Source organism: Triturus cristatus, chromosome 11 (genome assembly GCF_964204655.1).
Source record: "Triturus cristatus chromosome 11, aTriCri1.1, whole genome shotgun sequence".
Lineage (NCBI taxonomy): Eukaryota > Metazoa > Chordata > Amphibia > Caudata > Salamandridae > Triturus > Triturus cristatus.
The window spans coordinates 311,285,507-311,573,864 of NC_140594.1; positions in this window are offsets into that span (position 1 = coordinate 311,285,507).

Below are 288,358 nucleotides of genomic sequence, written 5' to 3' on the forward strand. Positions count from 1 at the left end.
GACCCACCCCGGGGTCCAGTCAAGACCGGCGGCAGAGCCCCACATGCTTCGTCATCAGTCCGGCCAGAGGTCAAAGGTTGCCTACCTTCTGGGGGCATATCTCAGGCACCAGGGGACGAATTCTCACCAGCTTGGCCTCATCTTGCTCCTGGTGGGGTGCCCCATCCACTGGGAGCACTTTCCTTCGCCCTCCTGGTCTCAAAGAGGGTGAACTCAACAGGGAGCTGTGTTCACTGGCTCTCTGCGCCAGCCTTTCACCTGGCTCTCCTCCTGGGCCTCTCATTTCCTTGCCCAGGCTTCTGCTCACTGGTCCTGGTCTCCCCTTTTGGTGCAATCCAGTGTCCCGAGCCAGTCTGGGGGTTCTTCCTTTCAACTGCCCATTGCGCCAGGCTCCAGCACCAGTCTTCCTCAGCAGACCAGACCCCAGAGAGAGATCCTCTTCCTGTCCAAGACCTTTTAAAAGAATTTGGAGGGGGCTGGCGGGAAGGCTCTGCTGCCCTATCCGGCAGCGACACATCACCTCTCTGCCCCTGCTCCCTCCTTCCTTTCCAGGCCTCTCGAATAGTTCAAAATGGTGTCGTCCATTGGTCTCATGCCATATGGTCTCTGAAAAGTCCCCTTCCCCCTTTGCTGCCTTCTCTCCAGAGCACCTTGGTGCCTGGCACCAGGTGACAGCTGCTGATGGATAACCTGCAGCTCTACCCACCTTCTCGCCCTCTTGGAGAGAAGACCTTCACCCTTGGAATGCTTGCTGTGAAGGGCTAGGTCTCAGATGCTGCAGCTTGGGGAGGAAGGTCATTAATCCAGCCTGGCAGGGTCACACCCAGCCAGGCTCTGGTTATGAGCTGAGTCAGAGGAATATGACATTTCTGGATGACCCATAAGCAGTACAGATATGGCTTGGGACTCAGCAGAATACGTCTTCTCACATAAGTTACAGTGTACTTTGGGGCGTGTCTGGACATTTTAGGCCCTAGGGAAGTGAAACTACCCCATGTGATACCCATCTTCATAGGAGAATAATGGAGTGTTCCTTCAGTGAAAACAGTAAAGCACACTGACTTTCCCTTACATGTTTCTTCCCATAGTATAAAGCCTATTCCATGTCACCTCCCAGCTCTGCATAATTGCTGCCACACCATTCTATCTGTACCTGCTCCTGGGCTCTCGCCAGGAATCTCCCATGCGCAGCCCCTTCATGTGTGCACACGCATGTACACATGTGTCTGCATGTAACCAGCCCGGTGCCCCTTACTCCGGCTGCAGCACAGCGGCCTACTCTCACCAGGGGCACACCGGTGATATCCACATGCAGTCTCTGTCATCATGATTTCACTGTGGGTGAGTCCCAACTTATGAGGCTCTCCAACAGTACAAGCTCAACAATTAGGTTGTTCAAAAAGCGAAAAATCAGAGCGGCTCATATGGTCAGAACCACCTTTTAACACTCACGCATACAGTCATTCATATACCCGTCACTCACCTATACTGCCTTTCACATACCCAGTTACTCACCCATACTGACATGCACTCAATCACAGACACAGCCATACAGACACTCACTCACTCATATAGATTTTGAGACACGCACACAGTACCTCATGCAGCCACTGACTCACCCATTCACTCATCTATACAGGCAGTCACTCACCTCCTCCCCTCCTCACCCACACAGACACCCAGACAACCATAGATGTAGTCAGACAACCAATCGATCACTAATATAGCCATTCATGTACCCACTAACACACTCATACACCCTCTTTGACATCAACTGACAGACAGATGTGCTCATTTACACAACCAGTCACTCACTTATACATTCACTGAGACACCTAATCACTCACTTATACAGTCAGCCATGCATCCACTGAGTCTTCCACACAGGCACTCATACAAAAAACTGATTTAACAATATACCTCAGTAAAATATATATATTTAACACTCATAAACATTTTAAAAACAGTCACTGGATGAAGTCATCACTGATGTCATCACTGATGTAATTTGAGATGTCATGAGTGATGTCACTGACCATGTCATGAGTGATGTAATATGTGAGGCCATAAGCAGTGCATTGCGAGGGCGCGAGTTCTAGTTAACTTAGGTAACTTTAATGGCTGAATTTCTCGGGTTTTGTATGAGTAAAACCTGGTCCTAACTATAACGTCCCTGTATCCTTTGTTTTTTATTGTGAATTTCTATTTTTTGTCAAATTCTGTCTGCTAACTATAACGTCCTTGTAACCTTTGGTTTTTCAGTGAATGCCTAAGGTTTTTTAAAATGCTAATTCCTAACTATAACATCCCTGTAACCTTTTGTTTTTTAAGTGAATTTCTAAGGTTTTTTAACTAGCAGTCATGTTTGCAGAGTGGTGTAGAAAGGGGGCTGGGCCTTTGACCAGCTCTTAGCAAATCCGCTGCTTAGGACTTACAGGGGGTACCAGGAGGGCTCCTTGGCCCCCAAAGTTCCTCTGGAGCCAAGGGGACTTCATCCCGCAACTAGTAGCGTGCAGAGGTGCACGTTTGCAGAGTGGTGGACAAAGGGGGTGTGGCCTCTGACTTCTCAGCAATCATGCTGTGTGGGACTTACTGGATGTAACAGGAGGGGTAGTTGGCCCCCAAGGACGTCCTTGGGGGCCACCTACCCCTCCTATTGCCTCCAATAAGTCCCATACAGCAGGATTGCAGGGATCTGATGGCAGGCCATGCCCCCTATCACCACCACCCTGCAAACGCACCTCCTGATGCACTACTAGTAGGGGGATGATGAACCCTTGGCTGCTGAGGGTTCTTGGGGGCCAATTACCCCTCCTGTTACTTCCAGCAAGTCCCACACAGTGGGTTTGCTGAGAGGTTTCCAGTGACCACTCTCTCTTTCTCCTCTACTCAGCAAACACGCCTCCTGGTGCACTCCTATTTGGGGGATGAGGTCCCATTGGCGCTTGAGGGTCCTTGGGGGCCAACTAGCCCTCCTGTTACCTCCAGTAAGTCCCACACAGCTGGCCCTCCTTCTGAGGCCGACTTTGACCACGGGTATCCCATCCCCCGGGGCCAGGCCTTAGTAATTATTATTTATTTTTTCAAACCTGCCTTTTTTTTTTAAAAATGTTCTTGCTTGTGACTTGGTTCAACAGGGTCACAAGATGGCTGCCAACACTTCCTGGTTTAAAGTGTTGGCAGCCAATCAGATCTCAGGCACGAGATCGGGAGGGTTCGCAGATCCACTGCGACCACAGTTGTATATCTGAGAAATCTTTACATTTCTCAGGAACTACTGAACAGAATTACACCATTTAACAAAACAAGTGTTTTGCCAAATTTGGTGTAATTCGGTTCAGCAGTTCGGGCTGTAGCTGTCTGAAACCTATGGTTTTTTATGTGAATTTCAAAGGTTTTTTAAATGCTAATTTCTAACTATAACGTGCATGAAACCTATGTTTTTTTCTGTGAATTTCTAAGGTTTTTTAAATGCTCGTTTCTAACTATAGCATGCCTGTATCCTATGGTTTTTTCAGTGAATTTCAAGGGTTTTTCAAATGCTAATTTCTAATTATAATGTTCGTTAAACCTATCTTTTTTTCTGTGTTTTTTAATTATCAACCCATTCTCAACTTGGTGAAAACTGCAAATCTCACCACTCTTCCATCGATACCTTACGCCAACAAATTCGCCACAAACGAGAGCCACAACTAATGCTAATGAAATGCAAAGTAGGCATTCCCGTGCAAAAAAACATGAAAACACCACTTCCCCATATTTTCAACGACCAGCCAAATCTGCAATGCGATCCAAAAAGCAGGCGATAAGCCGAGTTAGCAGTAACAAATTAACATCAACCTTTAACTGGTGTAAGGAGGTCAACTATCTACTCCGTGAATTGGATCCAACTCACAGCCACATCTAAAGACCAACACGTGATAGAGCTACTGATCATGCAGGTCCGACACGCAACAAGACCACAACACCCAGAGCCACCACCACCAGAACCTCCCCCACCGCACCACCCCACCTACTACCAGCGCAAAACAGGACAACGGACCTTCCCAAAACACCATGCCCCCAGCCACACAATAGCTGAAAGTTGGGAAATGTGGCAACCAACTATATAAGGAGGCAAGTCACCCTTCAACAATAAAGCACACAATGCCAAGTGTAACGCTCATGTGCTGCACAGACCTCACTAGGCAAAGCACAAACCTCTCCATGTGGAGATATACTGTTGATACTTGTAGTGTAGTGCACAGTGGACGCAACCATGTTACCTCAGGCAGTGGGGAAGATCTCGGTCATGTAGCTGTGTTGTCCCCCCCTGGAAGCGGAAGTGGAGTGGGCAGCTCCAACGTACCCCACTCCAGCATAGCAGTATGAATAAACAGGCCAGGCCCTAGGCGTGGTTCACTTGAGGGAAGACCAACGAGTCTGTCACAGCGTTAGCCATCACCCTGGCACGTGGCTGCCGCCATAACCGCGGGCCTCCTCGACACAGGCCCCCTGTGAACCCAGCGGCACAGCACCGCAGACATATGTCTGTACCGACTACTGCCTTCGATCTACACTGCAGACAGCAGCGCTCACAATTCAGATGCAGTGGTGATTGCAGATGTCGCAGTCCAGTTCGCAAGACACTTTGCTTCTAGTGCGGCCTGCCCAGACCACGCATCATCGCACGATGCGCACACGCTGTGTGCTTCAGGTGCTACTAACTCACTGCACCATAAATCATCGCCACGTAGCTGTGCGCCCATCCTGACCTCTGCCTCCGCCCTACACTGGGCTTACACGGTTCACAATTCAAGATTAGTAGCGACGCAAATTGTGTAAGACACTATAATGGGTTAAGAAGACCACATGCTCCCAATCTGTGCAGCTCAATTCAACGTCACCTGCCTGTGGGCCTTTGCTCACCGGTGCCTCCGGCCTACACTGTGGAACACCGACGACACGTGGTGCCAACTAACCCTGTTTAACACAAGCTGATCCCACATGTGTAAGTGTGTCCTGAATTGCAGTGACCACAGCACCAGACTCCCTTCGATTAGTGAGGGGTATTTCCATATGGAAGGCTGGCGACACGTGGTGCCACTGAACCTGCACTACTCAGGCTGGTGTGGCCACCAACGTATGCATGTGGCTGTGGGCCCATGCTCACTGCTACCTCTGGCCTACACTGTGGAAGACCGGCGACAAATGGTGCCACTAACCGTCTTCAACACAAGACGATCCCACATGTGGAACTGTGTCCTAAGGTCCCATGCGTTAGCTGACAACAGACAACGTCCCTCTGGGCGCGCCGTGTATGTTTCACTGAAAGCGAATGAAACGTTTGTACTGAAGTGTTGAAACAAAACAGAAGATGATGCTTGGTTCCAAACTTTAATTTCAACTCAAAGGTTAATCCGTATAATCATATACTGGAAATTATTTCACATGAATGACATCGCTGTGTCACACTGCATCTCAAGTGATAGACTTGATCCCAATGCATTTCGGGCCCCTCTGGGCCTTCGTCAGGGGAATCTATGTAACAAAAAAATATATGCATATCACTGGATGGTGCAATGGGGGGTTTGCCATTTAACAAAAGACTGAAGGACATTGCCTAAAAAAGCGAGATTACGCTAAAAAAACACAGTGTAACGATGCTAACAGAAAGAACATCACCATAAATTAGTTTGCATGGAAACATTATGAGATCATCATGTCATTAAACAACGTGAAACACAGTCAAAAAGATGTGCCGAAATGTTCACAGTTCTTAAAGAAAAACGAGCACATGTTGATAACTGATCAATGGAACGTTAAAGAAAATGTTCACCCAAGACGTGCACAGTGACTTGTAGATAAGAAAGAAAAAGAAGGGGAAAAGTTCCAACCGTACCAAAATTCTATGAAACACTCCCGTGTGTCGTGTGAAGTGTCCCTGTGCTCAAACGTTCCCAGAAAGTCGGTGAGGGTTTGAAAAAAGCGTATTGTGAAACGGAAAACAAAAAGTGCACCAATTCGAAAGAGAACGAGTAAATGAGAAAAACTCATTGGTGAAGCGGGGCTCCATACCTGTTGTGTGCAACGGTATCAATCGTTCCTGTCTCGGGTTCGTTTGTGTACCTTGGGGCGTGATCTTAAAAAGGAAATCCTCTAAAAACCGGAAGTGACATAAACGGATGTTACACCGTGAGTGTGCATTAAATGTAATACCCGAAAATGAGCGCCATCTTGCAAGTGGTGAAAGTGAGACGACATGAATGAAAGAAACCCAGATTAATCAGAGCAGATAAGAAAATAAAAGCGAACAAACGTGAAAAAGTGAGAAATGCAGTGTTGTAAACACACTATGATGCTGAGAACGTTCGTAACAACTGTGCGTATTTTGATGATATCATAGTTCAAAGATAACAAGTAAATTCCAAGCGGTCATTGAGACTCTTTGGTTTCAAAGATTCCAATTTGTAAATCCAAAAGTTTTCACGCTGTAACAAGAAAGTGTTATTGTCTCTGCCTTCCTTTTTTACCACAGTCTCTAGTATCATGAACTTCAGTTGTGCAATGTTGTGCTGATTGTCCAGAAAATGCATAGCAACGGTTGATTTGGGATTGCTGGTACGTATGTTGCTCTTGTGTTCGTGTATGCGTGTCTTTATCTTCCTTTCGGTTTTACCCACATATACAAGGCCACACGGGCATTTCAGTACGTAAATTACGTTGGTGGTGTCACAGGTGGCATTCACTTGTAATTTAATTGGGGTGCCCCTCATGGGGTGTGCAATTTTGTTGCCTTTAATAATGTTGTTGCAATTGCTGCAGTTTAAACATGGGATTGTCCCCCGAAATTCCATGGTAGATGTCACGATATTGGGTCGAATCAGTTCCTGTATGTTTTTACTCCTGGTGTGTGCGAACATTGGTGGGTCGCTGAAAATGCCATTGAAATCGGTTTCGAGGGCCAGAACTGGCCAGTGCCTTTTAATACACTGTTTAAATTTGTGGCTCATGGTTGAGAAACGGGAGACTACCACCATGCGATGTTGTTCTCTTCGTGTGGTTGGTTGTAATAAAGTCTCACGTGATGTACTAGCCACTTTGGTGACTGCGTTCTGTAAAATCGCTTGAGGATAGCCACAGTTGACAAATCGTTGTACCATTGCCTGTGTTTGTGCTTGTAACTCTAAATGATCAGACACTATTCTCTTCACCCTGAGCAGTTGTGAGAATGGTAAGTGATTTTTCAGTGATGGTTGGTGGAAGCTCGTGTAATGTAAAAGATTGTTGCGGTCAGTGGGTTTCCTGAACACGGATGTGGTGAGTTGATTATTGCATATTTTCAGCAGGACATCCAAGTATGTGATAGATGTGTCATGAATGTTAAAAGTGAACTGAATGCGATCATTGGTCTGGTTTAAATTGTCCAAAGCTGACTGAAGGGAATTCAATGTGCCAAACCATAATACAAAAATGTCATCAATATAACGCAAAAAAAGGCGTGCATGTTTTTGCCAAATGTCCAAACTTAAAATGAATTTACTTTGAAATGCGTGCATGAAAAGGTTTGCGTAGGTCGGTGCGGCACAATTGCCCATCGATGTGCCAGTTAGCTGTAAATAATAATTGTCATTCCATCTGAAGTAGCTCTGATTAAGTGTGAAAGAAAGAAGCTCCATCAAAAAAATTTGAAAATCATGATCCAAATCAGAATGAAGTAGTGTTTCTTCGATGGCTTCAATCCCCAAATTGTGGGTAATCGAGGTGTAAAGCGACTTAACGTCAATCGTGCATAGCCAAACTTCTTCATCCTTGGGTAGTGTGATCTGGTTAATTTTAATCAAAAAGTCGGTGGTGTCTCTGACATATGTGCTCATTTGTAGGACGAATGCCTGAAGATGGATGTCTAGAAATTTGCCGATGGTCTCATGTATACTGCCTTTCGTAGAAACTATTGGGTGCATGGGCGGATTCTTCAGGTCCTTATGAATCTTGGGTAGCATGTGTAGTATGGGCGTTCTGGGGTGCAAAGAAATCAAGAACTTTTTTGTCTTCTCATCAATGGTACCATTTTCCACAGCCTTGTATACTATACCTTGTAATAGGGTTTGAAAAGCGACAGTTGGATCCTGTGGCAGAATCATATAGGTGTCTCTGTCGTTCACGTGTTGATTGACTTGAGCCTGGTAAAAAGCCGTGTCCATTATGACTTGGGCGCCGCCCTTGTCAGCTTTCTGACAAGTGATGTCATGGTTATCAGCCAGTTTGTTTAATATTGCTCGTTCCTTGTTGGTTAGATTCTGGAGTTTGGATCGTTTCTTGAAGTTGAAAGATTGTATGTCATTCTTTTTCGTTCTTATCTACAAGTCACGGTGCATGTCTTAGGGTGAACTTTTTCTTTAACGTTCCATTGATCAGTTATCAACATGTGCTCGTTTTTCTTTAAGAACTGTGAACACTTCGGCACATCTTTTTGACTGTGTTTCACGTTGTTTAATGACATGATGATCTCATAATGTTTCCATGCAAACTAATTTATGGTGATGTTCTTTCTGTTAGCATCGTTACACTGTGTTTTTTTAGCGTAATCTCGCTTTTTTAGGCAATGTCCTTCAGTCTTTTGTTAAATGGCAAACCCCCCATTGCACCATCCAGTGATATGCATATATTTTTTTGTTACATAGATTCCCCTGACGAAGGGCCAGAGGGGCCCGAAATGCATTGGGATCAAGTCTATCACTTGAGATGAAGTGTGACACAGCGATGTCATTCATGTGAAATAATTTCCAGTATATGATTATACGGATTAACCTTTGAGTTGAAATTAAAGTTTGGAACCAAGCATCATCTTCTGTTTTGTTTTAACACTTTTGTACAAACGTTTCATTCGCTTTCAGCGAAACATACACGGCGCGCCCAGAGGGACGTTGTCTGTTGTCAGCCAACGCATGGGACCTTTTGATTGAACACACTCCTTGGGTTATGAGAGTGATACCTCTGTGGCACCTGACAACACATTCAATGTTTTCAACCCACGGTTTGTGCATGATCCAGAATTGCTTTGAACTGTGTCCTAAGTCCAGAATGGTAGTGACCCTAACTCGTGAGACAACCACAGCACCAGACTCCCTACGATCAGTGAGGCATAGTTCCATATGCAACGGCGGCGAGACCTGGTGCCAATAACTCTGTTGAACACAAGCCGAACAATCCCACATGTGGAACTGTGTCCTGAGTCCTGAATGGCAGTGACCCCAAATCCATTGCAGCGACCACAGCAGCATACTCCCTCTGATTAGTTGGGCATATTTCCATATGCAACAGCGGCGACACGTGGTGCCAATAACTCTGTTCAACACAAGCCAATCCCACATGTGTAACTGTGTCCTGAGTCCTGAATGGCAGTCATCCCAAGTCCGTGGCAGCGACCACAGCACCACACTCCCTTCGATCAGTGAGGCATATTTCGATATGCAAGGCCGGCAACACGTAGTCCCACTAACCTTCTTTAACACAAGCCGATCCCACATGTGTAACTGTGTCCTGAGTCCTGAATAGCAGTCACCCCAAGTCTGTGGCAGCGACCACAGCACCACACTCCCTTTGATCAGTGAGGGGTATTTCCACATGCAACTACAGACTCAAGTAGGCAACTAACTATCACAGTCCTACACCCTACATATTTTCCTTTTAGTATCCTCGCTTCAAGATTTTTTTTTTATATCAGTTATAGCTTTACTACAATGACCAAATTAATCTTCAAATGCAAACTAGCATGGAATAGCAGTCTACACTACAGGCAGTACAGCTCGCAATTCCAATTTTAAATGCTAATTTCTAACAAGATTGTACTCAGAAAATACAATACTTCGTCAATGTATTCTATACTTATTTCATATTTTCATCATACGCCTACACTGCACTCATTAGGGCTCACAATGAAAATTATTTCTTCATTCATTAACTACTAGGAAAGTAACTATCACAGGCCTCATATCTACATAATATCCTTTTAGTATCCTTTCTTCTTGAACATTTTTTATATCAGTTATAGCTTTAGTACAATGACCAAATTAATTTTCAAGTACAAATGAACACTCAGCAGTCTACACTGCGGGCAGCAGAACTCACAATTTGAATTTTGGACACATGGTGCCAACTAACACTGTCCAACACAAGCCTATCCCACATGTGTAACTGTGTCCTGAGTACTCAATGGCAGTGACCCCAAGTCCATGGCAGCGACCTCAGCACCAGACTCCCTTCGATCAGTGAGGCATATTTCGATATGCAAGGCCGGTGACACATACTCCCACTAACCCTCTTTAACACAAGCCGATCCCACATGTGTAACTGTGTCCTGAGTCCTGAATGGCAGTGACCCCAAGTCCGTGGCAGCGACCACAGCAGCATACTCTTTGATCAGTTAGACATATTTCCATATGCAAGGCCGGCGACACATAGTCCCACTAACCCTCTTTAACACAAGCTGATCCCACATGTGTAACTGTGTCCTGAGTCCTGAATAATAGTCACACCAAGTCCGTGGCAGCGACCACAGCACCAGACTCCCTCTGATCAGTGAGGCATATTTCCATATGCAAGGCCGGCGACACGTGGTTCCACTAACCCTCTTTAACACAAGCCGATCCCACATGTGTAACTGTCTCCTGAGTCCTGAATGGCAGTCACCCCAAGTCCGTGGCAGTCACCACAGCACCAGACTCCCTCTCATCAGTGACACATACTTCCATATACAAGGACAACAGCACGTGGTGCCACTAACCCTGTTCAACACAAACCGATTCCACTTGTGTAACTGTGTCCTGAGTCCTGAACGTCAGTGACCCGAACTTCGTAACAGCGACCACAGCACCACACTGCCTTCGATTAGTGAGGGTTATTTGCATATGGAAGGCCGGCGACACGTGGTGCCACCGAACCTCCACTACGCAGGCCAGTGGGGCTACCAACGTATGCATGTGGCTGTGGACGCTTGTTCACCGCTACCTCTGGCCTACACTACGGTCAGCACACCTCACAATTCAGATAGAGTCCTAATTCCACATGAAGCAGTCCAGTAGCCAAGACACATTGCTCCCAGTGCGGCCCATCCACACCAAGCATCATCACAGGCTCAAGCAGTCTCAATACTTCTGGTGCCACTAACCCTCTTTAACACAAGCTGATCCCACATGTGTAACTGTGTCCTGAATGGCAGTGTCCCCAAGTCCATGGCACCGACAACAGCACCACACTCCCTTCGATCAGTGACGCATATTTTGATATGCAAGGCCGGCGACACGTAGTCCCAGTAACCCTCTTTAACAAGCTGACCCCACATGTGTAACTGTGTCCTGAGTCCTGAATGGCAGTGACCCCAACTTCGTGGCAGCGACCACAGCACCAGACTCCCTTCAGTCTTATTTGTTGTTCTTTTCTTTAAATAATTTTTTTATATGTAAAACTATATATGACTAAGATTCTTCTTTGACCAACCGCACAGGGACACTTCCAGGCCCAAAATGGTTGTTGGGGGTATGATGGTAATGTGGGAAGAGGGTGCGTTACCTGCTGATGTGGGGAGAGGCAGCGTCAAATGGGTATCTATAACAGAAAGGACTCCGATATGTTTTTACAAATGCCTCGGACAAATGCCAGCTGACAGACTGAATCACAAAATGTTTTTTCAATGCTTATGTAGTGTGAGTTATAAACAGTTCGCACCCAGGCTCGCAGAGGGCCAGCTGCGGCCCGTCCGCTCGACTCACAGATGCAGTACTACGAGCCATCCGTGTTATTGTAGCTATCAGGGCCCTGTTCCGTCGTACGCCACGCCACGCCACGCCACTGCAATTACGTTCCGACGTTGGCCCCACAGAGCTACCTGTCGCAGGCGTACTCGCTGATGGTGTGCAGGTCAGTGGTCTAGTTCTCAACATCTCACGGCCACTCCCTCAGGGCAGGTTTGCACACACACCACACCCATCCGGCACATGTGTCACAGGCCATGTGACCACGCAAATATAATAGATCGATAACGTCACATCCTTTATTGCCGGTGCTGACTAGATGGCAGATGCTCCACGTGTCTCAACCATAAAGATTCTTTGAAAAGTTGCGCAGAAGGTTAATCGCACCCTGATCTGTATAGCCAATAGGGGCCTACCACCCCCTTGGCGCGGACTTCAGATGCACAGTGTTAGTACCACCCAAACCTCATATGGCCATCAGGGGCCTACCCCCACGTGCACACACTTGAGTTCCACAGGCTTAGCGGACCCAAAAGCTGATGTGGTCTCAGCCATCGATGACTCAGGACTCAGCAACATGTGTGAGATCTGCCGGGCCGCGAAGAAGCTGATGTGGTCTCCGCCATTGATGACTCAGGAATCAGTGACATGTGTGAGATCTGCCGGGACGTAGAGAAGAGGATGTGGTCTCCGCCATTCATGACTCAGGACTCAGCGACATCTGTGAGATCCGCGGAGAAGCTGATGTTGTCTCCACCATTCATGACTCAGGACTCAGCGACATATCTGGGATGCGCGGAGTTTTGACGGGCACGTGGAGTGCCCACTGCTGCACACTCCGGTGGCACCAGGTAATTATTTGCTCATGGATGCGCAGAGGTGGCAGTGTCTGTCTCTGTCTCTGTCTCTCTCTCTCTCTCTCTCTCTCTCTCTCGTCCTTCTTTTCCTTCTATCTCTCTAACTCTCTCTCTTCCTTCTCCCTTTCTTTCTTTCCCTCTCTTTTTCTCTCTGGCTTTTTTTCCTTCTCTGTTTCTCTGTGACTCTCTCCTTTGATATGCCCATTACGCACGTCCTTATTTTGTGCTTGATTTTCCAGGCTCTGTCAACGACATCCATGGTCCCCACAGGAGTGTTCCGCCTTCTTGTTTTCTATTATATTTGTTACATTTTGTTTATTAGTTTATCATTTATATATATGTTAGTAAAAAAAGAACTTTTGCAAATAGTTTTTCATTTATCGTTTACATATATATTTATAAAAAAATAAAATGTAAAAAAAAATGTATAAAGTTTTTGGTTGTTCTCTTCACTGCTGTGTGATTCTTTCTTGTTCTTATTACTGTTATTTGATGGAGTCCACCATGGTGTTCAATTTTGGGGCACTTATCGTGGGAATGCTGGTGATGTCTGCAGTTTAAACCAATTGCTGAATAGTGTGTTAGATTTATCTCAACTTTACTTCCATTAAAAAGTGGTGATAATGAAATGCAGACTAGCCATTCCTGTACAAAAAGACACGAGGTGCACCTTTGCGATTTATTCTAAATACTAAAATCCTGTATTGAATTGCACTGAGGTAGTGGCTGCACTTACAGTGTACACACAAAATCATTTACGAAACCTCATTGTATTTATATTGATTGGGAATCGGGCATCAGGTGCTGGATCTTGACGAGATACACTGCTCAGTTCGTATATTGTTCTGCACACGAAAAAAATCACATCACAACTTTCACACCAACTGCAATGCGAAACAAATTCCGCTGATAAGCCACTTTAGCACCAGGTATTTTACACCTGCTTTCTGCTGGTGTTAAGCAGGACGACTACCTGCACCATGAAACGGAACACAGCCAAGAGCCACACCAGAACACCCACAGGTGCCATAGAATCAATGAGCATGATGCAGGGATACCTATGAGGGCCACAAGATCATCGCAACAACTCCAGGACCGCCAATGCCCCCCAAACCCGCATCTGAGCAAGTGTGTCTCTGTGGTCATTGTCTTAGCATGATAGGCACGAGCCCTGCAACATCACAGTGTGCTGTCACCTCAGCGTTGGCAGTGAGCCTGGACATGTAGCTACGCACGCAACCTCCTGCATGCACAACCGGCATGTGCTGGTCCAGAGTACACAGGTCAGCGCAGGGATGTGCCTATCCGGCAAGGGGAACAGGGTGTCTCGGACATGTCCGTGTTCAGGAAGTGCGGTAAGTGTGTCTCTGTGTTCTGGTATAGCCTGCCACAAAGGCCGCAGCACTCGATGTTGTCAAGTGCCATGTACCACCTCCAAACGACACTGTGATGGTGTAGTTTGAATGAAGCAGGACATGCGCGAATAGGCATTACAATGGTGTGCTGTACGAGTGCACGAGATACAACAGCGCACCGTAGAAAAGTGTGGGGGCTCGTGGGAGGGAGAAGCAGCTGTTTGGCAATGTAACACACAGTGAACTCGCCCATGTGCCACATGCTGGGCAGCTCATCCATGATAACCACGGTCGCAGACATCCCACATCACCATCCTTTATGAATGCAGCGTGGTTTTCACTTCTATGCTCGTTCAGTGGTGTGATGTTGGCGGGTTGTGTGACTTGTGCTCCTTGTTGGTGTGTTTCATTTTGGCCATTGTTTGTCTATACTTGTGCTGTACTTAATTCTGCATTTGTGCCATTCTACCCATCTCCCCCCGTCCCCCCACTCCCTGCTTCTTTCTCTTCCTGGTGCTGTTATGTCTTTAATTTTGTTGCTTCACACATAAACACATGTAAAGAACAAATTATAATAGTTCCTTGATTCTTTTAGATTTCAAAACTTCTCTCTATTGGTTTCTTTTTAATTTTCCATATAAACCGTTTTTTTAATATTCAACAACACATAGAAGTCAGAAGTGCAACATATTCTATCAACACAGTTTCTAGAACATTCTACAACACGTGCAGGTTAAAAGTTCATCAATTTTTTTAAACTTAGCAATTTTTTTGCAACATTTTCTCAAACATTTAACAGCACGTGCAGGTTAAATGTTCACAATTGTTTTAAGTTCGAACAGAGCCTTCCAAATGCAAGTAGCAGCTGTGGTTCAGTTGAGCAAATTTTCTCCTATGATATGTACTCCACGTTGAAACTGCTTTTTCTTAACCAATCACAAAGATGCATTTCCACAAAACGAATGTGCACCCTACTTTAAAAAAAGAATGCTTTTCAACTCCCAATGACATATCGTTTTGTATGGCAAAAAAAAGTACTTCCCCATCTTTAAACATATCTCTTATTCTACCAAGGAACTGCATGAGCTACAGACATCTTTCCATACCTTCCAACCATACCTTCAAAATGCTAGTGTGGATCGTAGGACATAGCTATATTTTCAGGTGCAAGAGGTATTCAGAACACAGACGTATTGACTTAGACCTAGGTTTACAAAATGTGGACATTAAATGGTTTACACAGAGAAGATTGAAGTTGCACCAATTGCTACCTTTGGTTAAAACCTCTTTGCATCTTCTACACCCTGACCTCATGATTGTGCACTGTGGTGGAAATGACCCAGGCACATTGACTGCGGTAGGCTTGGAAATGCTTATGAAGGACACCTTTGGACACCTCAGCTCAGCACCATGTGACTCTGGGCAATAGCTCACTTAATAGCTCACACAATTTCCACACCGGCCTCGAGGGCCTTCAGACCCATAGGGGTAAGTAGTTTGCACTTTACAAATACGGTATTGATTTGATACGCGCAAATTTACCTTCGCACTCCCTGTATAACACCCCCTAAGCACCATACACAAGTTATAATGTTCAAAAAAAAGTTCCTCCGAGTAGGTATAACTACATGCTGACACTACTTGACAGACGTGGCACAGCGGCCAGAGCACATGGCTTCACAGCATATGACACACAGTTTGGACTCACGCTTTCATCCCCGACTCCGGCAGCACCTCAGCTTAGCACCATGAGACTCTAGATAATACCTCACATATTTTCCATACCCCAGGACTTTCAAACCAGTAGGAGTCAGTAGTTCGTCCTAGTAGGTATAAACACATGCTGACACTACTTCCACAGGTGTGCTGCAGCGGCCAGGGCACATGACTTCACACCATAAGACACACAGTTTAGGCTCACGCTTTCATCCCTGACTCCCGCAGCAGCTCACTTTAGCAGCATCAGACTACGCAATACCTCACTTAATTTCCATACCCAGCACTTTCAGACCGGTAGGTATGAGTAGTTCGCTTCGCACCCCCTCTATAGCACACCCTAAACACCCCACAGAGGTTACAGTGCTCCTACCCTCCTCTTTCCCACATTTTTGTGCCCTTTTTCCCCCTTACTCGCTTCAAAGGAATCACAAAATGGTGGCCAACACTTCCTAGTTGCAAACACTTTCAGCGGTCGCAGCCAATCAGCAGCAAGCTCGTGCTCGTAACGCCCCAGCCAATCAGATGGCAGAATTCCCAAATATCGATATCTGTAAATTTCGATATTTCTCAAAAACTACTGAACGGATTCACACCAAATAAACAAAAGTGTGCTTTCTAGACAAAGACCCTTCTGCCTGCCAAATTTGGGGAAATTCCGTTCACCCGTTCGACCTGTAGCCTTGTCTAAAGTTTCCTATGGAAATTAACATTGAAAAACCACGTTTTGGGACCCCCCTTTTTTTCTCGGCCCCCCTTGACGAATCACCCCCAAACTTTCAACATAGGATTAGTTTTGAAAATTTCACGAAGATGCATCAATCTGCGCCAAAGTAATTGTGAATAGAATGTTGCCATTTTCCTATAGTAACTAGGTCCTAACTATAACTACCGCCAGTAGGTTTTATTTATATATATATATATATATATATTCACTGAAAAAACCATAGGTTTCACACATGTTATAGTTAGCGGAAATTTTACTGATAAAAAACCAATGAAATTGCCCCGTTATAGTTAGTGCTGGCAACTATAACTCACGCGACCGCAATCCTCTGCTGATGCTAATACTGTATTTAGACACTTATTTGCCCATGTCTTCTTCCATACATTTTTAGCTATACATATATTACAAATATTTTTTTTTCATAAAGACACATATGTCATCAGCAGAAGATTGCGGTCGCGTGAGTTATAGTTGCCAGCACTAACTATAACGGGGCAATTTCATTGGTTTTTTATCAGTAAAATTTCCGCTAACTATAACATGTGTGAAACCTATGGTTTTTTCAGTGAATTTGCAAGGTTTTTTAAATGCTAATTCCTAACTATAACGTGTGTGAAACCTATGGTTTTTTCAGTGAATTTGTACGGTTTTTTAAATGCTAAGTGACTTTACGCCATTCGTGGCGTGCGCGCCCACTTAACGCAGTTCGTTCCGTGCGCGCACGGTGCGCTTCGCGCACCGTGCGCGCACCCACTTTACGCAGTTAGTGCCGTGCCCACGTTACGCTAGATGGGCCATGTACGCACGATGCGCTTCGCGCACCGTGCGCACATGGAGGACATATTATGCGCTTCCTTGTGATAGGTAATCTGTTGAAATTTTTTGGGAAATTTCTGTGCTCTGATAAGCCATGCACAAGGGGTGGAGAAAGTGTGGATAGTGTTTTTTTTATTTTTATTTTTTTACCGTACGCTTACGGTAAGCGTACGGTAAGCGTACCCCGCGAAATTGCCGAAAAAAAAATAATGCCGTTTTTGCTCTTGGGGGATGTTTGGGGACTCCCTCAACATGACTATGTGAGAGGGAGTTGTCAAAACATCCCCGTAACATGTTTTTGGCCATCATGTTTGATACATAACACTCAGTGCGGTAGACAAAATGGCGGACGCCGCTTCCTGGTTTCTGCCGATTCGAATGTTTACTAAGATCTAAGAGCCAATCAGAATCGCGCTCGCACACGCCACCGTACGCTTACCGTAAGCGTACGGTAAGCGTACCGTAAGCGGGCTCAGATATATATATTGATTTAAAGGCTATTTTCTCAGAATCTACTGAACAGATTTACACCAAACCTACAAAAGGCACTTCCTTGACCTAGGGACTACCTCTCTGCCAAATTTCTAGTAATTCTGTTCAGCCGTTCGGGCTGTAGCTCGTTCTAAAGGTCCTATGGAAAAATGCATGGGAAAAACGCGTTTTGGGACCCCCCTTTTATCTCAGCCCCCGCTTGACGAATCCCCCCGAGACTTTCAGGGTAGGAGCGGAGCGTAGCGCCCCACCTATTTTGAGAAATTCGCAAGGATTCGTCGACCGGCGCCAAAGTTATTCAAAATAGAATGTTGAGGTTTTCCTATGGAAACGTGGTCCTAACTATAACTACCTACTGGCGACCGCCAGTAGGTAATATATCTATATATATATATATATATAAAAAAATTATATATATATATATATATATATATATATATATATATATATATATATATATATATATATATATATATATATCACTGAAAAAACCATAGGTTTCACACATGTTATAGTTAGCGGAAATTTTACTGATAAAAAACCAATGAAATTGCCCCGTTATAGTTAGTGCTGGCAACTATAACTCACGCGACCGCAATCCTCTGCTGATGCTAATACTGTATTTAGACACTTATTTGCCCATGTCTTCTTCCATACATTTTTAGCTATACATATATTACAAATATTTTTTTTTATAAAGACACATATGTCATCAGCAGAAGATTGCGGTCGCGTGAGTTATAGTTGCCAGCACTAACTATAACGGGGCAATTTCATTGGTTTTTTATCAGTAAAATTTCCGCTAACTATAACATGTGTGAAACCTATGGTTTTTTCAGTGAATTTGCAAGGTTTTTTAAATGCTAATTCCTAACTATAACGTGTGTGAAACCTATGGTTTTTTCAGTGAATTTGTACGGTTTTTTAAATGCTAAGTTACTTTACGCCATTCGAGGCGTGCGCGCCCACTTAACGCAGTGCGTTCCGTGCACGGTTTTTATCAACTTTAATAAGCCCTGTACATTTGGTGGCCTTCGGCCACCAAAAGCACAGGGGGTGGGGTCAATGTGGATAGTGTTTTTTTTATTTCGATTTTATAATTTCATGTTGCCAAAATATAGTTTTTTTACTGATGTAATAAGCCCTGTACATTTGGTGGCCTACGGCCACCAAAAGCACAGGGGTTGGGGTAAGTGTGGATAGTGTTTTTTTTATTTCTATTTTTTACCGTACGCTTACGGTAAGCGTACGGTAAGCGTACTCGGCGAAATTGCCGAAAAAAAAATAAAACCGTTTTTGCTCTTGGGGGATGTTTGGGGACTCCCTCAACATGACTATGTGGGAGGGAGTTGTCAAAACAGCCCCGTAACATGTTTTTGGGCATCATGTTTGATAAATAACACTCAGTGCGAGAGACAAAATGGCGGACGCCGCTTCCTGGTTTCGGCCGATTCGAATGTTTACTAAGATCTAAGAGCCAATCAGAATCGCGCTCGCGCACGCCACCGTACGCGTACGGTAAGCGTACGGCAAGCGTACCGTAAGCGGGCTCAGATATATATATTGATTTAAAGGCTATTTTCTCAGAATCTACTGAACAGATTTACACCAAACCTACAAAAGGCACTTCCTTGACCTACGGACTACCTCTCTGCCAAATTTCTAGTAATTCTGTTCAGCCGTTCGGGCTGTAGCTCGTTCTAAAGGTCCTATGGAAAAATGCATGGGAAAAACGCGTTTTGGGACCCCCCTTTTATCTCAGCCCCCGCTTGACGAATCCCCCCGAGACTTTCAGGGTAGGAGCGGAGCGTAGCGCCCCACCTATTTTGAGAAATTCGCGAGGATTCATCGACCGGCGCCAAAGTTATTCAAAATAGAATGTTGCGGATTTCCTATGGAAAAGGGGTCCTAACTATAACTACCTACTGGCGACCGCCAGTAGGTAATATATATATATATATATATATATATATATATATATATATATATATATATATATATATAACCAAACAATCCACCTCCCACAGTGACACCATGGAAGGAAGCATGGACACGAAGTGGTTCAGGATACGGCATCTCTTTATTAGTTGGTGTCGCCCTCAATCCCAAGCACAAGGAGAGACGCGTTTTGGCCTCGAGAGGCCTTTGTAAATCTGGTTTGGCGCTGTTTTACAAAAGTATTATATAGCTCCTCCCACTGGACTTCTGAGTGAACATAGAAGACATACTATGGTGTATGTAATCATTTTCCAACAAAATAACATTGTATACATGCTGTTGGCAGCTGAAAGTCTGCAAAATACAGGAAAGGCATACCTTCAAAAAATATTATACACAGTGCATATATTGTAGTTGCCCAAAATACCAACAATTCAGACTGCATGGACAGTTATGCATATAAATCGCATCAGACGTCATACATAGTGGGAATTAGTGTGGGTATTTAAACTCCGTAGCCAGACCATAAATCCTGCAGTGCCTTAATAAAACCATATATATAAAAAGCAATTTGAAAAGCCGCTGCTGCAAAGCATTTCTATTCATGTCTCATAATCTCTGCCAATGTCCTGGAAAGTTCTCCCGATATGATGTGCTAATATTGAGGGTAAAAGTCAAATTCAGTTGGTTGATACCCAATTCAGCAATGAATTCTTGTGCTAGCTCTAAAGAGCCATCCCAAATCAGGAACAGGTCGTCTATGTACCTGATCCAGATTGGGACATGTTCGGTATATTTTTCATTGCTGTCAACCCATACCACCTGTTGAAAGTTTGGATTTATTTACGTTTTATCATGGATTAAGACGGTACATTACCGATTACTATCGAGAGTCACATGCCTGTTTATATGCATTATTGTTATTGATTATGACGGTACATATCGATCATTTTCTGCATTCGTATATATGAATTTCTTGCACTTGCACAGGATTTATTGTTGCAAATATGGTGTCCATTATCCACAGCACGTAAGCGAGGAATAGCGCACAGGTGTTGTCGGCATATCCCATGAAAAATAGCCATGAAAGGAATATTAAGACTGATGTCTAATTCACTCATGGGTTATTTATGATGTATATACTTTATTTAGCAGAATTTAATGCATTGTATAGTCTATTCTGTTGGAAAAAAGCGAACTTGTACGCAGTATGTTTTCACTGTCAGTTAATCATGGCCTGTATTTCTAAGGGAGATTGGGCACAGGTCAGAAACTTGAAAAAGGCTTCACCAAAACGCGTTGTTGTTGCACACAATAAATGAATTGTGTTTTCAGTTGGTGTGCCGCTTTGCTTATTTTGGGATCGCTCAAAACAAGGCTACCTGCATACATAAATAGCGACTGCTGCTGCTGGCACCGGTGTCGGGAGGAAGGGATCGACTTAATGCGGCATCGCTTTGGACATATATATATATATATATATATATATATATATATATATATATATATATATTTCGTGGGCTGGTGGGAGAAGCACGTGGCCTGGGCGGGTGACAATGAGATTTGGCTCGATAAAATAGCCTTATGGACTAGGTACATTGACGACCTCTTCATAGTTTGGAGAGGCACACGCACAGAGGCAGAGGAATATGTGAGGGCATTAAATGAGAATGACTACAACCTCAAATTCACAAGCAATATCAGTGAAAAGGAGGTAGCCTTTTTGGATCTTCTGGTCTTTGTGGCAGACAATAAGCTGTGCACGAAACTGTACCGGAAGCCGACGGCAGGCAATACTGTCCTGCACTCTTGGAGCCAACATCCCCGCAATTTGATTAAGAGTATTCCGTACGGGGAGCTCTTAAGGCTTAGGAGGAACTGCTCCCGACCCGATGATTTCCAAGAGGCAGCCAATGAGTCCCTAGTGAGATTTAAAGATAGGGGCTATAAAAGTAAAGTTCTCCAGGAAGCGGTGGAAAAGGCAGGCAGTAGAAGTAGACAAGAGTTACTTACCAAGAAACAGATGGAGGATAGCGAAACAGAAGGAGATCAATCGAAGGTCAGATTAATTATGACCTTCTCGGCAGAGGCTCAAAGAATTAGGGGCCTCATTCAGAAAAATTGGGGTATTCTCCAAACTGATGGGGTCCTTGGGAAATTGATTCCTTCCAATCCAGACATTACTTTCAGGAAAAGTTCCTCATTGAAAGATATCCTGGTGCGAAGCCACTTTGAGGATAAACCAAAGATCAAACCAACTATTACTGGTTTTTTCCTTTGTATGAGTTGCAAGGCTTGCAAAAACTGCAAAAAGGTAAAAGATTATGCAGTACCAGGCAAGAAGCTCAAAAGACCTATTGACAAACTTCTCAACTGCAATTCCAGTTTTGTGATATACTGCCTAATTTGTCCCTGTGGATTGCAGTACATTGGAAGCACCATACACCCAGCAAAGAAGCGCATCCTAGAACATAAAAGAGCCATAACCAACAGGGATAATACGTATCCGGTGGCGAGGCACTTTGCTGGGTTACATGGGGCCAAAAGTGACAAGCTGACATACTACTGTATAGATCAGATCCCAGCCGGAGAAAGAGGAGGGGACAGAGTCAGGTCACTCAGGCAGCTTGAGGCAAAACTTATAGTGGAGTTACGCACTAAGACCCCAAGGGGGCTTAACCAGGAAGAGGAACTTTGGTCCTTTATTGGATAACACCTTGACAATCCAAACGCTGTCCCTTAGAAACATAAATACAATGGGAAAGGATGGTAGGCAACCACATAGACAACCAAGATTAAACTGTTGAATTAATTTAATCAGCCCATCCAGGGCGTTATTTTTGTTATATCCCGGGAAAGATATAAATGAGAGAGGCACACACACCCCAATTGGGGGAAATAATTAGCCTGGGGAATGGAGGAATACGTTTATGGTTGATTAACTAACATTATGTTTAAACATTTGAAAACAATATGTGAAGGATTTTGGTTTATACACTTGCGAACTGTAACTTGGAACCCACGGGCTTAGTGCATTAATTTAGCATTGTCTATTGTGGTATAACATAGTGTTAAAATGGCCGACAACCTCTTTTTTTCCCATTGAATATCTGTACATATTGAGTCCGCTTTCCATTTCCACTCTTTGTATCCTCGATAACCAATTGAATGCTTACATAGAAAGTGGATACAAAGTATCATTGACATTGACGAAGGCCAGGAGGTTGAAACGCGTTTGTCAGCAGATCGTGTACAGATCGTGTTTGCAACAAACTTCAATAAATCATTGAATTGAATACTGACCAGAGTGCGCAGCAATCTTTGAACTGTGGCTGATATGGATTCGCGAGTTTCGTCCTCGCGGCTGGAGCACCCGCTGTGCTGAGAGCAGGATAATTGACGGAGAACGTGGAATATATATATATATATATAGATATATATATATATATATACATATATATATATATATATATATATCTTTACTCAAATGTCCTGTTTACAGTGGGAGCACTTGCCAGTCGGTGCCCGCGTCGAGACCAGGGCAAAGTCTTGCAAGTTTATTTTTCACAAAAATAATAGCGCGGCATGATAGATAGATAGATCATGATAGATGATAGATAGAGTGATAGAGTATTGAATGCCATTGAATATTTTTTGAAGCAGAGACCAATTAATGAACTGGAGCATTCTAAAATGCTGATTGACATGATAACGATGTGCCTATACAATAATGTCTTCTTATTTAATAAGAAGATGTATGTACAATGCTGTGGTACTGCGATGGGAGTTTCCTTCTCTCCAAGATATGCAAATTTCATGATAGGGTGTTGGGAGAGGAACATAGGTTGGAGAGAAGAAAACGATCCATCACATGATGAACGTAGCCCTTTGGCTACACTTCATAGATGATCTGTTTTTACTGTGGAAGGGAACTGAAACAGAATTTCAGGCTTTCTTTGCAGAGCTGAATGATAATGATGTGGGCCTGAAATTCACATACAATCTAAGTCCCAAAGAGATTGAATTCCTTGACACCAAGGTTTATATCAAAGACAACCATATGCACACAACAGTGCATAGAAAAAAGACAGCTACAAATAGTCTGCTTCATGGACTAAGTTTTCACCCTCAATCATTAAAGAAAAGCATACCGTATGGAGAACTATTACGGATGAAAAGAAATTGCTTGGAAGATCAGGAAATGGAAAATAAATTTGAAGACACCAAAACACGCTTCTTGCAACGTGGATATAAATACACAGACATCAAACGAGGTGAAATCAAGGCGAGAAAGAAAACCAGAGCAGATACATTGGTGAATAGAAAAGAAAAAGAAAAAGAAAAAGAAAAAGAAGATAAAGAAGGAAAAGGAAACAATCGCAACACAGCAAACAGTAATGAAACAACGCAATCCAATGATTGTCAGCCACGACTGATACTTACCTACAGCAAAGAGAGTTACAAAATCCAAAAAACATTAACCAAATATTGGAATGTATTAAAAAAAGATCCGGATATAGGTAACATTATAGGAGATCTGCCTTTGGTATCCTTCAGAAGAGCACCGAATCTTTCAGATCATCTGGTTAGGAGTCATTTTAAAGCCAAAAAAACAGAGTCATGGCTACAGTCAAGATCTAAAGGCTTCTCAAAATGTACAACATGCAAGGCCTGTAAAATTGGTATAAATCTGAAGAATTTAACAGATCCCACCGGAAAAGTATTCGAAATAAAGGAAACCATAACATGTGACTCGACATTTGTGGTATATATGCTCCAATGTTTCTGTGGAAAACAATACATAGAGAGCACGATATGCCCCCTAAAGAAGCCCATATTGGAACATACACGTGCAATTCAAAATGTGGATAATACATACGCCATCGCGGAACACATACAGGAAAAACTTGGGTGGACATCAAATACTCAGGGTTGGTAACAGTCCCTCCAAACGAACGAGGAGGAAATCGAACACAGAAATTACGAAGACTGGAATCTCGTATGATAATGAGATTCAAAACTAAGCATCCCTTGGGATTGAATGGAGATGAGGAGATGTATGTTCATTTATAATAATGAAAGAACAAACTGGATGCACAAGCCAAGAATGGATGCAGTTGGAATTGACAAATAATTGGGCCAACCTGATGCAGTTGAACTATTTGATGTTGCTGGTCATATGAACCTTCACAATACAAAAAACTCTATGCTTGAACAATCATAACATCGTTATGTTCCACAAAATTTCATGCTCAAAATGAGTTAATACCAAAGCGATGCATCAATGAATAGAGATTTTAAATTGTTTTAAAACTTATAATAGACTAAGCCCATTAATTAAGAACAATTAAATAAATGAGATGTTGTATGACTTTGATCCAGCTGTCCTGTGGACAGAGATGCCATAGCAAAGGTTGAGGGCACTTAGCTCGCATTTGGACAATGAACACTCAGGCCTATATTACATTCCAGAAAAGATCAACTGTATAAACATGCAGTGATGGTCATTGAATTCCAGGCTTTGAGGTAATTCAGTTTTAACTCCATTCTGTATTCTGTCGCCATTTTGTTGCCCTCACTCAGGCAGCTTGGTAAACCGAGTGTTTTTGCCCTTTGTACTGCCACGTGTCAAATAACCTTCCCTTCCTTGTTGTGAAGCCAATTCCAGGAACTAGCCAGACTGACTAAATCCCTGCCTATACTGACTAATCCTTGTCCCAACTATTTGTTAGCTTTCAGTATTCTTTCTCTGCATTATCCTATTTTGCAAGTTGTCCTTTGAAGCACACAAACATGTCCTGCCGTTACTGATTGACCTATAGGTGCTGTCATTGATTGACTTATGGGGTTGGGCAAAAACACGACTCAAGGGGGACGTTCTGGTTACATGATGCCTTGTTTTGAATGTTTTGCTATTGGCTAATATTTGGCAGATATTGTATGTCCATATTGGCATTTTGCATGCTTGCATGAGCCAGGACTGCCCCTTTCTTTTATGCTGAGTATGTAACTCTCACATATATAAGGCCCCAGTGTTCTGCTCTCTTTGGACTGCCTCATTCAGTTGCTGCGGCATCTGGGTGACGTAGTCACACTCATTTTGAGTTTAATAAAGTTGTTCTTTTATATTTCAGTTTCTGTGCCAACTTCTTTTTTTGTTAGTTTAACCCTGAGAAGGAGTTTTGAATTTCTTCTATTGGTACCCTCTGTGAGGCTCATCAGGAGTGGCTATCTGAGGGAGCGATCTTGTCAGGAGACTGAAATCTACTGAGGAGGACAGGACAGGACTCTACTAAGGAGGTACTCTGTGCACGGAGATTCTGGGGATTCTTTGTCTCTGCAGCCCAGTATATTTCTGATCTTCCTGATTTTGATCCTCCACATGATATCACTCCTGACTGAGAACTTTTTTTTGGGCGTGAGTATTCTAAAAAAGACCGTTAGGTCATTCAGAACTTGGCAGTTAGAATTTGGACAACCTTTTTATTGGTAAGAGTCGTTGTGAATTTGTGTTGGCCAACTTTGGATTTGTATTGGATTGATATGCAAATTGCAATTTGTGTAGGCAGGTCATGAGGAGATTTTTCTCTACTTTGTATAAAATTTGAATGGTGAATGGAGAGTACCTTAAGCACTACTTTGATTATAAATACTTGCATATTCTGCAGTATTTTTTTGGCATGCCTGTTTCAAGCTCACATCGAAGAATGTGTTGCTTTTTTGTTTTTGAAGGTACCATAGTGAGATGTGAATTAAATTAGCCGGCTCCCATGAAGGAATACCTAAATAGGTTTAGGTATAAAAACATATTTCTTCCTTGTTGATTCTGTATCCCCGGGGAATTAAAATATGGACATAATACATACAAGGATCCTTTGTTCTGCGCAATCTTATGAATGGAGTATATTTTGGCTTCTTGGACATATAGCAGTCTGTTGGGCTGGTTTTTTGCAGTCTTTTGGAACACTATTAAGAAGCATGTCTTGTAAATATGACTTGCAACTAGTATTTACAAATGGTTTGGTTTAAGTACAGTCTGTGGGCTGTCCTTTGTTTCTGTCCTAAGTGTTGATCTGTGTGTTAAATGTGTGTTTCTGTGGGTTAAATATATGTGTCCTGAGTGTTTGACCCCTTTCTGTTTATGTCTGAAATGAGCTCAATGTGTGTTTGTGGTTTTTCTTGATGTTTTCAGTCTGTTAAGCAAAATGTCAGTTAATTAATATTAAGTAGAAATTAAATAAAAATCCAGAAATGAACCATGTGATATGCTAAATAGCTATATGTTGCTATATAATTTATAGAGTAAGCAATTATGCACATGTACAAACTGTTAAATGCTTAAAAAAAAAATTAAAAATTACATTCACTGGGAATACAATGGCCTCAAAAACGAAATTGTGTGTTTTGTAGAAAAATAAACTTATAGTATTTTTTTACTTACATACATTGTATTAGATATTAACAGGCAAACACTTCAGCTGAAGTAAATTTTTGCTGAACTCAAATGCAACACGCATTGATATGTCTTAGTTTGAAAAAGACTGCCACCGTGCTCATGTTACAACACTGAGAGACAAGCTTTTATTGTCGCTAAGCAAGCAGCTCTAATAGACAGGAATGTTTACTCAGCCAGGACTTCGCCCTCAGTTGAACACGGGTGAAACTTTGCATTTCAAAATGTTGTTTTAAAAAGGTTCCAAAACTAAGGTTCATTATTTTGTATTACAGGAAGACATTTCAATTAAGGGTTTCCTCTCTTTAAGCATTTTTATAACAATATTTTTGGTTCTAATGTTAAAATAATTGTTCTGTTAAAAAAAAAGCGGCGAAGATTTTTTTTTTTTTTTCATTTTTTACGTTTCTGTGCTTAGGCTGATAAATGAATGCATCTAAAATGATAGGCAAGGGATGCAGCTTGCTTTTATATGTGAAATTATCAAAAATGATTGGGTTTATCAAAAATAATTATTAATTATGAAAAATAATTATTAAAAATAAGTGCTTCTAAATTCATTTTTTTACTATTTATAAAGCTTAATACGCATACTGTGACCTCGTAGCATTATAATTTAATTTAAGTTGTGTTGTACTGCATAATGAGGACATTTGTATTAGGAATTTCACTTGGCGCAGGCTTAAAAAAACTCATTTTTCTAAAGGATTTGCAAGAGATATGTCTAATCTCCAATATCTGCAATCTGTAAAGAACATTCTGAGGATGATTAATATGTAGCACAATTATAGGATATTTATTTTTAAAGTGCCCCAAATATCAAAGTCGAAATTGGGTAAAATAGACTATTTAACAGCATTCTTGCCCTTTACAATAGCTTTAAAGTACCTTAGGCTTCAGTAAATGCATATATTTAGGTATAATACAAATTTGCAGGTTGTTCCCATTTGGGGTTGCTTTTAATGTCTCAGTGAGCCAATGTGCCCAGTGCAGAGGTTTGGGTTTAATATCAAGATTGAAGGTTCTAACTCTAGCTAGACCTACTGAGACGTTCATCCTTTTAAGGTTGGCGCCCAAACAAACATTTGTTCTAAAGCTAGTATGTTATGTTATTATGTTCTGTGAGTTATTCACAGTAAATGTTTTAATAATTTAAGAATAGAAATAAATTGTAGCCCCCAAAAGAAGTAATATATATAACATGTGTTTTTAAAAAGGGTTAATTATTGCAGGTTAGGAAGAGTTAGGAAGGTTTTTTTGTCTGTGACAAGCTTCAGGGTGAGGAGAAAGACAGGGCTGAGGAGCGCAGAACGCGAGGCAGATTTTGACCTTGAGGTCAGTAAGGTGGGAGTTAGGAGTGAGTGTAAACAGATGGAGAAACCATTGCTTGGAAAAGCTTCTCTGACAAGAAGACATTAATGCTTGCACACTATAGGAACCTTGAAAAGTGGCGGGGACCAGGAATGATAGCAGAGGCTGGATAGCAGCCCAGAAAGTTCTGCTGAGGTGTTATTCTTAGCTCTTGGAGGACTGTGCAAGGTCGAGAAGTGCATTCCTGCACGGCCTCGCTCAAAGCAGGGCCTCAAAGGGGGTGAAACATTCATATTTTTGCTTTTGAAAATACTGTCCATGTAGTTGCCTTAATTTAAGATGGTTGGTTACAATTGATATTTTGTGTGTTATGTGAAGTATCAGCAGTAGGTTGAAACAAGATGATTTTTTTTGAATGACTTCTTTGAAAACAAAACAAAATGTTTGTGTGTTTTCCATGTTTTTGCATTTTGTCCTTCTATGAATTGTTTCTGCTGGTCCTGTGTGTCAGAAGCGACACAGTAAGTTATATTTGACAGCCGGTCACCACTAACTGGTGACCAGCTGTCAAACGGAGGGTTAGGAAAGTAAAAAAGTGTAATTTTCATTTTAAGCCTGACAAATTAAGCAGGCCCGAATATTGGGTTTTGGGCTGCAGGTTCATAGTGCATAAAGTACATGACATGGTGTTGTGAGGAACTGGAACATTAGCTGAGATTACCGTATATGGTGTAGGGGCCAGCGGTAGAGTTAAAATTTGTATACTATTTTGACTTTTGTGTATCACCCATACTCTTGGTATTGTGTCACAAACTTGACTATCACCCGAGTAATTTTTTATTCTTCCTATAGATTTTTCTTTTGCCGCTACTCTCCTGATTGATGTTGCATTGTGCCTAGTTATTGGGGATTTTAGCTATGTCCTAGTCCCATTTCTCTTTTTCGAATTCCTTTCACCAGTCAGCCCTTTTATTATTATTGGTGTATTGTTCAGGTTCACATTTCCAGACTGTAGTAATGTACTAGGGACCCCCATATTATGTATAATTACCTTTTTGTATGACCAGACTGGTTTTTAAGAATTTTCTTTAGGCCTACTTCGAAGTTTTCCAGTCTGACTGTCAGGGTAGTGATGGACTGGTTAACTGACTCAATACTATAGTAAGACAAGTTTTCCACCTCAATAGGAGAGACCTTACATTTATTTTTTTGAACATGACAAATTTTCAATGACTATTTTAATTTGGTTTTTTACCCTTTTGTTCCTGCTTCTTTAATTTTCGGTGGGATCAGATGTGTTCTACATCATGGAAATACCAGGACTCTCTAGTTCTTGTCTTTTGTTTCCACATTTGATTATTAGCCTGTGTATTGCATAGTGCACCTGATGCACAGTTATTAAAGGGAGGTATCTACATGTCCCTGATAATCTGTATCATGTGATTTCTCTTTTGAGGTGTTCTAGATAAGGAATTTAGGAACACCGAGACGTAATCATTGAAAAATAAAAAATAAATTAAAAAAAAATGTTTACCCCATTAGGCAATGCCACCATGTGATAGAATTCCCATGTAATTATCTACCCTCAGATGGCAGAGGATAATGAAGGGTACCCAAATTGAAGAGACTAGAAGTACTGCCTTTGAGAATGACAGTGTATTCTAGACCAGAGTTGTCCTATGGCGTATGGTCACTCCCTTGCAGATCGTAGGCCACCTGCTTGCAGTCCCATTGTTAAATACAATGAACTGTTTTTATACTAAACTGAGGGAAACTAACAACTGTGTCACATTTCCTACGTCACTAGATTCTGCGGGAATTAAGTCATAATAACCTGCAGAACACTGATTTAAGCCTAATTCCCATCAGTGACAGCTACAGATGAAAGACGGACGTCTTGGCCCTACAGTCCCAGCACCCAGAAAGTAGCAAGGCTGGACAGCGATCGCCAGCGCGCCATCAATGGTATCTCCAAAGCATCGTACTTGCTCCATCAGACGGCGTTGGACATCACAAAACCAGAGTTTCAGTGTAAAAGAGCGAAAGAGAAGGATCCCTGTTGTTGATGGCAGAGCTGGTTTGAGGCTTCAGTTTTCTACCTGTCATGTGCTGGCAACCTCTGACAGTGTGCAGTCCCTTGAGCCCCTTGGCTTGAGTTTTGGCCACCCCCCCTCTCTTTTCTTTGCTCCAACGGAAGGGCAGTGCACCGGAGGATCTAAGGCACTACATGATGAAAGGAAAATTAAATGAAAGAGCAGCCCAAACATCCTCTGACACTGAATAGCGAGTGTTGGAGCCTGAAAGTGTTGCTGGGCGTGAAAGTCTGTTGCTCATTCCGATTAATAGTACTTGGGTCTGCACAAGATGATCTGTGCCCATGACCAACGAAGAGCACAATATCTGTAGTGCCTGCCGCAGAGGAAATATATTGGTGCACTGCCTTGAGACATTGAGACTTTCGAGTAAGCTGTGAGTGTTTGCCAGGAGGGCACTCCAACGGATACTGAGAAGCACTATTTTCATGGAAGGCCTGAATGAAGAGGCCCAATGCGGAAGAAAACAACAGAAGCAGATTTGATGGACGATAGAAGCCTACCAGAGAGGCTTAGAACAGACTTTGGCATAGTTATGGTTGCACAAGCGGTTCCCGTGCAATTGCATAGAATGGGTGTTAGGAGACTGATTCTTATTGTTTTGCTGGCATTGTTTTAGAGTAGTATTCTGTTTAGTAAAAGCAGAATGAGGTCTATCCTCTGTTGAAGAGTATCCCCATTTCACCTGAGAGCATTGATAAGGATCGCCACTGTTTCACCTGAGTATACAATAGTCACTGAAATGCATAAGAGCCCTGAAAAGGTTCGCTAAATAATTTTAGGATTTGCTTTTGCCTAGGGTTGTGAAAAAATGATAATCCTGTTTGTAATAATGGTCATTACTTTCTTCTGCTATTTGAATGTTAATTATGACTCGATGCTTTGTTCTCTTTGTATCCCTGTTGATAGCTTACATATACCTGCTTAAATGAAATGTATAGAATGGAAAATGCTCACCTAGCAATGAATTAGGATTTGCCTGAGTAATGGCAAAAGGAGGGTCTGAGGTAATTCAGTTTTAACTCCATTCTGTATTCTGTCGCCATTTTGTTGCCCTCACTCAGGCAGCTTGGTAAACCGAATGTTTTTGTCCTTTGTACTGCCACGTGTCAAATAACCTTCCCTTCCTTGTTGTGAAGCCAATTCCAGGAACTACTTTTACAATCTTTTCGGAGCACACAACTTATACAGTGCATTTATAATGTTGTGATCCTAATATTCTAGATATTTTGCCTAAACCCAAGCGCTATTATACTTATATAACCCATGTGAAGGCAAGAATTAAATTCATTTGCGTCATGTTGGCGCCAATACCTTTAGTTTCTCAAGAACGTTTCTGTGTGCCAAAAATAAAAACAGTATTAGGATCACAAAATTATAAATATACTGGATGTAAGGATGAGGTCAATATAATCCTTGAATAAGATGAATTTAAAAATGCTTTTTTATGCAATTTGAACCATTTATGTTTGAAAAGTGTTGTAAATATGAATGTATATATAGTTTGCACTGCACGAAACATAGATTTGAGTAGTCCTCTGCACATGGTTGTCATAAGTTGGGTGTTATGGCACAGGTATCAATGGCCATATCATGTGATTACAAATATGCACTTTGTAATATTTCCAGTCCTGAGGAAGCCGTAGGTTATCCCGACCACGGCGAAACGCGTTGGCATAAGGGATTGGAACTAACGATATTAAAGAAGGCGATTATTAGAGCTCAATTGAACTGTGTTTGAATTTGTTTTACTTCAAATGCGAAATGCACTGTATAAGTTGTGTGCTCCGAAAAGATTGTAAAAGTGTTTGCTCAATCCTCGGATTGAGTTTAGGGAAGTAGGGTGTTCCCTTCCCTCATTTTTGGATGCACCAGAATATATGACGTAGTGTAGTAAAAATAGGTGATTACCATATGAGCGCTATTTACCCTGTACACCCAGTAGTATCAATTCCAGGAACTAGCCAGACTGACTAAATCCCTGCCTATACTGACTAATCCTTGTCCCAACTATTTGTTGGCATTCAGTATTCTTTCTCCGCATTATCCTATTTTGCAAGTTGTCCTTTGAAGCACACAAACATGTCCTGCCATTACTGATTGACCTATAGGTGCTGTCATTGATTGACTTATGAGGTTGGGCAAAAACACGACTCAAGGGGGACGTTCTGGTTACATGATGCCTTGTTTTGAATGTTTTCGTATTGGCTAATATGTGGCAGATCTTGTATGTCCATATTGGCATTTTGCATGCTTGCATGAGCCAGGACTGCCCCTTTCTATGCTGAGTATGAAACCCTCACATATATAAGGCCCCAGTGTTCTGCTCTCTTTGGACTGCCTCATTCAGTTGCTGAGGCTTCTGGGTGACGTAGTCACACTCATTTTGAGTTTAATAAAGATGTTCTTTTATATTTCAGTTTCTGTGCCAACTTATTTTTTTTGTTAGTTTAACCCTGAGAAGGAGTTTTGAATTTCTTCAGCTTAGCCATGAATCAAATGCGCTTTTGTCTTTACTAAAGTACAAGTGCATTATGGGTGTAACATTCAATACACCCTTTGCGATATGACATCCCAGCCACTGGTCATGCTGGAGTAAATTCAGTCAACTGTTGAATAAAGTTTGTTATGGTAAAAGATAAACTGCCAAGCCCACAATGCACCATGAAAGCAAGCAATGTGCACAAGTATATAAAGTAAAAATTGTAAAAGGACTAATGTAATACACTACCGTGATCAGGAACTACAGTTCGAAATGCGTAGGAGAAAGACACGATTTAAATAACATCTTATCACCAAGAGGAGTGCTGCGCTATTATTTTTGTGAAAAAAAATAAATATATATATATATATACATATATATAGAGAGAGAGAGAGATAGTCATATATATTACCTGCTGGCGGTCACCAGTAGGTAGTTATAGTTAGGGCCTAGTTTCTATAGATGAAGCATTTTTTGCTTTGCTAATAACTTTGGAGTCGTTAGACGAATCTTCACAAAATGTTCAAATATAGTTTGCCAGTCACTTCAGTTGCTGTCCGAAAAGTTTCGGAGTGATCCAGCAAATGAGGGCCGAAAAAATGGTGGTTCTCAAAACACGTTTTCCCGATGCAATTTCCCTTAGGGATTTTAAACACGTCTACAGCCTGAACCGCTAAATAGAATTACACCAAATTTGGCAGAAATCTAGATCTTGGTCCACAAAGATCTCAATTTGTAATTTGGTGTAAATCTGCTCAGCAGTGTTGGAGTTATTACAGAAAATGAAAGATGGATATCTAGGGACGTGGATCCTCCGCGGATTAGACAGATCTTATGCTGAGATCTAATTGGCAGCCAACACTTCAACCAATATTGGCCTGGGGAGTGGGGCTGTTCGACTTCTTCTTTAAATGATGGGTTTGGCTGAAAACAAGAGATGTTACTTCCTGTGCAGATGGATGATGGGAACTCCAGTGATGTCACTTCCTGTGCATATGGGTGATGGAGAATTAACTTCTCTTGACTGGCTTCTTCTTTGAAAGATGGTTTTGGCTGAAAACCATAAATGTCACTTCCTGTGCAGATGGATGATGGGAAATCCAGTCAGGGAAAACTGATGGGAACAGAAACAGAGGGCTTGCTAATGGCCTATCTCAACATTTGATTGTCTTTTTCCTTGGTGTTCTTTGTCCTAGTTGAGGTTATCTTGATGTGTGCATTATGCGTGTTTGTCTAAATGTTCTTTCCAATGTATATGTGTTTTTGTTTAATGCCTGACTATGACAATCAAAGTTAAAAACGTAGCACTTTTTATATTTATTGACATGTATATTTTACCACACAGGTATTTCCATCTGTTCCCGGTAAATTGTAATATGCAAGAGAGTCCTTAATACAGTCTTGATAAAGATGGTGTAACCTTTTTTCCATGGAAACGCGTCAACACTCCATTACACAATCTGTGGAAAGGCTGGAACAACAAGATTATTTAATTCGCTGCAATATCGGGTTCTAACCTTCATTATTGTTCTTCCACAGATGTGTTCGTTTTTATGACAAAGTACATTGTCTTTTTTTTTGTATGTACTCTCTGTGTAGTTATTGGTAGTGTGTTGTGCAAAATATTGTTCTATGTATTACCAATAGACTTTGTGTTAGTTCTGTCACAGATGTATTTTGGCAACGGATGCTACTCGGTGTGCCATAGGTTGTGATAAACATAGCTGTTTTTAATTATTAGATAGTAAGTTGATTTTAATGCATGAAGCGATTCATGCTTTTTATGTAAACAATTCTTTTGGTCACATACATTAATAAATAGACCTACTTTTTACAAACTGTGTACTTTGATTTTGGGCTTATTGTTACATTCCCTTTGGGGGTATGGAGAATCTGAAATGCTGGTAGCTAGTATGATCATTGGATGATTTGAGAATGTGGTAAGGAGGTCGAGTAAGCTTTATTTTGTAGTCCAAAGGAAACCCTTTTTGTGATACTGGAGTTATCTTGATACTCGTTCTCCTGGTGCTAGTCCTCCTAGGCTGTTTCATTCAGCCCTTCTGGTCCTGCTTGACCTGGTTCTCACCACCATGGTCTCCTAGGATTAGTCTGCCGCTTTCCGGTGTAACTTGTCCTAGCGACTCTGGCACTCTGGTACCAATCTGTTCCTTCTCGTGGTCCTGACACCTGCCCGCACTACTGATCTTCCTCAAATCTCTGGTGCTGTTCTTCCTGGTTATCTTCCTGGTCTGGCCTGGCAATTTGCACTGGATTGTACTTAGTGGAGCAGGGTCAAGACTGATTTGCAAATGGCTGGGTCCAGTGCTTTAAATAGGCCAGTACTGTCCGGTACTGAGTACCTGCACTTTTTTATTTTGCGATGGAGAGTGCCGGCACTTTTCAGAAACAAGCAGGTACTCTGCCGCAGGGTACCTGCATTTCTATTTTTCCATTTCAAGCACTGGCTGGGTCCAAACTGAGATGGTATGGTGGTCAAAAGAACAATGGACTGTAATGCAACCCAGAGCAATTGACAGTGGTTAGACTAATTGCAAGCATCCTCCCATTATCTTTTGTGTGTTTCATATACTCATGGTCTTTCATCTTTTCCTGGTCTTCCCTCCCCAATCCAGCTGCTGTGGTTGCTGATTGAGGGAAAAAACGGGTCCTGTCATCTGGTGGTGTAGGTGGGTTCAGTAAAGTGCTGGGTGAGGCCAATATTTCAGAGGTTTTCTAGAAGGGCCACAGAGTTTAAGTCAGTGCAGTCATCTAGGTGAAAGTTAAGGTCTCAGGGGAGGATGAAGGTGCTGGTGTTGATGATCAGGGGTGCAACAAAGTCTGTGATGTTGCTTGCGAAATTGGTGCGGAGTCCTGGTCTCTCTGTTACCCAGCTCATTTCCCTTCACCGAGGTCTGACAGTTGCAGCCTCCAAGTCTTTCACTTAGTTTTTTTAACCCATCTTCTGGATTTTAATGCTGGGTGAAGGTTGTTAAAGACAATCCTAGACAACCTGGTAGGGTCTCTCTCAGCATCCATTTTATGCTCCTGGTCCTCCCAGTGCTGGTTTTCCTGGTCCCGGACGCCCTGATCCTGGTCCTCCAGATTCACCTAATACATGTTGTGTTCATCTAGGTCCACCTTATCCTTTTACAAACCTCCCTCCTGTCCCTGGTTTACCTGATCTTGTAGATCCTGTTCCAATTGACCTTCTTTCTCCTGTCTTAGTACTCCTAGTTCTAAGTCCCCTCTCTTCTCTTGGTCCTGCTGAATTTAGCTTTCTCCTGATCCTACTTGTGGTCCAAATTCTTCTTCTCATAACTCCCTCCTGCCCTTTAAAGGTCTGCAAGTTATCACCTCCACACCCGGTATAATATTCAGTTATGTATTTGGTTGGACTGGTTACAAGATTTTTTACTGACAAACAGTGGCATAGCTACCAATAGTGAAGAAGCAGCAGTGGCAATGGGGTCCAAGAGAGTAGAGAGATACTTCACTCTGGATATTGCTTTTTTTTTTTTTACCTCCAGTTTGGGAGATAGGAAGCCATTTTAATTGCAGGCATTAGGGTCCAGGAACAGTTGCTATGTATGCCACTGCTGATAATAGCTTATACAGAAACGAAAAAGAGGTGGTCTCTACCCTCCAGCAGACTGACCACATTGAAGTTTCTTCGTGGAACATATATCTTTGTCCACGAGCTGGAGGCAGTGGCGCATAGAAGATACATAATAGGTGCTCACCTGCATACGTTCTGCCTCAACAGCTAAACTTTTTTAAACCTTCAGGTGGCACTGTTGAATCATGGGGCAGGTGGGTAAAAAGGATGACTGGGTCTCATCATGAGTTCAGAAAATGATTGCTATTGATGTTTGTAATAGCAACATGTCATATTGGTTATTTACAGTGCCTCGAAACCGCAATACTGCAGCAACAAGCGCCATATTAAAAACAAGCAGAGGTGAAGCCTATAGGACTGGCATTTGTTGCCAGACTTTTGGCTCTGTCAGTGCTTGTTTTGTTTTGTTATGGTTTTTGCAAAACTCCATTGTTATGGAAACGGTCAAGCACCCACTACTATAAAAAAAAATGGCTAAAAAAAAGTTTTCTGGAAGCACGCATTTTATTTATTTATTTATTTGTATTTTATTTGCAAAGTTTTATACAGCGCTGGCTAGACCCGTAGGTATCAGAGCGCTTTACATGAGGATCAGCAAGTTAAAGATTACATAATTACTTCAGTTACAGATTTCAGTATCGACATCAGAGAAAGATAGAGGGAAGGAAACATAAGGGGGAGGTGAGGAAAACAATGTCAGATGTCCGGCTGGGTAGGTGACGGCCGAGGGGGTGAACCAGGGCCACACTCCTCTATAGCTGCATAGGACAGCTCCACCGGGCATCGGCAAAGGTTGTTCAGACTCCTCGGTGAGAACAGACAGTCGAAAAACATGCTATTACACGATAACATAAGTTATTTTCGTGTTACGTAGCAAAGACAAAACGTCTTATGTGGAATGGAAGGTAGAGGGGGAAAGGTAAACAGGGGAAAAATTAATGCAGATAGCGTCAGGCAGACCAGAGGGGGGAAGGGACTTCAGGAGAAACAAGCAGTCAAAGTGAAAGATGGACAAGACCGTGAAGCACCGTTAAGAACAATGTCCGATGTCTGGCTGCGTAGGTGATGGCTGAAGGGGTGAACCCTAGCCAGACTCCTCTATAGCTGCATAGGACAGCTCCACCAGGCATCGGCCAAGGTGGTTCGGACTTCGCGGTGAGAACAGACAGTAGAAAAACATGAGATTACACAATAACATAGGTTATTTTCGAGTTACATAGCACAGACAGAAACGTCTTATGTGGACTGGAAGGTAGAGGGGGAAAGGTAAACAGGGGAAAAGGAATGCCGATAGCGTCAGGCAGACCAGAGGGGGGAAGGGACTTCAGGGGAAACAAGTAGCCAGAGTGAAAGATAGACAAGACCGTGAAGCACCGTTAAAAACAATGTCCGATGTCCGGCTGGGTAGGTGACGGCCGAGGGGGTGAACCATGGCCAGACTCCTCTACAGCTGCATAGGACAGCTCCACCGGGTAACGGCCAATGGTACTCGGGTTCAGCGGTAATTGCAAACAGTTTCGGTTTTTCACCCATGGTATAACAAGGATAACAGAATTGCATGGTTACGTTAGTTATCAGTTGCATAATCAAACATAGGCGATCAAGACCCCAGTAGAGGAAGGAGGGAATAAGGGAGGGGAGAAGAAAAACAGGGGGTAAGGAAGCAGATCAGTTCTGGTAGACCGGCAATGGAAGAAAAGTGCCTCATGGGAGCCCAAAGGTTAGAGCAAGCGGGACCAAAACCCCGGTGGGGCCACATAGATACTCGGTCCATTGCCAATAACGAACACCAAACACTCCTTGCGACATGATGCGTCATACTGTAAATATGACGCATCCAGCATGTCGCAAGGAGGACTCATTGCGTTTGTACCTGGTAGTTAAGGGAACTACTTCATGAATGTGCTCCTTGTGAAAGGGCAGTATGTCGTTTCTTACCGTGTAGTTAGCCAATGACCGAAGTGGATCCATTTCTGCATAGTCATATGCAGTGGGCGGGAAGAAGCGTGAAAGACACAATAACGGGGCAATGCAGGAAGAGGGCTCTTTAAAAATACCTAGAAGCAAGTGCATTAAACATATAGGGGCAGATTTATGTTGCACTTGCGCCACTTTTGCGCCGCCGTTGCGTCACTTTTGTGACGCAGCAGCGGCGCAAATCCTGCGCCATGGTGCGGGGTATTTACAACGTGACGCATCTGGGAGATGTGTCACGTTGTAAAGCCCTGCGCCACATGTAGGCGTTCCAGGGCAGGTGGGGGCGTTCCGGCGCAGGAACGCCTCCTAAAAGTGGCTGAGTGAAATCTACAAGATTTCACTCAGTCACTTTTAGGCCCATGCTGCGTCAAAACCCTGCGCCTGCTTGAAGCAGGCGTAAGGATTGACGCAGCATTGTACAGATAGGGCCCCCCAGAACATTGCTGGAGCTGCGTCGCGCTTGCGACGCAACTCCAGCAATGCGCCACTTTCACGGCACAGATGCGTCACGCATCTGTGCCGTTTTTGCCCCATGGTGCGCCGCATTATAAATGCGGCGCATCCATGGTGGCACAGCTGTGGCGCATAATCATTGGCGCATCCCTGCTGATATGCAGGGATGCGCCAGTTAACATAAATCTGCCCCATTATGTATTTAAATCCATAGGTCTTGGGTAATGGCAGACCGAAAAAGTTAGTTACTGCTTATACAATTTCTAGAATGTTTTTTTTGTGTGTTAGCGAGGTGGGAGGCTGACGAGTTGATGGTGATTGTTTCCTGCTATGAATTTGTGTGTGTTTTTTCTTTGCAGATTGTCCTAATTGCTTCCGCCTCTCCCCTGCCCTCCAAACTAGCGTGCTCAGCCAAGTAATGCCCGAGCCAGGGGAGACCCTTGAGATTGCTGGGAACAGCTCTTTCTGAACACTGCGCCTAATGGGCCGGTGGCAGAGTGGGACAGGATGGACGTTTTTCCTGTTTAGCAGGAACACGTTCCTCTGGACAGAGACCGACTAAGCTACACAGAATTGGGACACATTTTCGGAAAAACAGCAGGAGGGATTTTGCAGATCAGCCCTTGACAGGGCTGATTCTGAAACTATTTCTCTTCCTTAAGACTGACTCTGACCCAGCCCCACTACCATTTCAAGTGCTCTGACGCATAATTTGCTCTAGAAATCGCTTAATATGCGGTCGACTGTTCCCCACACTTAAAAATTCCCTGTAGTAGGCCGAATGACATGCGGCTGGCGTGGCTCCGGCCCTACTCGGGCAATCACAGAGCCAGCATCTGCAGAACTCTGCAGAACTACCACATTGCCCAAGGCCAGGCCTCCGCCGCGCCGGCCCTCTGTGAATGGCTGGTCGGGCGCATTCCGCGGGGCCATAGATAAGCATCCCCGCGCCAGACATCGAGACCAGAAATCTCCGAGCCTGAGGCGCACGTTCTGCCCGGCTGCCCCCTCCACTTCACACGGCAGTGAATCACACAACGAGAGATAAGAACGGAGAAGGAGTCAGCGCTCGTGATGTGTGAAAAGTTCAAGCAGGACACCTCTCTTATCTTGGGAGAGAAAACGCAGGCGCTTGTTTTACTGGTGTCGTTGCCTTATCACAGCAGATAGGTGTGCCTGAGGTCTGAAGGGCATCTGTGAACTCCTCCTCACCCCCTACCTAGCGCTGCCTTCCTGCAGGCTGCTCGGCGCTTCTGCCGAACCAGGGAGCGTGCTTTACAGGAGTGGTTGGATACACAGCGCGAACTAGTGGTATGTGTCCCGCAAGAGGCGTGCTAGGGAGGCAGTTCGTAAAAGGCGCGGGTCCTGCGGAAGACGCGGCCTCCAAGTAAATCATACGCAGGGGAGTAGCTTCCAATGCAGTGGCACAGGGGCCTGCGGGGCCAACTGATCCCTGACTGTTGCTGTGTTTCACCATTCAGATAGCGGCTAGGGGCCCCATTTCATTCCTTGAAGTAGCCAGGGCCCATGATACACTGGCTACGCCACTGACTATATGTGTTGTAGACAGGGGGAACCAGCAGGCATTTGTGACGTAGCCAAAAATGGAGGCCCCAAAACAAGATCCGGTATTTGTAAAGCGCAAACTACTCACCCCTAAGGGTCTCAAGGCGCTAGGGGCCGTTGGGGAGATTAAGCCTACAAATCCCTCAACAACATCGAACCCAAATACCTCAACGACAGAGTATCCTTCCACGTATCAAAGAGGAACCTCTGCTCCGCCGGCCTCGCCCAGGCAAAGGTCCCCCACATCCGCAGAAACAGAACTGGCGGGAGAGCCTTCTCCTACATCGCGGCCAAGACCTGGATCAAGCTCCCTGTTAACATCAGACGCTCCCCGACCCTGCACATGTTCAGAAAGGACCTCAAGACCTGGCTCTTCGACTGATCCGGATCTGCTCCCCCCTCCCCCTAGCACCTTAAGACCCTCACGGGTGAGTAGAACGCTCTACAAACCCCTGATTGATTGATTGATTGATTGATTGATTGATTGATTGATTGATTGATTGATTGAAGTGAGCTATTGCCCAGAGTCGCATGGTGCTGAGCTGAGCTGCCGCCGGAGATCCAACCATGAGGCCTGCGCTGCGGAGTCAGCTGCTCTGGCCGCTGCACCACACCTGTCCCGCTGCACCACAAGATCTAAGCCTCCATGTAAGACCTGCAAGAATGATCCACGTGAAGGCCTGGGTGCACGATGTAAGTGTATATGCCCTTCACCACTGCAGATGCCAGGCCAACGACAAATGTTAACTATACAAGTACTAGACAATACTCAGAATCCGTGCCTGTTATCCAGGAGATAGCTAGCTACTGCAGCAGTTACATTGACACAAGTAACAATGGTGTGAAGGGCCGTCCTAGACTTGACTGTCTTTTACTGTCCAACTGTGGGCACAGGGCTTATTCTCCTTATTTGCGTTAGTGCATAGGACACTCTTGCTGCGCCATTTCTGTTAACATACCCAATGTAACAAGGGTTACTTCTCTGTATAGCCCAGCTAAGGCCTAAGCAGCAAAGGGAAACAGTCTGTGGTGACCTCATTGTTTGGCACCACAAGAGCCTAGAGTACTGAATAGGCAGGCAATTCAGCCCTTGTTGATGGAATCCTTTAGGCTGCCATCTCCAATGCGGGTTGAGAAGTGAGTCAAGCGCCATGATGCCAGTGTAAGTGCCATTTAAATAGTTGCTTGTACAGAAGAAGACCCTAAGTGGGATGGAAAAGGTGCCCAGCATGGCGCTCGTGACCATACACCATAGAGAGTTTCTGCTGGTTTTTAGGTTAAAGCCTACCAGGCAGCACAGCTGTCTGGCTGCTATAGCATTCTTGGGTACATTCTGAAAACTGACCTAGGAATGCATTCGCTCATTGCTTCCCATTGGCTTTGGAGTTTGTAAGTACACAGTATGCGGAGGTCAGTAAGTGGCTGTTGGAAGGTGGGTTATTGGTAGGGGCAAATGTAGGTCTGCCACTGTCAATAAGGCCACTAACACATGATAGGACCCAGCATAGGTCTTAGAAAATTATTCCTATGCTCAACCCTTGGTAACGTGGCTGCGAGCAGACAGGCTTAACTTCAAAGACAGGTATGTAAAGCATTTAAAAACACCATTTCAGTAAATAATTCAGACACAACACAAAATAAAAATCCAACACCAATTTATAAAAATATGTAATATTTTTTATCTTTTAAATGACACCAAAACGAAAAAAATCCACTGTAGGGAACCAGAGATATGAATTTTTAAAGATTAGTCACTTTCTAGTGCTTAGAAACCAACAGTGCCCCTTTTAGTCATTTCGTTTTCTCTGACAGGGACACACCTTTAGAAACGGTTCTGGAGAATATCTCACCACTGTGTAGCCTTCTCCAGCAGGCTAGGTCCAGTTAGAACTCCTTCCTGAAGTTCTGCTTGCGGGTCCCAAAGTATCCAACACACAGTCCAAGGTTCTGGAATCTCCAAGAGGGTCCTTGAAAGTGTGAAACTTCAATTCCGCAATCCACTTGAACTAAACCCTTTCAAATCCACCGGTTCTCCAGGCTGGGAATTCTTTGTGGGGATGTTCAGGTGAGCTCTGTTAACCTGTAGCTTGCAGGGAGTCTACTTCTTAGTCCTTTTGTAGCAAGGTAATCCACAGGGCTGCAGTGTTCAGATGGTGCAGTTTTCAGAGGTCAGGCCTTAGAAGTCTTTGCACAGCAGAACTTTGCAGCAGGGCACGTCTTGCTTCAGTAAGTTTCAAGCAGCAGATCTGGAGGGCTCTGCCCCTCTCAGATACTTATTCACAATTCTCTGGGTCAAGCCACAGGTCACCTCTGACCAATGAAAGCAGGGTAACTCTTCATAGTGATGACAACATCCTGCAGAGTGTGGCATTTTGTTGTCCCAGAGTGCATCATTCTTCCAAATCCATAATGGCTGATTTTCCAGCAAGGAGGTAAGAGCTGGCTAAACACACCCCCTGGGATGGCTTATTTCCATGGGCTCTCCCCCTACCATCTGCACACACATTCCTTAAGCCTAGCCCTGACTCCTGGTCAAGAGTGTCAGAGTGAAACTGAAACCCAGGCCTCCCCTCTGCCTTTGAAGAGCATAGTCTACGACTCCACCTCCTGGCCTGGCATACCTATAGACCAGCACACTGCCCTCCCAGCAGAGTGGTTCTTTATCACCTCTTCAAAGCAGCCTGGCTAATCCACTTAACTCTGACCAATCAGGGCAGACCACTGGAAGGTTGAATTTGGACTTACAAACAAGAAAGTCTTATAACTTCTTGTATGTACACTTTAGGAGAAATTCAACAATATAATATTGTTGGATTTACTACTACCATTCTGGGAAGTCTTTGACTGGTTCGGCTAGTCCTCTCCTATCAATATTTATTAATCATTAACTTCTTACCATGTTAACCTATGGGCCATGTGGTTTGCAATGGGAAAAAATGACTTGGGCCAGTCTTCTAGCACCAGGGCTTATAAAAACATATTTTATAAGCATTTCCCTAATTTCTACAGGACCCCCACCCCCTGTGCAACTAGGGGAGACTTTAGGGGTTCTGAATCTGTAGAAATATTACAGATTCTCCTTTTACTGTGTTTCTAGTATCAAAGTCGAATTTGAACAGCAATTTACTGTTTCAAAGCAGTCCTGGCACCCAGTTCTGCTTTTAAACTGACCTCAGGCTTCAGCACTGCACACATGTTAGTGCAGAAAAAGCTGCTGGCCTCGAAAACTGCCATACCCCAGGGTACTGGGGACTTCTAGGTAGTTTCAATCCCCTGCCCTATTAGATACTAGAGGCTTATGGGGTAGGTCATACCAATTACAGGGGTACCCCACCATACCATAGTGTACCCTAGTGTATGTTGGGTGTTTTAACTGTATTCTAATGTGTTCCTTTCAGCTTGGCACTGGCCCTGGGCCTGGTTAGGCAGAGCCCAGGGTCCGTCAGAGTCAGTTACCACCAGTTCCAGTCAGCAAAACGTTGGGGGGTGCCCAGGGCACAGGATGACTTGGCAACAGTGGCAGAGTGCGTTATGTCATGCTGTCGCATTGATTTTTAGCGCCAGTTGATTATCCCAGGCTGCAAAATCAGCTTGACCACGCACAGCACAACAGGACGCTGTTCTTGCTGCCGCTCGAGTAGATGTTCTACTCGAGCGGCAGCTCCCGCAACACGAATGGAAGTTTCTCAATGTGAGCAGTAGAGACCATCCGTGACGCCCGCATTGAGAAATCTCTCCAGGATGTAGTCTGGAGTAAGATCTCCCTTGCTCATGCTCGCCAACTTAACGTTGGTGAACGCAAGTGAGGAATAAACTCCGCTCCACTCTGTGAAGTTTTTCAAGAACTCTACACGCTACGCCGAGCGCGGAATGGGAAAAACTCTGCAAATTCCGCAAGCGGAGTGGAATTTCACACCCAGGCCTATTTGTAAGTCACATTGGATTGTATTCTAATTGCTAGCTTTATTTGTTTTAGTCTGTCCAGCATGTCTTTGTCCCTCCTGTGGAGCATAGCAGGTTTACTGTATTCTTCCATGAGTGCTCGCTTTCTGTAAACAGGCCTTTAAATTTAGTCCTTATCTTGTTACATTTTCTGTGCATTCAAAGAGAGAGGCCAGGCTCTGTATTCAGAGGGAGCTTAGTGTTTACTTTTCTTTCTCTGACTTCAAGGTGAGAGGATTTATCTAACAGTCTGGGGGTGTGAAAGGGAATCTTTTTTCTAGCACACAACAACATTTTAATAGGTCTGTAAATGAACTGTGCACTCTAAGCCACTCTACCGCACTCTAAACACACTTTTCAACACTCTTCTTCACTCTACTCCACCGTTCCCTACTCCACTCTACGCCGCTCCACTCTACGCCACTGAACTCTACCCCACACTACTCAATGACACTCTACTCCACTCCACTTTATGCCACTCTTCTCTACAACACTTTACTGCACTTTACTCTACACCACTCCATGACACTCCACTCTACACCCCTCCACTCTATGCCCTTCAACTCTTATGTCATATTGCTCTATGACCCTCTACTCCTCCCCACTCTATGCCCTTCAACTCTCATTTCACACTGCTCTATGACACTCTACTCCTTTCCACTCTACTATACTCCACTCCACTCTATGACACTCTATTCTACTCCACTCTACCATACTCTATACCACTCTACGCAACTTAACTCTAGGCCACTCTACTCCACTCTACGCCATTCCACTCTATGCTACTCTACCACTCAACTCCACTCTACACCACTCCAATTTATACCACTCCACTCTACGACACTCCACTCTGTGACAGTCCACTCTACGGTACCCCACTCTGTGACACTCCACTCTATGCTACTTCGCTCCACGATACACCACCCAACTCCTCTCTACGACTCTACTCCACTTTATGCCACTCCACTCTACGGCACTCCACTCTATGACACACCACTCTTTAAAATTCCACTCTATGACACCCTATCCCACTCTATGCCACTCTACTTTACATCACTTACTCCACTCTATGCCTCTCTACTCTATAACACTTTACTCCACTCTATGTTCCTCCACACTATGACCATCCGCCCCTCTGCGACATTCTAGTCTTTGACTCTTCACTCTACAATACTCTACGACATGTCACTCCACTCTATGCCACTCAAATCTACTCTGCTCCATGACACTTTACTCCACTCTACTATACTCCACTCTATGACACTCCACTTTACACCACTCTACTCTTCACCACTCCACTCTATCCCACTCCATTCTACATCACTCCACTCTAAGATACTCCATGACACACCACTCTGCGTTACTTCAGGACACTCCAGGACACTCTCCGATACAACACTCTACTCCACTCAACTCCATTCCATGCCACTCCACTCTGATACTCTACTCTACTCTACTGTACACCCCTCTACTGTACGTCCCTCCACTCCACTCTAAGCCACTATGCCATTCCACTCTATCCCACTCCACTCTACGTCCCACCACTCTGTCCCACTCCACTCCACTCTATTCCACCCACTCTACTCCATAACACTCCCCTCTGCTCCACTCTGTGCCAATCTACACCATGTCATGATATTCTGACACTCTACTTCACTCAATGACACTCCACTCTATGACACTCCACTCTATGCCACCCTACTCTATGCCACTCTACTCCACGCCACTCCACTACTACACTCCACTCTACTATCCACCACTCTTTCCCACTCTACGCCACTCTACACCACCCTGCTCCACTCCACTCAAGCCTACTCCATTCTACTCCACTCCACTCTATGCCACTCTGCTCCACTCTACTCCACTTCACTCTGTGCCACACTGCGCCATTGTACTCCACTCTACACTACTCCAGTCTACACCACTCCACTGTACGACACTCCACAACTTAGACACTCCACTCTGCGTGTCAATCCACTCTACGACACCCCACTCTGTGACACTCCGCTATATGCCACTTAACTCTATGTTACTTCACAATACACCACTCCATTCTACGCCACTCCACTCTACGACTCTACTCCACCCTATGCCACTCCACTCTATGACACTCCACTCTATGACACACTACTCTATGAAATTCCACTCTATGACACTCTGTCCCTCTCTACGCCACTCTACTCTACATCACTTACTCAACTCTATGACACTCCACTCTACAATACTTTACTCCACTCATGGCCCTCCACTTCACCAGCCACCACTGCTCCGCCCTACAACACTCTAGTCTACGACCCTCCACTTTATGCACCTCCACTCTTCCCCCTCTACTCTATGATACTCCATGACACTCTACGCCACTCCACTCTACACCACTCTACTCCACTCAACTCTACTCTATGCCACTCTACTCCACTCTACAACACTCTATGACATGTCACCCCACTCTAATCTACTCCACTGCATGACACTTTACTCCACTCTACTATACTCCACACTATGCCACTCCACTCTACACCATTCCACTCTACACTACTCCACTCTATCCCACTCCACTCTATGACACTCCACACTATGATACTCCACAACACTCCACTCTACGACACTCCAGGACACTCTATGAGATAACATTCTACTCTACTTCACTCTACTCTACTCAACTCCATTCAACGCCACTCCACTCTACATGATATTCTGCTCCATTCTACAACCATCCACTCTACACCCCTCCACTCCACTCTATGTCACTCTACTCCACTCTACGCCATTCCACTCTATCCAACTCAATTATACGTCCTTCCACTCTATCCCACTTCACTCTATCCCACTCCACTGTTCGACATTCCATTTTTTGACACTCCACAGCACTCCACTCTATGACACTCCAGGACAATACAGAACATTTTACGATACTCGATTCTACTCCACTCTACTCCACTCCAAGTCACTCCATGACACTTTACTCCACTCTACACCCCACCACTCTACGCTCCTCCACTCTATGCCACTCCATTTTACTACCCTTTGCAACACTTTCCTCCACTCCATGACACTTTACTCCACTCTATGCCACTCTATGCCATTCCAGTCTACGCCAATTCAGTATACGCCACTCCACTCTACACCACTCCACCTTATGACACTCCACTCCATGACATTCCACTCTGTCCTATTTCACTCTATGACACTCATCTCTAGAACCCTCCACTCTAGGACACTCCACTCTACAACTCTCTACACTACTCCACTCTATGCCATGCCCATCTGTGACATTCTATGCCCCATTACCCTACGCCTCTCAACTGTGCAACATTCCACTCTATGACACTCCGCTCTACAACACTCTAGGACATTCTGCAACACTCTAGGACACTCCATTCTAATCCACTCTTCTCCACTACATGATACTGTATGCCCCTGTGCGCCCCTCCACTCCACAACACTCCACTCTACACACCCTACTCTATGCTACTCTTCTCCAATTTACTCAACTTCACTCTGTACTACTCCATGAACTCTACGACTGACACTCTACTCTATGACACTCTACTCTATGACACTCTACTCTACGAGACTCCACTCTACGGCACTCCCCTCTACAGCCCTCTACTCTACTCTAATTCACTTTACTCCACTGTACGCCATTCTACTCCACTGTGCGCCACTCCACTCTATGACACTCAACTCCACTCAACTTTACAGCATTCCATTCTCTGCCATTCCACCATACAACACTCTACTCCACAACACTGCACTCTTATCCACTCTACTCCACTCTATACCACTCCATGATATTATATGACACTTTACTCAGCGACAGTCCACTCTATGGCACTCCACTCTGCAATACTCTACTTCACTCTACACCAAACTTCTCTATGTCGCATTTCTTCATTCTTTTCCACTACTCCTTTCTACAACACTCTATGCCACTCCACTCTACGACACTCTCCTCCACTCAACGCCCCTTTACTGTATGCCCCTCTACTCTTTGTTACCCTATACCACTCCACTCTACATATTCCGACTCTGTACCACTCCATTTACACCACTCTATACCAGTATACATCATTCTACTCCACTCTACTCTCTGATACTCCCCACAATGATGCTTCACAACCCTCTACTCTACGCTACTCCACAGCCTCCACTCTACTCCATTCCAAGACATTCTACGTTATTCAACTCTACAACACTCTAATCCACACTATGCCACTCCCACATGTCACTACACTTCACAAACTTATCCTTCACTCTTCGCCACTCCATGCTACAACACTTCTTTCTACGCCACTCTTCTCTACGCCACTAATGTTTTGCCCTGCTGAACAGCCGCCACGCTGGTGTACAATATGGCTAAAAGATATTGGCAAAGCCGATAGCTTCGGCCTAGGTGAGACCTATTGGCTTTCCCACTGTTTGTTTATGTTTCCCATAGCAAACACGACAAACATGCATGTGGGCTGAGGTTTCCTTGTGATATAGAATGAGACCCTATACAGTTTTCTAGAGGGGCATACAAAATGTACCCTTTTTTTCTGCACATGACTAAAGTCATCTTGCCTGGCCGTAGAAGGCTAACAGTGGTGACAGCAACAGAGTCTAGTGGTAGGGCAGGCCTTTTACCTATTTCCTGCCAGCTAGAGTTGCCTACTCGCAACTCCCACATTTTTTTTTTTTTATATTTCTTTTTATTAAACAATTCGACCAAAACACATCAATTGATTACAAGCAGGCGACTTCATCCTTTCTCAGTGACATTGTATATAATACAAAATACGTTACAGTTATCATATTGATTAGATCAGGGGGTTTCAAGAGTGTCAGTGTCAATCTGCTGACCCGGTGGGAGACAAACATCGCCTCTGTAGCGGTTCCATGCTCCCCATACCTTATTCCATTTCCCAGGGAATCCTCTAGCTATGAAGACTGATTTTTCCCTATACATGCACCAGTCTAGATCCTCCTCCCATCTCCTCAATTGAGGTGGCTGTCTAGCGCCCCACTGCTGTGTGATGTTTCTTTTTGCTATCATATATGCCAATGTTGTCCATTGCGTAGTGTATGTGTTAAGATCCGTGGGCTCCCAGACATTTAGTATGCACCTCTGAGCCTCTGGCTGCATGTCAACTCCCAATACTGCCCGTAGTGTGTGGTGGATGTCTCTCCAATACAATTGTATCTGTTGACAATTCCACAGTATGTGAATGAATGTTCCCAGTTCCCGACACCTCTTCTGCACTCTCCGCTTTCTGTCTGTCCCATTCGAACCAGGCAGTGTCCCGTTACATATGTCCTATGCAATATTTTAAGCTGCACTAATCTCAGCCTGGCCTGGATTGCAACCACACGTGGGGAAGAGATCGCATCCTGTCAGTCCTCGTCATCGAGTTCTAAGCCGTCACCGTTCCATTTTCCTTTAAGGGTCTGTAGGGGATCTTCCATGTTGTTAATCAATTTCCTATACATGAGGGAAATGGTCTTCTGTGGGAGATGCCCGTCTAACACCCTATCTTCCAGGGGGGAGGCTTCCGGGAGTGTCGTGTTACTAGGGATCTGAGTGAGTAACGCATGGCGGACTTGGAAGTAACGGTAATACTCTGTGTCTGCCAAGCTGTACTGTGTCTTGAGTGACGCAAATGACTGGACCGTTCCGTCCCCCAGATGTCTTTGATTCGCGAGATCCCTATGTTGTCCCATTTATCAAAATCCTTGGATTTCCAGAGGTCCCCCAGTTTCTCCGAGTTCCACAGTGGTTTGGCGAGTGTGAGTTTGTTCTACCACTTCAGATGTTTATCAACTGTGTGCCATGTCTGGACGGTGTGAGCTGTAGGTCCAGTCAGTGGGAATCTACGGGGTTTGGCGTATAGCGCTCTAGTATAGTCTCCCCCTGGGAGCAGCCACTTATCCATGGCATATCCTGGATCATCCGGGTCGCCATATATCCTGTGGTTGATAGCCGCAAGCTGAGATGCCCAATAGTATTTCTCTAGTTCGGGAAGGCTAACTCCCCCATCGTACCAGTTAAGAGTTAACTTGGAGAATGCTATAAGGGACATGCCACCCCAGAGAAGTTGTCTCTGGAGACTCTCGATTTCTCTGAATTACAACGTTGGGACCGGCTCCATCGTATTTTGGAGTGCATATAAAAAACGAGCAGAGCCCTCATTTTAAAAAGGACCGCCCTGCCTAACATTGAAATGGGAAGGGATCTCCAATGTGCAACGTCGTTCTTAAGTCTCTGCAAAGGTGGGTCCAAATTACGGGCAAAGCGGAGTTTCGAGTCCAGCGTCACTTAGATACCGAGATATCGGAAACCTTCATGTGCAATCTGGATTGGGCAATTTCGCGGTATTATAGGCGGGTCACCCTGAAGGACGTAAACTACAGATTTGGACCAGTTTACAGTGAATCCAGGGTACCTCCCGAATACTGCCAGCACATCTAGGATGTAGCTCAATGATGCTCTTGGATTAGCGAGGTAAAGAAGAATGTAGTCTGCATTAGGGATATCTTGTCCTCTCAATCCAGTGACCCCTGCAACCCGCGGATGGATCGGTCCTGCCTGATCCAGGCCGCCATTGGTTCCAGTGCCAACGCAAAGAGGAGCGGAGACAGGGGGCAGCCCTGTCGAGTGCCCCTGCTCAGCTGGAAGTCTGGGGATTTGCAGTTATTTACCACTACCTGGGCCATCGGGTCGGAGTATAGGAGGCAAATCCAGCCTGTGAATTCCGGACCAAATCCCAGTTTGCCTAGAACCGCAAATAAATAGGGCCATTCAACCATATCAAATGCCATGGTGGCGTCTAATGATACTAGAGCTGCCGGTTCCAGTATGGTAGATGCTCTACTCAGTACTCCAAATAGTCGACGTAGGTTAAGGGCCGTATTGCGATGAGGCATAAAGCCCGACTAATCTGGGTGGACCAGGGTGGTAATAACTTTAATCAGATGCGTCGCTAGTAGTTTTGCAAGGACTTTGGGCTCTACATTTAGAAGGGATATTGGCCTATAGGATGCGCAGCTGGTTCTGGGTTTGCCTTCTTTATAAATGACCACTATGTTGGCCACGCGTTGGTCATATGGTAGCAGTCCCTTCTCTCTACTCTCCGTTAACATAGCTCGGATGTAGGGGGCAAGTTTATTAGGCCTTAGTTTATAAAGTTCAATGGGGATACCATTGGGCCCTGTAGCTTTTCCTGAATTCACACCCCTAATAGCCTGCGCCACTTCATCATCTGTCAGCGAGGATTCCAGGTAGTCCCTGTTTTCGTCTGAGAGCGTGGGAAGTCTTATATCTCTGAGCATCTCACTATTTTTGGCTTCGGAGAGCCTGCCGGTCGTGCTATACACCGTGACGTAATAGTCTGCAAACGTGTCTGCTATGGCCTGCGGGTCTGTTATAGGATTGGAGTCTTTTCCCTGCACCTCGGGCACCAGTCTTGATGCCCACTCCTGTCTGTCGAGCCATGCTATCAGCTTTCCTGCCTTGTCTCCATGCTCATAGACTCTGCCCTGGACCTCTCTACTCTGCGCCCTGGCTCTATCTCTGGCGATACTGTTGAATTCATCTTGCCTTAACCTCAGGAGGTGAAGGCCCTCAGGGGTTACTGTTCGGGCTAACTCCTCTTATGACTTTAGCACGTCCTTTTCTGCTCTTTCAAGATCAGCCTGTCTTTCCCTCTTTTTCCCCGCTATCAGGGAGAGCATTTCTCCCTGGGTAACTGTTTTGTACACCTCCCATAGGGTCTGTGTGGAGTCGACCGTGCCCTCGTTTTCTTGAAAGTAACTATCAGTGGCTTTGGCGATGTTCTTCTGGGTAGTCGGATCTTTCAAATACCACTGATTAATGGGGGCTACTCTGCTAGCGCTCACTTGGTCCAATTCCATTCTCAGCCACACAGGGGAGTGATCTGAAATGCCCCGCCCCAGATGACGTACCTCACGGATAGAATGGGCCTGTGCCGCCAGGACAAGGATATAGTCTATGCGTGACAACCTATGGTGTGCACCGGATATGTGTATGAACTGTGTTCTGTCTTGGTTGTGTGTTAGCCATCCATCCACCAGCCCCACTGTGTCCAAAAATTCAGGCAACCACTTCTGAGCGGGTATGATTGCGGGAGGCGGATGTCGGTCTAGGTCCCCGGCCAGCACTGCATTGAAATCTCCTCCTAATACCAGGAATCCCGGTGGAAATGTAAAATAAATCGAGCCCAGGTCTTTGAATGTTTTTGTCTGAAGGCCCGGCGGGACGTATATTGAGACGTATGTAGCTGTCTTCCCTTCCCATTGGCCCGAAATCTCTATATACCTACCCCGTTTATCTGACCATGTGGCCTGTATTGTGAAAGTCAACACATTTTTGATTAGTATGCCGACCCCCCGTGACCCAGAGGTAAATCCCGTATGTGCCACCAGTTTATACCCTCCCCTATGCAAGGCCATGCATTTGTTTGCGATTAGGTGAGTTTCCTGTAAAAGGATCACCTCTGGAGCATGTCTTCTGATAAATTGGTTGACCATGCCTCACTTTATTTTATCCCCCAGTCCATTCACATTCCAACTGAGGACTCTGACCCCGATCCCTGTTTCCCTGCGGAAGTCGCTCTAGCACTGCTTTTTTCTTTGATGGTGTCGAAGAAATCAAAGCTATAAACAATTCAAGTTTAAGGTTAAGAAACATTACACACCCCTCCCAACTTACCCCCTCCCTGCACCCCTGCTCGCGGTGTCTGCCCATTACAAACTGGCAGAGTGCCTGTCGCCCTACACACTAATACTAATAGATAACTAAAGGTAGTAAAGAGGAGAAAGGCCAGCACTCCATCCCTTCATCCCCGAACCCATTTCTACACAAACAAATTGTCTCTTGAAGATCATAGAATGCATTGCTGAAGTGCAATAGTATGGTGAGAGTTTATGTCTGACCATGGGGTCTATGACCCCTGTACCTGGTTACGTTCATATAGCCTTCAAGTCTATTTGCCGGTTTTCAATCTTGTTCCTGTGCCGCCTGATTTCCGCCACGGTCACCTGTCCCAAAGCCATTGGTGGGACGACTGTCCAGCCAGTCAGACGCCACTTCAGGATTGTCGAAAAACCACGCCCTCCCCTCAACCTCCACATGCAAACGCGCCGGGAACATCATGGCGTACTTAAGTCCTTTGTCCCTAAGTTTCTTCTTGACGGCGAGGAAATTCCTGCATTGTCTCTGTACCAACTGCGTGAAATCAGGAAAGAAAGAGAGGGTGGCATTCTCATAGCGCAAGGGGGGCGCTGCCCAGGCAGCTTGCAGGATAGCATCTCTATCTCTAAAGTTTAGGACCCGTGCGATCATTGGGCGCGGGCCGCCCCGGGCTTTGGTCCCCCACCTGGGATCCTGTGCGCACGTTCAATGGTGAAGAATTTGCCCAGTCCCTTGGGCTTAAGATGTGATAAGATTAGTTCCTCCACGAATAGGTCAGGGGCTGGACCTTCTGATTTTTCGGGCACTCCCAGGATGCGGATGTTATTGCGCCTAGATCTCCCTTCGTACTCATCCAACTTACGTTCAGCCGTTTCACAGAAAGATTTGAGGTCACGTACTTCCTGCTGGAGCTGTGACACATCGTCCGTCAGACTGGCTGTCTTTATGACTAGGGATCTGACTTTTTCATTGACCTTTGTAAGATCCACTCAAATGAGATTCACCTCTACGGAGACAGTGTCCAGTTTATGTTCCAGTGACTCAATTTTGTGCCCTAGGATGACTTGATCCCGTCTATGGCAGCCGTAAAATCATGCAAGGTCAGTTCCGAGGTGGGGCTCGTGGAATCTCCCCCCACCGTAAGGGCGGGACGTGAATCCGTCGGTGAGCCTTTGGGCCTTGACCCTTGACCCTGTCACCAGGCAGTTCGCTCCCCTCACCGCCACGCAGCCCCCTGTGTGACTTGAGCACCACTGCTGCCGCCGCCCGTTGACCGGTATCCCGCCTGCTCTTGCTTTATTCATTTTGCCTCTGTACTGCCTGCCTCGTTTTTCTGCTGACTATTTCTCTGTGCCCCCACTGTTGGTATTTTGTGCCCGTTTTTTCTCCCTTGTGCCCCCTGCTCTTGTTGTCCCTTGCCTTCTGTGACCCCCACCCGCTCCCCCCTTAGCTTCCTGCCGCTGCTCCCCTGCGGCCCCACCCCCCTCCAAACCCATTCGCCACCCACTCCCACCTCCCAGCTGCTCCTCCCTCCCACAGCCCCTCATATGGAGGCTGCGCAGTGGTTGCGCAGCGGGCGCGCGCAGCGGGCGCGCGCAGCGGGCGCACCACTGGTGCACCTAAGGCAAGCCCGTCTGCACCCATCCGTGCCTGGACCGCGCCCAGCGCCAGGATCCCTGGCCCCTGCACACACCACGACACCCGCCTCCGCTACAACTCCAGCACTCTCCACGCACTCAACCCCGGACGATCTCACACCTGTTACCAGACCGCCCCGAAACGCACCCAAGGACCCTTCTCCTGCCGAAACTGCAGCTTCACCAGCATCCGGCCCGCCAACCCGCCCAAAAAGGAACCCAACTTCCTCAGATGCATCCTGCTCAACACCTGCTCCGCCCGCAAACACACCATCGAACTCTGGGACCTACTCGACACCAACATCCCAGATGTTGCCTTCCATGACGGAGACCTGGCTGAACCCCTCCTCGGCACCCAACATCGCCATAGCCATCCCGGAAGGCTACAAGATCACCCGCAAGGACCGCACCAATGAAGTAGGAGGAGGAATCGCCATCATCCACAGGAACACTCTCAAAGTCTCAACCAACACCGATGACACCCTCAGCACCACCGAACACCTGCACTTGCAGATGCACACCTACCCCAACACCACCCTCAGAGGCACCCTCATCTACAGACCCCCCGGACCCCAACCGCAGTTCAGCGACTCCATCGCCGACTTCATCAGCACACACGCCCTCGCATCCATGGACTACATCCTCCTCGGGGACCTGAACTTCCACCTCGAGAACAACAATGACCCCAACTCTTCCACCCTGATTGACAAGCTCGCCAACCTTGGACTCAGACAACTCGTCACAACACCCACCCACTCTGCCGGCCACACGCTTGACCCCATCTTCTCAGCAAGCACCCACGTCTCCTTCAACCACACCACCGAACTCCACTGGACCGACCACCGCTGCATCCACTTCACCTTCCGGAAACCCACCACCACACCCAACAGATGCCTCGCTGCAACTGGAGCAAGGTCACCGAGGACCAGATTACCACCACCCTCGCCCAGAGCCCACCCGCAGACCCGACCGACCCCGACGCCACAGCCCGCAGCCTCAGACAGTGGATAGACGACTGCGCCAACACCCTCGCCCCGCTCAAGAAACCCCCCAACACCCACACCAGCAAGAGAGCCAGCTGGTTCACCGAAGACCTCCAGGCCTCCAAGCGCACCTGCGAAAGCTCAAAAAGAACTGGACCTGTGAACAAACACCGGAAAGCTACACAGCTCACAAGAACGCCACCCGCAGACACCACCGCCTCATCAGATCCGCCAAAAAGACCTCCTTCAAAGACCTCCTAGACAACAACGCACACAACAGCAAAGAGCTCTTCAGCATCGTGAAGGAACTCTCCAACCCCATCTCCAACACCAACGACATCCCACCGTCTCAAGACCTGTGCGACTCACTGGCCACCTTCTTCCATCGCAAGATCGCAGACATCCACGACAGCTTCAACTCCATCACCACCCCAGCAACCGCTGGGACCCCCGCTCCCACGACCACCACCCGCACCAACCACCTGCTGGCCTGGACCAACATCAACGACGACGACACCATCAAGATCATGAACACCGTCCACTCCGGATCCCTGGAAGACCCCTGCCCACAACACATCTTCAACAAAGCCAGCAGCACCATCGCACCTCACCTCTGGAAAACCATCAACATCTCCTTCGAGACAGCGACTTTCCCGGAGAGCTGGAAGCACGCAGAGATCAATGCCTTACTCAAAAAACCCAAGGCGGACCCCAAGGACCTCAAGAACTTCCGACCCATCTCCTTGCTCCCATTCCTGGCGAAGGTCATCGAAAAGGCCGTCAACAAACAATTTGCCAGCTTCCTCGAAGAAAGCAACATCCTGGACCCGTCACAGTCCGGGTTCCGCTGCAACCACAGCACCAAAACTGCCCTCATCACCGCCACCGACGATATCAGGACCCTGCTTGACAATGGAGAAACCACGGCCCTCATCCTCTTGGACCTGCCAGCCACCTTCGACACGGTCTGCCACCGCACACTAAGAACACGCCTCCACGATGCCGGAATCCAAGAGAAGGCCTTGGACTGGACTACCTCCTTCCTCTTCGACAGAACTCAAAGCGTCTGCCTCCCCCCCTTCCGCTCCGAAGCCACCGATATCATTTGCGGCGTACCCCAAGGCTCATCTCTCAGCCCAATGTTGTTCAACGTCTACATGGCACCACTCGCCCACGTCGCCTGACTGCATGACCTAAACATCATCTCCATGATGAAGCAGGTCAACACCGTCTCCTCCTCCTGCTTCAACACCCTCCGCATGCTTCGCAGGATCTTCAAGTGGATCCCCACCGAAACGAGAAGGACGGTCACCCAGGCCCTCGTCAGCAGTAGACTGGACTAGGGCAACGCACTCTACGCAGGAGCCCCGGCCAAACTCCTGAAACGGCTCCAACGCATTCTGAACGCCTCTGCCCGACTGATCCTCGACATCCCTCACCGCAGCCACATCACACACCACCTGAGACACCTGCACTGGCTCCCCATCAACAAGAGGATAACCTTCAAGCTCCTCACCCACGGACACAAGGCACTCCACAACACCGGACCAGCATACCTCAACAGCCGACTCAGCCTCTACACCCCCACCCGCCAGCTCCACTCCGCAGACCGCGCCCTCGCCACCGTCTCCTGCATCTGAAGAGTGACCGCCGGCAGCAGATCATTCTCCCACCTCGCCGCCAAGACATGGAACACCCTCCCCATCCGCCTGCGGCAGACCGAAGACCTCCTAACCTTCAGGAGACTTCTTAAGATCTGGCTCTTCGAACAGTAGCAGCATCCCCCCCTCGCCAGCGCATTGAGACCCTCACGGGTATGTAGTGCGCTTTATAAATACTATGATTGATTGCTTGATTCATTTGGCAGGGTATAGCGATCCAATTTGTTAGATTGGACCTGCCTCATTCCCTTGGTCATCCTGGATTGGGTCTTCTCCACATCTGTTTTTTTCGCCATTTGTACGCCGGGTCACAATGTACACCAGTGACGCCTGCACTAGGAACCTCTTTCTTAAGGTCAAATGTCGACAAGAACAAGGGGGGCTACCGCTAGGTGATCCGTCCAGCGGGAGCGGTCAGTCCGACAGAATTCGGGGGGCACAAGGCAAATAAAGCGTCTGTGTAGGATGGGGGTGCCTCCGACCATCCCAGGCCGCCCGATAGATCCTAGAGTCCCAGCAGCTGTTGACACAACACCAGCCCGCAAAGTACTGCTCATGCCTAGAGGAATGTCAATGGGGGGGAATGAATCCCCGCACAGGGCAGGTGCCCGCCGGCAGGAATATCAAGCTCCCCGCCTATGCAACGGGCCCAGAGCCGCTGCCCCCCAGCACGCGTGATACTGGTGATTTCCTTCGCAGCTATGGAGCGGCCCCAAGGGGTCACAACCGCTCCCAGGCACTTCCGCTAGTGCACAGCTCCGGTTGGTCCAGTTCAACGGCCGCCGGATGGCCGGTATATAGCCGCGGGAAAAGGAGGTCTCCAATCACGGCCTCGGCCGCACTTTGCCACACTGCATCCAGGAGAAGGGGGCAAATGAGAATCACTCACCCCCACTCCGCATGTGAGTCCACAGCGCTCCGGCCTCGCTAGTTCAACGTGGAGCTCACGGGTGTTGCAGTGTCTCTGGGGCCTCTCTCCACACCCGGCCCTGGAGGGGAACGGGTGCAAGTGAGGGGACGCCTCCCTCTTCTCTGGTCACAGCGCAGGTGCCACAGGGGCCAGACGCGACGATGACCGGTGATTCTGGCATGACCGACGACTTCTGGTCCGGGCCGCCGAAGTCGCCCTTCTCCGTGGCGGCTATCTACTCAATCCAGTACCTGGCTCCACGTCCACGGACAGGCCCAATCTTGCAACGACCATAACTCCAGTCTACAGTGATGTCGGGAATCCGGGGTTTCGACAAGCGGCACTGCTCTCTCTTCACTCGCGGTTGCCGATCTTCAATGGCAGGATAGATGACAGGATGATGGGCTTAGGGGACGGCAGTGGTGGAGCCGAGGTTTCACGTGGCCATCTTGGTCCTGCGCTTGGCTCCTCCTCGCATCTCCCACATTTTAAATGGGTTTGTCAGTCACCTGTGGAGGCTGGCTTTTGGCATGGGCGTGGACGAGCTGGGCCTAGGGGTGCCAATCCTTAGAGGGGCATATAGAGCTGTCAGCACTATGGTCCTGCAGACAGCAACATCCCTCTCACTTGGCTCCAATCATTCGTGCAACTGGAGCAAGGTCACCGAGGACCAGATTACCACCACCCTCGCCCAGAGCCCACCCGCAGACCCGACCGACCCCGACGCCACAGCCCGCAGCCTCAGACAGTGGATAGACGACTGCGCCAACACCCTCGCCCCGCTCAAGAAACCCCCCAACACCCACACCAGCAAGAGAGCCAGCTGGTTCACCGAAGACCTCCAGGCCTCCAAGCGCACCTGCGAAAGCTCAAAAAGAACTGGACCTGTGAACAAACACCGGAAAGCTACACAGCTCACAAGAACGCCACCCGCAGACACCACCGCCTCATCAGATCCGCCAAAAAGACCTCCTTCAAAGACCGCCTAGACAACAACGCACACAACAGCAAAGAGCTCTTCAGCATCGTGAAGGAACTCTCCAACCCCATCTCCAACACCAACGACATCCCACCGTCTCAAGACCTGTGCGACTCACTGGCCACCTTCTTCCATCGCAAGATCGCAGACATCCACGACAGCTTCAACTCCATCACCACCCCAGCAACCGCTGGGACCCCCGCTCCCACGACCACCACCCGCACCAACCACCTGCTGGCCTGGACCAACATCAACGACGACGACACCATCAAGATCATGAACACCGTCCACTCCAGATCCCTGGAAGACCCCTGCCCACAACACATCTTCAACAAAGCCAGCAGCACCATCGCACCTCACCTCCAGAAAACCATCAACATCTCCTTCGAGACAGCGACTTTACCGGAGAGCTGGAAGCACACAGAGATCAATGCCTTACTCAAAAAACCCAAGGCGGACCCCAAGGACCTCAAGAACTTCCGACCCATCTCCTTGCTCCCATTCCTGGCGAAGGTCATCGAAAAGGCCGTCAACAAACAATTTGCCAGCTTCCTCGAAGAAAGCAACATCCTGGACCCGTCACAGTCCGGGTTCCGCAGCAACCACAGCACCGAAACTGCCCTCATCGCCGCCACCGACGATATCAGGACCCTGCTTGACAATGGAGAAACCACGGCCCTCATCCTCTTGGACCTGCCAGCCACCTTCGACATGGTCTGCCACCGCACACTAAGAACACGCCTCCACGATGCCGGAATCCAAGAGAAGGCCTTGGACTGGACTACCTCCTTCCTCTCTGACAGAACTCAAAGCGTCTGCCTCCCCCCCTTCCGCTCCGAAGCCACCGATATCATTTGCGGCGTACCCCAAGGCTCATCTCTCAGCCCAATGTTGTTCAACGTCTACATGGCACCACTCGCCCACGTCGCCTGACTGCATGACCTAAACATCATCTCCTATGCCAACGACACCCAGCTGATCTTCTCCCTCACCAAAGACCCCCACACCGCCAAAACCAACCTCCACGAAGGAATGCAGGCCATCGCCGACTGGATGAGAAACACCCAACTGAAGCTGAACTCAGACAAGATGGAGGTCCTCATCCTCGGACCCACCCCCTCGGCCTAGGACGACTCCTGGTGGCCGACTGCACTAGGAGTACCCCCTACACCAACCAACCACGCACGCAACCTAGGGGTCATCCTCGACTCCACCCTCTCCATGATGAAGCAGGTCAACACCGTCTCCTCCTCCTGCTTCAACACCCTCCGCATGCTTCGCAGGATCTTCAAGTGGATCCCCACCGAAACGAGAAGGACGGTCACCCAGGCCCTCGTCAGCAGTAGACTGGACTAGGGCAACGCACTCTACGCAGGAGCCCCGGCCAAACTCCTGAAACGGCTCCAACGCATTCTGAACGCCTCTGCCCGACTGATCCTCGACATCCCTCACCGCTGCCACATCACACACCACCTGAGAGACCTGCACTGGCTCCCCATCAACAAGAGGATAACCTTCAAGCTCCTCACCCACGCACACAAGGCACTCCACAACACCGGACCAGCATACCTCAACAGCCGACTCAGCCTCTACACCCCCACCCGCCAGCTCCACTCCGCAGACCGCGCCCTCGCCACCGTCTCCTGCATCTGAAGAGTGACCGCCGGCAGCAGATCATTCTCCCACCTCGCCGCCAAGACATGGAACACCCTCCCCATCCGCCTGCGGCAGACCGAAGACCTCCTAACCTTCAGGAGACTTCTTAAGATCTGGCTCTACGAACAGTAGCAGCATCCCCCCCTCGCCAGCGCATTGAGACCCTCACGGGTATGTAGTGCGCTTTATAAATACTATGATTGATTGCTTGATTGATTTGGCAGGGTATAGCGATCCAATTTGTTAGATTGGACCTGCCTCATTCCCTTGGTCATCCTGGATTGGGTCTTCTCCACATCTGTTTTTTTCGCCATTTGTACGCCGGGTCACAATGTACACCAGTGACGCCTGCACTAGGAACCTCTTTCTTAAGGTCAAATGTCGACAAGAACAAGGGGGGCTACCGCTAGGTGATCCGTCCAGCGGGAGCGGTCAGTCCGACAGAATTCGGGGGGCACAAGGCAAATAAAGCGTCTGCGTAGGATGGGGGTGCCTCCGACCATCCCAGGCCGCCCGATTGATCCTAGAGTCCCAGCAGCTGTTGACACAACACCAGCCCGCAAAGTACTGCTCATGCCTAGAGGAATGTCAATGGGGGGGAATGAATCCCCGCACAGGGTAGGTGCCCGCCGGCAGGAATATCAAGCTCCCCGCCTATGCAACGGGCCCAGAGCCTCTGCCCTCCAGCACGCGTGATACTGGTGATTTCCTTCACAGCTATGGAGCGGCCCCAAGGGGTCACAACCGCTCCCAGGCACTTCCGCTAGTGCACAGCTCCGGTTGGTCCAGTTCAACGGCCGCCGGATGGCCGGTATATAGCCGCGGGAAAAGGAGGTCTCCAATCACGGCCTCGGCCGCACTTTGCCACACTGCATCCAGGAGAGGGGGGCAAATGAGAATCACTCACCCCCACTCCGCATGTGAGTCCACAGCGCTCCGGCCTCGCTAGTTCAACGTGGAGCTCACGGGTGTTGCAGTGTCTCTGGGGCCTCTCTCCACACCCGGCCCTGGAGGGGAACGGGTGCAAGTGAGGGGACGCCTCCCTCTTCTCTGGTCACAGCGCAGGTGCCACAGGGGCCAGACGCGACGATGACCGGTGATTCTGGCATGACCGACGACTTCTGGTCCGGGCCACCGAAGTCGCCCTTCTCCGTGGCGGCTATCTACTCAATCCAGTACCCGGCTCCACGTCCACGGACAGGCCCAATCTTGCAACGACCATAACTCCAGTCTACAGTGATGTCGGGAATCCGGGGTTTCGACAAGCGGCACTGCTCTCTCTTCACTCGCGGTTGCCGATCTTCAATGGCAGGATAGATGACAGGATGTTGGGCTTAGGGGACCGCAGTGGTGGAGCCGAGGTTTCACGCGGCCATCTTGGTCCTGCGCTTGGCTCCTCCTCGCATCTCCCACATTTTAAATGGGTTTGTCAGTCACCTGTGGAGGCTGGCTTTTGGCATGGGCGTGGGCGAGCTGGGCCTAGGGGTGCCAATCCTTAGAGGGGCATATAGAGCTGTCAGCACTATGGTCCTGCAGACAGCAACATCCCTCTCACTTGGCTCCAATCATTCGTATTGGATTGCTTTTCAATACATTTTTACTTGCCAGAGGTGCCGTTTCACACCCTATTAACACCTTTATTTCACCTGTCATCTCCCTCCCACCTCCTGCTGCCAGGCACCAACAAGCCTTATCTGCCCCACCAAAGACTTGGCACAAGTGTGATGCAGCTAAGATGTGAGTGAATCAAGCTACTTGGAGGAGGTGCTCAGATGTTTTTGAGCAGAGGCTAGTCACTCCCTTAATGAAACTAGCCAGTGATTGATCTCCAAACATAAAATGGACGGTGGGCCCCCGTTGGCTCATTTTATTCACCAGCAGCGTTAAGTGTCCCACATTGCTTCCTGCCCAGGGTACTATCTGGGCAAGGGCCGGCTCTGTTCATATGGAATGTAGCTGACACACATGCATATAGTGCACATCTACAGTAGACTGTGTATGGAGCCAGCATGTGACTGCGGCAACCCAGGAATCCATTTTCAGCTCCTGAACTAAAGTTCTACAGAAGATGGGAGTTCAAATAAGCCCCTGACAGCAATGGGATTTATAGGGCTTCTCCATAGCATTTACAAGGGCCCTAGTAATGGGCCAGGCCCAATGGTGTGGAGGACAGGAAAAAGAGGGTACATTTAAAGTGTAGGGAAATTACCCTGCTCATCCCAGGTTGTGAGACAGTTAAGCGGGGAACCCTTTCCCTCTCTTGTGCCTTCATTTTGACTACCACCTGCTGTTCGCCAGTTTCAGGACCCTGAGTCTAAAATTTCTGAAAAATTACCAGTAGGAGCTGCCAGAGGCCTGCCTCGAGAGATATAAGCTCACTGATTGCTGAGGAGGCGCTGTTGCACCAAGAAGATACTACCTTAAAAAAGAGGACTCTGAGGAGCTGAGACAGGAGGGGCAGAACCCAGTCATTGCATCCTAGGGAAGCATCAGGAATGCTAAGACGTTTGCTGAGGTCTTAAGACCCTGGAACCCCTGTGCTGTGGCTAGAAGCCAAAGCGATATCAAAGGGGATGATGGACGGAGCGTTTGAGCAAATCAAAAACTCACCCCTAGTCAACTGATCTGGGTTTAATCCATCATCATTCTTTAGCTCACCCACCACCCCATTTCAGACATGGCCATATGCAAATCAGTCTGACCCTGTTCCTCATGGGAACAGTCCAGCCCAAACTGCCAAGCCATGTCTTCCCTGGACCGGAAACAAGCATCCTGGGACCAGTTTCGGGTACATAACCCTCATCAGCCAGGCTATCTTGAATCCAGTGGCAAAGTGAGCAAGGAACCCATGTCTGGGCATACCCTGCCAACTTAGGGCGAACAATGCGATACCACATGGGATGATGAACGGAGCGTTTGAGCAAATCAAAAACTCACCCCCAGTCAACTGATGTGGGTTTAATCCATCATCATTCTTTAGCTCACTTCACCACCCCAGTTCAGACATGGCCATATGCAAATCAGTCTGACTCTGTGACTCATGGGAACAGTCCAGCCCGAACTGCCAAGCCATGCCTTCCCTGGACCGGAAACAAGCATCCTGGGACCGGTTGCGGGTTCATAACCCTCATCAGCCAGGCTATCTTGAATCCAGTGGCAAAGTGAGCAAGGGACCCACGTCTGGGCATACCCTGCCAACTTAGGACGAACAAAGCGATACCAAAGGGGATGATGGACGGAGCGTTTGAGCAAATCAAAAACTCACCCCGAGTCAACTGATCTGGGATTAATCCATCATCATTCATTAGCTCCCTCCACCACCCCAGTTCAGACATGGCCATATGCAAATCAGGGTTGGACTGCATACTTTATTTTGGTGAGGGGCTTATATTTGTGCCTGAGGAAGAACCACCCATGTAGACCTACTTGAAGCTATTGCGTAAGTAACGACTGGAGTAACTCTACAAGGTGTACTTTTCCACCTACTGGTGTCACGGGTGAACTTGGTTCAGTGCACCAGCGATGAATGTGAAAGACAAGATATTGTAGCACTGCAAAACACCATGCAATGTGTAACTGACATAGAAGTATTGCTTCTGGGTTACTAACATTGCTTCTGGGTTACTAAAAGTCTAATAAAGGGATCAGAAGTATTGCTAACAATCCAATAAAGGGATCAGGGGCACCATGGAAACTGCAACAACCCTTATTTCGTTATTCACAGTATTACACACACTCTACTAAGAAGAATGAACACTTTTACGTTAAAAGTTTTTATTACTACAGGAACAATACGTTTCTTAGAATGTCTAATACAACTGTACAGAATATTATAAAAGCAGTAAGACAGCACATTAAAAACACAGAGAATAAAATGAACATGTCCAGCATTGTTAAAATGTCATTTAAAATGTTATCTAGGGGAGGAGCCAAGATGGCGACCGGGACGGCAGCGTAGATTCCCGGCTCCGTGAACCTCCGTATCCCGCACGGATATCCTGCACGAGATCCTCAGTCTGCGCTATGAGATCGTGTTCGTGAATGAGAGTGGCAACCGATCGTGTGACTCCGAGGTTTCTGGCTACCGTACCGCCGGAGAAATCTGCAGTTGAACTTTGCGGCCCGTGCAGCCCCGGAGCCGGGACCTCGAGTGGACGCCTTGGCCGGGTGGCAGTTTAACAACAGCGGCCTGTGGTGACTGGGTGGAGTCGGTCCACCGGAGCGGTGCTGCCCTCGGCCTGCATTTTGCCGTAGTCTCTCCCACTGCTAAGCGTAGCGGACCGAGGACATGCCCGGGGGTGCAATTCTCAGATTCTTCGGTGCTTGCCCCTGCCTTTGACGGTGAGCTGCCCGGACGCCGCCCCTAGCTCGCCCTGATCCTTGCGGGCTGCTCCCGGATTTTCGCGGGAACTGGTCCGTGGCGGGGACGCCTGTTGCTCGTGACCACGCAACGGCTGAATTTGTGCCTGCCCCCGGACCCCTGTCTTCAGCGACGTGGACCTCGAGGCGCTTGTCCCTGGGTCCCGGCCCCAATACGAGTCGGGCCTTCCCGGCGGCCATCTTGTTGCGATGCAGCCTACCATCCTGTCCACTGGGTCGCAGCAGGATTGGGAGTGTGTGACTTTTGGGAGTGTGGCGGAGCGATCGCAGAGAGCTGTGCTGGGGTACGGCGACCTCCTAGAGGCCCTTGGTGCCCTTCATTTCTCCTTGGCTCGTGGCGCCGGGGTCTTGGGGAGTAAGCTCGATGGTGTGGCATCAGCGTTGGGACAGTGGCGGCATGCTGGTCCACAGGTACACAGGGGCTTCCCACACTGCACACAGGAGGATAATGTCGCTGCCACCCCTGCGATTAGTGCACAGCCGGACACTCCGGACAGTATGCTACCGTGTGATCGGCTAACTGAGGGTTTGATCTGTTCCGGAGGTATTGGACCTGAGTGGACGGTGGTGGCCTTGTCCCGTGCACGGCCTCCGGCGACCCTGGGACAATTCCAGCAACGTTTGTCTACTTTGGCTGATTCCGCCTTCCTGGACCTTGTGTGCTGTGCAGATCCTGGGGCAGCACTGGGAAAGACGTCCCTCTATGATGCGGACTGTGTTGGTACTCAGAGACTTCCACCCCACCTGTGTGCGTCGCTTCCCGGTTGTTTTTGGACACTCCCTTACCTTGGAACATCGGACATGGTGCTGGGTCGAGGGGTAGGCATGGGCAGAATTGCAAAGAGTGGTCAAGGATGAGGCTGATCCTTCGGGGGTGGTCATCTAGTAGACGGGCGGACTCATGGTTGCGTACTCTCATGGTTATTAGCATAGTTGGTGCATAATGCTCCCCATCCCCCTTTTTTGATATGGTCGATTTGGTGCTGCTTATTGTTTGCTGTGGGGAGACTTCACCGTGCGGGAGGGAGAAGCCGGGGGTATGTTTTGAAGGCCCTCCTCCAGTTTATTATACTTTCTCCACCCCCCCGTCTGGTGGGGTTCTTTCTTACTCCTTTTTCTCTGTTTCTTCTATATTTCGGGTCTAGTTCCAGGGCGACAGGCACACTGCTGGGGGGGGGGGCCATACTCATTTGCAGAGGTGCAGGGTGGGGGGTTGGGGGAGGGGACTCTTTAGTCTTTATCTCTTTTTCTATGGCCTCCTTTTTTTTTTTCTGTCTCTTCTTGTTTTTTCTTTTCTGGGATCAGCGCGGTACACCTCCTTTGTTGTGAATCGTCGCCTCTTCACGTGTGCCACAGTTTCCGGGGTGTTCTCTGGGCGTTAGGTACGGGGGCCTGCAGGCGCAACTGTTTTTGATATTCTTCCCCATCCGGAATTTCCCGTGTCTGCGAAATTGATCCAATAGATTGCTGCTTATTGCTTACGTCTATTATTCTTGCCCCTTATCGCTGTTGGGAAATTGTTTGGCACCTGATCCTACTGTCTTGTTTCATTATAAAATGAAAAACCCTTTTTCTCCTGGTGTCCTACCTGCGCGGCTCACTGGCCGGACTATATTGGAATGAAGATTCTGCTCTCCGAGGTGCCGCCTGTGTTTACATTTGCTCTTATTGCCCTGATTGCTTAGCGGCCGGCCCCGGGGGGTTGTAGGCCCATACTTGTTAATGATTGAAATGTCAATAAAGGTTTTTCAAAAAAAAAAAAAAAAAAAATGTTATCTAGAACCTAACACCCTAATGCCTACTTCTGTGTGCTATACTATGGGAGCATGTAAGGCAGAGAAACTTTCAGTTTAGAGTTTCTTAGGTAGAAAGGATGCACTGCATACCTTGTTGACAGCAATGGCTGCCTTTATCAGAAGAGGCATGAAGACAGTGTTCCCTGCAAAGGCAAACATCCACTGCAGTAACAGTCAGTTGGTCTTCCTCAGGGACTTAGCTCTATTAGCTGCAGTCGTCAGACAAGGTGTATCATCTGCTAATGTGACTTGCGCTGACAGAAGGTGAGACCTCTCTGACAGAATCTCGGGCGATAATCTGGGCAGAACACCTCTCCTGACAACTGGTCAAGTGACAATCATTCTATATTAAAACTTCTCAGCAATTGGAATTTCTTTTTTAAAATTTTATTTAAATGTGTTTATTGGTTAACATCATAGTCATGTACATAAGAAGGACGATACTTTTTCGACTTACACAAATTCCGTACCTGGAGAATCAGTAAACAAAATCATATATTACACACAATCTGCACCTTCTGTTCGTTTATGCATTTCCAATTCCACCATTGGGGTCACTACAGAATCTCCTTGATATTTATTCCAGTTTGACCATTTCCGGTCCCATTTTTTAGGGCACCCCCCTTGCTACGAAGAATTCTGTTTCCGCCAACATGCATCTGTCGAGCTCTTGCACCCATGTGCGGACACGTGGTGGGGTTACTCCCCCCCACCCTCTCGCTATCTCCCGTTTATCTAATGTGTACCCCAGAGTCGTGAATTGTTTTTCCACTTCCGTTAGGTCAGTTGCTTCCCAAATATTCAACAATCCTAGTTGTGGCGTTAAGACAATCTCTTTATGTAAGGCCTTCTGCATGTGTCATGAGGCTTCCTCCCACAAGGCACGTATCTTTGGGCAGCTCCACAAAGTGTGGTAAAATGTGGCCTGTTGGCCACATCCACTTAGGCAGATATCGTCAGATCTGGAGCCTATTTTTCTAAGGTCTGTCCTGTCATATATGATCGGTGCAGTATCCTAAGTTGAATCAACCTAAATTTTAGTGTTACGGCTGCTTCTCGAGGGGACATGAGGGCCCCCTGCCAATCCTCGCCGCTAATCAGTCCCAAATCGTCCTGCCATCGCTTCCTGAGTCTCGGAAAGGTATCCGGGAGGTTATTGCATAATTTCTTATATGTGAGAGATATTGCTTTCGAATTCAAGGGCCTATCTAACAGCCTGTCCTCAAGTGGTGAAGATTCTGGTATGTCTGTAAAGGACAAGAAGGCCGTCTTAAGAGCATGCCGAATTTGCAAATATCAATACGTTTCTCCCCGAGCCAGGTGATATTGTTTCTGGAGTTCCTCAAATGTGAGTATAGCCCCCTTTTTGACCAGATCTTTATTGCTGAGATACCTATAAGGTCCCACTTGTCAAACCCGGGCTGGTAGCACAGCATGCCCAGTTTCTGCGTATACCAAAGAGGCGCTACCTTTGTGAGGATGCCTGCCCATCCCAAGAGAGAATGTACTGTACGCCAGATCTCTAACGTGTGTAGGGTGGGCCCAAAAATCGCCCCTTGTTTCTCTTATCACTAGCATACAAGGCCATCAGATAACCGGATTTATCAGTTTGGTATCGATCAAGAGCGTACGCTGGGTCATCCGGAGGACGGTATATCCAATGATTGACAGTCACTAACTGTGCTGCCCAATAATAAAGTTGCAGGTCAGGCAGCGCAATGCCTGCAACATACCAACTTTTAGTCAGCTTCTTTAGTGCCACTCTTGCGGTCTTCCCATCCCACAACAACGTGCGGACCTCTCCTTCCACCGCTTTGAAGTATGAGTCCGGAACTTTGTGTGGGCAATTTTGAAGGATACATAGGAAGCGAGGAAGGGCCAGCATCTTAAAGAGCACCTCCCGTCCCAGCAACGAGAGTGGGATGGACCTCCAGTGTTTCACGTCCGCTCGCAATCTTGCCAGCGGGGGGGCCAAGTTGGGGCTGTAAAAGAGGTTTGGGTCTGACGTGACAAAGATCCCTAAGTATCGAAACCCATCCTCCACCACCACCATGGAACATTATATTGAGGGATGTATTCCTTCCAGGCATAAATCCAGACTGAGCTGGGTGAACTAACGTTGTGATTACCGTCACCAACCTGTTGGTGAGGACCTTCGCCAAAACCTTTGCTTCTACATTAATCAGTGAAATTGGCCTATAGGAGCCCCATATGTCCGCCGGTTTGCCCGGCTTGTGAATCACCACTATAGTGGCTAATCTTTGATCCACTGGCAGCTGGCCCACCTCTAGGCTCTCCTCGTACATGGCCTTCAAATGCGATATCGTGCGAGAGGCAGTGGCTTTTAGGAATTCAACCGGGATGCCATTAGGCTCCATCGCCTTCCCCGATTTAATCGGCCCTATAGCTTTTCCAACTTCCTCATCTGAGAGATCCTCATCTAGGGTCTTCCTATCTGCATCTGAGAGGGCCGGAACGTCACTATCTTGGAGGAGTTGGCGTGATTCCTCAGCCGTGTAATGAGTAGAGGGGGAATATACCTTTTCTAGGTGAGCAGCGAATTCCTCTGCTATTTCCCGCGGATGTGTCACCGTGTCCCCTCCCGAGGTTGTCAACTTATGTACCCATCTCGATCCTTGTTCTCGCCTCTCTAACCACGCCAAAGTCCTACCCGCCCTATCTCCCATTTCATATATTCTAAGCTGGGTGTGACGATATTTAGCCATCGTGTGTTCCCTGGTTTTTATCCGATACTCGTCCTGCTTCAGTAGAAGCATATGGGCAGTGTCAGGCGAGGGACTCTGTGCATGCTCCTGTTCTAGGTCAAGAAGGTCTGGTTCCGCCTGTTACAAAAGCTCACATTTCTTAGTGATGTATCCTATCTTCAAAGATAAAGTCTGTCTTTTCAGAACTACTTTGTACACCTCCCATATTGTCTGAGCAGATTAATTCTCCGTTTGTGTGTTAAGTTCCTCTCTAATGTCTGGTATGTGTAAAAGCCATGGATTAAGAACGATAGTGGTGGGTGCCTGCCTTTCCCAGTGTGTGTACTCCACCCAGACCGGGGAGTGGTCAGATATGCCACTCGGTAGAATCTGGGATCTGAAAAAGTTTTAAGCGGTACAAAAGGGGGTGGTGATGGACGGAGCATCAGAACCAATCAAACACTCACACCTAGTCAACAGATCTGGGTTTGATCCCTCACCGTTCTTTAGCCCACTCTGCCACCCCAGTTCAGACATGGCCATATGCAAATCAGTCTGACCCTGTGCCTCATGGGAACAGTCCAGCCGAACTGCCAAGCCCTGCCTTCCCTGGACCGGAAACAAGCTTCCTAGGACCGGTTTCTGGCATTTCAGCCGTCTTCAGCCAGGCTTGCTTGAATCCAGTGGCAAAGTGAGCAAGGGACTCATGTCTGAGCATACCATGCCAACTTATGGCAAACAAAGCGGTACAAAAGGGGGTGGTGATGGACGGAGCATCAGAACCAATCAAACACTCACACCCAGTCAACAGATCTGGGTTTGATCCATCACCGTTCTTTAGCCCACTCTGCCACCCCAGTTCAGACATGACCATATGCAAATCAGTCTGACCCTGTGCCTCATGGGAACAGTCCAGCCCGAACTGCCAAGCCATGCCTTCCCTGGACCGGAAACAAGCTTCCTAGGACCGGTTTCTGGCTTTTCAGCCATCTTCAGCCAGGCTTGCTTGAATCCAGTGGCAAAGTGAGCAAGGGGCTCACGTCTGAGCATACCCTGCCAACTTATGGCAAACAAAGCGGTACAAAAGGGGGTGGTGATGGACGGAGCATCAGAACCAATCAAACACTCACACCCAGTCAACAGATCTGGGTTTGATCCATCACCGTTCTTTAGCCCACTCTGCCGTTTGTGTGTTAAGTTCCTCTCTAATGTCTGGTATGTGTAAAAGCCATGGTTTAAGAACGATAGTGGTGCGTGCCTGCCTTTCCCAGTGTGTGTACTCCACCTAGACCGGGGAGTGGTCAGATATGCCCCTCGGTAGAATCTGGGATCTGACAAAGTTTCCCACCAATGACAGGTGTGTGAGGAAATAATACGTGATAAGCTTTGATACTTGTTAAAGAAGAAAGTGAATAATTTGTCCGTGGGCTGGAGCGCTCGACCTACATCCCCCAATCCCAATGCCGTCGTAAAGTCAACCATTAATGCATTGGATTTCGCCTTTGACCTCGGTGGATGGCGGTCGACTGTGTTATCTAGTGTCATATTATAGTCGCCTCACATAATCAATGTACCGTCCTGGAGTCCCGTCAGTCTACCTCCAAGGTCTTCCAAAGCTTTTTTACGCAGAGCAGGCGGAAACTGAAATTATGTTGATGTCCCTCCCATCCCATTGGGCCTCCACTCCTGCGAACCTCCCTGCTGGATCCGCCCATACCTTACGGACTATCAGGGGTATGGACTTCTTTACTAGAATTGCCGTCCCCCTTGACCCCGAAGTGTAATCAGCATGGACGAAGAGTTTATACCCCCATCTCGTGAGGGCCTTCGTCTTCTGCCCCGTCAAGTGCGTCTATTGTACCAAGACCACGTCAGGAGAATGTCGCTTCAGATACTGTTGCACTATCCCTCTCTTGATCTTGTCCCCCATTCTGTTAACATTTCAAGTCAGAACAGAAAGTGTCCAATCTCTATCCCCCCCATCCCAGGTCACAAACTGAGCTACAATTACATGGATCAGAGCGGTCAGAGAGAAAAATGTAAACGTCCTGTCTAGTATTGATCGTCCCAGCTGCCCAATTAAACAGTGAACCTCCGTTCTCTCCAGGACCCCTAAAATGCGGATGCTATTGCGGCGGGCCCGGCCTTCGTAGTCATCAAGCTGTTGCGACATCCTCTACTGCCTCTTCTGAATTTCAAGCATTTGCGTTTGGAGTTCTGTAAGGGGCTAGTGACTATCTTGAGCTCTTTGACCTTCTCGTCCATCTTCCGGAGGTCAGCTCTAACTTGAGAGACCTTCACTGTGATCGAGTCCACCGAGGCACGCATCCCATTAATAGCCGCTCGGGCCTTATTTAGATGCCGCTGCCCCCCTGTCCTTCTCCGATTGTGGCGATTCCCCTCTTTCCACCGTTTTGCACCATGCAAATTTAGCCAGCTGCTTTTGGGCATTGGCCTTGGAACCCTTCCCTCCCATCGCCATGGCTGCGCCTCAACAGGTGATCCACTAGGTGAGGGCACTCGTTGGTAGGAGTGATTGAGTTTGTGTGTCCTACTTCCGGAGCCGCCGCCCCGTTGTCCCTGCCTCTAAGCGCTGGTTATAGCGGTTGGACTGCTCAACTCGCAGCAGTGTTCATCAATATGGCGTGGTTAGCTGCCCCAACTTCCTGTGTGAGGCGTCGCTGCCCTCTATTCGTGCAGTTCGAGTGCAATAGTCTCCTGGGGGCCAAATTTCCCTACACCTCTACTCGACAATAGAATCCGGGCATTGAACACTCTTAAGGCTCAGGCTCCAGCTCCCGCAGCATCAATCTGTCCGCAATTAATTCAGGAGGATCATGAGTCAAAACACTGCACCCCAAGTTCAGTCCTGCAATGCACTCCCAGCCGCTACCTTGCCCCATAGAAATTAGCTGTTATCCACTGCACCATCCCCTTCAAATTATAAGGAATCTTCAGGGTCAACTTCTTTTAATCTAGAGCACCTCTCATAGCCTTCAGTTGCCGCACCGTACCAGGTATCCGCTCTCAATGCGGGCCCCCAAGCCTCTTCCGGTGAGCAATTCCAGCCCCGTCATGCCAGGTCTCTTCTATCGGGCCCCCTTCATGCAAACTTGGCGTTTAAAGGCCCATCCAGGCATGGTCACAGCTTCACAGACTTGACCAGGTGCCAACTTCATTCACTCATTCCTCATACCTCCTGGCCCACATGGCCTCGGGTGCGGCCAGTCTACCGAATGTCACTCCTCAAAGGGCGTCAGCCCGTACCTCTCCTACAGGCACCAGCACTTTGTGTTGACCTCTGGACACCTCTCGACGATTAATTGTGTAGAGGCAGCAGCAGACAGCGCCCCTCCCGTCCCAAATCACTCTCGCTTATAGGCCGCACGCCGGGGCCTCAATTTACTGATGTTCTTACAAGCCGCTGCCTCAGGCACCCCTCATCAACTCTCTGTGCTAGGGACACCTATTCAGGCGGCCTCAGAGTCCTCCGGGTCCGATCCCCATCACGCCTCAGGACCATCCCTCACTCCGGATTACACCAGGGCGCCGCCATTAGTATTTAAGATCAATCATCGGGAAGGACGATACAGAGCAGCATTTTCTTCGCTCAAAGCTCAAAAGTTTCCCAGGGGGTCGTGGGTGAATTACGTTTGTTGCTGTGCAGAATTTCTTCGTGGATGGCACAGGATATGACAGGATAGATGTCGGGAAGGCAGGAGCTCGATTAGGCAGCGGCCATTCTCGGCGGCTGCTAGACACGCACCCCTAGAAATTGGAATTTCTGACATACGTTTGGGATGGTTTGACACAGACTATGGTAACAAGGTATGTGTTCCAGATGAACATATAAGGAAAATGGACGTCAATTTAGACTACATTACTCTAATTATATGTCTGTATCTGTTCTTATTAACCTAGACATGGTGAGGAGGAGACATTTGGCCCAGACAAATATTGCCTTAGATGTTGTATCTATGTCATTAGGTGAAGAGAAAGATGATATCACAGTTCATAGAAAGATAAGTTCTGGCGATTTCTGCGTTAAAAGGCAGATATGACAATGAATCTGCATAATCAGGGAATATGGCGGCTTTAATGAACTTAGATGGAGTCGGGCCCGCATAGGATGGAGTTGGACCTTAGGATTTTACGTCAAATCTGAGCAGCACCAGCAGAGTGCAGTCCTCATCTTCCTGCAGGAGAGTGCTGCCATGTTTTCTTTGCATTAGAGCGCCTGCACACTTGATGCAATACTGAAGGCCCCAACAGTGTTGGTGTTGCCTGGGCTGGGTTTCAATCAACTGAAGACAATGGCCAACAAAGGGGTCATTCATAAAGCAAAGTATACTTAGTCCAGATATTTAGGCATCCATGATATATGGCACATTGAATCAAATCATAAGAATTAAATGTATTAAAGCATAGATGCAAATCAAATGAACTGGATAAACAAAGTCAATCATGGGTAACAAAATGAATGAAAAACATGAATGAAAAACAAGCATAAAAAAATACAGCTATTGCATTCACTTTACGTATTTTGCAGAATAGCATACATTAGTAGGGGTAAAGAGAAAAGCAACCAGACACACATATTTCTTCTGAGTTGTTTGTTTATGTTGTTACAATAATCATGTGTGAGACAAATGTATGTGTCAACTCCACTCTCCAAAAACAAGCAGGAGAACATATTCATGCGATGTAGAATTTATTCTATTGCTAAGTAAATTACAGAAGGGTAGTGGAAGTGTGTCAACATTTCGGAATCTATATTGTTATGTATGTGAGACCATCCTCAGGACTAATTGCATTTGTGAAATCTGAAGACCCCCAAGCTATCTCATTCCCCATCGAGTGACAGAAATTGACCAGATTTGGTTAATTAACACTGGATATATATTCTCATCAACAGCATCCTACGTTATATTTTGGCCAGGAATCTGCTCTAGTATGGTGTGGAAGAACTCGAACAAGGAGCCAGCTGTGAATCAAACATGCCAGCTGAACTGGGTTTGAGTCAGTACACATGCTCCTGGTGGGCCATGCGGGATCACACCCCTCTGGGATACGTACAGCCCCGCTCGTAGCCGCCATGAGCAATCAGAGCTGCTCAGATTTAAAGGACACTAAGGTACAGTGGAAAGAAATGGCTTAAAGGAGGTGTGAAGTTATTGGATCACTTTTCATTGTCTTCTGACTCTCCACTGCCCTGAGTACATCTTGGACTGATAAACCTTCATACCCTAAAGGTCAAGTTGTAAGAAACTTAACAAGTTTCAAGTGTGGTCTGTCATGGCTAGTGAAACAGGAAGGCAAAAAGAATTCTTCTGGAGAACATAAATGCAGTGATATATTTGATGTCACATATAAAACAGGACACATTATCTGCCATGCATGAGAAGGAAATAAAATACAGAGACCGAGGAAATGAGAGGCTACGGCAGTCATTATGAGGCCCAAGAAAGGAGCTTGCGATGTCTTGCTTAGGGCAATTAGGAAAACACAGTGAGAGTTTCAAGGATGGAAATATGGGGTGTTACCATAGTTCCTTGTAGGACTGGTCCTTCCCCTTTGCCTCACAAGGATGGCATTGACATGATTTTTGGATTCCTTTGCATAGCTTCCTCAGACAGCAGACAGCTGGGCTGTGATCTCCTCTTCTAATCAACTTCTCCTCTAGAAGGGGTACACTCCTAGCGCCCCTTCCACAGTAGTTCGCATCTTTGCTCAAGTACAGAGTAAAGCAGCACCCACAAGCCCGTTCCTGGCCTGGCAGGGAATTGGAAATCAAGTACACGAGCCCTGGAGCATCCTATACAGCTCCCACATGCTGCTATAGACAACTTTAAATTGACAAGAGCATTCTGGCACACTCACCCAAGTTGTTATCCTTATCTAGCAAATATACTTGTGAATTACAAAGGCCCTCTCTTTTTTCGCTGATGTCTGGTTTTTAGATGTTGATGTGTTTTGCACAGGCTATTCTTTTGCTATAAAGAATCAACACAAAGATGGGGTGGAGTTGGGTGTGTCATGGCCAGAGATCTGAAACAAAGGCATAAAATAAGATAAATAATTCCCACATAGCCACTAAACCAACATTGTCTCCATAACCACCTCTGGACCAAAGGAAGCAGGAAGGTACCATAGGCTGGTTCTTCACTTCAAAGGGAGATCAAAAGGGAGATCACCCTGACATCCACCAACTGGGCATCGCTCACTTCAAAGATAAAGCTAGGGGAACATTCAAGGGTCTTGCCTCAATCAACAATTAACCTTACCAGGCTCACCTCCAGTGTTCATTTTGTCTGCCATCCACACAGAGGCGTTCCAAATTGGGATTCTGTCCTCATAGAGAAAATCACAGCATACATACCAGGCTCACCCAACCTCATTCATGTAGAGTAAACCTGCAGCTTCGGACCATTTTCAACATGGTTGGATTAAAGGACCCAATTGAAGAGCATTAGACGTTTAACAGGAGAAGCTAGTATACATCCCTCCCTCCGAAGGGGACAGGTTAAAAGGGCATGTCCCTTCTACTAAAACCAATCCTCTCACCACTTCCATTCCCTCTCAGCCAATGAGAGGACAGTGGTCACTCTCAAAAAGAGGAATGCACTTTGGGTGTCCCTTTTTACCTGAAAGACACATTCTGGAGCCTCACCCACAACACACATCAAAGTTGTGCTCACTTAGTCGAAAACCAAAACCTGCAGAGGCATACTGTGACTTTCTAGCAGTCTAACAAATGGCAGGGGCACATGATCTTCAGAGCCATGTATGAGATACAATCCATCTCAACACATTCTTAACTTACTATGTTGCCCATACTTGCCTTGTCCCTCATTTGTCTTATAGGCCATCCCAGCAAATTCATTTTCGTTTCCCAACTACAACTTTTGCCTTTTCATCTTAGAACATACTCAGCTAGTTTAGGTTGGTCTAGGAGTCACACTGGTTTGGCCATCTTCTTTGCCTTCCTGCCCTTTCAAAAGAAGGCAAACGTGGATTGTACGAAACATCCACATTGTCATCATTGTATCTATGTGTATGTAACCTGTGAAGGTATGCATTTCCCTTTCAGAGCTTAACTAGTACATTGGCTGTCAGGATGAAAATTCAGCAATAGTTGCTATGCGATATTGAATCAGTTTTTGCCCCACTGATACACAATACTTAATTGGTTCAAAGAAAAGATATCTCTGAGATGAGTTGGTCAACAAAAGCATGTCCCAGAGAGTGTCCTGGAGACAGTATTCCACAGAGAGGCTTGTAAAGTCATGGAGAGATTCTATTTGGTCCCAGCGATGGTTTAATCAACCCAGTGCTGAAGATTCACGCCCCACAAAATAAAGGCAACAATATGGGCCTGTGACAAAGTTAGCATCAAATGAAAAGTAAACCAGCCTCTAACCAGAGCAGCAAGTGTATTCTAGGATAGAAAAACGAAGGGGAGTCAGATGTGTATAATAAAAAATGGCAAGGCCACACAAAGTCAGTGATGGGTTGGGGCTACCTTCAAGCCTCAAGGGAAGGAAGAGGTAGAACATCAAGAGGGAAGAGAGTTAGGGGCATATCCTCAAGGACTTATCGTTGAGTTATCAGCACTTTAGCGCAGCAAAAGTGGCGAAAGAATTATCACCCCATTCTCAAGCTGGTGCAAACTGCCGATATCGCCAGTTTACCAGGGATAGCTTACGCAAAAAACATCGCCACAGATGAGAGCGACAACTAACGCTAATGATATGCAGAGTAAGCGTTCCCGTGCAAAAAAACACGAAAACACCACTTAGCGATAGTCTCAACGGCCAGCCAGAGGCGCGTTAGCAGCAGGGATTTAACACCTGCCTTTTACTGGTGTTAAGCAGGGCAGCTACCTGCAGTATGAAAGGGTTGCCCTGCCCAGAGCCACATCTGAAGACGAACACATGTCATGGAGACACTGATCATGCAGCTCAGAGACCCAAGAGCGCCACAACACCCACCGCCACCATCTCCATGCCCCTCCCCTGGACCATACCCCACCGATTACCACTGAGGCAGCGCAGAACAGGTCAGCGGGCATTCCAAAAACGGCATGGCCCCTCAGCCACACAATAGCAGAATGTGGGGAGAGGTGGGAACCAAGTATGTGTGAAGGAGGCAAGTCACCCATGAATAAGAATGCACACAATGCCAAGTCTGGCTGTGATGTGCTGGACAGACCTCAGTATGCAGAGCACAGACCTGTCCATGTGGACATACACTGCTGGTTCGTAGTGCTGTGGACAGTGGACGCAACCATGTTACCTCAGGCAGTGGGGAAGACCTCGGTCATGTAGCTGTGTCCCCCCCCCCTGTAAGCGTAAGCGGAGTGGGCTGGTCCAGCATATGCCTGTCCAGCGTAGGAGTGTGAATAAATAGACCGGGGCTTTGGGCGTGGCTCACTTCCGGGAAGGCCAACGCATCTGCCAGGGCGGCGGCCCTCACCTTGCCGTGAGGCCGGCGACCCGACCGCCGGCCTCCTCGACACAGGCCCCCAGCGAACCCAGCGGTACAGCACCGTGGAGTTATGTCTCTGCTGACTACGGCCTTCGACCTACACTGCAGTCAGCAGGGCTCAAAATTCAGATCGCGTTGTGACTGCAGATGACGCAGTCCAGTAGGCAACAGACATTGCTACCAGTGCGGCCAGCCCGGACCACGCATCATCGCAGGCTACTCACCCTCTGAGCGCTTCAGGTGGCACTAACTGTGCACCACAAGTCAATGCCACGTAACCTTATTGAGGCAGAATTCATTAGGCAAAAGACATTGCTCCCAGTACGGCCCGTCTGGATGACGCATCATCGCTGGCTGCGCACCCCCTGAGCGCTGCAGGTGCCACTATCTCAGTGCACCACAAGTCAACGCCATGTGGCTGTGGGCCCCTGCTGACCTCTGCCTCCAGCCTACACTGCGGTCAGCAGTGCTCACACACATCCAATTCTTTCCTGACCTTCACGGATGACGCATCATCGCTGGCTGCACACCCCCTGAACGCTTCAGGTGTCCCTAACTCTGTGCACCACAAGTCAATGCCACGTGGCTGTGGGCCCCTGCTGACCACTGCCTCTGGCCTACACTGCGGTCAGCAGGGCTCACACACATCCAATCCATTCCTGACCTTCACGGACGACGCATCATCGCAGGCTGCGCACCCCCTGAGCGCTTCAGGTGTCCCTAACTCTGTGCACCTCAAGTCAATGCCACGTGGCTGTGGGCCCCTGCTGACCACTGCCTCTGGCCTACACTGCGGTCAGCAGGGCTCACACACATCCAATCCATTCCTGACCTTCACGGACGACGCATCATTGCAAGCTGCGCACCCGCTGAGCGCCACAGGTGCCACTAACTCTGTGCACCACAACCTATGGACCCTTTATGATTGAGTTACGGACTGCGAACGCAACAATGTCACCTCAGGCAGTGTGGAAGACCTGGACGATGATGATGAAGATGAGGCAGGTCAATCAATCAATCAATCATTGGTATTGATAGAGCGCGCTACTCACCCGGAGGGTCTCAAGGCGCTGGGGTGGGGAGGTGCTGCTACAACTCGAAGAGCCAGGTCTTGAGTAATTTCCTGAACGTGAGATGGTCCTGGGTCAGTCGAAGGTGGGTGGGGAGGGAGTTCCATGTCTTGGCAGCCAGGTAGGAGAGGGATCTTCCTCCTGTGGTGGTTCTGTGGATCCGTGGGACGGTGGCGAGGGCGAGGCTGGCGGATCGGAGCTGGCGGGTGGGTGTCTAGAACGTGAGGTGGTCGTTGAGGTAGGTGGGGCCCATGTCGTGGAGGGCCTTGTGTGCATGGGTGAGGAGTCTGAATGTGATTCTCTTGCTGACCGGGAGCCAGTGCAGGTCTCTCAGGTGGGCGGAGATGTGGCTGTGACGGGGGATGTCCAGGATGAGACGTGCTGAAGCGTTCTGTACGCGTTGCAGTTTCTTCTGTAGTTTGGCCGTGGATCCCGCGTAGAGGGCGTTCCCGTAGTCCAAACGGCTGGTGACGAGGGCCTGGGTGACCGTCTTCCTGGTTTTGGTGGGGATCCATCGGAAGATCTTGCGGAGCATGCGCAGGGTGTTGAAACAGGAGGACGTGACGGCGTTGACTTGCTTGGTCATCGTGAGGGAGGAGTCCAGGATGACGCCCAGGTTGCGTGCGTGGTCCGTAGGCTTGGGGGCGGTGCCCAGTTCCGGGGGCCACCAGGAGTCGTCCCATGTGGAGGGGAATGATCCGAGGATGAGGACTTCCGTCTTGTCCGAGTTCAGATTCAGGCGGCTGAGTTTCATCCATTCCGCGACTTCTTTCATTCCTTCTTGGAGGTTGGCTCTGGCGGTGGCGGGGTCGTTGGTGAGGGAGAGGATCAGTTGAGTGTCGTCAGCGTAGGAAATGATGTTAAGGTTGTGTTGGCGGGCGATGGCTGCGAGGGGGCTCATGTAGACGTTGAAGAGGGTGGGGCTGAGTGAGGATCCTTGCGGGACGCCACAGATGATCTTGGTGGGCGATGATTGGAAGGGGGAGAGGCGGACTCTCTGTGTTCTGTCTGAGAGGAAGGAGGTGATCAAGTCTAGAGCTCCCTCTCGAATTCCGGCGTTGTGGAGTCAGGTGTAACACACCCCACTGTAGCTGCAGCAGGAATATCCCGAAGGGACACAATCATTGAAAATTTCTTTACATGAGCATGCTCAGCTCTGGTGCCCCTACCTCAGTGCATCACAAGTCATGGCCCCTTCTGATTGAATATTGGGTGACCTCTATACTTGCTCCGGCTACCTCCATGATGCTACGCAGTTGTTTGTGTTATGTTGGTGTTTTCTGTTTCCGCTTTAATAGTGATCACTGTTCAAGTTGTTGCCAGCACCAACCACTCCCTGAGGGCTGGCTCACACTCAACCCACACCCATCCAGCAAGGGCGTCACTGGATATGTGATCCTGGTAATAAAAAGGGGGCGGGCGCACGTACCCGTAGCCAGTTCCACTAACTATCCAAGTGTGTCTGTGTGGTCATTATGTGTGAATGATGGCCCCGGGCCCTACCACATTGCATTGTGCTGTGGACAGCAGACGCAACCATGTCACCTCAGGCAGTGGGTAAGTGCTTGGACATGTAGCTAAGTCGTCCCCCCCAAAAGTGACAATGTTGCAATGTAGCATGCACCCGGAGGGCGGGCTTGCACGAACAGAGTAATGAAGGAGTGCAAGACCGCTCAGGGTCTAGGATCATACATGCCAAGTGTTGTGTGTATCTGTATTGCCACAGCATGAGCCAAATGCCTAGCAACATTAGCAGTGCCAGTTCAGCCAGGCATGTACTCTACATCTGTGTCCGCCCCATCCTTACCATAGACCTACACTCACGTGGCTCACCACCTTCAACGGCCAATATCACAGTGTTGTTGTCAGGCTTGTGGAGATGCGCAGATAGGCATGACAATACTGTGCAGTAGGAGTGCAATTGATGCAATCGCGCAGCGCACCTAAGTAAATGGTTTGGGGGAGGGAGGAGCAGCTGTGAGGCAACGTAACACACAGTGATGCCGCTCATATGCCACATGCAAGACATGTCAAACATGAATCCCAAAGTCGCACACATCCCAAACCCCACCCCCAACAAGTCACATTATATTTCCTGAATGCAAGCAGATGACAAACTAACATTTGGGATGAAAGCTCCTTTGTTTGAACTATCAGGCGGGAGCACATCTGCACTTCCGACCTCGGAATAGCATGTGCTAGGCACCCCCTGACAGATACCATAGCAACTGATGATGACTCCCACACTATGCACAGCGCAACGAAGGAACGACATATACACACCCCACAGACAGAAGTCCTTGCTTGAAGTTATCTTGCATGGAAGGGCCTTCACACTTACTCCCACACCATCCCAGTCGTAGAACCGTTGCACACTAAAACAACTCATTGATCCGAGCTGTGGCATTTCATCCACAGAACTGGTGCAGGTCAGAACAGTTCAGCTGCAACCACAGCCACTGACGCAATGGCAGAACATCCCGGACACATGCACAACCCCTGTCATGTGGTACTGTACCGTGCACGTATGCTGCATTTACTGGGGGCACTGCCATTGGCAGTGATGCTGATCAGTTACCAGCTAAGCTTCCGCCTTGCCAACGTCACCTGCGTTCAGCCTGTGTTGCATTGTCGATCATGCATATTCGAGTGGTGCATGGATGTCTGCCTATCCAACTGGACAGTAGATGAACTGGAGTTTGACATGTGTGTGTGCCTCGGCACACGACCAGGAGTGTCACCGTGATGCCCGTTTATGGGATGCCTTGATACTTAGCATACATGCTGGCAGCTGGAAGCTGGACCTGGGAGATTGCACAAATCCTCTTGTGCAGTGACCACATTGAACCGCTCCCTTATTGGGCTGTAGTGCAAGTTGGTGAAAGGGGGTGGATGCAGCACATCTATCCGGACCTTCTTATGGATGGACTTGCCGTCCTGGTTGATGAAGTTGACAACGACCTCATGAGTAACTACGTACCTACAGCCACAACAGATTGGAACACATTGCACATGTCCCGACACCTTGTTGCATCTTGGAGATCTGGTCACATATCCCACGACAACAGTGGACATGGCTGCATTCACCTGGACTCCGAACACATGAGCGGACAACAACACGGCTTGGCACACACCTGTGAAAGGTGAGGCACTCCCCCGGAGTGGACAGTGGTGCTTAGCAACGTTCCTCATTCTGACATACTACTGCATTGGTCTGCATGCTGTAGCACTTATCTTGCCCGTACTGACACGCATATGCTAATAAAGTCTACACACCTTCACTTGTATTCAAATGTAATGAGTGTTGATTTGAATGACATTGTATGTCTCAATGCCTATCTGGGTCACGGCCATACCTGCGCATTGATAGCATTACCCAGGGAGTACCTTTTGTGGAATCACTGTCCCCACATTCATCCATACTTTCATTCTTGATTGATCATGGCCATGACACATCTGTGTGCATTGAAATGTATAATATACATTCAGTGGAGTGTTGAAGCTGGACCAGTACAGGACCATGCAAACCCCACTTTACATTGTTGGCCCGTGGAGGGCCAGCCAGAGTCCTTTCGGGATTGACAAGTTCATAGGGAGTGGAAGACTACAGTCCGCAGTGTGATTGCTGTGTCATTGGTAACCAAACCAAATATGGCAGTCCATGTCGAGGTCCAAGGTGAGTGTCGCCCATTGTATAGGAGCACAGTGGGAGGAGTTATTCCAGGGCATGATGCAGAGGGCAGAACCAAGCTGAACCCAGCCAAATGGCGGAGATGAATGCTACCACTTCATTATTACCACAAAGCCAGATTCATCATCATCTTCGTACTCTGATTTGTCAGGTGCCTCACATGCGGGTGGTGGTGTTTTGTCTGCATCACTGTGTGGCAGTGACACATCAGGGGCCGAAGGTAAAATGTCTGCCACACTGTGTGGCACTGACACTTTAGGGGGAGGAGATGAGGGTGGAGTGGTAGCACCAGCATCCATCCGCGCCAGGCCTTGTGGTGGCAAAGCCATGACGAGGATCTGCAGGGCATGGAAGATCATAGCTACATCTCGCTGGTGTGCAGCTGTGGCAGCCATTTGTGAGGCTTGGATCTGCTCTATGTTCTCCATGATCATTTGCATGTGACGCAACTCCTTGCTGACATCGTTGGGGCCACTCTGACTAGAAGGTTGTTCTTGGCACAGAGTCATGACTCCAGCGATGTCAGCCATGGCTTGTTGTAGAGCAAGGAGCGGACAGTGGGTGTCCGTTAGGGACTATGAGTGGTCCCTGATGGGACTTAGACACCCACGTATGGCATCTAGTTTGGCTGCCGTGAGGTCGTACCCAACCATCAGCTGGTTCAACATCACCTCCTGGCACCCTAACACATAGAGTTAGAAGGCCATGTGTTGGTAGTGGGGATCCTGGGAGACATCCGTGGTGGTGGGTGCTTCCTGCTGTGTGGTCTGTGCAGGGGGTGGGGTCTCATGGATGCAGCTGGGCTGCCCTGCTCCTGGTGGTGGGGTGCTGGAGCTGTCCCTGAGCTGTTGGAGTGCGTCGGTGTAGATGTTGGGGAGGTCCTCTTCATAATCAATGCTGAGTTGTTGGGCCTGCTCTGCAGGAGGTGTTGATTCTCCCTCTGTAATGTGAAGGGGAAATGCAGATTGACATTGTGTTCACATGTATGTTCATGCATTGTACAAGTTTACTGTCAGACTGCATGGCAATGTACATTGTGACTGTTTATGAGGAGACGTCTATTTGAAGCGGGACACTTGGCATTTCTATGCCATCAGGGATGTGAGGTTCTAGTTGTACATTGTCATCTCTCAGTTTCCTGCTATGCCAAATGTGAATGGCCATGTTCTAAACACAAGCAGCAGCAGTTGTGTCCTCTGTTCTGTTGTGAAAGTGTTGAAGTTTGTACCACATTGTTGTCACTGTTGGGTTGTTCTGCATCTTAAGTGTGTGTGCTGCATTGTGGATGTGTTGCCCCTTCAGCTCTGATTTGGCTGGCCCTTATCCCTTTCAGGTGGTGTGCCTTTCACTTCTGTGCTCATACAGTGCTGAGAAATTGCAGACTTGCGTACATTGGGCTCTTGGTCAGAGTTGTGACTCTTGGGCATGATTTGGCCACAGATTTGGTATACTTAGGCATGTGTGCCATTGTGCCCATCTCCCCCGTACCTCCAGTCCCTGGTCGTTACTCACCCTGTTGCTGTTGGCTTAGGTCCTGTTGTGCATTGTCCGGTCCCCCAACTCCTGCCACCGTCTCCCCAATGATGGTCCCAGGCTGGTCCTCCGTGGGGGTTGTGGGGTTCTGGTTGTCCTCTGTACTTGCTCCGGCTACCTCCATGGTGCTTCGCAGTTGTATGTGTTTTGTTTGTGTTTTTTGTTGCCGCTTTTATAGTGATTTTTCCAGCCTGACTTGTGTGACTTGCAGACGTGGCGCTGCTTATTGCTGCATTTTTTATCGCAGTTGGGCCCAGCGCAAATTGTTTTATGGTCGGGTTCAGATTTTTATCGCCGTCCTGGTGATTTTATCGCGGACATTTGACGCGTTATTGGGAGACTATCACATGTTACCGTCGTATTGTGAATAGGACGTTAACACAGAGTTATTTTCCCGCGATAGACGGCGATATGAAAGATTGCGTTAACCGATTTTGGCGATGATTATTGCACGTTCTTGAGCATATCCCCCTTAGTGTCTGCGAACACCCTTCAGTATTTGCACACAGTGAACTCAGATGAGCAGGAATATTGCCCTGTGAGTCTCCCAAGATTGTTTGGCAATGAAGGCTACATTCTCTTAGATTTCAATTATAGTAAGGGCTGTAGAGATGAAGTTGAGAATGTCTTCATCTTCCTGGAAGGGAATGGAGAAGAGATCAGATGCAGTGGTGGGCAATCTGTTCTCAAATTTTCCTCTGTGGATTTAACTTTGGAAATAACCTCCAATTAACTTGAGTGGTGGTGGCAGACTCTGGCTCTTAGGATAATTGCTATTGAATTGGGACAAGCGTTTATCACACCAAGCGCCACAGCTCATGATTTTCTCGCTCCAATTGTGCCATCCCTGATCAATGTTTTCCATTCATTGACATTTGTCCTGCCTTTTTTTTCTTGTATCTTTTACATCACTTTAGCAGAGTCATTAGAATTTCAGAAATACTTTTAAACTTCACCTTTTATTCCTCTAAGTCTCTGGTCTCAAATAATTCTTATCTGTTAACCACCTAGTTTGATTGTCCTTCCCTGTTCTGTTCATATTGCATGCAGTACAGTGGGTCATGCAGTCTCTTTTATCAAGTGCCCAGAAACTTTTTGACCCTCATTTTAGTGGATGTTCGCCAGTCTTCTAGGGGAGGTAGGCTACGACCTCTGCCACCCAGCAGATAAATGTAAATCTGTATTTGTAAAGCGCAAACTACTCACCCTTACGGGTCCCAAGGCACTGGGGTCCGTCGTGGAAATTAAGTGAGCTATTGCCCAGAGTCACATGGTGCTGAGCTGAGCTGACGCCGGAGCCGGGGATCGAACCGTAAACCCTGTGCTCCAAAGTCAGCTGCCCTGACCGCTGCACCACACCTCTCCACTACCATCTACACTATTTCAAGAGCCGGGTCTGCCCTGTAGATATCACTATGCAATAAAGGAAGCTACGTCGGCTCCCTTTACAGTATTGCAAGATAGCCGTGCAGGTGCCAGGTTTAACATGCCAGCTCAGTAAACATTTTTGAATAGGGGAAAAAAACTCCCAAAATGGGAGTTTGTTTCCTGTAAACGAAATCAAATGGGCCCCAACTCAAGGTAGTTTTCTCCTTGCAAGTGAGAGTCATTCTAATTTTTCCGTCAATTTGTGGTGGACACGGGCAGGGCAAATGAGTGAGGCTCACACAGCCCACAGAAAGATGGAATGACCATCACTATGACCAGATGTCCTTGTTGTAGATGTTTCAGGACAGTCAAATGTCGAATCTAATGCTCCTACTTTGTAAGTCCATTTTTGCATCTGGAAGGTGTCCGAATCATCTCAAGAGCCTCACAGACGCCTATTGTAGATGCTTACCTGGAAGGTGGTCACCCTAAGCAAGAGTCTCGGGATTTGCGCTCATCTGGAGTTAGGTGGAGCTATGAACCTCTTATAGTTTTATAGCAGGAAATAGTGTGATCATGTATCGCCCACTCTAGCATGTATCGCCCCACAGTAGGGCTTGCCATTGAAATATTAATTAGCTACGTAAGGGGTTTGAGCAGAGGGCTGACAGATGATCCAAGTACAGAGAACAGGACAGAGAAAGAGAAGTGATGAAAATGCAGAGAAAGGTACAGAGGGAGAGAGGAAATCAGAAAGCAAGTAGGAGAGGAAATTTAAGAAATAAAAGTTAAGGAAGGGAAACAAGAAACACTGGTAGATACTGGAAAGGATGAAAGGGGAACAAGGGAAGGTGAAGGGAAAGGAGAAGTGAAAGAAGTAAGGGTGAATTGAAGAGTAAAAGTAATGAAGGAATGTTGAAATTAAGGAAGGAAGGATGAAATGAAAGATGGATGTATGTTTGGGCTGATGATTGGATGGATGGATAGATGGATGGACTGGTGAACGAATGAATGAATGGAACAATTGATGAAATGAAAGGTTGCATGGATGAAAGGGTGGGTGCTTGTAAGGGTGAAAGGATAGATACACAGAACAAAGAAGGGAAGATGGAAGGTAAAGAAATTCTTCTAGGGAAGATCCGACTTGCTCGCTAGCCTGACTCGCTCTGTGCCATTAGAAGTATGGTTCAAAGTGAGACTATTGTACTTTTCTGGCTAGTCCCTTAGTTGTTAATTCATCTCAGGTTACGAGCATGACCCTCAGGATTTGATCATTTGAGCCCAAAGCGTAGTTCACTGAGTTAATGAGTCTACTGAAGAGATTTGTGTGTCATCTTAAGGCTGGAGCTTCAAAGCCATTTGGAGGTAGCTCAGCCTTTCACCCTTCTAAGTCCAATAAACTCTGCCACTAACGTAACATCCATTTTACACTGCTATGGAAAAGCAACATTTGCTGTACAATGCACTCTCTAAAACACAGTACACAAGATTATTTTATCCATTATTTATAACTACAAAAAAATGAAAAATGTCAGTACACAAATTCAGAACTAGATTAATGTTGCAGTTTAATCAAATGTAATGTCACTTTGAATACATGAGTATAAACGTGACTGAGAGCTACATTATAAATTCGAATATAAAACATTAGTGCACATGTTTACATAAATCTTGCTCGCTCCCGAAGTAAATACATTTTAATACTGTGAGGATTGTTTTATTCAATCTCTAAAGACTACATTTCATTTTAACTAGGTTAAGCTACACAGTGTGTATGAATGCTTAGTTCCACCGGTAATGCTCTTCAGTATTGAATTTAAGTGCAACACGTTACATTAATAATATGAGGACACACAAAGTATGTTGTGCTAAGTGCATTTATATTGCGTATTTGTGATGGGAAAGGGTGGAGCCAAAGTTACACTGCTACACTGTTACACACACACACACACACTCTCTCTCTCTCTCTCTTTGTGGCTCATATACTCCGTGTTTCTACATGGCAAAACAAAGTCGGGCTGGGAACCAGACAAACTCTGACCAAAGAAATTGAAGCCAAACCAGCCTCACTGCCCTCCTCCCATCACTCCCATCACTCTCTCACTTTCCATTCATCCATTCTCTGTTTCTCTTCAATCTCTCTTCTCCCTCTCTCTGATCTCTTGCCAGACTCTCTTTTTCCCTTCTGCTCTCAATCCCGCTCCAGTTCTTCATCTCTCTTTCTATCTCTCTCGTTCTCTCTCTCTCTCTCTCTCTCTCTCTCTCTCTATCTCTCTCTCTCTCTCTCTCTTTATGTCTGCTTATGTCCCCTTGTGCCTGCTGCAATAAAGACTGGGGAACAGGGGAGTGTGACATAAGTGGCCTTTTCAACAAGCAATGGCAAAGCTGATAGATCTCGCCTATACAAGAGCTACTGGCTTTGCCAATGTGCTTTAGCCATGTTGTACACCAGTGTGGCTGCTGTTCATCATGGCTAAAATTTAGTGGCATAGAGGAGAGGAGAGTGGAGTGCCGTAGAGTGGAGTGTCATAGAGTGTAGTGTAGTAGAGTGGAGCGTTGTGGAGTGGAGTGTGATGGAGTAGAGTAGAGTGGAGTGGAATGTGGTAGAGTGGAGTAGAGTGGAGTGTGATGAAGTAGCATGTCATGTCATGCAGTAGAGTGGAGTAGAGTCGAGGGGCATAGAGTGGCAGGTCGTAGAGTGGAATAGAGTGTCATAGAGTGGGATGGCATATAGTGGGTAGAGTGGAGTAGTGTGTCATAGAAGTCTTAGAGTAGAATGGAGTGGAGTAGAGTGAAGTGGCATAGATTGGAGTAAAGGGCATGGAGTGGCTAGAGGGAGTTGCCTAGAGTGGGGTAGAGCGTCATAGAGTGGAGAAGAGTGTTGTAAAGTGGAGTGGAGTTCAGTGGCATAGAGTGGAGTAGAGTGTTCTAGAGCGGAGCGCCATAGAGTGAAGAGGGGTAGAGTGGAGTGTTGTCATGTGGAGTTACATTGTGTGTCGTAGAATAGAGTGTCATAGAGCAGAGGGTCGTGGAGCGGAGAGTCATATATCGTAGAGGCGTAGAGCAGATGTAGTGAAGATTGCGATCTATATACGTACAATGCTAAGTTAGCACAACCGCGTTAGATGTTAGAAAGCCATCTTGCCGCTTTTGCTGCTTTTGCACACGACACTGTAGTCACATGTTATTAATTGAGAAATGCTTGCTCGACTTTGCTTCACATGAGAACTGTCTGTTGTTCACATCCCAAACAGTGAGCAGCGACCTTGGTCTGCACATCGTGTAAAGAAACAGTCTGGGTCGCTAGACGGTGCATGTTGTTGGGTTCAGGTTGATCGGCCCACTATTTAGCCATAACACGCACACAGCTGCAAATACCGGAAAGTCGGGTGCTTTTAATATTGCAGTTTTACATGTTTTTCATTACATTCGGAAGAAGAGCTTTCCCAGGAGCAGAGCCTAGCTGATCCTGTGATGTGATCTCACTGAGCTGATCTTTACGGTATGGGGTTCCCCATTGAAGCCTAGAGACCTTTTACTAGTCTAATAATAATAATATTAGTTTGCTAGCGATATTGTAAGTATGCTGATGGTTTTGATTTTAATCATTTGTCTGCTTATGTTAGCCAAAGTACTGCATCTTAGGACACGAGGTTTATAAAATAAACTCTTTAAACTTTACCGTGTCTCTGTTTATTCTGTTGTGGACTGATATGAGAATAATTACGAACAGGTATTTTTGATTCCCACCATTCCTGAGAATACACTAAGTCGCTTGTTCTGGGTTGTCTATACATTGGGACCGCCGAGATAAAACTCGGATAACGAATGGGACATTGATGCTGGTCGGATAAGGGGTTCTGGGTTCTGAGGTGAGTTTTTGTTACACCACAACTCACTGAGGTCCTGGTTTCCTGTGCATAGTTCTGTGCATAAGCAGAATCCCTGCAACATGGCGCCCAACGTTTGGTCTATTGATTTGAAACGCCTTAGTAGTGCTTATATTAGTCCACAACTCCCTCACTCTGGTTTCTGGTTGACGGGAGTGACGGTTTAGCCTACCTGTGTTTCGACTAATAGGTTCCTTCAAGCTCGATCATTAAAAAGGTTATTTTTACTGAACCCCAGTGCTACTGTTGATATCGTTGATACTCTTTAGTGTGTCCTAATGGCGGTAGACATAGCCGTGCATAGTCGTGCACCTCTACGCCGTCATTTGACAACGTATGGGGTGCCAGATGATGGGATGGCTGTTATTTTTGTGGTGAGCGCTGATGCGTCATACCCGTATGAGTTGTTTTACTCATGGGTGACTTTTCCGGCAGTGGATGACGATGATACGTTTCATACCTTTACTCCCACACAGCTGCCTGCGGTCTATACCCTGTATAGGACACAAGAAATTCCAATCTCTGCCTGGCAGCATACCATTTGGTTTAATGGCGCCCTTCCCCATGCGGTTGCACCGGCAAGAATGGGCCCGTTGTCCATTGCAAGGGCCACATGGTCGGTGCTGGCCGGCTTTACCCCTCATCCCCGCTATCTCACGGTGGCGGTGGCTGAGTTGCGAGTACTACACACAGCCCTGATTACAGTCCGTAGAGCTGTAGTGCAGTACGTGTCGCGCAATGTGCAGGTGGGAACACCTGCTGTTGCGGGACAACCAACAGACCACCACGCGGTGGTTATTAGTCCTGTTATGGTTAATTCGGTTATGGGCAAGCGCCCACAGAATAAGGGTGATTTTCCTTATTGGCTTGCTGAGAAATTTGACCAACTGGAGGCGGGTTTTCCGCATACAACTCCTGTGGAGAAACACAGGATACTCACCATTAGTTTGCCGAAAGACTTGGTCCCAGATATGGCTGATTGCACAAACTGGGGCATGGTCTTTGCCGCGACCTACTCGAAGTGCTTCGGCACTCCATCTATGTCTGTACTACCCTCCGTCATCAAACGTGTTCAAGAGAATCACGGTGTGGAGGCTGCTGTTGAATTGGGAATGAGGCTTGTCGGAGTGTTCGATGTGGTGGCTTCCATGGTAATAGGCAACCTCAAAGGCGATGCCATGCAGTTCCAAGTACTAAATAAGTTGGACAGCTTGGATGAACTCGACAAGCCCAAGGAGTTCGCAAAAATAATTGCGCAAGCCTACAGGCAAGTTGGCCGTAGTGCGTTGGGTGTTAAACCAGCCGTTATTATCCCTGATATAGTACAGCAAACTAAGGTGAGCTCGTCAACTAAAGATGAACGCCCAAGCTTTCCTAAACAAAGTTGGCGAGCAAAGAAACAGGGTAAGCAATAACAGAAACAGGGGTCTCGTCCTGCATCGCCCGTGCAGTTGTCCATATGATCTGCGCGATCGATCTCGTATTAAGTCACCTGATAGATTTCAGGTTTCTGAACAACGCTCTCCTCATTCTTCACAGGAAACATCGGCTTCACAATCCGGTGGCGGAGACCGTGGGAAAGGAAGGGGTGCCCAAGGTCGTGAGCAACCCCGCCAGACTGACGGCAAAGGCAAGCAGGACGAGTCTGCCCGTCAACGACCCCCGTTTCCGAAGAAGAAAGTTGCTGCACTAACAGCGAGGTATGCCACAGATGGTGCGGACACAGCTTCAAAATCTGACATGGGCACTAACGCTGCTCGACAGCGCGGCGGAAGTTACAGTAGTGCGACAAGCACTGCATCCATATCTGGTGGCGACAGCAACTGATACGTTCATAACTGTAGAAACTGCTGACACTAGAGTGGCTCCCCCTGACAGACTATATAACATAGTCCTTTTAATTGAGGGTGACATACAACGCATGATTAAAGGGATTTTTTGGGATAATCTGACCACTTCATATGATACTCTATTAGCAGAGGCAGATTGGCCCCCGGCTTTCGTTTTAGATGCTCCTAGAGGGGAGGAGGTAATCCTCCCGTCCTTTGCGCACACGGTGCCAAGGGACCAAGCTAAAAAGTTCGCAGAGGAGTGGGCTATGGTGCTTGCACCTGCTCTGTATTGTTATCAGGTAGGCTGGGATAAATTGTCCCCCAGCCATGAAATTCCGTTGCGGTCCACGCCCCAGCCACAACCCCAATATCCCATGTGTCATGAAGCAAGACCTCACGTCGCGGCTATCCTTGAACAACTGGAATATCAAGGGGTAATTGAAACTTGTGTGTCACCAATGAATAATCCTTTATTCACTGTGACGAAACCTGACGGGTCGTACCGCTTAGTTTTGGATTACCGGTATTTAAATTCTCATTGCCGGACATGCGCAGTACATAATACCCACAGTTCGGCTCTCGTCGATAGTCTTGTGTTAAAACGGTTTAAAACCACACTTGACATCTCCAATGGCTTTTACAGCCATAATCTGTCCTCTTTTAGTAGTGAGTGGATGGCATTTACCTCGGATGGCAAACAAAAACATTTCAAAAGATTACCGATGGGCTATAAAAACAGCCCTGGTGTCTTCGCCGCTCGCGTGGTCTCTCTGTTAGAGAGCACAGACCCTGATGCGTACTTGTATGTGAATGATATTTATCTCACAGATGACGAGTTGGGACCGCATCTCAGTCGCGTTGATCGCATTATTGTTTTGTTTGCAGACTTCGGTTACAAATTCAACTTTGCGAAGTCTCACATTGCGGAATATACAGTGTTGTTCTTGGGATACGAACTCAACAATGAAGGTCGAGGATTGGCTCCGCATTTCCTAGAGAAATGCGCATGCCTACATGCTCCCACGACACTGAAGATATTACAATCTCTGTTGGGTTTTCTGAATTTCGGTCGAACATACATTCCAGATTATGCCCAGCGTATCAAGCCGCTTTATGCCTTGATACAACCTACTTTTTCCAAATCATGTTGGCTGCCAGAGCATTCATCTATATTGCAATCATTGCAAGCTGATCTTCTTGCTTCAAAATACTTACTGACGCGTGATAACCACACTAACCTGGTCATAAGAATTGTGCCAGGCGCAGTGGGTTTCACATACTTGACGTTCAATGAGGGCGACACCGTCCCCATTGCCTACAAATCTCACTTGTACACTTCGGCTGAACTGCGATTTTCCGCTGTCGAGAAAGTTCTGACAGCAGTACAGATGGCGATTCTGAAAGAGCAAGCGCTATCGCAAGGTAAACGCATGTTGGTGGTAACACCATATCCTTCTCTTGAGGCGGTGACAAAAGCTAGTGTACCAAATTCTAAGGCTTTGCATCCAAGGTGGATACAATGGGCCACTTCCTTGACATCGCCTGACGTCACATATATCTTTGACGCGGCACTTCAAACTCAGGAGTTTTTGCGGTATGAATTTGTTCATCCAGCTCCTCTGTCTTTGCGCCCGCTTGAGGATTACCATTGTGTCATTTACACTGACGGTTCTGCGCAACTGGCAACTGGATCAAAGCATGCCTATTCAGCGGCCTGCGCAATTGTGGTCGGTACTTTCGTCAATGGTGATTTCCAATCCGATGTCGTGCATACGCAGTCATTGGGTGATTGTACCGCACAGTTGGCGGAGCTTCGTGCTCTGGTGCTAGCGCTAGAGTTTGCTGATCCCCGAGTCACTACCCTTATAGTGAGTGACTCATTTTATTGTGTCCAATCATACAACAACAATCTACATTTTTGGTCTCAGAATGATTACCATGATTCCAAAGGTAGTACGATTAAGCATAAAATGCTTTGGGTTCGAGTGGCAGAACTTAAAGAACATCTGCCTCTTGTGAATGTTATTCACACTCTTGGTCACCAACGAGTTGGTGTCCATGCTGTCGGCAACAGCCTGGCTGACGAGGCAGCAAAAACAACAGTGGCAACATACTTAGTAGCAGCAGTTACAAGATCCAAAAGTAAGATCGATGAAGACATCTTGGCAGCTATTGCTGCTACAGAGAAGGGAACAAAATATCCAAGAGGTTTCCCTTCTCGTTACCATTATCGCTTAAGTCCTGATAATGTCCCATTAGTGAGGATTAATGGCGTTGGTGACAGATTGATTCCCAACGCGGACTGCAGACCATCTTTGATATTAGCAGCTCACGAGGGCATGCGTCCGCGCATGCCGGCGTTGCACCTACTGTATCTCTGTTACAACAACGTTAGTGGTGGTGCGGTTTATATAAACAAGCCCGAGCTTATGTTCTTAATTGTGACATTTGCCAGCAGATAAAACCTTCAACTGCGGCGCGCCCACCACAAACTCAGTTGTACATAGCTAATAAACCACTGGGTTGTGTTTATTTAGATCATTGCGGTCCATTTACCTCTGATACTGCGTACAAATACATCTTGGTTGCAGTGGATTCGTGCACACGTTTTCTGTGGGTGTGGCCACAAAGGAGTGCTGATGCCCGTACTGTCATCAATGATTTGCGTGTCTTTGTTGGAAGTTTTGCATGTGGTACCTTTCATTCTGATCAGGGCCCTGCGTTCGCCTCTAAGGCGTACAAAGATGCCATGAGAAATTTGGGGGTCCAAGTCAAATTTTCGTCTCCATACCGACCTGAGGGTAATAGTGTAGTGGAGCGAATGAACCGTGACTTAAAGCAATCTTTGACATCCAGGGATTTAGGTACTGGCTGGAACTGGCTAGCCCACTTATATGAAGTACAACATGCACTAAATAATCTCCCTAGAAGGTCCCTGGGTGGGCGGACCCCATACAGGATGCTCTTTGGCATACGAATGTTTGTCCCGGACCTTGATGGTCTAGACATGGCGGCGGCGGCCGCACCCTTTGACGTAGATGATCACTGTGCTGTATTGCAGAATCTTCAAGAAGCCAGAGAGAGTCTAGCGAAGGAACACGTACCCTCCTCATCTGATGCTGCACTTCAGATTACGGTAGTCGGCTGGCTACCTCGAGTTGGTGATCTGGTCCGTGAGAAGGTGGAGAACAAGAAGGAGTTTGGCCCCTCTTATCGTGCACCAGTTCCAGTGCTTGGAGTACAGGGTACACGAACAGTCATTTTACCTCCACTTCCTGGTCGAAAGGATAACAGGTACATCTCTATTGACAATGTCAAGTTACAGCGAGTGGCCGATTCTTCTTAGTATGACACCGGCAGTTTCTTGCCCTTCGATGCTGAGAAATTCTGTTGTGGCCCAAGCTTCTAACACCGTGCCTGATGTTGCCGTCGAGATGCATACAGTTACTGGTCCTTTATTGTCACCGACACCTGGTGGTCTACCTGAAGATGTTGAGTATGCTTATCCTGCGGATGTTCCATTGCCTGTTTTACAATCCACCACAGTTACCCAGTAACGATACTCTTTTGACTCTAATTCAATGACTTCCATTGCCCCGTCCAAAGTTTCGATTTTTGTGGCCTGGTTCAAAAGACATTTTTTAATTCCCCCTTGGACTTACATTTGGCTGGTGCTCATATGTATTTTTTTGTTTATGTCCATTGGCTTTGTGGTAGTGTTTTTTAGACTTATCAATGGACACTACCTGAAAGAGAGATCTACAATTCGACTAATTGATGGAACTTTGGCCCCCCACTCCTCATCTCATATCATGAAAAGGGACCAGACTTTTGTGAACATTACTGCCTGGCCCGTACGTGATGGGAATCGCTTGGGATGCTGTAAAATTTCAAATTCATGGCCCCACTGAAGTAATCAACGTGCCAAATGTATTTCGTGTTTCTATGGGTGATGTAGTTAAGCAGAACATCCACTCAGATTATTGGGATGTACAAGCAATAGAAGCACTGTTTTCTGATTTGAAATATTATGCTGCAGTTGATGCTGAAGATTTGTATTTAGAAACTGCTAATTATGATGAGCAATTCTGCTATCAACATTAAGGCACACACTTCCTACACAAAGCAAATACGTTTAGAAATGTCGTAAATTATACACAATGGGAACACTGTCCCGCCCCTAGGATGGGCAGCTCCACCACGTTAGTGGACAAATTAACATATTTTTCGGACTACAGTGTGTCAAATCCGGCCTCCTTTTATTTTAAGGTTGTGGCTGAGTTTGCTTCTAAAGTTAGACTGACACACACCAAATTGTTGTATTCCTAGCCCTTTATGGACGAGTTGGCAATTGGAAGATATGATCTGTGGAAAGCTACTATCGATCTTAAATCGGTTTGGGGTTCTAAACCGTGGCAGGTACAGGGAACAGAAGCTTTGCATCGTGCCTGCCTTATCCCGAACCACATGTTATTTTTAAATTCGCCAATTTTTCAGACCACCTGTTTTGGATTGGCTACTTCTAAAAAATTTAATTCTCCCTCCATTCTGGGTCCGGTTGCTTATCCTAATTGGGGTAATCATACGGATCTGTCCCTTGCTACGTTGCAGTCAGACATTTCCAACACATCCTTCAATATTTCTGAATTGGATCCGGAAGGGTGGTTGGTGTGGCAAACGAGTACGGATTCCTGTCAACATCGGTTTCTGGATTTAGCGCCGGGGTATACACACGTTCGTGTAGACCCCCGTTTTGAGTCTTCTCACACTGTAACTACCTACTCAGCAGGGAAGTTATACCAATCCTGGCTGCAACATTCCACCTTAGCATCTGTTAAACTTCATGTAGCACGATTAAACGACAAAATAGATTTGAATGATTTTGTTAAGGGTCCTGCGGTTGGCAGGTCCAAAAGATGGGTATATGCTGTTTATAACGAAGTTTGGAAGCTATCACAAATTGAGGCTGCATCCAGATTACGTGCTATTGATCAAGCCAACATGGAAAAGGTATTGGCTGTAATAGAAAATAGCATTAACACCCTGTCTTCCAGAATTTATTCCTTAGATAATATTGTTTCATCTGTGGTAGACATTGTGCAGGATGATTTGTCTGTTTTGTATCATGGTCAGAATCAATTGCGTTCTATTATGCAGTTTGCATGGACATTGCAGACGTTAAAGGCTGGGAAAGTCCCTTGGGATTACATGAATACTTCATCTTTGTTCCTTCCTTTTAATTTAACCGCAAAACAACAGTTCATGTCCATGAAAGATGCGACTTATTCATTGCTACCCATTGAAAAGTTAGAACCTTTACCTTTCTCTGTTGCTGAATTAAATTCCGCTGTGTGGCTTAACCACGGGTTGATCACATCACCGTTCCCTCTGTTTAAGTTCAGTTTGTGCATGAAACATTATGCCCTTGGCAGATATGAAAAACTTGGTTCTGCCTTCCTGCACGAAGTTTGGTCACTCCCATTCACGTATAGATGTGTGAGAGACGGAAAAGAGGTATACATAAAAGGTGAAGAGTGCACTTCCACTCCGGATCACTCTGTAGTGTGTAGGCACATTCAATTGCATGGTGCATGTAATGTGCACACTCCTAATTTAGCTTGCGTCCTGAAAGGGATCCCTGTGCCAGTTATAACACAGTCTTTTACGCTGCTTGCTAACAGTAGTTATTTGCTGTTAAGTAATGAAGCTTGCTGTGGGATGTTAGTGGGAATTCCCTAGATAGTGACTGTATCACAGAGAGTGGTTTGCTGTAATAACGTCCTTTTCTCACCCCCGCATGGACGGCTCGATGTATCCATCTGGCCTTCCATTCCAACCTTGAAAGCAGAGTTCAATAAGATGAGCAGAATAAGGGCTCTATCGTCTCAAAAAGAAGTCGCGTTGACTTCATCGCGGGAAACATTTGTCCTTCACGTAGCAAACACGTGCACTGAGGTGCAAGCGCTTTTGAATACTGATCTCCCACTTCATTTTGGGACCCTGATTCAGACTATCTTTAATGCCTCGTCAACAAGTGGCATGGCTCATTTTTTAAAAATCTTGGGCTCCGGCCTCGTGACCTCCTTTCAAACTATTTTTGGTGTGATCCCGGCATTTTTTCATTCTATTTTTTCCAGCGTCTTCGGAGGTCTCCCTTTGCTTCTCGCCCTCGTAGCTGGGGTACTTTTGTTGATCTGCGCACTACGCTATGGATGCACAACTTGCGTCTCACGACAGCAGATCCCGGCTGTTACATCTTCGTAACCGGATGCTTGAATACTATGGCACTTTACCACTGGCGACCTTAAGCATAGCCTATGGATTGTCCTTCCGGTTTCCCTACTTTACAGCCCGTCTTTCATTGCCTAGATTGTCCATTCCAATGGGCTCTGGATTTGTGTCTGTCGAACTCGGTGTCTCCTGCCCCGGATTATGATCGGCTGATGAGCCCCTTAGTGGCTCATGAGTTGGACTGTTCTGGCGTCGGGATTATGGCCTGTGGAGCAGCACATGGAGTCCTTGGGAATTGGGACATGGGAATGGCTGCAACTGAATTCTTAGCGAGAAGTTATCTTGAAGAGCACGCCAGTTGTCCTCGAATGGTGCTGGAGGCTCCGGTGGTCGAGGAGCATGTATGTTCCTTCCCCGTGCTGAACTGGATGGCAGATAATTTTGCAGAACGTTCCAATGATTTCCTCTTGGAAGCTGTTGCAACTTATTGTGCTTATACATTGATGGGTTGACCTTTTTGCACTTTCATTTCGTCATACGTCCTTCAATGATGTTTTTTTTATCCTTTAAATGTTTTTTTTCAATTCTTTTTACTTTTTCTTTGTTTTTTCTCTTCGAACTTTTTCACTTACCTTATATGGACTTACAGTTCATGCCCTTGGTTCCGTTCTATCAAACTTGAACTCTGCGTTCTTGCAAGTGCACCCCTACTGGTTAGTGGTCCGATCAAGGGGGGGTGTAGTGAAGATTGCTATCTATATACGTACAATGCTAAGTTAGCACAACCGCGTTAGATGTTAGAAAGCCATCTTGCCGCTTTTGCTGCTTGCACACGACACTGTAGTCACATGTTATTAATTGAGAAATGCTTGCTCGACTTTGCTTCACATGAGAACTGTCTGTTGTTCACATCCCAAACAGTGAGCAGCGACCTTGGTCTGCACATCGTGTAAAGAAACAGTCTGGGTCGCTAGACGGTGCATGTTGTTGGGTTCAGGTTGATCGGCCCACTATTTAGCCATAACACGCACACAGCTGCAAATACCTGAAAGTCGGGTGCTTTTAATATTGCAGTGTTACATGTTTTTCATTACATTCGGAAGAAGAGCTTTCCCAGGAGCAGAGCCTAGCTGATCCTGTGATGTGATCTCACTGAGCTGATCTTTACGGTATGGGGTTCCCCATTCAAGCCTAGAGACCTTTTACTAGTCTAATAATAATAATATTAGTTTGCTAGTGAAAGGAAGGTGGCTGAGATCCACTGTCATTTTAGTATGATTACTCCTTTCATTTTCTATGGTATTGTAACTATGCTGATGGTTTTGATTTTAATCATTTGTCTGCTTATGTTAGCCAAAGTACTGCATCTTAGGACACGAGGTTTATAAAATAAACTCTTTAAACTTTACTGTGTCTCTGTTTATTCTGTTGTGGACTGATATGAGAATAATTACGAACAGGTATTTCTGATTCCCACCATTCCTGAGAATACACTAAGTCGCTTGTTCTGGGTTGTCTATACATTGGGACCGCCGAGATAAAACTCGGATAACGAATGGGACACTGATGCTGGTCGGATAAGGGGTTCTGGGTTCTGAGGTGAGTTTTTGGTATAAGTATAAAAGTATAAAAGAAGCTTGTAAAGCGCTCGAATACCAAACGGTGTCTTGGCGCTAAGGTGTGTGTGCATTAGAAAATAGAGGAACTAATTATTATTGGATCCGAAATAGGCGATGCTTCAGAGCCTTCCTGAAAAGGGCATAACTCGGTTGAAGTCGCATCTCCACTGGTAACAGATTCCATAACTTAGCTGCACAGGTGGCAAACGAACGGCCGCCCCATCTAGCCAGTTTGAATCTGGAAGTGCAGATAAGACCCAGATTAGCCGACCGCAGGGCACGGGGCGGAACATAGAGTCTAAACCTGTCGATTCCATCATTCGCGCCCCCACCAAAGCGGGCCCGGTGGACCAGAAAGAGGGCCTTGAACTCGATTCTCTGTTGAACCGGAAGCCAATGAAGAGATTTTCTGCCCAAAGAAGTGGAACAGCCCTTGGGCAGGTTCAGAATCACACGAACTGCCGCGTTCTGCAGAGACTGGATCTTCCCGACCTGGAACTTGTCAATGCCCAAGAACATGGCATTACAATAATCCAGCCTGGACATGAATAATGCGGACATCACCGTTTTCTGTAATGCCGAGGGAATGTATGGGAAGATTTTCCGCAGGGTTTTTAACAGGAGGAAACATGAGGAAGTAAGGCTATTGACCTGAGCTGACATGTTCAGCTTATCGTCAAATATTACCACCAGGTTGATCACCTTAAAGACCGGGATGGGACATTGCCCCGCCTCCTGTGGCCACCATAGGTAGTTCCACACTGAACCTCCTCTTCCGAACTCCATTACTTCCGTTTTTTCCGTATTAATTTTTTAAAAACTCAAGCGCATCCATTCCATCACATCACTGAGACAAGCATGGAATTTGGCCGCTATTTGGTCAGGCTTGTCCACAACTGATATCACTAATTGTGAATCATCCACAGAGGACACCAACATAAAACCATGTTTCCTGACCAGACTAGCCAGAGGTCTAACGTAAATATTAAAGAGCGTCGGGGAGAGAGCAGAACCTTGCGGAACACCACATGGCAAAGCAAAATCTGCAGAGTGTAAGCCGGCCCAATTTAAGCTTTGCCTACGATTGTCCAGAAAGGACGAAAGTAGGGCCAAAGCCCGTTCCACAATCCCTACGTCCCTCAGGCGCTGCAACAGCACCGCATGGTTCACGGTATCGAACGCAGCGGACAGATCCAGGAGGACAAGAATAGCCCTCCCCTCCATTAACTGCAGCTCGGATGCCCTCTGCTGCCGTAATAAGGGCAGATTCTGTAGAATGTTTAGGTCGGAAACCATGCTGGGACCTATCCAGCAGGACATTATTATCCAAATACTCGGTCAGACTCCGATTAATAGCCTTCTCGATGACCTTAGCCATCAAAGGTAGGCCAGAGATAGGCCGATAGTTTTTGAACTCCGTAGGATCCAGGGAAGGCTTTTTAAGAAGGGGTTTAACACTCGCCGTATTCCAGGAAGATGGATAGGGGCCAGCAACTAGAACCTGGTTGATCAGGGACGTGAGACTGGGCGTGATCCTATCAGCCACCAAGTTCATAATGTGCGGGGGACAAGGGTCTGAAACAGCACCCGATTTTATAGAGCTTAGCAGCACCCGAACCTCATCTGTAGATAAGGGCTCAATAGCTGTCAAGTTACTTGTCGGTATCTCCTGCTTACAGTACAGAGTTTTTAGCCCTGCTGACATTACCAGTTCATCATAGATGGTGGAAACCTTATTATGAAAGAAAACAGCCAGCTGATCACAAAAGGACTGATCAGGACTAAAACGATTAGTCTGCTGAGGATTGGCCAGAAAGGATACGGATTTGAAAAGTTCTTTAGTGGAGTTCCCTGCCTCCGAAATTGTCAGTGTAAAGTGGTCCTCCTTGGATTTCCGAATGGCCTGTTTATAATTATGCAGGGCCTTGTTGTAGGCTAGCTTACAGACCCTATTGTAATCCACTCTCCAGAGTCGTTCACGCAGTCTACACTCAACCTTCAGTAGTTTGAGTTCTGGGCCATACCAGGGGGCACCCGGTGGACGTCTGTTACAAGTGGCCGCCTGAAGGGGGGCTACCTGATTAACAGCTTCTGTGACCCAATCGTTGAACTGAGAGACCGCCATATCATTATTGATATCGAAGGTGGGAGAAGGGTTACCCATTGCCTCAGTTAGAGAGGAATAGGTGACCTTATTCCATCTCCTAAAGGTAATCTTGGTGGGTTTATGAGGGGCGCCGGTTGCCCTTATTTTTAACCCTACCCTGAAGAACACAACACTGTGGCCGGTCCACGGGAGGGGTTCTGCCCTAAGGTATATTAAATCGGGGTGGCTAGAAAACAAACCATCAAGAGTATGGCCCCCGTTATGAGTCGTTATGGTACTCCACAATTCACTGAGGTCCTGGTTTCCTGTGCATAGTTCTGTGCATAAGCAGAATCCCTGCAACACAGAGAGTCATAAAGTGGAGGGTCGTGGTGTGTCGCAGAGTGGAGTGTTGCAAAGCGGAGTGTCAGAAGGAGGAGTGTCTTAGAGTGGCTTGTCATAGAGTGGAGTGGCACAGAGTGCATTGTCATGAGTGGAGTAGAATGGAGTGGCATAGTGCAGAGTGGAGTAAAGTATCGGAGAGTGGAGAAATGTGTTGTAAAGTTCAGTATAATAGTGTAAAGTGGCATGGAGTGGAGTGGCGTAGAGTAATGTACACTGGCATAGAGCGGCATAGAGTGGAAGGACATATGATGGATGGGTGCAGAGTGGAGAAGCGTAGGCGGGAGGGGCATAGAGTAGAGAGGTGTAGAGTGGGGTAGGATAGAGTGGAGTGGGATAAAGTATCATTGAGTGGAGTGTTGTAGAGTGGTGTAAAGTGTGGTAGAGTGTAGTACAGTAGAGTAGAGTGGCATAAAGTGGAGTGGTGTGGAGTGTCATGGAGTGTTGTAGATGGAGATTTAGTGTCATAGAGTGGTGTAAAGTAGAGTATTCTAGAGTGGCATGGAGCATCATAGAGTGTTGCGGAGTGTTGTAGAGTGACAGAGTGGCATAGAATGGTGTAGAGTAGAGTAGAACAGAGTGGCGTGGAGTGACTTAGAGTTTCGTAGAGTGGTGCAGAGTGGAGTAGAGTAAAGTGACTTAGTGGAGGAGTGTAGAATGGAGGAGTGCAGGGTGGCATAGAATGGTGAGGAGTGGAGTGTCAGAGTGGAGGGTCGTAGAGTGGAGGGACATACAGTAGTGAGGCTTAGAGTGGAAGGGCATAGAGTGGATGTATGTTGAGTCAAGGAGCATAGAGTGGAAGGGTGTATGGTTGTGTAAAGTGTTGTAGAGTGGAGTTCATAGAGTGGAGTGGTGTAGAGTGGAGTTGAATTATAGAGTGGAGTGGCGTGGAGTGGAGCAGAGTGGCCTAGATTTAGGTGGCATAGAGTGGCATAGAAAGGAGTGGCATAGAGTGGTGTGGAGCAGAGTGTCAGAAAGTGGAGTGTCATAGAGTGGAAAAGAGTGTTGTACAGTGGAGTGGAGTTCAATGGCACCGAGTGGAGTAGAGTGTTATAGAGTGGAGGCCCGTAGAGTGTAGAGGGGTAGAGTGGAGTTTTGTCATGTGGAGTTGCATTGAGTGTCGTAGAATAGAGTGTCATAGAGCAGAGGGTCATAGAGCGGAGAGTCATACATCGAAGGGCCGTAGAGTGGAGAGTCATAAAGTGGAGAGTCATGGAGTGTCGTAGAGTGGAGTGTTGTAAAGTGGAGTGTCATAGGGAGGAGTGTCTCAGAGTGTAGTGTCTTAGAGTGGAGTGTCTTAGAGTGGAGTGTCATAGAGTGGAGTGGCATAGAGTGAATTGTCATATAGTGGAGTAGAATGGAGTAGCATAGTGCAGAGTGGAGTAAAGTATCGGAGAGTGGAGAAATGTGTTTTAAAGTGGAGTACAGTAGTGTAGAGTGGCATGTAGTGGAGTGGCATAGAGTAACGTACACTGGCACAGAGCGGCATAGAGTTGAGAGGCGTATGATGGATGGGTGCAGAGTGGAGAAGCACAGGCAGGAGGGGCATAGAGTAGAGAGGTGTAGAGTGGGGTAGGATAGAGTGGAGTGAGATAGAGAGTCATTGAGTGGAGTGTTGTAGAGTGGAGTGAAGTGTCATAGAGTGGAGTAGAGTAGAGTAGAGTAGAGTGGTGTGGAGTGTCATAGAGTGGCGTAGGGTGTCATGGAATGTTGTAGATGGAGATTTAGTGGCTTAGAGTGGTGTAAAGTAAAGTATTCTAAAGTGGCATGGAGCATCATAGAGTGTTGTGGAGTGGCAGAGTGGCGTAGAGTGGTGTAGAGTACACTAGTACAGAGTGGTGTGGAGTGGCTTAGAGTTTTGTAGAGTGGTGAGGAGTGGTGTAGAGTAAAGTGACTTAGTGGAGGAGTGTAGAATGGAGGAGTGCAGAGTGGCATAGAATGGTGAGGAGTGGAATGTCAGAGTGGAAGGTCGCAGAGTGTAGGGACATACAGTAGTGAGGTTTAGAGTGGAAGGGCATGGAGTGGAGGTATGTTGAGAGGAGGAGCACAGAGTGGAGGGGTGTATGGTGGTGTAAAGTGTTGTAGAATGGAGTTCATTAGGTGGAGTGGTGCAGAGTGGAGTTGAGTTATAGAGTGAAGTGGTGTAGAGTGGAGCAGAGTAGCCTATAGTTGGGTGGCATGGAGTGGCTTAGAGTGGTGTTGAGTAGAGTGTCAGAGAGTGCAGTGGCGACCCCGAGCGGGACGCCATGAAATTTCAGGGCAACCTCTTGGCAGTTGCCGAGTGGATGACTACCAACTGTCTCCAACTGAATGCCAACAAGTCGGAGGTGTTGTTGGTGGGAGGGAACCATGACCCTTGGAACGGACTTTGGTGGCCAAAGAGTCTAGGCACTGCCCCTGTCCCTAAGCCTGCAGTGAAGAACTTAGGGGTCTGGATGGACACTTCACTCAACTTTCAGACTCAAACCAAAAAGGTGGCCGGAACTTGCTTTGGTCTGTTGCGTGGACTCAAACCCATCCTGGGCTTCTTTGATGCCCCGACGAGGCAGATCATTATCCAGGCTTTGATCATGTCTAGACTCGACTATGCCAGCTTACTGTATCTGGGAGTCAACAAGTCAGAAATACAAAGGCTACAGAGAGTCTAGAATGCGGCCGCAAGATCCCTCCTCGGTCTGTGTAGAACCTGCTCAGTGACAAGTGCCATTCGCCGTCTCCACTGGTTGCCTGTGGCCAGGCGAATCAAGTTTAAGGCACTGTGTATAGCCTACAAAATCCTAAAATTGGAATCCCCGCAAATCTTGACCGACCTTCTCTTACCCTACACTCCCACGCGATCCCTCCGATCTATGGGACAATGCCTGGTAGTGATCCCCCGCATGAGAAGCGTTTGCGCCGGAGGTCGTTCCTTTCGGAACAGAGCTGCCATCCCCTGGAATTCCTTACCGGCCCATATTCGAGGGCTCACTAACTACCTCCAATTCAGGAAAGCCATTAACACTTTTCTTTTCCCTTCTCTGTAGGCCTTCCTGTGCCTTTCCGTGCATGGCCATTCTTCTGCTGTTCAGCGCCGTGACGCCTCTTAGCTGGGGCAGCCGTCGCACTTTACAAAACTCTTAAAATAACATAGCATAACATAATGTGTCGAAAAGGCATCACCTCGATTATTGATTTGTTTTGATCGTATTAAAATATTTGTTGCACCACATCTCTGAATTCCAAAGAATAGTGCTTCATTTGTGCTTTCCTAATTCTGATGTATTCTGAGATATTTGCACAAATCATTTACTGACATTTAAATTTTGTGGTGTGCTAGAAAAAAAGCATTTCCTTTCACACACCCAAATTGTCAGATAAATCCCCTAACTTTAAAGTGAAAGAAAAGTAAACACCAAGCTTCCTCAAAAGACAGCCTGGCATTTGACCTGGCATAGAGTGGAGTATGCATCGTATGGTAGTGCACTGCCATTACAGACAATAAATTTACAATAGAAAGGACCATTACATTTGCACAGGCAGAAAGTTTTACTGGTAAAACTATACAATGCACAAATGATAATGTGTGAAAGTGACATCACCTAGAGTACTGATTTGTTTTGTTCATATTAAAATATTTGTTTCCACAACACTTCAGAATTGCAAAACAAATTGCTTCATTTGTGCTTTCAGAATTTTGATATATTCTGAAATATGTGCACAGATCGTTTAAAGAGATTCAAATTTTGTGATGTGCTAGAAAAAAACCCTTTCTTTTACACCCCCAAATTTTCATATAAATCCTCTCACTTTGAAGTCAGAGAAAGAAAAGTAATCACCAAGTGCCATTGAAAGACAGAGACTGACATTTTACCTGGCATAGAGCAGAGTAGAGTAGAGTGGATTGGCATAGAGTAGAGTATGCATCGTCTGGTAGTGCACTGCCTTTACGGACAACAACTTTGCAATTGGAATGACCATTACATTTGCAAAGACATACGGTTTTACTGATAAAACTATACAGTGCACAAATAATAATGTGTGGAAATGGCATCACCTAGTGTATTGATTTGTTTTGATCGTATTAAAATATTTGTTTCCACCACACTTCAGAATTACAAAAGAAATTACTTCATTTGTGCTTCCCTAATTTTGATATGTTCTGAAATATTTTGTACAGATTGTTTGCAGAGATTTAAATTTTGTGCTGTGCTAGATAAAAGTCTTTCCTTTCACATCCCAAAATTGTCAGATAAATCCCCTCACTTTGAAGTCAGAAAAGAAAAGTAAACACCAAGCTCTCTCGAAAATAGAGCCTGACATTGGACCTCTGCCTTTGAAAATAAAGCAAATGAGACTAGATAAGAACAAACTGTAAAGGCCTGTTTAAAGAAAGACAGCACTCATGTAAGAATACAGTAAACAGGCTATGTTCCACGGGAGGGGTAAATACAGGTTGGACAGTCTGAAACAAGTAAAGCCAGCAAATAGAAAGCAAGCAAATGTGAGTTTCAAACCACAAAGCCAATGGTTAGCAATGGGCGGATTACATTCCTAGATCAGCTTTCAGAATGTCCCCAAGAAATCTTTAGCAACCAGACAGTTGCACTGTCTGGTGGGCTTCGACCTTAAAACCAGGCTTCACCCTGTAGGAAAATGGCAGATGAATAAATGACATGTCAGGTCCTGCCATGGAAGAACGCTCGAACTGCCCATTAACTAAGCAGTTTGTGTGATTCTCACTGGATCCCTCTTCTGGTCATTTTTTCTGTTTGTGGGCCTCTCACTCTTACTTGGTAGGTGGAAGAAAATGTTGTCTGAATTTGCTTCCCCTTGCAGTGGAATAAAAAAACAAACAAGGGACCAGATATATGACCCATCACACAATGCAGCAGCACTGCGTGGCAGCGAGAGAGGAGGAAAGCATCATATTCACAGAGATATGGTAGTATCCCGCTCTCTCCCTAGCACCAGCACAAAATCAGGCTGCCGAGCACCACACACATACCTTTGCACGATAGTGCAAAGGTGCCTGCATGAGTCAAGTATAGGTTTTGTACTGGAAGGGTACCCTTCCAGTACAAAATACTATGCATAGGCAAAATGTAAAACTTTTCCTACTGTGTATGTGTGCTGTACATTGCAGCACAGATGCAAAATCGGAAAAGAAATGAGAAATAAAAGTATTGTCCTTTTAAGGTCTGCTTCAAAGTGGCAATATGTTTTGGCGTAAAATCCTGTCTACTATTGTTAATAGACTGGGTTTTGCATCAAAATTGATGAGTGGAAATACGGGAATACCCATGTTCCACCCATGTACCGCCCATCTGACACAGAGTAATGCAAAGCAGTGCTTTGTGCTGCTTTGCGTTACATTTAGGCAACTTTCCAGCGCAACACAGGATTTGCGCTGGAAAGAAAATCCAACAGAAAACATTTTGTGGAAGTATGCGTCACTTTTGTGATGGAAACCTAACGCAGAAGGTTTGTAAATCTGACCCCTAGCCCGTATATTAAAATCAGACATTCACAGCTCACTGAATAAGCAGGGCTTTATTTGTAAAATAATAAGTTTCGGTACCCAAAGCACTGCTCAGACACACCTCCGGCCAGAGCTACAAAATGTCAGCATGCCAAATACCGAGGGTGCATAGACCTGAATTCACTTCAGGCCTTGTTAAATTGCTACCAGACACTCCCTGCCCCTTTATCTCATTCTTACAGGTTTCTGCTTTCTCCCTTGGTGATGGTTTTTCTATCTTTCTCTTCCTCCGTCTTTCAGTTTTTTTCCTCTGTTGCTCTCGTGAAATGTCTGATGAGGAAAAATGAGTGTCGGTCCCCAAAAATAAGTGCTGGTGGCCCCCACCGGCGACCACAGTCTCAAATTAAGCACTGTGAGTAAGACACAGCCACCTCCAGAGAATAGGGCCAGACCACACAGTACACACATATAATGCATCATCACCGTTTGTGTTTGACTTCCACCTGCCACAATAACCTTCAGAAATAGTTGGAAAGGCATCGCACTACCAATAGTTCTAGGAAGCCACAGCAGTGGCACAATGTGTGTTATACAAATTCCTATAACATAAATAATGTAATATATATCAAATAGGTGATTGAGTGCTATATGTAATAAATACTGTTCATACATTTTTAACACACACAGTGAGCAACTACTTTTGATACAGTAGTTTTCTAACTGTGCATCAATGCAGGTGCATAATCTAAAAGAACTAATGGTACCACACACTTAAGTAGGAAATCCCAATTTCTCTGAAGCTGAAGAGCCAGGTGCTGAAGTCCTTTGGAAGTTGAGTGCATTGTCTTAACTTAGGCTCTCCGTCCAAAGCTAAACACAATCTACACACATTTACAGCAGCTATTTTGTGAGTAAGGGTGCTGACACTATGAATTTAAACAATAAAACGTCAGCCAACATCCCATTCTTCGGTTACCCAAATTCCCAGGGCTCTGTAGCAACCCTCCCTGACCCTTCCACTGTCTACAACTTCCACCGTCCTATGGGCTGTACTGCAGTGTGTTTCATTCAGAATGTGAGCTCCTCTGCCCATAGCTCATGCTGTTGTGAGTAGCAGGTTAGTACAGGGAGTATGTAACAGAGATGTGCATAGTAGGGTGACAAACCATCTGTAAATTTCACAGACCATCCATAATTTTGACCTCACGTCCATTGTCCGTGAGGATCCCTTTTACGGATGCCTTTTGTCCATCATTTTGGGCCTGGCAGGGTGCAGAGCTGTTCCCCTGCGAGAGGCCTCAGCTCCCTGATGGGGCCACCTCACACTCATCCTCAAAGCACAAGAGCAGCCCCACCTGTCCATTGTCATTCTGTATGCCGGCTGAAAGCTGCATACAGAATGACAATGGGCCAGTTTTGGAGTGTTACAGCATGTGGTTGGCCTTCTCTTGCCTTGGTCCAGGGCAGGGCATTCTGTTAGGGTTAGATGGAAGAAATGTACAAAACAAATATACAAAGTTAAAAAGAAGAGGTTAAAGTTCTTACACAGTGTCATCATTTCAGATCTGAAACATTTTTAATATTATATACAACAAGGTCATAGTTGCTGCTTTTTTATTTATTGCAACTAACATCCATTGACAAAGCCAATAGCCATGGCTTGTTGTAGGTCTAATGTTAATGGATGCAACGATAGGAACAGCAAAATACCAGTCGGGTGGCACAGTATGCTCAGCACATATTTTTGGCTTAGGTGTTTTGAGCCACGCCCTTAATTACATCAGACACACCCCTTGGAGAGACTCCCAGCTTTTTCATCCCACTTAAAGCACTGGAAACAACACCATGTCACAGTCAACTCACGTCCTGTCACTGTGCATCATGCATGACTTCAAAGTTTTCTGATTGCCTATGTGCAGGGGCATAGTGAATCCTCTCGCACCCCACCCCACCCCTTGCTTTAGGAACTACAGCAAGGGTGAAGTTCTTTATGGGCCTCTTCTGTCTGCAACTCAGCAGACAAAGGCTCAGATGGATGGGGTAAATAGATGGATGTATGGGTGGAAGGGTAGATGTATGGGTAAAAGGGTGGATGGATCAGTAAAAGGATGGATACTGCCGATCCTTGCCCTCCTTACCAACTTCTTTGCCCTCCCTAACGTGCAACCTCGCTAACATTGCCCTTGACAATTTGCATGCCTAGCCAAGGCTTGCGGGCCCTCCTCTCAGTCCTGCCTCTGCAAACCCTAGACCTGATGCCGCTCCTTTTAGCGGTACTCCCTCTTTTCTCTCACCAATGTGGGACAATCTCAAGACCTCAGACATGGACCCACCCCATAGATTAGAGCTCCCTGCCTCCCCTGACCTTAGTTTGACTGCACACTCTCCTACTCTCATCAATGCTCAAAATTCATCGGACACAACCAATTCCCTTGATTCACCTGCTAACACCCACCCTATACAGTTGCCCTCTAGATTGTGTCTGCCTGCTCTCTCCCCTACGCTCACTCACACTGCAACTAAGGAAGTTCATGGTTATACGTGCGATGAACACATTCGAACAAGCACCCTTCCAGCACTAACCTCCATCTAAAGGTGGACTCTAAGCTTCTTACCCAGAGTATAATAAACCCTAGTCCAAATGTCATTGACCAACCTCCTAACGTGTTGATTCCCTCCCCCTTCTTCACTGACCTTCCTGCATCTCCCCCCTCCCTCACAGCTGGTGTGGTACTTTAAAAGTTGGGACCGCGTAGGAGGCAGGGCCCCACCCTGCCTATCCCGGTATTAGCGAACCGCGAATGGCCAATGCGGTATGTACAAGTGCTTCGCATGACATTTCATCGATAAATGCACTTTGTATACGATATTACACATTGACTTCGTGGGTTCCATCTTGGAGCGGTGGCCATCTTATGGTTGCCCTCACATAGGCTACACATTAAGGACAAGTACAGGCCTTCAGAACACATGCGCCTTCCATTTGACTTCTCTGTGACCTATGCGATTTGGCTCCACCGCCCCAGGTCAGTCCGGTCCCACGAGCTCCCCGTCCTATGGCCACCTGTGATTAGCATCAGGGTTTGTCACACCATAAAGCCTTTTCATCCCACACAAGCCTCTGGCTAATCTCTTTCACACCTGACTCTTCCTGCTTTATGGCTTGTTTTACAAACAGGAGGTGCCCGTGTTTATTGGGGTCTGCTGATATCTGATGTGGGATCTGAGCCTCGCTGGGTAAATAATTGTGGGCTGGCTGAACTGGAATGTGGGATGGTCATCATGACTCAGCCTTTTCGTTTGTAATGAATACATATGAATGACCATATCGTAAAACGAGGAATGTGTGCCTGAAGCATGATATTTTTGTATATAAGGAGAAGGCCGTTTCTGTAAGTTTAAGCAGTCTCCTGAGAACATACATTGTGTTGTACTTCTCGGATACCTGTAATTGGTCTGCAGCCAATAAATACGATCTTTGACTTCACCTAGAAGACTCTGTGTTTCTGTGGGTCTGAAACAGGAAGAACTCGAAGTCTTAGGGTGTGTTCCCCTGCACCGCTGGGTTCTAAAAACCCAGTACTTCAGTTGGCGCCCAACGTGGGGCGATTTCAGCGGTACCGGTCCAAGCCAGAGGTTCATGAAGGGCTTCGTGTGGAAATTCCGTAGGAAGGCCGCCACTTCATCGACCCCTGCATGTCGACGTGGTCCGAAAGTCTTTTCTGCGAGGTTCTCCGCGTCCCGACGGCTACGAAGGACTGCTGCCCTGATTAATCGCCCTGTTTTCGACCCTTGACGATTTGGTAGAGCGAAACAATTGAGAGAGTCTTCTGGTGACGCCATCGATCATCGATACCTCAGTTAAGTATAAGTGGAGCGTCTCCCAGTTTGTTTGGTATCCTTCGGGAATTTGGTATCCTTCGGGATCGCTTTGATTTGGAACTTGCAAGTGCCAAAGCCAGAGGACTCTGTCAGGTTGGAGCTCCTCAGGGTCCGGTTGATGTTAAATATGTCCACCTCCCGATATCCCCGGACTCCAACCAAAAGGTCACGGAGCCCAGAGGCGATCAGGCGAGGGAAGGAAAGGGGAAGGGTCAGCAGGGAAAGGGTTCTGAAATGACAAAGCAAATGAATACAAACCAAACACAATACAGTCTACTCTCAGTAGGTCTCACTAACGAGAGGTGTTTACTATGTCCCACACCTTCAAACATAAACAACCAAGAAATCAGCCTAACCAGGCCATAACAACCACAGTGCTTTTTAACGCCCTATCCATGTCTCAAACTAAAGCACACATCTGCTAGCGGATTATAGGCAATACCGGCTTCCACGGTGAAAGCACCGACGCCAAGGAGTCCGGCGTTGTAGCGCTCCTTCACACAGTGAATATCAACACGCTAGGGTTCTACTCGTCACACCTAGCCTTCATACCCACGTAAGTCCCAAAGTCTCGCTATTACTTATGGTATAGCTCCTCCGAGCTTATGATATAGTTGCGCCTCCTTGGGCGCTGACAAAACGCAAGTGAGCTCCTCCGAGCTCGTAGGTTTGGATGCTATCCAAACTCTGACAGCACGACTAAGCCAAGCCGCTGTCTGGCTAGAAAGGTCAGAAACGCGGGAGTGCCGCGGTAACGATATGGGGGCGGAGGGTATGTGAGCTCAGCCGAGCTCGGCCCACCGCGCTCACCTGCTACCCCTGGCTTCGCTCTGACTCCTCCTCCAACTCCCGCCGGGACGCCTAGCTCCGAACGACGGGGGCTGGACAAGGTCGTCGCGTCTCTCGCCTCTTTCCTCGGAAGGCACCTCCCGCCTGGACGCCAAGCTCCGATGGACGGGGGATGCAGATTCGGATTCAAAATAACGCACGCTTTCTGCCGTGCGCGACGTCCTCTATATAGACGCCTACTTCCTGGTGCTAGGGCTGCTGGGATTCGTAGTTTTTAGACGCTAGGCAGGCGCCAGGGTCCGCGATTCCTCACAGTATGTCCCCTCCCCAAGTGCCTCCTAGATCCTGGCTTCATCGGATTCCTCACGTAGAACCTCCTCACCGCCGCCGGAGCATGAACCGCTTCCGAAGGTTCCCACGAGTCCTCTTCCGCGGAATATCCCTTCCAGGACACCAGGAACCACAACTTGCCACCACGATATCTAGCGTCGCGGATGCTCCGGACTTCATATTCCAAGCCACCATCCACCCAAACCGGAGGAGGCACCCTTCGTGCGGCAGACACCGCTGGTTTCAGCAAACTGCAGTGAAAAACCGGGTAGATCCGCAGGGAACTCGGCAACCGGAGTTTGTATGCCACGGGATTAATTCTTCTAGCGATCCGATAAGGCCCAATGAACCTAGGGTGGAAGACACTACGCCACTTAAACCGTATATACCTGGTGGATAGCCAAACTCTATCTCCCACCGCATACGATGGGCCATCGATTCTCCTACGGTCCTCCCATCGTTTATATTTGTGCTTCGCAGCCTGTAGCGCCCGTTGCGTTTTCCTATGAAGAGAAGGCAAGGTCCTCAACCGGGACTGAACGGCAGGTTGATTGCCAACCCCCTCTGGTAAGGACACCGGTAGTGTTTTCGCGTCGTACCCGAAGTTGGCCCTGAACGGTGACACCCCAATCGAACTGTGCCATGCTCCGTTGTACGCCAGTTCGGCCATCCACAGCATAGACACCCACGATTTTTGTGACTGTGACACGTAACATCTCAGATATTGTTTTAGCGTTTGGTTGAGACGCTCAGTTTGGCCATCGGATTGAGGATGGAAGCTGGTGGATGTCGCTGACTCAATCTGTAATGCCTTGCACCACGTTTTCCAGAAGCTGGCTACGAATTGGGGGCCTCTATCCGACGCAATGACCGCCGGCAATCCGTGCAGTTGTACCACGTGTGTTAACAACAGTTGTGCCGTCTGTCCCGCTGTGGGGAGATTGTGACACGGAATAAAATGCCCCATCTTGGTCAGGCTGTCCACCACCACCAGGATGGCCGAATATCCATCTTCAGCTGGTAATCCTGTGATGAAATCCAGGCTTATATTCCTCCACGGCTGCTGTGGCGTGGGTAACGGGAGCAGCTTCCCTTTTCTTTTACCTCGCTCGCTCTTGTGGCGTGCACACACCTCGCAAGTGTTGACCCATAGACGGACGTCTTTGTTCATCATTTCCCACCAGAAATGCCTGGTCAACGCCTCAGTGGTCTTGCGAATCCCTGGGTGACCCGCCAAAGGTGAGACGTGGCACCAATGAAAGGCCTTCTTTCTAAGAGCCTTGGTGGGAACGAACAACCTCTGCCTGTACAAGGGGAGCCCTTCTTGGATGGAGCGTACCCCCTCCTTGGCGCCCCACCTTTTCCACTCGTCCACAGAGCGACTACTTCGTATCTCTTCCAAGAACTCGTCCGCTCTCACGATACAGATCACCTTGGCGGGATCGATGATCGCCAGGGGGGCCGGTGTACCGCCCCCGTCCTTCAGCGCCTGTCTAGATAAGGCGTCGGCCTTCCTATTGTCGATGCCAGGCCAGAACTTAATGCTGAAGTCGAATTCCGCAAAAAAGAGTGTCCATCTCATTTGGCGCGGGGTTAAGTGCCGCGCGGTCTTCATATACAGCAGATTGCGGTGGTCCGAATACACCACTACCGGATGTTGAGCCCCCCACAGGTAGTGTCGCCATTCCTGAAAGGCCGTCTTTATTGCCAGGAGCTCTTTTTCGGCAATGGTGTAATTCACCTCTGCCTTGTCTAATTTCTTTGACAAATAGGCCACGGGGTGCAGCCGTCCTGTAAGTTTGTCTCTTTGAGACAGCACTGCCCCTATTGCCTCCTCTGACGCATCCGCCTCCACTATAAACGGAACGTCGGTCTGTGGATGTCGGAGTATTGGTGCTGTGGTGAACGTAGTTTTCAAGTGTTCGAAAGCTGCTGTAGCTTCCGTTGTCCAGATGAAAGATACTCCTTTCCGTAGCAATCGAGTTATGGGTACCGCAATGTGTGAGAAATCCTGGATGAACCTGCGATAGTAATTTGCGAAGCCCAAAAAGCATTGTACATCCCGCACTGACTTAGGAGTGGGCCACTCACGTATTGCCAGTACCTTTCTGTCGGACATGCTCAACCCTTCTGGCTTCAGGATCACCCCCAAGAACTCTACTGTGGTTACCCCAAACTCACATTTACTGAGTTTACAGTATAGCTGATTAGCTCTTAACTTTTCCAACACCAGCCTGACCTGCCGCGTGTGATCTTCCCCTGCCGCCGAGTAGATTAAAATATCATCTATGTATACCACTACAAAGATGTCCATGTACTCGCGCAGCACCTCATTTAGAAAGAACTGGAAAGCCGCCGGGGCGTTACAGAGCCCGAACGGCATTACCAAGTACTCGTATAGGCCAAACCTGGTTTTAAAAGCGGTTTTCCACTCGTCCCCTCGTTTGACCCTCACCAAATGGTACGCCCCACGAAGGTCCAACCTGGTATAGATCACTGCCTCCCGCACTTGATCCAACAGGACGCTGATCAGGGGCAATGGGTACCGGTTCCTTACTGTGTTTTTGTTCAACATCCTATAATCACAACAGGCCCTCAATTCCCCGTTGGCCTTAACTATAAAAAAGAGGGGCGACGCCGCAGGGGAGCGAGAAGGCCTGATGAATCCCAATGCCAGGTACCGATCAAGATAGTCTCGTAAGTGACGGGTTTCGGGCTCGGATAAAGCATACACCCTACATGATGGGACCACCGCCTCGTCCACCAAATCAATTCTACAATCAAAAGGCCTATGCGGGGGAAGCCCCTCAGCCTGTTGTTTATTGAATACCTCAGCGTAATCTGCCAACGCCTCTGGTAATTCCACGTCTTTTTCTGCTGCAGTAGCCAGACAGAAGGGAACTGCTAGGGCAAGGGCACGTGAGCGAGGGACCTGCATACACTGTTCTGCACAACCCTCCGACAAGAACCGTACTGTACGCTCCTGCCAATTTACTGTTGGATTATGTAGTACAAACCAAGGCATCCCCAGGATTAGGTCATATTGTGGAGCAGCTATAATGTTGAATTCGATCTCCTCCTGATGCTGTCTGTCACCTTCTAATAAGGTCATCTTTAGAATCTTAGTGTGGAGAGTGATTCGTCCTGATTTCAACGGTTCACCATCCACCGCTAATACTTCCTCTGGGGATTCCCGAGGCACTACGTCTATGGACAGCGAGCTTACCAATCCGCTGTCGATGAAGTTGCCTGTTGCTCCTGAGTCCAACATGGCTCGTACCTGATGCTCCTGGACCCCTATTTCCAATCTAGCCTGCAAGACAATATGTGCTGCGGTGTCCGTAGACTTGGTATGAGTGAGGGAAGGTATCTGCCAGACCGTATCCTCCGGTCGTGTTGGGGCGCGCAACTCAGGGTTACTTGTGTCCGTCGCCATGGCCGATACTGCGGCCTTCTTGCCTCTATACGGCATTGCAGGGTTCTTGGGCTTAGAAGGGCATTCCCGTACGAAATGCCCTTTTTTCCCACAATACATACAGAGCCCCAAGGCGCGGCGACTCTCTCTTTCAGACCGAGATAGGGCGGGTCTTACGGCCCCAACCTCCATGGGTTCATGAGCTATGGGAACCGGGTTCTGCTCTTTCCGGTGGCATCCCCCCGTAGCACCACTACCCTTGTATCTGTCTACTCCTCTTTCGGCCATGCGGCCGTCCAATCTCAAGACCAAATTCATTAGGGCAGCGCAGGTAGTCGGCTGCGGATCTATCTGTGCCACCACATCTTTTAGGTCTTCACTTAGTCCTTGATAGAACAAGGACATTCTTTTTTCCTCCGGCCAGGAGGCCTCGGCTACTAACCGGGTGAAGGACGTGAGGTAGGTCACCAAGTCACTCTTTCCTTGCCTCAAGGATAGCAACTCCTTGTCGGTACTAAACGTGGTGGTTCTTCTATCGAACACACCTTCTAACGCGGCTCTGAAGGCTTCCCAGTCTGATAGGATGGCATCGTTATTCCGAACCAGAGGGACCGCCCATGACGCCGCGTCACCCACTAGATAAGAGATAGCGAAAGCCACTCTAGAGTGGTTGGAGGGAAAGGACGATGGTTTGCACGAAAAATGCAACATTATTTGAGTCAGGAAGATCTGGATCTTCTGCGGGTCTCCCGCATATCTCTCAGGACTAGCCAAAGGGATAGGTGGGGGTACCGTCACATGTACTTGTTGTCCACTAGAGGACGCTACGTCAAAAGGGTTACGGGACAACTTATCCACTCTGTCTCGCAGCGCTGTGGATTCTAATCGTGAAGCTATCAGTTCCTGCTGAACTAAGGCCAAAGCCTGCACTACGTCTTCTAAGGACGTCATACCCAACACCCACCCCGGACCGGGAGGAGCACCTAACTTGGGTGTGTTATTCTGTCAGGTTGGAGCTCCTCAGGGTCCGGTTGATGTTAAATATGTCCACCTCCCGATATCCCCGGACTCCAACCAAAAGGTCACGGAGCCCAGAGGCGATCAGGCGAGGGAAGGAAAGGGGAAGGGTCAGCAGGGAAAGGGTTCTGAAATGACAAAGCAAATGAATACAAACCAAACACAATACAGTCTACTCTCAGTAGGTCTCACTAACGAGAGGTGTTTACTATGTCCCACACCTTCAAACATAAACAACCAAGAAATCAGCCTAACCAGGCCATAACAACCACAGTGCTTTTTAACGCCCTATCCATGTCTCAAACTAAAGCACACATCTGCTAGCGGATTATAGGCAATACCGGCTTCCACGGTGAAAGCACCGACGCCAAGGAGTCCGGCGTTGTAGCGCTCCTTCACACAGTGAATATCAACACGCTAGGGTTCTACTCGTCACACCTAGCCTTCATACCCACGTAAGTCCCAAAGTCTCGCTATTACTTATGGTATAGCTCCTCCGAGCTTATGATATAGTTGCGCCTCCTTGGGCGCTGACAAAACGCAAGTGAGCTCCTCCGAGCTCGTAGGTTTGGATGCTATCCAAACTCTGACAGCACGACTAAGCCAAGCCGCTGTCTGGCTAGAAAGGTCAGAAACGCGGGAGTGCCGCGGTAACGATATGGGGGCGGAGGGTATGTGAGCTCAGCCGAGCTCGGCCCACCGCGCTCACCTGCTACCCCTGGCTTCGCTCTGACTCCTCCTCCAACTCCCGCCGGGACGCCTAGCTCCGAACGACGGGGGCTGGACAAGGTCGTCGCGTCTCTCGCCTCTTTCCTCGTAAGGCACCTCCCGCCTGGACGCCAAGCTCCGATGGACGGGGGATGCAGATTCGGATTCAAAATAACGCACGCTTTCTGCCGTGCGCGACGTCCTCTATATAGACGCCTACTTCCTGGTGCTAGGGCTGCTGGGATTCGTAGTTTTTAGACGCTAGGCAGGCGCCAGGGTCCGCGATTCCTCACAGACTCGTGTCTTCACGAGATTATCGTATTCGATACTCCTTTGAAGTTTGAAACTAGACTAGTGAGCGAAGATGCCTGGTTCTAGTGTATTTGGAAGTTTGTTTTGTTTGGGTTGTAAAAGGGATTCCCAATTAGAGGATTCGTGTCCGATTCCTCCAATTGGAACTCCAACTTATGAGCTTTATGTAAAACATGGCGTGGGCCCCATCGCATATAATGAAGTATGGATCCGATACACCAGAAAGGACGGTGTTTTAAAATGGCACCAAAATGGTAGTTTCGATACAGATATCTTAGATAATCTGGAAGTTAAATTATTTAAAAAGAAAGCCCGGCCGGCGATGTTTGATTCTTTCCGCCTATGGCGAAAGGAAGCCAAACAGAAGGAAATTAAGCTAGCGAAAAGGAATAAGAGAGAAAAAGGTATGTCAATGATGCAAGCAGCTGTGCAATTTAAAGATAATGAGGAGGAACAAATGAATGAGCAGTTACATAGAAAGCGCAAACTAGGGATCGATAAATGTTACCCAGTTTTGTCACCCCTTGTACAAGATGAGACAAAGGAGAAAGAGAAAGATTCCCTAATGTCCCATTTGCTAAGTTCGCCACCCCCGTATGCGCAAAATGCCACAGCGCCTCCCCAGCTCGTAAATTTGCAGCCTCCAGTTAATGTGCCGCAAGCCTTCCCACAGCCGCCAGCTCCCCCTCAGCTGGCTCCTATCCCTACAGCGCAGCCCTCTCAAGGGCCGCCAATCTCGTTACCTGTCTCCCCTGCGCTTCCTGCGACTTTGCCTAGTACATCAGCTGCCTCCCTTGGCGCTCTTCCTTACACTACCGAGGTACCTGTATCTGCACCCGCTTTTCTTCCCTCTGTCTTTCCCCCCGTTTTCGCCTCAACTTCTCCTTCAGCACGACAACGACTAGCTAATGTAGTTACTAGTTTAATGTCGCCTCTCTTTCGGTCATCTAGTATGACCCCTGGGTTACAACATAAGCAGTTGCGTAGTCAGCTGCCTAATCCTGAAGAGAAAGAGGTATTAGACCATATGGCACGTAGGTGGATCGTTTTTTCTTCACTCTATGATGTGGAGTCAGTTGTTAACGTTTTTCACCAATGGGACGCCCCAAAACAGAGGTAGGTGTTTGAAAAAATGTGTGAATTCCTCTGTGAGGAATTGGAAGATCATGGTTCAAACTCAAAACCCGCAGGAGTTGTGTCGAGTGCGATTTGATTTTGGAACAGGTACAATTGTGGGACCCGATGTAGATAAAGCAGTTGCGATTTTACTGTCCTTCAGGAATGATGATTGTCAGCAATCATTGTTCGAACAGGAATTCCCTGTGGAGAAAAAGGGAAAAGTGCGACAATACCCTATGAGAGACGTCCCTCCGGTATGGAAGGAAGCCGTTGCGGCTGATGCCGCTCGAGGTATTGCTGCTGCTCCAGCTCATTTCCAGCGTGTTTAGGTGCATGTCCCTTGGAAACGATCTGAAGTAATAGCGCTTAAACAGACATTGCCTGACCCCCGTAAAAACCCTGCAGGGTATTATAAGGAGTTATCACAGACTGCAGAATCGTGTGTCATGAATCTAGCTGATATAGATATGTTGTTCGGGAATGTTGTTCCACAGCCTTTATGGGGATCCATTCGTAATGTAGATCACGCTGCAAAATTGGGTAACACATGGGCTAATATCGTTGCTGCAGACACTAGACAAGTTGGTGGTGCAAAACCTAAGCCCCTCGTAGCAGAACTCCCTGGTAGAATTATTACATACATGAAAACTTTAATGCCCACGATGCGTGTGAATTGGGATAAACTATCCGCATGCAAGCAGAAGAAAGATGAAACAGTGTCCGATTTCTTTACAAGGTTTGAAGAAACGTTTATCGACCACAGTGGTCAAGACATGAGTACTGAAGGTGGCCAACGGTTATTTGTTGATAAATTTGTGCAGAATCTACTTCCCGAGTTGTGTAAGAAATTAAAAGATTCAGAGAGTTCTTGGGCTGTTTCCTCTTCAGCGCAAATACTGGCTACTGCACAGTATTACGAAAATAGGGATAAAGACGAGAAGGATAGAACAGACAAGAAAACGAAAGAATTGAAAACGAAGGTCCTTTTACAGCAGGCATATCCGCCACGTGGAGGACAGAATAATTATAGGCAAACCCAAGGTATCTATCAGCAACCCCAACAGTTTCAGAATAACCAGCAAATGAATGGGTATTATCAACCACGTATCCCTATAGGTCCCAATCAATGTTCATATTGCAAAGAGGAAGGTCATTTTAAGTATAGTTGTCCTAAATTGTTGCAGCGTACTAATAATGCGTATGGCGCAAGAGGTAGAGGTGGTCCGCAAGCTCCTAGAGGTAGAGGGCGTGGAAATGTTCCCCAGAACGCGCATCCTCTTCCGCCTCAAAATACGATAAATAGCTTTGATCAGCAAGCCAATGCAAATGGTAATACAGCTCAGTACTATAATAATGACTATTATGCAGAAGAGGACAATGTGGAAGGTAATGATTACTAGGACAGCCATAGACAGAGAGAGGGAGTTGTTTCAGTACCAGTGGATCAGAGTGGACCGTATGTTAAGGTGACTACAGCGGGTGTAACAGAGCCCTTTCTGCTGGACACTGGTGCTGCAAAGAGTTCAATTATGCATTCAAAACTCCCTGGCGCGCCTTTGTCTGGCGAAATGAATATTTCAGTAGGTTTTTCTGGCGCCCCAGTTAGGAACCCGATTTCTAGTCCTATGCCACTTTCTGTTGGACCTTGTGAGCTAAAAGCACCCCTCATCCTAACAACAGGTTGTGGTGAAAATCTGTTAGGGTTGGATTTGTTAAAAAGATTGCATGCAACGCTATATTGTTCTCCCTCAGGAGTACAACTTACATTGGGTAAGGAAGTGATTTCCCCGATGTATTTGTCAAAGAATAAATTGCCACCTGAATTGTCATCCCTTCCGGATGTCCTTTGGGCTACTGGTCCCAATGATGTTGGTCTCTTGGAAATACCGCCATATGTGGTCACTTTAAAGGCCAATGTCAGATTGCCACGCATTCCCCAGTACAAGATCTCCAATGGAGGTCAGAAAGCGTTGTTAGCAATTATCAGTGATTTGATTAAAAAGGGTGTAATCGAAGAGACAAGAGGCAACGTTTGCAATAGTCCTGTTTTACCTGTTTTGAAACGTACGGACCCTTCACAGCCACCTGTTTACAGATTTGTGATTGATCTTAGAGAGGTTAATAAGATTGTTGTGCCACAGTTTCCGGTTGTCCCTGATATAACTGCCTTGTTAACTATGATTCCAGCCTCCGCTGCATGGTTCTCAGTGATCGATTTAAAGAATGCTTTCTTTAGCATCCCAATTGCAGAGGAGAGCAGGGACATTTTTGGCTTCAGTCTAAGAGGTCGAAGCTTCCGCTTTAAACGCGCTCCACAGGGCTACTGTGAAAGTCCATCAATATACAGTCAAGCTTTAAAAGCGCAGCTTGATGCACTTGTTTTACCTAGTGGTGCTACCCTCATTCAGTACGTTGACGATTTACTAATCGCCGCGGATACTGAAAAGATTTGTAAAGAAGCTACATTGTCATTGTTGCGTCATTTGTCTGCCTCGCATCACAAAGTGTCTCTCTCAAAACTGCAATATTGTCGACAAGAAGTGACCTACTTAGGTCATCTCTTATCGAAGGAGGGAAGGAAACTGACCCCAGAAAGAATTCAAGCCATTTCACAATTAAGTGTGCCTAGAACACAGAGAGGAGTGCGTGCTTTCTTGTGCATTACTTCATACTGTAGGCACTGGATACCAAATTTTTCTTTACTGGCAAAACCTTTGTTAGCGTTAACATGTAAAAACACACCGAATCCTGTCCCATGGTCTGAAGAGTGTCAGAAAAGTTTTTTGGAATTGCGTAATGCATTATGTTCAGCTCCTGTGTTGGGTACCCCCGACTACAGTAAGCCTTTTACATTGTATGTTCATGAAAAGGACGGTTGTGCATTATCAGTGCTAACACAGCCTTTTGGCGACAGACCGCGTCCATGCGCATATTTTTCGTCAACCTTGGACCCGGTAGCGAGGGCATTGCCAAGTTGTTTAAGAGCTACAGCCGCAGCAGCTATGTCTATTCGACAGTCTGCTGGATTGGTAATGGATAACACATTGATTGTTATGGTTCCACATGCTGTGGACACATTGTTAAACAGGACCAAGACACAGCACTTAACTAGTGCTCGATTGTCAGGATATGAATTGACACTGTTGGCAAACCATGTGCACATAAAGAGATGCAATACGTTGAACCCAGCTACATTATTGCCGATCCCAGCAGACATAGATGAGATTGAGCAGCATGATTGTCTGTTCAGAACAGAAGAAGAGACAAAAGGGAGAGTGGATCTTAAAGATACTCCCCTAACTGATTGTGATGGTACCTTATGGGTGGATGGTTCGTGCTTCAAGCATCCGAATGGTGATACGACTGCTGCATATGCTATCACGACTTTGCACACGATTGTTGAAACTGCACGTGTGCCACATAATTCGGCTCAAGCAGCAGAATTAATTGCCCTTACAAGAGCATGCGTGTTGTCCGAAGGAATGAAAGTGAACATATATACTGACAGTCAGTACACCTTTGGCGTGGCCCACAGTTTTGGGCGATTATGGAAAGAACGTGGGTTCCTGACTTCGCATGGAGCTAAAATTCAGAATGGCAAGTTGGTGAATGATCTCCTTGAGTTACTGACCCTACCGTTACAAGTTGCGATTATGAAATGCAGTGCACACAAGTAGATCACTGATGATGTTGGTTGTGGTAATGCATTTGCTGACGAAATCGCGAAAGAAACAGCAAAAGATGTGAAGACTCGAATGTATGTTGCAGGCCCTGCAAGATGGGTAGGTGATGTTGGAATGTGTGAAGACACGATAGAGAGTGTGAAGTCCCTTCAAGCTGAAGCCACAGAGAAGGAGTTGAGCAAGTGGAGAGAAAGCAAGGGTAAATTGGACGAGAATGGTTGTCGGGTTGATTTGTCAGAACATCGGCGATGGTTGCTACCTGATGCATATGTGCTTCCAGTGGTTACTATGGCACATGGAATGGCACATATTAGTGTGAAAGGAATCTGTAAGTTGTTGGCTCCAGTATGGCAGAACGCTGGAATTCCCAAGTGTGCAGAGAATGTGGTCAAGAATTGTATGGTATGTTTGAAATACAACCCTGGTAGGGGAACCCCGACTCCAGCTGGTCATTTTGCGCCTCCATCATATCCATTTGAGGTTTTGCAGCTAGATTGTATCCACATGGAAAGGTGCAACAACTTGAAATATGTACTGGTTGTTGTTTGGGCTTTTTCAAAATGGATAGAAGCATATCCCCTAAAAGACAACACTGCTTTATCCACAGCCAAAGTTCTTGTGAAAGAATTTTTCCCTAGGTTTGGAATGCCAAGAATAGTGTGGAGTGATAATGGGAGTGAATTTGTGGGTCGAGTGATGAAGAATGTGTGTGAGGGGCTGGGCATAAAGCAGAAGTTCCACGCTGCAAATCACCCCCAATCAGCTGGATTAGTAGAGTGCTACAATGGCACTCTGAAGCTCAAACTGGCCAAAATCCAGGCGAGCTCCGGTCTTAAATGGCCTGACGCTCTGCCTTTAGCACTCCTATCCACAAGAATGACTGTGCATTCACGAGTGGGACTTAGCCCATATGAGATCATATTTGGCCGCCCAGCCAATGTATGGGGTGTGCCAAGACCGACAAAATTCAGCGAAATCGAACATCCAGTACTGCTTGACTATCTGTATGAATTGACGGCTAAATTGCGTGTTTTACACCAACAGGTGCACGATACTCTGCCCCAGGCCTCTGAAGCTCCAGGACACCCTATCGACCCTGGCTCGTGGGTACTCGTGAAAAACTTTCAGCGAAAGAACAACGATGAGCCCCGTTGGATCGGCCCTCACCTCGTACTTCTATTGACAAGATCAGCGATTCGAGTGAAAGGGAAAAAGAATTGGATACACGGCACCCACTGCAAACGGATCCCTTTGCCCCTACCATATGACCGGTGGGTGAATCTCTGATTCTGAAACTGACACTGTCCCCAGTTTTGTGCCATTTAGTGATGCACGTATAAAGGGAACGACTTCAGAACAAGAAAGCGACGATATTTTGCAGGAAGCTGTGCCACCGTCAATTCGATTGGACACCACAGAGCCTGAACTCTTGTTTCAAGACCAGACAGTACCTGGCAGAAACCGCTACAACCTGAGACCAAGGCCTATGGACAAATAAAAATTCCCTTCCCTTACTATTTTTTGATATTATAGCTCTCCCATCTGAAGGACTTTTTGATTTTGATTTTTCGAACCACCATCCGGGTTCAGCCGCAGGGTCGCGGTGCCAAGACTTCGGGGTACAGGCCGAAGACGTTAGGTCAACGGTTCTGGTTGGTCTAGGGCATTCCCTGGACTGACAGGCGTACTCCTACGATTAGAGGATGGAGTTTTTCAAGATGGAGAGACCCGCTGAGGAAATGAACTTTAAGACGAAAATATGTAGAATAATGAAGAGCAAACGTTTTGTATTATTATGTCTGTTTGTATTATTTAGTATGATGGTGTTTACTATAGGTTATGTATTCTTCTCCTCTCAAGTGCCATTCGCACCCACTGAACAGCCTATACCTCCTCCTACTGCCTCCTTACACTCTTTCCACCCTCTGCCTGAACACGAACAAGCTAGACGGTCTGAGTTCGTAAACAACTCGTTTATCCAACTCCTGCACCAGCACCAGCTAGTTATGAATACAACCAATTGCTGGGTGTGTGGTTTAATGCCACATACCATTAATAAGGGTATCCCCTATCTAGTGCTGCTGTTTAGCTATAATGGATCATCATGGGCATTCCAGACCATGTTTCTTTTTGCATTAGATGCCTACTCCCCGCGACAACCGCGTTCCATCAGACCTAGCACAAATAATAAAGCCTTAATGAAAGGAGTTGCCGATATGAGCAGAGATATCGACGCATACTCATCTATTCCCAAGGATGAATTGCGAGCTTATGTAGGTTGGAACGCGACGGGGTATAGCATTAGTCTGGGTGAAAGGCAGCGAAAAATCTCATCCCCAATTTGGGTCGTACCCCACATAGGTCGGTTCTGTTTACAAGGTAATGGTCAGAATCCAAGAGCTCAACTGGGGAAAAGTGACTGTTCTGAAACGTACACATTCCCATCACAGTTTTCCCCTGCGTTTTTGGCTGCCAAGGGTACATATTTTGTTTGCAATGACCGAGCATATACATGGTTGCCCCCTGATTTCTCGGGCACATGTTATATTGCAAACTTGCTTCCGCCAACATTTACTGCTGCCTCTGATTATCACAAGACCAGAGTTGTGAGAGGCGTTGTTAGTCAGGAGGATACTGCCGGCCAGGAAGCAGGAGACTTCTTTTTGGGTTTCCTGCCATTTTGGGGGCCGATGGTCAATAGTAGGAACCTGAGACAACTGACTCGTGTGGTTGAATCCACTGTTAATGTAACGGCTGGTGCCCTTGGTAATTTGACAGCTGAGCTCCAAGCGGATCGCCTCATGACTTTGCAGAACCGTATGGTTCTAGACGTCATACTTGCAGACCGTGGTAGGGTATGTAAGGTCATGCAATCTAGTTGTTGCATTTTCATACCAGATAACGCTCCAACAGTTTATCAAGCCATCTCCAAACTGCATAAAATATCTGAATCTATTCACGTGGATAAAGGAGATTGGTCACTGATGGGGTGGTTCTGGGAACTGATATCTGCCTGGGGTTGGAAGATTCTGATGGTCATTGGAATGATCTTAGCCATTCTTTTCCTGTTCTGTCTGTGTATACAGTGCGCTCCTGTGATATGTGGCCTCTGTGCTACATTATGTGTAAGGAAACCTGTATCGAGGGACGAGCTAAGTAATAGGATGATGCTACAGCAACATCTCCATGACTTCATGAATATAGACCTGGACTCGGATTAATATGAGTATAGTTATTGCCTATGTAAGGGCAAAAGGAGGGTCTGTGGTACTTTAAAATTTGGGACCGCGTAGGAGGCAGGGCCCCACCCTGCATATCCCGGTATTAGCGAACCGCGAATGGCCAATGCGGTATGTACAAGTGCTTCGCATGACATTTCATCGATAAATGCACTTTGTATACGATATTACACATTGACTTCGTGGGTTCCATCTTGGAGCGGTGGCCATCTTATGGTTGCCCTCACATAGGCTACACATTAAGGACAAGTACAGGCCTTCAGAACACATGCGCCTTCCATTTGACTTCTCTGTGACCTATGCGATTTGGCTCCACCACCCCAGGTCAGTCCGGTCCCACGAGCTCCCCGTCCTACGGCCACCTGTGATTAGCATCAGGGTTTGACACACCATAAAGCCTTTTCATCCCACACAAGCCTCCGGCTAATCTCTTTCACATCTGACTCTTCCTGCTTTATGGCTTGTTTTACAAACAGGAGGTGCCCGTGTTTATTGGGGTCTGCTGATATCTGATGTGGGATCTGAGCCTCGCTGGGTAAATAATTGTGGGCTGGCTGAACTGGAATGTGGGATGGTCATCATGACTCTGCCTTTTCGTTTGCAATGAATACATATGAATGACCATATCGTAAAACGAGGAATGTGTGCCTGAAGCATGATATTTTTGTATATAAGGAGAAGGCCGTTTCTGTAAGTTTAAGCAGTCTCCTGAGAACATACATTGTGTTGTACTTCTCGGATACCTGTAATTGGTCTGCAGCCAATAAATACGATCTTTGACTTCACCTAGAAGACTCTGTGTTTCTGTGGGTCTGAAACAGGAAGAACTCGAAGTCTTAGGGTGTGTTCCCCTGCACCGCTGGGTTCTAAAATCCCAGTACTTCACTGGTTGCTCCTCAAACTCTCTTGCACAGATTCTAAACCATATGGAACTGAAACTCAACTCTCTGGCTACAGAATTAACACATCTTAGACTGGATCTTTCTTACAAGAACACCCAGGCCCGCCCCTTCACCTACGTTACTTCACCTACTAGTTCTCCTAATTCCCCTCAACACCCCCCGTGGCCTACCACTCCCCTTTGCAGGTGGGCACACAGGCCTTACCGTGCTCATTGCAAGCTCTCCGCCCTGTAGTTAAATGCCCTCTGTAACTCCTATCTTCCCAAGATCCAGGTGACTAACCATTTCCCCTCCTCCAACATCCCAGTCATAGTGGGCGTTAATCGAGCCCCTGCAACTCAAAACCCGCCCAGACCCCGGCGCAATACACCACCTTCCCCACCCTCAATTCGGCTAAGGATAATACCTGCCCTCTTTCTTGCATGCTCGTTAACTGCCGATCTGCAGCACTACATGCTACGGAGATTTCTGAAACCATCCTCAGTGAGGACATTGACATTGCTTTCCTCACAGAAAACCTGGCTCCATGACCACTCGATGGACTGTCTTGACCTACTTACACCGCCCGGGTGCTCCATCATTAGACATGACAGACCTGACAGAGCTGGTGGAGGCCTAGCCATAATCAACAAATCTGAAATACAACTCTCCCTTCTAAATAATGCTGAATACTCGACCTTTGAATACCTTGGTGTTGAACTCAATGTCAAAGGCTCTCCATTTATCAAATTGCACAACATCTACCACCCGCCTGGTGAGCTCCCTCTCTTCGCTGAAGCGCTTTCTGACCTTCTTACTCATTTCTCCCTCTCTGACTCGAAGAATTTGTTTTTGGCGATTATAACCTTCATTGGAATAATGCAGAAGATCCCACAGTCAGGCGCCTCGCAAATCTTCTTGAGATGAATGACCTAAAACAGCTCTGCAGCAAACCTACTCACATCAAAGGCACTATTCTGGACGTCATCATCACTAACAATGAACTGGTCTCCCTCAAAGACATCGTTCCCATTAACTGGTCTGACCACTAGCTCATTCTGTTCAACACCTCGACCATTGTCAACCCTCCCCCAGTCTTTTTTTTTTTATAAATCTTTTTATTAAACATACATCGGTTCCCATACACAATACAGAGGTATCAGTCAGGTTATACACTGTGAAGATGCACGGGAGGGTAAATGTCATATAATCGCATAACACATAGGAGGGGAATGCTATGGGGTGAGAAGGTCATCTTGCTCAGCGCAACGAGGCGGTACACAAATCTCTCCACGTTATGTGTTCCAAGGACTCCAGATACGTGTCCACTTTTTGGGGTATCCCCTGGCCGAGTACACCGTTTTCTCTCTACACATGCTCCAATCAAGATCTTTCTCCCAGGCTTCTAGTGTGGGTGAGTGAGTTGCGCCCCATAATAGTGCAATATTTCTTTTAGCAAGCATGAACCCTAGTGTAGCTCACTGTGTCTGGTGAGTGTTCAGGTCTGTGGGTTCCCATATATTCAGGAGGCACTTACGCGCCTCTGGGCGGAGACAGACATGCAAAACTGCGTTGATTGTATCATGGACCTTGCGCCAAAAGTAACTGACATATTTACACTCCCAGATGATGTGCATGAATGTCCCCATATGACCGCAACGCCGTAACCCTCCCCATTCTTAATTAACAAACCAAATATTTGGACCAGAAACCTCAAACAAGTCCCTCCAATTGAGCTTGAGTCAAACATTCATGCTCAACTCCATCTCCTGCACTCACAAAACGTAAATGAGCTCACTGACCCCTTCAACAAAGTGATAACTGAAGTTCTGGACCAAGTTGCACCGCTCAAACTAAAACAACAAAGAGCAATGCAATCTAAATATTGGTTTAACTTTGACCTAAACAATGAAAGAAGACAATTTAGACTAGCTGAAAGGACTTGGAGACAAAACCCCTTTTCATTACATTTAGCTCTCCTTAGAACTGCTAGGTTAGCTTACAAGAAGCACATTTTCTGAGAAAAAGCATATTTTTTCCGAACCCAACTTGACCGTTTGAAAAATAGGCCCAGAGAACTCTTTGACATTGTCAGAAAACATACCTCATCTGCCCCTCCTGACATTACCGCCTCCAAAGAAAGATGTGAGGAAATTGCCAGCTTCTTCACAGACAAAATTGCTAAAATCGATCAATCCTTACTTCAAGTCATGGCCTGTCCTACTCAGCAAATCTCTCTCAACTTCTCCCTCTCTCCATGACAACCCGACCTCCGGATCCGTTCTTCAATCAATCAACTCAAATTGAAACCGAAGACAACCTTTTCAACACCCAATTGAAAAATTATGCCAATTGGACAAACTTCAAAACCATGACCGAGCTAGAAGTCTTTAATATCACTGCGAAATTAAAGCCAACCTCACACACCAAAGACCCTCTCCCAACAAAACTAGTACACAACCTAAACCACATCATCACACCATGTTGGACAAAAATCATTAACTCCTTTCTTACCTCTGGGTGTGTACCTGATTCCCTTCAACTTGGGAAAATCACTCCCATACTTAAAAACCACAAGGCTGACCCTAATGATCTCAACAACCTCCGTCCCATCTCTAACCTCCCCCTCCTAGCCAAAACCAAGGAGAAATGTGTCCTATAACAATTTGACAGACACATAGGCAAATTCAACCTACAGGACTCCTTCTGGTTTCAGGAAAGGCTGCATTACAGAAACCACCATGCTTAACATTGCCGACGACATACATCTTTCCTTAGAGAACGGAGATGCCTGCCTTCTTATCCTATTGGACCTATCAGCGTCTTTCGATACAGTCAACCACTCATCCTTATTGGAATCTCTGAAGTCTTGCTCTGGCCTCCATGGCACAGTCCTTAAATGGTTCACTTCCTACCTCCAACACCGAACACACCAAATTAAAATTAATTCCTGCCTCTCAAATCCTACTCCTGTCTCTCTTGGTGTCCCACAGGGCTCAATTCTCTCCCCCTCTCTCTTCACCCTCTTCATGGAACCCCTTACCATCATGTTGAAACAAGCTGGAATCAAGTATTACCTTTATGCTGATGACACGCAACTCTACTATAAAATCAAATCTCACAACGACATCCTTCATCTTAACATCACACTGAGCAAGATTTAATCTTGGTTTTACTCTAACCATCTAAAATTGAACCCTAACAGAACGGAAATCATTCTATTCTCCCCCTAAAGTAACCACCTCCCTATCCAAAGCTGGATCACTGACCTCAAAGCCCTCAATTGTCCGGTCACTCTATCCAACACGGCTAAATCCCTAGGCTTCACCCTGGACAAAGATCTGTCTTTCAAGGACCAAATCAAAACATCAGCCAAACAAGCACTTTTCACACTTAAGCACCTAAAAAAAATCAAACCTTTCATCCCTTCTGACGACTTCAAAGGGGTTGTTCAATCGCTAGTCCTATCCAAACTTGACTATGGGAACACTATTCTCACTGGGACCCCGAAAATTCACCTCGCTCCCCTTAGATCAGTACTCAACATGGCTGCCCTTCTCATAACCGACTGCAAATGGTATGAACACGTCACGTCCGCCCTCAAATCCCACAACTGGCTCCCCATCGAAGGTAGATGCATCTACAAAACTGCCTGCGTCCCCCACAAAGCTCTTCACTCTCAATCCCCTGTCTACTTAAACAATAAACTCACAAAAGCAGGATGTGCCAGACCAATGAGAATCTCCAATGCTCTTCTTCTTGTAGCCCTGTTACTAAAATAAAAACTCTACCCAGACTCGCTCTTTCCCTGGCACTGCTCCCTGCATCTGGAAAGCCCTTCCAAGGGGCCTTCGCTGCAACCCTTCTTACCCATGCTTCAAAAGAGACCTGAAACGCCATTGCCTCAATAAATACTAGAGCCCCTGAAACTAACCCCATTTATTTTTGTTCTACCCTCATTTCTGTAATTTGTCTGTTCATCGCTCTGTTTCCACTGGCTCTTGCTGAGCCAACACTTTTTGTTGCCTAGAATGTTATTTGTTTGGACCTCATTTTCAGCAACTTCATCCCCCATGTTCCTACAAATCGTTCTTTGTACAGATTTTATGTGTGTTCCTTCTCTGTTACGGTTCCCTTATTTTTAAGTGTATGTAACCATTGATCTGAAGTTTATTGCCTTGCTCCAAAATCTGTGCTGATCTTTCACTTCCTTTGCCATTTCGTATGTAACCTGTTCCATTGATTGTTGCCTTGCTCTTAATTCTGTAAAGCGCTCTCTGATACCCCTGGGTCAAGCTAGCGCTATATAAAACCTCTAAAATAAAAACAAAAAATGATGGCTGAGTGAAAGGGTGGATGATGGGCGAGTGAATGGGTGGATGGATGAGAGAAATGATGGATGGATTGATGAATTGATAAGTGAAAGGGTGAATAAACGAATGGATGGATGAGTGAAAGGGTGGATGTAAGGATGGGCGAGTGAGTGAAAGGGAGGGTAGATGGGCAAAAGCATGGATAGATGAGTGAAAGGGTGGATGGGTGAGAGAAAGGATGATGGATGAGTGAAAGGATATATGAGTGATAGGGTCAATGGATGGATTCATGAGTGGATGAGTAAATGGATGAGTGGATGGATGGGTGAAGAGTGGCTAGAAGGATGGGTGGCTAAGTAAAAGGGGAATGGAGACAGAAAGGGAGGATGGATGGATGGATGAGTGAAAGCATGGATGAATGATTGGCAGAATGGATGGGCAGATGGGTGCATGGATGAGTGAAAATAAGAATGTAAAGGTGGATGAGTGAGAGAATGCATACATGAGTGAAAGGAAGGGTGGAGACCTGGAGGAAAGGATGGATGGATGAGTGAAAGTTTGACTGGATGGACAGATGAGTGACTGGGTGGGTGGATGAATGAGTAAGTGAAAGGATAGCTGGATGGGTGAAAGGGTACATGGTTGGATGGATGAGTGAATGATGGATGGGTGAAAGAGTGGATGGATGAGTGAGTGAAAGAGAGGGTAGATGGACAAAAGGATGGATAGATGAGTACAAGGGTGGATGGATGAGAGAATGGATGGATACATGAGTGAAAGGATGGATGAAAGATAGGGTCAATGGATGGATTCATGAGTGGATGAGTAAATGGATGAGTGGGTGGATGGGTGCAGGGTGGATGGAAGGATGGGTGGCTAAGTAAAAGGGAATGGATAGAGAAAGGGAGGATGAATAGATGGATGGATGAGTGAAAGCATGGATGAATGATTGGCAGAATGGATGGGCGAATGGGTGCCTGGATGAGTGAAAAGAAGAATGTAAAGATGGGCGAGTGAAAAAATGCATAGATGAGTGAAAGGGAGGGTGGAGAGCTGGGAGAAAGGATAGGTGGATGGATGAGTGAAAAGTTGAATGGGTGGACGGATGAGTGACTGGGTGGATGGATAAGTAAGTGAAGGGTTGGCTGCATGGGTGAAAGGAAAATAGGCTGGATGGATGGGTGGAAGAGTGGCTGGATGAGTGAAAGGATGGCATGAGTGAAAGGGGAAATGGTTGGATGGATGATTGAATGGATGGATGGGTGAAATGATGGATGGATGAGTGAAATGATGGATGGAAGGATAGATGATGGATAGGTTTACAAATTGTTGAAATGGTTTGGATATGGATTGGCACACAGATGGAAGGACAGAATGAATGGTGAAAGACTGAATGATGGATGAAAGAATTAATAGATGACAGATGGAAATATGAAATGGTGGATATCAAGGGTTTGATGGAAGGATGAATGGCTAGATCCTGGGACAAGAGAGCTCTTCTGGGGAGGGTTGTGATGACTTACTTTGCTTTCTTGGTGACATAACAGCTTTAGTTTAAAGTTGAATGTTACACTAGTAATTGTAAATGTTTGCATGTTTCCTTTTAGGTGTAAGGTTTTAGGGAGAGCCTCATAGTGCCATGAGCTGTGCTTGAGATGTATATTGTGTTTGTAGCAATAGGCAAGGCATCAAAAATAAACTATGAATTAGTGCATCAACAGTGCCTTCTTTAAGAAAGCAGCAGGGAAAAGCACTTTTGTGACTTCGGTCAGCTGTTGCAACTCTCTGTGAAGCACCCATAAGCAAAATCAGATTCCATATTTTAAGTTCCACTTGTTGAAACACCCATAATGCGTTCCCTATAGTGGGTTAATCACAGCGATCCTCCCTTTAGTTCACCTGTGCGTGCCGCTTTACATCCCACAATGGCACTCAGATATGAGATGCTAGTAACAAAGTCTATCCAAGCAGAACTTCCTGACCATTTCTCTCACCAAACATGCCTGCTCAGAGCCATGAGTTGTAAACAAAATATCAGCCTGGACAACCCAGTGCAGTAACCATATAATTAGATTATCATCATATGAAATACCACAAAAAGACCTGCACATTGCTCAAAGCTGCGAGCATACCCAAAAAACGTGAAGTGCATGATTGTCTCAACCAAATATAAACTTATTTTTACTTGTACTTAAGTGGTTGTCTATTTATTTACTTGTATACTATCACGCAACATCCTCCTATGTGTCTGTAAAACTTACCTTTTGTCTCGAAGTTTTGTCCTGAATTTTGACCTTCTGTCCTGAATTTTTGTCCTGAATTTTGACCCTTTGTCCTGAATTTTTACACTTACCATTCTGAATTTGCACCCACTGTTGGTCACCCTAGTGCATAGTAATTCGAGAGGTGGCTACCTTCACGCCGCTGAAGGTGGCCATCCATTCATCAGTGCTCAGGGCATCTTTTGCACACATGCCAATAGACCCGATTCAGACGGGAGACTTTTGAAACCAAAATGCCTTTCTTCTAGGTGTCTCCCGCCTAAAGGGAAAATAAAAATGCATTCTTCTGGGTTTTTTTTCTGAAAATCTTCAGCTTCCCTCTGCGAAATGTTAGCCTGTATGCAAGTGTACATTTTTGCAAACAGCTGAGTTTCAACAACAATGACAAAAACATATTTTTACTGCAAAACTAGGCCGCGAGGTGGCATAAGCTTGAAAGCACACACTGACGGGAGTCTTGCTAGGAGGGAGTGGGGCATACTCCCTCCCCGTCCCCCACCGTGTCACCTCTTTAGCTAATCCTCTTCATCAGCAGACAGTGTGGAGCCAGCCGCCTAGTGAATGGGGACGTGAGCTCGGGGATGGCTGCTGAGAACAGCGAAAAAAATGGGCTACTTGAGGGTATTATAGATTTCTGCGCGAGTAAAAGCATTCCTGGGCAGATATGGAAAGAGGGGTGGGGGAGACGGAAGGCAAAACTCGAGAGAAAAAGGCCCAGGCGCTGGACAGAAGATCCGTCATCTCTTTTTCATAATTCAGAAAGCTGGCTGTCAATCAGAACTGGAGAACGAGGGGGGTGGGAAGGCGCTGCTAATCGTATGGTACTTAGCAGGCCATCCGGAGACCCTCAAGGGGCCAATCCCGGAGCCCACTCAGCAGAGGCAGTTGGAAAAGGCTGATGAAATGGAAATTAACGGTGGTGAAGCCGGAAGGTAATGATTAGTTAGTAGAAGTATCAGGCGGAGTTGATTGTGTCTACAAGTCTCAGATCTCTTGCTGGCATGTTCTTCTGCAGGTTGAAGGTGGCAATATTCCTCTGGTGATGAACTCACTTGTTTCAAATCTTTTTTGGGGGGAGTTTTATATGGCGAAAAGTCGAAAACTCAACCCGAAGGTATTAGAGAGCTTAACATGAACACCAGTTGAGTTTTAAGCGATTTACCCAAAATCACAGGATGTTGAGCGCCCCTGCCGAGACTCAAGCCCTATTGCCACTAGATGGTAATACCGTGCACAGAGTCCCGGGGTCCCCCAAAAGTGTACGTGGCTCAATGTAAAACTCAAAGTGCTCTAATTGTGGTAGTGTGGGCGAGCAGCCTTAGGCCTAACACAGAGGAGTGCAAGACATTTATTGCATAACAGTGATCAATAATGGACACACAAGTCAAGAAGGAGACCTAGACCAATTATTGAAAAATATGCTTTGTTTCTATTTTATTTTAAGGCCAATATCTTCGCAGTAAGGTAAGTACGTTTTTAACTAAAAATACTTTTCACTTTAAAAAATCAGCACAGATACTTTTCAATCAGTCCAATGTTTTCCTATGAGAAAAACAATATTGTGGTTAAACGTGTTAGTAATGAACTTAGAATCCCAGTCTTCGGTACCAAAAGCCAGCAAGGGGCAGAGGTCAGGTGAGTACCAAAACTGCACCACCAGCGGCACGGGGCGGCGGGAGGAAAAGGTCGAAATTAGAGTTCAGCCCAATGCTTTTCAATGGAGACTAGGCAGCTGCCTATGACTTTGCCAGCTGGGGGAGACAAACTGCTCCTATACGTAGTTCCTGTGGCCATACCACCATGACACATGCTCAGAAAAAATCACCGCACTTGAGTTTGGGAGCAGGAGCTGTTTTTCTTGTGCACAGGTCACTTGTGTTGTGTGCAACTCACGGAAAGATCTCTACTGACGCTTTTATGCTTTTTATTCCAAACAGTTCATTGTGAAGAAAGAGGCTGCCATGGAAGAGAGTCTGGAGCAGAGTGACTAAGAAGGCATAATTAGAAGAGGACTGTGAACTGTAGCATAGGGAATGACTGCCTGGCAGCCAGCACTCTCAAGGATGCTCACAGATTATCACAGGTCGAAGTGAGAGGGGAGCAATCCGAACTGAGTTCCACTACTTTTAGTTTTTTATTGTTAAATAGTTCCACTACTATTTTCAATCCAATTTTGTAACCGTCCCACACATGTGAAAAGTCATATATTAGACCATATTATTTCTTCTCTCAGGAATACTCTGCCGGTAGAAGTCCTCCGTCTAGTTTGGATGATCACTTGGTGGTCGCATTCTAATCTGAATTTCATTTCATAAGTCTGGTGTTCGAGGCAGAGCATTGAGTAAAACCTCATTAAAGACACTTCATCTCATAACTCTGGGGTCTGAGGTAGAGCATGGGATGGAGTAAGATAGCCCAAAAGACACTTAGGAGCATATTTATGTAGATTTTCCATCGCCCTTGCACACGCAAGGGGGCACAAGGGCAATGCAAAACCTAAGTAGGATTTATCAAGCCATGCAGAGTGACTTAATAAATCCAGAGTAACGCAATGCTGCGTTGCGTTACTCTGCCCTGGGAAGGCATTCCATGGGTGGAGCGTGGGTGTTCCCATGCATCCACCCATGGATTTTGGTGCATTCACAGATTTTCCATTAGTGGTAGACCTGCGAATGTGTCAGAATGCTACGCCTTCCCAGGTGAGGCATAAAAAGGAGAAATATTTGTATTCTCCTCTTTACTTCGTCTTTCTATGTATGCTGCATTCTGAAGCACATATAGAAAGAGGAGAATACCTCAGGGGATTCTTTGGATTTGTGCAGGAAGGTGTACCTTCCTGGAAAAAATAATCCTGCTTACAACAAAGGCACCCTTACACCATGGTGCAAGGGTGTCTGCATCGGCACTAGGCAGCACATTGTGCGCCAACACTGGGAAATGGCAGGAATGCACTGTATATTGCTGAGTAAAGCGCATTCCTGCCCTTTCCCTATCACGCAGCACAGCAAGGTGACTTGCTGCACTGCGTGATATCTTAGTAAATATGCCCACTTATTCACATAAGTCTGAAGTTAGAGGAAGCGCATGGAGTAAGATCACCCAAAACACAGTTTATCTCATAATTTTGGAATTCAAGTAGAGCATGCAGTAAAGTCACCCTAGAGACACTTAATCAGGCGTTACAAAGATTCACCTCTTTGCCAAACAGTGGCGATGTCCTAATTCTAAATGCTAATTTTGAGACATGGCTGAAACAGAGCCTAGACTCTATACAGCCCTTGAAGCTGTAAAGAGTTCTCTTATCATTACTTCCGATCTTCAGAACCATGGTTCTCTTCACATTTTTAGAGAATTCAGAATCGAAGAAGGAATGTAAAACACTGAAGCATAATTGTCACACCACCACAAAAAGAATGAAGACTGACAATTGCTAAGACATACTTCAGCCAATTGTAATAAATACATTTTCAATATAGTAGATTCCTTTCTTCATCCAAAATGTGATGTCTTTGCAGTGTTTCTCTCTTCATCCAAAATGCAATGCCCTCTCACTTCTTCCTTTCTTCATCCAAAATGCAATGTTGTTGCACTGTCTGTAGCACCGTAGCTATGTGAATGCTATTTTTCCAAACAAATCTAATTCTGACTTATATGTTCTGAAACACAGAGATGCCTGTACCGGTACACCATATTCCCTAGCTTACAACATTTGACCCATTAACTTTTGAACAGGTCAAAGAGTTAGACCCCAATTTAGAGTTTGACAGACGGAGTAAAGGCAGTCAGGGTGGTGAAGGACTTTTCATCCTCCAACCTGCCGTTATTCCACCTATCACATTTAAAATCCACCGCTGGGTTGGCGGTGAACTCTGTGGTTTTGTATGAACCCCCATCATAGCATTTCATGCAAAGTCAATTAAAAGGTTCGTGTGCATCTGTTATTGGCGATGGACAGTTACACCGACATTTCAAAAGTTTTTACTTTCTCAAAAACAAACTCCCAAATGGGGAGTTTGCTTTTGGAAAAGTAAAAACGAATGTCCCGACATCGTAGAAGTTTTACTGTCTCTCATCAGTTAAAAAAAGGCAATCAGATCACCCACTCTCCCATTCCTCCTCATAAATTTCAGTTTCATTCACATTTCCCGCAGAAAAAAATCACTTTTTTTAAAATCATTGTGCCTCACTAATCGGGCTTTTGTTAAAGCTGGCATTAGTCATCTTCAAGTCAAATTGAAACAGTATTTTCCTAGTAGGCCACTTTATTCAGCCTTTTCTGTCACTCTGGCCATCCAATACTTTAAATGAAAAAGATAAGGTCATTGTTTTTGATGCTGGCATCTAAACACTGAATGCCATCCCTATCCCTCTCAGACAAAACTCCATCTGATTGTTTCTTTGAAGTTAATACTTCCTCTTCTGTTCCTGTTGAGCTGGAAAGCAACCCAACCTTAATCAGTTTCACCCAGGTGCCACTACTCTGCCCCTCGCACTCTTGTGTCGCTTGCACACTCTTGACAGTCCACGGGTTCCTTCCTAAACTCACAACTACATGTTTCCCTACTTTCTGCTCCACCTCATTGCCAGCCACACTTTGACCACTGTTTGGTAACATACATCTGAACTATATCAACCACAGAAGGAATAATTACCCCTCTTCTTTTCTAAAACACCATCTTCTTCCAATGCATATTTCCAGGGAGAAGTCTTCCTCTCTTTGCCATCAAGCCTTCTTTATTATTTTTTCCTGTGACAGACACTATGGGTGAACCAAGTAACCCTGAAGTGGTAACTGGAAGGACCACAGAGTGGTAAAGTGAGCATTAAAGTGAATCCAGTTAAAGAGGAGGAGAGGTGTTTCAGCCATGATGGTTTTCTCTGGCTGTTTCTTCTGCACAGCACTCTACATGATAAAAGAAAGAGGTCATAAACAGAAAGACGGCAATGTTGTGTCTCTCAGGTGGCTCCATGTGGCTGGTAAGGCACTCTTGAAAGACCCTTATTCTCTTCTGTAAAGCAGTCGATGGCATATTCATGGTATTATCCCCAGGACATCATTGCTCCATATGCACCCATTGTGCCTTCTACAAAAGCGATGCTCTATCAAGGTTCTCTCACCCTATCGGTCCCACAGTTGACATGAACTTATGTTGGAACTTGTTGCTCCTGTACAAAGGGATGCAGTGTGCCTTCTCTTACCCACCAGCAACCCAACCCTAGGAAAGTCACAAGGGCTTCCCTTTGTACCTCCGGATTATGCAATGCACAGAACAAATGAGGTTATCAAGGAACGTAATTCACTATGTTTATCTATAATGCAGTTATTTGTTTTCATCCATAAGCAATCAACACAAAAGAATAACAACTATAAATTGTTAATGTAAACACCTACCTCACTAGCATCCCAGTACATAAACTCCATTTTCTTAAGCTTCTTTGGGTCTGCTGCCCATCCATTGTCTGGTTCTTCTTTCAACCATTATCCACATCCAGGAAACATGGGACCTAATTCACAAAAGTAAACTTACAATTATGTGAAACCGTTCTTTAACCGCTTTGTTCGCCATAAGTTGGCAGGGTATGCTCAGACGTGAGTCCCTTGCTCACTTTGCCACTGGATTCAAGCAAGCCTGGCTGAAGACGGCTGAAATGCCAGAAACCGGTCCTAGGAAGCTTGTTTCCGGTCCAGGGAAGGCATGGCTTGGCAGTTCGGGCTGGACTGTTCCCATGAGGCACAGGGTCAGACTGATTTGCATATGGCCATGTCTGAACTGGGGTGGCAGAGTGGGCTAAAGAACGGTGATGGATCAAACCCAGATCTGTTGACTGGGTGTGAGTGTTTGATTGGTTCTGATGCTCCGTCCATCACCACCCCCTTTTGTACCACTTCAAGGACAATGGCACCAAAAAGGAAACAAAAAACCCATAAGGGGATCACGGAGCAAAACTGGGGAAGGAAAGAGTGCTCCGGGGAGATTATGGTCTCAGAAGAGAGCCAGGAGAGCCAAGTTAGCCCTAAAGAAGGGCTTGGAGCTGTGACCCAAAAGAAATCAACTAAAAGCATCCTGCAAATAACTAATGGAAATACGTCGGCTTCTAAATCTATAAAGGACTTTTTAGGAAAACACTAAAAACAGTCAGACCTAGTAATAAAGTCAATGGAAGTAGTGCAACATAATGAGACTGACATGGTAGAACCCCCTGAAGGAATACTGGAGGCATCACTCTCGATAAATCATTTTCTTTTAAATGAGGAGGACCTAATAATAGCACCACGATTGTCTTCATCCCCTAAATTATTCTCGACGCAAGTACAGGAATTATAGACCTCAGGCCAAGTGGAGAACACTAGCCAAGGATCAAGAGCAGATTGGGGGGACATACTAAATACATCAGGTCTACCATTAAAAGAAAGAAGAATTCAGACTCAACAGGAAATATTGAGTGCGGAAAGAACAGAGGACCCAGAGAGAAATAGCCGACAGGATCTAGACTTTTCCGCAACTCCTTCCTCTTCAATGATGGATTTATTGTTGATGCTACAGAAGACCCTCCAAGGAATACTAGAAGTTACATTGTTAAATAATGAGGTCCAGAAACGCAAAAGTTATATTTAAAAAACATTGAGGGGGAACTGCAAGGCATCAGAGGTCAAATGCCACATATGATGAAACCAGTAGCAGACCCTCAGCCTACGGTACAGAGAGAATGTGTAGGCTCAGTAGAAAACCCACATACAGCCTCATGCATCAAGCCAAAATCCAGTCGGTAAAATACCGATTCGCTAATAGCTCCCGGTATTGAGTTAAAAATACCCAATCCCAATGCATCAACCCAAAAGCAAAAATCGCTATTTAAGGAATCCTTAAATAGCGATTCCTTAAATAGCGATAGCATTTAAGGAATCCCAAATTGAGATTTCTTAATTTAAGGAATCTCAATTTGGGATTCCTTAAATGCAATGCATGAAAGTTAAAAAATTAGCGAATTCGCTAATAGGGGGAGCAAATTACCATGAAGATGAACTGCATGGTAATTTGCTAAAAGTTTGAAAAATGCACTTTTGTGCATTTTTCAAAGTTTCATGTTGCGCACACACATGCCCTTAGAGCATGTGTGTGTGCAACATATGTGCACATATCAATTTCAGGGGTGCAATAGGGTGTCATTTTGACACCCTTGCACCCTTGAAATTGCATGAGCAATTTGCGAGAACCTACTGGTACTCGCTATTTGCTCATGCAATCTCCAATTCATTCCTATGGGCCTGGAGGCCCATAGGAATGATTGGGAGGGCATTCCTTAATTGGGACTCGCAATTTGCTAGTAGCAATTAAGGAAAGTTAAGGAATCGCTATTTGAATAGCGATTCCTACATGCATAGCCTTTTGCTATTCCTTATTAGCGATTCCTTATTTTTCGCTAATAAGGAATCGCAAATGGCATTGTTGATGCATGTGCCCCACAGTGTATATATATCTAAACGCCCTATGCTGATAAAAAGAAGAGGGGAAAATTTGAGATATAGCTTCTGGAATAATAGAAGTCAACCTAAGAGAAAGATAGAAAAAAAGAGGAAAAGTAAGGTAGAAATAAGGAAAGAAATAAATAAAAAGGAGGAAGAGGCTATCGTAAAATTCCCTTTGAAAAAACTGTTACCAGTGAAGATCCCAAGAGCCGAGGGTAAGAGAAAGGACTTTAATAGTCAAGGAAAGGAACTGAGTAGTAAAGGCCCAAGTAAGAGGAAACTAAAAATAAAACCTGATCTAAAAATAAATAAGGCGGGATATAAAATACATTTCCAGAAGAATCAAAAGCAAGAAATAGAAATCCCGCAAAGAGGTAAAATAGAAGGAAAAAGTAAACAGGGGATTGGTAAGTGGGAAAACATCGAGCAGGTAGGAATAGAATTCCCTAAAATAGAGGCAGATGGGGGAAGTAACAAATGGATGTATTTTGAACCTGACCAACCAGAAAGAAAGGGAAAGAAAACAAGAAAGCTTAAACCCTTAAATAGGTCTCAAATCCTATTTTCATTCTCTAAATGAACAAGTTTGAGGGGAATAGGAACAAAAGACTTGAGACAGGTGGGCTTTATGGAAAACAGAAATGGAAAGGAGATTACAAGAGTTCTATTTTATTCCAATCTGGTAAAATCGGCAATTGGGAAGGCGGCGAGGAAGATAGAGCAGGAGGGTATTCGCCTAATCCCAGAGAGAGAATTAAAGGGAAATGGTTATTTAGGCAGTAACTTTTTAGATTGTCATGCAGGCCTTGGAAAGCGACAGGTGAGGTTACTGGAGGAAAAAGAAGAAGGGGGAAGCAATCTGAAGGTAGGAATTAACAACTCATCAATCGAGAATTCCTGGGGTAACTGGAGTCAAAGAAGTAGCCCCGCAGACCATTCCCAGTGGGATAAGGTTGATACGGATGAAGAGGGGGGCCTGAGAGAGGTGGAATAGGATGGAGGGGTGTCGGATAGCCTTAATTTTCTATCTTGGAATATAAATGGCCTTGGAGATATAACAAAACAAGAATGTATAATTAGGATAGTAAATAATATGAAAATTATTTGTTTACCAGAAACTTGGCTATGCTACGAAACCCCGATATTTGACGGTTCCTCCAACTCCACCGACCAGCCTGGAAAAAAAGGTTTGGTCGCCCGGCCGGCGGGATTATGACGCTACTGTCTACAAAAGTAGCAAAGAATGGGGTTTTGCTAAAAGTAAAATGCAAATGGCTCTTGGTATGTAGATTACTGTTGCCGATAATGGATAAAAAGCATGAAAGTGTAATTAATATAAATGTGTACATGCAATGGGATAATGTTGTATAGTATGGAATTTAGATGGTGCATTTTAAAGAGGACATAGTCTCTTTATGTGGAAAGTACGAGTCGGACATATTTTTTATCATGGGTGATTTTAATCATAAATTGCATCCGAAGAAGGTGGACCTTTGGCATAGGGAAAATTGGATGCATATGGGATTAAACAAGCATCTTTCTCAAGCTGTGAACCCTCGAGACAGGATCAGGACCTGGGAAACTATCTAGGAACAAAAGGTCTATTCTGCCTGAATGGCACAACCGAATCAGACTGCCCAGCAAAAAAAACAGTAAAAATAGGTACACAAAACTGCCCAATAGATTATATTTTTATGTTTGCTTGGAATTTCCCTCTCATGAGGGAATTTAAAATATATTGGAAAGAAGGCAGTGATCATAATCCCCTGCAAATGAAGTTCCAAAGGGGTACCCCGAAACCCCGAGAATCAATAATTGCTCAACAAGTTGAATATCTTAAAAGAGTGACTACTAGATTAACAGAAGAATATATGGAAAAATTTGAGAAATTCCAACAGAAGATAGTCCTCTGAGATATAAGGGGCCAGACTTTTGAATGGTATGAAGAAAAAATAGCTCAAGTAGTGCAATGCCTCCGAAAGGAACTAAAAAAAGATCAAATAAATCATCATATAATCCCTGTTGGACAACCAAAATGGTTTTCTTTGGCTTGTTTAAATAAAAAAAGAGAAATAAGGAAAGTAATTAGAAGAATAGGTAAAAAAACATGATCATAAGAGGCAAAGCTACCTTAAAAAACTGAAAAGAGAGTATAAAAAGCTAACTACAAATACAAAAAGGGTGTTGGGAACATTTGTTAGACTTTATTGAATCAAAAAATATAAGACAGTTCTGGAAGCTGGTAAAATCCGCAGCAGACCATCAAGTGGGGGAGATGAACTGTGTGGTAGATGAGGCAGTGTGGGAGAAGCATTTGAAGGATCTGTATGACCCCCGGAGAGATTTAGAAATAGAAGAGTCCCAGCCTTGGCAAGAGCTAATGGAAGAATTAAGACCAGACTTCACAGAAGAGAATGTAAAAAATACAATAATCAAATTGAAATTAACACGTGCAGCAGGAAGAGATAACCTCCCTGCAATTATAATAAAGTCCCAGATGAAGAGGTGGGCGAGATTTTTTCATTGTATGTTTATGGTCATTTTAGAGGTAGGGAAAACACCTCAGAATTGGAAGGGGGCTGTATGTAATAAGACCAGTTCATAAAAAAGTTAACTTGAATGAACCACAAAATTATAGGTTGATTAATTTGCTAGACATCGGGGAAAAAGTCTTCTCGGAAATTATTTTAAATAGACTAAAGGACTGGGCGGAAGAGTTATCGATTGTGTCAGTTGAACAAGGGGACTTTAAAGAAGGCCACTCCACGGTTGATCACTACTTTGCCTTGTGGGCAATAGCATGTAAGTCAATAGAACAAAATGGTAAACTATGTTGTTGTTTTGTAGACTTTAGAGCAGCATTCGACTCAGTTGATCGGAACTCCCTGTGGCAGACCCTTGAAAACAAAAATATCCCCGAAGGTCTATTGGCTATAATAAAGGAGCTGCATAGCGGTAATTGGGCACAAATAATTAAAGATACAGAAGGGTCATTGACGCCCAAAATAGCAATAAAGAACGGGCTGAGACAGGGATGCGTGTTGGCTCCGTTGTTATTTGCCTTTTTCTTAGCAGATTTACCAGCCGCCCTAGAAATTGAAAGAAGTGCAAGCCCGAGAATGGATGGAAATAAAGTGCCCTGCCTACTATATGCAGATGATTTGGTAATTTTGGACCACACCGAAATAGGCCTGCAAAGAAAACAATGTTTTTAGAGAATATTGTGAAGGAAAATCTTTAACTGTAAATACGGATAAGACAAAAAATTTATGTTTTGGGAAAAAGACATTAAATTGAATTGGTGTTTAGGTGATTTGAAATTGGAAATAGTGAATGAATATCACTATCTCGGGATGTGGTTCGATAGGTCCTTAAAGTGGTATACTCATTTAGAAGCTCAGAAAGCGAAGGCTTTCACATCGATCTGTGGATTGAAACAATTTAACAGAGAATATGGGGATATGTCCCACAGAGCACTGTTGAAAGCCTTTAATGCGATGGTACCTCCACAAGTGCTCTATGGAGCAGAAGTCCTTTATTTAAATGGCAAAGAGGATTGGGACCGAGAAGAAGGGAAGTGTCTGAAAACATTGCTGTCTCTGCCACACTCATCGATGGTCCAAGCTATAAGAACCGAGATAGGTACAATTGCTTGGAGTGTGCAGTCACAAATGTCTTTAATTAGATTTTGGAAACGTTTGGATACAGAGACAAACCAAAAGGTATCCCAATGGTGTAGGAAAGAGATCCAAACTAGCAGTTTGAAATGGGCTAAGAGATCAAGGAAGAAAATATTATTGGCCTGTGAGAATATAAAAGTGGAAATCGGCCAAGATTCCCTGTACGTAGATTTTACAAAAAGTGAGCTCAGAAAATACAGCCAAGAAGCATCTAGACAAGCAGATATGGAATATCTGGCCAAGAAAAAATCTGTGCAATTTATGAGGGTATCATGGTCAAATCAAAATTGGTTCCCCTATTTGGATATCTTACCAAATCGCTGGTACAGACAGGAGATTTTAAGAATGAGAATTGGTATAAATCCATGGCTGGTAAACGAAGAACTAAAAATAAAAATGTTGCTTAATGATGGTTATTGTAAGTGCACATTGAGAACTAAAGGTGACATATTTTGTTAGATTGTGTAACAGTACTACAGCAGCGTAAATGATATCTTCGCCCAATTTTGTTAAAATATGATATAAGGCGACGGATACAGGGGGTAGAGCTATGCATAGAAATACCAAACCTCGAGATTGCGATTGCATTGGGGAAATATTTGAGGGCAATTAAAGTTTTCCTCGGTGAGAAGTAGCCGTACTTTAGAGATTTTGGGCCATATGTAGGTAAAACGTGTTTTGCGATTCTCTAATTGCAATTTTTAGGGAATCGCAATTAGAGAATTGCAAAACGGAATGTAGGTAGGATTAGCAAAATATTTTGCGATTCCCACCTATTCCTTATTTGCGAATCCCAAATTGAGATTCGCAAATAAGGAATACCTTGCCATTCATTCCTATGGGCTAGAAGGCCCATAGGAATGAATAGGAAGACATTCTCAATTTGCGATTCTCAATTAGAGAATCGCAAATTGAGAATGCAATTTCAAGGATGCAAGGGTGTCAATAGGACACCCTTTTGCACCCCTGAAATAAACATGTGTGTACATGTGGCGCACATACATGCGCTAAGGGCATGTATGTGCGCCACATGGCACTTTGAAAAATGCAAAAAAGTGCATTTTTCAAAGAAATCGCAAATTACCACCAACCTGAGGTTGGTGGTAATATGAGATTCCTTAAGCCAAAATTGCACAACTTGGGTGCTTCCTACATTGCATTTAAGGAATTGCAATTTGGGATTCCTTAAATGCATTAGCAAAATAAGGAATCGCAAATTTTGCGATTCCTTATTTTCGTGTGGGTTTTTGTGTGCTACATAGCACACTGCCCAAATTGCGATCGCAAACGCCGAAATTCGGCGAATTTCAGCATTTGCGATCGCAATTTGGCTTCCTACATATGGCCCTTTAACTGGTCTTAAATTTTATATAAGGTTAAATATTCTCCCTTTTTAGAAATTGAATTGTATAGTATTTTTTTTTTTTTAAAAAAACCTTTATTACAGTTTCAGGGACCTACAAGTATGGGCCTACAACCAACAGGCCGGCCGCTAAAGCACACTATAAGCATAGACACATCTTGACAACCACATCGGTGAAGCAATAAGAGAGCTACTGGAGTGCTAATCAACTCAGCCAGCCGCAGCCGCAGTCCATAGACAAGCAAAGTAAGGTTTCATATTTTTAAAGAAAACGAAAACCATCACACACACAAGGCAGAGGAGGTCAATAGTAGTAACATGTGCTCCCCGTATCGAAGGGGTAAACAAACCCAGGGAGAAAGAGGGGGGGGGGCAGGCAGAAGAAACCAAATGCACATGTCGCAGGAGCATAGAGGAATGCGCGGGCTAGGGAGACAGAGCAGCATCCATCTCTCGCGTCTGGGGCGGGGCGCAAATACCTCCACGATAGGAGTTCCAAGGACCCCACACCTTAATCCACTTCCCAGGCTTGCCTCTCGCCACATACACCGTTTTCTCTCTGAATATACACCAGTTCATGTGTTCCTTCCACGCAGAGACCGTTGGTGGCCTCTGGGAGCCCCACAGTTGTGCAATGTCACGCTTCGCTACCATATAGCCCAGAGTCACCCACTGCGTCTGCATCACATTGTAATCAGTCGGCTCCCAGACATTCAGCAAACATCTCCTTGCCTCCGGCAACAAGACAACATGCGTGACTTCTTCTAACACAGCATGCACTCTACACCAAAACCGAGTCACCTCCGGACACTCCCACAGGATATGGAGGAAAGTCCCCAGTAGTCCACAGCCACGCTTACACAGACCATCCACCGAATACCCCATACGCATCAAACCAGGCCCCGTGACGTACACTCTATGAAGTATCTTCAGCTGGACGAAACGCAAGCGGGCCGGGATAGCCACCTCTTTCGGGGAGGCCACCGCTGACACCCAATCCTCGTCGTCAAGTTCCAAACCGTCGGCAATCCATGTCTCCCGCAATGAGGTCAGCAAACCCATTCGATCATTGATAAGCTTCTTATAAATCAGCTAAATGGTGCTATCCGGCACATAGCCGTCCAATACTCTATCTTCCAATGGGGAGGACTCCGGAATAGCCGCAACGTCCGGGAATACGGAACACAAGGCGTGATGAACCTGAGCGTACCGAAAGTATTCCCTATCGTTCAACTGATATTCGGTTTTCAGCATGTCGAACGTCTTAAATTTCCCTTTCGTCCAGAGATCCCCTACCTTGCTGATAGCAATCATATCCCATTTCTCAAAGCCTTTCGTAGACCACAGATAACCCAAACGCCGGGAAGCGTACAATGGCGTTGCCCGAGTCAAGCGATCACTCCACCCCATCGCCGCATTGGCTGCATGCCACACCTGCACCGCGACCCGCGTCGGGCCTGTCAATCGCGCATCAAGGGACCCCGAGTATAGTGCTCGATTATAATCCCCGCCTGGTAATAACAATTTGTCCATCTCAAAAGCCGGGTTCAAAGCAGGCCCATACATCCCGTGATTGACCGCAGCCAACTGGGAGGCCCAATAATATCGTTTAATATCAGAGAGAGCGACCCCCCCATCGTACCACGGTAGGGTTAGTTTGGCAAGAGCGATCCGCGGCCGCCCATCCCAAAACAATTGACGCTGAAGACACTCCACCTCCCGAAAATAGCGGGCCGGCACTACGTCCATAGTGTTCTGTAGGGCGTACAAAAAGCGTGGCAGCGACATCATTTTGAACAACGCCGCCCGGCCGAGCGGCGAGAGCGGCAGCCGCCGCCAACCCGCCACATCCGCCCTTAGGCGCTGAAGGGGGGGGAGAAGATTCCGCTCATACCGGGCCACCGGGTCTAGGGTTATAAAGATTCCCAAATACTTAAACCCCGACTGCGCAACCTGGATAGGGCACCCCCGCGGAAGGGGGGGGCCTCCCCGGAGAGAACGTACACACAAGACTTAGCCCAGTTAATGACCAATCCGGAGTTGCGACCAAAGGAGCTCAACACATCCACCAATACAATGAGCGATTTGCGCGGAGATGCAAGATACAAGAGGATATCGTCCGCATATAGGGAGACACGATCCTCGTACTCCGGCGTCCATCTAAGGCCACGCATCGAAGGGTGCCACCGCAGCCACTCCGCAAGGGGCTCCAAACAAAGCGCAAAGAGAAGAGGCGACAACGGACATCCCTGTCGCGTGCCCCTACCAAAACAAAAGGAGCCGACACCCGTCCGTTGACCACCACCTGTGCCAGTGGGTTATCATAAAGCAATTTCACCCAACCGATGAACCCCGGGCCGAACCCAAACTTCGCCAATGCTGCCCAAATATGCGGCCATTCCAAGGTGTCAAACGCCATGGTAGCGTCCAGGGACGCCAAAATGGCCGGCTCACGCATGAATGGCGCTCTAGCGAGGACGCCATGCAGTCGCCGCAGGTTCAAAGCGGTATTGCGATGGGGTATAAAACCGGATTGATCCTGATGAATCAGGTCGCCCACGACCCGGATCAGGCGATTGGCCAGTACCTTGGCAAGGATTTTGGGCTCCGCGTTCAACAAAGAGATAGGCCTGTAAGAAGTACACCGATCCCGCGGCTTCCCTTCCTGATGGATAACAACAATAGTAGCAAGACGTTGGTCAGGGGGGAGGGAGCCCGCCGCCTGTGCCTCAAGGAACATGTCCCGGAGATACGGCGCAATCTTATCTGGGCGCAACTTATATAATTCGATGGGAAGGCCATTAGGACCCATGGCCTTGCCAGAAGCAATAGAGCGAATGGCCAAAGCAATCTCATCCGGCGACGGGGCCGCGTCCATCAATAATTTATCCTCATCAGATAGAGACGGCAAATCAATGTCTTTAAGCAGCAGGCGAGAGTCTTCCTCCGATCGCTCGGAGACCGGAGAGTAAACCCCGTGAAAATACTCCGCAAAGCAATCAACAATATCACCGGGGTCCGTCTCACACACACACCATCCACCCTCTCAACAACCGGCACCACTCGACTCGCTCTCTCCTTCTTATCCAACCAGGCAATCAACTTCCCCGCCTTATCACCCATATCATACAAACGCCCCTGTTGCTCCCTGCTCATACTCTTAGCAGATTCAGTAACCAGCGCCTTGTAGTCGGCCTGTTTAAGCCCCAGCACATGCAGTCTGTCATCCGTAACACCTTGCTCCAAATCGCTCTCTAACTCGGTGATCTCATTTTCTAGTCGAACCACCTCTTTCGCCTCGCATTTTTTGGTATGGGAGATGAGAGACAGGGCCTGGCCCCGGAGCACCGTCTTAAAGGCCTCCCAAAGGGAGACGGCAGAAGACACCGACCCCACGTTGTTGTTAAAATAGTGTTCAAGGGACCTAACCAGGTCTGCACGGATTGTGGGGTTTCGTAGGTACCAGGGGTTGATCGGCGCCACCCTCCCCACCGCCCCCAAGGCGATATCTAAGTGTAGCAAAAGAGGGGAGTGATCAGATATACCGCGGGCTAAATGTCGCACCTCCCCAATCATCCCAGCTTGGGCCGCAGGCACTAGCATATAGTCAAGCCTCGAAAGACTACCGTGGGCCCCGGAGTGGAAGGTATATTGTGCTTGTCCAGGGTGTTTCAACCGCCAACAATCTATCAGTCCCAGGGTATCCAGAAAGCCCCCCAGCCAGTTCTGGTCCCGAGGGAGGTCCCTAGGGGGGTGTCGATCTTCAACTCCGGAAACCACTGCGTTAAAATCCCCCCCCAAGACCAAAACCCCCCCCGGAAGCCCAAGTAGCAGGCGCCCCAAATCAGCAAAGGTGGCCGTCTGCAGGCCCGGCAGCACGTAGACAGTAACCAGCGAAATCAACTTACCCTCCCATCTCCCCACCAGCGCAGTGTAGCGCCCTCTGTCGTCGTGGAGCACCTCATCCACCTCCAACGGGAGAGAGGTCCTAACTAAAATGCCCACTCCCCTCGAGCCAGAGGTGAAACCAGAATGGGCCAGAAGGCGATATCCCCGCCTGTTCATGGCATGGAAAGAGTTTCCTATTAGGTGCGTCTCCTGCAGAAACACAATGTCCGGCGAAATAAGTTTCAAGAACTGCAGGACCACCCCCCGCTTTATCCTGTCCCCCAGCCCATTCACATTCCATGAAAGAAGTCTCAACCCCTTACCCCCCATCCCCCCAGCACAAAATATCCCCCTCCCGGAGAGCACAATCATAATAACACAACAGAAAACATTACCCCGCCTTGTGATGCAAACAAACAAACCCCAACCCCACCCCATCAGCCCCAACAAAACTCCCTCCTCCCTGCACCCCTGCGTGAGCCCAAACAGCCCCCCCAACGTGCAGTGTGCCTGTCGCCCCAACATGAAACTCACTACAAAGAAGACAAGAAAAACCCCAGAAGGAGGAAAGGGCCCCAGCAAGCCCCCCGCAACCTCCAAATACCAAAGGGCAAAGTGTTACAAACTGGAGTCCAGTGCAGCCACAGGTGCAAAACGTTACCAGTCCGGTCCATAGCAGGATCCCAGTTCTATTCCTACTACGCCGAGCACTCTCCGCTCTCCGCCATCCGACCTTCCCGACCTCGACCCCTAGGTAGGGCATCCAGCCAATCTCCAACTGCCTCCGGCCGGTCGAAGAAATGCGAGCGACCCTCTAACTCAACCCGCAGCCTAGCCGGGAATAGCATCGCATATTTCAGCTCCATGTCCCTCAAGCGCCGTTTGACGGACAAAAATCCCAGCCGTTGCTTTTGAACCGCTTGCGTGAAGTCTGGGTAAAAGCTAACATTGGAGTTCTCAAACTTTAATGGCCCAGCCACCCTCGATGCCTGAAGGATAGCATCTCTATCCCGAAAATTAAAAAGTCGGGCAATGATAGGCCGCGGGGGAGCACCCACCTTGGGCGCACCACCCGGAATCCTGTGGGCCCGTTCCACAGCGAAGAACTTGCTCAGTCCCTTGGGTGCTAGATGAGTCACCACTAGATCCTCCACAAAAAGATCCGCAGCAGACTCCTCCGATCGTTCGGGCACCCCAATAATACGGACATTATTCCGCCTGGCCCTGCTTTCGGAATCCTTAAGGCGACGATCAGTCAAGTCACTGGCGAGCCGCAACCTCCGTACCTCCGTCTGCAAAGCGGCCACATCCACAGTTAGGCTCAACGCCGCTTGAGTCAATGAGTCGACCCGGTCATTTGTTTTGGACAGGTCCGCTCTGACCAAATTCACATCAATCAACACCGAGTCCAATTTATTAGCCAGGGTATCAAATTGCTGGTTCACAGTCACCTTCATCTCCTCAATGGCCCCCATGACATCCAGCAGAGTCAATTCGGACGATGCGCCGGAGGCCTCCTTGGGCCGCTCAGGCGATTTATGTGATCCACTAGGGGATCCCTTTGACTGCGCATAGCGGTCCATGTTGTTGGCCTGGGTATAAGCTCCCCTCCGGGTAGACTTGGGTTTCAGCTTGTCGCCGTCCACTCTCGCCGCCATCATCAGCGACCACCAAGGTCAGCACCCTCCAGCACCCGGAGGAAGGCCAGGCGACCAATGCAGGAGATCCGGGCCACCAACTGAAATAGGCCCGTTTACAGTTCGAGAATCAGGCCATGCACTCCGTCCTCGGTGCTGCTTACCCGAAGTCCCAACGTCAGTTTCCGCAGATCAACTCGAAACCGAAAGTGAAAGTACGGGGTACGGGGCAGGCCCAGACTGGCATGCCGCTGTTGTTCACTTCGCACCCGGGCACCTCACCAACTCGAGTTCGGGACCAAGGCCGGAGAAGGCCGCAAACTTCGGATCGCCACCAGTCCGGTTCCCGGAGTCCGATTTCGATTTGGAAAACGAGTGGCACCTTAGCGCAAGATCATACACAAAAGCCCGTCTAGAAAACCAGGATTATGACAGGATAGACGTGGGAGGTTGCGGAGGCCCTCGGGAGCCACAAGCCTACGCGGCCATCTTGGTTGCGCGCTAGGCTCCTCCGTGTATAGTATTTTTAAGAGAGTTTTAAAACATATATAACTTTTATAAAGAGTCATGCTCCCAATTGCAGAAAGTAACAATTTGCACTCTATTTTTGATAAATTATTCATTCTGATATGAGACTGTACAAAGTATGTTGCTTTAATTACTGCTGAATCGGGAAAGTATCAATATTGTTTTTTAATTGTTTCAATCTATCATTGGTTGTAGAATTGTTTAGAGACCAAGGTCTAAATAAACATTGCTTTGACTGACTTGAGTCCTGGATCGAAACATTATCACATGAACAATCACCCAGGTCCTCAATCTTTTTCCATCCCTTCGGTTCTGCAAGAAGTAGATGTAGTTGATTGAATCTAAATCTCACTAAAAGGAAACGATGATGCTGATTTGTAACTACATTTAAATAGGGTTCCATGGTACTTGAAGTGGACAATAATTGATGTGTCCTCACCAATGGTTTTTAAATTTCCCTGGCCTCCCTATCCATCTGTGCAACCTGCAAAAACATGTTTTAGCCCAAGTCAAATCTGCTTTAATCAGGGGAATTAAACATTTCTGGCCTTCCTAGGTTGGTAGCGAGATTTTTTACGTGGCTCAGCCAAGGGATACTGCTTGCATAGTCAAGCGCTAAACAATCACAAATAATTTCACGATTCATCCCTAGCTCTGGGTTTGTCCAAATGCCTATCCATTTTAATAAGGGTGCCATGCTGATTAGGTCAGATATAAAACCTAACCCAGTTTCTTGATGGGTTACAAAAGAGGATGTTGACTGTGGGACAGATAACAAATTCCTAAGAAATTTATTTTCGACTATTTGGATGTCCCTCGATTGCCTGTATCCCCATATGTCAGATCCATAACATGCTATGGTAATACATTTATCCCTATAGATGTTTAACATTGCTTGCATAGGCTTTGCCCCCAATCTGTGGGCAAAGTCAAGAACAGCTAAGGTGGATCGGGACATAACATTTCTTTTAGCTTTCATTTGTGGAATCCACGATCCCCTTTCATCAAATAAAACCCCTACAAAAAGAAACTAATTAACCCGTGATATTACGTTGTTTCCACAAACAAGAGTCTTTAGTTTCCTTGGTTTATGCCCTAAAATCATTGTGTGTGATTTAGAAAAATTAACATCCAGGTCTAATGACTTAATAAAATCGGCAAAGGAAATTAAAAGGTGCTGGAGGCCAATTGCAGTTCTAGCTATCATGGCGGCGTCATCCGTGTATAGGAGAGCCGGAATTAACCACTCGTGGGATGTCCTTGCTTGCTCCCATTAAAACCAAATCCAAATTATTAATATATAAAGTGAATAGGAGTAGTGCTAGAATGCATCCCTGTCTCACACCTTTAACAATACTGATGCTACTAGTAAGGTGGCCTTTTTGGTCAAATCTAACTCTGGCGGTTAGGTCTTTGTGTAAATCGGCCAGAAAATTTACAATGTTCTTGTCTAGACCAAGTTTTAATAACAAATGCCAAAGTTTTGATCTATTTACTCTATCGAAGGCAGAAGAAAGGTCCATAAAGGCCAGATAAAGTGAAACTTTCTTCGCAATCGTATATTTCCCGGCCAGTAAAAATAAATGTAAACACTGGTCCATGGTTCCTCTCCCTTTCCTAAACCCATACTGTAGGTTTGAGAGGATATTAGAATCATTTAACCAATCAGTGAGTTTACCGAGGACAACTGTGCCTAAAAATTTCACAGCAGAGTCTATCAGTGAGATAGGCTTATAACATCGAGGGTCTCCTCTAATTCCCTTTTTAAAGACCGGGACTATAATTGACCGAGACCAAGATTGTAACAGGCCAAACTTACAGGCCGTAGAAAAACATTTGCAAGTATATTAGACCATAATAGAACATTGGTTTTAAAAAGAACCACCGGGACACCATACGGGCCAGGTGCTTTATTACTTGACATCTGGTCAATGGCCGCAACTACTTCCTTAGCAGTAAACACTAGGGTATAGTTCTCCACGACATATGATGTACTTTGGGGCCCCTGATCCCCTTGATCCCCATACATATGTTTAAAATGGTTGAGCCACTCCTCTTCTTGGATGTTGCAATCCAACAGGCCATTGTTGTTATTTGAAAAGAACGGTTTGTTGACAACATGCCAGAACTTGACACTATTTTTAATTACATCAATGGAAAGTAACTCGTTCCAAGCTTCCTCTTTAATTTCTTTTTTACGAGTATGTACCACTAATTTATAATTTTTCCTGAGGTTGGCTATAAGGGGTTTGTCATGTGGTGTTTATTTCAGAGCAACCATCAACTTTTGGTGAGCGTTAGTGCACTCGTGGTCAAACCATTTCTCACCACTATTTGGGTATTCCTTACAGGTAAATGTTAAAGCTACAGCCACTTGGTTGCATATTTCAACATAGACCACGAGGGTCTTACTATCCAAAGTCCTAGAGTCACGGCAGAGCTCTAACTCCGATCCCACTTTAGCAACTAGCTCATTACAAAACTCTTCATGGATCACCTTACACCATTTGATAAAAGATAAGGGCTGGTCAAAAGGGAGATATGATTGAATTGCTCAGACTGAAACAGACGTACAATCTAAGGAAAAGGGAGGGAATGACTCACAAAGATATTACAGAAAACATTGCATTTCTAATTTGTCATTCAGCCCGAGGGGTGACAAGGTTTGTAGGAACTTAGTCCTTGACTCAGACCAGCTGCTTATTTCCCTTGTTCCAGTCACGATGCATCTTGTAATTGTAGCAGTTTTTTATACCATGTATTTTCGCAGTGCATAAAAGTCTCAATACAATTATATTTTTTTCCCACAGCTGCCCCTGAAGAAGGGATGCTTCTCATCCCGAAATGCATTGGGCATTTTTCTATGAACTGACGACCAAGTTTACTGCCATTGCGCAGTTTTTATATTGATTGTATTCAAGTATTTTCTTTTCTTTTGTCACTTCAACATTGATGCTATGTGCTATTTTTATGTTGCTTGCTGATTGACTTATATAAAGAGTCTCTCTTAATACACTTTTGTTTTCATTGACCATCAGATTGTTGTCCAAGAGAGTTTAAATTCACGCTAATTCTTTTTGTACTTTTGCAAATGCAACAATTGTTTCTTACATATTCTCTGCTGTGCACTCAGTATACTGGTGTCTGTTCACCAGCAGTTTATTTGTTATGTTGCGAGGTGGGCTTCCTCGTCTCTGAGTTGCACGCTTCATGTGCTTAAATGTATGAATTGTTTTTGCTTACTGATAACAGTTGGTGTGCGCTAACTTATATATACTAGTTCATCATTTTTCTGACTTAGCCATGATATCCTATGGAAGGAGGATATCATGGCTAAGTTTGTCTGTCCCTATCAACAAGCTAACATGAGATTATCGCTGGGTTTCCAGTGATAATCTCACGTTAGCCACTTAGCGTGAGGATTTTTATCGCTATTGAGATAAGCGTTGCTAATAGCACGCTATCTCAGCGATAAAAATCAACGCTAGCCGGCGATAATTATCCTAGCGCTAAGTGAGGTTAGCGATAATTATCGCCGGTTGTTGTTGATATGCCCCCAAGTTTCTTAGAGCCCGATAACATCATACTCCCTTAGTATTTCATTCCATAAGGGGTCATCCATTTTATTTCTTAATCCTGCTATGTTCCAACTCAGTATTTTAACTAGACCTGGCACTCTTGGCCAATCTTTATTGGGCAGAGTGTTCATGTCCACCCTCTGAGTATCTACAACCTGCCCCTGTATAGGGGAGCCACCAATCAGTCAGTCATTCCCGTCCAACCGGCTCAGTGGCGAAAATCTATTTGTTAATTTTAGCCAGTGGTTAACAGAGTTTACTCCTACAACACTCCCCAAAATTAGGGAAGCAGCAGGATTTCCACCTAATCCCTTCTGGGAGTGATGGTCACCCCTGGGCCTAGAACTAATGTCCAGTTCGTGCCTGTGTGTGTCTAGTTGCCAGTTAAACAGGGGATTGAAGTTGTTCGGTCGATCAACAATTTTGGGAGGGTAAAAGAAGCCTAAGGGGAGTGCAATAATACCCTCTTTGCCTCCATGTTTGTTACATTGAAAAATCAAACCCGCAATATCCTTCTGGTCAAAATTAATAACAACACAATCACCCTGCTTCTGTTTAGAGCAGGGACCTCCCCACCTAACCCGTCTGGCCATAATAACATGTGAAGATGCATTAAATCCTCCTTCAGAGTGCGAAGCACGCCAGAATTTAACTTTACGAATTAGCTCATCAGGTGCTTCCACAGCATTTTCCTTAAGAGGGGGTACCCCGGTTAAAACTGCCACCAGTGGGGTGGCTTCAGGTGGCAGATGGAGCCTAACCTGGTTAACCCCTCCTTTAAACTGCAGATTTCCACCTTTGGTCTTCTTACCAACTTCCTAGGTAACCCAACCTGACTATCACTTATTTCGGGTTCTTGGGAGGACTTCCCAGGCCTAAACCCTGAGTGAGGGGCAATTGCACAACCATCCCCCAGGGGAGTCTCCTTGGTAACATGTAGGGTATTCTTGTTACAGAGCGGTTTGCTGCATTGTGTATTGCTGTCCAGTTCCCTGGTAATGGCATGAGGACATGTCACACCCTCCCATTTACTTTCTAGACAAGCTAGTTTCTTCATGATCCCCTCAATCCCAAATTTCATGCAATTGATTATCTCTACTCTTAGTGTGTCAAAGAGAGTGTCAATATGGGTTAAAACTAAGTCCATATCCAGGGCTTTGATCTTGTCCCGTTTGGACTATGCGAATGCACTCTTCGTGGGTGTCCCTAGCTACCTCCTAAAGAAATTGCAAGTAGTCCAAAATTCGGCAGCCAGATTCCTTCTGGGTCTGTCAAATAGGAGTAGTGTGCGTGCACACCTGCACTCCCTGCACTGGCTCCCAGTGGAGTCTTGGATAAAATTCAAAATGCTGACCATTGTTCACAAGGCCCTTTATGGTCTTGGTCCTCTCTACCCACAAAAGAGGTTTGCTTTTTATACACCAGCGAGACAGCTGCGTTCCTCCTCTCAGCTTTTGATGCTGACCCCCAGATGTAACCGTCAAAGGCTGGGCGGGTGCTCTTTTGTTAGGTCAGCTGCTTTAGCCTGAGACCTTCTGCCACTGACATTGCGCGGCCTTCAGGATCCTACAACCTTTAAGAAAAAACTAAAAACCCTTCTCTTTTAGCCTCATTTAGATCTTTGCTTCCTTTTTATTGCTCGCGCCGGGACACTCTTCGGAGTAGCCGTGCGCGCTATAAATAAATATAACATAACATTACATGACATCGTGTTGTTTACAGGGTGGATGGGAAGCCGCTCCTCCACAGTTAAGTGACTTCTTCCCCCCTCCTGCATTACCAGCTCCTTATGGTTCAATCCCAGCCTGGTGCCCTTCTTTCTCTTATTCCTTACAGGGGCCGAAACAGACTCCTTACATAGGATTTTGTCCGGGCTATGTTGTTTCCGGGTATGGATTCAATGAAGAGATACTGTCCAGCGTTAAACCACAAACTTCCTCAGCAGGATCAGGATTAGGAATCTCATCAAACGGGGGTACCGACTGACGGGGATTGCTAACAACAGCCTCCCCTCCCATAGCCAATTGGGCTTCCAAATTATGAATTTCAGATGTAATGGCACCCACAGCAGTCGTTAGGTAAGAAATTATGGAGGCACAGTTGCGGAGGACCTTTGCTTTCGTCTTCAACATATCATTCGAGGAAGGTCATTTGCGCTTACCCATTCTGGCTCCAAAACGTAAGGGGATGCCCAGCCCGGCCTCTGTCAGTCGCTGACACGCGCAGACGGGCCCGCCCGCGCACATCCCATGCAGCGGGGGCCCGGTGTTGAGTTTATGCGCGTATCCTGGCGCGAAAAGCCGGCGTCGGTGGTGGTGGTGGCAGGGAGCCTGGGTCTTGTACTCCGGCTCCACTCCCCCTCCCTCAGGCCGGAATAAGGCAGGACACAGCAGCAGTGATTAACGAGTCAAGATGTCCAAAGAATAGGGCGTTGGTCTTCAGACAGCTACAAGAGCTATGTGCGGTTGCATCTGCTTTAAGTATCATCGCTAACGTTGGCCTTGTTTCCATTTCTCAGCAGTTTCCACATCCTGTCCCGCAGGAGGGGGAACTTGTCATCACTACCGTGTTGGAACATATCAATGCATGGTCAAGGGGGCTTGAGACTGGGACAGTGCCAGAAGCTCATTGGTCCTTTGTTACTTAGGTCCCCAGTGACACCCGCTGCAATAATAATGCATCTAGGATGGAATGATTTGGTCCACATGGGCAGAAAGGGGGTAGTGGAGGCTCTAATCACAGAAGTAGGATGGTTGGCCAAACAGTGTCCCCTAGCAACCTTAGTATGGTCTCACATGATCCTGAGGCTCCAATGGCGGGGAGGGGAATCTGTCTGGGCTTTGAATCACTTGGTAAAGCGGATCAATAACAGGGTCGATAGACTTTTCAGGACTCCAAAACTCAGGACAATTCCACATCGGTGCATCCTGGGAGAACTTTGTTATTTACAGAACTGGATCCACCTCTCAAAACTGGGTAATGAAATATTCTTAGAGAACATGCTAGCCTGGCTGGTAGCAGCGAGTCACAGGGCATGACCTCTGGCTATTAGCGGATGGGGGGGGGCAGATAGTCGGTAAACTATTCAGGCCTGTGGCGGTAAGGTCATGATTGCTAGAAAATATTTACTTCTCTTAGTAGGCATCCCATTGTCTAACGGGGATGCCTGGGGGGACAGTGGTCCCTCATCACATTCCAGGGGGCCCCTATGGCCAGTAGGCGGAAGGGTACGTGGGTAGGAAGTCCAGCTTCCGGTAGACCGCTTGGAACAACCCATGCGCATTCGGTGCCAACCTGGCACAACATCAGCCCCTGCGAGGTAAGATGGAAGGGCGTGGGGGGCACCCACGGAATCTGGTGGGCACACGATCCTCTTGCGCAAGGTCACTTCGGTAAAGAGGGACCTGGAAACTAGTTGGGAACAGTCATGACCTTGCACGTAGGCTCATCCAGGATACACAGAAAACAAAATGTACATATTCCAATTTTAGGTTAGGTATGGCTTTGTATTAGACTCTTGTTAAGGTTAGCCATTGAAAATGTATCAATCTCTGTATTTCTAAATGTAATTGGATGTGTTTAGGGTTTTCTGCATATATGTTCAAAATGTGTTTTGATTATGAATTATTAATGTGTTTTATTAATTTGTAATAAATACGGCCGAGGATATATGACCCCTAATCCAAAGAACTGGTGTTGGATATGATAATTGATGCTTCTTGGGGGAGGGGACAGTGCTTTACTGATCATGTCAAGGGAGGGGATTTGGCAAATACCAGGCCATATCTAGTCCAAGCATCTTAGCATTTGGGCCGCAGGGTTCCTTGTCGCAAAGTGATTTAGTAAACTATCCGCTTTACTCTTAGCCAGCCCACCTCATTTAAAACAAGCATTAGCAATGCAATAGCTCTCTTATTTGTGAGACTTTGAGCTACTGGCATTGTAAATGACAAACCTTTTATCTATGAGTTGGTTTTGAAAACAGATAAATAAAAGGCATTGTCATTTACAATGCCAATAGCTTAAAATTTCACAAATGAGAGACCTATTGCATTAACTGTTATAAAAGCACTTAGGTAAATAGAATACTGGCAAACAAATATTTATTGTACACGTGTATGCATGAGCATCTGTGCACAATCCAAACGCGTGTGTTTTCTAAATTTCCTAAGTAGTCGGACACAGCAAAACGATCCATTTGTATAATTATTGGATTTCAACATTGAAATTACGCTAATTTCTCAGCCCTCTGTTACTCATTGCAAAAAATTAGGCGCATACCATAACACGTTTTTACAGATGCCATTTAATGATGAAACAATATTATATATGATATATCGAGTACCTCGGGAGCGAATCTAAAATGCAGTAATACGCAACCAATGTGTCTTACGCTGTTTACAAGTATCAAGAGATTCAGTCTGTGAAAATCAATCATATGTTTGCATAGCGCTTTCTGTCTGTCACAGGTGTGCGGCGCTGTAGCAATAGAAATACCAGATTTTACCAATGCATGGTATTGTAGCGACTTCTAGCTCACCTTGTTCACCGTTGTGGGGCGGAAAATTGTAACAGGGCAGGTGCAGGAACGTGTAGTTCGAAATGTGCTGTGATGGTGTCGATCTTTGTGGACCTTTGTGAAAAGCGTTTTGAGTTTGTGCCCGAGTGACCAGAGGTGCCCTTGTCCTGGATCGCAGCGCCTATAAGTGTGATGGAGGAGGAAGTGTGAGAGGTACACACGCCAGTTAGGACTGTCGGAAGCTGGCGGTTATGATTAATCTGCAGCCCATAAATTATGTTTACGCCTTTTGTTAGAGTTAACAATCCATTTTCCAAGCGGGATGCCTCTCTATGACTTTACACATTATGTTGACTTTGGAAGAATTAACGCCTGAGTCAGCACCATTACTAGTCACACGCTTTTGTGCCCAGATCTCTGTAACAGAGGCATAAAAACATGAATTTGATTTACAGGCATGAGTATGCTGTTTTTTATAACGTATTATGATAAAATCATGAGCCGGCCGGCCTGGGGAAGCTGAGATGTGATGGCGTGCCCTTACAATGCAGCCAGCATCCCGAGCCGCTGGTCTCAGGCTACAGGCACGACTTTTGAAGCCGCCAGGGCAGTCTGGTAATAGGTAGCTATCGGATGTTGACAAGGCCTCAAACCCTTCCTTAGCAGTGTTAAATTGGTGGCTGTGAGGGTACTGGCAGCCAGCCCTCGGAACCTGGCCCGAGACCCGGCATTCCTGCGCAGGGGTTCTTAGTACGTTGGCAAACGCATACACGCCAATAGACCCAGTTCAGGCTCCGGATTTTTTTAAGCCAAAAATGGCTTTATAATTTTGGCTGTCTCACGCCTGAAATCGCCTCAATGGAGAAATACATTCTCTCCATTACGTTTTTTAAAAATGATAAATGTCCCACTTTCCTCTTTTTAAATATTGGCATGTATGCAAACACTCTGCAACAAGTTCCAGCGCCTCCCAAAATGGCGGCTGCGTTTGCAGCCAGCAAGGTGTTCCCCACAACATTCCACAGTTCGCTGTCTTTTCTTACCTTGCAGATCAGGAGACACATTTATGTGCTGAGATATGTCTGGTGGCTTAGTGGACTTAATTTATCAACTCCCAAAAACTGTGTTTGACTTCACGAACACGGGTGCAGACTCCCTCAGCTTTTCATTCTTCCAAGGTCAAAAAAACGGGCATCATTGAGCTGAATAACAATAAACAGGTAGTATTCGGCTGCGAAATGCCTGAAGCTCTGAAGGTGCAATGCAAGTGTTATGATCTTGACTCCCTTTTGTAGGAAAATGTTATATAAATAACGCACGCCTTTGTCCCATGAGTGCGGGAGGGGGAGGGGGGTGTTGGCTAATAATAAAGTAAAAGCGCGCATTGCGCGCTTCGCTCCACATGCAAGTAGTGCCCGCCGTTGTCCCGCAAGTGCAGTGTGGTCGGCGGCCATGTCGCACAGGAAGGAGCCGGTGTGGAGCACCGACAGGAACAGATCACTCTCTCTATCAACGCCGGGCATTGTTAAAGGGAAAACGCCGTGAAGTGGAAGAAGTCACATACCGGAAATGCAGCGTAGCTGCTGTTGTCCCGAACAGTGTGTGTATAAAATAGTACTGAACCAACATCTAAATCCTACCATGTTACGCCGCGAGTGCAAAATACAGTCCAGATGGGCGAGACGAAAAGGAGACAGGGAGGGAATAAACAAGCCTCACTTCAAATAGAAAGCGAGCGTTTAGCATAAAGTGTGACGCGCGCTAATGAAAAGCATGGGCGGAGCTTCTACTCCACTTCCGAAATCGCCTCGATGACAATAGATCTCGTAGAGCGAGCAGCGTATGTGCTGCGACGCTAGGTGAGACCTAAACAGGTGGACCATATGCTTTCCGTCAATGGAGCTAAAGCAGTCCTACTTCAATGGCTCAACAAAGTATGGGCCATCAGAGTAAAGCCATCACACCACTGAACCCTCTATTTAGAGGGGACATGTGATGGTTGTTTTTTTTCTGTCCATCACTGCAAGAAAAAAGTCTGGCAGTGAGGGACAGAATAAAGAATAATGGCCCTCAGCCATGGGAGAAAACTCCCAGTGTGGGAGAGTGATTTGTTTTTGTCTTTCAGAAACAAACTCCGGCTTTGGGGGATAGTTTCGGAAAAACTAAAAAATAAACGTTTGGTGAATGGCCAACACAACTGATGGCGGCTGTGCCCAAACGTTTTTCACCTTCAAAGGAACTGCTATGACAGTAGATCCTTTCAATGTAGAGAGATATCCGCTCGGCTGGCAGTCATCTCTAAATCTGAAGGACAGAGTACCATCAGTCTGGCAGACTTAATGTCCTCCACCATCTCAACAGGCACTGCTCAGTCAGACCCTAAAGCTGTGTATCTTGTGGTTGCCCTTTTCCTCTGCCCTTTGCTTCGCCTGTTGGATTTCTGGTTTAAAGCTGTCACTGTTGCTCTACTGAGCCTTGCTCAAGGTGAAGCCAGGAGTCTGTTTGAGCCAAGTATTCAGTCAGCTGGGAAGAGCTGTAGATAGGGAGAATACAATGAGTGTGTGTTTTGCTCCGAGTATCTGTGTGTGTGTGTTCGATTAGGAGTACCTATGCCATCAGTTCTATGCTGAAAAGCTGAAGGAAGCTGGGTGCAGTGTGTGGCTTCAGTGGTATCAGACATGAGGTCTAGGAAAGGGGTATTTCTATTTCAGACTCTTGTTCATATGAAAAAACGGTATGTGAGGGCGGGCGAAGTCTATCTTTGGAGCAGGAACCAGCTGGGTAAACTCTGAGACTGCTTTCAAATTTTCCTGCAGGACTTGCAGAGTAGTCACTTGACTACTCGATTTGCAGTAGTCCCGAGCCTATGCTTTGCTTACCCTAAGCAGGGAACACTTTCCTGGCACATATAGTGTGACTTGCGTTTGTCCCAAGAATGCAAGGCAGCTGCCCACACTCTGTATATGTAACAAAGGTATGCACAAGATAGTAGCTCACTTTTTCAGTGTATTGTTTCCCCACAATCTTTGTCTGCAGAGCCTGCATCAATGATCTCAACACCCAAGGGGTTCAAGAACTAAGCAGAAACCAAAATGTGAGTGTAGACATCAATGGATGGGGTCTAATCATATGTGCTAGTTTATGCAAACAAACTTCATCATGTATGAAACAAGCATACATTGGACCATCAGATTATCACAGTGGTGTTATCTTGAACTATGGAAGACTGTCAAGGCAAGCAATTCTAGTGGAAAAGTAGTGGATGGCGAAGGATTCTGGACCTGGCTAAGGAATAAAACCCATCCGTGGCAGGATATCTTAAATCACCCAGAAGCTTTTTGGTTCAGTAAACCTCCCTGAAAGCATCCAACTTAATCAGCTAGTACAAAGATACCCCTTAGTGATATGCAATTGGTCATCTTGGAAACAAATCTTACTTTATCTTTATTTTGCAGTGCTATATTTTCATGGAGACCGAATTTTTTGCCTCTAAGCGTGGGATTTTATTAAAATTGAACTTGTAATCACTGCATTTTAGGGTGTGTGCATCGAATCTATGTTGTTTGATTTTAATTTGAGGATATTAAAATCAAATCAAATGAAGCTTTATTCGATTATTGCAGAACAATTATAAAATCATTACAATCATATGAGAAGTACAGATACCATGGAAAAGAAATGTGTGTTTAAAGTAGCAGATCACATAGTTAATATTTTACGTTTACAAAGTACTGACTTTAATAAGTTTCCGACATTAAAACAAACAATGATGTTTGACAACCTACATAAGAAATACAGTGCAGGCTTTGATTGGCAAAAGCCGTACAATTTGAGAATAGGTTTTAAAAACGTTCCTGTTTGATAATAATAACATTTACAGAAGAAAACAAAATGTTCTAAAGATTAGACAGAAGACTCATCGCATTGGCACACTAAGATGGATCCGTTATTGTATTGTCCCAGGGGATAGTAAATTGAAGATCTGACAGTTCCCAGACGAAATTTGACTAGATGGGATCTTTCCCAAGGGCTTAGGACACATGTCAAATAAGGCTCGAGATAGAACGTTGTTTGGACGATGGCATATCTCATAGTAGGCGCTTCCTCTACTCCACTGCCTCCTTGTTTGCCATGGTGTAGCTCACAAAGAGGTTTTGGACATGTGAGCTTTAGATAAGGATTGAGGGGATGTAAATAATGCCCCCCAACCAATGGCTTTGGAAATTGATTGCACATATTTCAGCCAGGGAATTGCAGTGCCCTTTTCACATTTCAGGCAATCTCCGATGATCTCTCTATTAAGGGTGGTGTGCTTGTTAGCTGATATTAATACCCATAGAGAACAAGGGATGCCACTTTAATTAAATCACATACATATGATAGTCCCAGTTCCTCATGAAAAAAAAGGTGAGGGGTCGAGGCCGGCAAAAGCGATTCTCCTCTACCTGTACCTTTGCTACATCTCGGTAGCTCCAAACACCGGCACCAAACATTAGCAAAGGCAAAGACTTAACGTAGGTAAACCTCTAATAGGGGCGAGATCGGTCTAGACAGTGGGCCAAGTCATTTGTGCTTGTTTGTATTGCATAGTGTTTCCCCGTGTTACCCACCCTCTTGGCAAAATCAAGCAATGCCACAATGGAATGGTTGAAACGTCAACATCTGTTGGCAATGCAAGGCAATCATGAGGCATTGGGGTCAAATACTATAAAGGAAAATCCGTAACCTGCTTGAGTCTTCGTTCCTGAATCCAAAAGAAGCCCCCGTTAACCCTTCTGGGGTCAAAAACCATACATTTGTTTTTGGAGGTATTTGTTTTCAGATCTAGACTATCCACTGGAAAAATCTTAAGGTTGCATGTTGTGTGGACGAGGATCATCAAGCCCCAACTAGTTCTTCCCCTATGGGATCTGTGAGCAGGCACACAGAAACTCTGGTATCCATCCCAGGTTGGATGGACTAAGCACCAGGTGTCTTGAAACAGAATGAAATCAAAGTTTGAAACATGGGTGACAGAATATGCATCATTTCATTTAGGAAATAACCCAGACACATTCCAACGAGGGACCTGAGCGATGCTTCTTGGCAGTACTAGGCTGTGCAGTAATAGCAGTGATAGAGGTTGGGTTGTTGGCCACAGTATTAATCAAGACTATGCAACCTTTAGGAAGAGGGACCACTAAGACACTCTCTGTCTGGGGATTTAAATTAGGCGTACCCCGAGTAGTTCCAAACCACCTAGTAATATCGTTCAGTGCACCGGGGTGCGGGTGATGTCAGTCTATATCGTTTAGATCCGTCAAGGGTGCAAAGCAGTTGCTACAGGGAAGGCTAGAGTCTTCTACCTGCGGAAGGATAGGCACTCTTGTTGCAGAGATCGAGGTTATGCCTCTATTTAGGTGTTGGTAGAAAGATCCTAGAGGTAATAGGTGTATGATGCCTTCTGGTGCCAAGGGCTGTCACCGCTGGGATAGAACATACCTAGTGAGTGTTGGATATCTAAAGTTGACGATTATACAGTCACCTTGAAATGTCTTAGTAGTAGGCCCAATCCAGTCCACTCTATGAACCATTAAAATGCTGTGATAATCCCGCAAGGAAAGGTTTGAATTGACTGCCAGCTAGTAACAAAACACTTTTGTTTTTAAGTTGATCAAAGGACTCCAAGTCAAAGTGAAGAAGGACTCAGTTCTAGGATCCTCCAGCTTTGGGACTTTTTCCAGAACCACAACAAAGGGACAACTTTTGGGAGGTATATTTATTAGTGGTAGGGTTTGACTGAGATGGACGTTGTGATGAAGGTTGGAGTCAGAATGGTTATGATCAAATGCATAAATAACATAATCAGCGGGCTTTGTGGCTAAACGTCTCTCAGAAGCCCTGCTGTGAGCAGTTTGGGTAAGGTTATTATTGCCGGTATTGCTATTGTTGGCAGAGCAGGTCCATTCCAGCACTCCCTGCTGCCTGTAGCTGCCTCACGCCACTATGCTGCCCCAATGACTGACTGACACTGGGCTGCTCCTTTTGAACAGGCCTCATCATCCAGACCTCAGCCGCCTTAGCCCATAGTTCTCCTTCACAGAGAGCCAGGTTTACATTCCCAGAGTCGTCTAACTCGCCACTTTTTTCCACCTCCCACCACTGCTTCCCTCCACTCACTTCCAGCTGCCAGCCTCCCCAGCACCAATACCAGGACTGACTTAATAGAGGCTGCAGCACGGCTCCATTGAGCAGGTCCTTTCCAGCTCTCCCTACTGACTATAGCTGCCTCACCCTGCTATCCCGCCTCAGTACCTGACTGACACTGGGCTGCTCCTGTTGAACAGGCCTCGTCAGCAGGCCTCAGCCACCTTGGCCCATAGTTTCCCAATCACAGAGACCCAGGTTTCAGTTCCAAGAGTCTTGTCACCCGCTGCTTTTTCCGCCTCCCGCCACCTGCTTCCCGCCACTCGCTACCCACCGCCAGCCTCCCTAGCACCCCTCCCAGGACCTGCTTAATAGAGGCTGCAGCACGGCTCCATTGAGCAGGTCCTTACCAGCTCTCCCTGCTGCCTGTAGCTGCATCACACTGCTATTGTGCCTCATTGTCTGACTGACTGACTCTGGGCTGCTCCTGTTGAACAGGTATTGTCAGCCAGACCTCAGCCGCATTAGCCCATTGTTCCCCCGCACAGAGACCCAAGTTCCTGTTCCCAGAGTCGCCTCATTTGCTGTTTTTTCATGCTTCCCGCCACTTGCTTCCCGCTGCTCACCTCCTACGTGCCCCTCTCAAGACCTGCTTAATAGAGGCTGCAGCAATGCCGAGCCACTTGCGTGCCGAAGGTGCACCAAAGGCAAGCGCATCTGCGTCTGTCCGTGCCTGGACCACACCCAGTGCTAGGAACCCTGGCCCTCCGGTCTCCCACAGATACTCTGCCACAGACCTCCGTGCCCTTGACCCTGTATGCAACAACAACTGCTGCTGCACATCTCTTTGCTCCACAGCAGGATCGTTCACCTGCCTCTGCTGCAGGCTCACCTCCATCCCAGGAACAACTGCCCTCGCAGAAACCATGCCACGCCCCCACTGAAGGTCGTTACCTCTCTAGAACCCCTCCGAAGTCTTCTGGTCAACACCAGATCATGCTGCAAACAAACCACCGAAATCTGGGACACCATGCCCACCATTGCCCCCAGCGTGACCTTCATTACAGATACCTGGCTCAGCCTGGCTTCGACCTCTGACATTGCCACCGCAACATCCTACGGCTACAAGATGAAACACCGAGACCGCACCCAGAGACATGGAGGTGGCATTACCATCGTTCACAAGGAATCAATCACCTGTAGCACCACCGAAGTTGACACCATGCCAATCATGGAACACCTGAACTTCCAACTACACACTGACCACAAATCCACCATCAAAGTCACCCTTGCATACAGACACCCAGGAACTCGAACAAGCATCAGTGATGCCATCACAGAATTCATCCCCCTGCTCACCATCGATTCCGAACACTATGCCTTCCTGGGAGATTTCAACTTCCACCTGGACGACCCAGAGGCATCAACTCGACCGACCTCATGGAACGAATTGACAACATAGGCCTCACACAGCTGGTCTCAGATCCCACGCTCAGAGCAGGACACACGCTGGACCCTATCTTCACGTCCAGAGTCAGATATAGCCACAGAACTCACCTTGTCCGATCATTTTATTTTGTATCATTTTATTACTTCACCATTCCTGGTCCACCTTGCACCCCCCCATAACTGCCACAGCACCCCCTTATGTAGCTGGACCAAAGTCACACAGCACCAATGGATCGATGCCCTCAGCATCACCCAGCCGGTTGCCTATGTCAACCTGGATCGGGCAGTAGGATCACCAGTGCCGTTGACTGGATCACCCCCACCAAACCAGCAATAACACACAGATCCACCAACCATGCCACCTGGTGCAACCCTGAACTCAGTGCGGCGAAACACAGATGCAAACAACTAGAAATAAAATGGCATGCCAGCAGAAATTACACAGATCGAGCCACCTCCGGTCCACCCTCAACAACTACTACCACCGACTGAAAGACACCAAAAAGAAGGCCCTGGCAAACAGCATCAAGGCCTTTGCCAACCAGACCAAGGAACTCTTCACCATCATCAAAGAGTTCCCCTGCTCATCAGCGACCAAAAACTCGATCCCCTCCTCACAGGATCTCTGCGACGCTCTAGCAGACCACTTCCACAACAAGATAGCCACCAATTAGAGGAACTTTGAACCCCGACCCACCGACCTCTCCAGCCTCCCTACTCCCACGAAAACTGTCGCCGACCACCCACTCACTACATGGTAACAGCTCAGTAGACAGAACACTACTGCCTTAATGAACTCGCTCCACTCAGCAGCACCCTCCAACCCCTGCCCATATGGACTCTTCAACCTCGGAAGCAACAAGATCAGCTACCAGCTCACCACCATCCTCAATGCCTCCATCACCACAGCCACCTTTCCTGGTGCCTGGAAGAACTCGGAGATCAGACGCCTTCTCAACAAACCCTCCGCAGACCTCCAGCGATCTCCAGAATTACCACACCATCTCGCTACTCCCATTTCCCACTAAAGTCCTGGAGAACGCAATCAATCTCCAACTCACTGAACACCTGGAGAGAAACAACCTGCTGCCCCCCCCCAATCAGGATTCAGAGCCAACCAGAGCACAGAGACGGCCCTGATCAAAGCGACAGATGACATCTGCATCCTACTCGACAGAGAAGAGTTGGCCGCCTTGATCCTTCTCGACCTCACAGCAGCCTTCAACACCGTCTCCCACACCACACTCATCAAACGTCTACACCAGAACAGAATTAAATGGGATGCTCTTGGATGGATGGCATCATTTCTCACAGGGTGCACCCAGAGAATCAGCCTCCCTACTTTCACCTCATAACCCAAGCGCACTAGCTACGGCATCCCTCAAGGTTCGTCTCTCAGTCCAACCCTCTTCAATATCTGCATGACGCCACTAGCAGACATCATCAGAACTCACAACATTAACATCATCTCCTAAGACGATGACACCCAGCTCGTCCTCTCGCTCTCATCTGACCCCACCACCATAAAGTCCAACTTCCACAACTGCATGAAGAACGTCTCAGCCTGATAAAGGACACCTGCCTGAAGCTCAACACGGACAAAACCGAAATGCGGATCTTGTGCAGCCACACCACCGTCTGAAACGACTCCTGGTGGCCAGCGAACTTAGACTGACCCCCACACCGAAAGACCACACCGCAACTTTGGCATTATTCTGGACAGCAAACTTTCCATGAAACAACAGGACAACGCAGTGTCCTCGTCCAGCTTCCACACTCTCCGCATGCACCACATAATCTTCAAATGGCTTCCCATCAGCACCAGAAAAACAGTGACACAAGCCCTCATCACCAGCCGTTTGGACTACGTCAACGCACTTTATGCAGGCACCACCAGCGAACTCATGAAAAGACTTCAGATGATACAGAATGCAGCAGTCAGACTGATCCTCACCCTGCCCAAAAGGACCCACATCACCCAGCACCTGAGAGACCTTCACTGGCACCCCATCCAGAAAAGATGCATCTTCAAACTCATGACCCACGCCTATAAAGCCCTTTATGACCAAGGACACTGCTTGGACTTCCACCAAACATCCAGAAACCTCTGCCCACCTTGCCCCAGCACAGACACTGTGCAACCGTCGCTGCCGCACAGGAGAATGCTCCCTCTCTCACCTCGCTGCCAAGTTCTGGAAGGCCTCACCCCAAACCTCCAGACAGCACCCTCACTGACGGACTTCAAAGAGAAGCTCAAGACCTGGCTATTCTACTAAATCCCCCAGACCAGGGCTTGGATATTCTCACAGGTGGTAAGCCATGCTTTATAAGTACGGTAAGATATGATATGACATGATATATGATACGAGGATGGGAATGTCCCTGGCCACGGTGGGTTCAGTTGTCAGGATGGGTGCAAAGTCTTTGGGAACAGCAGAGGAGGCCACAGTGAGAAGGGGCTTGAGATGGGATTGACAGATGTTAGAGATATTTGTGACTTCAGTTCCAATTTTAGCAAGCTTTTCGATCAAGGCTGCAAGGCAGTTGTTAAGGGTTGCAACAAATTGGTTAAGGACAGCCATGCTGGGTCACCAGGGGCACCAGAATTTTTGCCACGCAATTGAAATAGGGGAGCCAGAAAATGCATTTGTGCCGTCAACTTCCAAGCCAAGTGTGACATATTTTGACCTCCTCTCAAGTTTGGCTGCAAAGTTAACAGCTGAGCTAATGGTTTCTCGGATGGGGTAAGGGGTGGAGTAGCCACCATATCCAATATTGCTGGAGGTACGCCTAGCACGGCAGTGACTGGGTCTGGGTCAGTGGGCAAAGGTAGGCTAGAAGGGCAACAAGTTCCAACCAAAAACGTCTCTTGGCTAAGTCAAATTCCTTGGTGATAACCCCTTCAGCTCTTGCCAGAAAGTTACAGATGGTTGTGCTATTTAGGGCCAGTGTGATTTTAGGGTTTGCAGCCTTACTTTTCCCCGCGGCTTGAGTGATAAGCCTACGTTCGTCAAATAGCTGTAAAAAGTATCAGCATAAAGTCTGGTATTGCAAAGAGAAATAAAAACTGATAAATGACATGCCTACTAGCAGCCTTGGGTGGGAGATGTCCTTGAAGAAACCAGCCCAGCCTCAATCAGCCACAGATGGGCCCATTCTGGCATAGTACCCTCCTCCAGGCTATCCAACGCCTGCTGCGGGATGTAGTCCCGCCCAAGCGGTGACTGTGGCAACAAATGTAGGAGAACGAGGTAGAAAACAGCACCCATGCTGCAGGATATATAGAGCTATTTAAAGCATTGTCCCCTTCTACAGGTCACAGGCTCTCCAAAGCCTGCTGGGGGATGTTGACCCACCCCAGTGGTGACTGTGGCAACAAATGTGGTAGAATGCGGTAGAAAACGGCACCAATAATCAATTAGTCTGCTGGTGAAAACTCACTAGAGAGCTACAACATTGGAGATTTTGAAGGGCTAGGCATATACAGAACAGAACTGGGTGTAGGAGTAAGTTTCACACGTTATGATGGGTAAGACAACTAACTGGGTAACAGGGTTACTCATTTGTTTACTTGGAAAATAAAGCATCTATTGATCAGTTAATGTCACAGTGTGGCACAAAGAAGTGCAGTTCAGATAACACATTATGTCAGAATCCCAAGGGTGTCATCTAGTGCCCATCAAAAATGTGTTTTCATATCCGCATTACGGACTATTACTCGCTTGATCACAGGTAGAGTAGGGTATTCACTCATGCCTTATTTTTTCATATAGTTAAACCTAATAAACAGAACAAAAAGGACTTGAATAATAATTGTATTTGTTAAAATTGTAAAGTCACTGATTCCAGTAGAAGACTGCTCTTAACTGCGTCTAGCACCAAGTAAATGCTCCTCCATCACTAAGAATAAATGTGTGGCACGCAAATCTTTAATAAGGAGACAGATAAATATTAAGAATGATTTACCAGATTACGGGAAACCACCATCCTCGTCTTTTAAAATAGAAAATAGGGTGAACCACACAAGCCAACTTAATCTGTAGAGGATTCAGCGCAGTTTTAAGAGAGGTGGAGGAGTCTGGGAAGGTGTGGATGGAGCACCTTAAACTGTTGTGCATCCCATGGCTATCGGTGAAGGTACAGGAGAGTGTTTCAGATCTGGGCTGTGGGATGACATTGCCACCTTGAAAAGGCGCCCTCTCTCTGTTTAATATCTATATCAAACTCTTCCCAATGCTCTTGCAGAGGAAGATCCAGAAAACTGATAAACCCCAGAGGATTAAGACATGGTCAAAATCTGGATGCTCCCTTTCTGGAACCCAAAGTATCCATTGATTTAAGACAGCAGTGATTGCCTGTTGTTAGATTACGATGGCATACAGTATGGCAAATGGCACATTTTTCTCTCACTCACCGATTTGAACTGCCCTCCCTACCCCTCCAAGGTATTTGAGAAAGTGCATGGTGAAGCTGTATTAAAGAGCACCCAAGCCAAGAGCAAACACACATACCTCACCTTTGTATGATATGATGGGAAAAGGTTGCCAACTCCTTTCATGGTGGATGAAGGAAAAAGACAACCTTTGCTTTTACGGTCAGTGAGAATTATCATCCCACACTCTATGGCGCAACAGTAGACCCAGTCATCCAACCTTTATTGATAATAAATGCAGCAGTCGCCTACCCATCCATGCTTTAGAACAGCAGTTCTTAACCTTCATCATTGGGAAGCTCCAAGGACTTAGCACAACCATAGAGAACTTAAAAATAGAATTTTTTTTTTACTTCAAATACACATATTACTAAATATTTTATATAATTCACAAACAATCAAAAATACAAAACCAGAATTTTTATTTAGATGGAAAGGTCAGAGCTTTTTAAAATGAGTTTCTATTTCTAAAAGACGAAGTGAATGCTAGACTCTTTGGGGCCGATTCTGATCCTGTAATTTTTTTTCCCGTACGACTCGTATCCGTATTTTTTCGCGTACGAATCGTACAAGAATCGTACAAACGGTGAAGTACGATTCGTATGGGAAAAATACATACGAATCGCCTCGGGAAAAGTCTACGAGACGTCCCCGGACAGTTTTACGTATGAGTCGTAAAACTGAAGTCCAAGCGCACAAGTCCGATCCGTACCGGCGTTCTGAATGCACAAGCGTATGGAAAACGTCCCGTACGGAGCGAACTGTGTACGACCCCTACCCCGGGTACACTTGTGCCCGGGGTACGAGTCGTACGCCCCCCCCACCCCAGCCCTGTATGTATGCGCCGTACTCCCACCCCAGCCCCGTATGTACGCGCCGTACCCCCAGCCCTGTATGTACGCGCCGTACCACCAGCCCCGTATGTATGCGCCGTACCCCCAGCCCTGTATGTATGCGCCGTACCCCCACCCCAGCCCTGTATGTATGCGCCATACCCCCAGCCCCGTATGTACGCGCCGTACCCCCAGCCCCGTATGTATGCGCCGTACCCCCACCCCAGCCCTGTATGGACGCGCCGTACCCCCAGCCCCGTATGGACACGCCGTACCCCCACCCCAGCCCCGTATGTATGCGCCGTACCCCCAGCCCCGCTACGCGCTGGGGTACGGTGCGTACATACGGGGCTGGGGGTACGGCGCGTACATACGCTGGTGGGGTGGGGGTACGGTCCGTACATAGGGGGTGGGGGGTACGGTCCGTACATATGCAATGTTGGGGTACGCACCGTACATGATGAGACATATGATGTGGGTGATGGCGTGTACATCGCGTAGCGGGCCCCCTTTTCCTCGTGCATCGCAGCGTACTTAGCTTTTCCGGCACTTTTTGGCTCCCGTAAAAATAAAGCCGTGCGGAGTGCTGTGGGTACGAATCGTACTTGCTGGTCCGTAAAACGCTGCCTGACTCCGTGCGGACGTCGCGTACGCGCTGTCCAGGATCGGAATTGTATGTATTTTTTAGCCGTACAGTGTTTTTTACGATTCGTTCGGAAATGGTATTTCTGTACGAATCGTACTTGCTGGTTTGTACGGTGGAATTCCCGGGTACGAGTCGTACGGAGAAAACGCTCCGTACGACCATTTGTACCCGGGTTTTACAGGATCGGAATCGGCACCTAAGTGTTTCTTTGCTCCTAATGTGGCCTCTCTTTTTGACGGCGGATACCAGTCAGTGCTTCAACTGGGGCCACCAATCATCTATACGAGATTCTGGTTGCTGCATTTGTGCTGACCCCACAAATCAAGCTAAGGATATCTATTTATTTTTACCTTCAATGTATATATATTTTATTAATCTGCTAACATTATTCAATTTTCTAAACAGTCATGGACCCGCTGATTAGGCATAATGGAAGCTCAGGGGTCCTCGTACCCCAGGTTAAGAAGCACTTGTGTAGAAGAGAGAACCTTCAGTGCACGGATGTAAATATGTACACATTAGAATACCAAGTAGAGGTCTCTGTGTATACATCAACATGCACCTCTATGAGATTTAGGAAAGAACAGCCTACTACCAGTAAATTGGTGTCCAAGAACACTTCCTCTCACCCAGCAGGGTAGTTTAACAATCCATGTGAATGAGAGGGCAACAAATCCAACCATTCTGTGGAACGTCTGTTCCTCTTACCTACTTAAGATGTATGAACGTCCCACTCACTACATTGTTCCCAACAGATCTCTTGTAGACATCCTGAATGTTTCCCAACCCTCCGTGCCACATAACATAACCTGTTTATGGTCTGTAAGGCCAATATTCCCTTTCTGAACCAGGATGCATACAAGCAACCATGTTAAGGTGTGTCAACTGGCTCTTCTTACACCTCCTTGGTTTATAAATCTGTCCTCACCCATCACTTTCTAGCTGATGAGAGGAGGAAGCTCTCCCACTCATCCATCTATTTTGGGTGTATTTGAGATACCATATTAAGTAGCAGCAAACCTCTTTAGCCCTGCCTCCTTGGATATTTAAGACATTGCTAATATCTTCATTAGCCCGAGTCTCAGATTGGCAGATCAGGGAATTATCTCTCTTCGCGGTGGGATGCTTCAGGGGTGAAAAAGTCTTGCAGCAATTTAGATTATTCCATCCACACAAATTTGCCAAATGCAAATGAAAGTTCTCAGAAGCCGGGTAGGGACTACTGAACCAGAGATTCGCCAATATACATGCCTGATCCCAGCCCGTTTACAATGTAGGGTGTAAAGTAATTTGCAAACTCAAAATTGAATCATTAATTCAGAAATTACTGGCAAAAAGCCAGCCGTTTTTGCCTTAGCATTCGTGAAGTTTCTGTATTTATTTATTTTTGCAAACACATGCAATATTAAAAGAAACTAGTAAACATAGGAAAAAAATAAAAGTACATGTCCTGCATCCCAGGTACTCCAGACCTGGCAGTGAACTGTAGTACTTTTCAGTGCTGTGAGCATATAATCAGGAAAATGGTGTCACTCACAGTGCAAGGCAGCCATAGATGAAAAGACTGAACCTCTGCCTTTTGTTGCATGCAGTGGTGGGCGGAAGCAAAATGTGAACAACACTTGAGCAAACCAGTAGATGAAGACGTCTCACCAAAAGCCTCCATATACATGTATTTATGTATGCATATATATTATGATTTGTTTGGGGAAAAATCTATGCTGGCTAGATAGGCCAGACCTAAAAACGATAAGGCGTGCTTGGGTGGATGCCCTGGGTAAAGAGCCTCTGGCTCTCCTACTGACCATGATAGAATGTGAATTGTGTATGAGATACCGCCAACACCCCCCGCTTCAAGCTATGATTAGGTCAGAAGCCTCTAAGCCGCATAAAGGACTGTTTCCTTTCTTGGCCTTTGTGGCTTCCAACACCCTGGAAGAAGGAAAGTGTGACTCTAAAGAATAGCTATTGTGAGGCGCGCGTGTAGCCGGCTCCTGATGGGAGCGGCAGGGAACAGGATCCTCCATTGTGCCAGTTCCTTGAACGTCACTCTGCCTGGGTGGAGAGGGAGCAGTGTGCAGACTAGTCGTCTGCAGCAGATTCTTTGGCTACAGCAGTACTAGTATTTATTTATTTATAAGGTTTTATATAGCGCGAACGTGACCCACGAGGGTATCAGAGCGCTTTAAAGTATACAGTTATAAAGACATAAGAAATGAGGTAGTATACACGCATTTGATATTCGTCATTACTTACAAAAGAAGTAAGTATAAGATAACATAGGTATAAGATAACATAGGTGACCAGTGGACGAAAACATGATGATCACAGAGGGCAACATCATATTACAGTAAAAGTAAAAGTCCCAAAGGCCGCTCTTTTCTCTCGCTACCTCCCACCAACTCGAAAACATTTGCAAAATTCCAAGTGGGACTGCAGTTGTAATAAAATCAAAAGAATTGAGAACTTGGAATGTGTAAATAGCCCTAGACGTGGATACAGCAAAAGGCATGGGCGGAGTAAGTCAGTTCACTAAACATTTTACCCTCAATGACGTCATAGCGACCATCCTTGTCCAGTGCTTAGTTTGTAAAATTAAATAAGTGCAAAGGGCCAAAGTTTTGCTCAGTAGGCCACACCTGGTGCTATTAAATGTCAGGGGTGAAGAAAATCAAGGATACCTCATCGTAATTTCGTGTTATGTCTTTTTTATCCACCACCAGGCACTCCTTGCCCATTTATCAAACTCTTGCCGGTTCTTTTTGACCCCTGCTTTCTCCCCTTGTGTGTTTTTCTCCATATGGCTCTGGTTCAAAATCTAACGTGGAGAAATAAGTGTTGTCCTCAAAAGTGAGTGCTGGTGGACCGCACAAGCAACCACTGGCTCAAATTAATCACTGCCTTTGTTCCAACCATTATTACCTCAATAATTTATTTGGTGCTGAGGGTCTGCAGGAAAGGCAAAGATGCAAACTACAGAAAACTTGCAGGACTTTCAAACCATTTACTCTTTTCTCCTGATGTTGGCTTCATGCCCTTGAAGCCAAAGGCAACAGGGTCAGGGCCATGAAAAGGATAGTAAGAGGCAGCTGATATATCGGCTATGCTTAAAGGACATTCATGTACATTCTGATCAGAAAGTGACAAGCATGAAGATTCTTATCGGGAAAGAAGACAAAGTGTCTTAGGCTCGAACTGCAAAACATTCCCCAGAAGAAAACTTGGTAATTTTGATGTATGATATTGGGGTTATACCCCCAGTATATGCGCACATTATATCACCTGACAATTATATTACGTCCACTACATCATCATAGAGCTATATCCCAAGAGAAGTATAGGCAAGCATAATAAGGGGCTAGAATGATAACAGGGTTAGGTAGAGAGCGTAAAGGTAAAATGAATGATAATGCATTTACTGTGACATTGTAGAGGTATGTGATGTACTGGATGTGATATAATTGAAGGCTGCAATTGCTGGCCTGGCTATAGTGTCATACAAGAGATATAGAGACAACTGTGAGAGATGCCAGTCTGTGAATGTTAAACATGATTGATACATGTTGGGATGTGACTTCTAGAGACCATTGGAAGATGTTGGTTTGTGTTCCCCTGATTAAGAGATGTCAGTGTGGGATAGTTAGACATCTTTGAGAGATGCAGGTGTTTGATGGTTTAAAAATCTTTGTGAGCTGATGGTCTACGATTGTCAAATCACTATGAGAGATGCCGGTCAGTGATTGTCAAGCGTAGTTGAGACATAACAAAAGGAGATTGTTAAATAAGTACCCAAGCCGTAAAGTGAGCGGTGAGAGGGTGCAAAATGTGTACCCCATTCTATCACCACCATTAACAGAGACAAGAAGAAATATTATATAGACCTTCCAAGCCCTCCTGCACATAGGAGAGCGCCAAATGCGTGCTGCTGGAAATACAATGCACTTAGCAGTACACCACTCTCCTCACGCATACCAACATTTATAGGGACAACTAAGCCATTAGTTAGTCCACCTGCACCATTGTGCACAAAACACAGCACCAGAGGAATATAGTTGACAACAAGGTGGCCCCAGCTGCTGCGTAAACTATAACTCTAGCATAGCTCTACAAGGTTTGCTTCCCACCCGCATTTGACACTTGTGAACTTATTCAATGCACCAACTCTGTACGTGAAAGTCAGGTTATCTTAGCCCCGCAGAAACCCACCCAATACATTCTTGAAGGGGAATCATTGCTTTTGGGTTATAAACAATCCCTCAACTGGGATTGTGGTAACACAAACAAATCTCTTTACAATATCACACACACAAATGGTACTAAGAAGAGTAGACTCTTTTATCTAAAAACATTTATTGCAACAGAGTAAACCCCCTTCTCAACACATCTAAAATAACCGCACAGAATATCATAAAAGCAGCAATTAGGCATATTGTGAACAACGGGAATAAAATTAACATTTCTAACAGAGTTAAAATGTCTTTTACAACATGAACCCAAAACCCTACTTCTATGTGCTACACTAGGAAAGCATGCAAAGTAGAACTTGCAATCTGGACTTTCTAAGTGGGAGAAGCAACGCACTGCATACCTTGTTGACAGCAAAAGCTGTGGTTATCAGAGAGGCTTAAAGGCAGTGTTCCCTGAGAAAGGAAAACACATGCGGCTGCAGAGTCCTTTCTCCTGAGCTCAGCTCATTATCCGAAACAGGTACGGTGTATCATCAGAGGGGAGAAGCCAGCGGCCATTATGGCCGCTCTGAACTGAAGCTCCGTGGTGGACCCGCTCTCCAGGATCCGGAACAGTGCTTCACCTTGTTCAAATCCCACCGGACTCACAAATCCCGCAATCGGATTGCCGGCTGATCACACTGATCACAAAACTGCTTTTCTGTGATCCTGATCAACCGCGATATGACCTGCGGAGTCCCCGTACGGGAGTGATCTAACATGGCACCCAGAGATCTAAGCGACCACACTCGGAGGCCAGGAGCCATGTACTGTGATGCCCCTAGTCTTACACCCCCTCCCCCTCCCCAGTAGCACAGTCCTGTCGGCTGGTGCCCGGGGAGCTGCAAACTAGCGTCTGGTGCTGAATGAAGTGCTCCGTAATACCAGCGATTACCGCCCTAACCAGCAATCTAAGCCCCCACCCCTCGACCCTCACTCCTAAGTGCCTGCCGCTTCCACTGGGGTGAAATCCGCCGCTTCGACCATCTTGCATTCCCGCTCTGCCAACATCGCACGCCTGCAGCTGGAGAAAGAGGAGCACTTGTCCTCCAAGATTCTCAGCGGACGCTCTCCTGAGGCGGTAAGTGGGGGCACATAAAACAGCCTTTCATGACCTGAACTCGGGTTTTGTGATCCTGCTGGCGCCTAATTTAACCCCCATTAAACTCAGCACTTACTTTCTAAGCGGAACTCACGGAGAATGACTCTAAAATGGCGCCCTCCAATGTATTTTCACCGGTATGGGAAGATGTCCCATCTGACAAGGGGGTCCCGATGTTCCACTAGGACAATGGGCTTAGCTGAGGAAACAATCCTAAAATCTAGAGACAATACCACCTACAGAGTCTTGGAGATCAACAGACTCGATTTGCCTGACTTTAAGGTGGCTGCCAAGCTACACTCCCCTTCCTATCCAGCTCCACCAGCCCGTCTCTGGACTCTAGGTTTTTGGTCCCTTCCTGATCCTCATTTTTATCCGGCGGAGTCCGAAATGTATAACCGATTCCTGGTGGAGCTGCTCCGACAGCTATAGGGGAGACAGGCTCTGGCTCACCAATATGGCCGTCACCTACCCAGCCGGACCTCAGACTTATGTCTCGTCTCTTTCTCCACTGCTGACTCCCTCCTGTGGACTCCCTGCTCTCCCTGGCCTTTTTCTTTTTTCTTTTTTGTGGATCTTGTTTTTCATGGTCGCTAATAACTGCTGTATTGAATTTGTAACCTTTCTGTAATTAATGTGATTATTTTTGGAACTTGTAACACGCTGTTTCCTTATGTAAAGCGCTCTGATACCTTCGGGTCTAGCCAGCGCTATATAAAACTCAAATAAATAAAAAAAATCTTCTTGGTGCTCTGGCAGCTGTCAATCAATCAATCAAACAATCAATCAGAACATTTGTAAAGCGCAGTACTCACCCGTGAGGGTCTCAAAGCGCTGGGGGGGAGCTGCTACTGCTCGAACAGCCAGGTCTTGAGTAGACTCCTGAAGGTTAGTAGGTCCTGGGTTTGCCGTAGGAGGATGGGGAGGGAGTTCCAGGTCTTGGCGGCGCGGTAGAAGAACGATCTTCCGCCGGTGGTCGCTCTTCGGATGCGGGAGACTATGGCGAGGGCGAGGTTGGCGGAGCGGAGCAGGCAGTTCGGGGTGTAGAGGGTGAGTCGACTGTTAAGGTATGCCGGTCCGGCGTTGTTGAGTGCTTTGTGTGCGTGGGTGAGGAGCTGGAAGGTGATCCTCTTGTTGACAGGGAGCCAGTGCAGGTCTCTCAGGTGGGGTGAGATGTGGCTGTGGCAAGGGATGTCAAGGATGAGGCGTGCAGAGGCGTTCTGTATGCGTTGCAGTCATTACAGGAGTTTGGCCAAGGCTCCCGCGTAGAGGGCGTTTCCATAGTCCAGCCTGCTACTGACGAGGGTCTGGGTGACCGTTCTTCTTGTTTCTGTGGGGATCCACCTGTAGCATGCGTAGGGTGTTGAAGCAGGAGGACGAAACGGCGTTGACCTGCTTGGTCATGGAGAGTGTCGAATCGAGGATGACCCCCAGGTTGCGTACGTGGTCGGTTGGTGTTGGTGCTGCTCCCAGTGTGGTCGGCCACCAGGAGTCGTCCCAGGCTGAGGGGGTGGAGCAGAGGATTAGGACCTCCATCTTGTCTGAGTTCAGCTTCAGTCGGCTGTTCTTCATCCACTCGGCGACGGCCTTCATTCCTTCGTGGAGGTTGGCTTTGGCGGTGAGGGGGTCCTTGGTGAGAGAGAGGATCAGCTGGGTGTCGTCTGCGTAGGAGATGATGTTGAGGTCATGCAGTCAGGCGATGTGGGCGAGCGGTGCCATGTAGATGTTGAACAATGTTGGGCTGAGGGATGATCCTTGTGGTACGTCGGAGATGTCTCGGAGGCTTCGGAATGGAAAGGGTGGAGGCGGACGCTCTGGGTTCTGCCGATGAAGAAGGAGGTAGTCCATTCCAGGGCCTTGTCTCAGATCCCTGCGGTGTGGAGGCGTGTGCGTAGGGTGCGGTGGCAGACAGTGTTGAAGGCGGCTGAGAGGTCCAGGAGGATGAGGGCCGCTGTTTCGCCACTGTCCAACATGGTCCTGATGTCGTTGGTGGCGGTGATGAGGGTAGTTTCGGTGCTGTGGTTGCTGCAGAACCCAGACTGGGACGGGTCCAGGGTGTTGTTCTCCTCGAGGTAGCGGGTCAGTTGTCTGTTGATGATCTTCTCAATGACCTTCGCCGGGAACGGGAGCAGGGAGATGGGCCGGAAGTTCTTGAGGTCTCTCGGATCCGCCTTGGGTTTCTTGAGTAATGCATTGATCTTGGCGTGCTTCCAGCTCTCCGGGAAGGTCGCGGTCTCGAAGGAGATTTTGATGACCTTGCAGAGATGGGGTGCGATGGTGACGCTGGCTTTGTTGAAGATGTGGTGCGGGCATGGGTCTGATGAAGATCCGGAGTGGATGGTGTTCATGATTTTGATGGTGTCGTCGTCGTTCACATTGGTCCAGGTGAGCAAGGGGTCGATGTTGATGGTGGGCGGGGGGGGGGGGTCCGAGGTGTCTATTGATGTCAGGGCGGTCTCGTTGTTGAAGCTGTCGTGGATGTCTGCGATCTTGCGGTGGAAGAAGGTGGCTAGGGAGTCGCACAGGTCTTGTGATGGTGGGATGTCGTTGGTGTTGGCGTTGGGGTTGGAGAGTTCCTTCACGATGTTGAAGAGCTCTTTGCCGTTGTGTGCGTTATTGTCGAGGCGGTCCTTGAAGGAGGTCCTTTTGGCGGCTCTGATGAGGTGATGGTGTCTGCAGATGGCGTTCTTGTGGGCCGCATGGCTGTCCGGTGTCTGTTCACGGTGCCATTTCTTCTCTAGTTTCCGGCAGATTTGCTTGGCGGCCTGGAGCTCTGCGGTGAATCAGCCGGCTTTCTTGTCGGTGTGCCTGTTGGGGTTTTTTTTGATCGGGGCCAGAGTATTGGTTCAGTCGTTGGTCTATCGCCTGAGGTTGCGGGCGGCGGTGTCGGTAGGGTCAGCGGGCGAGCTCCGGGCGAGGGTGGTGTTGAGCTTGTCTTCGGTGATTTTGACCCAGCTGCGGTGGTGAATCTGTTGTGTGCGGTGGTGACTGGTGGGTTTCTGGAAGTGGATGCATCGATGGTCGATCCAGTGGAGTTCAGTGGTGTGACTGAAGGTGACGTGGGAGCTTGCGGAGAAGATGGGGTCAACCGTGTGGCCGGTGGAGTGGGTGGGCGTTGTGACGAGCTGCCTGATTCCGAGGTTGGCGAGGTTGTCGATCAGGGTGGTGGAGTTGCTGTCGTTGTTGTTCTTGAGGTGGAAGTTCAAATCTCCGAGGAGGATGTAGTCTGTGGAGGCCATGGCGTGCGTGCTGACGAAGTCGGCGATGGAGTCGCTGAACTGAGGGCGGGGACCGGGGGGTCTGTAGAGGAGTGTTCCTCTGAGGGCGGTGTTGGGGTCCATGTGGATCTGGAAGTGCAAGTATTCGGCGGTGCTAAGGGTGTCGTCGGTACTGGTCGAGACCCGGAGGGTGTTCTTGTGGACGATGGCAATTCCACCTCCTACTCCGTTGGTGCGGTCCTTGCGGGTGATCTTGTAGCTGTCCGGGATGGCTATGACGATATCGGTCACGGAGGAGGCGTTCATTCAGGTCTCCGTCAGGAAGGTGACGTCCGGGGAGGATGAGTCGATCAGGTCCAAGAGTTCGACGGCGTGTTTGCGTGCGGAGCGGGTGTTCAGTAGGATGCATCTGAGGTGGTTGCATCCTTTCTCGGCGGGCGGTTTGGTGGCTTGGATTCTATTGAAGCTGCAGTTCAGGCAGGAGAAGGGTCCTTGGGTGCGCTTCGGGGCAGCCAGGAAGCAGATGTGTGATCGTCCGATGTTGAATGCGTGGAGGGTGCTAGCGTCGTAGTGGTGTCGGTCATTGAGGTGTTCGAGGGGACCAGGGGGTGTGGCGCTGGGCACTGACGGGCGCAGACGGGCTTGCCTTAGGCGCGCCGCTGGCATGTCGAAGGCGCGCCTAAGGCAAGCCCGTCTGCGCGCGGCCGCTGCGCGGCTGCCATAAGAAGGGGAGGTGGGAGGGAGGAGCAGCTGGGAGGCGGGAGGGGACGAATGGGCGAGCAGGGGGGCGGGGCCACAGGGGACTCAGCATCAGGAAAACAGGGGAGAATACTGGAGGCAAGGGGCACAGCAGGCAAAAGGGCACAGAAGGAGGAAGGGTACAGAAGGAAAAAAGGGTACAGAATGCAACAAGGGCACAGTAAAAAGGCGAACAATTGCAAAATGAATCAGCAGACTACAGGGAGCAACAAGCAATAAACACAATAGAGGCAGAGGGGTCACGAACCTACGTCAGCAGAAGTAGCAGCGAGCTCTGAGACACGGGCACAACAGGTGATGCTGTGCGGCGTGGGGAGCGACCTGCCTGCAACAGGGTCAAGGGTCGCTCTCCTCACCGCGCAGCGGCCGCCATAGGAAGGGGAGGTGGGAGGAAGGAGCAGCTGGGAGGCGGGACAATGGGCGAGAAGGGGGGTGGGGACGCAGGGGACGCAGCAAGGGGAAACGGGTGAGAATACTGGAGGCAAGGGGCACAGCAAGCAAAAGGGCACAGAAGGAGAAAGGGTACAGAAGGAAAACAGGGTACAGAAGGCAACAAGGGCACAGTAAAAAGGCAAACAATTGCAAAATGAATCAGCATTTGTAAAGTGCAACACTGTCACACTTAGGGCTATCTGGTCACTGTGTCTCCATCAAAGAGCCAGGTTTTGAGTCTCTTTCTGAAGTCTACTAGCGAGGGGTGTACATAGCTGGAGCGGAAGGTCATTTCAGGTCTTGGTAGCGATCTAGGAGAAGGAGCGGTCACCGCTATGGCTGCTACGGATGCAAGCAGTGTGTGTGAGGGCGAGTGAAGAGTAGCACAGGTGTCTAAAGTGATGGTGGAAGTTCAGTCTGTGGTTGATGTAGGCAGGTCCTAGGTCGTGGAGGGCTTTGCAGGTGTGCGTGAGGAGCTTAAACTGGCATCTTTTCTGTATATGGAGCCAGTGGAGGTCTCTGAGGTAGGGGGCGATGTGGGTACGTTTGGGGAGGTCTAGGATGAGTCTGGCTGCAGCGTTCCGTATGGTCTGGAGTCTTCTGAGGAGCTGGGTGCAGATGCCGGCATAGAGGGTGGTGCCGTAGTCGAGGAGGCTAGTGACAAGGGCCTGCATGACAGTCTTTTTGATGTTGGTTGGGATCCATCTGAAGATTCTGCGGAGCATGTGGAATGGGTGGAAGCAGGAGGAGGCAACTTCATTGACTTGTCGTTTCATGGTCAGTTGGCTGTCTAGGATGATGCAGAGGTTGTGTGCATGGTTGGTCAGTATGGGTGTAGGTCCGAGTTCTGCAGGCCACCAACCATGGTCCCAAGCGGAGGTGTTTTTCCCCAAAGATCACAACTTCAGTGTTGTTGGAGTTGAGTTGGAGGTAGTTGTCGCTCATCCATTCGACTACATTGGACATTGTGTTGCAGAAGTTGGTTTTGGCGTTGGAGGGGTCCAAGGTGAGGAAGAGGATCAGTTGAGTGTCATCTGTGTAGGAGATTATATTGAGTCCATGGGACCTGACAACGTCTGCGAGGGGGGTCAAGTAGATGTTGAACAGGGTGGATGATCCTTGTGGTATGCCGCATATAATGTCTTTGGGTGCTGAGGTGAAGGGAGGCAGTTGAATGCTCTCTGTGCATGCTGTAAGGATGTAGGCGATCCTTTTGAGGGCGTGTTGCTGTATGCTTATGTTGTAGAGTCTGTTGATGAGGGAGTTGTGGGAGACTTTTAAAAACGCTGCGGAGAGGTTGAGTAGGATCAGTGCCACAGTTACTCCACGGTCGAGGAGTGTTCTGATGTAGTTTGTGGTGGCAATCAGTGCGATCTCAGTGCTGTGGTTGTCACGGAATCATGATTGTGATTTTTGAGTTCGCTGGTGTTGGTGGAGGTTTTGTTTAGGAGGGGTCTGATGTGTGTGTTTCCATTACTCCGGGAAAGTTGCTGTGGAGTTAGAGGTGTTGATGATGCTGATGAGGTGTGTGCTGATTGGGTTAGTTGCGAGGTTGTAGAGATGGTGGGGCAGGGGTCGGTGGGCACCCCAGAGTGTATGGAAAATATGATGGCTGAGGTGGGCAGGGTGGTGAGCGGCGACCAGGTGGTAATGGTTTGGCTGATGATCGCTGGTTGGTAGAGGTTGTTGGGGTTGAGGGTGGCGGGTTGAAGGTTGAATTTGTTGCAGATGTTGGTGATCTTGCTGTGGAAGTAGTCGGAGAGGGTATTGCAGAGTTCTTGAGAGAGGTGGATGGTGTTTTCTATGGCTGTTGGGTTGGAGAATTCTTTGTCTACTTTGAAGAGTTCCTTTGTGTGGTTGGCCACTGAGACAATGTGGGTGGTGATGGCTGCTTTCTTGGCTTCTTTTATATGCCGGTGATAGATGCTAAAGGCTGTGTTTTGAGCTGCTCTGTCTGTGGGGTTCTTGGTGATGCGCCATCATTTCTCAAGTTGGTGGCAGTTGAGCTTGGTGGTCCTGAGTTCTGGGGTGTACCAGCTGACCTGTTTGGATGGCTTGTTGGTTTTAGTAGGTTTTCAGAGGAGCGACTTTGTCGGCGCTGGCTGCGATCCAGGTGGTGAAGTTCTGGACAGCTTGGTCAAGGTTTGTTGAGGCCTTGGGTTGGGAGGTGGTGAGGGCCCATGACCACTGAGTTTCGGTGACCTTGCGCCAACTGCGGTGGGGGAGATCTGGTGTCTGCTGATTGTGTGCTGGGTGCTGGTGAAGTGAATGATGGTGTGGTCAGTCCAGGTGAGGTCTATGGTGTGGCTCAATTTGATTCAGTTACTGGAGGTAAAAATGGGGTTGAGTGTGCGTCCGGCTGTTTGCGGGGGTTAGGTGACCAGTTGAGTGAGGCTGATGTTGTTCAGATTCTCCAGAAGGGCAATGGCGTCGTTGGGGCCGTTGATGTGGAAGTTAAAGTCGCCGAGTAGGACATAGTGGTGAGAGTCAATTACTGAGAGGGTGATTAGGTCGGGGATGGCATTGCAGAATGTTGCTTGGGGTGTCGGGGTCTGTAGGCAAGGGTGCCTCTTATTGTGTTTTTTGCGTCTGTTTGTAGTAGGAAGTTGAGGTGTTCCATAAGAGACATGGGGTTGTCGGAGATGGTGCATCTGATGGTTTCCTTGAAGATGATGGTGATGCCTCCGCCTTATTTGCTGGTGTGGTTTCTGTGTATCATCTTGCAGCCTTCAGGAGTGGCTGTGGTGACGTTGGGGTTTGAGGAGGGTTTGAGTCACATTTTGGTGACAAGATGGAGAGGGTGGTGATGGTGTCCCAGATTTCCATGGGGTGTTTGCCCAGTGAGCGGGCAGTGAGCAGCATGCAATGGATCAGTTATGGGTGTTCTTGGTTTTGTGGGCAGGAGGGGTGTGGGATCTTTCACAGATTATCTTGCAGGAGAAGTGGCAGTGTCTGCAGATGAAGGGTCCTTTGGTATAGAGGAGGAGACACAGCTGTTGTTTCGGCATCTGAGGTCCAGGTCCAGGAGTTCCTTGGCGGTGTAATGGTGTGCTGACCATTGTCCAACCAGTGGTGCATTTGCAGCGTGTCTCTGTGCGCATTGGCTGCGTGGCCATGTGTCAGCCTCCATTAGTGGTCCAGCTAGTAGGTCCTAGGTGCCAGGCAGGGGTCTGGAAATTGGCAGCACTGGGGCAGGGAGAGGAGGCAGTGCAGGGATAGGGATGGCAGGCAGTGCAAGACAGGGACAGCAGGCAGCGCAGTGACAGCAGGCTACTCAGGTACAGCAGACAGGGCAGAGACAGCAGGCAGTGCAGGGACAGCAGGCAGCACAGGAATATGGGCGGCAGGCAGCTCATGGACAGCAGTCAGCGCATGGCCAGCAGGCAGTGCAGGGACAGCATGCAGCACAGGGACAGGAGGCAGCACAGGGACAGCAGCCAAGGCAGGGATATAGTACCTTAAGCTTGGGGTCAGATGAAAGAGGGGTGGCCCAGCCCAGCCTTCTTGGGGCTCTGATGGGTGCTAGCGGAAGCCACAAATATCTGCTCAACCAGCTGGCCCCGCATCCAGGGCTGCTGGAAATTTGGAGAGCTTGTCTTGTTCAATGGGGGAAGCGGGTAGGAAGTGCTTTCAGCACGGTGATGCAGGTGGCAGGAACAGGAGGAAAGACACCTCCTGCAGGAGAGGGTGAAGAGCAGCTTCCCATGAAGCCGGAGCCGTGGAATCTTTATTGGTGCCGGGAGTGCGTAAATCTGCTCAACCAGATGGCCCCACCTCTGGGGCTGCTGGGCAATGGAGTCCTGGTCTCATCTGGTGGTGAGAGGGGGTATGAGGCTCTCTCCGCTTTCAGTGTGGTGGTGCAGGTGCCAGGAACAGGACGGGAGACACCTCCTGCAAGGAAGGACGGAGAGCTGCTTCCCACGATGCGGGAGCCACAGGGCTCTTTATTGGTGCTGGGAGGAGCAAAAATCTGCTCAATCAGCTGATCCCTGCCTCCGGGAATGCTGGGAAATGTAGTCCGGGTCTCGTCTGCTGGTGGGGGGGTACAAGGCACTCTCTGCGCTCTCAGCGCAGTGATGGAGGAACAGGAGGGGAGACACCTCCGGGAAGGAAGTGCAGTGCGCGATAATCTGGGTGAAGGAGTTGTCCTAACAAGTGGTCAAGGGGCAGCCTCGAAAATACTATCTCTTATAAGGGATTGGAATTTCTGACATAAATTCGGGAACTTCTGACAAAGATTATTAGCATCAAGGTGTGTGTACCAAACATAACCTGATTATCATGTATGGGAAATGGACGTTGTTAGAAATGGGATCTCTGGTTGGCTAAGGCTTGCACTAAAGCCAGGCAGGGACCACCACTCTAGTCAGAGCAAAGGAGTTACACGTCAATATAACCCCTGCTCACCCCCTTGGTAGCTTTGCACGAGCAGTCAGGCTTATCACGGAGGCAATGTGTAAAGCATTTGCGCAACACATGCACACAGCAGCAACACACTAGGCACACCACAAAAGTAACTCCACACAAGGTTATATATAAAAATAGCCTTTGTATTGTCATAAACACATTAGATCATAATCACACAATGTACACTGTGCCAACGGGCACCAGGCAGTATTTAGAGGGGACTATTTACACACGACAGGGCCAATGGGGCCACTGTCAAAACCATCACAAAGCACCAATTGTAAATGTAGCACAAATAGTAAATGTAGAGCACAACCAGTAAATGTAGAGCACAACCCTGTTACTACTTGTGAAATACTGAACTGAGAACTAGATCCTGTAACATAAAATATAGGATGCCTAAATCATGTCAGGCATGAATCACATTAGCATAGACCACATGAATCACCTTAGCATAGACCACATTAGGCATAAAACTACATTATGCACCAGCCTCATAAACATAAATCACATGAGGTGATAAGCGTCACCTGCATAAACACATTGGGCAATAATCAGCATAACCACAGTGTGCCCCAATCGGGGGCACCACACACTGGAACTGGCCCCCCGGCCAACTGGCCTCTCTCAGGGACTCAAAGGCCCTATGTCCTGCAAAGTCAGGGCTGGCTGCTGGAGCAGAGAAAGCAAAGTGCACAGATGCACAGCCTAAACGTGGCAGCTGCCCACTAATTGCTGGGCAGCTGTGAAAATGAGCCCGGGCACCAGCGTGCCTCCTGAGCCCCTCTCTGGGACTCCAAACGAAATGCCCCCAAGGAAGAGAATGGGGCTGGCACTATGGTGCTTCCTGAACCCCCACTGGGGCTTCTCAACAAAATCTGCCACCACGTTGCAGCTGCCTGCTATGGCGGGGCAGCTGTAAATCACCAAAGAGGCCCTCTCTCCAACACTGCCCCCTTTTTGTTGGGGCTGCCCGCGCTCTGGCGGCGCAGCCCTGCTCCTCAAGATCAGCACCGACTGTGCCTCAGGAACTCTTGTTTGCCCCACTCACCGGGATAACTGTGTGGGATCCTCTTCCAGCGCCAGTCTCATCTGCGGTCCCGCTCCAACGTCGGGACTCCTGGCCCGCAGGTAGAATGCACGCACAGCTCTCCTCACGGGAGCCACGCCACCAGTGCAGTGCAGCCAGTCTCTCTTCTCTGGGACCGGGACTTACTGGGCAACCCGCAAGGCGCTGCACAGCTTCCCCCAGGCAGGGGGAAGCGGAAGTGGAGCCCACCAGGCTCCGCCCACAGTCAGGTGGCGTTAGCCTGACTTCCTGGTTTGGTGACGTTCTCCTTCTCTGCGGCTCGGTGCCGCGGCGGTGATTTCTCCGGCAGCGATGCAGGGTGGGCACCCGCGAAGATAAATAAATCAGATAGGCGGGTGGGCACCCGCGAGGACGCCATAATCAAATAAGCGGGGTGGGCTCCCGCTTAAATAAATTCAAAATGCGGCAAGAACGCGGGGTGGGCTCCCGCTAAAGGGCACAACTGCGGGGTGGGCTCCCGCAAACTAAAGCAGTGCAGGGGAATCCACAGGCAGCAGCCCAGAGCTGCAAATGACAAATAGAAGCGCTCTCTAAGTGCTAGGGCAAAGTTTCCAGCCCTCTCCCTAATGCAGGGAAAGCGCGCCCAGAGATAAAGTCCAAAAGTCCAGGGAAAGCCCTTCAGGAGAAAGGGGGCAAAGGCTGGGCCCAGGCAGGCCAGCTCACAGAGCCCTCCAGCAGGGAGGCAGTCCCTAGTGGCTGTTCCTCCTGGAGCCCAGCAGCAGCAGCAGCTCCCCCCTCACATCAGGAACAGCACAACACAGACATAGGGTCACAGCCCCTATATTTATACCAGCATTTCCTTTGTGTGTAGGCACAGGGCTGGGGGGAAAACCAGATGCAACTGGTTCAGGGGGGATTTGGAGCACTCTGTTTACCCAGCTCCTCTTCCCCTTTGTCCGGTGGGGGCTCACCATCAGACACACCACAGGGGGGCGGCGCCAGCATTCACTAGGCAGGCACAATCCTATTCAGGGACCTCCCCTCCCACTACTCAGGATGCAGATGTCCCTATTCAGCCTAGCTCTGACTCACCCTGCCCCTCCTGGAGCCACCCATACCTCACCAGCCCCTGTCAATCACAAGCCAGACATGCAATTCACATCAGGCAGGCAGACACATAGCACACAGAAATACCAACTTCTAAAAGTGGCATTTCTCCACCAGTCACAATAAATCTGCGCACACCATTGCGCAGCATTTATTCTCACGAGTTCATACATACTAAACTCGCCCCTGCACTCCTCTCATACCAGGAATTACCATGGACACACATATCCCCCATGCATTCCTATGGGAGGGCAGGCCAATCTCACCACACACACTCAGAGAGCGCACGCACTTTACACTGGGCCACAGTGCTAAAGTGCCCAGAGGCCTAAAACCACCAATACTACACAGGGAAAAGGCTAGGAGACAGGCAAAAAGTTTAGGGGTGAACCTGCCAAAAGGGCCAAGTCCAACAGACGTCAATTCAGACTACACTGTTTTGACTATTTGTCTGCATTTGGTCTTATTTGACCCTGACATTGTGATAATAAGACACTTGCTCCAGATTGATATCGCATTAGATGCTTTGTCTATGTGATTGAATGAAGTGACACTCACATAGTTCTTAGAAAGATAATGTCAGACATCTGCGACAGTGGCAGACACGACAATGATTCTGCAGAAATAGAGAAGATCGAGACTTGGTTTGCCTAAAATGGAGTTGGGCCATATGGACTTTGTCACCAGAACCCCGCTCAAACTCGTGAGGAAAAGACAACATTTCCATTCCTTAGAACCCAAGAAAGTGCAGAATCCTAAGTCTCACCCATCCAAACAAAAAACACAGGTACGATTGGCCCACACAGGTGACCACTATTATACCAAGCAGACTCCTTAAAAAGCTCACACCGAACAGAATCATCATTGCAGAACCAAATGGTGCCAGGGCATCATGATTCCAGACAGACAGAATGATGTGGAAAGGATCTTCGGACGGCGGAGAACCCTACAAGGTTATACAAATTTCAGAAATGTGATAAACAAATACTGATAACAAGACACAGGCTACTCCTTAGAGAAGATAAATGTCCCACAGAGGTGTGCGTTTCTCTATGAAGAGGTACCGACGGTTGCTATACAACTTTATTCAATAGGACCACACATGCAATCTATAACCTCGCAAGACTACCGTGTATTGCTGATGCTTTTCTAAAACGATTTATTGTTTGTTTTGCCAGTGCCATGCTATACAAACACCCCATATAAATGTAGCAATTCATGCTGCAATGGTCTAGTGACGTTTAGGACAGAAACAGAAGAAGGAAAGGCACGGATCACACTAAGGTTGCTCTGTGAGGTCACACGTGAGAAAATGATTACTAAAAAGCACCAATAGGAGACCGAGACTTATATAAATAAAAAGTGCATGAAATGTACTGCCACGGAAGGGAATATTTTTTGCACCGAGAGCCCTCATAGGACATTCAAAGTCAGTGTTATGCAAAATTATATTATATGCATCTGTATAGCGCTTGCTACCACATGTATGATCACATGGCACCTTGGCTGATCAAAAATAAAAAAAATGGAGGCAATAGAGAGACTGGTCGTGTGTTAGAACAGAGCACTCCATGGTGTGTACATCGTGTAATGAGCGGGACAATCAGTCTTCATTTCTCACCCAAAGTCCTAGGGCTGACAGGCCTCCACTTCCTGGTCTGATTAGTGAAAGCCAGGGCAAGCGGCCAACGCCTGCAAATATAGCCCCAGATCTAATTTTAACAACAATAAAGTGGCTCCAGTCTGACCCTGCTACGAACAACGCCACAGAAAAAGCAATTCTTCACAGATTTGGAAAACAATAAAGGTCCCTTTTAAGTGTCAATGCGTATTTTTAGCCAGCTCACAACACCTAAATCAAGAAGGAAAGCTGTTATGTAGGCATAATCGCAGGAAGCGCGCCTCGAGGGCCAGCTTCCTGCCAGGAGGCGCGGGGGCCTAGCAGTGAAGGGCCGGCCTCCGCTGCCTTTGTGGCGCTAGAGGAGCGCGTCGCGGGGCACGTGCGGTAAAGAGAAACTTCTTCCAGAAAATCTGGCCGAGTGGAGATCTGAGATAAGCAAGATGGGCGGCAGCGGCCAAGAAGAGCGTGGCCTGCTGAGAAGGACAACATTTATTGAAGTGGCTTCTAACAAGCTCCCCTGCCCTCGGAGTTCTCTTAACACTTCCTGTCGGGTGGAAAAACCACATAGAACTGAACAACAAAGGCCACAAGCATTGGCAAAGTCAATAGGTCTCGCCTTTTTGATGTATTGGCTCTAACAAAGCTTATTGCAGACGTTCTGTGTGCCGTGGTAAAAAAAAGAAATGCTTTTTCTCGGATGCTATGCAGCACCGGTCAAAAAAAAAAAAAAAAGATGAAAAAAGTGAGATGATGCATCATGGTGCTGTAGTCGCCAAGAGTGATGATGGGCTTGACATGCCTGCCATTTTGGTTATTATTTTATTTACGGTTCCAAGATGTTGGACGCCACTTGGAGTGATAAATATAAAAAACAAAATGTGCCATGAAAGCGTTAAAAAACTTAAGTGGCCAGGCACCCAATGACAGTTGTCGAATCGTCAAAAATGTTTTCAACCTTGCTCCCATTTAGTCAAAATGGTAAATAAGCTATGTTCCAAGGAAATGACAAAGGAAAGGAAGGAAAGCCATTGAAAAATAGGCAAGCAAATGAACTTGACAAGAAAGTAAAAAGAGGTAAGAAATCCGCTCTGAAGTTTTGAATTTGTCCATACCGATCTTTTTGACAAGAGACAGCTATGTGAGACCTATTAATAACTTGATTTTTTATACAGCATTTCATACCTTCTTCTGGAATAACATTCTGTTAGGAACACAGTTAGTCAATAAACCAGGTATTGAACTCGTGACATGTAGATCACTGCATGTTTCAATAGCGAAAGTTCAACTCACAGAGCCAACCATGTAGCTTTAAGCTGGGGAAAAGCTATTGGGAGGAGCTATTCACTTGCAGTATTGGACACAAAGCTGTAGAAGGCATTAAAAAATTGATAAGGCTAAATAGAGAATGTTTAAAAATTCTCTACCACTCTCCTTCAAGAAGGACCTCCAGTAAGAGCCAGTAGTCAACCTCTAGAGTGTAAATAATGTGGATAACAGCTACGCCCTTTAAAGGGGCCATCCAGGGAATGAATGGTAGGAAAGATTTTGCATCCCCCACCTGATGTCATCAAACAAAAAAGGTCACTCTGAAACCCATTTTCTGGGCGATTATTGATAATGCAAGATATACTAAAATAATTAGATTTTCTCTTTTCACTCGATTGCGCTTTAAGTTGTAGATCACTAGCACACACTGCTACAAGAGTAAAAGGGACCATACCAAAACTTTACACATTGAAAGTCATTCATGAGAAAAATAGGCATTGTACATTGTTGCAATCATTACACATCAGTCTGTCGGTTCGATTTCTTTCAAAGTAGGTAGTGCAAAAAAGCATTTGCCCCTTGTTTTCACCACTTCATCCCTTCAGGAGCAAGACCTCTGACCTCCTGGTCAGGGAAATTGCTCTCCCCTCGCGCAGCTCCGTCATTGAGCCGCTGCTCCCGCACCACTCTGCTTGCAGGTAGGTGTTCGGGGCCCTCCTCCACCCGCAGGCACCTGCCTGCGCCTCATCCCTGGTGGTCCAGTGGGAGAGCCTTGCTCTTCTGCTGGTCCGCTCTGCCAGCCTTTCTGGTTGTCTTCACCTGCTTTTGACTGTCTTTGCCCTGTTTGTCTGTCTTTGCTCAATTCGACCGTTTTTGTGCAGTTTTGTCCCTCTGCGCCTAGTTGTTTTCTGTGCCTTTGTATCTTGTGCCTCTCTTTGTGCCTCTGTCTCTTGTGCCTTTTTGCCTTTTTGTCTCATTTTTCTGATTATTTCTAGTTTTTCTCTGCTGTTGCTTTTTGCTCCCTTTCCTGCCGCTGCTGCCCACGCAGCCCTATCCCCCTGCCTGTTCCTGCTCCCGCCTCCCAGCTGCTCTCCCTCTCCGACCCCTACTTAATTGTGGCTGCCGCGGGGCCACGCGCAGTGGGTGCGTCAAAGGCAAGCCTGTCAGCGTCCGTCCGTGACCTAACCGCAACAAGCGCCAGAGACCCTGGTCCTCTGACCACCCACCCACTACTATGACTCAGCTACCCTCCATGCACTTAACTCCAGAAGAAACAACAACTGCCAGCTGTCAACGCTGAACACCACCCAAGGGCAGTACTCCTGCCGACCCTGACATCGCACCTTCACCTACCTCCAGACACCCACTGCTACCGCATCTTCCTCAACGTATGCTCCCTCCACAGACCGCAGTAGAAATCTGGGACCTCATCAACACCCTCCTGCTCCAGGTCGCCTTCCTCACAGAGACCTGGACCAACACCAGCTGCGCACCGGACATCGCAACTGCCATCCCTGACGGGTACACGATCCAGAGGAAGGACTGCCACAAACACCCCAGAGGAGGACTCGCCATTATACACAAACACTCCCTCGACTCACCACAGCCAGCACAAATGACCCCTTGTCCACCATGAAACACCATCATTTCCAGATCCAGCTCAATCCCAGAATGACTCTTCATGGCACCCTCGCCTACAGACCTCCCAGACAGCACGCCGCGTTCACCACTACCATCATAGACCACATCGGACTGAGACAGCTCGTCACCACCCCCACCCACAAGGCAGGACACACCCTCGACCCCATCTTTGCAGGAGGAAACGACATTCGCTTCAGCCACACCACGCATCCCCTCTGAACCGACCACCACTGTGTCCACTTCCCCTTCTCTAAACCAACCGCACACAAATCTACACCAGGCTCCCCAAACGGGAACTGGTGCAAGACCTCCAAATAGCACCTCAACTCCACCCTCAACCGTGCTCCTCCACCCACCACAACCAATTCTGCAGCCAACAAACTCCACAATTGGATCACCGACTGGCAAACACACTCGCACCACTCTAGAACTCCGACAGATAACGCACCACGAAAGCCACCTGGTTCACCACCAACCTCAGAGAATCCATGCGCACGTTCCGATGACTCAAGAAAGCTTGGAGAAACAGCAAAACCTCAGAAGCACGCACTGCCTACAAGACCTCCATGACAGAACACCACCAACTCATCAGAACCATGAAGAAGAACTTCATCCAGGACAGACTCCATGCCAACTCCCGCAACTCCAAGGAACCTTTCAGCATCATACAAGAATTCACCAAACCGCCCAGCGAATCCTCAGATGTCCCTCGCTCCCGGGACCACTGCAACTAACTCAGCTCCTACTTCCATCACAAAATCAGGACTCTCTGCGACAACTTTGCCGAACGGAACCAAGGTACAGACACTAAACCCAGCACCGGCAACGCCACCCAGCCTACCATCACCGCCTGGACCCGTATCACCACAGAAGACACGCTAAGACCATGAGGAGCATCGAAACAGGCACGTTCTCTGATTGCTGTAAATGCGCTGAAGTCAAGCACCTCATCAAGAAGCCTTCTGCAGACCCAACGGACCTCAAGAACTGCTCTCTCCTCCCTTCGCAGCCAAAGTCACCAAGAAGATCATCAACAAGCAGCTCACAAACTTCATCAAATCCAACTCAATCCTCGACACCTCCCAATCCGGATTCTGCAGCAACCACAGCACCCAGACCGCCTCCTAGCCTCCACGGACAACATCCGCACCCTCCTCGACCAAGCCACATGGCTGCCCTCATCCTACTAGACCTCTCAGCAGCCTTCAACACTGTCTCTCACCACACACTAGCCACCAGACTCCACGATACCGGCAAACAGGGTACTGCCCTAGACTGGACCCGCTTCTTCCTCACCGGCCGAACTCAAAGAATCAGACTCCTGCCATTCCTCTCCAAACAGCTGTGGAGTACCCCAAGGATCCTCACTCAGCCCAACGCTCTTCAACATCTAAATGGCCCCCCTCGCTACCATCATTAGAAAACACAGACACAGCATAGTATCCTATGCAGACGACACCCAGCTCATTCTCTTCCTCACCAAGGAACCCAACATCACCAGACAGTTTTCAGGAAGGAATGAAAGACGTCACATCCTGGATGAGAGCAGCTGCCTGAAGCTCACCTCGAAGTAAACGGAAATCCTCATCTTCGGATCCACCCCCTCAGCATGGAACAACACCTGGTGGCCTATTGCCCTTGGCAACCCTCCCACACCTACATACCACGCTCGCAACCTCAGCACCATACTCAACTACTCCCTCACCATGAACCGACAGGTCAACGCTGTATCTTCCACGTGCTTCAACACCCTGCGCATCTTCCACAAGACCTTCAAATGGATCCCCCCCGAATCCAGAAAGACCGTCACCCACGCACTCACAACCAGCAGACTGGACTACAGGGACAACGTCTATGCCGTAATCAATAAATCGCTACTCCTCAAACTCCAGACCATCGAGAACGCCGCAGCCAGACTCGTCTTCGGCATCCCACGACAAGACCACATCACCCAGCACCTACAATATCTCCACTGGCTCCCCATAGACAAGAGAGTAACCTTCAAGCTGCTCACCCACGCCTACAAATCCCTCCACAACACCAGACCCCAATACCTCAACGATAGAGTCTCCTTCTACGCACCCAAGAGAACCCTCCGCACCGTCGACCTTGCCCTGGCCGAAATCCCATGCATCCGCAGAGCCAGAAAGGGAAGAAGAGCCTTCTCCTACATCGCGTCGAAGACCAGGAAATAACTCCCCCTCAGCATCAGGCTCTTCAGATGAGACGGAGCTGCTCGAATCGACTCCTCCCCCCCGCACCTTGAGACCATTGCGGGTGAGTAGTGAGCTTCACAAATCCCTGTTTGATTGATTGATTCATGGTTTATATAATGTGGCCTATGGAGACATGGCTATCAAATGGCTCCATCACCCCAAGTGCCTGCGTTAGTCAGCTCCAGATTTGAAGGAAACAGCACGTTGCATTATGCTGGGAGGGGGTTAAATCCAAACACAATTAAAACCAAAACTACAACTCCCGCAAGTCTAACTGTTGTAGACTAAACACCAACAGCTGGTTGAAGATGTCCAAAGAACACAAGGTCACTTGGAATCTACAAGGAGGATCAGAAATTCGTACTGAATGTGAGGTGCAAAAATGCTGTATCAAATTAATCTACCAGTTACAGGCTGCTGCAAACATGTGATGTGGACAAACTACAAAATGGACAAAGAGAGAGGGAGTTGCCAGGCAGAGAGCAAGAGGAAATGAAGGAAGGAAGTGTTGAGGGGAAATAAAAAGGAGTGGGGGAACCATTGACATGTTTGTGTGAGAGTCTATTACGGACATTTTTCAGAGAAATGTTTGTTTCATGCAGCATCCATAAAAAAGTTTCATTTCGATCAAAACAGGAACTCATTTGCGAAATAGCAGGGTGTCACCGAGATTATTTGTAGTAATATTAGTGAGCTGCCGCTGTGTTACAATATTGGGAACACACATTAATATCCCTGAATATTAGATGTCAACATATTTAGAATTTGGACAAGTGTGCTTGTGCATTGTCAGTGACCTGGCAAAAGACAGCATGAAAGAGCTGAAACTGGATCATAAACTCAAAGCTGTTCCGAACAGGGGCCCCCAAAATACATTTGGCCCTGGGCTCCTAAAATCCTTAAGATGTGCCTGGGGGAAATAGGAGCTTGTGGAACAAAGTGAAAGAAAATGACAGGGTAAGGAGAAAAGGATGGGGAACAGGAGAGAGGGCGTAAGAATGAAAGGCGCGAAAATGAAAAACGTGAACATTCGTTGAGAACACAAATGCGCGATAAAGAAATGAATTGAGAACAAGCTTGAACAAGATCGAGAGAGAAAGAGAGGGGGCAGAAAAGGGAAACAGGAGAGATGGTAAGAGAATGGAGGGGAGAGAGAAACGAGAAAAGGGGTTGATCTAGAGACATGAAGGGAAAAGGGGTGTACAGATTTCTGCATGCAGCAGAGGTTAAGGAAAGCAATGAACAGAAGGAGAATGACACATGGAATAAGGAGAATAAGTGATAATAATTGTGACGATGGAAGTAAAGTGACGGACGGTTCCCCCAAAAAAAACGGGATCCAATGAGGGGGGGTGGGGGGGGGGGAGAGTCAAAGGGGAGAGAAAGCATGGAGGGGATAAAAGCTTAAGATGGGAAAGAGTGAAGATGAGAGAAAGAAAAGAGAGAGGGGAGGCAATGAGAAAGAAAGGAGAGATAAGGAAACAAAAAAAGAGCTGCCAACACGAGAGATTCTCCAGAAAATCTGCAATTTCAAGCACTGGTTGATGTACAAAATGATGCCACTCACTGCAGATGGAAGCCTAGAAAGGGAATCAGTTACTTCTCTGTCATGAGGAGGAGAAGGAGAGGCCAGACGTCCTCAGCAATAGAGTTGGGCTGGTCACTGGAAGCTCGGCCCTAATACCTGGTTCAGGCTCAAATCTAGGCTCTGTTAGAAGAACCTCAAGCCCATAACGAGCTGAGCTTTCATGTAGTTTCTGAGTACTTCTGTCTACCCGAGGTGTGGCATTACAGTCAGAGCAGCCAACTGAGGAAACAGGTTCGAGTCTCAGCGTTGGCTCAACATCCTGTGATTCTGGGCAAATCACTTAACTCCTTCCGTGCTCATGACGGAACCACGCCGTCATGAGCCACGGTTGCCGTGTGCTCATGACGGAGTGGTTCCGTCATGCTGCGGCCGTTGGCGGCCGCGCCGCCCACGCGGCGCTAATTCCCCGCCTGTGCGGGCGATTAGCGCTGTGGGCGGAGTCATGACGGAACCACTCCGTCATGAGCACAGCCCAACCGTGGCTCATGACGGAGTGGCTCCGTCATGAGCACCGCGCCACCGCGCTGCCCCCCCCGCACCCCCCCAGCGCTGCTGCGGAATTTCCGCCGCAGCGAAGGGGTTAATCTACCCATGCCTATAAACAATGCATGTGACCTTCTGTAAGGTAAATGGGACTCGTGTCAAACACTTCAATACATTAGGGTTGAGTTCACGCTATAAGAACTGCTGAGAAATGCACTGAAAGATAAAAACAAAGCCTTAACATAAGGAAAGACAAACAGCTACCCATTTACTGGCTGAATTGTACAAAGGATAAATCGCAGCTTCCCTGCTTAAATTATGAGATCTTAGGCAAATATTTCATTTCACCAAAACTCTTTTTGTTCATTGTCGAGTATGAAAGCACTTTCAAATATTTGAGTTCAGACTACCAGTTGTACAAAACAATCACTTTCAATAGGTACTTCTTAGTTCAGTGCTTTAATGTTTCATATGAATGTCAAAGCTTCTACATGCTAAACGAATACACCGTTTGGAAATATATTTTGAACAGACTTTATCATATTTTATGTGATGTTTGTTGTATGATTTACATAGCAAATATTTTCAGGGTTTGAATCATGCATGGACTTTAAAATCCTAGTCAGGCCCTTGTCTCAGCTCTGGCTCAGCTCTCCCTGTTAATTTGTTGGCTCGCTCACCTCTACTCAGAAGAGTGTTATGCAGTATGAAGGGCACACCCTCTAGGCACAGGGACAAGGGGAATACACACACAAAATACACAAAGGGAGAGAAACACATCTTTACAATTCCAGGAAATGGATAGTGCTTAATTTAAGCCACTGGTTGCAGGTGGGGGCCACCGGCACTTATTTTTGGGGACCGGCACTTATTTTTCCTCATCAACTTTGACCTAGTACAAAAGAGAGAAAAAGACAAAAGAAGAAGGAAGAGAAAGACAGAAAAACTGTAGCAAAGGGAGAAAGCAGGTATAAAAAAGAAGCAAAAAGAGTGAAATAAAGGAACAGGGAGAATTTGATAGAGGATTATAGAGGCATAAGGTGGAATCAAGACTGTGTTGCCTTGCCTATCGGCATGCTGACAGTGAGTTTGAGTGCTTGCAGGTGTCTGAGTAAAACTTTGGGTCCCAGCACATATTCTTTTACAAATTAAGCACTGGAGATGGGACACAGACCTTCACAAAACAGTGGTAATAATGCACACTTTTACAACACAGCTTTTACAAGAAGTTGCCCAGATGAAGAAAGCACTATGGTGGCACTGTAATCACTGAAAGCGCTGTACAAATAACATAACAAAGCGCTTTGAAAAAGGAATGGCCTAGCAGGAGATGGGATGGTTTTAAGCCCCTGTAACTTCTTGGTAAGCTGGCAATAGGTCTTTTACAACCAGACAGCTTGCCTTGCAGACAGGCTCGACCTAAAAAGGTTAAAATCATAAAAAACGAATAAAATGTAGGCACTAGGCCTATATGTAGCCGCAATACATATAGGAGGGAAAGAAAATGAAGAAGCAGGGATGTTATTGTGTATGTTGTATAGTGACAGTCTCCATTGTTATGATATTTTATTACATTCTCTATCTGTGCGCACCTTTTTGCTGGTGATCTGTCAAACTGGAGGAGCCATTCTTTAACTGTGCCAGTTGTTATGTTAGTGTTTGGTTGTATTCAGTTAGTAGAGTATTTTGAAGCGTTTAGATTTGCAATGTTTTGTGCTGGAGGTGAGAAAGTACAGTGGTTTTGATGTGGAAGATCTTTCTGGAGTTTTGTATGTACAGGTGGGTGTGTCTAAGCACCACTCATTTTTCCCTTTAATGGGCAATAAATACATGTTGTAACTTGCTCGGCCAGCATATAGAGCGTTCGATACAAGCATCATCAGCCAAATAATATCTTATGATGTATTATGGTGGCGAGGGTGTGTTATGTTTATAATAATATTATCTGCATGTTTCCAGGATGAATATTGGTGAGGTGTGTGACAGTGGCTTTGATTTGGCACACTTTATGGATTTGTGTGCACATGATGGTGAGACTGGAGCAATAATATGGGGTGTGGTCTTATTGTTGGCTGTAGAGGACTGTTGGATTTCAGATAAAAGCCCAAATATGGGTTATTATAGGTGTGTGTGTGTAGGTTTGTTGGTCACATGAGTTACGGGTTGATATAATGTACTGAGTGGTGACTGTGTCTTGGTTATGGATCTGAGTGGTGATATTAATCAGATTAAAACAAGTTTTTTTCCAAAAACCCGAGTCACCTTTTTATACTGATGTTGTCATGGATGGTGCTACCTAAGGGTAAGTAGTCAGCCTGGGCTGTCCTGCAAGAGAAAAGCACCAGTGGAAAATCACAAAGAGATTGTGATTCTGGGCAAATCACTTAATCTCCCTGTGCCTGAATGTGTAATGTAAATACGGTGCTATGTAAAGCGCTCCAATACCTTCGGGTCTAGTTCGCGCTATATAAATATGCAAAAAATAATAATAAAAAAATAAAATAAATACCAAATAAGTGAATACTAAGGCATTGGTTGCCAACTTGTTTTGACCATGGTTTATTCATGGAAAGAAAACCTCTAATGCAAGAGTACCTCACAGGTATATGTTATGTTATCCACATTTGGGTAGCATCTTCAACTTGTAGAAGAGAAAAAGTCCTCACAGCAATGGATGGAGATCAGCGTCTCTGAATCTCTGAGTCTGTGTGTGTAGACCTAGGAATCAGTGAGTGAGTATGCAGTAACTGGTGTTGGTGAGTCTATGGTTTCGAAAATGGTAGTCTGTATTTTAGAGTGGGTGTATCAAAGGTTATATTAGGGTGTGAGGAGGTGCATCAGATTATCACGTGGATGATGTCATCAGTGATGTCATTTGAGATGTCATCATTGATGTCATCAGTGATGTCACTGACCATGTCATGAATGATGTAATATGTGACATCATCAGCAGTGCATTGCGGGGGCGTGAGTTATAGTTAGCTGAACTAACTATAACGGCCGAATTCCACTGGTTTTGTACGAGTGAAATGTCCAACTAACTATAACGTCCCTGAAACCTGTGTTTTGTTCAGTGAATTTCTATGTTTTTTTAAATGCTAATTTCTAACTATAACGTGCCTGAAACCTATGGTTTTTTCAGTGAATTTCAAAGTTTTTATAAATGCTAATTTCGAACTATAACATAGCAGTCGCGTTTCCATAGTGGTGGACAAAGGTGAGCGTGGCCTTCAAACACCTTTTAGCAATCCCACTGTGTGGGATTTACTGGAGGTAAGAGGAGGGGTAGTTAACCCCTAAGGTAAACTTTGGTGGCCAACTACCCCTCCTATTACCTCCAGTAAGTCCCACACAGCAGGATTAGAACTTTTTATACCAGGCCCCGCCCCCTCCCTGCACCACTATGCAAACGCGCCCCCTGGTGCATTGTAAATTGGGGGATTAAGTCCTCTAGAATTCTGAGGGTCCCTGGGGGCCAAGTAGCCCATCAGGTACCTGCAGTAAGCGCCATAGAACTCCATTGCAGAGAGGTGTTCCCAACGCCACGCCCCTTTTTACACTACGCTGCAAACGCGCACTGCTGCTCGGAGGATGAAATACACTTGTGTCCTAAGGTCCTCAGAACACAAGAGGACCTCATCACCCCACCATCAGTGCACCAGAAGCCGCATTTGCACAGTGGTGTCAAAAGGGGCATGGACTCGGACCACCTCTCAGCAACGCAGCTCTGTGGCGCATATTGGAGGTACTTGGTGGGCTAGTTGGCCCCCAGGGACCCTCAGGATTGAAGCGGACTTAATCCCCCAATTTACAACGCTCCAGGGGGCGAGCTTGCACACTTGTTATATCAGGCCCCGCCCCCTCCCTGCACCACTGTGCAAACACGCCCCCTGGTGCGTTGTAAGTTGGGGGATTAAGTCCCCTTGAATCCTGAGGGTCCCTAGAGGCCAACTAGCCCACCAGGTACCTCCAGTAAGCACCACAAAGCTGCGTTGCAGAGAGGTGTAAAAAGGGGCATGGCCTTGGACCACCTCTCTGCAAGGCAGCTCTGTGGCGCTTACTGGAGGTACCTGGTGGGCTAGTTGGCCCCCAGGGATCCTCAGTATTCAAGGGTACTTTATTCCCCAGCTTAGAAGGCGGCAGGGGGAGCGTTTGCAGAGTGCTGCAGGGAGGGGGCGGGGCCTCTGGCGAGTTGCCAGTTTCTTTTTTCTTTTTTTTGGTCTTATTTTATGGGAGGGGGGCTGTGGGGCCCCCTTCCCAGGGCCACTTTTGGCCCCGGGGACCCCATCCCCCAGGAACCTGGCCTGACAATTGGGGACCGTGGTGGAAGCCCCAATGCTCCAACGGTCCCGCCGGCTCCCCGCCTTCTGCTGGAGCCGGCATTGCTTTTGCATAAGGGGAACTGCTGACATGCAGCTCCCCTTGTGCAAAAGCAATTCTGCTTTGGTTTTTGGAAGCGAGAACAGGTTTCCTACTCTCGCTTCCAAAAACCAAAGCAGAGTTTGCTATGGCTTTCGCCCTGCCAAAGCAAACGGCAATGTCCCGGGGATGGGAACAGTGGGACATTGCAGGAGCTGGCCCTGGGGGGTAGTGGTCCCCAGGGCCATCAAGGGCATCAGGAGCGGGGGCCACTGACCCCCCCTCCCATCATTTGTACAGCCCTGGGGAGGTGGTGGTGGTCCCCGGGGCTTGGGGGGTCCGCGGGCCCCCCGCAAATAATTGAAGAAGGCCCCGGGGAGGGGGGCGGTCCCCAGGGCTTGGGGGTCCGTGAGGCCCCCCACCCTCAAATTATTTTCTTTGAGCCCCAGGAAGGTGGCGGTCCCTGGGGCAGCGGGGGGGGCCGTGTGTCCCCACACATAATTAAGTAAAGCCCCAGGGGTGGCGGTCCCCGGGGCTTGGTGGCAGCCTGGGAGGCCCCCGGACAGATTAATAAACAAGCCCCGAGGAGGTGGCAGTCCCCGGGGCTGTGGGGGGACCGCGTGCCCTCCCATATATAATTTGCATAGCCCCCGGGACCTGGCCCATACAGGGGCTTAAGAATAATGAAGCGCGGGAGTCCGCGCTTCGTTTTTAAAATTTTTCTCAGCCGGATTTGCGACCCCAGCGCGAATTCAGCCTTTTAAAAAAAATGTTAATGCTTTTTTTGGCCTCCGGGGTCCTTGTGGGACCCCCTGAGCAGGCCTAGGGGGTCGGGGTGTTTGTACCCTGCCCCCTTTTCTTGTTTTTCACCTTTTTATTTACTCTTTTCTTGTGACTTGGTTACCGGGTCACAAGATGGCTGTCAACACTTCCTGGTTTGGAGTGTTGGCAGCCAATCAGAGTGAAGCTCGTGCCCGGGATGGTTCGCAAACCCTCCTCGGTGCTTGGATATCGAAACTTTTCTTTTTCTAATTTCTCGGGAACTACTGAACGGATTTACACCATTTGAAAAAAGGGCTATTTCTGAACCAAGACCTAATTTTTTGCCAAATTTGGTGTAATTCTGTTCAGCAGTTCGGGCTGTAGCTTTGTCTAAAGGTCCTATGGAAATTAACATGGGAAAAAACACGTTTTGGGAACCCCCTTTTTTCTCGGCCCCCGCTTGACGAATCCTCCCGAAACGTTCAAGACAGGAGCTGACTGGAGCGCCCCATTCGTTTTGAAAATTTTGCGAAGATTTGTCAACCGGCGCCAAAGATATTGGCAATGAAAAACGCTTTTTGAATAGAAACGAGGTCCTAACTATAACTACCTACTGGTGACCACAAGTAGGTAATATATATATGTATAGAGAGAGAGATTGAGAGAGAGACAGACAGACAGACAGAAACCGAGAGACAGAGAGACAAAATGTCAAGGTCCTCTGCAACACTACTCCTTCTAATTTCATGCCAGGTACAGCAATGACATTAACCATCAGTACTCTCGGGTAAAGAACTCTCAGTATATTCTGAGAAAAATCATATATAAGGCTTTAGTAACAGCAGTTAGCATATGTAATTCGCTAAGATCTCAGAATGCAACAATCACTTACTCGCTTCTAGATAGCATACCATGGTTTTACCAAAGCTGAAACTAGAGGAAGCCGGGAAGGAAGTGGGTACGCAATCCACGGAAACTGCAAGGGGAAGGGAACAGGGCAAAGCCTAATTGAAGTCCAGAAGCCAAAGTCTAGTAAAACCGGAAAATGATCAGAAGTACAGAGTGAACTGAACAGGAGGAAAACAATAAAGGTGAGGGACGAGACAGTGAACAAACTCTATGGCAGGTGGTGATCCTATGCAACATGGAAAGCTCCCAGGAAATGACCATTTGCCTAGTTGGTGTTTATATAGAGCCGCTGTCTTCCTTGTGTTGAAAGTTCTGCCCCCTGACCTTATATCCCAAAGCCCCAGCCCTCCAAATGCCAGTCTGCCACAGTCTTAAAGGAGAATGCTTCCATGATTTTCTGACTACAGGTATCAACCTCCTCCTGCTGATTCCTGACAGTTCTCCCCTCGTGTACCCTACAAGCTCCCCTTAGTGCTGGCTGGCTTTTCCAGAACTGTTATTTGAAAAGAGGCCACTAATTTGGGAGCCTAAACAAATTATGATGGCTCCCAAGAACATTCTGCATGTCAATATCCTTTCCGTGCCACCAAATAATGCAATTGTCCTCCCACTCTCCTAGTGTCTACTGTGGCTCCCACTTCAAACTCTAGAGATCCACCTCTTATGATTGGCGGATGAGGAATTGCTGGCTTGGAGGATACAGGTTTCACCTTCCATGGGAATAAAATCAGATGCACTAGCCATACTCTGAGAAGTTTTAAGACTACTGCTCCCAGCCCCAGTTATCTAGCTATGAGAAATGGGCCTTCAAATGACCGTGTGAACATGGAATAAAAGCCAGGTTATGACGGGAAACACATGGAAAGCTAGACTGCATCCTCCTTTTTGTATTAGGGGGCACTCTGACGATGTTGAACTAAAAACATTTAAAGTCTAACTTGGTAGAAAATGTCTAGAAACAGCTGTGGATGGAATAAAAAAGAATAGTAAAATTGTGAATGACCAAAATATGAATGCAGAGGGTTATTGTGTGCCAGGTCAGATACCTGCAACCAGATGACTAACTGTTGTTGTTGAGTTATGGTATAACATTGCAAATACTGTTCTAGGGATTGATGAACCCTTTTGGTCTGACTGTATGTCTGTAGGTAGTGACTGGTTAATTTTACATTTACTGTCCATAAATGAAGTATTAATGTATTCCATACTTTTGAAATAAATTGAGAGCCCCTGTCAGTTATAATCTCTGAAGGTAACTCATGTAATTTAACAATCTGTTTCATAAAGACCACTGGGTATCTTGTGTGAAGGAATGTTTATGGCATATTTAGTGACAAATTCCACTACAACCAAAATGGCGGTGTATTTTTTGGATGAAGGAACGTAAGTAATCAAGTAAATCAAAATCTTGTTCCATGCTTTGTCTGGTGTGGAAAACAAAATCAACAATCCTGATAGTTTAATGGGAGAAGGTTTCATTTGAGCACAGACAGTGTGTTGTTTCACATATAATTTCACACCTTTCCCTAATGTAGGCGAGCAAAAATGGCTATTTGCCAAGTCAAGATTTTTTCTATCACCAAAATGCCCTGCACTACACGAGTCATGAAACAAATACAAGACTTTTCCGTGAAGAGTTTTTGGGGGGAGGAACAAAGTGCCCTTGCAAACAAACATGCCCTCTAGAATATGTCTTGCTTTCGGATCGTCTTGTATCCATTCCTCAGATATGTTTTCATCTTTCTTTTGATTAAGTCTAAGAATATTTCCCAAGCTAAGATGTTTTATGAGCGACCAGAATGTGATGAGACTCTATTACAGACTTTTCAGATTCTTTTTTGTTGTTGAGATGAAGCATCTGTTTCAGCATGTATTTTTCGTTGTATGTACATTATGTAATATTGGAATCTGGAAACAACATCAAGAGGGTGATACATTTTTGGGGTTTATCTTCCAGTGATACTAGGAAGACAGACCTGTTATAGTTCAAGGAAAAGTACCAATAAGGATGCACACAACCTTGCCATGGTCACTCTGGGTTAGGCTACTAGAATGTAGGGCCTCACACTAAGTTGATCTGGTGGCGGTTGTCATAGAGCCCCTATGCTCTTGGCATGACCAGAGTGTGGGTTTGTATTTTGTTGCATTTGGGCCCAAAACCCTACCTGTTTGATACTAGGCCTTCAGGGTCTTGTGCTGCTAGGGCGAATGAATTTATGTTATATTATGTTGGGTGAGAGATTCAGTGCAAGATTGTGCAGTTGTGCACACTACCCACACCTTCCAATGGTGTATGAGACATCTGCTGTCTGTTCATGTATAATGCACTTATAAGCTGAACCCAATCTGGGTTGGACTATATGAAAGATACCCTTTGTTGGTTCTCATTTTTTCATGGGTCTATTTAGAACCATATCTTCCCAGGCCTAATTACTACCACCCCCAGCCCTTACCTCCCATACCCTCATGGTTGCCTGCATCAAATCTCCTCAAGTAGAATTGTGTCCTGCCTTAGCCTCAAGAGATGGTGGCAGACATTGTAATGACCCTTTTCTGTCTGGCAGCCCTGCGCGGCCGACAGACAGAATCCGTACCTAGTCTGCATCACCCCTACACTGGGGAAATCAATGGAATTCCACTGGTAATCTCTAGGGTAATCTGAGGACGATGCCAATGTCTAAGGTTACCTTTCCTAGGGTGCATAAGCACCCATGACAAAAGGAGGTTACCATGGGACTCCTCACTGGTATCAGATTATGATGGCCCCTTAAGCTGCATAGGAAACAAGAGCCAGTCCTCTCGTGGCTCATGGAGATCTAGTGGATTACCCCCTGATCTGTCATTCTTGTTTGGAAGACTTGGTGGGGGAACTTCGTGGGGACTCCACCTGCCCCAAGGAAGGAGAAATGTGACCTGCTGCCAACTTATTCCTGGATGGCCCACCATCACTACACCAGCATCCCTCTGCTAACCAGGCCAGGAAAAAAATCACGAGGTGAATATGGCCACTCAGTTCCTATCTACCTATAACATTTTGGGATTTAATTCACAATATCAGTAGAGGGGAACTGGTATCCTAACTTTTTATACTTTAGAATTCCTAAACAGCTCACCAGCCCAAAGAGTATCAGTCCATTTTACGGTGAAATAACATAATACACATCATTTTACAAATAAGAAATAACGTACACACCCATATCATAACCAGGTGCATCCAACCACTGTGTCATTAGAAGAAATGCTTGAGATGAGGCTACATAAAAGAGAGAGTCTGAAAAGTGAAACTAATGGGAATTTAGAAGAAAAAGAGGACAGAGACGACATTTAGTGAGGACTAACCATACAGCTAACGGTAGATTACTCCAGATGTAGCCCAAACAAACCTGGTTTCTGATTCTTAAAGAGATATAGTGATGATTCCAAATATTTCAGTTTGACTGTAAGAGTATTTCATAATGTAGGAAAATCCTGAGAAAACTTGACTGGTGGCATTTTTGGTTTTAAATCTCTTAGTTTCCATGGTTACATTTTGGATGCTGCTCATTTTTCTAGTGGTTTCTGCCATCTTGAGTAAATTATGCAGTTAACTGGGTCTATGTAAATATTAAATAATGTTTAAGCCAAACAGACCAACTTGAATTTTATTCTGTCCTCCAGCAGTAATCAATGAAAGTGTTAGAGAGCACGAGTAATACAATCATATTTATTGGTACCTAAAATCAGTCAAACCTGAGAGTGTTGCAAGGCTTTGATAGGTGCTAGAGCATCTGTTGAAGTACCTAGCAAAAGAGCCTTTTTCATTACCAATTTACAAAGTAGCTGATGCCTAAACCACATGCTGCAAATGACAAAGTTATTGCAGGGTAGAAAAGGTTTGATTATTTTGATCAAGCTCTGGCTTTGGCTGTAGACTTCTCGCTGTGAGCTGAGATGGTCAGGTTTAAATCCCCCCATTTTCCTTCCCACTTCTTTGTATAAGGAAGGTTAGAACCCAGCACTGCACAGAATATCGAGCAATTGTGACCTTGATCTGGAGTATGGTGAGGTAGGACACATTAGATTTCATCTGGGTTGACCTTTAATAGAGTTGCAAATATCCAGTTCTGTAGAATGGACAAGTAGTTCTTAAGATTTGACATGTTTTGAGCTGATGATATTTTAAATAAAGTTGTAAATCAAACATGTATTGGTGGATGGTCACATATGTTCCCTCCAGAACAATTCTGAGTGGTTTCATGTATAGGTTGAAAAGTGATGGAGCCAGTATTGAGCCCCGAAGACCACTACATACACTAGAATTAAGATGAGAATCATGTGTTAAACCGGCGTCATAATTGGCCTTAGTGAACCGTGTGACAATGGTGCATGTTCAATGTCGACCTTTGCCAGGGATGTTATATTACATGTCACTTTACACACATTAAAACCAGTCTGAGCAGGCTCAGTGCACAGGATAGAAAAGAAACACAGGCAGATTAAGATGGAACTAGGGTCAAAATTGCATGTTAAAAAGCCAAGGAGATACAGGATTAAATCTGGTTTCATGACTGTATAATTTAAAGTTGAGCACAATTCATTGTCAAGGTTCTTTTTGATGCAAACGTAAACAAAATACCTGAAGACCCTTTCTCTCTCTTCCTCTGTCTTTGCAGCAGACAGACACAATGCTGGTAGGGGCCAGCAGAATATGGAGCGAAGACAGCAGAATTCAGCTGCAGGGCATGTAACAGCCATAACCACCAAGAAAGAGTAGCGTGACTCCTCCTCCAAAGAATGAGCATGCCCACTAGGAGATACATACAATCTGTCAACCTGCGTTTCCAGATGAGGTCATGACAGAGGGAGAGGTGGGGAACTTAAAAACGAAAGACCAGGAGGAAAGTGAGAAAGGGGGCATCTTGGCCAGAATGAACGTATGATATTCTCAGAGAAGGTCTCTCCCATATCAGGGCCTGGTGCCACCTTTTGCACCATGGAACAAGCCCCTCTGACATCAGAGTCTAAGGCTAGGTCTCATATCACTCTCTCTTCCACTATGAGTGCAGCCACAGATATAGAAGTGGCCAAGTAGGCACTTAGTCTCAGACACATCTGAGTCCCCTCATGTGGCCCACTCCACCTTCCCATTTGTGTGTGTCTTTTCAGCAAGTTTAGAAGGGTTCAAGAATTTGAGCAGGTATAGAATGCTTCATCTAGATCAGCGGTTCTTAACATTTTGAATTCCGTGGACCCCTCTAAATCATTCCTGGAACCTGGGGACCACCAGTGAATCATTACTGGAATTCAGAGCCCCTCAAGTCATTACTGGAAGCCGGGCACCCCGGCTTAAGCATTTTCAATTATTTGAACCGTATAACAATATTTAAAAAAATACAGAAACAAGCATTCATCAAACAGGTACACAAATGATGAAAAATTGTATTTAATTCACAAACAAAATTAAAAAACGACATTTTGATCCTAATGGGAATATTGGAGCTATTTTTAATTCAGTTGAGGCCACTCATCATCCATACTGTACTCTGTTTAATGCGCTTCCACTGCTCCCGTGATTCAATCTAAGGATACTAACTTAATTTTTATCCTCCAACTTCAAATTCCTACACATTTACAGAAGATCTTAACATTATTAATTATGCATGTTGCTTCTTTATTTCTGTACACTTTATTAATCTGTTAATATTATTTTATATTCTTTTTTCTAAGCAGTCGCAGACCCACTGAGTTGGCTTCGTGGACCCCAAGGGGTCCCCGGACCACACATTAAGAACCACGTGATCTAGCTCCTTAAATGGGTATTGCTGATGATCAATTGGGGGTTCAAGTACCTGCATGACCAAGGCTGCCCACCACAATGGCATGATATGCTCCTTTGATTTTCACCATATCGTCCCCATTCTAGTCATCCAAGCTACTCCATTCCAGTCTATTATCACCACCTGTGTTCCTGCACCTTCTCTGTGTTTATCCTCTCACCACCACCCCCAAACCTCCTCCCTTAGAGGAGCTGTCTGGTCCTGCCATGCTTGGCGATATGTCTGATAGGAGGTGGTCCAAGCAGTCTTGACTTCATCACTGAGAAAGATAGACAGGAGTTTGTCCCCCAACCCAGGACAGTGATGGCTGCACAGTGTTTGGGTTGGGTTGTGGAACTGACTGTTTTTTTAAACAACTTGATTTCGGTTTTTGCCAGGTGATGTATAGAGTTTACAAAAAAAGAAAAAGAAAAAAAATATCATTTTTTTCTTCCAGCATTAATTCTGTTATGGTATGTTAACTTAGTGTGATGTTCTCACTTTTTATACCACAAATGGCTTTTGCCGCTCTTACGGTGTAATTGTCTCTATGTTCGCGACTTCACAGAATTATATGAATGTGATGTCTGTGAAGTCAAAGGAGCTAGCAGTTTGAGCTGGGAAGGCAGCTAAGGCAGTAATAAAGACTGTTCTTACCTTATATCATGTGAAAATCACACTGCTGCATTCTGTAGAAGAAACAAGCTTCTTAGATAATGGTGCATCACTGAAAGCCACTGATTACGAAGTAATCTTGACATTTTAAGTTATGTGGAAACAAGCACAATAACACTACTTCGTTAGCTTAATTCAATCAGGAATGCTACCTGAGGATGGGGTTACTTCAGCTCTGGGAATCAAATTTAGAAGAATATGTAATTGCATCAAAAATGTTTGGAAGTGTGTCCCAATTCTACGAAATGGTAATATTTTATCTTTAACTGTTGCCATCAAATTTTCAATTACATATATATCCAAATTTTAGCACACTACAGACTAATTGTGGAAAGGCAACATCTTGCCATTTTCATTATTCTCAATGGTCAAACAGGCTGCCAACAGGAACTGTGAGATAAGTGTCCCTATAGAGGACGCTAGTGGGTATAACCCTTCCTTGTCCACTTCGCCCAACAATCCATTTAAGTGATCCACCAGTAATTATATGCTTGTGATACATTTAATTTGGGAGAATACTTTTCCCAAAAATCGTAGTTGTGATCACATGTCTACCACATATGGATATCTGATCCCTCTCAAGCATGTCTCTGAGCCCCCTTGCAGTGCTTTCAAGTGTACCATGTCCAGGTACCATCTTTACATAAGTGTGTAGGTACTCTCTTTATATTGGGAACATATGAATGGTTTGGCTGCCCTTTACAAAATCAAAATACTCAAACTTTCTGACACCTGTTCCTCTAAGTCCTCCAACCATTCTTTAGTGTATGGTGAGATCTGAATATGTGACATATGGCTTGTGTCATCTCTCAATTTTTGTAGTTTCCCAGATCCCTCCATCTTTAACAGGTGCTTGTTGTGCCCAGTGTAGGAGTTAGGTTATTCTGTAAATGTCTTTAGGGCCCAATATGAAATCTATAGAGCATTGCTTTCTAGGCATGTCTAGTTCAAAGTCTGGAATCCACCTAATTGTAGCCATAGAGGATCAGCAGCTCATTACTTACCTTGTTCTTACTGCTCTTACAATATTCCAGTGTTATTTTAGTGGAGCGCAACAGGGACCCTTGAATTCTCTATAAACGCATGGTCAGGCATTGTAAGTTTTGCAATGAAATTTTGCCCGCCTTCTTTTCTAAATAGCACCATGATTTGTGCTTAAAGGGGGAAAACCATGTGAGTGCTGGTACCAGTTGTGTTGCTAATATGAATCCATTAATGTTGAGGGGCATCAGGTCCTCCTTTGTAAGGAGACCTGTAGAATATTGGGTTTTTTGTTGTCTCAAGTGAAAGTCCAGAACTTCTTTTGAATATGTCCTCTGACGTATGGTAGAAACATTATGGGCAGGGCTCTGGTCAAACATAATAATCTGGGCATAAATTCAGTTTCACACAATGTGTCCTCCCTATCGAGGAGATCTTAGGTTTTTCCCACCAATACAAGTATTTGTAAAACTTCTCCAATAGCATTAGAACATTACTGCTATACACTTGTATAGTGGTGGATGGAACTAAGCCCAGATATCCATTGCCCATTTGAGCCCTCTTTAACCCATATGTGCTAACTGTTTCTTCACTGTGGTCAGTTGCTTTTGCCACTCCAATTCCCTTTGATTGGAATTTGTGTAACTCCTATAATAGTGCTGGGAGTGAAGTGGAAAAATAGGTCAGAAAGCTAAGTTTGTCATCTGCGAATAGTGCCATTTTTATCTGGCCTTCTATCACGGGAAGACTTGAAATCGCCTGGTTCACCATGACCTTCTGATAAAGGTGTTCCATAGAGAACATGAACATGAACATCAAAAAAGATAAAGTCATTCCAGGCTCATCCTGGTAATGGGATCTGATATTTGGGACCTCACCTTCAGTTCAGGAGAACAAATGGAAAAGTTTGTCAAGATATGTGAGAGCATTCTTGGTCCTAGAGCAACCCTCCTCTAGCCTTGCATAATTTTCTGTATGTCCATGTTTAACTGGTATCCTTGTAGACAGACCCCGCTGAAAAAATGTCAGCCTCTAGGTGTAGCTGTCTGAAGTGTCAAAAGTGTTTGTGTGCGTTATGAGTTACTCCCTCCTCGCAGCCTATTCTGTGTCCCAATCACAGTCAAAGATATTTCCTGTTCAGGACTGGATGCTTACCCATATTTAAGATCCGGGTCTTTCACTGTTCGAGGTAAGGGTGACTGTTTCTGAAAGTCACAATATCACCAAACATTGGAATATATGGCAGGCAAATGCCCTCGAGAAACTGTCACTTTCTCAGGAGGAAAAGGTCAAAGGGGTAAAAAAATCTTAGTTACTGATAAAGTCATCACAGGATAGAAGAAAACCAGAAGTCAGAAATCCTGGACAGAAAGTCCCAAGAGCAAAAGGTCAAGATCAGGAAGTGGATATAGCGAGGAAAGGAGTGAAGGGCCATGGCTTTCGTTGTGACACACCCTCCAACCACACTGAGGCTCTTCAATAGTAAAAGAACAGGAAAAGGAATTATATTAAACGCTATAAGACAGGAAATATAATGGATTGTGACAGTCAGGATGAAACCAAGGGAGGAATATCCATGATGGAAAGGGAAAAGAGAATACAAAATTGAGGTGAACTACCTGTGGTGTCTGCTTAAAAATAAGCTGCAAACCCACAGGCAGGTGATTGCTATTTTGGAGTTGAAGTTTGAACGAGTAGCAGCCAGGAGCTCAGGGGAATGAGAGGAAACAGGCCTAGGTGGGAGACTCTTTCAACCTGCAGTTGTGGGCTTCGTACAATGTCTTCTGTGCCCCAGGAATCACGGAACCCCGCAAAGTACCACAGTTCTAGCACACCCAGGCAGCCGAGAGGCTGAGGATGCAACATTCTGTCTGCTTCAGACAGAATGTTGAGAGTTACAGAAGGCCACTTCTTTTGCTCTCCAACTACGCGTGGGACTTAGTTCCTTGGGGGCTAGTGTCTATTGTTACGGACACTAGTGCATAATCTGATAGTGCTTGAATGTCTATATTAGTTGGGGTTATTGCTTCTATTACTGTTGGTGAAACTCCATTCATGAATAGATCTATGAGCATCAGAAAATAATTTTAAATCCTTATTGATTGGGTGTGTGGTTCACCATATATTTGTGAAATTTAAGCCACTGATGCCGGTCTGTAGGCATGGGGAATTTTTGCTGGCTACCATGTGGCGGGGGCCTGTCTGGAGTACAGGTAAGTGAAACTTTAAAATCTCCTCCAAAATCAGGTCTTCACTTGAGCAAATAGCTATTACAGGAAATAGTTGTGTGTAGAATAAGTCTTTGTTATAGTTAGGGCCATAAACAGAGACTATTGTCTGTGCCTTGCCATATAGTGCTCCTCAGAGCCCTATTATCATCCCCGGGACTGCTCTTCACTGTATGGAGGAGGGTCCCCCCCACCCTAGTCCGCAGCCTTAAACACAAAAAATAAAACAATGATAAACCAGGTTTATTATCGTTTTATTATATTTTTCTACTGCCAGGTTTTAGGGGCGGGGCCAAGTGGGGGGCAGGCACGAGAGGAAGTGTTTAGCACTGGTGTCAGTGCGCATGACGGTTTGGCCAGCCGTTCCAGACCGGCCAAACACTCATGTGCACTGCAGCTGTCCCCAACCCAGGTGCGTTGCTGGATTTGAGAGAGCCGGCATCGGCTGTCAGTCTAAGTGGGAACACAAACTCATGGTGCTTAGGCCAAACCTGATGCTGCTTTCATGTTGCCACCAGCAGCATGAAAGCAGCATCAAGATTGGCCAGTAGAGCCTGTGCCTACAAAGAAGAAGAACCTGCAAGAGTGGGAGGCAGCAATCCGGTGATGCAGCAGGTAAGTTGTCTTTTTTATTGTATATTTGTGTAGCCCCTAACTCCCCCCACCGCTTCCCCCTGCCCTGCCATTTTTCCGAGATACCGTCCTCCACTGTATCCTCCCTTCTCTATCTTTATGTGTAGATTATAGCAAAAAAGGGACTCCAGTTCTGACTAGGAGTGCCACTCCTCTAACTTTTGATTGTGCGATTGAATGGTACTACGGGGTGTATGACTTGGATTTTAGCCTTCACTATGCCTCTTGTAGCAGGCCTCTATCTGCCTCTTGTATATGTAACCATTTGAGGAGTGACTTTTGCTTTATAAGGGAGTTTAAGCCTTGTGTATTAAGCTTCAGGAAGGTAATCATACGATTATTCAAGCTTTTTACTGTAGTAGGAGTCCGCTCTCTGTGCCCCTTAATAGCCTGTGTTCTCTGAGCCCCTCCCCCCCTCAATGTTTTATGCTGTGAACTATCTTTCTCATAACATATGTCCCTTTACACTCCTGTTTCTCTGATTTTACTCCTAGAGATTGGTCCCACTGCAAAGTGTTATTCTGTTATTCTCCCAGATAATATTAATTCACAAAGGTTTCAAAGAAAGTGAAGAAAGCCTTGTCAGAGAGTAATGTACCATTGAATCTCTAACGAGATTTGGGTGAAAATTCATTTGTGAAGAAGACATTAGTAAACACTAAAATAATGTATAATAATCACAATTCTGAGCATAGAAATGAACGAATTGGGAGACAGAGAAGGAATCGAGGAAGAATGAAAGAGTAAAGAAAGAGGAGACGAATCAGATGGGCAAACTTAGACCCTAAAAGTGGATGGAACAAGCAAGCGACACAGGAAGAAATTTCCTTGGTTGCAGTTAAACCCATAATGACAGAAAAAAACATACCGAGGAATGAAGAGGGTACAGAACACCTAAATAAGATGTACTGGTCCCGACTCTGGCGAACAAAAAGAGGTGACACATCAATATTGAAGACAAAATACAATTAGATGAGGGGAGGAGAGCCAGAATGCACGCTACAATATTAACCAGTATTTTGGAAGGATGCAACGTGAGAATAGATGACTCAATTTTAAACTGATCACAGATGACAGGAAGGAGGGATTGATGGCATTGTTACACAACAACTTTAGGGCTGGGATGATGAAGACTAATAGAAAACTCCACAGAACATTCTGCTGCTGAAATGCAATGGAGAAAAAACATGAAAGTTACATGGGAAGTGTTCCAAAAGAAAAGTAATGCTTAAAAAAGGAAAAACAAAAGGTTATACATGAAATCATTCAAGCGTGTCAGAAATAACAGTGAATTCTTAGCACTGGAGCCAAATTACATGTCCTGGTGTCAATGATGACTAAGGAAATCCTCCATTTGATCTGGTTCCTCAAAATGATTAGATTTCTCTTTGTATGTAATTTTAAAGACACAAGGATGTACCATACCTTATTTAATGCTCAAGGACTTTAATTGCAAATGCAACTGTAAAAAAAAGTGCTTCCTTCTAGCAAGCAAGAAGACCTTATTTCCAGATCACTGCAAGGTCCCCACTTGTTAAGATACAGAGAGGACTTCCATTAAATCTGTAAACTGCAAAAAGAGAATAATAATCCCTCTTGGTCGTGTATAAGAAAATGTTGCAGACTGTTTGGGGCCCAAACAATGAGCCTTTTTAATGCCAAGAGGGCTGTAATCCTGCCGTTGGATAATTTAGGGAATGGCCTTTTGTCAGAGTACGCTCCACGGAATCCAGCGGCGGCAGAAAAAAGGCTCCACCTCCTGATATCACCAACACCCTGGAGCAATAAACAGGGTGTTCGAGGGATCAGGCGAGGGAAGGGTAAGGGAAGGAACAGCAAGGGAGTTAGGATCTGCAACAACAAAACAACAAAGAAACAATGGCATTAGACAAGTACGTACATCCCTACTCTCATGAATTCTCGCTAAAGGATATTCGTGATACCTGGAATGATGAAAGAAGAAAACTCCCCCATGAAGTCTTCAGGGCCTTTATACCGTTCTGTAACACAATAGCACAAGCATTAAGGGTATTCTCTTCCCCACCTTCAGACACTCTGCACCAGTACTGTTTTACACCACACGTACCACAGGCAAAGACCTCCTATGCCTTGCTTGGGGGAAATGCATGTTCCTTGTAAACTCAGGAAAAACAAAAGAAAGGTGTAGCATCCATGAAGTCCCCTCCTGGGGTTCTAAGAGTCAATACAGGTTTTGTACCCGCAAATCACAGTTCACATGGGTTCATAGGGGTTCAGTCCGAGCTCCTTGTATCCCAAAGGTATCCAAACCCTGATAAAACAAATGTCACGAAATTCAACACACACGGTAGCGAGCAGTCGAACTCACCGCCCCGCTCCGCTGCGCTTCCCAACTCCAAGAAAAAAACACAACAAACAAAAGTCTCTGCTTCCTAATACCCCAGACGTAGAACCGGAACCTTACTTCGGATTCCGTTACCCAGGGGTTTCCAAAGTAAACCAAGTCCCGAAACCGCGAGAGCTAACCTGCTCTGTTGCGGTACTCACGATTTGCAGCTAATCCGGCCTTGAAAGTCCTCGCCGGTGCTCCTCACAACCAACCTCCTCCGTAAACAGCGCTGGCGTCCTCGCCGGACACAACGGAAGCAAGAAGCAGAATTACGCGCGCCGGCTCCCGTCATCCAAGCGCCTTTATTCACACTTCCGCATTGGCCTCATGGGAAATGTAGTTTTTGCCTCGGGAATCAGCGAGGTAGGCGCCGCTGTGCCTGATTCCTGACAGTAGATCCCTCCTCCTAGCGCCTTCCAGGGCCGGGTTTCCCCGGAAAACGCCGATGAAATGACCGTACCGCAGCAGGTGCATGTACGTTGTGTCGGGGTTCCCATGAGTCTTCCTCAGCTGTGTACCCCTTCCAAGCCACCAAATACCACAACGCCCCTCTTCTCCACTTGGAATCCTTGATGCTCTTCACTTCGTATTCCCATCCCCCATCACGTAACACCGGTGGGGGGGCCCTTCTGCGGGCACCAACGGCCGGTTTCAGGAGCTGACAATGGAACACTGGGTGGATCCGTAACGACCCGGGCAACTTCAGTTTGTAGGTCACCGGATTTATTTGTTTTACAACTGCATATGGGCCGATGAAACGCGGATGGAAGATACTCCTTAATTTGAACCGGATGTTCTTGGTGGATAACCATACCCGATCCCCCACCTGATATTTTGGCCCTTCGCTCCTATGCCTGTCTTCCCACCTTTTATATGTCAGTTTGGCTTGCTGTAAATGGGTCTTTATCTTGCGGTGTATCTTATGTAGGTTCTTGATCTGATTCACCACCGATGGCTGGCTTGCTATTTCTTCTGGAATCGTAATCGGCAGGATTCGGGCATCGTATCCAAAGTTGGCGTGGAAAGGGGAATCTCCTATAGAACTATGTTGGGCGTTGTTGTATGCCAGTTCGGCCATCCACAAGAGATCAACCCAGGATTCCTGTGCCTCTTTCGCATAACACCTGAGGTATTTCTTTAACGTTTGGTTCAGGCGTTCTGTCTGACCATCGGTCTGTGGGTGGAAGCTCGTTGACAAGGCGGATTCAATATGCAGCGCCTTGCACCACATTCTCCAGAACCGGGCTATGAACTGGGGTCCCCTGTCGGATACGATCACTTCCGGGATTCCGTGTGCTCGGATAACGTTGTTCAGTAGCAACTGAGCCGTCTGACCAGCTGTGGGTAGATTTCCACAAGGAACGAAATGCCCCATCTTTGTGAGTCCGTCCACTACCACCATAATGGCGGAATACCCCTTCTCAGGTGGCAGTCCTGTGATGAAATCAAGACTGATGTTTCGCCACGGTAGCCTGGGGGTCGGCAAAGGTATGAGCTTCCCTCTCTTCTTAGTGTTTTCCGTCTTGGCTCGGGCACATTCCTCACACTCGTTAACCCAAGAGGTCACATCTTTGTTCCAGTTCTTCCACCAGAAACGGCGTTGCAGCAACTGTAATGTTTTCTGGATTCCGGGATGTCCTGCCAATAGAGACTCATGGCACCAGGTAAAAGCCTTCAGACGGAGTTCCTTGGTGGGAAGATAGAGCTTGTTTCCCTGAAAAGGCAACCCATCACGCACTGTACGCCCTTCTTCTTTCTGAGCCCACTCATGCCAAGCGTCTTGGGTAGCGTGTCTTCTTACGCACTCCAAGAATTGATTTACCGTAACCGCACAGAGCACCTTGGACGGATCTATGATGGAGTCTGGAGTTGAGCTTTGTGCGGTGTCGCTTATCGAGTCCTGTCGCGACAGAGAATCTGCCTTGCGGTTCTCCACTCCAGGACGGAACGTGATTGTAAAATCAAAGCCTGCAAAAAAAAGCATCCATCTCATTTGGCGCTGAGAGAGATGTCTAGCTGTTTTCATAAATTGGAGGTTCCGATGGTCCGAATATACCGTGGTGGGGTGACTGGCCCCCCCACAGGTAATGTCTCCACTCCTGAACTGCCTTTTTTATAGCTAACAGTTCCTTTTCGGCAATGGTGTAGTTCTTTTCTGCCGAGTTGAGTTTCTTTGACAGATAGGCCACAGGGTGTAGTTGTCCGGTGTGTTGATTCCTTTGTGACAGAACCGCACCTATGGCTTCCTCGGAAGCATCCGCTTCCACGATAAATGGATGTTCGGGTCGGGGATGCGCTAGCACCGGGGCCGATGTAAATGCTTGTTTCAGCGAGCGGAAAGCCTCTTCTGCTTCCTGTGACCACTGGAAGGAAGTGTCCTTTCTTAGAAGACGTGTAATGGGAGCAGCGAGTTTGGAGAATTGAAGGATAAATCTCCTATAGTAATTAGCGAAGCCCAGGAAGCATTGCACATCTCTAACATTCTTCGGAGCGGGCCAGTCCTGTACAGCCTGAACCTTCCTCTGGGCCATGTGCAGACCTTCTGGACATAGCATCACCCCCAAGAATTCTACATGGTCTACCCCAAACTCGCATTTACTCAGCTTACAAAAAAGCCCGTGCTCCCGCAGTCGCAACAACACTCGACACACATGACTAACGTGATCCTTGACCTCTTTTGAATAGATGAGGATGTCATCTATATACACGACAACAAACAGATCCACATAGTCCTTTAATACATCGTTTAGAAAATACTGGAATGCCGCCGGGGCGTTGCAAAGGCCAAACGGCATAACAGTATATTCAAACAACCCGAATCTGGTCTTAAACGCCGTCTTCCATTCATCCCCCTCCCTGACGCGTACCAAATGGTACGCTCCTCTTAGGTCTAGTCGAGTATAAATAGATGCCTCCCTGACTTGATCAAGCAAATCCGGTATTAGGGGCAATGGGTATCTATTCCTTACTGTGTTTTTGTTTAGTTGTCTATAGTCCACACATGCCCTGAGATCGCCATTGGCCTTAGCTATGAAAAATAGCGGAGAAGCCGCCGGGGATCTAGAAGGTCGAATAAAACCTATCTGTACGTAATGATCCAAATATTCTCTCAAGTACTTTGTTTCCGGCACAGATAACGCATACACTCTGCAGGATGGAATTGTAGCTCCCTCCACTAGATCAATGCGGCAGTCGTATTCTCTGTGTGGAGGCAATTGTTCTGCATTACTCTCGCTAAACACATCACTAAAGGAGGCATATTCCCTAGGTAACTGCGTTTCTTTCTCCGCTGCTGTGGCTACTACATGTGGATGTGTTAACTCCTTAGCAGCTGAGAGATCGAAAGGTACTAGATGACTTGTGCATTCTTCTGACTGAAACCGAATGGTCTTGTTTCTCCAGTCAATGGTAGGATTGTGGTATCGCAACCATGGCATCCCCAGAATGACTTCGTATTGAGGTGCCTCAATAATGTTCAAAGACAACTCATCTAGGTGCTTCTCCTGTTGGACTCTGAGAGCCAAACAGATCTGTTCCGTTTCCTCTATGATTAAACCGGAATTCAACGGTTTTCCATCCACCGCCAATACTTCCTCTGGCATTTCCTTCACTACTCTTCGGAGTTGAAGTTTCTTTACCAGGCCGTCATGGATAAAGTTTCCAGTGGCCCCGGAGTCTATCACCACCTTCACTGGGTGGCTTTGTTGCCGGTTCTCCAACATCATGTGCAACACTATGTGAGACTCAATCTCTCTAACACTAGTGGTGGCCAAAGAAGGTATCTTCCAACCCTTTCCTGCAGCCTGTTCCTCCGCTGGGCCGACGGGTAGCGTTGAGGATACAGTCGTACTTTTATGCCGGGGCCAGACCCCTGCCTGTTTTGGTTTAGAGGGGCATTCCCTTACGTAATGACCCCCTTTTCCGCAATACATGCATAACCCATGCACTCGTCGATTTTCTCTTTCTTCTCTAGTCAACGGTGTTCTAACCGCCCCTATCTCCATCGGTTCTGACACCACCACCTGAGTGTCCACCTGTCGTCTAAAGTTCCTCTCCGGGCGACTGAGTCCTTTGTCCCACCGCCTTCTATCGGCCATGCGGCCGTCCAACCGTAACGTTAGACTAATCATTTCTTGGCACGTAGTAGGCTGGGGATCTATCTGGGCTAATACGTCCTTTAACTCGTCCCTTAAGCCCTGGTAGAACAAGGACATCCTTTTCTCCTCCGGCCACGCCGTCTCAGCTATGAGTCTGTTAAAAGTAGTGAGATATGTGACCAACTCATTCTTCCCTTGTTTCAGTGTAAGAAGCTCCTTATCTGCACTAAACGTGGTGGCCCTTCGGTCAAAAACCTTTTCAAATTCCTCTCTAAAGGCATCCCAATCGGACAGGACTGTGTCGTTGTTCCTAACCAATGGTACGGCCCAGTTGGCTGCATCCCCTACGAGGTATGAGATAGCAAATGCGACCCGTGAGTGGTGTGTAGGGAACGAGGCTGGCTTACAAGAGAAATGTAGCAGTATCTGTGTCAGAAACACCTGTACTTTCATCGGGTCTCCTGTGTATTTCTCTGGACAAGCCAAAGGGATAGGCGGAGGTACCGTGACCTGTATCTGAGATGCTGATGGAGAAGCGTCAAACGGGTTCCGAGACAACCTCTCTACCTTATCCCTTAAGGCAGCAGTCTCTGCCTTGGAGGCCGCCAATTCCTGTTGTACTGACAACAGCGCCTGAAGGACCTGGTCCATGGTCGCCATTTTCTCTACCACCCCTGGATTGGGCAGAGCTGAATTCGTGGGCGCGTAATTCTGTCAGAGTACGCTCCACGGAATCCAGCGGCGGCAGAAAAAAGGCTCCACCTCCTGATATCACCAACACCCTGGAGCAATAAACAGGGTGTTCGAGGGATCAGGCGAGGGAAGGGTAAGGGAAGGAACAGCAAGGGAGTTAGGATCTGCAACAACAAAACAACAAAGAAACAATGGCATTAGACAAGTACGTACATCCCTACTCTCATGAATTCTCGCTAAAGGATATTCGTGATACCTGGAATGATGAAAGAAGAAAACTCCCCCATGAAGTCTTCAGGGCCTTTATACCGTTCTGTAACACAATAGCACAAGCATTAAGGGTATTCTCTTCCCCACCTTCAGACACTCTGCACCAGCACTGTTTTACACCACACGTACCACAGGCAAAGACCTCCTATGCCTTGCTTGGGGGAAATGCATGTTCCTTGTAAACTCAGGAAAAACAAAAGAAAGGTGTAGCATCCATGAAGTCCCCTCCTGGGGTTCTAAGAGTCAATACAGGTTTTGTACCCGCAAATCACAGTTCACATGGGTTCATAGGGGTTCAGTCCGAGCTCCTTGTATCCCAAAGGTATCCAAACCCTGATAAAACAAATGTCACGAAATTCAACACACACTGTAGCGAGCAGTCGAACTCACCGCCCCGCTCCGCTGCGCTTCCCAACTCCAAGAAAAAAACACAACAAACAAAAGTCTCTGCTTCCTAATACCCCAGACGTAGAACCGGAACCTTACTTCGGATTCCGTTACCCAGGGGTTTCCAAAGTAAACCAAGTCCCGAAACCGCGAGAGCTAACCTGCTCTGTTGCGGTACTCACGATTTGCAGCTAATCCGGCCTTGAAAGTCCTCGCCGGTGCTCCTCACAACCAACCTCCTCCGTAAACAGCGCTGGCGTCCTCGCCGGACACAACGGAAGCAAGAAGCAGAATTACGCGCGCCGGCTCCCGTCATCCAAGCGCCTTTATTCACACTTCCGCATTGGCCTCATGGGAAATGTAGTTTTTGCCTCGGGAATCAGCGAGGTAGGCGCCGCTGTGCCTGATTCCTGACACCTTTTGCAGAAAAGCAATCATATTGGGACCTTCTGAATTCTCAAGAATACCATAAAGTCTTAGATTATTCCTCTGATTCCTGTTTACCAAATCTTCAGTAATCTTTTTGAGTTGATCAATAACCTCTGTCAGCTCAGTCACATTCGGAATAGAGCCCTCCACATTCCTGATTCGCTGTTTGTTAGATCTGGGGGTCTCTACTTGGCAGAGGTAGGTACCAATATACAAATAGGGACCCTTGCTTCTAGTCAGGGTAAGGGGGATACACTCTTTAGATAACCCCTGCTTCCCCCCCCTTGGTAGCTTGGCACGAGCAGACAGGCTTATCAAAGGCAACGTGTAAAGTATTTGTACCAAAACTCACAGTAACACAGTGAAAACACCACAAATGGACTCCACATCAGTTTAGAAAAATAAAGTATCTTTATCTAAACTACACAAGACCAAAACGACAAAAATCCAACATACGCTGTTCCAAAAGAAGTCTTTGAAAAGAGTTCAAGGGTTTGCACCAAAATAATCCACGTTGCGTCACTTTTAGCCCAAAGTACCTGTAGATGCGACAAAAGTTCCCAGCTGCAGCATCAGAAAACAAGCGATGCGTCACTCCTGAGACCCTGGGGAGGCGATGCGACAACGCCGCTGCACGCAGTTGGCGGGTTGCGTCGAGTCTGGTCTGTATGGGGAGCGATGCAATACCTTGTATGGATTCCGGTTTGCAGGTTCTCCGGTAGGAAGCGTCTCGCACAGGCACGATGCGACGATCTTCGGGACGGCGACAATCTTCGGTGCAGCGGCGATGCGCGCGCAGCGTTGATCCTCTTCTGTCGTGGCCCCTCAATGCGTTGGCGCTGGACTCTGGAATGTTCGCAGCGACCCGATGCGGTGCGCAGGCAAGCGGTGCGACGGGTCTCACAGCGATGACAGGCTCTGCGATGAGATTCGCAGCGACAGGAATCTTCTAGCACCAGGGCGTTGCGCTCCGCAAGCGAGCAACGCATTAGGTCTTGCAGCGGCAACAGGTGCTGCACCGATCTTCGCGGCGACGGGAATTTTCTCGCACTGTCGACGATACGCTCCGCAAGCAAGCGATGCGTGCAAAATTGTAGATCTTCTTCTTTTCTTATTTTCCAGCTCCCCAAACAGTAGGAAACAACCTCTAGAGGCCCCACAAATGGATCAAGCACTCTAGGCAGGTCAGAAGCTGGGGGTGAAGTCCTTTTGTTCCTTGGGACTTCTCAACAGGAGGCCAGCTCTCCTCAGGCCCTTAGAGATCTTGTCAATCAGGGGACACAGCAACAGCAAAGTCCTTCCCCTCTCCTTGGCAGACTAGCAACTGCAGGTCAGCCCACAAACACACAGCAGGTCAGTCCTTCCTCTGCAGTCTTCCAGCTTTTTTCCTTGGCAGAGGTTCTTTCTTGATTCCAGGATGATCTAAAGTTCAGGGGTTTGGGGTCCTGTAGTTATACCCCAAAAAGTATTTGATCCCTTTGTGCAGGAGGGCTCTGAGCCCGGTCAAAACCAGTTCTGGGTGTCTCCTGCCAGTGGACACCTTCTTCCTTTGAGAGAGACGGTCAGGGTCGTCAGCCGCCCAGCAGAGGGTGGAGCCAGCATTGTGTAAGGCAGGCACAGCCCTATTCAGGCCCAGGTGCTTTCCCCTCCCATCACTCAAGATGCAGATGGAGCTATTCAGCCTAGTGCTGACTCACCCAGCCTCCTGGAGCCACCCCAGCCATTGCCACTCACAAACCAGACAGTCAATTCACAAACAGGCAGATGCACACAGAAAGGTTAGACAAGAAAACAGCCACTTTCTAAAAGTGCTGTTTTTAAACACAGGATTTAAAAACCATCCTTCCTAAAAGATGGGTTATTAAATTCTGAGTTCAGGGATACCAGACTTAAATTATCCATCATGCTCCTATGGGGAGATATGCAGGTACACATGGGACACAGCATCCCCCATTCTGTCCTATGGGCAAGATGGCCTTTCAATAGTCAAAAACTAAATTGGCAGTATTTCACTATCAGAGCATGTCACCCACACTAGTACATGCTCTACCTTTCACATACACTGCACCCTGCCCAGTGGGGTACCTTGGGCCTTCCAGAGGGGTGTCCAAGGTGTACAGGAAGGGAAGGGTTAGACCTGGCCAGTGGGGACACTGGCCAGGTCAGCCTGGCAGTTAGCAACTGCACACAGGCACTGCGGTGGTAGGCCTGAGACACCATTTTAGGGCTACTCATGTGGGTGGCACAATCAGTGCTGCAGGCCCACTAGTAGCATTTGAATCACCAGCCCTGGCACACTCAGTGCACTTTACTAGGGACCTACTGATTAAACAAATCTGCCAATCATGGATAACCAATCATAATAACAATTTCCCCAGGGAGCACTTGCACTTTGACACTGATCAGCAGTGGCAAAGTGCCCAAAGCATCTAAACCAGTAAAAACGAAATCCAGCACAGTGTCAAAAAATACAGGAGGCAGAGGCAAAAAGTCTGGGGAAACCACGCCAGGGATGCCAGGTCTAACACGGTTCAATAGTAGTAACACATTGATCTTCAATTCATTGAAGGGAAGTATTGGTTTCAACAACAAAGGGTTTTAAGGTTCATATTTCTTCTGTGACGTCCTCAAGGGTAAGGTGGCATGGTGTTTTGGAAGGAGAATCTAGGTCTTTTTTGAGTCTTTTGATTGAACCAGAGGATTTCTTTGACAAAGTTTCCAAAGCTGAGGGAACACCACCCATCTCATATTAACTGGTGCCTTCCACGAGGACTGAGATATTCTCAAGAGCAAGGTCTCGTTGACGAACTTTATGTCTTATGGAGACATTATTGGAGGAGAGGTGAGGTTTGGCAACTTTCTTCTATTTCAAAGATCTGGCCATACAAGAGTAGTTGGAAAAATGTATAATAACCATTAAAGCAAGGGGGAGAAGGTGAGCAAGAGCATGTCTATACCATACAATAATCTGTGGCCAGGAGAAACCAAATAGAGGATCCTATTGTGGAACCGAAGAATAATGAACTTGTATGACCAGCATGTGGGTGAAGAGCCTGGTAAAAGTATTGAAGCAGAGAATGCAAGTGCAAAGATTATGAGTTGTAAATATTCTTCTAAACATTTGTCATCTTCCATGGGATCAATAGATTCCATGTAATTTAGGACAGTATCTCTGGTGGCAGTGAGGTTTCATTCAGCATATCAAAATACTGTTAATAGAATAAGGAGTATAACTGTTGCGAATAAATAGCTGTTGCATAAATGGGGAATACCTAATGAAAAAGTAATTCCCTCAAAACTACTCTGGCGCAGCATGGATTTCCCTAAGGGGAGAAGCGAGCCCTAAGATAGCGGCATCTCCTGGTGCGCATAGCAAAGAATGAATTAAAAGAGGCACATGGAGCGTGTAAATAATATTAATATTGTATGAATATGCGGCGCCCACCTTCCAATTTTACATGCCAAGGAGTAGTAAAGCAAATGACTTCTAGAAAAGCTGTGCTCATAAGAGTCAGCCGGAGCCGCTCGGGAGATTCAAGAATCAGCGGCCATCTTGTGCTGGGCTCTCGTCATGCCTTCCTGCAAAATATGTATTAAAACACTACTTATAATAAACATGAATCTATAGGTATTTCTGTATCTCCCCTAAGTGATGTCTCGGTTTCAGTGATTTAGAGCATAAGGTGGTTTAATACAATTACAATGATATAACAAGCCTAGATTAGTGTCCATCTAAGCCAAGTTTCTCATGGAATGTGCTGAATGATTAAATGAGGAGTGCTCATGGTTGCTTGCGTCTCCAGTTCCGGTCACAGCTATACAAAAATAGTGTTTCCCCAGGTAAGAGCACAAGTCTTACAGCTGCCTTAAGGGTAGCTATAGGACTATTTCATGCTGAACACTTTCTTTCAGTTGTCTGTAATTTTTTTCCTTTCTCTTTTCTCTCGTAGGTCTTTGCAGCTGAATCTCCAGTCTCCGAATGTATCATGTGTTTTGTCTGGTTCTTGTTCCATATTCAGCAGTTTTAATACCTCCTATCTAGAGGATATTAAGATTGATGTGCTGCTGAGTTGAAAGAGCAACCTAAAGAAGAATCCTGGCTCTCAAATAGTCAATTGCCATTTTCAGAGATTTTCTCTTAGCCATTTTCAGGGCTAAAACATCTTGGAAGACTAAGATTGCGCTTCTCTAAATACTATTAGTTCTGTCTTTTGTACTGCCTTCAGCATCTCTTCCTTGAGTTTAAAGATGTGGATGTGAGCGTGATGTTTGAGAGCAATTTATTTTTCGCTTGCTAATTGTCATAGATTCAGTGGACAGTTTCTAGCTTGATCATTCTGTATTATTTCCTCTAAGTGGAACATTAGAATTTGGTATTGTTTTCAATATTCCTCTGATTCACGGGGTGTTCAACTGGGATCTATTTTCTCCATCATCGATCTTGTCTGTTAAGGATTGATGTCACTCCTAAAGTTCACCATAATCTCAAATGCTGCCTTCTCATAGGACCCCTCTGCGATAGGCATCTCTGACTGTTTCACTCCGTTTTCTATTTTCCGTAACAAGTGATCCAAAACCATTAAAGACTTTGCAAAATCTTGTCCCAGGGGTTACATTTCCTTCCTATTTTCTTTAACTATAGGTCTAATGTATCCCTTAGTAGATAGGGCCTCCATTACCCCCTCAAGTATGGTGTCAGGAGTGGATTCCTCTATCGGTGGTTTTGTTGTGGTAGAACTTGTTGCTTCTCCCAGATATTGTGGCCTTTTTGTGTTTTTGCTCTCAAAGATGCCCTATTAATGTGTTTGCCAGGCCCATTGTTTTATGGCCTGCACCTGTTGGCCTAGAGGTGAAATCAACTTTACAAATACCATTAAAAATGCATCACAATAGCAGGCTATTTTCTTTGTAGTCTTTGAGTGATTCAGTGGTAGTTCTATAGCGCTGTCTTTATTTTGGGCATCACACTCACCTCTGCATACTCAAAGAAGGGTCTTGAGGCCTTTATTCTCAGCGGGTTGCCTTCGTGCCCTGCCTCACCTCCATCATCGCCAGGCTCATCCACTACTGAAAAAAATATGGTTGCACTCCCTCTGATGATGCCACTATGTGCTTTTCCTCTGAGTTCTCAGTCTCCATGCGGCAGGAAGCTGTGCCTCCTCCGATGCCACCCCTCTGTACCTGCTGCAGGACCTCTGGTCTCCGAGCTCTGAGGTAGAGATTCTACTACTTTATTGGCTTTCAGGAGATTGACCCTCAGGCTTTAGCAACTTGAAAAAGAGAATATCAGGTGCCAGAGGGCACCATGAGGGACTGATGTGCATCACGACCATGAATACGGAACATCTGCAACACAAGAACTTCACTTGCCACCCCCTCCAAACTCCAACTCCCCATACCCAACCACCTGAACCCCTCCCCCGCCAAGCATCGAGTTAGCCTGGGGAAAGTTATAAGGGATTTGGAAGCAATTTTCTCTATGAATAGTGTCTAGAATGTAGGATTCTACTAACTTCTTCAAAAAGTATGGAGTATATTACTTTCCCTAGTTTTCACAATAATCATCTTTGCTAATATGTTACTTACTATTACTATAATTGGCTGTAAATTTCTATGTCATGGCTGGCGTGTAATGAAGATTGCTAACATTATCATTGTGATATCTATTAGCTTCTTAAAGTTTTAAGCTGGGGGGGGCACATAAATAATCTTTCAAGAGTTTCTGGCAGATCGGAAGCAGTTCCAGTACTAACCCAGCTCCTGTGATTTTCCCTCAGAAGTTCAGTAAGACCTCAGTCTGTTTATTTCCAAGAGGCTATCTACACGGTCTGAAGGCTAAGGAGAGCTAATTGTGGAGGCAGAAACCCTTTTCACTCACTTCCAAGTAGACAGGACCACAGTGCAGCTACACAGGCCACTCTGTAATGTGGTGTGTTGGGTGCAACGTCTGGGCTACTCACTGTCAAAAATAAGAAATCCTTGGAGACCACAGGGAAAGGATTTCATGCTGCTCCATTTCATGTTTGTACTTGTAGTCATTCCCGAGGGAATTCTCACAGTCTTCCAGTTCTGGGGACAGTCACCAGTTGCCACTGTACTGTCCTCTAAAGATATAACCACTTTGTCAAGTGCAGCAGCAATCTGGCCTTCTTTCACCACGCAGGAGTCACTCTGATTGGTTGAAAGATTCAGCACCAGAAATGGTGGCACCGTCTGCTCTAGGAAGGGTACTGAGGCCCCACTTCACCAAGGAAGGGCTTGTTATCAATGGGATGCTGATTACACGAGAGAGACTCACCTCAGCCCACTGGCTGAGTGACAGATCAGTAATAAGATTATATGTATCAGCTATGGGTTCCTCTTCTCGATGCAAAAACAGGAACACCTCTGTCTGACCCTCTTAGAGGGTTATGTGGAAAATCAACCTGCCAAAACCTCCTAAAACGTATGCTGTCATTATTCCTGAAAGAGACACAATCCCCTTCGATCCCCCATCTGCAGTGATTCATGTTTTGCATCTGTATTGGAAGCTATTCTAGAAAGGGGAAATACAGTCTGAGATTTTGTGGTCTAGAATCAGCGAGAACCCCCAGCTACTGGGGCAGATACAGTGCGACAGGAGTATTATTTGGCCTTTGATGAAGTATATGACAATAACCTCGTCGTGTCACACGAGCCCTTTACAGTGACACTGGGGCAAGGCCTTCAGACAGCAGTGTGTCCGCCAGGTTTACAATCACAGGTTTAACTCAGCCTTAGGACTCAAGAGGGACGGCAATATGTGAGAATCCCAACCACATAACTAAGAAATATATAATCATGAAAAAAGACCAAGAAAAAACTAACCACATAATTTTGGGGGGAGGGGAAGATGTACCTCACAAACCGACATAAGGGGAGTCTGGGAGAGGATGTGGCTTAGACGGCTTATGCTGCCGACTTTGGAACTGGAGAACCAGGTTCGAGTCTCCTCTCTCATCCTGTGATTTGGGGCAAATCACTTAACCTCCCCGTGCCTACGAAAAAATGAATGTGTCCTCGTGAAAAGGCGCTCCAATACCTTCTGCTCAAGTACGCACTATATAAAACTACAACAAAAACGTTCTCAAGGGGGGAGGGGGGGGGTGTAAGGAGTTGGGCAGGGGTCCAACAGTTCATAGGGACATTAACCAATACCCCCGGATAATGATTGCTAACGAGGGGCGATGCTGATGATACAGCCCAGTGGAGCCTCATTCAGGCGTACCTGGAAGGTAAAGACAGAGTGTGGACAGCAGATGAAGGGAGAGATGGTGCTCAGAGAGGAATGGAGAACCTGCGACCTGCCTGGTTTGTTTAGGACATGTTGACATCTCATCCTTCCCTTGAGAGTTACTGTAGCACCACTCACCAGCTCCTCAGTGGTCCTCTGAGTCAGAAAGGCAGGTGACACGCTGACTTACGGGGTCAGAAATGACGGGTTGATCATAATAGTAACATAGGCCGAGGCGCACTAGCGGAGCTCTACCCAAGCGCCAGCAATGACACAACGAGAATCGCTGGGATGGCAGCGCCGTGTGGGGAGGGGTCCTGCGCCTTTACATCTGCTCCAACAAATAGAATGGTGACGGTGGATGCTGAGTGTGAGCAAAAAAGACGTACATCTGTAGAGCTGTGTGTAGAGTTTCACACATAGCTCTACAAATGAGCGTCTTTATTTGCTGATATTTAACACCCACCAGCATCGCCAGTTTGAGGTACATTGGCGGTGCATTCCGATTAAGATCGAGAGAATTGCGGATTCCAGCTGGACAGCTGGACGTGACCGTGGGATACTTTAATCAATGTTTGGCAAACTGAAGTCCCCTATCAGTGGGACCTCCCCTTAGTTATAGGTTACCAGAGGCTGCAAGTCAGAAATTTAACACTGTAGGTTTACTTATATATTTTGAGTGAATTCTTGTTTTTCATTGGCTATAAACAAATAATTGCTGGGTGCTGACAGAAATCTACCCCAAGTCCAGATTTCGAAGACTGCACCAGATCTTCTAGAAACTTTACTCTCGCAGATTTTCCAGTAGATGGAAACGTGCACAAGTAGTGCGTGCAAAATTGTGCTGTTGCACAATTAACTTTTTTGTCTTTCTTTATGGGGAAATATGTTTGCTCTGCATAGAGACGTCTTCCCACATGCACCCTTTAAACATGGGTTCTCTCCTTCCCTTTCCCATGGCGGAAAAACACTCAGGGGTCACATGTATGTAGTAGTGGCGGCCGGTGACATTCGAAAGTGGTGACGCGTAAAACAATAGCCGTACTGCAATGTTGCTAGCGCGCGTAGCTCACGAGCCCGAACCACCTACGGGGGGTCAGGCAGGGTTCTTCCCTGAGAAAATCTTGAAAAAAGAGTGGGCAAATGGTGCATTTTCAAGCAAATTTGAGATAGCAGGAAGGTTAATAAAGCAATTGTGAATCTGTTCTAACAAAGACAGCGAATGGCTCAGCTCTGGTCGAGCTCTTCCTTTTATTTGTTAACTTGCCCACAGATAGTGTCATACATTCCCAGTATCTTTTGTCTCCATCTATTCACCTTTCTTGCCATCTGTCCATCTATCTTTCTCTCCATCCAATAACAGTATAAGCTTCTGACATTAATGTCCAATCTTGACAATAATTGTAGAACTGAGTGTGACCTGCACACAGTAACCTGTAAATACCAATAAAAGTATGTGCGAATAGCTATGTACGTATGACGAACAAACTGAACAGCTGCCATGAACACTTTACTGGTGTCTGTAAGGATATTTCTGTTCATTCGAAATGACCAACGAAACCCTCAATTTTTTACCATTATATGTTAAGCATGGGGATGCAAAATGCACTAATATGGGACCTATAAATACGTGGCATTGTCTGCAGTGTCACGTGCATTGCTGGCCACCGCTGCTTGCCTGTCACTTTCGATCTCTCGGCTGCCACTCTCTCTTGCCAGAGTTCCCTCCTTCCCTCGCCTTTGGCAGGTTAGACTTGTTTGTCACCGAGCCCCAGGTCATCAGGATACCATGTTTCCACCCCTGTTCATTTTATAACCATGCTTGTTCTGGGAGTATGTTCTTGCTTTACTTCCATTGAAACAGTTGGCATGGCACACCCAATACCAATGATTTGTAACAAAAGCCCCAGACGGGAAACAAGGTGCGCTGATGACATTGAACAAGATGGCAGCCCAGCTGTACCCAACCCCTTACAAGGCCAGTAATGGACATTTCACTGCTGCCCAGCAAGTCCTCTTTCCATTTATTTGCTGCACCCTCCATTCACAGTTGGTAACCTGCCCCCTTATCCCCACCCATGGCAGGAAGAGGTCACTAACCCCTCGCCAACTCCTATCTCTGGGGATTCTGCCCCTTCCTCCATGCTGGTCTGTTCCCTCCTCACGTCTCGCGCTCTCCCCCTATGGGCACTCACCTGAAAGGTAAATGGTGTCCAGTGTGACCTTGCGAGCGCGAATGAAGTGGCTCACCTGCTCCAGGTCACCCTTTCGGATGTGGTCCTGAAACACTATGTCGTTGGGAAAGCGGACAGTGCGAGCTGGCTTGATGCTGGCCGTGTACCTGCGTCGGGGCTGGGGTGAAGCGGACGGGTAATAAAACTTCTTCCTGCGAGGCAAAGGGAGCTGGGGGCTAGAAGAGGCAGCCAGGTGTCCGGTGCACTCTGGGAAGGAGGCCTTCCAAAGAGCTTGTTTTATCCACAAAGAGTTCTTATGCTACATACAAGGGAAGCGATCCTCTGCTCCCAGCTCTAACTGTGCACACAATGTGCATATTCTCTGCACGGCAGGTTGGGGGTCCTTGGCTTCGCTTGGTCCTACAGATCAGAAGCTCCCGAGCTTCCCCCGAATCGAGTAAGGCTCCTGTATTCCAGCGTCTGTGCTGTCTCCAAGAGTTCCCCCCAGTGATGGCGTCAGCAGGGATTTACCGCCGTTTCACTGGCAACCCCTCTCAGCCAATACTGATGCCAGAATTGGCTTAGCAGAGATACTCGCCGCCCATTAGGAGACCGAGTGCTGAGGCGTTGATCTACCCTCGCTCTCCTAGTGCGTAGCCGCCAGCCAGAGCAAACACTAGTGCGCATGACTGGGCTGGTCGGAAAAATTCTCCGACCTAAACCCACCATGTGCACTTGTGCTGCTGCACGCTCCGCACCACACCCTGTTCTGACAATGCATGTCAGTCAGCATGACGCCGGACCGCCCACCCCCTTCAGAGTCTGAAGGGGGTGAGCGGTCTGGCGTCATGCTGACTGACATGCATTGTCAGTTCAGACAGAGCAACCAAGGTAGCTGTGGCTGCGGCTGGTGGGTAAACGCCCCAGCGCCCTAATGGACGCACCACCACTAGTATGTAGGTTAGAAATTGTGATTACATGTGAATTGCAATTAGGAAATCGCAATTTCAAATGTACTAAACTCTACTGAGTTATATCTGCTATTCCCAGTGGGTCGCAAATGGACCTGACTCATTAATATTCATGTGGCAGGTCACAATTTGTGACCCACTGGCAATCGCTAAAATCACAGGGATGGTGGCCTGCTGGGGTCAGCAGACCACCATGTCTGTGTTTGCTTTTAAATAAAGCAACGTTTCTTTTTTTTTTTTAATGCAGCCTGTTTTCCTTAAAGGAAAACAGGATGCGTTCTAAAAAGAAAAATGAAATGTTTCCGTTTCATTTTTAGGTCGAGCCTAGCAGCAGCACGCATGCACTGCTCGCTCTGCGAGGCATGCTGTATTAGGGTATGCCCTAGCAGCCCCGCCCACTCTCCGCCCATATTTGTAATTGGCTTTATGTCATTGCCTTTCTTCAATGCTGGCTTCTGATTGGTAAATAGGCTTGTTAGTCCCTCCTTGGTACCGCCTTGTCTCCATTTGCTACCGCCCATAAGGACTGGACCTTTTACTCGTCATGTTACACGGTCGGCTTTATCTGCGCTGTGAGCACTATTTTGTTTTCATTTTTTATTTTTTATTTGCAGCGTGGTCCGCTTTCACTTTAGCAGCCGCGCTTCTTTACTTAATTAATTTGTATGCAGCTAGGTCGGCTTTCATTTTAGCAGCTGTGCTTCATTACTTAATTAATTTGCAGTGCGGTCCACTTTCACTTAAGCGGCTGTGCTTATTTATTTAATTAATTTGCAGCATGGTCTGCTTTCGCTTTAGCAGCCGCACTTCTTTATGTAATTAATTTGCAGCACCCCACATGTGCAGTTGTGCCTTCCTCTGCCCATGAATTAAGTTCACTCGACAGCAACACTGCACAAGCTCAGCCTCTGCAGCTTCCACGGCTCGACCCCCCAGCCTCCGAAAGTTCAGTTGAGGGGCACAGGCGGGGCTGGAGCCAGGCACCTCAAGCGAGGCTTGCTTCTGTTGTAGTGAAAGGCAGCCAATTTTATTAAAAAAAGCATTTGCGATGCAATAGGTCTCGCATTTACGCGAGTTTGAGCTATTGACATTGTAAATGATAATGCCTTTTATTTTTGTTTTAGTTTTTAAAACATAAGTAAAAGGCATTGTCATTTACAATGCCAATAGCTTACACATGAGACCTATTGCATTGCAAATGCTTGTTTAAGAGTAGGCAGTGGTCTGTCGGACCACTGGCTGCTCTTAAAAAATGTTTTCACATGCATTCACAAAGGGGAAAGGGACCCTTGGGGACCCCTTTCCGTTTGCGAATGCGTTAGTACCAAGCTGAAATTGGTGTTAAAAAGCAAATGTTTTGCGACCGCATTTCGGTAGCAAAACATTCCTATATAGTACTGCGAGTCGCTATTAGGAAGGTACGCCCTTAACACGCCCCTTCCTAATAATGAATCACTAATCCATTTGCGACCAAAAAAAAGCTACATACATCTGATTTGATTTTGCGAGTCTCTAATTGTTATTTTTTGTGACTTGCAATTTGAGATTCGCAAAGTCAAATATCAAACTCAAATGTACTAATGTGTCTGGGACACATTTAACGATTCCCAAATGGGTCCCAAATGACCTGTCTCATTAATATTCAAGAGGCAGGTCGCATTTTGCGACCGATTGGGAATGGCCAGCACTCACAGGGATAGTGGCTTGCTGGGGTCAGCAGACTACCATGTCTCTGACTGCTTTTTCAATAAAGCATTTTTTAGGTCGAGCCTGTAACAGCGCGCATGCGCTGTTCTGGCGAAGACTTTATGTAAGGGCTTTTGAAACCTCACCACGCGCTCGTGCGTGTGGTTTTGTTTTCGTGGCAGGCTATTGGGCTTTGCGTGCGTGTTTCTAAGAAAGATGGCACGCAATTGGGCAAAGGCGGGTGCATGTCCCGCCTTTGCTCCACCTACGGCCTATTGCTTGCGGTTACCCGCACAGGCCACATCTGTTTTCAATTATCGTGCCCAGACACGGGCGCAATAATTGTAAACAGATCCTTTTAGCGCGTGAGCCCGCACACAACTCTCGGGTTTAGTGCTTTCACCTGATATTGTCTGATTACATTACATTAGGCCACACCCGCTTGACTGTCCCGCATAATTATAGTGCAAACTTGAATCAAGGGCATTATAGCGCTTCACACGGAAATCAGCTCCCCTCACACAACAGTTTTTAAGCACAGTGTAACAAAGCGATTTGCACAGAATCACAAGATGCTGCACCTGAGCCGAGCTTCTATCCTAGTTACCCAGTTCTAACATCCGCAGCCCTAGCCGCAACGGGTGTGATATTAGGAGATTTGTCATAAGAAGAAGCACTCCCTGAGCTGTGAATACGTAGTGCTTTCACCTGATATTGTCCGATTACATTACATTAGGCCACACCCACTTGCCTGTCCCGCATAATTATAGCGCAAACTTGAACCAAGGGCATTATAGCGCTTCACACGGAAATCAGCTCCCCTTACACAACAGTTTTTAAGCACAGTGTAAAGAAGCGATTTGCACAGAATCACAAGATGCTGCGCCTGAGCCGAGATTCTAACCTAGTTACCCAGTTCTAACATCCACAGCCCTAGCCGCAACGGGTGTGATATTAGGAGATTTGTCATAAGAAGAAGCACTCCCTGAGCTGTGAATAGGTAGTGCTTTCACCTGATATTGTCCAATTACATTACATTAGGCCACACCCGCTTGCCTGTCCCGCATAATTATAGCGCAAACTTCAACCAAGGGCATTATAGCGCTTCACACAGAAATCAGCTGCCCTTACACAACAGTTTTTAAGCACAGTGTAACAAAGCGATTTGCACGGAATCACAAGATGCTGCGCCTGAGCCGAGATTCTAACCTAGTTACCCAGTTCTAACATCCGCAGCCCTAGCCGCAACGGGTATGATATTAGGAGATTTGTCATAAGAAGAAGCACTCCCTGAGCTGTGAATACGTAGTGCTTTCACCTGATATTGTCCGATTACATTACATTAGGCCACACCCGCTTGCCTGTCCCGCATAATTATAGCGCAACTTCAACCAAGGGCATTATAGCGCTTCACATGGAAATCAGCTCCCCTTACACAACAGTTTTTAAGCACAGGGTAACGAAGCGATTTGCACGGAATCACAAGATGCTGCGCCTGAGCCGGGATTCTAACCTAGTTACCCAGTTTAAACATCCGCATCCCTAGCCGCAACGGGTGTGATATTAGGAGATTTGTCATAATGAGAAGCACTCCATGAGCAGTGAATAGGTAGTGCTTTCACCTGATATTGTCCGATTATATTACATTAGGCCACACCCGCTTGCCTGTCCCGCATAATTATAGTGCAAACTTGAACCAAGGGCATTATAACGCTTCACACGAAAATCAGCTCCCCTCACTCAGCACCACCACAGCATCACTCAGGGTCACCACAGCATCACTCAGGGTCACCACAGCATCACTCAGGGCCACCACATCATCACTCAGCACTACAGCATCACTCAACACCACCACAGCATCCCTCAGGACCACCACAGCATCACTCAGCGCCACAACAATATCACTCAGCACCACCACAGCATCACTCAGCACCACCACAGCATCACTCAGCACCACCACAGCATCACTCAGCGCCACAACAATATCACTCAGCACCACCACAGCATCACTCAGCACCACCACAGCATCACTCAGCACCACCACAGCATCACTCAGCACCACATCAGTGTAGGAAGGTGGAATCTGACTATATGGTTGACCCCAACTTTTGACTAGTCTGGCTGGGATCCTGCTATCCAGGACCCCAGCCTATCTGCTTTCTCCCAAAAACTAATGTGAGTACCCTAGGTACCAACCAATTGGATACTGAGGATACCGTGGCAGTCCCTTGTAGATGGTACCCTAGGTACCCAGGGCATGGGTCCCACAGTAGGCCTACCAGGGCTGCAGCACTTATTGTGCCACCCTGGGACAGCCATACAAACTGACACCACCAGACCACTACTGTAGTCTGGGTAAGGGGGTGCTAGCACCCCTTACAGGGATATAGGTACCCTATATCCCACCCCATTACAACACATATACTCTCATAGGTCACCCCTATAGCAGGCCTTGGTAATCCTACAAGGCAGGGTGCTGAGGTATGTGTGAGGGGGGACCCCTACCTGAGTAGGGCCCCTCTGCAACCTTCGTAAAATCCTTGCTGGGTTGTTTGTAGTGTAGCCATACCATATACTCTTAACCGCATTATAAGTCTATCGCGATAACGCGATAACTTGAGAATGGCTACACAGAACCATATCGTGTTTGGTGTCAAACATGTAGGAATCATACCCCCAGTCCAACCACGGGCATGAGGGCACGATTCCCCCCTGCTAGACGGGCGATATGGGAAAAGCGGCAGAATTTAGACACCAATTTAAAAGTGCACCCGTAGTACAAAATGGATGCTACCAGCCACCCACACGACTCTGGCTGCCTGTTGCTGGGGAAAATACCAGCCTCGGCAGATGGACAATAGAGATCCTGTTGCAGGGAGGTGCCAGCACCTCCCCAGACAGACTATGTGGATTGGAACTGGGTGGATGCACCTTAGGATGCTTTTAGTTGCACGTAGGCTGCTACAGCGCCTACATTCTGCATACACCGCCTGGAACTGGTTCAGGGGCATCCTGCCCCTCGCCCAGGGGGAAACCCTCATTGGTAGGCTCTGATCTGGACCCTCCCCTAATCTTCTGGATAAAGGTGAATAATGTGGCTCCAGAGCCTCAGATTAATCTTGGACTTCACAGACTTGACCTTCGACGAGCTGCTGCCCAGCTGACTGAAGAAATCTCCCTTGGGGTAAATCTTCAGATGATGAAGTGTCATCCGTGGATCGATTGTCAAATTGTCTTCGTTGTCTGCGTGTGGCATACTCCTCTGCCCAACTGTAAACTTCCCCCAACTTATAATCCACAGTGTCTCTCTTAAATTTCCTTAATTTCCTCTCATTTATTTCTGCTGTGTGTTTGTCAAGTTGAATGTTGATATCTTCTGAAGATTCTCAACAGAGACGACAACCCAACTTCCAACCAAAAGAACACTCATCAAGGAATTTGAACGCAAATCAGGATAAACGATCTACCACAATAAGTGATGGAAGTACAACACCTTCAACTTCCAGTTCTTCTTTTTTAGGAAGAGGCCAGGTCCCACCCGGAGATCCAGGCGGACAAAACACGACACCAATTGCCAAATCAACGAGGAGTCAAAAAACTTAGTGATTAACATCTCTACTACTGAATTATCAAAATTCGAAACAAAAACATTACAAAAGGGTTTATCATACGTATCCACGTATCAAAGTAATGAACTTGAAGCGCAAGTGAGTCTGTTCAGATTCATGAGAAATCTACGTTTGAAACACTTTTTTACAAACATTAGCACATTTTCAGAACCAACTAATCAAGGCACTCTAATGGATCTTAAGCCAGACAGCACGTTTCAAGCACCTGTCAGCCACAAAATACTTGACACCTTTGAGACAATAGTTCGTAAAGATTTGCACGACATATTCCAATCCAAAACATCAAAAGTCAGCAATTTAACTACCAATGAGAAAACAGCCATTTCCAACCTCGCCAATAATCAGACAATCACATGTTGTAAAGCTGATAAAGGAGGAGCACTAGTCATATTGGATACATCATTTTACATAAATAGCGTGGAGCTACATGTTTCAGATACCAATGTATACATGCAACTACTTTCGGATCCCACTCCATCTTTCAAACAAGTCCTGGCATCTATCATTGACAAGGCTTTAACATCAGGAACCATCAACGAAAGAGATAAAAAATTTCTCATTAAGCAAAACCCAAGTATACCGTATCTATACATGATACCAAAAATTCATAAAAACTTAAACCATCCTCCATTCAGACCAATAGTGAGCACTCGAAATTCCATTCACGAACCAATTGGCAAATACATAGATCGACACCTTCAACCAATGGTAAGACAAATGACCACATATGTTCAGGATACCACAGATTTCCTCATAAAACTTGACAACATGGAGTTGCCAGAAAATATTGAGTACATTCTATGTACCATGGACGTACAATCATTATATACCTCAATCCCCCACAACTTGGGACTTGAAGCACTGGAATATTTTCTTTTAAGGAGCGACAAGGAGAGTAACCTTAACGTTTTCCTAATGGAGTTAATGCACTTTACGCTGTACCACAGCTATTTCACTTGGAAAGATCAATTTTTCACACAATTGAACGGAACATCAATGGGAAATTGCGCTGCTCCAGCGTATGCAAATTTATTCATGCATCATTTTGAACTCACCCACATCCTTTCACATAAACAATGGACGGACAACGCAATTTTATTTATCAGATACATTGATGACATCTTTCTCATTTGGAAGGGCGAAGAAACTAAATTACTGAATGCTATTCAAGAATTGAACATGGTAGATGACCGTATCCAATTTACACATGCTATTGACAAACAAAAAATATCTTTTCTAGACGTGGAAGTAAAGATAATTGATCAGAAACTGGTAACTTCAGTTTATACTAAAAATACAGACAGAAACAATTTCTTACATTTTTCAAGCTTTCACCAAATGAGTCTCAAACAACATTTACCATACTCCCAGTTACTGAGGATTAAAAGAATATCATCGACTGAAGACTTGTACCAGGAAAACAAAGATAGGATGATGACAAAATTTAAACAAAGAGCATATCCAGATTCTGTATTACATCATGCCAATGAAAGAGTAAACAAACAAAACAGACAAGAATTACTTAAGAAGAAGAAGTTGGAAGCACAGCAGGACCGAAATGTGTTCGTTTCCAAATATTCAACCAGAAGTCAAAAAATCAAACACACAATAAAAAAATATTGGCCAATGTTACAAGCGGAAACAGAATTCAATGGCATTTTCAATCAAATGCCCATATTCGCATACCAACGCACAAAAAACCTACAACAGATGTTGAAACACAAAAAAGAAATCAGAGAAGATACACACAAGGGGACTATTCCATGCTTGAATTGTGGCAGCTGTAACAACATTATCAAAGGCACTACATTAACTCATCCAACGCAAGGTACTCCTATCAAATTGCACGTCACAGCAACTTGCGATTCCAATTTTGTTGTGTATCTACTAAAGTGTCCATGTGGGCTTCCCTATGTGGGCAAAACGGAACGAAAAATGAAAACTCGTTTGACAGAGCACAAAAGCAACATAAGAACTAACAATCCGAAATCGGTTATCGCTACACACTTCAACAGATTATCGCACAATATCAGTCAACTCCGGTTCCTTATTTTGGAACAGATTGCATTACAAAACGGCAGAGACAACAAAAAATTTCTTTTACAAAGAGAACTTTATTGGATTTTCAAATTGGACTCACTACACCCGAAGGGTCTGAATGACCGGGTGGAATATAATTGTTACTTGTGAATTGTGAACTTTAGTCACTATATCATCAATGTGCAGGCTTGCATCGCGTACAGCATGTTGAACTGATCTAGTTTTACAATGTATTTTTGGCAGCATTATTCTTGACTTTACTGTTTCTTTTTTCCCTGTTGTATTTTTCCGTTTCATTCTACAACTTTTTTGAGCCATCACATTTATAACTTTATTTATTTTCTCGACCCACGTTAACATCACCAGGTTCGTTTCTAGTCTTCTATATCTATCACGAGCTTTTCCCGCATGCGTTTATACACTTCCGGGGCACACGATTATCACTGCCGATTCCAGAGTTCTTGGAACGCGGAACTACTATGACCGAGAGACGGGTTTAATCAGGTATGCACCGTAACGTTATTTATTAAATTGGGACTTTGCACTTTGGGATTTTCTGATATCACACTGTTTCACAGACGCAAGAATCACCCGCACAGGTACTATTAGTTATCGCGCACGTTTTAAATTGCAATACACGGTCAGAACTAGTTACCGGCACTTTTTAGAGTTCCACCCTACACGTCTTTTTGATTTTTCACATTACTTTGGCCACCAGGGATGCTAAGTAATCACGTTCACCAAGTCAGTCACCATTGAACTATGCATAGTTATAAATTCACGTCACCAGTTTCCTCCGATATTTTTGTTAAACGGCTATCGTTTTCGTTACATCCTGGCTCTGACATCATTAACACACGGTTAATTTTGTTTATAGGGAGTATCCCCTGACGAAGGGAAGACCCCGAAATGCATTGGGATTTAACCCTGTAACCCAAATACTCATATTGAAAATATGGAAGTTCATGTATATGAAGAAGTTTAAAAACCCAAAATGTGAAAATTATCAACATCCGTAAAAGCAATACAAAGAATTGAAGACTGTGAGAATAAACAGTTTATTGATTACAGACATTTGTGAGAAATTCATTATAGTTTGAAGTTTCAACAGAGTGCATACTGGGATACACCTTCCCCTGGTGAAGGAATTTCTATTTATTCATAGTGCACGAAAAACAATGTACTGGAAGGCTGTCCAAGTAATTGCCAGTGGCTGAGATAAATTCAAGCATCCTTCCATTACCTTGTTGTTTTTTGCAGCTCATATTTGAAGCACTCTACCTGTTTGAAATTTGTAAATTCCGGTCCTGGAAACCCAAAGGGTGCTTATATTCAAGATTCAATGAGTCGGCTGACTCTTGGCCAAGTCATTGGGTGGTCCGAGAAGCAGCTGATCTCCGCACGGTGAACAGAATGATAGAGGTTATGGCCTGTTGTGAAATCCTATGGTGAAACATTTAAAATGATTAAGATATACACCATCATTTGGAAGAAAATATTTTCAGGATTATTCCTGTGCCTTTCGATCACTTCTACAAAGCCAATTGACACTGATGATATACCAACACTCACAACCAAATTTGGTATTTTACTCCAGACACTACTTAGGTACCTTCCAAAATTGGTACAATCCAACAAGGATTCATTGCATCCTGTTCAAAATACTTCTAACTCTGATGGAGACATAGCATGAATCATTTATGGGTCGAAATGATTGTTGGACATTGAAGTTTATCTCTAAATGTATCTATGTCTCCATGAACTTGTTTACATCTGTTGATATCAAAATCACACATTGCACTTCAATGCTCAACAAACTATAATCACAATACTGCTGTTCACATTGTGTATGAATTTCATGTTATAACTATTAACTACTGAACAATATATAAATAGCTTTGATTAATCAGTAGGGGTTAGCAGAACTCATGGAGTTTTTCGATGGAGCTACATAAAAACTCAGTGAGATACCGTGGAGTTCAGCAAGTGGGCAGAATTCAGCACGTCACACTGATTTTTTGCACTGCAAGCTTGTTGTGCATTGTAAAATCAGTGCGAACGGTGCCACGCAGTGTGCCAAAGGGCCCAGCTTCTTTCTGGTGCTCAAGTAGATTTTCTACTCGAGCAGGAACTTTCTCAATTCGAACGGTCGCAACCTGCGGCGACTGCCCACGTTGAGACAATCTTGCCGTGTGGCGTTCCAGCACCCAAATATTGCACTAGAGAAACCAAATTCTAGCTCACACTTGCTAACTTACCGTTGGCAAGCCACGTGTGAGAAAAAACTCCATCATGTGGCGATTGGTGGATTTTTGCCGGAGAGTGGCCAAAACTCCACGAACTCGGCCGATGGAGCAGAGTTTATCACCCACCTCTATTAATTAGCATCATTGTGATTGATTGTAAGAGCACCTGTGTACGAACAAAAAAAGACAGACATTTTATAAACCAATACACTTGGGTGTATTCATTATGGATTTTCTCTGTTGGCCTTTTTGTTTGATGAACGGTACTGATCAATTGTGTATGAGAGTACTAGATCATGTTGACTCTACTACAACACGGAAATCTGAAAAATGTAATCCCTTTTCGGAGATTGAAAATCTGGAAAGGTAACTATTTGGTTCCTAAATTCAAATTAATTGGAAGCTCTAGAATAGGATTCTGGTGCACTGACACACTGTATGATTCTCCTGATATTAGATCATTAGGATCTTATAATAAGCGTGGGTGGGATTGAAAATTGAACTACCAAGCCTAGAACTGATAATGGGCCTTCGAGTAACATTATCCCTCATGACAGTCACATTAACAAGCAGAAGCTGCGTAGGCAGACAGCGTGGGACTGACAGTGTCGCCCACAGAAACCTCAACATGCAGACACACCAACGCCGCTTGTAAAGAGAGACTTGAAGGTTTCTCCACACCACTTGTCTGCATCATGAAATATTCAATGGCTACAGCAGTGGCGTGTGTTAGGGAGCTGTAAGGGGAGCAGGCAGAGAGCAAATCAATGGATCCATGGACAGGGGGCATGGGTGGTGTGTGCTTGGCACCGGCAGGAGAGATGACTTTCCATTCACATTCTTAAGGACAGACTCTCTTTCCAGAGGTAAACTGGCTCGAAAGGTAATCGCTCAGGCCAGAGAGTCTGCAAGGCTAATAGAGTTGGGCCCATGTCAGACACATGTCAATCTTATTTTACATTTTTTAGATTTAAAACAATGTCTCAGTAGGCCAAATTACCAACATTTGTTTAAAAACTCTTGGACCATTTGTTCAAAAACATGCAAATTAAACTTCTAAGGGGCTGATTGAGAGTTTCCCAGTGGTGGCGTGGTGGCGTGGTGGCAAATCCACACACAGAGAAAACAGTACCATGAAGTAACACGTCACGAGTTCAATGCAATTACAATGGAATGGGAAATTACTGTTTGGATTTAGAGCTCATAAAACCACACGGAATTCCTAATTCTGTTGGGTTTATTGCTGGTAAGTTTATTTAGCGGCCTCTGTGTGGGGTGGGCTCAATGGAGGAGGGTGTAGAGGAGAGAAAGGGAAGCTAAGTTCTGGGAGCAGGACCATCCATGCTACTCATGCCTAAAAAACGGGGAAAGAGGCTTAAGTGCTGCAGCCAAAGCCACATGCAATTTTTCCTGGCAGGATTACTGACTGGTAAAACTGGCTCCGGTGTTCCAACGTCAGGGAAAACTGGACGTGGGACGCCTGGTCCACTCAGAATCAGAGAAAGCAGAATTCTATAGGGTACTTCTGCTCTGCCCTACTCATATTCAGGGCCACAGAAGGTGCATATGCACAATCACAAATATTTGTATTCAAAATCCTATTTCATGTATGCACCAAAAATGTGGCGCAGAGTACAACACCAATGTTCAACTAATAGTGATAGGAGTTGTCAGAACTGCAGAATAATAACAATAATAATAATAATCACATCACCGCGACTAATATTTCTGCTACTTCTGCTTCGCATAGCATTATCACTACTACTGATACTACTACTAATAATACTGATACCATTACTTATATGACTACACATAACTACTATTATTACTACTATTACTATCAATAGCAATATTGCCAATAATATTAATAATAAATATGACTGCTACTACCTATTATTACTACTGATACTACTCATAATAATACTACTACTACTACGAGTACTAATAATTTTGCTACTGTGAACACAGCGTTGCTGTTGTTATTATTATTATGCGACTGGGTTCTATTTTTGTTACGGTCTGAGTTTCGACAGTGCAGGTGTCAAAAAGACCCCCCCCACTAATAATAATCATTCAGTGGGCGTTGGCTCTTTCCCTTTCAACCATTTGCTTTCTTCAACCAGCCTGTTCCAGACGTTTGCTTGAGATATTGTAAATGTCTTGGCTCAGACCAGCGGAGTATTCATCTCTAATCTAATGCTATTGGTTGTCTGGGTGTATACTCCCCATCTACTTGAGTGTCTGTAATGGAACGCATGAGGGACTTCTTTCCAATTATTGCCCGATGTGCTCTGGCTGTCTCTCTCCTGTGTGTCTCACTCTAATATCTAATGCTGATCAAGTTAGCACATTAAACTCAGACCTATTGGCTTTGCGAGGGCTTTTTTATATTTGCTTTCCTTTTAATGGTTGCTGCTGATGTCTCATTTGTTTTCGATGGTTTAATTTTAGAGCGAATGCCAGTTGGTTACTTGAGATTGCTTCTTCTATTTTTAGGAGTCTCACGTCCTGGATGAAGCTTCCTCCCTCCTGGGCCGCGGTTAGAAAAGTGTTCCTAGCAGTCTCATTTCTTAGGGACTCATTCCAAGAAGAAGCCCCATAGGTTACTTCATCCCATAGAAACTGTATAAATGCACCTACTGTACCTCAGGGATGTGACTGCACCTGGTGAGTGAAGTGACAGACATACATCAAAGACAAATATAGAAGTTACATGCTTACAGGTGGTACTCTGGGCGCCCAAAAGCTGGATATCATCCCAAGAAACTAAGAGCTTCTATTCGTAAACAGTGCAGTAACAACACTTGAAAAACAAACATACAAGCATTCAAAATGCTTCTGTATTCTCTTGGACCCAAGGCCTGTAGGAATGGTTTTGGGAAAGCTCACTTTCAGAGCAGTAAAGTCGAGTGTCCATCCAGCTGCCAAGTAAAGACTTAGTGACCCTAAGTGAACCTCTTTAAACAATACATTCCTGTTTAATTTATCTACCATGTCTCCTATTACTACTGCTCTTTTGTCATCATGTTTCTATGTTATCCTGCTATCTGAGAGTTGAAAAGCGGTCCACCGCTTTCGTGGCTAGGCCCAGTCCATAGAAATACGGCAAATAAATAAATGATAGTCCTATCCTGTTAATCCAGATGTTTTTCATGGGATTTCAGGGCGCTCCAACTCTGTCCAAGCGTTGGCAGTCTCAGGGTTATCTTCTCATAGACAGAAACTATCTGCAAAGTCAGTGTCTGGCAACTAGAGTTAATCACCTCCGCTTTCTCTCTTAAGTCTCCAAGTTTATGACCACCAAACTGACATTTTTAAGAGACTCGGTTACCCCCTAAAAAGTAACCTGATAACTAGGCTACAGCAGAGTTAAAGGAAGATAGTTCTATAAATCATAGGACACAGTTTCCAGCCTAAGCATCCTTAACATAGCAAACACAAAATGACAAGTTTACCACATGCACATGAATCAACTCCCGTCTACAAAATCTAACGCCTGAAAGCTCTTAGATCTGTGTACCTGGAGGACTACATTAAGCAAATGTGAAATGCCAAAGCAGGCCTGCTACGGTTGCGTAGTGAGATGAGCGACTAACTAGAGACCACAGATCACAGACTGAAATCTTAAAAGGGCTGATTAAGTCCTTCATTAGTCTAAGGTTAAAACCATTTGGTGTAATTAAATATGTAATGATAAAAACATGCTGTTGGAGAGAATATAGACAATCCAATTTCTAATGGGTTTCAAATAGCAATGTTTAGAGCTCTCTCGATATGACTTTATAATCCTGGAGCTACTCCATGTTCAAAGGGGGAATGTTAGACCTCTGACAGGGTAGAATCCTAACTCTTTGTATGTGACCCTGGAGATACGAGTGCGACGAAAACAGGGCCTGCCCTTCAACACCAATGTCTTGTGCCATAGAAAGCAAAATCTTGTGCAAAATGGCACTGAAAGCAGCAGACAGGTCTAACGTATGAGGGCTGTGGTTCAGCCCTGACATAGAACCTACCCTGTCTCATTCACTACTGCCGCCAATGCAGGCTCGTTGCTATGCATCGGTCTAAACCATGATTTGACCAGATCTAAATGCGTATAAGATAGTTGGAAAGAAGACAAAATTTTACTCATCCTCAAAGCTCTTTCACCGGCAATGTCTAACTCGTTAAAACTCTTTCACTTGAAATGTCCTAGAAGATCCAAGACCTATTTTGTTCTTTCATACCTCCAGCCACTATAGAAATCAAGTCATCCCCCGATCATTGCTCTTTTTACCTATGTAGCCCATATAGAAAGCAAGTACCCTCCTGATCAATGCACCACAGCCATCGAAAGTACCCTGTGGGATGTCGATAGCTATTGAATTACACTATCTTTGTGTTTTGTTTTCAACAAGTCAAATAAGAGGTATGACATCCTGGAGATGATTAATCTACGGAAATGAGAAATGCATTTAGTAAAATAAATACCTGCAGAGAAGGAGTGTAATTTCCCAGAGTTTTATCTGGTGACTGTCCCAAGAGAACACAGTGATCATTCGTTAGCTTCATTCAGCGAAGGTGCTTCCTTCGGACATCAGACTTAGTCAAGAAAGATGGAAAATCTTTCCTGACGCCATCTGGTCACACTTCTTCAAAGATACAATAAGATGAAAAGAAGCTCTGTGATCAGAGACTTCGCAGTCCTAGAACATGCTAGAGGGTGTAAGGAAGGATTTTCCTGACAGAGCCTAATGTGCTAAGGGAAAGTCCCTCCGCTGCCATTGGCTGTACAGTGAAGTCCCTAATCACAGAGCTTCTTCCCATCTCCCGACTGTATAGTTGAAGAAGTGTAACCTAGGCACCTCCAATATTTTTACTGATGGAATTTATATTTGTATAATGTGCAATATGAAGCATTTACTTACACATAGCTACAGCCAAGGTTGTTGCATCACGGTTGAAAGGTACAGTCGTGTTTTGTAGCTTTCATGAAAACAAATGTAGTCACTAATGCTTAATACATTGCACCATCCTTGGACAACTTCCGAAATTATGTGAAATAAGACCCTATGCTTTTTTGTTCATGTGGAGACTCATTTAGATCACTTCTTATTCCTCAAAGACTTTGAACAGTGAAGGCTGGGCCAGCCTACTTGACACCCTAACACATATCAGTTCCTCGGGTCACTGAGGTAGCTGCCTCAAGTCATTTCCTAAGGTTTATGGGTAGATTCCACTCCTGAAGCGCCTGACATAGACCTTGTCTGTGTGAATCTTACTCTTCACATAAGTTTGTACATCAGCCAGGTAGCTACCAGGAGAATTAACTCCTGGAAAATTGGCAAAATGTACAACCAATTAATTTCCAGAAATCTAAGACAACACATGTTAAACAAGGTGGTTGTTAAATTTGCTTGTGTACATGCCATTAACTTCCATGTTGTCCCCAGTCATGTTTCTTCACATCATTATATCCTAAGAGAAGGTCATAAATGTGATTTTTGCAGGCTGCATGTGCCCGAGTAGCTCTGTCTAGCGAGTGATGGTAAAAATAGAAGGATATCTGAGAGGGGGAACTTGTTGAAGCTAGTTGAGGATGGTACGGCACCAGGATAGAATGAGTAACATGTGCAGCATCTGTTGCTGCCGGAATCCCACACTCCTTCAAGATGCGCCTGTCATGATCTGTGGTACCCTATACACTTAACTTCCCATGCTTGGTGGACACATAAGCATATTACTCAAAATGCATGCCATACGCTCATTCCATGGAACTGAAGGCTTGTGGCACACTGAGAAGGTCAGTGTCACTTAGCGAAAAGCTTCGCATCTTTGCATGACCCCCAACCATAAGCGCCAGAGCACGATTAAGTAAACTGCATTTCCCGATTCCAATGGGGCAGACCCCTTTCAGATCTCCAGTATGTTTCCTCCTGGTCTAGAGAGTCTTTCCTAGGTTATCGAGGTACCTTGTTGCTACTTTGTTGCTGCAGCCAATACAACATTGGCAAACTTTATAAAAGCCATGGAGATTTTTATTTTTTATTTTTTTGTGGAAGTATGTTTGAAGTAAAAAAATTAGAAAAGAGATATATTCTAAGAAAATCAATTGTATTTTGGAAATGGACTTCAACAGTTAAAGTATTGTTCTGGGAACAATCATGAATGAGTCAAAAATCATATTTTCATGTGTCTGTTTGGATACTAATCTATGTGAGAAGCAGTAAGGAACTTCATCTCCGTAAAGACACCTGCTATTTTTATAATGTATACATTATATTTTTTTTAAACAACCATGAATGCAAGACACAACCTGTGTGCATGGATATAAAAACAGAAGTTCCAGTCATGTTGGAGTTGCAGTAATGTCCCAGAGAGTCTGAGGGACTCTGTCACCCAGTTTTTCTCCGAAGAGGCGCTGCACTCCCAACCGAAGTCACACACCTGCTGCAACCCACTACTGCCAGCAATTCCCTGTAGCGATGACTGGTACCAGGCGACTAGCGCCATCCACTGCAACTCTGAGAAAACTGATCAGTGTTAGCAGGGCATTAAAAATTCACCATTAATTAAACAGAAGCGCAGCCCGTCGACAACAACCGAGGGGGTCCAATCCCCGCAGGCTCTTGCGGCCAACCGCAAGGAGCAGATCGACACAGTAGCGCCGCTGCCTCTCTCTGTCTGCTGCCGCTCCCAGGTGGGCCCCCATTAGGTCAATTATGCACGACAGAAAGAAATTAAAGCGCGCCCCCTTACCCACAATTTCACTTTTACGAGGGCTGCGTGCTGCTCTCCTCCCCCACTCTGGGCCCCACAGTCCCTTGCTTTCCTCGGACGGCCTATTTCTCAAATGATTCCCCCATCAGCAGGACTGCATTAGCACTATTAGCGCCAGCCCACTGGCGCCAATTAGCTGTCGATAGTGTGTGCAGTTACGAGCGGGAGGGGGAGAGTGTTCCTGCGTCTCCGGGCCGCCTTCACACTCACTTAGATTAAGTGGAGTCTCCAGGTTGCGGTTGGTTGGACAGTTGTTGCAATCACCGTGTCTTCGACGTTGCTGCAAGCAATCTCCACACGCACTCTCTCTAATACCTCCTTATTGACTCCATGCCTTGTCCGTTCACTTCGACACAGGAGCGTCCCACCGGGGCGCAGGGGAGGAAGCACTTTCAGGGAGCGGTCTTCCTCATTAGTCGGTGGAGGCCTTGAATTCTCTTTCCTCTAGGTGTACGAATTAACTCCTGGAAGGCTGAATTGCATGTGTGCGCTGTGACTACCTGTGTATGGCTTGCACCATTATAACTGCCTGCACGGGACTGTTCTCTAAATCCCTATGTATGATGCGATCTCGTGTGAGTGTGTTGAGTGGATGCACTTTAATTGTCTGTGTTGGTCTACTCTGAGACTGCCCCGTGTGTGTGTGTGTGTGGGGAGGGGGTCTGTGTGTGTCTTTGTGTTTGTGTGACTGCTCTGCTCTGGAAGTACCAATGTGCGTTGTAAGGTAGTATTTATATAGCACTTATAGCGAGATCCCACAGGGAAAGCAAGCTACACTGTGTAGTGTGTGTGGTTGAGGGGGTGTTGTTCTTGTCGTGAGTGTATGAAACTATGTATTTGTGTCCTTAAATCAGCTTGGTTGTTCAATGGCTGTCTGAGGACCTATGTTTGGCTGCCAGTCAATGCCTGACAGCATCTTGCCCGCGACTGTCTGTGTCTATCTGCTCATTGATTGCCAAGGTGTGCCGCCATTTTGAATAACTCCACACATAACTTTTCTTTCGCTGCTAGAGTGCGTCAGGCATGCACGCTTTCACTCACTAGGTTTGTGCTTGAAATGACTTGCTTTGGCCTTGTAACTCTACTGTGTTCAGGAAAAGGTGGTACACAGAAAGCCTGCTGCAAGGCTCTCAGACACTTACTGCAGGCACTCCTGCATAGGAAAGTCCAAAGTATGGGTTTATCCAGATTGTTACCTTTCGGTGCTGCTGGCTTGTAAGCTGCCTACTCTGCCACTGACTGCCTCCCCGCCCCCCTGCATCGGCCCAGCTCTACTTGTAATGCAAGAGGATTGGAAGGAAGAAATGTAAATCGGCTCTTGCGTTCACTGGGCACAAGCAGCTCCTACATCAAAGAACCTTCATGCTCAACACAATCCCGCTTGCCAAGGAAGCTAGCAGGGAAAGGAATGGGGAGTACAATTTGGAGGCATGTCTCACGATCTTGACCCAGAGCCCACAGCGTCTGGCTTTCCTAACCCTCACAAGATAGAGAAAAATCATAGTGATGCTGGCAGTAAAAAAGACCATCCCCGAATCCCAGGTACCTGCAAAACAATTTAAGGCTAAGTTCTGTCCAAAACAAGCCTGGAGAATGTCAAATCACACAGCTATTTCCACATCTGCATAAAGACTCTGCTGTGTAGGAATGAGAAGGCATCCCCTCTAAGTTGAACCTGTGATGCCACCTGCAACACTCATAGGTACGATTCAGGATGCCACCAGTGAAATATCAGACCTTGTTAAAAACATTGAACTGAAAACTTCATACTAACCAGCTATCCTATGGAAAAGCAAAACTGCATTAAATAGGAGGTTAGATGGAAAGGGCTTGGGGCAAAGGAAGTATAGAGATTCTTTGACACTGTATTCTACTGAAGCAAACAATTCTTTCAGCTAGAAGGAAGAGAGGCCCAATTTGGGATTATAGAGTTTGTTAGTATCAAAGAAAGTCTAAGAGGACTTCATGTAAATGGTTAGTTAAATCTTTTTTCCCAGTAGCCTACAGTGATGCTAGACCCCCAACTGTGAGGTACCTCTGAGTCCTAATACCATAGAAAAAGTAAAATATTTCTATGTATCCAGGAGAAACTTGTATAACTGAACTTGAATCCAACTTTGTATAACTTTATATTCAACTTTATTTGACTCTCCATCCACCATATCCCGACTGCAACTGTTTACACTTACGCAATAAATACTTTCAACACAGGGGACAGCTTTGATGCTGTCCATGGTTCTGAACGCTCATAGATTAACACTGGAACATTCCTTCCTGGGAGAGTTGTTCCACCATAATGAATCATGGAATGGGAACCATAATGTAGTTTTCTACAATATACTTTTAACGAGTATTGTTAAATATGTGAAACTGCCACCATTCTTTCTCAGTTGTGCTATAAAACACTTTTAAGTCATTTCTTTAGGTGTTATATGTTTTGAAGTTATAATTGTGTATATAATGATTGTGTATATAATGATTATGTTATACGCTATCACACTCTAGCCTATTAACACCCCTAACCTGTCTTTGACTGTCCAAGAAAGTTAACAGGGTGACTTAAGCTGGTTCTGGAGACCCAATTTCCATTTTACACCAAGTATCAAGATGCTGAGTCAGTAGAAAACATACAAAGTACAAAGTTTAATACTGCTGCTTTTCTAGAACTTGCAAGTCCAATAATGTTGTGTCTATTGTTAATTTTGACCTCTCATTCTTTGAACAATGATTCCAGAATGGGTGCCGGGGCAGCAAAAAATTTGCTTTTCTGATTGTGCTTTATATAAATATTATTTCCGTATACAGCAATTTTAATAATTACTACGAACCAGAGTCATATTCTGGAGATAATGCCAATGTTTGTCATTTGAATGTACAGGACTTGGGCATCATAAATGCAGATATCAACCATTGCCCAACATTGCTGACGATTTCACCAATCTGAAAAATCACAAAGGCTATTCAGTCTAGCTTTCTCCCACTACTGCCTCCTATAGCCCCCAAATTTACCAAGCCTACATTAATACTCTAGGCATATCCATTCATGCTATGCATCTACTTTGGAACTGCAGCTCCATTTTGTGCTTTTGATGTGGTTTATGCTATAGAAGTTTTATAGGACCGTTAGTTTTGGCTGAAACACAGGGGGTGTTTTATTAGCAAAATAATTTTCTAAATAAGAAGGTTTTTATTTGTTTCCTGGATGCTATATGTGACGTGCTAGCTCTAAGGTCAAAAGGGAGATCATTCCAGATTTTGGGGCAGCACAGGAGAGGGATCTTCCACCCATGGTGGATATGTGTAATCTGGAGATATGAAGCAACAACTGATTGGAGAGCACAGCTCCCTTAAAACTGTGTAATTACAACCTTCAAAAGGATCCCTCCATCCAAAGGTAAGTGTAATTGATTTATTTTGTTCAGCCCTGCAGCAGAGGTCCATCCACAGCGACCTCCAGACATAACTGATAATATTCATATCCACCATAGCGATCCCAAACATTCCATTCCATGATGCATACCCAATGATATCCCACAGTTCTACTACGTAGTAGAAAACACCACAATAATTCTGTATGTGGATGACAGTACATGGGGCAAGGAAGAGTGGATAGTAGAGTAAAAAAGGCAAAAACCTTGAAATGGATTCTGGCATCAACTGGCTGCCAGTGCAAGTGATGCAGTAAAAATAATTCCACATTTGTAAAGTGAGAACTTATCACCCCTAAGGATATCCAGGCGCTGGGGGCCGTTGGGGAGATTAGGTGAGCTATTGCCCAGGGTCACATGATGCTGAGCTGAGCTGCTGCCGGCACCAAGGATCAAACTGTGAGCCCCACACTCCGGAGTCAGCCAGTCTGGCTGTTGCACCACATCTCTCCTCTATAGAGTAGCTCAGAGCTTAGAGAACTAGGATAGGTGCCTGATTTTGGATGCACTGTAGGAAGTGAATCTGCGGTTTTCCGACACCAAGATAGACTGATTTGCATTAGTCCAGTCTAGAACGGGTGGAGGCAGCCACTAAATTTCAGCTGCCCTCTTTTGTCAATAAGGGACTCATTTTCAGAAGTTTACGAAAATCAAAGTTGCATGCTGTTACAACTGATGTTACTTGGGCGGCCATGTTGAGGTTTTCCTCAAGTTCAACGCAGAGGCTTTTGTCAGCATGAGATGTGGCACGGGTGTTACTACATTTTTCAAGCCACACTGAAGTAGTCCATAGCGTAGGAGAACTACGTACCACCAGAACATCTGTCTTGTTGGAATTTGGAATTAAGTTTTAACCAATTTAGACTCAAATTGTTTTTATCACACAGGGACAGTGTCTAGGGTCAGCAGTTAATTGTTTAAAGTTATTGAGGAAAAAGAGGAGCTTGGTTTGATGAGTGTAGGTGTAGAACTTTAAGCCTCAGGTTCAAAATAACACAGCTAGCAGTTGCACAAAACCATTAATTAATTAAATAAGGGAACAAGACAAAACTGAGTAATAGAATTCTTGAAGAGGCGGTTTCCCAGTGCAATTCTTTGTGTTCTTCTACTCAAAAAAGAGAAGGACGACAAATTGACAGCGCCCCAGTTGTGGGAGGGGTCAATATGTGAGAAGAATGGCTAGCGAGAGAGATGCCAAATTTATAAGAGAAGAGTTGATGATTTCAGCTCCAAATAAGTAGCATCACAGGATGTTAAAACATTTGACAAGATATATCACAATGATTGTGACTCCCACTTTTTGTCTCTCGCCTGGACGGTTGTTCAGAATGAAGGAGTAGCTGTGGGGAATTGTTTCTACTAGGGAGGTATGCACTATTCTTTCAACCATGTCTTTGTTATACTGATAATGTCAAAGTTGTAATCAGATATGAGGTCTCAAATCTCTGTCAAATGTTTTACCATTGAGCAGGCCTTGATTATGCTAATATCTAGATGTGGAGGCTTATTTCTTCCTAATTTGGGGATTATTGAGTTTGTTAGGGCCAAGGAATATGTTTAGTTCTTCTGGCATTTTACCATTTCGGGCTGCAGATTAGATTTCCTTTCTTCAGTGTGAGTAGGAGTTTTCTAGAGAATCTATAATTGTTGGAATCACAGGCGGATTCTGGGGTATTGGGTAAAGTTCTAAGGCCCCAGGTCCAGTTCGGCCCTGAATTTGCCCAGTTAGTCTTGTTGTAGGCATGCATTCAGTGTGGATGCTCTATTCAGTGGGCGTTCGATACTGTCAGCCATTCCATTCTGTTGAATAGGCTAGCTGGGTTTGGAATTCAGGACTTAGCCCTTCGGTGGCTGGAATCATTTCTATCTGGGAGAACCCAGAGAATCCAGATGGGAGATAATGTATCAGGAGTGGGAAGTCTGACTTGCGGCGTCCCCCAGGGTTCAGCTCTATCCCCACTCCTGTTCAACATATATCTACAGCCCCTGATTCATACACTAGCGGGGATGGGCTGCCGGGTGTTCAACTATGCCGACGACACACAGTTGCTGCTGGGCATAGGTGACACAGCACAAGCCCAGTCCCACGCTCAGGACATTCTTAGATACACGGTCAACTGGATGTCCACCAACCAGCTTAAAATTAACCCCGAAAAGACAGAGGTGCTGGTAGTACCATCCAAGTGCTCCTCCTGGAGTGATGTGTACTGGCCCCAGGAGCTGGGCCCAACTCCACAGCCAGCAGCCACGGTAAAAAGTCTGGGTATTAAATTGGACAGTGCCCTCTCAATGACCAACCAGGTTTCTACCGTGGTTGGCACCTGTACAGGTCTTCTAAGACAGTTGCGCAAATTAGTCCCTCTCCTCTCCCAATCGATGCTACGCACTGTGGTCTCAGCCACCATAGTATCTAGACTTGACTATGGCAATGCGCTCTACTTGGGCCTGCCAAAAATGCTGACAAACAGACTTCAGGTAGTCCTAAATGACGCCGCAAGACTTATCTTTAACCTTCCGCGGAGAACGCACGCCTCTCCACTACTAAAAAGTCTACATTGGCTGCCAATTGGACAGAGGTCCGTTTTTAAAAGCCTTTGTATAGCCCACAAAGCCATCTATGGGAAGGCCCCGACCTATATCAAGGAGCGGATCGAGATATATAGGCCGGAAAGAAATCTCAGGTCCGCTGATGCCAATCTCCTTGTATGTCCTCGTTTTAAACTGTCCACAATGGGAGGGAGATCCTTTTCGGTTTTACTACCGAACCTCTGGAACGCCCTGCCTGAGACACTCCGAAAGGAGGGAAATCTACTCCGTTTCAGGAAAGCCTTGAAGACAAATTTGTTCAGAACAGCACTCAGCTCAGCCTAAGTACTCCCCCTTTTCGATATCCCGGATGTTATGTTCTGTGGTCAAAGCGCCCTGAGACCTGCAGGTGACCCAGGCGCTATACAAACCCACTATAACAATAACAATAACAATTGAAACGATCACAGGTGTCAGTGGTGATAACATATTTCCATAATAGCACAGGTGCCCCGCTTGCTGAGTAAAATAGCTGAGAACAGGGGTCTAGCTTTATGTGGCGGGCATGACTTTTCAAGAGGGCATAATCCCTGATCTCAGGAATCCAATGTACAGGCAATCTAAGGAAAACGTTGAGTGGAAGAAAATGGGAGAAAATAACCAACTGGCAATGAAATATCAATAACTAAAATAATAAATTAACCGAAAACAACTGTGCACCTATAAACTAATATAAAGGAGAACAAAACAGAAAAAAAACTTGCTTGTCAGTGTGGCACAAGCTAAAATCCAGACACCCTGTTGGGATACAAGGAAATTGAAAGACAAGTGGCAAACCAAAGAGATAATCAGATTTTTTGCAAATAAAATAAAAGAAATAACAGCATCCAATCAAATTCAGACAAATGCCAGTGCTCATAGGACCTTAACATCATACACTATATGTTACCCACTCTGGGTCCCTATGCCTTGTTGGGTGTTTGAGGAATAATTTTTCCTCTAGTTTTGATTCAAGCAAAGTGGGGATAGCACATTTTTTTCTTGTGTCTTTTATCCATAACTGCTGTGTGAAATGCCTTTTTGTAATCATGGCCTGTACTCATCCTTGATCCTGCAGTGACTGCCTGTCACATATTAGTCTGATATAGGCCACGTTCTGCATACAGTAATGTAGCTCCTCTTCCCAATGCAGCATCACATGGCCAATCTTGGAGCCACCAGGTCCTCGGCCCAAAGCGCACATCTTTCTTGCAGTTCAGTTAATACTTGACACTGGGCCCTTCGACCCAATGAACGCATCTATCTCACACTTTGGTTAATGATAAGCATTAGGTCCTTCAACCCAATGAGCGCATCTATCTCACACTTTGGTTAATGCTAAGCATTAAGTCTTCAACCCAATGAGCGCACCTATCTCACACTTTGGTTAATGCTAAGCATTAAGTCCTTCAACACAATGAGCGCATCTTTCTCACACTTTGGTTAATGCTAAGCATTAAGTCTTCAACCCAATGAGCGCATCCATCTCACACTTTGGTTAATGCTAAGCATTAAGTCCTTCAACACAATGAGGGCATCTTTCTCACTTTTTGGTTAATGCTAAGCATTAAGTATTCAACCCAATGAGCGCATCCATCTCACACTTTGGTTAATGCTAAGCATTAAGTCCTTTAACACAATGAGCACATCTTTCTCACGCTTTGGTCACTGTTCAGTTGTTACTGGGCAGCAAGTCCTTCGGCCAAAGGAGCCCACCCTGATCACAGTTTGGCTGATAGTGGACACCGGGTCATTCTGTCCAAGGTGTACGTCCTTCTCAGATACTGAGCTTGCTAGAAGAGAGCTTTCTCTCGCCATCTCGGAGAACACCACATTCATCTTTTGATGATGATGACAAGCATAATATTGATGTAGCACATTCTCCAACAGTGCTGAAGCAGCTTTCTATGTCACTTTAAATGTGATTAATACGGCTAATGCTCGTGATTACCCCTAAGGACATTCCTCTGTGCAACTGGAGCTTAATGCGTTTTCTTTTAATACCCCAAACATGCAAAATGTTATGCATAACTTATTGCAATGTTTTCAGATATATTTCTATGGTAATAAACAAATGATGTGTTTTATCATGTGCAGTGTCAATGACGTTTAGCCTGTTTTTCAGCTGTTTTCTCTTGTATCAGGTGTAACTCCTGACATTTGTTTCTTCTTTGGGCCATAACTGCATCTTCACAGTGTGGGATATGTTTTAGAGCTTGTCCCAACAGACTGAGGAGAAATGCCTCAGACCCACGTGCCCCTACCTTTAGCTTCCGGTTACTATTACTGAAGATAGTCATCAGTTAAAGTGACAGAGGCACTTTACTGTCGGATGCTAGTATCCTAGTGGCCAACTTAAACTATGCGCTGCAGTGGACAAATCCCCTCTTCCTCATGGCCTCACTCCTTCCCTTCTTTATTTTGCATTTCTCTCACACCTTGCACATAACTGGTCCTCTCACAGTAACCCATGAGAGACAATTTAAAGAACAATGAGGGATGGCAATGAACGAGAATGCAGGGGACACCCTGCTGCACAACTGGGGGCCAAGGAGGACTTCGAAGTTGAGATTGCTTCGCTGTTTGTCTGGAGGAGGCGGGTCCCTGTGCTACTGCACTGTAAAACGCACTTCTATCTCCCGCTGCACTGGAGGCGCATAGGCGCATAGGATGCGCCTGGGCACTGCCCGAGTGAAGCTTGGGCTAAGACTGGGAACATCTGTACCCGTCAGCCCCCTGAGGGGACATCTTAAATCTCTCTCTTACATCTCCCGACAGGGGCAAACAGAAAACTGTTCATAACCCAAGCCCTCCTACGAAGTGGTCAACTATTGATAATTTTTTTGAGCACCCTGTCTGTACCCTAATTAAGGAAATTGAGCTCACAGAAAGGAGACTCTCACTTGAAGGGGGTGCACTTGTGTGTCAACATGCACGTGTTTTAGAATCTGTCACTTGTGCCAAAACTGATGTTCTTGATAAGCTTAGCTCACATCTGGGTACAGCAGGTATTGCTACCTCACTCTCTATTGAGCACACAGTCAAGAATAAAAAAAGGGTTATGCACACATTTAGAACCACAGACAAAAGCATAAATACCACCATAGCTTTGCCTTTTTTTATTCCTTCCGAATCATTTTCATTGGAGAAGATTTCCCTCAGATTTGGTGCCATAATTAAGGAACATTTGCAACCTTTGCACACCGTTCTGGTTCTTCGTGAATCTAAGCTGAATATGGTTCCCCCCAAAAATGTCATCAGTATCACATTTTTAGGTCGAGCCTGGGCAGCGCATGCACTGCTCTGCTAGGCAAGCTGTATTCAGGTAGGGACTTGAAACTCTGCCCATATTTTTCCTTGCCTTGTGGCATTGTCCACTGTAAACTGTGGCTGTTCATTGGTTAAAAGGCTTAGTAGTCCCTCCTTAGTACTGCCTTGTCTTGTTGTGTAACCTCCCATGGCGACATCCCCTGTTACATGTATTGTTACTCGGTAGGCTTTAATTACAGCCACCAAGCACTATTTTCTCAAATAGCTTTGTCCTGCCTGCTCAGACAGGACACCTTCTCTCCTAACACTTTTTGAAATTTTCTATAGCACGGGTGCTGAACACATTTGCAATGCAATAGGTCCCACATTTACAAGAGTTTAAGATATTGGCATTGTAAATGACAATGCCTTTTATTTATCTGTTTTAAAAACAACACTTAAATAAAAGGCATTGTCATTTACAATGCCAATAGCTCAAACTCTCATAAATACGAGACCTATTGCATTGCAAATGCTTGTTTTATCAAGTTGCCAGAGTAGACTTGTCTTCGTTTATACTGTCTGTAGCTTCAGTCAATCAATCTCCCAGCCACAGCAGTTGAGCCTTTCTCATTAAGGATTATTTCTGTATCGGCTGATAACATTAGAAGTGGGCAAGGAAAGCTCGAGGAAGACTCAAGCTGGATGCCTGGCTCTGGCTCAGCTCGGGGTCCTCTTACCCTCTCAAGCCCGAAACGAGCCAATCTTTCATGTGGTTGCTGCCTGCTGCTGATGCGGTCCCCTCATGCACCAAGAATTAAAGACAAAGCTTTGGTGACAAAGCTTTAATTGTAAAACGGACAAGAGAGAAACAGATACCCATCTATTGGGCAAATTGCAAAGTGTAAAAAAAGAAATCCTGGCTTCCCCGTATGATGAAATTTTTTAATCTTAGGCAAATTTTTATCTTACCAACACTCCATTTTCTTCATTATCATATTTGAGACAGCCTTCAGATAGTGAGTTCAGTATGTGCACCATACAAAAACCTCTTGTGTTTTTTTAATAGACTTACATTTTGCTCCGTCTGCAATAAAAATCGACACCGCATATATAGGGAACATATGACAGCTAACTTGCTTTATAGTTCACTAATAACATTGTCAGAAGGGTAATCGAGAACAGGAATCCATTTAAGTTAATTATTGTTTAAAAACCCTTAACTTTTAATAAACACATCTCAATGCAGTGATATAATTTGAAGAACTGAAACCCATCCGCATGTTAAATAATACACTTCTTTAAATATTGAAGCAACTTCATCATATTTTAACATGATTTTTTTGCATGACGTTCATGCCAAGTGTTCAATGGACTAGGCTCATGTAAAGGCTCTTAGAGCCAAGCCAGACCGTCGGCTCGGCTCTCCCAGTTAATTTGTTGTCTCACCCACTTCTAGATGGTATTCCTACACCTACAACTTGTAACTGTGGGGGACTGCATGGCGAGCATGATTTAATAGACTCCAGGGATAAGAACTCTGCTAAGGTTTTCGTTCATCATATAGTTTACTGGATACAGCTTGTCCTTATGTCCTGATTTTGGCAAATGTTCCAAAGCTGAGTGCTGTTGCTATTGAAGCTGGAGATGCTTGTTAGTCGGTCTCAGCTGTTTATGGTGCTCTGGCTGAGCAAAACGGGGCTTCCTTATGGTTTAAACTCACTTTAAAAGTTAACATCACCCCTATTGATGTACATAGTAACGTAATGTAGGTACTTCTTGTAAAAGTTGCTAGTGATTTCTGTTTTTATTTGTTAAATTTGTATTGAGGAGTTTTCATATTCCAATATTTGTAATATTCGTGCATCATTTAATATAATTGATAATCTGTTTGATAGCAGTAAACTTCCACAGCAGGGGTTTAATTTGAATCCCTGTGGTGACTTTAAAGCTAAACTTGGTGTACTGTACATACTTCTGATCTAGACCTTCATGACGCTTGTTAATTAAATGTTGTTATTTCTAACCAACCAGACTCTAGAGGTTCTGAATTTGGTAATTATATGCTAGCGCGAGATTTAATTAACATCCATTTATGTGATTATAATACTAATAAGCCAATACCGACTTTGTTTGACTGGTGATGTGCTTGAGCAATCGATTATATTTTTGTCCCATGGAGCCAAAGGTTTTTTGTGCCCTGTGTCACGAGATACACGGATTATATGGGCCAAACTCCACTAACCATTGTACGTCTGCATTGTACGTCTGCCCCCTATTCTTATAGTGCAGAGAGTTTCTGGGGACAATTATTTTCTTTCTACCAGGAATAGCGGTTTGAAGCTTAGAGGGAACTTACACATTCCTTGCAAGTTTCTTGAATTACGGATTAAATACTATTTTAAAGTCTATCTTTCGGACACAGTAGATTGCAACATTATTTCTGCATCTTTTTTTGATTAAACGAAGAACAATTAATACCCTACTCCTTAAACCAGTTCGCCAAACAAAGTCTTAATCCCCCAGGTGATTTGACGCAGCCTGCTCCTTCTCTAATATGTTTTTGATTATTCCATTATCTAAAAAGCCAAGCATTAAAGATGAGGATGTTGCTTGCTGGCCCACCTTAAAAAAACAGGAAAAATTAGTTGAGGAGGAGTAACTGGGAGCAATTGTAACCTGCTTTTAAATTAAATATTATTAAGTCATTTTGGTATACCGTCAATTCGATTATGTCTAACAACAGCGAATCGTCTTGCCTCCGTACCCATATCACCGCAAATCAATGGGTTACCCATTTGTGAAAATGTATTGTGTCAGTTCCAGTAATAACAACTATTCTAGTTTTTTGGGTCTTCTGATACATCATACAGATTATTTATTGATTATGGTGAGGTAATATTAGTCCTCCAAGAAAGCCCTTCTGGTAAAGCCCTTTGCCCAATAGGGTGCCACTGGATTTATTTGCATATAAATAGATTTGTGGGCTTCTTTGCTCGCCAATGTATTAACAGTATATGAAACTCCCAGGTTCCTCATTCTTGGTCAGAATCAGTGATGGGTCCGATTTTCAAGAAGCGAAATTGGCCTGCACCCTGCTGGCATTGGTCTCGTTTCCCCTATTAATTCCACGGTTAAAATATTTGGTAGAAATATCTTTAACAGGATAAGATATTAGGTTAACAAGCATAACAGTCTAAGCCCCTGCCATTATGGTTTCAAAGAAGGTCTGAGACTCTTGGAGTAATGCTTAAATCTTCATTTTGTCATCAACAAATATATTGCTAAGTGTTGCCTCTTGTACTTAGCCTTCATGCATTTGTCTTGTGCATTTAACCACGTAAATCTCCCAGAAAGATGCCAACTTCTAAAGGAATTGGGCTTAGATGCTGCCCTGGCAAACTTTCTTTCCAACCTGCATCTCATCCTTACAGATATGATTAGATACAGACCAAACAGAGAGCGTTCCCATTCTTTTAAACTAGAGCCTGGTGTCCGCCAGGGCTGAGTCATCATTCCAATTGCACGTATTCATTTTATCAACAGATTGAGCACTCGCTATCAGGACGTACCTATGATTAAATCTAAATCTATGCTTACCTTGTAATATGCAGGCAATGCGGTTTTGTTGCCGAACTCCCAATGGTCTCAAATGCCTGGTTGCAGTTTTCACCAATGTTATGTCTGATTTAGATCTTGAACTCAATTTTAGAAATTCCCACAAAATGTCTTGTGATCTTGATAGTAGGAGTATTAAAAATACCAAGCTTGTGGAAGGAGGGTGGTTGTGACCTGTTGGGAGACCTATATCCTGGTTAGGTCTTCATATCCTTTGAACAAGCTTGCGATTAATTTGTTTTTGGGCCCAGCCATTTCTTACATCATGCAGATCTAGCGGAAATGGCCAGACTGCCCTGGGCCACTTACCCTGCTGCACCCCCACCCACCCATTCCCTGGACATCTTGCTTTCCTGTGGTGCAGGATGGCATTTGATTGCATTGCTATACAAGGCAATGTGAGCGGAAGAGGTCAGCCTGCTGATTCGGGCCCGCACAGCGTGGTACGCCGACTTACCATTGGAAGACAGGGAATGGACTAAAATGTGTGACCTTACCCACACAGTTTCTTGTAACGCCGGCTTCAGGCTGGTATGCTATAATTTCCTACATAGGACCTACTTATTCCACAAAGATCTTCACCGTATATCCCCAACTCAACCGGACAGTTGTCCACGCTGCGGTTGCCGTGGGGCGGACTTCTTGTACCTGGCCTGGCAATGCAGGACAGTGCAGGACTCCTGGACTCAGGTGGTGACAGACCTAAAGAGAGCTCCTCACCTCAAAATAGAACTCACACGTCTGAATTGCCGACTGGGTAATACTAAGCAGCTGAAGGGCCATAAAATGGCCTACTAATTTCAGCAGTTGGTGCTGGTGCTAGCCAGGAATAGAGCCACCATCACTTGGATGGGCCAGTGTAAACCCAAGCTCGAACACTGGGATACAGATGTACAGGAATGGAGGAGACACACATGAAGATGAGTAGGTGGGACGAGAAAGTGGAGGAAGACCTTCAGGTCTGGAGGAACCTCTGTGACACGCTCATAGACCCATGTGCAGACACTAAGTCCACTGACAGAGACACCACTGATGGGAATGAGGACAATGCATGAATTTACTCCAGGGAGGGGTGGGACTCTGTCTTAAAATGTAACAAAGTGACCTGTTTGTCAGATTGGAGTGAGGCACTTGTTGTATTTTGCTTTACCTGCTCCATCAGGAGCGCTGGGTCTCACTATGGGTTGGACCTGACGAGTCACCTGAGTATTGGATGATCAACGGTATGTCTCCGCATGTACACCCTGTCATGTATTATACACTGTGCTCCTGCTCTAGTGAGTTTTCTAAAACTGAAAAATAAAAGTTTTAAAAAAAATAACAAGGTTGAAAAGCTGTCTAGTTTCCCCTATCTTGGAGAAGTATTTTACTCTACTTACGTATGGAGTTCTTATCTTACAATCAGATGTCAACAACCGAGCCATTCATTGACTGCTTTCTTCGATTTATCCTCCTGTCTCTGTGGCAAACCGTTAGCCTCCTTACTAGAAATGTATTAGTCCAAATGTGTTCCAACTGCAGCATCTGGTGCAGGTGTTTGGAGCAATTCTATCTGTCATCTTCTGCAGACATCATCTGCAGACTGAAGAGAGACATTTGTGTCACTTCCTCTTTTCTCTTCCTCCGTGAGGCTCCATTTTATTTACAATGAAGAGTTAGGGCTTTCTTATCTCGAAGATTACATCAAACTTGCCCCAGTGTTATTATGTTCACCTATTTGAAATTTGAAATTTGAATGAATCCACATGCCACTCTTAATCAATTTACTATTAGGGATTGTTTGGATTGTGACATTGGCTGAAGAATTCTGTGGTTATGTTACATAAATCAGACTTTTAAGGGCTTTGGTAGACCTTCTCTTTTTGTGAATCCTCTCCCTACATGTAACCAGAATATCCACGGGAGTAGTTTTCCAGAGAACAGGGACCTTGTGAGAGAAGGTCATGAGATCAGACAACTTTGGTGAGACCATATGTAGTCTTGCAGGCCACTGCTTGCATTGAACCCTACTTGTTGAATCAGCGGGTCAACGGGAAAGGGCCCTAATATTCAGATTTAGAACGGGTTCTATCCACCACATGCCTTGCTTCCCTCTAGGGCAATTCCACAGTTGTAGTGTCTGCGTTTGCCCTTTCAATGGTTCTTCTGCTCAGTCACTTTTGCATTGTATCTTTTTCTGAAAATGTTACAAAGTTTACACTAAGAGGTTTTTAATTCCATTGCTAAAACGCTACAATTTGACCAAATGCAGACCGGCACAGTGCTTTTTGCAGATGTTAAAGGATTATTTGTTTATCGTTGGATTTTAAAAAAAATCTCTCCTACGTTGTCGAAATTCCATGCATTCAATTTTTTTATTGTATGCTATTTTCAATCTTTATGATTATTTATTAATATCTGCAAAATAAAGTTCTATTGATTGAGAAAACAGGGGTTAAAATCAAAGCGTAATCATGGGGTGTCAGCAAACAATTATTAAGAAGGCAATGACGAGAGAAGGAAATCAAAAGCATGGTAGTGAAAGATGGATCAGGAGTTGTATTTATATTGTCTCAATCCGAACCTGACCTAAATACTATCATGAAACTCATGATAATACTAATTAATCTCTCATTGCATCATGCAACCCCCCCTGTCACTTCAGTTCCCCCTTTCTGGAGGAGGGAAAGTGCTGAGATATCTGCCCCTTAGGTGTGGTCAGGAAACATTGGCCGTCTGCAGAGAGAGGCCTCATTAGCTACGGACAGGTTCAAGAAGCAGGCGGCTTCTCCTCAGCAGTGACTGAGCGGCCATGACAGCTTCACGGCTCTGACGTGCCGCTCGTATCCCTCCCCACCACCCTGCCGGCCACAGCCTGTCCATTCAGACTGCCCTGTGAAAGCCCCCAGGTGACCGACGCCATTGGAGTTAGGAAGTGGCTGGTAGGCAGACAAGGCCCCAATTAAGAACACAGTGCAGAGGACAGCCTCGTGCTCGGGTCAGTCTACAGGGCTGAGCTGTTCAGATGGCTCCAAGTTGATGGCTGGAGTTTTCCAGCGGAATAATTAGGAAGGAAAAAAGACAAAGAGACCAGGCAGGAATAACGATCTTAAGAAACAATAGAAGACAGAATTAAATGAAGAGAGCCTGGCCATGTAAAGAAAATTTAAACTCAGAAATGGAGACGGTAAGAAATGAAAAGAGAAGGAACAAGAAAGAAAAACAACACCATTCATTGGTATACCTTTTTGTATTTTATGTAAAACACCTTCACTTAATAGAGTGCTAGTGTCCTAGACTTGTAGATGAACACAGACAAACAAGCATTGGCAAAGCCGATGTGTCTGATATTGCAAAGTGAGCAATTATTATTTTTTTACAAACATATGTAATATTTAAAAACAATGCCAAAATTATAAAACATATAAAAATAAAGGATTGGATCAGCGGTTCAGGTATTTCAACCCGAGCAGTAAAGCCCACTCCGTTTAGGTTGCTGTTCACATGCGATTAGCCTGACACTCATAATGCATAGGGCCCAATTGGTGAAAGGGCTGATCCATTAGCCCCATGCTGTATGTTATGGTGGGCTGACGCAAAATAAGATTGGCACGTCAACAGAGAAATGGGTGACGGAGGCTGTCTGAAAGCCCTGTATGTATGTATAAATGTAGGTGTTGTTAATAAAAAATATTGGAAACTATGAGGCTGGTGAGACTGCAGTAGCTGTTTCTAGGTCTGATCAAAAAACAATAAAGTAAATTCCCAAAATGGAAAAGTCAATCCTAAATATGTTTTGTAACAGGAATTGTATAGCAGGTTAGATGGGAATGAGTTTTTCTTAAGTCTGGCACCAACCAAGACACACTACTGCCATATGTCAGATGGAATACTCTTTGCATGGTATGATCAAGCGTACACCATTGAGGCAAGCCAGCTACTTGACAGTATGCCTCATTGTGTCACATACAACCAGCTTTCTGTACACAAGCACAGTGAATGCACTGTGCCACATGAGCAATATTAGTTGAGCCCTTCCAAAGAATATCTCTCCATACTCCTGCGGGAAGGCTCTTCTCTGCCTTATATCACAATCCAGTGTTTACAGCCTCCCCTGTAGGACAAATAACTATCATGCATGTGTACTGGGTGCACTTTTACAACAAGGATTAGATGGAGGTCTGTGGTCAGAGGTGCACACCTTGTGCACTGTCCTTTGGATTAGTGTGACTACTGTCAACTCTCTGGACTTTAGAGATTAGTAGTAGTGGCAGTGAAATGATTATAGAAGTAGACCGAGGCTTTTTACCTGTTGCCTGCCAGAATGGCAGGCCTACCAGCATCTCTCATGTTTTAAAATTAGTATGCAGTCCCCAGTAAGTGGATAATTCACCCATCCATGTGAGAATCGGATGTCATGCTTGTTTACATTAATTGTTTGTGCAGGCAATATGTGGGTTGCATATGACACATGATCATAGCAATACTGGTTTCCAATTTGTGTTTGCTATGTTCTATAGATACTTAAGATGGAAGGTTGGTTGGAAGCAACAGATATCATACATGAATTTCAGGTTTCCTACAGAACATTCCAGAGATCGTTTGTAGTGGGTCAGACTGAGGTGTGTTATGGAGAGGAGACACAGGGCCCCTTGGAAGTTACAGAGTTTTCTCATGGGCTTTCCAGGCTCATTATTCTCTGCCAGGACTACTGATCCAGTGGCAAACCAGCCTCAGATACTCTAATACCTCATACTCACCTTGGGCCCATACACACACATTCGCACGCAGGCCAGTTAAATCCGCTGGGGTCAATTTTTATATTTATCTTTCTAAGATTAGTTATCTGTCATTTCTAAGCAATCTTTCACGGCTCAAAAAGTTCTTTCCTCTGGTCAACGGACCATTAGTTGAACTAGTTGATGGTGAAATGACATGAATAAAATCTACTTTTCTCTGCAATTAAATAACAACAGACTCTGGAAAATGTTAAATGTTTATCTAAATTAAATTCATGTGAGCCAAACTCAAAGTACAATACAGTCTCCGTCTCTCATGAAAGGAAGATTCAATTAGTAAGACTTTAATGACAATACTTAGAAAGGAGAGGATAGAGAGAGCAGCACAATTTTAAATTTACAGAACATTATAATTACCTAGGATGGTGTGAAAACCGACCCCTTAGCCAAGGAGTTGGAAAGGGTCCCCCGGGAAAAGTCAGGAGACAAAGACTTCAGGACAGGATTGAGGACATGATTGAGGACAGGATGAGAGGACGTCTTCTATATCCGACGCCTGCGTCGCACCCCTCTCTGACACTATCTTCCTCCTCGATTCTTCCGCAATCATTTTCTAATTAATTTGGCTTATCTTCGTCCTCGATTCTTCCATGATCTTCTAATTAATTTGGCTAAATTTGAAGTCTGCAATACGATTCTTCTTCAGCATTCGCTCGTCACTCCGACAGCATCCTGAGCTCTGCAGCATTCCGGTCTCTCTGTGACAACTAGCTAACTAAACTACCTCAATTATACCTTTCTAAAGTCATGTACCACCCATTCATGTTTCAATTTCATAGAACTCCTAATTCTGGTTGCACAGGCAAAAGGGGATGATCATCACACCATGTCAGATTGTCAATATTTTCTTTAGTTCATTGTCTAATGATCCCGCCCCTTAAATTTTATTCATAAATCTTTATTCCCACCCGTATTCACAATTTTATCAAACACAAAGTATACATTTCATATAAATTTTCTTCCTTTCACAGGACATCGTGCTGGTTCCCAGGGTATGTTGCTGTTTCTTTCTTGGATGGCATTCAAGGATTACAGCGCGGCTTCTGGCTCACTTAGACGGCGCATGTGTAGTTTTCACATGGGATATAGTCTTTTACAGAAGCCTAAATACGAACTAATAAGAAAAGTCAAAAAGAAGTATATTAATTTCAAAATAAAATGATTTCACTGTATACCACCTATCTCTACTTTAATCCCATTTAGTTATAAATGCTCTCCCCGCATTAGCAATTAGTAAAATAGCTTGGTTTAGTTTCAGCAAGCAGATGTTTAGCATGTGAGCTTTCAAGCGGCCATTTTAGATGCGTCTGCGCAGAAAATTCCCTCCAAGCGACAGCTCGTCATACTACGTATTTGCAGTTGATGCATGCGCATTAGTTTCCCGCGTTAGCAGCCATTTTAGATTTTACTCGAGTTACTTGTTAATAGGACACATATGCAAGCTTCTCCCCTTCTCTATAAATGGAATGTAGTACATATTAATTACACAATACACAATACACAATTAGTATGACGTTATGAGTTATATGAGAGGATTGTCTTCAAGCAAGTCTCTTTTCTACGAGTCCTTGCTCCATCACTACCACCAACTGGTTAACATGTAGTTACGTGTGAAAGGAAACTCCCAGCTCCACCCCACCTTCCTGCTAAACACTTTTGACAAAGACCTTGGCTAGACCAGTTTGAGTGAAATAAGCAAAAGGGCAGAACTGCCCAGACCCTGGGGCTCCTTTACAAGGAGCTTGCACCGCCAATGCCTCAATTGTTTGGATGCATTGGCAGTGCTGTCTGTACTCCATATTTGCAAGATGATGTATCTTAGAGGCTTGTTGGAGTCCTGAATCAAAAGGAACCTGAATTGGAACCGCCTGTGTCACGTACGTTTTAAAATATGCAAGGTAGGTGTTCTGTTGCAATTTCCACCGTAACAATGACAAATTGATGTTTATGCGATTTTACCAAAGTGACACATTGGCGACTTGAGTGGCGCAGAGGTCTGATAATGTCAAAAATACTGAGCCTGTGTAACCCACGCATAGAAAATGACACATTGATATTGCCACATAAAGAGAAGCTGGACAGGACAGTGTTGCAACCACAGCTATACCATGGAGGCACTCATTTTGCAGATGGGAGTCGCAATGAGATAACCACCACCACCCATCCATCCCACCCCAACCACCCACCCCACACCACCACAAAGACAGTGCAGGAGAAGAGAGAGCGTTTATTTCCAGAGGACTAGTCTAATAGGACGGATGAGGTAATGACCTATTACTGGCCGAGGAGGGAGTCCATTGTAGAGCTGCTACACCTGATTGCGCCAAGGCTCCAGTCAACATCTGACAGGTCTACCAACATCCTTCCACTGGTGAAGCTTATGTTGATACTACACATGCTGTCATAGGAGTCCTTCCACATAACAGCCGCTCGAGTAGCTGGAATCTCCCAGCCATTTTTCTCCTCATTCCTTCCCTCCATCCTGGATGCTATCATCCGTCTAACAGTCCACCACCTCCTCTTGCCCAACACCCATGAACTGCAGCTGGAGACAAAACAAGGTTTTGTATGCCATTGCTGGGTTCCCATGTGTGCTGGGTGTCATGGACTGCACACATGTGCAACTGGTTCCCACTGCTGCAACATCACATCTCTACCGGAACAGGAAACTTACCCACTCCATCAATGTGCAGGTCATCGTGGACCACTAATGTGCTGGCCAAATACCCCTGGAGTGTGCATGACACATACATATTCAGGCACTTCATCATAAATGACTGCTTCCAGAATGGACAATATAAGCAAAACTCAAATACCTAACACTCCCACTAACAATTAGAAATGGATAACATAATATCCATCATTGTGTCTGTTGACCCGTATAGGAACATAAGAGTGGTGTGGCTCATAAATGCACCATGCATTATGGTACATGTGTCATGTTAACCCAAAAGTTACAGATGTCAAGACACGAAAAGCTACTATGGTTGCTGATTAATGGTAGAAGGTAACAGAGCAATGCATTCTTGGGCCAAATGCTGTGCAGCATCACTGTGCGCAAGGAAGGAGTTCCATGGGGATTGTGAGGGTGTTTACATGCCACTCCCCTGGTTCATCAGGAATGCCATTTATTACACCACCGACATCTGTGGTTTATGATTGACATATGCATATGTCAGTGTACGGCATGTCCTCTATGGTATTAGCTACCTAGGGATGACCAACTACCCAAATATGTGATCCACAATCAGCCACTTATCACGTAGTGGGAGCACATTACATATACTGGTCAAGAGCATCTCCAAATAGACATCACATAAAACTACAGGTACAACATGACAGTCAGGATGTCGAAGTTATCAATGTATCAGCCAATACGCAGCATTTGCTATAACACAGAGTTCTGGAAGAGAAATGTGTCAACCTATGAACAACTGTATGACTAACACATATTGTGAAAACAATGTTAGAAATCTCTATGAAAATGTAACTACACATAACACACATGGACTGACATGTATCAGTAACAGTTTGCAAAGGTATTGACAGTTTTCCTTTCTTTTCACTTTCAGCTGACCAGGGATATGGGATTCAGCCATGGGTCATGATTGCATATGCACACACCTATACAGAGACCTACAACCAGGCACTCAGCAAGACACAGAATATTGTTGAGCAAACCTTCGGCCTGCTCAAGGCCAGGTTCCCCTGTCAGGACATTTCAGGGGGTAGATTGCTCTACTCCTCCCCCAATTGTGTGCCATACTGCACAATATATGTGTAGAGACTAATGTCCTCTGGGACGGGAACCCACAACAACAGGACCCGATCAAGAAGAAAGAGGAGGATGCAGATGGGGAGACATCCGAAACATTGTTGTTGGCAATTGCAGACACACCCACATTGTGCAACACTTCTTTACTTGATCCAAATGTTCAGGAAGTGAACATTAAGCAACATGTCAGGAAGGTTCAAAATGATAATAAATGCTTGAAACCATTACTTGTCTTTGTGTGTCGAGAGGACCGTCCACCAATATAAGCACCAGTGGGCAGATATCGTCAGTCAGGAGCAGGAGCTCCTGGATCACATGTGGAATGAAGTTGATGGGGCTATCGGTAAGTTCCTATATACCACGAGCTTGTAGCTGTGTGGCTGTAGCAAAATACTGTTAATGGTTTTGTTTCTGGAAGAGCCATATATGTACATAGGTTACTATGGCATGATACGGACTAACTCCCTTACATATACTGAATATGCCAACAGGGCCTGTTCACAGTGGTATTACAATAGTCAAAACAGACCAAGCAGTGCAGGGGAGGCCCATAGGTGATATGGAACCCATCCCACAGCGTCCAGGGAGTATCAAAACTGTGTGGGCCACCTGCCATGTATGGTGCAGGGAGCGCACTGACATGTCATCAGGTAGGACAAGGTGTTTGCCCTCCCCCCATATAGTCACACATACATCTATTTTACATAAAAACATAATCATACCTTAAAGAGCCGGTGAGGCCTTGATTGATCATTGTTCATTTACAGTGCACTGGTCACATGGAAGGAGCCTAATGAAGGAGACAAACAAGCATGGGTACTGTCTGATGTGTGTAGCATGGTAAAGTATATGTATGAACTTGAGAAGGCCCCAGCATTGTCATGCTATGCAGCGTGTGGTCATTCAAATTAGACTGTTCACATAAGCATCAAAAACCTGGCACCTTTGCACTATGGTGCAAGCTAGGCTAGTCCTGTACCTTGTCTGCACACTGTGCACCTCAAATGAAAGGTGCCTGCTATCATTTGAATACACTGCAAAATGGCATATATATGTCCATCACGAAGGCATCCCAACTGTGCTGTATGCTGCAAGTCCAAAGTACAGACAATACCAGGCATTTGTGAAGTCAATGTACTGTGCTTCATATGTACACAGTGTACATATTCAGCATTCACAGAGCTATGTACCATGTGTTTTGTCTTGTAGGTGGGCCAAACCCACAGACCATTGGTGAAGTGCCGATATTCCTAGATCCCAATGCTACTGGTGAGTGTCACCTCATTGTTTCTGTGATCTGTAAGGATCGTGTGTGTTTGATGAATTGGGTTGCAGTGAAATGTGCAAGGGGTATCATCACTCTGGGGAAACAACCTGCACCTTACATGTGGATTTACAATAGAAGTAGGACAAAGTTGCATGTGCAAATGACCGGACCAAAGTGCCATGTGGAATCATTAACAATGTATGCAGGCCCACATGATGGATACCTCTTAATATGCTGTGCTACTGTTGTGACATCTATGGCGTGGATTCTTATGGTACATGCACCATCACCTGCCCCAAAACCTACTGATGGTAATTAGTTCTAATATCTCTCACTCATACTATGGACCGAAATTGCCAAAATCTTACCCCAAATATGTGACACATGATGCATGGTATAGGATGAGAATTCCCTAATACAGTATGTTTGCTTAAGTCCAAATCTAAGAAGGACACAGGTATGGTTGGGGTCTAACACATATCCCAGAACAAACATCCAATAGTCAACAGCACATCAAATGTTGAGACATGCACAGTGAGCATTTTACCAATGTATGTGTCTTCATATTGTGTGTTCACATCATGCCAAACACATGCCTGCAGACCCTACTAACATTGGTACAGTCTAAATTATTGAAGGCATGTCAGACATTCATCTCACTCAAACAGCATATTGTTTGGTGTTCCATACACGTGCCTGTTGTTCAGCATCTAGCTAAAGTTTGAACTCCAATGGACTTGGGTGACCCCCATACCAAAACATGTTTCCATCCTAGTATAGCCTAGTATTTGTGAGGTGGCATAGTTAACATGTAATATTCAAGCTAGCATAACCAGTGGGCAAGTCATATACCTTCATTTGTTGTAGTGAGTGCATTAGACCGTTGTCCATGCAAATGACTTACTTGGGCTCACTCCTTAGCCCACATTGAACACGATATGTGGCAACTGTCATCTCACATCATGGGTACAGTGCATTCCTCAGAGTACTGTATATGGATGACATGTGAGATGGAGCGCCAGAGGAGAGATTGGCAAAATGGCATGGTGGTACAAGGGAAGTTGTGGTTAAACTCAAGGGCACATTTGCAATGCCCCTTCAACACATTTAAGCTGCTGGAGTGTCACTTTTGTGACACTCCGGCGGCACAGTCTTTCGACCCATAAGTACAAGGCCATGCAAAGTCACCCTGTGTGGCTTTTCATTGCCTTGTAAATATGGAGTCAGGCAGTGCCTTCTGCAGGGAAAGGGTGTTCAATGGGTGTTGCTGCGGGTGTTCCCACGCAACACCCATGGTTTTTGATACTGCCCCAGATTTACAACTTAGCATAAATCTGGGGCAGCACCAAAAATAATGCCTTCCTAAAGCATTCATAGAATTAGGAAACACCTACTTTGATTGTTTTGCGCAGGAAGGTGTCCTTTCCTGCACAAAAACAATCATGCCAACAACACAGGCACCCTTGTGCCTGAGTTGGTTCTTGGCTGCAGTTTGTGCAGCAGCAGAAAGGAAAGGAATGCACTGTATCTTGTAGATTCAGTGCATTCCTGCCCTTTTCTTTTGACGTAGGGCAGCACAGCTAGAAGGCTTGCGGCGCTGCCCTATGCCAAAATTTTGTTAGTATGCCCCTCAATGTGAACATGGAATCAGAGAGATGAACTTCTATTTGCTGCACATTGCTACTGTATGCATACACATGGTAATTTATGGAACTCTTTTGTTTGGCAGGTCGACACAGGCTGTGATGAATCCTATGCAAGTGCAGACTGAATAGGTATGAGTGGATATGGAACTTGTCAGCAGCCCACACATGGCAATGCTGTTACATGCCTGACTCCTGCCCCATATATCCAATGGCCTGTAATAGACACATTTCCATACCTTTGTAGTGTTTTGTGAGACATAAGGGCAATGTGTAAAGTACCACAGGCATATATGCATGGTGTTGTCAGCATACATGCCATTCCACATGCCACCAAATGCTATCATACTTTATCCCCAGGATGTCTCTGCATATAAACAATTTCTGGCCAACTACCTGAAAGATACAGCTCAAAACACTCAAACATGTGTGCTCTACAGCTTACATGTACACATGAAGTAAGTATGACTTGATGTGCTTCTGGGTTACAATCAGTACAGGACGATTGGGACAGACTATTAGGTATGTTGAAGAGCACATCCTGTTTGATTTCCATTTGGTGCTCTATGTAGATAGACCATGTGTACTCCACATCATAGATCCAAATCTGCATCATCATATGCACTTGGGTAAACCTGGGTTATTAACCATTGTAATCTTAAGGGAAGTACATGCTTCTCGTGATGTAATTGTGGTTGACAGGCCATGCCACTTGTGCTGCTAATTAATGCATATTAATGTTGACAATTGTGACAAATAAGCTTGATCAGATTCATGTGTCCTTCATCTCCAACAGACAACATGACCCAAGAGCAGACAAAGGCATATTGGCCCCGCCTGGAGAGATACAGGCACACACGCCACGGAGCCCAGGCCTTCAGGTGCATAGGGAACAAGTTTGACAGAACAAGGGTAGCAGGGACCTGGAATTTGCTACCTCAGGCACAGGAAGCCACCAACAGGGCAAGCAGCAGCCACCAAATGGAGTATTTCCATCGTGGGGATCCAGGACCAGTTCCTGGGCCCTCTACCAGCAGTGGCACCACAGCCGATTGCCACTCCCTAACAGCAGCCAACAGAGATTGAGAGGCGGTTGCTGAAGGGCCAGCAGGACAATAATTTGAAGTTGACAGGACTTCAATCGCCGGTGGCTTCCCTCATGCAAATGGTCAAGACTTTACACCAGACTGTGGACCGTATTGAACATAACATGTAGGCCCTCCCTCCAAGTTTCAGGCCCTCCCCAGTTCTTCTTAATTGTTTTTAAACTATGGACTTTTAGCATAGGAATGGATAGTTGTTAGCATAGTGGTAAGTTAGCGTTATTTTAGTGTTTTTATATATTTTACTATTTATCTGGTTTTAGGTGGGGATATGAGTGGGTAGGATGTTCAGTGGGTAGGGGGGTTAATGTTTAGTATGTGTAAAAAAATACAAAAAAATATATATGTGCTTAGGTTCTAATGATTTGGTAGTCTGTGCATAGCAGTAGTTTATGTTAGTCTCATGTGCAAATGTTTTATAAGAGGAGTGGGGGGGGGTGTTGATGATTAACCTGTATGTTGTGGTCCATGTGTAGAATAGGATAATTAAGGTTAGGTAGGTTAGGATAGTTTTAAGTTAGGACAGTGTAGGTCAGTTAGATTAGGTTAGTTTAGGCACAGTTTAGATAGGTATAATTAGTGTAGGTTGTAGTTTTTAGATTGTAAAATTAGAATTGTGTTAAATAAATTCCGTTTTGCAGTTTAACAACTGCTTACTTATTTCCTGCTTGCCAGTTGTGACATCTGCTTAGGTTGAGTTAAGCAGATGCTCTAGGGGTTTCTGCCAGTGTCTGTACACTTGTGATACTAGGTGCAGCTGTAGCACCTAGGGAGTCAATCATTTCAAGTTAGCAATGGAGTAATTTAAGGGCTCTTCAAAAGTGATTCTTCACTGTAAGTGGAACTCTTGCTGTGAATGGACACACAGTCCAAAACAGTTATTAACCTAACAGGGCACTGTGTATGTATGTGATGTGGCATGTTTGTCTGAATGATAGAGTCAAACCATTGTGACTAATCTAGGATGTGTTTGGGGCTACCCTGAAGGCAGTCACTTACACACTCTCCCTAGCACTAGTTCGTAGTTACATTGCTGTTGTCTGTTGGCTAGTATGCATCAAAGTATCACCCACCTGGGCAGAAACAACATTCATTCTTACCATTGACTGTCAATTGTTGCACTTCATGCATGTAACCTTGGGTAATTGCTAGTTTAGCAGTAGATATGGATCACATAAACAATTTAGCATGCGCTGTGCAAATTTACCCCTGGGTCACAGAAACACATTTTCTTTAGATTTAAGGTAGTGTCTTAAGAGTCAAAGCAAAACCAAAGGGGATGATGGATGGAGTGTTGAACGTTGCAAGCACTCACCCCCAGTCAACTAATCTGGGTTTAATCCATCATCATTCTTTAGCTCACTCCGCCACCCCAGTTCAGACATGGCCATATGCAAATCAGTCTAACCCTGTGCCTCATGGGAACAGTCCAGCCCGAACTGCCAAGCCATGTCTTCCCTGGACCGGAAACAAGCATCCTGGGACCGGTTTCTGGCTAATCAGCCGTCATCAGCCAGGCTAGCTTGAATCCAGTGGCAAAGTGAGCAAGGGCCCAACGTCTGGGCATACCCTGCCAACTGAGGGCGAACAAAGCAAAACCAAAGGGGATGATGGACGGAGTGTTGAACATTGCAAGCACCCACCCCCAGTCAACTGATCTGGGTTTAATCCATCACCATTCTTTAGCTCACTCCACCACCCCAGAGTCAGCACACCCACCATGGTCTACTTACTCCAATCATGACTAGAAATACAACATGCTGATTCCAGAAAGTAGTTTTATTCACGCAAGAAGAAAGGAGCAAGTGCCAGTCCTTGGGGCAACAAGCCCAACATAGTTTGTGAGCCATTGGATGTCCAGACAGAGTCCATGGGGCATACATGTCTTCACTCTTCTGTGGATTTTCTCTACTATGGGTCTCTGCTCACTGACCCTTACACCAAATAACCCCATTTGTTTGTTTGCCTTTTGATTATGTTTTATGCTAATTAGCATATCATGACCTGTAACCTAGGCCTCCTTTCTATATTTAATATTTCTAGCCCTCCTGAAGAAGTCTATGGTTCACACCATACAGACGAAACACGTGTTGGCTAGAGTTTACATCTAAGTCGAACTGTGTCAAATGAAAATAAAGAACAGAAGAAGAATTCTGCAGCAACTACTACTGTGGACTGTTCTAATTACTTTGGACAATTATTGCTCGGGATATTAACCCTTTGTTATGATTATATGCGCAGGCTTTTGTCTATGCAGCTGATGACAGTGGGTGGCCGTCACATATATCCTTTGAGCATTCTGATCTGTTTGCTGTGAATTTACATGACTCAGCGCATTTTATACACTGCCAACTTTTTCTTTATTCTTACTTATCTGTGTTTTTCAGCGTGTTGTGTTTTGACCAATTGGTCTTATACGTGCCAAATATGTGCTCTAGAAGTAATAGAGATAAAGTAGCAGAGGACCTATTTACAAATCTACATGCAGGGGTATCGGTCAATAAAGCTGTGATACAAGGAAGTGTCAGGCCAAATGAAGGTCTTAAAGCAAAATTCTGCAGATATAGAACAAAGGTTTCTCGCAAGGGGATATGACAAGAATTCCATAAAGAAAGCTAAAAGGAGAGCAGTCAATCTGTCCAGGAATGAGACACTGAGAACCAAGTCCAAACCTGGTGAGAGCAATCCAGCCCCCGTGAGACTAGTGACTGGTTACCACCCAGGGTCCTCTAAGATCTATGGAATTCTGAAACGATACTGGTATCTTCTGACATCTGATACAAGCCTTAAACCTTACTTAATGAACTATCCTAGTATCACTTACCGTAAAGGTAAATCGCTACGAAATATACTTAGTCCTAGTTATCCTAGGATACAAGACCAGGGACAAACTTGGCTACACAGACACACTACAGGGTCTTTCAGATTTGGTAACTGCAGTGTGTGCAGACTGGCTATACATGACATACATGAGTTTGAATATAATGGATCTAAAACTCATCACATAACCGCATACATAGATTGTACCACAAAATATGTGGTGTATGCCATTGTCTGCAAGTGTGACAAGGTGTACATTGGTAGCACCATCAGAAGCCTCAAAGATCGTATTGCTGAACATTATAGGGCATTGAAGAATCATTATACTAGATACCCTATTGCTGTTCATGCTCTTGAATGTGAAGAACAAAGTACTCACATGACCTTTAAATTTCATGGTGTAGAAACTGTCAAAACAGATGTAAGAGGGGGACACCGGGAGCTGACACTGAGACAGAGAGAAGCTCCATGGATCATGCAATTGCGAGCTGTTGAAAAAGGTCTCAACATTGACAATGAGCTACAGTACTTTCTAGGTGTATGTGGTCACTATTATATCTAGACTACTGAGATGTTATATATTTTTGACTACTTTGGGTATGTGTTAAAACCTACATGCCATTTCTAATGTGATAATGTCTTTTGATGTACTGTAAGAATCATTCTTCCCTTCTGTTACATTGACATAAGATTGCCTCTTAACTGAATATGAGATGACATTTCCTGTTTATACTGTACTTTCTAGGTACAGATGTCTTTCATACAAACATACATGATTTAGGTGACTTTGACCACTTCACGTACATCAGCTATATACACTGATGTGTGATTTGTATTTTAATACTATTTGTTTGACTTGGACACAGATCATTTGGTTTCAAATGCCTTTTTGCCTTTCTCTTTGTGAACACTCCTCTCATTTCGACGTATACTTTTCTCTTGACTACCTCTCCAATTTTTCTTTACGCTTCTCACTATAGTGAATCATTACTGTTGGGCTTCCTTTTCACCATATCATTCACTTCATTGCTAGTTATGTCATTTTTTAACTGCGTGCACACCTTTTTGAACCTTAGTCCTCTTACACATAGCGTTCTCATCAATAGTGTGAGTGAGTTTACCGTGGGGCAGCACTGTCATTGGATAACTATCATACTGTGATATCAGCCTTTCTTGATTGGTCTGGCTCGCGCAGTGCAACATAGTTTCAATACTCACTGTGGTTGGTCAGTAGCTTTTCGACCTGTATTGTTGCTAACGAATGTGGGCCTTTACACTTATATTTGTTACCATTTGAGTTACGTCGGGTTGTCGTCTTTGGTCATTATGTAACTTTAATCTTACCAATTTTCTGTGATTCGTTTTGCTGGGAGATCATTTTATGTTTAAATGGCTTATATGGTTTGTTGCAGACAATAATTGCAACTTGAATAGTTCAATCTGTAGTTAGCCTTGCTCCAGTGGCCTGATAAGTCTTTACGGTCTACCACCTACTGCTAAACTATTGTTACTATTTTAACTATTCCAATATGGTGGTCAATTATGCTTGTTGGTTCTCCGGTGGATGGTTTGTCCTCTCTCCATTTATTACAATCACATACTATAAATGGAAAACTCAAGATGGTGCTGTTGCTAGACGCCATTTTTCTCCCGGGAAGCACTCTCCACGTGGACTGGTACTCTGCTCAGGTAACTTGACTGTACCGTATTTTATCATTTGCTTTTTTGTTTGTGCGACCTGCCTGAATCTATCTAATGCATATAGAAGGCTTTGATAATATACCCAAGAATGAACTTATACCCTGAATATTTACGCCATAATGACGACTAATTCTCGTACCACAGTGATAGATATACTTTATGATTATACTTTTACATGACTCCCATTGTATAATATTGGATCGCTTTTGCTTTTTGTTAATCGATTTGACCTCTTCGCTCATGAGGTTCTGTTTCTTACTTCTCTGTCACTTACAATTACAGTGTGACTGTACACGTGTGCCTTTTGTCTCACCAGTCCATGTTTCATATAGGATGATGGCTTTTAAATTTTAATACGATATCACGAGTCATTTCCCATCTTTTACATTAGATATAGATGCCTTATTATCACGCCTGCCGACATTACAGAAGTTACTGACTTGGACTTTGTACCATCGGGTTTTAATGTACTGTTCCGATCTAGTTGGATGGCAGTTTAGAGAGTGGCCTAAATACGTCTCCGCTCCACTTGGGGAATGCATGTTTGGTGTTTTCTCACTCCAGTTTTTCTGGCTCCATGTCGTCATTCTTTCCTTAATTAAAGCACCACTAGTTCTTTGCTTTCGAACATCTCTGGAGGTTTTTCCCAATCCCTGCATGCTTTGGTGGTGGCTGTATAGCACCTACTTGATCCCTGTGAGCTGGGCACGATTTTGTTTGCCTATACTATTACATGATTCTTCATTTTGGACATCAAATTCCCCTTTCTTCACTCTTCTGTGGATTTTCTTTACTATGGGTCTCTGCTCACTGACCCTTGCACCAAATAACCCCATTCGTTTGTTTGCCTTTTGATTATGTTTTATGCTAATTAGCATATCATGACATGTAACCTAGGCCTCCTTTTTATATTTAATATTACTAGCCCTGAAGAAGTCTATGGTTTATGCCATACATACGAAACACGTGTCGGCTAGAGTCTAAATCTATGTTGAGCTGTGTCAAATGAAAATAAAGAACAGAAGAAGAATTCTGTGGCAACTACTACTGTGGACTGTTTTAATTACTTTGGATAATTATTGCTCAGGATATTAACCCTTTGTTATGATTATATGCGTGGGCTTCTGTCTATGCAGCTGATGATGGCGGGTGGCCGTCACATATATCCTTTGAGCATTCTGATCTGTTGCTGTGAATTTACACGACCCAGCGCATTTTTCTTTATTATTCATACATGTCATGGGGCATGTTGAGGAGAGGAGTGTTTCAGTGAGGAGGAGGTTCAAATTGCCATTAGGAGAGAAAGTTCACATAGACAGTCCACACATGGATGAGATCAACAGGTGGGGACGCAAAGCAAATGGAGAACAGTGCCTGTTGGGCGGTACACTGGGTCATTGGAGAAACTGGCCATGTTGCACAGAGAAATGCTAATGGACAGATTTTGGTTGCAAAGAACTGAAGTCCACATCTTCGTCCTCTGATGCACACACACACATCAGGGGCTGAAGATGTGGATCCCTTGTTCTCAGCAGCATTTCTCTGCACCAACAAGTAAGGCAGCAACGCGCTGAGATGGACCTGGTGTTTGCCAGCACAGCAGCTGCCTCGCCGTTGTAGGCACCCATTGTTGCTATGTAGGACTCCTGCTTCCACTCCATGGAGTCCAGGATGTTTCTATTGCCCCCAGCTGGTTGGCAACCTCACTGGTGCCACTTTGACAGGGCATTTGATCATGCGTCTGCCTCATGACACCAGTGATAACAGCCAGGAATTGTTCCAAGCCATAAAGTGGAGGGTAGGTGCCTCTTATAGCCTCCAGGGTGTCCTTATTGGGACTGAGGCACCTATGGACTCCCTCTAGGGTGCCTGACATGGTCTCCTCCTCCCGCACCTCAACTACCAGCTCTTACTGGGCTCCTACCACACAATGTTGGAAGTCTATTTGAAGGTCCTTGGAGTCCAGGGCTCAGGGTGAGGGTCGAGGGTTGGCAGTTTGTCATCCTCAGCAGGATCCACGTCCAGGACATGCAGCTGGTCATGAGTTGGTGTTTCATCCACTGAAATTGAAAAGATTTCTGTTGATGACAATCCATGCCAGTTGTTAACATGAGTTAAAAGGTTGACATTCAGGGCGTAATTTACAAATGTTTCACATAGGAAAATGCTGCAAGTCTTCCTGCTACACTATCCTACGCCAGAAGAAAAGGGTATGAATGCACCGTATCCATGAGATACAGTACATTCCTGACCTCTTCCATGGCACTGGGGCACATATGTCTGCCATGCCCCAAAACAGGCACCCTTGCACCATGGTTCAAGGGTGTCTGGATTTTAGGGATGATTGTTTTTGTGCAGGAAGGGGCACCTTTCTGAACAAAAACAATAAATTGAGGTAATTTCCTCTTTCTGGTTGTGCTGCTGAATGCACTGTACATCAATCCGTTCTACGGCACTACACTCTATGCCACTCTACTCTATGCCAATCTACTCTAGCGTACTACACTCTATATTATTCCACTGCACCTTACTCAACTCTATGCCACTCAACAGTACTCTATGACACTGTGCGCCACATTACACTCTACCCCGTTTCACTCTACAACACTCCGCTCTATGGTATTTCACTCCATAACACTAGACTGTACACCACTCCACTCTATTCCACTCCTGTCTACGCTATTCCACTGTATGCCATTACACTGTACCTCACTCCACTTTATGCTACTCTACTCTGTGTTAGTCCACTGTACACCACTCTACTCAATGCTATTACACTCTACGTATCTCCACTCTATGCCACCCCACTCTAGCCCACTTCTGTGTAAAGTTTTTAACTGCATGCCCCTCTATGCTACTCCACCCTACGCTATTTCAATGTATGCCACTACACTGTACCTCACTCCACTCTATGCCAGTCCACTATACACCACTGTACTCTGCCCTATTCCACTGTACACCACTCCTCTCTAACACACTCCAGTGAAACCACTGCACTGCGCACCACTCTACTGTAAGGTATTCCACTGTATGCTGCTCAACTGTACAACACTCCAGTCTATGCCCTTCCACTGTATGCTACTACACTATAAACCAATACACTTTACAGCACTTCATTGTATGCAGCTTCACAGTATGGCACGCAACTGTATTCTATTTAACTCAATGCCACTCTACTCTATGCCACTCTAATATACACTATTCCACTGTACATCACTCCATTCTCCGCCCCTCCGCTGTATGCCACTCCAGTCTACACCAAGCCACTCTACCCTACTACACTCTACCCTATCCCACTATATGACACTCCATTCTATGCCAGTCAACTGTACGCTATTCCACAATATGCCACTCCACTGTACGCTACTACATTATACTCCAATACACAATTCCACTGTACTCAATTTTAATGTACAACCCTCTACTGTAAGATTTTCCATTCTATACCACTCTACACCACTCCACTCTATGGCAATCCAGTCTACGCCACTGCACTGTATGCCACTCCACTCTTCAACAATCCACTGTACGATTTTACACTGTATATCACTCCATTCTACGCCACTCCACTGTACCAATCCACTTTACCCTACTTCACTCTATCCTATTTCACTGTACGACACTCCATTCTATGCCACTCGACTGTACTGTTCCACTGTATACCACTCCTCTCTACGTCAGTACACTGTTTGCCAGTAACACTCTACCCTCGCAGTTTATCCTCAACTCCACTACTGTCCCTACTCCGCCTGCCCACACCATCCCCATACCCAATGCCACCGATAATCCCTCGGACACTGACCTCCCTCTAGCCACTGCTAACTCCCCCCCCGACCCAACGCCACATTCCCTAACCGCCCCACTTCTAATCACACTGCCAATCCCGTGGACACGGACTTCCTCCTTACCATTGCTCACTCCCCTCCCTTTGACCCAAGACCCGCAACACCTCCACCTAACCTCTTGACCGGAAGCAACAACGACCTGACTCCTCACGTCCAATCCATCCCCACTCCTAACCCCAGTGAAGCCACTCAATCCCACAGCCTAGTACCCTCTCCTTCCACAGACCCTAGCCATACACTGCTCCCGACGAAGACAATATGCCCTTTCAGCACACTTTCCCAGCTACTGACCCGAATGGAGCAGAAAATAGACTCCCTAGCGGCAGATATCCTTCACCTACAACAAAGCCTTCCCAACCAGATTGAGCCTCCTTGCTCACACACTGCGGGTAACTACACACCTTCCCCCATACAACCTCTTCCATGGCCTCACTTGGCACCTCATGGCCCACCAATCCTATGAGGAATCAGGCACAATGTCCCAGCCGAGCTCTCTGACCCATTTCAGAACGAGTCTCTTACCTCGAAATTACCAGAACTCGGCCTCGTTTGCAATCCCAGTTTTAGTGAGCACTAATAGAATCAATAGACCTGTCCTCTCGCCCAGACCCCCTGCTCAATACACTTCTATACACACAGCTCACACCACCACTGAGGCGCCCCGGCCTCTAACGTGCTTGCTCCTCAACTGTAGATCAGCAGTACAACACGCCACAGATATTGCTGAAGTTATACTCGCGGAAGAAATAGACATCGCATTCCTCACAGAATCCTGGCATAATGACCACTCTACCCCCACCCTAGAACTTCTCACCCCCCCCAGGCTACAATATCATCAGACACGACAGACTGATCAAAACAGGTGGCGGCCTAGCTAGGTGTTGAACTTACAGCCAAAGGCACCACGCCCATAAAATTTCGCACTGTCTTCCATCCTCCTGGTGAACATACCCTCTTCGCTGAAGAACTAACTGGCCTAATACCTCGTTTCTCCCTAACAGACACGGAAGATATGTTCCTGGGTGACTTCAATATCCACTGGAACAACCCAGAAGACACTACAACCCAAAACCACTTCAACCTGCTTGACATTACCAACCTCAAACAACTCTGCAATGAACCAATACACATCAAAGGAGCAACTCTGGATACGATCATCACCAAAAATGAGCTGGTCTCTTTGAGATCGATTTCTCCCATTGCCTGGTCTGACCACTACCTCATACTGTTTAATATTGACTCACATTGCAGAAACCAACCAATACGACCTGACAAACCTAAGCACTGGACCAGGAACATCAAAGGAGTCCCCATAACTGAACTGGAATCCAGGATTCATGCCCATCTACAACACCAGCATTCCAATATGACGGCCAATAACCTCACTGCCCACTTTAATTCCACAATGACAAAGGTGTTAGATCAAGTAGCACCATTCAAACTCAAACATTTGAGATCTACCAAATCTAAATCTTGGTTCAATGTGGATCTTAATGACCAAAGAAAACAACTCAGACAATCAGAACGGACTTGGAGACTAAACCCTTCAACATCTTCACAACTTCGATCAGCCCGGTCGGCATATAAAAAACAAATGTTTAGAGAAAAGGCCACTTTTTTCCGCAGCCAACAGGCGAAGAATAGACCTAGAGAACTCTTCAACATTGTCAATAGTCAAACAAACAGCACACCCCCACAAGAAATAAAAGCCATCAAAGATCGATGCAAAGAAATCACCAGCTTCTTCACAGATAAAGTCAAAAAAATTGAGCAATCCTTCATCCAAACCTCAAATCCTCCCTCCCTTGCAACCTGCCCCCCTTTAACCACCCCTGACCATACAGATCGAATTCTGACCACGGACAACCAGACCCGCTTCCAACTGAAAAATGACGCTAATTGGTCGAACTTCGAAACCATGTTGGAAATCGAAGTCTTCAATATAATTGCAAGCTTAAAGACTTCTTCCCACACTATGGACCCCCTCCCAGCCACAATAGTAAAAAAACTCAACCACATCATTGCCCCTTTCTGGACAAAAATCATCAACTCCTCTCTCATATCAGGTTGTGTTCCAGATTCCCTTCAGCTAGGACAAATCACACCCATACTCAAGAAACCAGGGGCCGACCCCAACGAGCTCAACAACCTCAGACCAATCTCCAGCCTTCCGTTCCTAGCTAAAACATTGGAGAAGTGCATTCTCCAACAACTTAACAAACATATTGATGGCTTCAACCTCCTCGACACCTTTTAGTTGGGTTTCAGGAAAGGTTGTAGCACCGAAACAGCGATGCTCAATATTGCAGATGATATCCACAGAGCCTTAGACGAAGGTAAAGCCTGCCTCCTCATCCTTATTGACTTATCAGCGGCATTTGACACAGTAAACCATCGAGCTTTACTTGAGACTCTGAAAAGCCGATGTGGCATTAATGGCACAGTACTAGAATGGTTCACTTCCTTCCTTCAGCACCGTTCGTAACAGATTAAAATCAACTCCTGCCTCTCTGTACCAACACAAGTCAAACTTGGAGTCCTGCAAGGATCGATCCTCTCACCATCCCTTTTCAATCTCTTCATGGAACCCCTTGCAATTATTTTGAAACAAGCAGGGGTTCATTACCACCTATATGCTGATGACACACAAATATACTACAAAATCAAATCGCCCAGTGACATCCGACACCTCAATGTCACGCTAACCAAGATCCAAACCTGGTTTAACGCAAACCACTTAAAACTGAACCCGGACAAAATGGAATTAATTCTGTTCTCTCCGAAAAGTAACCACCAACCAATTCAAGTCTGGCTCAAGGAGCTTGGGGGCATATCACCAAGGAGAGGCGATAAAATTATCGCCGCTTTTGCGGCTGTTTTCGGCCGAAAAGCGGCGATAATTTTATCGCCTAATTAGCAAGCTCACGCTAACGCGTGAAAACTTGCGTTAGCGTAGGAATTCCTAACGCCCAGCTTTGCATCTCTAATGAGATGCAAAGTGGGCGTTCCTGACCTGACATGACAGGAGAAATGTCGGTAAGCGACATTTCTCCTATCATCAAGCCCCACGCTATGAAGCATAGCGGCAAGAAAAGTAGCGATAACCCCTGTTATCGCTACATTCCTTACGCCTGCTTCAGGACTGACTTAGCCATGATATCCTATGGAAGGTGGATATCATGGCTAAATTTGTGAGTCCCTATCATCAAGCTAACGCCACATTGCGTGAGATTATCGCTGGGTTTCCAGCGATAATCTCACCTTAGGCAGTTAGCGTGAGGATTTTTATCGCTTTTGAGATAAGCGTTGCTAATAGCACGCTATCTCAGCGATAAAAATCCACGCTAGCCGGCGATAATTATCCTAGCGCTAAGTGCGCTTAGTGATAATTATCGCCGCTTGTTGCTGATATACCCCGTGATGCTCTAAACTGCTCCCTTGTCCTATCTGACTCAGTAAAGTCACTAGGCATTACCCTGGACAAGAACTTGTCAATGAAGGACACATCAAGAACTCTGCAAAAAGGGCACTTTACTCTCTAAAACACCTCAAGAAAATGAAACCTTTCATTCCTCAAGATGATCTCAAGACAATTGTACAATCCCTAGTCCTTTCTAAACTGGACTATGGAAACGCCATCCTAACTGGGTCACCAAAAGCTCACCTAGCCCCACTAAGGTCAGTCCTTAACATGGCAGCCTGACTCATAACTGGTGTAAAAAGATTTGAACACATCTCACCAACCCTCAACGCACTCAACTGGCTTCCCATGGAAGGTAGATGTATTTACAAACTGGCCTGCATCACTCACAAGGCTCTTCACACCCAATCCCCAAACTACCTAAACAGCAAACTAGTAAAAGCAGGAAAATCCAGAACTCTGAGAAGCACCAACTCTCTTCCTCTCATCCCTCCGAAACTGAAAAAGAAAACGACCCAGTGCCGGTCCTTCTCTGGCAACATACCCAGGATGTTGAACGCACTCCCTATTGACCTCAGATGCAATCCCTCCTTCTCTTGCTTCAAAAAGGACCTGAAACTCTTTCTCCTCAACCAATACTCTACCGACCAAGGCAACCATCCTAGGCATCAATAACCTAGTGGACTTCCCACTCACTTTGACCTTCAAGGATGGTGGTTTTCTGACTGTGTATTATGTCTTTGCTTTGATCTTTATGCATCCTCATGTCCTGCGATGTTATGCAATCTTTTCTTTTCCATTGTGTATGTAAAGTGCTCTGATACCCACGGGTCTAGCTAGCGCTATATAAAACTTTATAAATAAACACTCAATGTTATTCCAGTCTATCTCCACTCCACTGTATGCTACTTCCCTGTATGCTACTCCACTCTACACATCTCCACTCTATGCTACTCTACTCTCTACTCTCTGCCACTCCACTCTATGCTATTCTACTGTA